Source organism: Hemicordylus capensis, chromosome 11, assembly GCF_027244095.1.
Source record: "Hemicordylus capensis ecotype Gifberg chromosome 11, rHemCap1.1.pri, whole genome shotgun sequence".
Classification (NCBI taxonomy): Eukaryota; Metazoa; Chordata; class Lepidosauria; order Squamata; family Cordylidae; genus Hemicordylus; species Hemicordylus capensis.
Genome location: NC_069667.1, coordinates 15,901,439 through 16,185,840, shown reverse-complemented (window position 1 = coordinate 16,185,840; position 284,402 = coordinate 15,901,439). Strand labels below are relative to the sequence as shown.

The 284,402-nt window shown below is 48.1% G+C and overlaps 8 protein-coding genes across 30 annotated transcripts; 4 read left to right on the top strand and 4 right to left on the bottom strand.

Moving 5' to 3' along the window:
• The first annotated feature begins 36,292 nt into the window (after positions 1-36,292).
• On the top strand, positions 36,293-57,989 carry GDPD2 (glycerophosphodiester phosphodiesterase domain containing 2). Of its 7 annotated transcripts, none has more exons than XM_053273822.1 (16): positions 36,293-36,513; positions 45,304-45,422; positions 47,561-47,664; positions 47,750-47,843; positions 48,558-48,617; positions 50,607-50,705; positions 51,581-51,674; positions 52,113-52,258; positions 52,746-52,828; positions 53,017-53,167; positions 54,341-54,556; positions 55,250-55,401; positions 56,228-56,375; positions 56,515-56,597; positions 57,097-57,125; positions 57,527-57,989. In XM_053273822.1, exons 1-16 carry the CDS (start codon positions 36,456-36,458, stop codon positions 57,577-57,579), a joined length of 1,689 nt encoding a protein of 562 aa, XP_053129797.1. In that variant the 5' UTR covers positions 36,293-36,455; the 3' UTR covers positions 57,580-57,989. The 7 variants fall into 7 exon arrangements, with proteins under 7 accessions (XP_053129797.1, XP_053129798.1, XP_053129802.1 ...); XM_053273823.1 differs by having other exon boundaries at positions 36,293-36,626; XM_053273826.1 differs by lacking the exon at positions 36,293-36,513 and adding an exon at positions 37,953-37,972.
• FOXO4 (forkhead box O4) lies at positions 55,193-85,528 on the bottom strand. 2 transcript variants are annotated; one of them, XM_053273829.1, is made up of 3 exons: positions 84,494-85,528; positions 67,415-68,646; positions 55,193-55,330 (listed from the first exon to the last, which is right to left on the bottom strand). In XM_053273829.1, exons 1-2 carry the CDS (start codon positions 84,938-84,940, stop codon positions 67,432-67,434), a joined length of 1,662 nt encoding a protein of 553 aa, XP_053129804.1. In that variant the 5' UTR covers positions 84,941-85,528; the 3' UTR covers positions 55,193-55,330; positions 67,415-67,431. The 2 variants fall into 2 exon arrangements, with proteins under 2 accessions (XP_053129804.1, XP_053129803.1); XM_053273828.1 differs by lacking the exon at positions 55,193-55,330 and adding an exon at positions 62,547-65,840 and having other exon boundaries at positions 84,494-85,524.
• A 3,640-nt stretch (positions 85,529-89,168) lies between these two features.
• SNX12 (sorting nexin 12) lies at positions 89,169-97,812 on the top strand. The gene is made up of 4 exons (XM_053273351.1): positions 89,169-89,470; positions 93,756-93,851; positions 94,198-94,322; positions 95,200-97,812. The coding sequence occupies exons 1-4, from the start codon at positions 89,306-89,308 to the stop codon at positions 95,300-95,302; spliced, it is 489 nt and encodes a 162-aa protein (XP_053129326.1). The 5' UTR covers positions 89,169-89,305; the 3' UTR covers positions 95,303-97,812.
• Positions 97,813-99,020: 1,208 nt separating this feature from the next.
• LOC128335318 (translation initiation factor IF-2-like) lies at positions 99,021-107,956 on the top strand. 2 transcript variants are annotated; one of them, XM_053273349.1, is made up of 5 exons: positions 99,021-99,932; positions 101,643-101,835; positions 103,184-103,278; positions 106,049-106,153; positions 106,617-107,956. In XM_053273349.1, the coding sequence occupies exons 1-5, from the start codon at positions 99,036-99,038 to the stop codon at positions 106,647-106,649; spliced, it is 1,323 nt and encodes a 440-aa protein (XP_053129324.1). In that variant the 5' UTR covers positions 99,021-99,035; the 3' UTR covers positions 106,650-107,956. The 2 variants fall into 2 exon arrangements, with proteins under 2 accessions (XP_053129324.1, XP_053129325.1); XM_053273350.1 differs by lacking the exons at positions 106,049-106,153; positions 106,617-107,956 and having other exon boundaries at positions 101,690-101,835.
• Positions 107,957-110,685: 2,729 nt separating this feature from the next.
• SLC7A3 (solute carrier family 7 member 3) lies at positions 110,686-145,593 on the bottom strand. Of its 4 annotated transcripts, none has more exons than XM_053273347.1 (14): positions 145,467-145,593; positions 129,523-129,932; positions 127,574-127,732; positions 126,261-126,441; positions 125,765-125,877; positions 124,394-124,616; positions 123,451-123,590; positions 123,257-123,359; positions 122,884-123,098; positions 122,361-122,527; positions 120,756-120,864; positions 120,476-120,582; positions 119,787-119,885; positions 110,686-112,401 (listed from the first exon to the last, which is right to left on the bottom strand). In XM_053273347.1, exons 2-13 carry the CDS (start codon positions 129,899-129,901, stop codon positions 119,859-119,861), a joined length of 1,923 nt encoding a protein of 640 aa, XP_053129322.1. In that variant the 5' UTR covers positions 129,902-129,932; positions 145,467-145,593; the 3' UTR covers positions 110,686-112,401; positions 119,787-119,858. The 4 variants fall into 4 exon arrangements, with proteins under 4 accessions (XP_053129322.1, XP_053129319.1, XP_053129320.1 ...); XM_053273344.1 differs by lacking the exon at positions 145,467-145,593 and adding an exon at positions 144,905-145,350; XM_053273345.1 differs by lacking the exon at positions 145,467-145,593 and adding an exon at positions 144,607-144,737.
• Positions 145,594-154,868: 9,275 nt separating this feature from the next.
• Positions 154,869-158,006, bottom strand: NCBP2 (nuclear cap binding protein subunit 2). Its single transcript, XM_053274292.1, has 4 exons — positions 157,836-158,006; positions 157,083-157,264; positions 156,276-156,414; positions 154,869-155,431 (listed from the first exon to the last, which is right to left on the bottom strand). Exons 1-4 carry the CDS (start codon positions 157,920-157,922, stop codon positions 155,333-155,335), a joined length of 507 nt encoding a protein of 168 aa, XP_053130267.1. The 5' UTR covers positions 157,923-158,006; the 3' UTR covers positions 154,869-155,332.
• Positions 158,007-158,453: 447 nt separating this feature from the next.
• On the top strand, positions 158,454-194,793 carry TEX11 (testis expressed 11). 4 transcript variants are annotated; one of them, XM_053274288.1, is made up of 30 exons: positions 158,454-158,659; positions 160,225-160,280; positions 161,702-161,823; positions 162,960-163,044; positions 163,463-163,542; positions 163,659-163,739; positions 163,827-163,946; positions 164,202-164,282; positions 164,459-164,544; positions 165,382-165,439; positions 165,551-165,646; positions 167,860-167,941; positions 169,833-169,911; positions 170,555-170,706; positions 171,529-171,614; positions 174,603-174,740; positions 176,630-176,732; positions 181,725-181,849; positions 182,962-183,047; positions 183,538-183,591; positions 185,535-185,575; positions 185,775-185,861; positions 187,331-187,401; positions 189,401-189,517; positions 189,903-189,975; positions 191,271-191,420; positions 191,931-192,039; positions 192,214-192,334; positions 192,783-192,956; positions 194,484-194,793. In XM_053274288.1, the coding sequence occupies exons 2-30, from the start codon at positions 160,268-160,270 to the stop codon at positions 194,553-194,555; spliced, it is 2,742 nt and encodes a 913-aa protein (XP_053130263.1). In that variant the 5' UTR covers positions 158,454-158,659; positions 160,225-160,267; the 3' UTR covers positions 194,556-194,793. The 4 variants fall into 4 exon arrangements, with proteins under 4 accessions (XP_053130263.1, XP_053130262.1, XP_053130264.1 ...); XM_053274287.1 differs by having other exon boundaries at positions 189,900-189,975; XM_053274289.1 differs by lacking the exon at positions 163,659-163,739 and having other exon boundaries at positions 189,900-189,975.
• A 1,389-nt stretch (positions 194,794-196,182) lies between these two features.
• DLG3 (discs large MAGUK scaffold protein 3) lies at positions 196,183-280,707 on the bottom strand. 9 transcript variants are annotated; one of them, XM_053273724.1, is made up of 24 exons: positions 280,611-280,707; positions 275,766-275,897; positions 270,099-270,247; positions 265,537-265,674; positions 236,789-236,842; positions 234,985-235,035; positions 234,244-234,368; positions 232,862-233,031; positions 231,665-231,801; positions 231,293-231,437; positions 228,845-229,004; positions 225,858-226,014; positions 224,554-224,656; positions 208,482-208,596; positions 206,114-206,290; positions 205,714-205,789; positions 204,934-205,033; positions 202,323-202,364; positions 201,516-201,566; positions 201,232-201,333; positions 200,682-200,854; positions 200,048-200,157; positions 199,595-199,686; positions 196,183-198,731 (listed from the first exon to the last, which is right to left on the bottom strand). In XM_053273724.1, exons 1-24 carry the CDS (start codon positions 280,624-280,626, stop codon positions 198,625-198,627), a joined length of 2,682 nt encoding a protein of 893 aa, XP_053129699.1. In that variant the 5' UTR covers positions 280,627-280,707; the 3' UTR covers positions 196,183-198,624. The 9 variants fall into 9 exon arrangements, with proteins under 9 accessions (XP_053129699.1, XP_053129702.1, XP_053129700.1 ...); XM_053273727.1 differs by lacking the exon at positions 204,934-205,033 and adding an exon at positions 203,295-203,340; XM_053273725.1 differs by lacking the exons at positions 265,537-265,674; positions 270,099-270,247; positions 275,766-275,897; positions 280,611-280,707 and adding an exon at positions 249,140-250,058.
• Positions 280,708-284,402: the final 3,695 nt, after the last annotated feature.

The window sequence follows — 284,402 nt, the reverse complement described above, 5'->3', positions numbered from 1 at the left end:
AACTTGAAGAACTCATTGCCACTGGCTTGGATGGCTTAAAAAGGGGATTGGACTTTATCTTCCAGGAATTTGTTTCATGACTCTGGATCAAGGATGTCCCCACAATTGGGGGACAAGGCAGGCAATGTGGGGGATTAGACAGGGTGGGAAGACCTTATGATCCAGACCCTGGGCAACCCTGCATCACCAAGACACCCATCCAACTCTGCATAGCAGGAGAACCAGGAGAATCAGAGCCAACATCCCCACCTTAACCCAAGGACACAGTTCTGCTTTCATCCTCAGAGGAGTTCCTTGAGGACCTGCTAGCCCCCATCCCAGCACCACCAGAGCCAGCACTTAGAAAATTTGCAAGGGCTCTTTAAACCCCAGAGCCTTCCCCAAGGAAGGGGCAGAACCAATGCAGTAGGTGCAGCTTTAAAAAAAAACAGCAGTAAGGTTCAAGCATCTGCTGGAGCAACAACCATTTCGTGCTTGCTTGGAGGTGTCTGTGGTCCAGGCTCCTTTTTGCTTGGAGTGGTCCAGTGCCATGACCTGCCTGCTTGGCAGCCCTGCACCTTACTGCCCCTTGTGGTGGCCTGCTTTACTGCAATGAGACTTCTAGGCTTCTGAAGTCCTGAGCAAGCCCCACCCTAGGGAATCACTCATTGGTCTCAGGAAGGGGGGCTACCGGTGTTCACCTGCATTCTGCAAATATGGACCATAGAGGGTCTACCAAGAGCCCCCCAGGAGTCACTCACTGCTTCCCCTTCCTCCCCCACCCTTTGACTGCTGACTTGGCTTAACCTTTGGTTTCTCTGTGATTTCTGGCTCCTGTTCCTCTGTGATCCTCTGGCTTTTTGAATGATACATGACTTGACCTCCAGTGTGTTCCTGGCTCTGAGCTCCTGACTGACCACCCAGCCCTGGCTCCCAGCCCTGGCTTTTCCCTGGTGACTGCTGCTCAGCTGCCTAACATCTAGGGTCTATGTCCCCCCAATCCCCGCTTTAGCGTCGATTCTGGCTTGGCCTGGAACAAGATAGTTTGTCCATCAATGGCCGTTAGCTATGGTAGCTGAATGGAGCTGCCATGTTCAGAGGCAGTATACTTCTGAATACTATAAGTTGAGGAGAAACAATGCGGGGAGGGCTTTGCCTTCGTGACCTGTGGCCTTCCCAGAGGATATGTCTGTCTACTGTTGGAATCAAGAAACTTAGCTAAGTGGATGTTTGGTATGATCTGGCAGGGCTCTTATGTGCTCTGCTTATACTAGGGATCCACATAGGAACATAGGGAGCTGCCATATAACGAGTCAGACCATTAGTCTATATAGCTCATTATTGTCTTCACAGACTGGCAGCGGCTTCTCCAAGGCTGCAGGCAGGAATCTCTCTCAGCCCTATCTTGGAGATGCTGCCAGGGAGGGAACTTGGAACCTAGATGCTCTTCCCAGAGTGGCTCCATCCCCTGAGGGGAATATCTTACAGTGCTCACACTTCTAGTCTCCCATTCATATGCAACCAGGGCAGGCCTTGCTTAGCTAAGAGGACAAGTCATGCTGGCTACCACAAGACCTAACTCTCCTCTCCATCAAAGAATGTGGTGCATTAATGCTTTGCCTTTGTGTTCATAATTGGCAAAAGATTTCCACTCTTTCTACACAGTGAGGTGATTACTGGTGACAGCTATCCAGTGAGTTGATGCAGAAGCTTCAAGGACTGGAACAAACCACATAGCCCTCTCCTGATATGTGCTTCAAACCATCCTTGTGTATCTTCCAGGCTAAATTCCTAGCAAGCAGATGCATCCGTAAGTACATCGCAAATCATTCTTGGGTTTGACTCCAGGTTAATCTTTGCTTTGCCTTGGCCTGTTAAGATATTGTTTGGAAACACATTCCGCTCGAGAAGTCCAGTGCTGAGTAACAACATCTGATTGCTTTTGACTTTTGCTTTCCAAAAGAGGAAAAAAACAGAGGAATATTGGTAAACAAATAAGAGCCTCTTTTCTCCCAGGCTAGAGTATATTGTCACAGCTGACATCTCTGGCTGCTATAACAGCAAGCCGTTTCAGGAGCCTATTTGTACATTTCAATAGGGCTCAACCTTAAGCAGTCAAAGAGGGAAGGCATTCTCTTTTCCACTGTAAATCTAAAGAGACTCCACAAAACACTGCAATGTTGCAAATTGTGCTGTGGAACCAGCAAGGGTCATATCTAAAGCTGGCCTTAAAATTCCTGGCTCCTCGTGACAACAGAGGCTACAGAAGAACCACACATAGTTTTACATCAGTTAAAAAAAGCAAAATGTGCAAAACGCAGCAGGTAGGATTTTATCTGGAGCTGCCTGCTGGGACCACATCACACCCATTTTGAAAGAGCTGCACTGGTTGCCAATTTGTTTCTGGGTCCAATTCAAGGTGATGGTTTTGACCTTTAAAGCCCTTAACAGTTTGGGCCCTGGATACCTGAGGGACCACCTGCTTCCAAAGGTTGCTGTCCCCTTGATGAGGTCATCTGTGGGGGCTCTATTCCGGATGCCAACAATGAGGGAGGCTCGGTTGTTGACCACGCGGGACAGGGCCTCCTCAGTTGTTGCCCCCATACTCTGGAATGCTCTCCTGGTGGCCATCCGTTTCTCAGTCTCCATCACCATTTTAAGAAAGTGTGTGAAATCTTGGCTTTTTACCCAGGCATTTATATGATTGTTTCTTTTGCTGCTGCTTTGCATCTTTTATGATTATATAAGTCAAGGAGCACAGTGAAAAAAATTGGAATACAACTAAATGTCAAGAAGACTAAACTAATGATAACAGGTACAGCAACCAGTCTCAGAACTGACAATGAAGACATTGAAGTGGTGGAAAGCTTCTGCCTTTTAGGATTGACTGTCAACAGTCAAGGATCCAGCAGTCAAGAAATACACCTCAGAACAGCACTTGGTAGGACTGCAATGAAGGCTTGGGAAGGATATTTAGATGCCGTGACGTGTCTACACCTACAAAGATTAGAATCATTCAGACAATTGGTTTTCCCCATGACACTCTATGGATGCAAAAACTGGACTTTGAAGAAGCAAGATAGAAAAAGCATTGATGTTTTTGAACTTTGGTGCTGGAGAAGACTTTTGAGGATACCATGGACAGCCAGGAAAACAAACAAATGGATCATGGAACAAATCAATCCAGAATTTTATTCATTCATTCATTCATTCATTCATTCATTCAATTTTTATACCGCCCTTCCAAAAAGGCTCAGTTTCATTTTCAGTTTCAAATGCTCATTCGAGGCACAAATGACCATTCTCAAACTCTCATACTTCGGACACATTATGCGAACATCCAGCTCCCTTGAGCAGTCCATAATGCTGGGGAAAGTGGAAGGAAAGAGAAGAAGAGGACAACCAGCAGCAAAGTGGATGGACTCGATGACGACAGCAATGAATGCACCACCGAGAGACCTGAAAGGCCAAGTGGAAGACAGATCATCCTGGAAAGAATCTATCTATGTGGTTGCTAAGAGTCGACACCAACTTGACAGCACTTAATCAATCAACCAATTTTTATATTCTAGTTAATATTTTAATTGTGTAAAATATTAAATTAAACTTTAATCATGTGATTTTTGTAGTGTTGTTTTAACTTTTGTGTGAACCGCCTTGAGATTGTTTTAATGATAGGCAATATAGAAACTTAACAATAAAATAAATAAAAGAAATTAATTCACAAAGAATGGGAAATTATTGTCTCCTGCAAAAAGGAATGCACCATCTCAGGGAGTGGAATTAAGATTCATTTCTAGTCCGGCACTAGAGACAATGCCTCTCAGAGCAGCTTATGACGGTGGAGATCAGAGGCATTCAGACAATCAAAGCCTCCCTCTTTGCAGAAAGGACCTCTACACAAATCTTGTTTGGTGTTCATCAAGTCAGACAAGTTCCCAAACGCTGCGGCAACTGGGGGGAGGGAATAAAATAATCTATCAAGGCCCTTCCCTGTTGCCCTCAAAGGGATTGTGTGCCATTTTTGGTTTTGGTTTTGGTTTTCTTTGCTCTTGGCTTTCACTGCCATAGTGCTGGTCCCTCAGGACCTGACTGACAGAGAAACAAAGAGCAGGAGAAGGTTACTGAAGAAGTTGCACACGATCCATGTTCTTTACATGTCATCAGCACTTCAGAAATCCCAGATGAGCTTCAGAAAGGAGTGGAGGTCTCAGCTTACACTGTCCGGTACCCCAAGGGGAAAGAACATGCCCAGGTATTAAAGATGCTGAAAAAAGTGCTCCTCCATGTTCCACCAGCTTTTGTTACATTTGAATGTAGGAGAAGACATGGGAGGACAGCTGGTCTTGTGGCAGCAAGCATGAATTATCCCCTTTGCTAAGCAGGGTCCACCGTGGTTTGCATTTGGATGGGGGACTACATGTGAGCACTGTAAGATGTTCCCCTTAGGGGATGGGGCATAACCCAGTGGAAGAGTCCCAGGTTCAATCCTTGGCAGCATCTCCAGGTACGGCTGGGAGAGACTCCTGCCTGAATTGGAGAGCCACAGCCAGTCAATGCAAATAGTACCTAAGCTAGATGGACCAAAGGTCTGACTCAGTACGAGGCAGCTTCCTATGTTCCTAGAAGACCGTCAGGCAAGGTGAAGCAAGAGGAGACCCAGCTGAGACTCAGTGCAGCCGAGGTTGTACCCTTACAGTGCAGTTCTTTCTCAGCCAGGTTAACCGGGAAAGAAAAGTCCCAGCAATACAGGAGACTGGAGATGGATAAGAGAGTTTTTTCCCCTCCCTCAGGTGGGATGGGATTGGTACAAGAAAGGCACTGTCACCATTGGTGGTGTATTCTTGGTCGGTCATCACCTTTCTTTCAAACACCTGCAAAATCTGTATGATTCTGTATGACAAATGTACACCAAGGACAGCAATGTCTATGCTATGTCTATTACCACTCTGGAAACTATTGTCTGTCTCCAGACATTTTTCTATCTAAATTGATGTAAGGTAAAGCTGTGCCATCGAGTCAGTGTCAACTCCTGGTGCCCACAGAGCCCTGTGATTGTCTTTAGTAGAATACAGGAGGGGTTTACCATTGCCTCCTCCCACGCAGTATGAGATGATGCCTTTCAGCATCTTCCTGTATCACTGCTGCCCAATATAGGGGTTTCCCATGGTCTGGGAAACCTACAGCGGGGATACGAACCGGCAAACTCTGGCTTGCTAGTCAAGTCATTTCCCCACTGCACCATTAGGTGGCTTACACCTCTTGAAATCAACAAGTTTGCAAACAGGACCAAGCACAGCAGTTTTTATTGTTTAATGGATGTAAGAAAGTAGCCTTGCTGGGACAGACCAAAGTGGGTCCATCTAGTACAACAGCCTGCTTCCCACAGAGGTCAACCAGATGCCACAGCCAGGACTGCCTGACACAACACAAAATTAATCTATGGAACTCCCTGCCATGGGAGATGGCGATGGCCACTAGTTTAGATGGTTTTAAAGGGGGGATTAGACATATTTGTGGAGACACATTAGACTCTCAAGTTCTAGTGGCATGGGGATGGGGAGGAACAATCTCCTATTCCAGTGGTTCCCAACCTGGGGGTCTCCAGATGTGGTTGAACCACAACTCCCATCATCCCCAGCTACAATAACTTGTATCTGGGGGTGATGGGAGTTGTAGTTCATCAACATCCAGAGGCCTCCAGGCTGGGAAGGGAACCACTGCCCTATTCCATGTTCAGGAAGCTGCATTAGTAGTGGACTTAGCCACTACTGGAAAGGGTGTCTGGAAGTTGCTTGGCCCGAGCCTCACAGGCGTAGTTGCCACCACTTGCCTCCCAGATGCAGCCTGCTGGGATCAAGGAAGCCCTCCGATCCTCACACGTGGGGTTCCTCTCCAGGCACCATCCGAAGCTTAGAAGCATTTAGTCAAACAAGATAAGCAGCAGCAGCAACATTGAAGCCTCTCTGATGACTCAGACCTGTTGCTTCCTACATCAATTTTCTTCACACCATGGGACCAAAAAGTCCCTCCTCAATAATAAAAACAAGGGAGGGGGGAGAACAGATCCTTGCTTCTCTTTGTTCTGCAAGCCAGAGAAAATATTCCTGTCCCCCCACCACCACCACCACCACCACCTCCACACCCATCCTGAAAGTTTAGTTTATTTGTCAAAGGCATAGAAACGACTCTAAACAAACCTCTTGTTGATAAGACTTGTAAAAAGAAAACCGTACAAATGGAGCAAAAGTCTGCAAACATTACTATCACAAAGCACAGATTTCTGAGCAAAAATCTGCAAACATTGTTCAGATGTTTCAGAGCCAAAATCTGCAGACATTACTATCACAAAGCACAGATTTCAAGGCAGAGTTCTTGAGCACCTTCAAGACTTTCATGGGCAGCCCCCAAGTTTGTTGCTTCCCTTCAGCTTATTATTCATTCATTCATTCATTCATTCATTCATTCATTCAATTTCTATGCCGTACCGCCCTATCCATCCAAAGGTTCTGGGCGGTGTCCAAAAACCAAAAACAAACAAACCACCATTTAAAACCATCAGCTTAAAACAATATACAAACAAATGTCAAAACAGTTTAAAACCAGTTTAAAAACATATAAGAACAATTCAACAAACTTGAAAAGCCAGGCCAAACAAATAAGTCTTCAGGGCTCTCTTGAAGGCCTGCAGTGAGCTCAAATGACCAGTTGCTGCCTGGAGTGCATTCCACAGCCCAGGAGCAGCTGCAGAGAAGGCCCAGTTCCGAGTCACCACCAGACGTACCGGTGGTACCGCGTAGGCACAGAAGATACTGCCACATCCCCTTGTGGTCCTCTTTCCTCCCTCCCTCTCCCCCGCCCCCCGTCTGCAGCTACTGCTCTCAATTGCAACTCCTGCTTTAGTTTGTAACACACACTTGAAACCAAGGGAACATTCCTTGAAAGGGACAGGTGCTGTTTCTCCTCTGATATCCTCACCTAGCACAGTAATCCTTGCCAGAGGGGTCTTTCAGTGTGCATGTATTTTTTTCTTGTTGTTATTAAGTATGTTTTTACAGCTAAAGATCATTCTCACAACCGATTCCGCCGGGGCTGGGAGGAAGGTAGGAGCCTGCCTACCTACCTTCCCCTATACCAGTGGTTCCCAACCAGTGTTCCTCCAGACGTTGCTGAACCACAACTCCCAGCATTCCCACCCAGCTACAGTTTATTACACTCAATGGCTCCCCCGAGCTCTGCCGCCCACACACCCAGACGAGCGGCATGGCAGCGGGTGGCGACCCGAACAGGAGGAGGAAGAAATGAGACCCAGCCACCAAGAATCCCACAATGCACCGTGCAAGCAGTGAAGGGTTGCAGTGCCAGTGCCAAGACTGGGCAGTGAGGTACCATGCACACATCCTACCATACTCCCCCCCCCTTCCCGCTGGTTTCAAACCCAGACTACCCAGTGGAGGAGTTCTAGGACTAGGAGCAATCCCTGCGCTTCTCATGACCAGCCCTACTTGGGCTAGCACTGCCCTACCCAGGTAGGGCTGGTCACAAGAATGGCCTCTTAGTGTCACTTTCGTTTCACTTGGCCTCCTCCATCCCCCAGAGCAGAGGCTCTCAGCCTTGGGTCCCAGATGTTGCTGGACACCCGGGGCCAAGGGACATGGTGGCTGGGGATCATGGGAGTTGTGGTCCAACCACATCTGGGGACCTGAGGCTGGGTCCCCGAGGCTGGGAACCCATTTAACTACTTCGATGAGGAGCCCTTGGGGGCAGAACACAGGTTTTGGGGTGGTATATAAATAAGTTAAATAAATAAATAGAACTGTAAGTATTTAGGAAAACCGCTGCAAGCCACTCTGAGCCCACAGGATACAGAAGGGCATACATCTAATAAACAAACAAACAAACAAACAAACAAACAAATGTGCGAGCAAGCCTCATCTGGAGCACAGAGAGTCTCCACCTCCCCTCCCACACAAAAAAGTATAGACTGGAAGTTTCAGATGCAATTATACACTCTAAGGGCACACGCAGCCTCAGAAACTAAGCATGAGTGTGCCCTCATTCACACGCCTACGCATATTCTCGTGGCTGATGGCTTCTTATCTGATACTATCGGATTACTGCTTAAAGCCCGTAAATGCCGCGGCTGTATTTAACGAACATCCTTACAAGAGCCTGTAAGCTGCACAACAGTGGGGAGATGGACACAGAAGAGCACTTCAGAGCTTACTAGACACACTCCTACGGACGCGCACCCACTTTGATGATTAGCATTTCCGCTCAAGCTGACTGAGCAAAGTGCTCCTTCACCACTCATGGACAGTCGCCTTCCTTCTCCATGCATGTCAAACTCCGACAAGTCTTTGCCACTCGAGGCTGCTTTGATCATAATTCACCACTGCCCCACTCCAGAGGCCATGGCTGAGGGCAATTGTGGGCTGCTCTAATGGAAAGGCTTACAAATGCTCTTTCAGGCTGTCCAGCCATCCAGTCCAGACTCCTGGGGTGCTTTGGCATGACAGATGTTTCCTGCTGATCCACAGAGCTGGGAGAAAGTGGGGTGGGGAGGCTGCAAGAGGTGGCATAATGCTGAGGTGATAGATAGACTTCATCTCTGCACTCAGCAAGTGGGGGATGCACATTTTTTAATGTGTTCCTCCATTACGCACCCCCTGCACATGGAACCTGATCTTCACTGCAAATCCCAGAAGCCAGTGGCCAAAGTGTGGCTCCCTAATTACCTTTTAGGCCTGTGCAAAGCCTCTTTTGGGCCTGTACTGCGTACAGCTTTGGTCACCGTATCTTAAGAAGGATATTGTAGAACTGGAAAAGGTGCAGAAGAGGGCAACCAAAACGATCAGGGGCCTGGAGCACCTTCCTTATGAGGCAAGGCTACAGCATCAGGGGCTTTTTAGTCTGGGAAAGAGGCAACTACAGGGAGACATAATTGAAGTGTATACAATTATGCATGGAGTGGAGAGGGTAGACAGAGAGAGATTTTCCTCCCTCTCTCACAACACTAGAACCAGGGGTCACCCCATGAAACTGAAGGCTGGGAAATTTAGGACCAACAAGCGGAACTATTTTTTCACACAGCGTAATTAATCTATGGAATTCCTTGCCATGGGATGTGGTGATGGCTACCAGTTTGGATGGCTTTAAAAAGGGCTTAGACAGATTCATGGAGGACAGGTCTATCAACACCTAGCCTGACGGCTGTGGGCCATCTCCAGCCTCAGAGGCATGATGCCTCTCAATACCAGCTGCAGGGGAGCAACAGCAGGAGAAAGGGCATGCACATATCTCCCAGAGGCATCTGGTGGGCCACTATGTGAAACAGGATGCTGGACTAGATGGGCCTTGTGCCTGATCCAGCAGGGCTGTTCTTATGTTCTTATGTTCTCTTGAGTCCCAGCACCACTTTGAAAGATATTCCTGAAGCATCCGGAAGTGCCATTCCCAGGGCTTTTCCCATAGAGCTCTATGGGGAAAAACCCTGGGAAGGACTACACTTCCCAGCCCAGAGAAGGACTACACTTCCCAGCCATCCGTATGCACCTTCTAAGATGGCAGCACTCTCAGAGAAGGGGCAGGACGCAGTACTCACCGAAGTTAGCAGAGTGGAAAATGGTTCTTGCACTGAACATTTTTGCCACAATGCCAAAATAGATTGAAAAGTAGTGAAGCTCACTGCCATGGATAGTTGATCCAGGAGGCTTTAGTCTTTCGATTCAGTGCCATGATTCTTCACTTATAGGCTAGCAGGACACCCTAAGCCCCATTGCTCTATTTCTGTCCCACAAAAGAGCTCCAATGGTGACACGGGCTAGGTCTCCCTGCCACCCAGAGAGGCAACCCAGTCTATAAAGTTGCTCATTCCTCCCTGATTACTGCTATCTACTTAGCTATTAATTAAACACACCAGCTATCCACTGTACCTGGAATGGGTTCAGAGGACTCTCATTACACATTTACTCTTCATACACAATCATAATAACTCTGCATTATGTGACTGGAGTGAGATATTTGCAGAGCAATTAAAGCCGATTCCTCCCTGAGCAATTCAATGGAAGTTTAGATTTTTATTTTCGGCATAACTCAGGCTTTTAAGACACCTAATAGACAACACTTATCTCTGTAGGCATTTGCTCTTGAAAGAAAAGTAATTGAGGAGTTTTCTAGAGGTTGATGCAAAGCAAAGTCCATTTATTCTCCCAGGGCAAGTGTATGTTTCAGCTTTCCGGAGAACCCCACACCCAGTCTGACTGCTTCACAGAGAAACAAAAAGACATCTGGCATAATTACTTCTGCAGAGTGAGGGCCGGTCCATGTAGCAGTTTAATTTGTTTATACTGGGTTTGCCACATTTCATCAATGAATCAGATTAATAGATTTTTTTAAAAATCAATGAAAAAGGTGCCCACAATGCATCAGTCAGCAGTTCTCAGCTGCGCCCACTTCCTCTCCTTTCCATTGTCATGATTTATATACATTGCTCTGACATGCAAAGCTGCACTCTGCCAGCCCATGAAATGCCTCAAGTGGCTGCAACAGGTTTCTTGGGAAGTGAGTGACGGAAGCAATTGTTTCCCCAAATACTCTGGTTTGGAGCAGAAGGTGCAGAGAAGGCATAAATAACGGCAAGGCTGCCTTCCTTTGTTTTATTTTATTTCCAACCTGAAGCTTTTAAAAAAAAATCCCACCTGCTGCATAAGAGGAAAGGTGAGTCATCCTTTAAACTCGCCTATTCCTTATTTAGCTCCCTGTTGTTTAGTTGGGGGGGGGGAGGCGTTGAGCAGAAGCATTGATTGTTTAAAATTCCCCAGTGCATCTTTCTGAGCATTAATTCCCCTCAACTTTCAAACAGGCCTTCCATTTATTCTTTATGCTTCTCTCCGTGACATAAATAGATGTACATTAAATGCTGCCACAGCACTCTCCCAAATTGCCTGGCTGTCTCGGCAGACACGTCGTCGTTGAAGTTTATAGCATTCGTTCCAATGCGTCTTAAGCATCTCACTGCTCAAAGAAGGGGGGGGGTTAGGGCTGTGGGGTCCGTGTGGAGGAGGAGGCGATAATAGGTTTTGTCATCGGAACTGAAGACAAACGCGGAGGAGGGCATTTGATGGACCAGGGCTGGGCAGCCGAAGTGGTATGCGTGCAGGAGAAGGGCCATAACTTAGTGGTGGGTGGATACACTTAAACCCAATTCAGACACCATGCTGTATGAGTAGACAGATGTCTGTACACTCGTGCATTTGTTTGTGTGAATGACGGTACCTGTGTTCACTTTAAAAGTGAACCTGGATACAGGCCCTTTAAATGCATGGCACAGATAGGAAGTATGTGGCTGTACCTGCAATCAACACAACATGCCAGTGACTGTGCTTGTATACAGATCTCTACCTGTGTACACTGTACAAGTGCTGAACCTAATGTGTGAACGGGCCTTTAGTGTTGGCTGGATATAGAACATCCCAGGTTCAGTCTCCAAGTGAAGGTGGGAAAAACCTCTTTTGGTCTGAAATTCTGGTGATCCAGTCTATGTAAAGAGAGCCAGCGTAGCGTAGTGGTTAGAGTGTTGGACTAGGACCAGGAAGTCCCAAGTTCGAATCTGCATTCAAACATGAAACTCACTGGGTGACTCTGGGCCAGTCATGTATCTCTCAGCCTAACCTACCTCACAGGGTTGTTGTGAGGATAAAAATAAGCATGTACACTGCTCTGAGCTCCTTGGAGGAAGAGCAGGATATAAATGAATGAAAGAAAGTAGGCGGAGGCCTCCGAAACGTTTCGGCTCCGGGGGCCGTTTCGGTGCTTCAGCGCCGGCGGGAGTAGTCCTTTAAGGATGGGGGAGGGTGCACTTACCCCTCCCGCCGCATATCCCCCGCGCTCCGTCACTGTTAAGCCCCTCGGGGCGGCAGCGTTCCTCCCTGCCGCCCCGTTTCTGTCATTGGCCGGAAGAAGCAAGCGCGCGTGCGCCCATCGTCATGCTTGCTACCACAAAACCAGCTCTCCTCCCATGTTACGCTCAACATGTGTTGAACATAACATGTGAAGACAGTCATTTGCTTTCAGGAGAGCTGCACAACCAAGCCAGCACAGCCGAAGAGCCAGGAGATGACAAAGGTTTATAAAATGGGAGGGAGGGAGCTCTCCAGCAGTGCAGCTGCTGCTTCTCTTTCTGTAAACAGTATCTGAAGAGGAGCAACAGAACTCCTCTTTTCCTCCCTCAGTGCCTCATCATTCTGGGACATCATATAGGAACCTAGGAAGCTGCCATATACTGAGTCAGACCCTTGGTCCATCTAGCTCAGTATTGTCTACCCAGACTGGCAGCGGCTTCTCCAAGGTTGCAGGCAGGAATCTCTCTCAACCCCATCTTGGAGATGCTGCCAGGGAGGGAACTTGGAACTTTCTGCTCTTCCCAGAGTGGCTCCATCGCCTGAGGGGAATCTCTTCCAGTGCTCACACTTCTAGTCTCCCATTCATATGCCACCAGGGCAAACCCTGCTTAGCTAAGGAGACAAGTCATGCTTGCTACCACAAGACCAGCTCTCCTCTCCTCTCTTTCTTTCATTGAAGAGAAAGAACGGGGGGGGGGGCGCTACAAATATCGGCAGTGACCATTTTCCTCTCCACAATACCCCGAAACTGGTTTGGATTATCTGTTGGGCACAATAGGCACAGTGCTTAGAGCCAACGAAGCTCCCAAGGGCCAATGAAAAGGTTTTAGGCCAAAAAAATACAACTTCTGGTGAGGAAATAATGGATAATCCAGCCCTGCAGATGCCCATTCCGACACATGAGGCATATTATGGGACATAACAAGGGACTTGTACATTGTACACAGTGCAAATACTAATCGATCGATCTGTCTTGGGGGCCTACGATTATGAGAGTGCCTAAGGCCTACAAAGACAGCCCTGTCCTGAAAAGACAGGAGAGCGATTCATGCAGAGCAGAGCTGGTCTTGTGGTAGCGAGCATGACTGCTCCCTTTAGCTAAGCAGGGTCCACCCTGGTTGCATATGAAAGGGAAACTAGAAGTTTGAGCACTGTCAGATATCCCCCTCAGGGGCTGCGGCTGCTCTGGGACGAGCACCTGCCTGCTTGCATGCAGGAGGTTCCAATTTCCATCCCTGTCATCTGCAAGATATTGCTGGGAGAGACTGCCGGCGACCTTCAGGAAGCCGCTGCCAGTCTGTGTTGACAGTACTGAGCTAGATGGACCAATGGTCTGACTCAGTATATGGCAGCTTCCTATGACCATAAACTGGGGAGGAGTCAGAGAAGAGTCCTGCCCAGTTTTGGAACTCCTGTTTTGCAATCGTGTGTGTGTCCAATAAAAACAAAGTAGGAAGTCACCTAATGGCACAGTGGGGAAGTAACTTGCCCAGGGAACAAGAGGTTGCCGGTTCGAATCCCCACTGGTATGTTTCCCAGACTATGGGAAACACCTCTATCGGGCAGCAGCGATATAGGAAGATGCTGAAATGCATCATCTCCTACTGCGCGAGAGATGGCAATGGTAAACCCCTCCTGTATTCTACCAAAGACAACCACAGGGCTCTGTGGGTGCCAGGAGTTGACACTGACTCGATGACACAACTTTACTTTAGGAGGCTGGGAGTTTGTCAAGCCCCAGGTGAGTAGGATGGTTTTCCTGCCTACCTCGTTCAGAAGCGGCAGGTAGAATCTGGGTAGGGCACACACATCCCACCCAGCAGGAGCTTGACTGACAATCCACTCTGCCCTTGCTTCTCTCTAACATACAGTCACAAAATGAGAGTCTGCCCAGGCCTTGAAACCAGGTAGGACTCATCTCTTACTCCATTCATGGTGGCATGAACTGCCCTACTGTGTCCAGGGCATCATGGGAGAAACAATGGAAGGCTCTCTGAGGCTCTGCCTCAACGTTGAACATTATGGACACCTCAACAACGAAAACCCACGGGAAAAGTTTTGCTATTCCTGCCGTGCTTCAGTTTCCAAGTCAAGGGTGGGCACACATATCCCTCTAGCTCTTGTTGAACTACAACTCCCATCATCTCCAGCCACAATTTATGGGAGTTGCAGTTCAACAACAGCTGGAGGACCAAGTTTGCCCACCCCTGTTCTAAATGAATGGAATCGTGGGTACCACGTGGTTCATTCAGCAACTTTTTTCATTCATGCCATAATGAAAAGGGACCCAAGCAGGCCTCGCTGGGGAGTGTATCCCGTTGGCGGGACCCAAGAAAGTCACTTTAACCCCTCTCTCTCTCTCTCTCAATCTCTCTCAGTCTCTCTCTCTCTCTATTCTGGTTTGGAATCTGTGATGCAGCATCTCTGCCCCATGGATTGCGAAGGGTTGGGCTGAAAAAGACATCCCGGAAAAGGTGTCTCTGTGAGCTGCCTGTCACTGACGTTCGAGAGCCACCTGCCTCCGTATGCAGATGAGCTGCTTGATTTTTCCTTCTAAATGCAGAAAAGCGGCGTATTGTTACACACAAAGCGGAACTTAATGTCGGAGCATATGGACCACGCCGTGTGCCTGTTTACTTCATTTGGAAGGCTTTAATTTGCCTTGGCAGCAGCTTATGTTTGGGATAAGAAAGAGATGTATGGACACAGTGTAGGCTATGATGGAACATAATTAGGCAGTGCACGCTCTGAACAGCAAAACCTCTTTTCATCTACTACAGTGCATACATTATAGTGCACTGCAACCTGTAACAATACACTCTCCCCTGCAGCTTAGCTCTCGCACAGCTCCGGAACACAGGGCTGTGGGCCTTCCTGTTTTTCCACAAAAACCCAAGGCATGGAAAACAGAACCCTGGTGGCTCCAAAGGGAAGAGGTTCTGCAAATCCGAAAGTGCCTGGAGTGGATGAGATTGAGACGCCTTTCTGGATCAGGCCCAGGGTCCTTGCTTTGCAATGGTGCAAAAATAAATAAAAATTTAAAAAATGGTGTGTCTCACCCAATCCCTCTCACTGAGCCCTCCACGGAGAGGTAAACCAGGCCTTTTGCAACTCAAGGTGAATTAAAATGTAGCTCACACCCACACCCACAAGCCGTATCTTAAGATATGCCAAGCAGCATGGCATTAGCGCACTAAACAAGCGAGAGTTGGCTGGGAGACCATTTGCATTTTTTTAAAATAAATAAATAAATCCACATCTGTCACTCTTTCCCTGCCTTCCCTTTACAACTGTGTTTTGTGGCGTGGACATCCAGCCCAGGCAAAAGCGACTCTGAGTGATGATTCTTGGAATGCAGGGCCCCGAAGGCAGCAGACTCCTTTTGCTACTTCTGTGCACGCCCCCCAAGAGGGTGAGCATCAGCTTTCTCTGCAGAGCTGAGACAGATACCCCTGGAACTCTGGTGCCTTAGGCAGTTGCTTCCTTTGCCAAACCTGGGGCAAAGTTTCAGCTCACTGACTGGATCAGGCCAGAGGCAGAATCCCCAAGGGAAAGCCGATCTCAGCTGTAGAGAGGCGTCAGTCGAAGAGACAGGAGGAGAAAAGGAGACGCATGCACAGAATGGCTCAACTAACAAGGAGAGCTGCTGAGTCAGGGACCCATGATTGAGAGCACATGGCTTCATCCTATTTAAGATGGCTTCGCCTCAGCTACATCGCTAGTAGCAACGTTGTGCTTTGGTGAGCTAGCCAGTTGTGTTCCTGCTTGTCTTGACTGTGCTTTGACTCCAGACCATTTGGACTCTGTTTGTGGAATTTGACTTGGACTTGGTTTGACCAACTGGATATTGTAACGACTCAGATTGGCTGTGGTTTGGACATTGCCTACTGTTTGGCTCTGACATTCTCCTTTTGACCCTTTGCCTGCTTCACGCTCCATCTGCTGATATATAGCTCTTGCTTCACCTGACAAGTGACACCATGGAAGCGGCACCCAACACATCTGCGGAGCAAATGTGCTGCTGGATTCCCCATGCCTTTTTAGGCTGACTCAACAGATGGCACCCTTCTCACTTGTGCACCCTCTCCTTGTGAAGGGCTAGCACTCTCCTCACAACCAGCCTCGTGCAGCTAATATCTGCAGCTCCCTGTGCAATGATAAGTTGTCCAAAAGGATCCGCTGGATCTTGGGGGAGGGGGAGGGGTACGGGCTGGAGCGGCACAGCTCCTCTTTCCATCAAAGCAAAGCAACTGGCTGCAAGTCAACAATGAAGAGGTGTAATTATTGTGACACTAAGTAATAGCTGCAATGACTGTAGGAGCCTTGCTTTAAGGAAGACAGACTCATCTGGGCTCAGAAATGATATCACCTCCACCGTCAGCACCCAGCTTTGTGAATACTAAATAGGAAGCTTGAACTGCCTGCAGAAACGTCAGCCTGGTAGGAACATCTTCATGGGGTTCTGGCAACTGAGGGAGCTGGCGGTCCAGATGAATGGGCCAGAAGCTTGTGTGTGGCCTGAAATGAGCAGGGTGCCACGGAGGCTGAGTCATGGGCAGTGGCACCCGAGAGCTTGGTGCTGGGAGCGCCAACAACGGAGTGTTGGTGAGGCCTGCATGCCAACACTGATGAGGCAAGACAGTAACCCGCCAGCAATGGAGATGTGCGAGAAGGTCAAGCCAGGCCATCCTGGCAGTTGTTACCTATAAAGCCATTAATGGCTTGGGTCCAGGGTATTTAAGAGAGTGCCTCCTTTGTCATGAACCCTCCCACCAATTAAAGATAACCTGGGGAAGTCCGGTTACAGTTACCAGCAGCTCGTTCGTTGGCTACTCGGGGCCAGGCCTTCTCTGTGACTGCCCCAGGGCTCCGGAATGCACTCCCCGTCAAGGTCAGAGCTTCTCCATCTCTGGCTGTTTTTAAGGGGACCCTGAAGACACACCGGTTTTCTCAGGCTTTTAGTTAATTAAGTTTAGATGGTTTGTTTTAGATCATAACTTTGTTTTTATTCGTTTTATCCTGTTCTATGTGTGTTATATTTTAACTTAGGTACACTAGCTAGGGATGCACATGTCAGTCAGTACATATATATATATGGTATATAAATAAAATCCATCTGATGGGCAACATCGGGGGCTGAGTCGAGAACCAGGGCCCAGGAACAGGTGGGAGAGTGAAAGCCAAAGTAGCAGTCCCATTGGAGGGTTGAGGCCAGAGTCAGAGCCACGCCAAGAGTCAGGAACCAGATCAGGCACCAAAGGATTCAGACACGAAGCGAGAGCCATAGCAGGCCAAGGGTCACACCAGGTACTCAGGAGACACACATCAAACCAGGTAAACCTTGATACTGAGGCAAGACTGCCCCCGCCAGGAAGCCCCTTTGTACTTCTGTGCCAGAGAGTGGGCCAATGAGTGAAAAGCTGGAGGTGGGGCTTGCTCCAAGCTGTAAACCCCAGAATCTGTTCACAATGAGGCTGGCTGCCACAGCAGGACAGTAGTGTGCAGAGCTGCAAGGCAGGTACAGCATGACGCAGGGCAGGGTTAGAGCAGTTGTGGTGTTTTTGGTTAACCATTCTTTGATCCAGGCCAGCTTTTGAATAGGGCTTTAGTTACTTGTGTTCCAGTCCAGGAGTAGAGGCGGGGCTAACAAACAGCCAGCAGCAAGAACACTGAAAAGCAGTCTGCACTTGCTTCTCTGCACATAATACCTGTTTCATTAAACTTTTAATGAACTTAAACTTTTAATGAAATAGAAGTGCTCTTTCAATAAATCAATTCCAGTGCACTTTCAAAAAATCTTTTCATGAAAGAGCACTGAAAACAGCCAGCAGAAGGAACACTGGAAAGCAGTCTGCACTTGCCTCTCTTTACAGAATCTCTATTTCATTAAACTACTGATTTTCCCGATTACACTCCACTGTCTTGTCCTTGCATACCACAACTCTTTCCCTTGGATTCGACACATGGATCCAAGGTGCTGTGTGGCCAGGAGTAGATCCAAGGCATCAGTCAGGAAAGGGAGCACGTGCTGAGACAAGTCTCCTCACACCAGAGATTAGCTGCTTGGATCATCAGCAAGCTCTGAGAGTAGTGCTCTGAGAGTAGTGCTGAGAGTAGGTGAGCTGGGATTGGCTCTTAGAAGTCAGCTGACTTGAGGCCCAGGCAGGCTGGTACTGCTGCCTATAGGGTGCCCTTGAGGCACAGAGCCCGGTCTGTCAGGCTTGCAATAGAAACAGTGCTGGTGGATGTAGTAAATGTGGTTCCAATCGGTTACACTGTCCACAAGTGAGTGCACTTTTGCCTCAAAAGTTTATGCATCTGCCATCTTGGATCGGGGTGGATGACATCATCACAAACTACACCACTGGGGCATCCCTATGTGTCCATTCAGTTGTAGGAAATTTGGTTCAAATTGTTAAGCAGTTCACAAGTTAGCCCACTTGCGCCTCAAAAGTTTATGTGCCCACCATCTTGAATTGGGGTGGATGACATTGTCACAATCTTTGCTGTAGAGGTGTCCCTATGTGTCCCTACAGCTGCAGTGAATTTGGTTCAACTTGGTTAAGCAGTTCACAAGTTAGCCCACTTGCTCCTCAAACATTTACATGTCTGCCATCTTGAATCGGTGTGGATGACATCATAACAAACTATGCCGTTTAGGTGTCCCTATGTGTCACTCACTGCAACTGTACCTAATTTGGTTTAAATTGGTTAGACAATCTACAAATTAGCCCACTTGTACTTCAAAAGTTTACATGTCCACCATCTTGGATTGGGGTGGATGACATCATCACAAACAACATCGTTGAGGTGTCACTCACTGCAACTGTATTTAATTTGGTTTAAATTGATTAGAAAGTCCACAAATTAGCTTGCTTGTGCCTCAGATGTTCACATGACCGCCATCTTGAATTGGAGTGGATGACATCTTCACACACCATGCCATTTGGGCGTCCCTATGTGTCTACAGCTGTAGCAAATTTGGTTCATATCAGTTACACAGTTCACAAGTTAGCCCACATGACTGCCGTCTTGGATCGGAGTGGATGACATCATCAAAAACTATGCTGTTGAGATGTCTCTGTGTGACCCTACAACTGTACCTGATTTGGTTCATATTGGTGCAGACGTTGCGAAATTGATTGCAGGCGGGGTGGGGGGACACACGGACACACACACACACACAGAGAATGCCGGGTGATCTCATAAGCCTACTGGAAAGTAGGCTAAAAAAGGGGATGTTCTGGGGAAAATTTCAAGTAATTAATTTAAAACAAACTAGCAGTTGTGTACCTGGTGACTTGCATTTGTACCTGGAGGCCTGCAGCAGCTCCCCGGATAGAAACAGCCCTTCCTCTTGGTAACAGCAGCCAAAGAAAAAAAGTGTAAAATGTGGACAGGGGCCCAGAATTCCAACAAAGCTCCCAAATGCCTCTGTCTAGCCGCAAGCAGCTGCTAACGCTACAGGAATGACATGAGACAGAACTGCCATCTGCAAAACTGTATACATCATGCTTGTCCACACCACACACCGATTGCCACAACTCCTAATTATTTCTGCCGAGCCATTCTTAATTGAAAGCCTTATCATCCCCTTCGGAAGCGCACCCTGTCAAGATTAGCAAGCAAAAACAGAAGTCACCAGAAGCGGCCATGTGTAGGAGGCAGATAGTAAATCTGGAATCAAGCTTGCTTTTGAGGCAGTGCATCGCTTTGGCTTCACACAGGCTGCGGGAGAACCACAAAACAATTAAAAAATCCTCCGCTCCACTGGAGTCTGATTTCTGATCCAAGGAAGATTCCCCAGAACAAGCTAGAAAGTTCATAGTAGCTCCTATGCCACTGAGGTGTCTCTATGTGTCCCTACAACAGCACCCAATTTGGTTCATATTGGTCAGGGCATTGCTAAGTTGATAAGGGAACCAACACACAGACACACAGGCATTGCTGGGTGATCTCATAAGCTTACTTTCCTTAAGGAAAGGAGAGTTTTAAAAGGCAGATAAGTGAGAGGAATATGATCTAGGTTTATAAAATTATGCATGGCATGGGAGAAATGGGCAGAAAGAAGCTATTGTCTCTCTCAGCTCTCTCTCTCAATATTGCCTCTCAGGCTTGCAATATTACAACAAATTTAACAACTAAACATTAAAAATAATAAGACACAGAGAAGCAGATTGAAATTCCAGCATATGTAAAATAAAACCATTCTAAAACTCCTGGGCAAATTAAAATATGTTCAGTTGCCAGCAAGAAGAATCTAAAGATTATAAAGAATATAAGATGAGGCAGACCCCCTTAGAGAGGGAGTTCCACAGATAGGGGCCAAAACAGAAAATAGCCCACTTTCAGACATCACAGCAGGGTCCCCCTGTGAGATTGCCCCTTCTCATTACTCTCTGGATTGAGGCCTATGGAATAAATCTCAGAACAGACCAATACATCAAAATATTTCAAATCAGAAACTTCTGAATTACCTCTCCCTCCCTGCATTCCCCACCCCCAAAATCTAACCTACAGAAGAATTCTGTGTAGCTTGAAAGTTCGCATACTCCATCTTGAGAAACACTGAGACAAATTCAAAAAGCTCAATCCAAGGCCACTTGCTATTTAAGGAAAGGAGAGTTCCTGTTTTTTTCCCCCACCAAGTGTCCCTCTAGCAAACACCATACCAGGTGGAGCAGACATGCCCATTGGAAAACCCACATGCCTGGGAACTGGGGCCTCTTTGCAACAGAGAATTGCAAAGTGACAACTGAAAGCAACATTTCAAACTGCACCTAAATTGCTCTATAAACCATTAAACCGGACAGTACTGCTTTCTCCCTAGCATTCTTAGATTGACTGATTGCTGCCCCCTCGTGGCAATTCCTAGTAAGAGCTGCCCATGCAGTGCACTCGCTGGGAACACAATCATTCACCTGATGGCATCGATTTAATTGCGTTTGGGGTTGTTGTTGTTTTTTAATGGGAAGCTGGCTGGGGGTGTGGGGAACAAACTCCCGTTTCACAGAAGTGGAGAGCCGGGTCCTGAAAGGTATGCTGTAGCACTTTTGAAAAGCAATACATGTGGGAGCCTAATGCTGAGAAGTCTGGTGCTCTGGAAAGGATGTTGGATTTGGACTTGGAAGCAGAGCTGAGTCCATTACTCATGGGTCACAGGGTTTGGAGAGAGGCCGTGGCTCAATTGTACATGCAGAAGATCCCAGGTGCAATCCCTGCCACCTCCTATTAAAAGGATTTTGGGTAGAAGAGCTGAAAAGAGCATCTCTGTCTGTCTGAGACCCTGGAACATAGGAACCTAGGAAGCTGCCATATACTGAGTCAGACCATTGGTCCATCTAGCTCAGTATTGTCTTCACAGACTGGCAGTGGCTTCTCCAAGGTTGCAGGCAGGAGTCTCTCTCAGCCCTATATTGGAGAAACCAGGAAGGGAATCAGGGACCTAGATGCTCTTCCCAGAGCGGCTCCATCCCCTGAGGGGAAGATCTTACAGTGCTCACACTTCCAGTCTCCCATTCATATGCAACCAGGGTGGACCCTGCTTAGCTAAGGGGACAAGTCATGCTTGCTACCACAAGACCAGCTCTTCTCTCCTGGAAAGCTGCTGCCAATCAGAGTAGGCAATACTGGCCTAGATGGACCAAGGGTCTGACTCTGTTCAAGGCAGCTGTTTTCCTGCCAGAACCTACATGCACCACCGTGGTTACTGGCCCCCAAACTGGGCCCAAAGAGCCTCGGAGCATCTGATGCCACAGCTGACCCTGTCAAGCTGCCAGTAGGACAGGTTCTGAGCAGCTCTGTTGCATTTAGACAAATGGCCATGAAGCAGAGAGCCTCTCCATTTCTGCCTCCCAGGGGGAGGCAAAGCTGCATGGTTGTCCTTCCCAGTGCTTTGATGGATCAGCATCTATTCCAGGCTTGGGGCCCTTCAGCACAACAGCTGGAAAATTAAAAGATTAAGCTCCTGCTGCTGATTAGTAATTATTTCTTTCTATTCTCAATGACAAGGCAGAGGGCTGTCAGGGATAGAAATGATCTGTGCTGCTCACACAGTTGATTGCCTCTGTTCAAGCTCCAAATGAGAGTGCTTCTATCAGGAGAACGCATAGACTACACATTTTCCAAGCAGAAAAATTAACGCACTTTCGTCCTTGTGCTGCTTGCAATTTGTTTCAAGGCTTCTGGGTATGTGTTTCTAGGAACACAAACAGTGTCTGGGGCAGTATGGTCTGGGGCAGCCACTTTCGGGAACACTCTCTTTGGTGTGTGGGTGTGCAACAATTCCAGGTATAAAGACTTCCCTGGGAAAGGGCTGAGAGAAAAGATACCCGGCTGTACCAACATTCTTCTCACCACACCGGGAGCATTTTCAGATGGGGCTTTTAGCTTGCTTCTTCTCTGGAATGGAGGGTGTGGTGCTGCATTGTGTTGCTAATAGAACCATGGCTTGGTTGGATTTTCCAAAACTCAGTAAGGCCACTCACATGATTATAATTTTGTGATCGTGTGCAAGGCAAAAAGCAAAGTTGAAGTGGGAGGGAAAGAGGAGCTGGGGTGGAGGGCGTTTCCTCCTACCTCGGTAAAGTGATAAGTATGAGAGCTGGATAGGACAATGCCATCCGACCTCGCTCCTCTCTAGGACGATCACTTCCTCCCCCTCTGACCTTGCTTTTCTATCACAAAATGGGATCACACACAGCTCCCAAACTAGGATAGGAACTTGTTCTACAAAAGCCCCTGTGGGCCTTATGTTGAGCAGGCCCATTCTACAGTCATTATAATCGTGTGAACTGCCTTAATAAATGGTAGTTTGCATTCAGAATTCCTTTGCTGTCTGTACTTGCACAAAGCTGGTTGACAAGACTGAAAATTGCCCCTTGTGCAAAGGAAAGGCCACACCTTGACTTTAAAAGAATGCCAGTGTAGAAAGTAACTTCGACTGCTCCGTGGGCATATTTCATGCATATTTATTACAAAAGATATTTTCAATTAGTACTGAAGTGCTTCTAATAACACAGGCTGATATGTAAGAAATTGCTTTTCGAGGCACCAAATAGGTTCTAATTGTCTGAAACATGCACAAGGGAGCTGGAAGAGCTCCAATACGCAGCAAATAATTGATTCTCACCTCTGAGTGCCCCTGGATTTTTAAAAAGAAACACTCAGCCTACTCGGGGCTCAGAAGCAAAGCTTGCCTGCCACCACTGACAGATGCTTTTCTGACCAAGCACTTGTTGTCCTTAAGTCCCCTTCCGTGGTTGCTTTTGAGGGAGAGATCAGCTTGAGCATCCTCTTAAACGAGCAAGGTTGCCTCTGCTAACTCAGCAACAAAGAGACACCTTTTAAGCAACAACAATATTTATATACCACTTTTCAACAAATGTTTCCAAAGTGGTTTACATAGAGAAATAACAAATAAATAAATAAGATGGGTCCCTGCCCCAAAGGGCTCACAATCTAATGTGGAGTGTGGCAGGAGAAACAGGTGCAATTGGATTGCTGGGAACCATACCTGCCTATTCCCCTACACACACACACACACACACACACCTCCCCTGCAAATGGACACCTGGAAAAGCCAACAGGCCCAAGAGAAAAATATTCAGAAGAGCCTGGCTCTGGGACTTTTCCAGAAAGGCAGCTGAGAGCAGATGCCTGCGAATTGGCTGCTCTCCAGCGGCAAGATAAATACGGTAATCAGGACGGAGGTGATGGCCTCCCTCCTGCAGCAGGAGGAACCTAATTACCAGCAGGCCCTGCTGGTCTGTTTACAAGGCAGGCAGCAGGTGTCTGATGGCCCCATTCAACAGAGTGGCTCACAGGTTAACTGGACTCATTGCAGCAGCAGTGTGTGGAAGGCTGCTTGGGAAGCAGGTCAGTTGCACTGCTCTGTCTGCAGGTAAGGAGAACTCCTCACTCGCCAAAGCACAAGAAAGAATCCTGCCGGGTCAGACCCATCCAGGGCCATCTAGTTCCTGATGTTGCAGGCTAATTACTTATCCTCTAACTGAACAAGAAGCCAACTGGAACTGAGAAACAAGAGTTTGATATTTTTTACTCACTCAACATAAGAACACAATAAACAGATGTCCAGTCTCTTATGCAGAGAGAGGGAGAACCTCTCAGTTTGAATTCAAGGCAACAAGTGAGGAGCAGACAAACCAACTGGGACTCCACTCGCCAAGCCACTACACAGAGGCATTCAAAGAAGCATGCCCTGTAGAAAGAACTGAGACGATGGGGCTATGCACACATGCAGGCAAAACCGGGCTAAGGAAGCCCAGCTTGGTTTTTCCAGCACATGTGAACCACCGGAAGACACGCAGCTGCCAGCAGCAGTGTGGCGGCAAACCACGCTTAGGGAGCCCGCCTTCAAGATGAGGTTAAGGGAGCAAACGCTTTAAAAAAATTTAATCGTCTGCAAGCACCAGGGAAACCCCCATAATGCACCACACACTTGTGCGGCTCTTTATTTATTTATTTATTTATTTATTTATTTATTTATTTATTTATCACATTTTTATACTGCCCAAAACGCAAGTTCTGTGAGCGGTTTACAAGACAAAGCAAAACAACCAATAAAAAGACTAACACATTTCAACAATTAAAACTTGAAACATTAAGACTATTAAAACACAATTAAAACACAATTAAAACAATGTCTAATTAATTCCGAAAGCCTCCCAGCCCCCCAAACCTCCCTGCTACCAGCTGCAGAGGAGGAGCATCTGCGTGCACGATCCGCGCACCCAGCAAAAAGGAACGGATTGTCTGTGGAGGAGGTATAGCTTTTAAAGGCTTCCTCCCCTCACCCGTTCGAGACCTTTCTCGTGATCGTGAGAAAGGGCTCAATGGCTGTAGCCAATCCCAATAAGCCAGGTGCTGCTTTGTTTATCAGCTGTTGTTAGAAAATAAGATTCCATGAGAATTTATGTGTCACAAGAAGGCAGTTCACACGACCATCCTCGGGATAGGAAAACCCTCCTACCCTGATCGAGGAGCTCTGCTCCCTCCCAGTTTTCGATTGTGTGTCAGTTAAAAAACAAGGCTGGAAGTGGAGCGCTTGATCGTGAGCTCAGCCCCAGCTGAGTAGGACATTTTTCTGTCCTACCTCATTCCAAAGCTGGGTAGGGCATGTTCATCCAACCCCGCTGGGGCTGAGCTCACGATCAAGCACCCCACTTTCAGCCTTGCTTTTAACTGGCACACGATCGAAAACCAGGAGTGCACAGTGCTCCTGAATTAGGGGACTTCTCCTACTCTAATGTCATAGGAACATAGGAAGCTGCTGAATACCGAGTCAGACCCTTGATCCCTCTAGCTCAGTATTGTCTACATAGACTGGCAGCGGCTTCTCCAAGGTTGCAGGCAAGAGTCTCTCCCAGCCCTATCTTGGAGATGCTGCCAGGGAGGGAACTTGGAACCTTCTGCATGTAGGTGCTCTTCCCAGAGCAGCCCAATCCCCGAAGGGGAATATCTTACAGTGCTCACATGTAGTAACACCCCAGTTTAAACCCTTGGGAACAGAGGCTCTTCTGCAGCTGATTCTTAGCACACTCTGCCTCCCAACCACCACCCTTAAATAACTGCCTTTGTTATAAATGGTTCAGGTATTTGAAGCAGCACAGAAAACTCTGTGAATGTTCAACTTTTTTTAATTTCCTGAGGAGTGCAATCAAGTGATAATGTTAAGTGGCATCTTAAAAGCACCGAAATCTCCGTCTAAGAAATTCTCACTTCATCATTAAGAGCAAATGTTTTCTTAAATTTTTCTTTTTTTCAGGAGGAAAAAATCAATATAATCCGCCATTCGATGCCTGCGCTGGTGTTGGGAGAAGTGGCTCATCATCACACAGCTTCAGTTCTTTAATCTCTGTAATTTAAGGCGCTGGCAATGTGCCAGAGTGATTTACATTCCTTGGTGGTGTCTGCAGTCTCTCTGGGAATGGTTTGTTTTGGGGCTTCCGATCCGAGAGACAAACAGAAGCCCTGGTCCTTCTGAAGAGGTGCTTGAAGAGGGCTTGAATTATTAGCATTATGTAATGATGAATCGAAAAGCCAAACACTCCAAGATAGGGGTTCTATCAAACTGTGAGATCTTTATCTCCTTCCTGAGCAGATGATAGATTAACCTGGGATTTAGAATCACCCTGAAGACTTGTTATTGCTTTATGAATATTTCTCCTTTTTGTTGACTCTCCTTACTAAGTGTCATGTTATTTCCCCCCTGCTTCTGTTTATATGAGCTTATCAAGCACTGGCTGGTAATCTTCCTCATATACCTTGAAAATCAGAGGAAGCTGCCATATCCCGAGCCAGACCCTTGTTCCATCAAGTCCAGTATCACCCACCCTGGCTGGTCGTAGCTCTCCAGGGTTTCAGGCAGGGGTCTTTCCCAGCCCTACCTGGAGACAATCTCGGGCTTTGTAGAAGTAGTCATTGCAAGTTTATTACAACCATAGGCCAGCACAGGTGCAGAAGGAGGCTAGCAGTGGCCCAGGTTCTGCTGCTGCCACCGGCCCCCTAGCCCCGCCCCCTGCATCTGACCAGTAAAACCATGGGAACATCCCTATTGGTAACTGGCTGAAGAATAGGAAACAGAGGGGAGGAATAAATGGACAGTTTTCACAATGGAGGGAAGTAACAGGTGTGGTCCCCCAGGGATCTGTACAGGGACCAGGGCTCTTTAACTTATTCATAAATGAATGATCTAGGAGTTGGGGTTAAGTGGCTAAGTGGCCCAATTTGCTGATGAAACTAAACTATTTAGGGAAGTGAAATCCAAAACAGATTGTGAGGAGCTCCAAACAGATCACTCCAAACTGGGTGAGTCGGTGACAAAATGGCAAATGCAGTTCACTGTAAGCAAGTGTAGAGTGATGCATATTGGGGCAAAAAACCCAACTTCACATATACGCTGATGGGGTCTGAGCTGTCAGTGACTGACCAGGAGAGAGATCTTGGGGTCATGGTAGACAGTTTGTTGAAAGTGTCAACTCAGTGCATGGCTAGTGTGAAAAAGACAAATTCCATGCTAGGGATAATTAGGAAGGAGACTAAAAATAAAAATATTATTATAATACGCTTATACAAATCTATGGTACTGCCACATTTGGAGTACTTTGTTTTGTTCACCATATCTTAAGGAGGACGTTGGAGAACTGAGGCCAGGCTACAGCATCTGGGGCTTTTAGTTTGGAAAAAGAGGAGACTATGCGAAGACATGATAGAGGTGTACAAAATTATGCATAGAGTAGGGCAAGTGGACAGAAAGAAAAATTTCTCCCTCTCTTACAGCACTAGAACCAGGGGTCATCCAATGAAACAGAAGACCAGGAAATTCAGGACCAACAAAAGTATATGTAATAATATTGTGCTCACAAAGGAGCTAAAATCCTCTTAGCATCTTGTCAATTCAGTGCTGTGTTGCCAAGTAAACTGAAGTCTTCTTAAAGTCTTGTCAAGTAAGTCATATGCTTTTTGACTTTTGTTTCACAGAGCAGCGTTTCGAAGCTGATCTATGTAGAACTTTAAATTTGTATTATTAATATACCCATTCATATCCATATTCAGCGTTTGTAGAGAGAAATATTACAACCTAGGATTACATTAGTCTCTTTTATCTTTTGGATCAGGGATACACCCTGTTTTGTGTTGTGATTACATTAGTTCCTCTGTGATTCCTGTCAACAGTGATGCCTGGAGCTGCTGCCGAGGGGTTAGAAGCAAGGAAAGGGCCTGGCCTTCTGCTGCCCTCACTTGCCTTGTGGCAGCTGCTACTGCACCACTATCAGCAGGGACCCAGCAAGAGGAGGAGGCACAGCAGTGATGTATTGCCTCTACTGTTCCTTGGTCACTGTGTCTGAGGTGGTTATGGGAGGAGAGAGAGCTGGTCTTGTGGAAGCAAGCAGGAATTGTCTCCTTTGCTAAGCAAAAGGAAGGACTTTTTCACACAGAAGATACGAATATTTATATACTGGTTTTCAAACAGAAGAACACACACACACACACACACAAACACACACACACACTCCCAGTCCCCAAAGGGCTCACAGGGGGCTGCTGATTATGCAAAGCGCATCATTAATCTATGGAATTCTCTGCTGCAGGATGTGGTGATGGCCACCAACTTGGATGGCTTTAAAAGGGGCTTGGACCAGTTCATGGAGGACAGGTCTATCAATGGCTACAAGTCTGGTGGCTATTGGCCACCTCCAGCCTCAGAGACAAGATGCCTCAAAATACCAGTTGCAGGAGAGCAGCAGCAGGAGAGAGGGCATGCCTTCATTTTTTGCCTGTGGGCTTCTCAGAGGCATCTGGTGGGCCACTGTGTGAAACAGGATGCCTGGGGCCTGATCCAGCAGGGCTGTTCTTATGCTGATGTCTAGCACTTCGGCAGACACTCCATAAGCCCTTAGCACACAGATCCCAGGCTTATCAGGGAGTCCTCAGATCCCTAAGAAATCCCTTGCCCCCCTTCACTACTCATCTTCTCCTCTGATGTGTGGCCACAAGGCCATGTTTGGTGTGTTTAAGAACAAAAATGAGCTCAAAAGGCCCATGTGGACTGACTGTGCCCCCAAATCATGCTCCCAGAATCCCCTGTGACACATGGGACTCCTTGGTAGACAAGTCACCCTGGAGCTGGATTTCCTATTTCACAGCCCACATCCAAAAGCATTTCAGAAACGTTCCCTAATCTCTCACTACAACTGCAGGCCAGCAAGCTGTTCAGTCTTGACAACACATTACAAACTGCCATGGATTTGGGCGCTAATGCTAATTAATCTGTGCCATTATCGCAGAAGAAGGGGAGGTAATTACATTCCTCAAATGGAGAATTACAGGTAATACAATACAATGGATGCATTTGGAATGTGCTGAGGCAGCCTCCAGTCAGGAGAAATGAAAATAACTAAACAAAACCAGGAAGCTTCTGTATGAATATTAAGCATCCAGAACAGCCTTGAGCCCCAGACACAATGGCCAAGATTGCTGGGCCTGTCTTATCTACCTTCCTTCCATCCTTCCCATCCAACTTTGCAAACAAACATGTAGTTAGGTAAACAAAGACTACCTCCCTTACCCTGCACAACTCCTCCCCTATAAGAAATATATATTTTATATATATTTGCAAGCTGAGTGTTCATTTCTCTGCTATGAATCAGATCAAACATGGCTGAGGGTGGGGCTGTCTTCCACTATGACCACATTATAGCATCCCACTGAGTGTGCAAGGCTGATCAGGCTGGAAGCTTCAAAGACATACAAGAGAAGCAGAGCAAGAGTCTAGGCTAGATTACAGGTGTTCAGGACCATGGATAGCTCATTGTGTGACTGGATGCAAAGCAAGCCAGGAGCTTGAGATGTTGCTCCAGCAACCGTCTGGAGCCAACTTCCTCCTCTTCCTTTCCTCTTAGAGAGTAGATGGAGGAATCATCTCTCTCTCCCTCCACCTATCCATGATGTAGCTTTTAGACTAGGGCTAGATCTTGTACAACAGCCTTGGGTTCCCAGATGCTGTTGGACTACCAACTCCCTTCATTCCTGCCACAATGGCCTTTGGGAAACCCTGGCTTAGCGTCATGGCAAACATCTTACAAAACATGACCCAACTTGTCAAACTCTATGCTGTAGGACTGTCTCTCCCTTAGGCTGAACCCGAACAAGCAGCGAGGGATTGCACTGCATTGCAAATAAAATGGTGATCCTGGAATAACAGAGATTCAGCCAGTCTTCATTTACTGATATTCATCTTCTCAAATCCACAGCGGGTTGGGCATTTTATTCTCCAGGGGGGAATGCTATTGCAACATAGCAAATTGCACCGCAGCCAGTGTGGTGTAGTGGTTAGAGTGCTGGACTAGGACCGGCGAGACCCGAGTTCAAATCCCCATTCAGCCATGATACTTGCTGGGCGACTCTGGGCCAGTCACTTCTCTCTTAGCCTAACCTACTTCACAGGGTTGTTGTGAGGAGAAACTTAATTATGTACACTTCTCTGGGCTCCTTGGAGGAAGAGTGGGATATTATTATTATTATTTTAAAAAATGAAGGTACAACTACCATGGAAATATACATGTTTGCCTTCTGGAATCCAACGATCAGCTATTATAAGAGAGAGAGAGAGAGAATCGAGTCTCCATTTCAGCCTCCTAATATGATATATGCAGGCAAAACACGCAGTGCATAAAATCTACTGCAATAAGTAACACATTCATAACACAAGACAGCCCAGTGCCACAGATCTGCTTTTTCTGGGCATGCAGGCCAGCTTGATAGATGGGTATGCACAGCTGGATACATTTCTTAAAGCATTTTGTTTGTTATCAGAATTTGTATGCCACTCTTTAGCCAAAAGGCTCCCAAAGAGGCAAACAACGCAATAAAATGTGGTATTAAAACTAAATATAAAACAAACAATCAGACATGAAACAGTTGCATCACGGAAACCATAAAAGCTTGATAAAAAGCAGCAGAAGGGTCATTAAAACCCGCTAAAACAAAGTGAAGGTAGAGTCTGATTGGAGCAAAAAGGACGTCTTTTGCATAACAATGCCCATCTGCTGCCTGGACACCTACATGGAGCACTTCTGGCTTTAAAACCTTCCTCAAAATCAGAATTTGCCTCTGCAACAAAGCTGGAGTACTTCTTATCACAGTCATCCCTCTTCTCCCACCACCCCACTTCCTCCCTCTCTCTGTGGACTGATGTTTCTGAAACTCCCTTCTCCTCCTGACTGACTCCTCCACAATCACCATTTTGATTCACGATCTCAGAACTGTGGTGCACTCTCTGGTCTAGTAACCTCTAGGCTTGACTACTGTAATGTATTCTACGTGGGGCTGCCTTGTGTGTAGTTCAGAAACTTCAGTGGGCTAGATGCAGCAGCTAGATTGGTCTCTGGGGTATTTCTTATGCCTGTTTTAAAACAATTGCATCAGCTGCCAATAGGTTACCGGACGAAATACAAAGTCCTGATAATTACCTTTAAAGCCCTAAACAGCTTAGGACCGAGTTACCAGGGAGAGCGCCTTCTTCTGTATGATCCACACCGCACATTAAGATCTTCGAGAGGGGTCGGTCTCCAGATGCCTCCAGCTCATCTGGCAGTGACTCCGGAGCATTACCTCTCTGTAGTCGCTCCTGGGCGGTGGAATGTGTTCCCTATCAATATTTATTCATTTTTATACATTTATATCCTGCTTTTCCTCCAAGGAGCCCAGAGTGTTGTACATGGTTATGTTTATCCCCACAACAACCCTGTGAGGTAGGTTAGGCTGAGAGAGAAGTGACTGGCGCAGAGTCACCCAGCGAGCTTCATGGCTGAATGGGGATTTGAACCCGGGTCTCCCTGGTCCTAGTTCCAATGATCCGTGTTATAACTGGATAATCCCCACCACCACAAAGATCATTGCCAAGTTCTGTGCGGCTGCAATTGGCATCCGGTGTGATTGGCTCCCCTAATCTTATCCTTGATAACACTCGCCTCCTTATTCTATGTATTATACTAATTGTACTGCGGCAGTGCATAATATTTTATTAGATTAATGTAGGGTAACTTTACCATTCTTAGTAATACTCCAATTTATGGTAACCATTTTAGTTTTAACTATTCTTAATTTTAATTCTAGTTTTTTTACCAATTATCTAATCATCTTCAGCTATATTACTATTTTAAATTCCCTTTTTATCTTTTCTGTGCATTTTATTATGGAAATAGTATTCTCAGCAGTTTTAGTTTCTTAGTATTGCAGCTTGTTTCTTTTTATTCTTAATTCTAGCCTTTTCACAATATCTGTCATCGTATTTGCAATCACCTCTATCAACATGTAACTTTTCTCTAGTATTATCTTCATTTAATGTGTAATTTTATGCTGGTCTCTGACCATAATAAAGGTTACTTACTTACTTACTAACTGGATAAATTATCCAGTTAGCCATGGCATAACGTCTTTGTCAGCCTTTAAAAGAGCCTTTGAGACACATTTTCTTAGCCTGGCTTTTAGTAATTCTTGAATGTTTAAAATTGTTTTACTTATGGTTGTTTTCATAGTTTGTTTTAGTATGTTTTATTGTATTTATGGTTTGTGAACCACCTAGAGCCTTCGGAGTCAGGCGGCAAACAAAAATAAATGAATGAATGAATGATGTCCAGGACTTGACTTTTTTTTCTGACATTACCCTCTAAACTGCCAAGAATATTGATGGTGATTGCATAAATAATAATTAATAAAAATGTTTTTATAGCTGCTTCCCTCATACACACAAGGAAGTCTTATGTGGACTTAACTAAGGTTGATTCAGCAACAACTCCATGTTCTCCTTCTCCTTCCTCTCCCTTTTCCTTTCTGACTCCTCCCCCACACTCTCTACAGGATCGCCCTTGGAACAAATGTCCAAACCAAGAAACTGCAAAACATAACTGGGTAGGATACCACTCATCCCTCCCCTTTATAACAACCAAAAATGGAACTGATTTAAAACCAAGTGGCAAAGTCTTGGAGTCTTTTAGGTGGTCTCCTGTCACGCACACTTCTCCAAAGTCTTTGGTTCTCTGGCACCGGAGCGGTTTGTTCTTCTGCTCCTCTCATACTGTGAAGCCCTAAGCTGTAGCTTCCTTTAAGGTACAGCGTGCTGTCAAGTTGACTCCTGATGACCACAGAGCCCTGTGGTTGTCTTTGGTAGAACACAGGAGGGGTTTACCATTGCCTCCACCAGCACAGTACGAGATGATGCCTTTCAGCATCTTCCTATATCGCTGCTGCCTGATACAGGTGTTTCCCATAGTCTGGGAAACATACCAGCAGGGATTCAAACCGGCAACCTCTGTTTGCTAATCAAGTCATTTCCCCGTTCCACTATTAGGTGGCTGCTTCCTTAGCTTATGCCTAAATCCTTCATGGGGTGGCCCCTTCCCCTGCTTAGTAGCCAGTGAGCTTAAGTGTAATTTTTTCCTCCTACAAGACAATCTGCAAAACCAAAACTGCAGAATAATCCTAACAGCAGGAGGCTGTGCAGAAAGACAGCTTTTACCCGAATCAACTGCAGCAGCAAACGCTTTGTTTGAAATGTAAACACAGAGTTTGCTTGAAATGTAAAGCAGCAGTGGAAGCAGCTCTTAGGCAAGACCAGATTCCAGGAATTTTAGCATGTCCACAGATTCCAGGAAACTGTGTCCATGCCAGCTCTACCAGTAACCAAGTCCAAAGGGCCCACATTCAGGCAAGAAAGATACAAGACGACATCTGGAGAGCAGCCATCATTCACACAGGTAAGATGCAATGTTTACAGCCCCTGCTCTGTCAGTTTGGGGAGTTTAAAAAAAAGTGTTTAGGTGTTTCCTGCTGTGATGCATTTTCACGCATTTTGCTTTTTGAAGTTTGCGAGCTAGAGCAACAAGGACCCCCTGCTGACTGAGCAAAGAGGCACCTTTTAAAGTGGCGGGTTCTCTTCTGTTTAGCAGGGATGGAGCAACTGGCCCTGTCCAAACCCAGCACACTCTCTGTCCAGTGGCCATTGGAGCCTACTACCTTCATTTATTTATTGTTCAGTTTAACCGCCTTTCATGAAACTCACCCCATGGTGGTTTGCAAAAGTTAAAATACAATAAAATTACATTAAAAATGCATTAGAATATTAAAATCGGAAAAAGACAAAAACGATTTTAAAAAACCACCACGAAGCAGCAGCAGCCATAAAAAGATAAAGAGCAGAAGGAAAGCAGAGAGATGATAAGGTCATTCCTGTGACCGCTGGAGCTGGGGCTGAAGAGGACTGAGGGGAAGGCAGGATCATACCTACCTTCCCGCACATGATCCTTGCCACTCCCGGGCTCTGGGGCTCCATGCGCAAGTATTTATTTATTTATTTATTTAACGTTTCTTATATACCACCACTTCCAAAGACTCTAGGCAGTGAACAACAACAATACCAATAACAGATTTTTTAAAAATTAAAGATCAAACGCCTGGCAAAACAGGTAGGTCTTAAGAAGAGCTTTAAAAGCAACTAAGGAGAGGGCTGAATGAATGGTGGGGAGGGTTTCCCAAAGAAGAGGGGCGGCCACAAAGAAGGCCCTCCTACGAGACTATAAATATTTGTCAAAGTTGTTGTATAAGGATGCTGCTGCTTCTGAAGAAGTAGCTTCACCTTAGGAGAGCCTCTAGGATTCTTTGCCCGACTCTCTCTGTTTTCCTAATTTGACATAAGGAGGAATGGTGTGTTCTCCAACACCATCTACTGGTTTTAGCTGAATAGCCCAGTCAGCAAAGTGGCCTTCCAAAAAAAAAAGTGGGGGGGGAAGCAATTATGAACCCATGAATTATGCTTCTTAAACACACTGTGCAAGCAAGCCTTTCTAAAGCTCCTTCTGATTTTAAAAAATCAAACAAATCTCACCGAAGACACTTGATAGCCTTGCTGGAGTCCTGGAGGGAAAGCTGCAGAGATGAAATAAAATGCTACATAAAAAAATAAAACAAAAACCTCAATGGAAAGGAAATATCAGCGTATTTATGGTGAGGGCAACCAAATGTGAAATGAAACCAAATGTGGATGATGAGCACGCAGTTCTTCTAGGGGCCTACAAAGACCTGCTAACAGCTCCACCCTACAACTTGTGAGCAGCTGTTCAGTGGAATCACTCAGTCGCTGTGGCTAGAGGTTCCAGGACTTGGTCATTCATGCCAAACTGGCACCCAACAGCTGCTGAAAGCAGTTTCTCCATCCAGGCTCCACCACGCGTAGGAAGATCTTCCTCATTCTCGTGGCAGCAGTCAGCATTTAGAGGAGGGACTCCCAGCCCTTGGTTTCCGAGTGCTGTTGAACTACAACTTCCATAGTGCTTGGTCATGGTTTCGTAGAGCATGGGAATTGTAGTCCAAACGCATCTGGAGACCCAAGGCTGGGAAGCAACCCCTACTACAGAGGCACTGTGGACATACAAATACAACGGATATTTATAGACCACTTTTCGACAGAAGTTCCCAAAGCGGCTTGCACAGATATAACAAACAAATAAATAAAATGGCGCCCTGTCCCCAAAGGGCTCACAATCTTGAAAAGGAACATAAGATAGACACCAACAAGAGCCACTGGATGCAGGGGCGGAGCCACCATTGAGCAAACGGGTTCAAAGAACCCGGGCTGCCGCCAATCAGGGGCCATGCCTGGCACCCCAGCCACACCTCTTGCACCTGACGTTAGACACAGGGGACACGGCTTCATTTACAAATAGGGCCTTTAAAGGCAGGAAGAGCAGCTCCCGGCCACGCTGCAAACGCAGCGCCGCTAGCCAGTATTTGCTCTCAAATGGGGAACGCGGCCCTATTTGTAAGCGAAGCCATGTCGCCTGCATCTGATGTCAGGTGTGGCAGGGGGGAGCCACAATGGTGGGAGGAACACAAGTCGCCAGCTGGCTTCCTCTGCCACTGACTAGAGGGATGCTGTGCTGGGGATGAGAGGGCCAGTTGCTCTCCGCCTGCTCAGTAAAAAGAATTGCCACTTTAAAAAGGTGCCTCTATGCTCAGTTCGCAGGGGAACATATGAAGCTGTTTTCTGCTGCTCGGTCAGGCCACTCACTGGCCCATCTAGCTCACTTTTGTCTGCTCTGACTGGTGGCAGCAGCTCTCTGACTCTCACTGAGTCGGTCAGCCAAGCTACTACTGCTGCTGCTACTACAAATATTCATATACCAGCACTTTTCAACAAAAGGTCCCAAAGCGGTTTACATGAATACATGAATGAATGAAGATGGCTCCCTGACTCCAAAGGGTTTGCAATCTAAAAAAGAAATATAAGGTAGACACCAGCAACAGCCCCTGGAGGGATACTGTGCTGGGGATGGAGAGGGCCAGTTTGCTCTCCCCCTGCTCAGTAAAGAGAATCACCACTTTTAAAAGGTGCCTCTTTGCTCAGTTAGCAGGGAAAGCAAGCTATGACATTTCACTACATAGAAACACATCTCTGGGGGTGGTGAGTTAGGCTGCCCCACAATTGCTTTCCTTGGAGACCAATACTACACTCCTCAAGGACGGCGAGACCCTTCTCAACGGGGTTGATGGTGTTCAGGGTGGCAATATCCTCCCTGCACCTTTTCCATAGGTGTGGCAGCTTATTCTGCAGCTGGATGGAGCCTGTCTCAGCATGGAGATGCAGTGATGAGGCAGGGTAAGCTTCACCTGTCTTCTCTCTGCCTGCCAGGCCATTGTTAAAGCCACAGGAACCCTGCCAGGAAGCTTTAAAAAAAAATACAGCTATTCTAACTGCATTTGGTGGTGGGCTAATTCTGTTGGTGGCTGAACTTTAAAACATGCTGTTTATTGACTGCAGCTGGAGTGCTATATATCATTTTTAAAGATATTCCTCTTGGAATTTAAAAATCTACACAGGTGGCAATTTAGGCACACACATTGCAGGTTTCCCACTCTCCAGCACTTCTGATACCCTGGAGAAAGTCTTGTGCACAGATAGCCAAAGCCCTCCTTCTAGTTTTGTTATTTGAACTGCCTCCCATCAGGCCTTGGGGAAGAGAGGGCTGACCTTTCCAATCATTCAAAAAGGAGGCTATGTATAAAGGTTTTGCCAGTTGCTGCAGCTGTTGTAACTGGTCTTCTCCAGTAGTGTGTGAGTATTTGTCTGATTCAGCTTGCTTGCTCTGCTTGTTACTGAGGAATCAAGGCCCTTGATGATTTGCCTTCCTTGGCAGTGTGGAGAAGACTTTGGTTTGGACCAGAGGGGTAAGTTGTTGAAGGGCTGAAAGCTGTGATGGGAGCTTTGTTGCAGATCTGTGGGACCATAAAAGCTAGGGAGTTTGTGGGTGGAAACTAGCCTCCACTGTTTATTTAGCCTGTGAGTCCTCCTGTAGCTACATGTTGTTGCCCTGAGACATGTCCTTATGTAGTTGCTATATGAGAGCTTGGAGGTTCAGGGTGGAATAAACAAGAGAGACTGAGCCTTCCCCTGATGTGGTGGAGAGGGTCACTGCTGAGAGACATGTGCATGGAATTGACCTGTGTAGTGGTGGGAAAATTCCCCTTTTAGCGGAAGGATTACTAGACACTGCAGTGTCCTTCTAAATCTATCTTTACTGGCCTAAGCAGCAAGGATATTTTGTGTGACTACTTCTTCTTTTTACTGAAATCAACATTGAGTTTTTCAGCATTGCAAAATTCTCCACCCAAATAATACCTGTGCTGCACTTCTAGGACACACTCATGCCTGGGAGTGCTTAGGAACATAGGAAGCTGCCATATACGGAGTCAGACCATAGGTCCATCTAGCTCAGTATTGTTTGCACAGACTAGCAGTGGCTTCTCCAAGGTTACTGGCAAGTGTCTCAGCCCTATCTTGGAGATGCCAGGGAGAGAAGTTGGAACCTTCTGCATGCAGGTGCTCTTCCCAGAGTGGCCCCATCCCCTAAGGGGAATATCTTACAATGCTCACACGTGTAGACTCCCATTCAAATGTAAGCAGAGTGGACCCTGCTTAGCAAAGGGGACAATTCATGCCTGCTACCACAAGACCACATAGTCACCAGCACAGCAGGGAAATGCTTGACTAACAAGCAGAAGGTTGCCTATTCGAATCCCCGCTGGTACTATATCGGGCAGCAGCGATATAGAAAGATGCTGAAAGGCATCATCTTATACTGTCATCATCTTATACAGGAGGCAATAGTAAACCCCTCCTGTATTCTACCAAAGAAAACCACAGGGTGCCAAGAGTCAAAATCGACTTGACAGCACACTTACCACAAGACCAGCTCTCCTCACTTGTGGTTCTGTTTGTTGCCCAAGTCATCTAGAATAATATGGTCTGTGGATTTGCACGTGTACAGAGTGCCCCTGAGAAGCCATTCCCAGTCCATGTGCATCTAGGGTGAGGGAGAATGCCTTCCACATCGGTCTTGGCTCTCCAGCTGTTGCTGAACCAACACTCCCATGATCCTCCTCTGCAGTTGTGGCTGGGAATGATGGGAGTTGTAGTTCAGCAATAACTGGAGAGTCAAGGTTGCCTACCCCTCCTATACAGAATATAGTAGTCATCCTAACTCTCTGATGAAAGGAAGACAGGAACCTGGGAAGTATGAACTTTTGTTTTTTCAAGTGGTTGGCTGGAACAATAGCAATTAAGCTTGTATACCTGGATGCATGTGTGTGAATGGCAACGTTTTCAAAGAAAAATGCAACTTGCCACTCTAATCAACTCTCATTGCTAGGCTAGTACTCATGCATTTCTCTCTCTCTCTTTTTATGAAGAAATTCTCTCTTTCAATGAGAAATGGCTATTAGCATATGAATGTGTCTAATTGTCCCCTCTCCTCACTCTGGGAAGCAATTGGCACTGTTTGAGAGGTAGGGAGGTGAAGGAAGGTGCCCCATCTGCATTGATGATGGGGAATTGTTCATCTTCTCAGCTGCTGCTACCTCCGCATTGTCTTCTCTGAGTACAAGAGAAACTGTCTTTCCACTGGTAACAATAAAAGCTGCTCTTAAAAAGAATGCCGCTCCAGGTCTGATGATACACGCTACAATTAACATAACTGTAGCTGGGGAACTTAATTGAATTGGTCTGAGAGTGTGTCCCCACAGACAATGTCTCTGAAGGCTGTGTAAATTTCCTGGGTAAATTTCTTGCTTCCTATCTAAGAAGGCAGAAAGGGGCTTCAAAAGATTCGCCTGTAGTGTGGCCAACTAATGGTGATCTCAATGAAAGAGCGACTGTTTTGAGTTTGTCCTTGAGGTTCTTCTTAATGGCAGGGTGCCACCTAGAGGCCACATCTGAGATGTTTTTACAGTTTTATCATAATTCATAGCTTGTCTCGTAAAGGTTATGCATGAGTCAGTTTCCCAGCAAAGATGTGTGTTCATTCTGGCATTGTGTGTGGAATTAGTCACTGAAATCTCAATTGACTTAGGTCCTTCTAGCCTAGTATTGTCAACAGCTCTCCAGGGTCTTTCCTAGCCTTTATCTGGAGATGTTGCCAGGGACTGACCCTGGGACCTTAGGAAGCTGCCTTCTACTGAGTCGGATTACTGGTCCCTCTAAGGTTACAGGCAGTAGTCTGTCTCAGCCCTGTCTGGAGATGCCAGGGAGGGAACTTGAAACCTTCTGCACACAAGCATGAAGATGCTCTTCCCAGAGCGGCCCAGTGCTCACACATGTAGTCTCCCTTCCAAATGCAAACCAGGGCAGACCCTGCTTAGCCAAGGGGACAATTCATGCTTGCTACCACAAGGCCAGCTCTCCTCTCACCTTCTGCATGCAGAGCAGATGCTCTACCACTGAACAATGGGCTAGAAGGGAAAGAGCTTTGTTGTAGATCGCCAAGAAATTTAGGACCAACAAAAGGAAGTACTTTTTCACACAACATATAATCAGCCTATGGAATTCTCTGCCACAAGTTGTGGTGACGGCTAACATCCTGGATGGCTTTAAGAAGGGTTTAAATAAATTCATGGAGGACAGGTCTAAGAAGGGCTACGAGCAGCAGCGTAGGGAGGCTGGTGACGGCCCATGTGTGGCCACTGCTGCCACAGCCCCCTGGCCCCACTCCCCACGTCTGGCATCAGACGCAGGGGCCCAGCTAGCCCTATCCACCCCCAGCACAGTACCTCCAGTGACTGTTGCTGGTGTCTGTCTTATGTCTTTTTTTTTTCTTTTTTTTTTAGATTGTGAGCCATTTGGGGACAGGGATCCATCTTATTTATTTGTTGTTTCTCTGTGTAAACTGCCCTGAGCCATTTTTTGAAGGGCGGTATAGAAATCTAATAATAATAATAATAATAGCCATGCCTCCGCATCTGATGTCAGACGTGGGGGATGTGGTCTCCCTCTCAAATGGGGCCGTGTGGCCCCGTTTGGAAGGGAGATTGGCCCGTGCTACATTGGGCAGCGTGGACCAGAGCGACTCTCCCTGTTCCAGCCACGCTGCCAATGCAATGTGGGCTGATCTCTCTCCTAAACAGGCCTCCTAAATGGGGCCATGGGGCCCCGTTTGAGAGGGAGATTGATCAGCCCCACTGCGTTGGCAGTGAGACCAGGAGCAGCTCTCCCTTGCCTATAAGGCAGGGAGAGTCACTATAGCAACACTGCCAGTGCAGTGCAGGCCTATTTCGGCTCCAGCGTGGCCCCGTTTAGGACTGAAATAGTGCCCTCCCACATCTGATGTCAGACGTGGGGGCATGTCTGGGGCTACACTTGCGGCCCCAATTGGTGGCGGCCCGGGTTCTTTGAACCCGTTCGCCCAATGGTAGCTCCGCCCTTGGCTACTAGTCTGAAGGCTATAGGCCACCTCCAACCTCAGAGGCAATACCGGTTGCAGGGAGTAGGAGAGAGGGCATGTCCTCAGCTCTTGCCTGTGGGCTTCCCAGAGGCATCTGGTGGACCACTGTGGGAAACAGGATGCTGGACTAAATAGGCCTTAGATCTGATCCAGCAGAGCTGTTCTGATGCTCTAGACGTTTGCCTGTGAACATATGAGACTGTCCTATACAGAGCCCAAGATTGTAGTGGCTGTCCAGGGGCAGACAGGAATCTCTCTCAGCCCTGCTGTCTGTTAACAAGAGATGCCAGGGATTGATGTTGCCTTGGGGTGGGTAACACACTTGCACAAAAACATGTTGTGCAAATTATACCATATAAAAATGCCGGTGTTTTTAAAATCCTACTTATCCCTTGCCACTGAATGATTGTCCCAAAAGACAAACGTCTCGCATTGCTTCCAGAAGATGGCAAAGCTCAGGAGCGAGATGGTGCAAAAGCTAGACCACGTTTTCCAAGCAAATTGCCCTCTGTCGTGCATATGAGGTTATTGAGAGCATCCCCTCCATTGTCTTAAGAGAAGGCCGTCTCTGTGGTGTGTAAAGCCAGAGGTACTGTATTATCTTTGCTAACAGAGCAAAGGGGTACCTTCTTAAAAAGTGGTGATTCTCTTTATTTTGCAGGGGGAGAGTAACTGGCTCTATCCACCCCCAGCACAGCATCCTTCCAGTGGTTTTTGCTGGTGTCTATCTTATATTTCTTTTTTAGATTGTGAACCCTTTTAGGACAGGGAGACCTTTTATTTATTTATTTATATCTATGTAAACCGCTTTGGGAACTTTCATTGAAAAGCAGAATATAAATACTGGTCGTATTCGTAATCCAAGACTAGGTTTTTTCCAAGTTCTTCAGTGTTAGAAATCAGGGGGCCATCTAAATTCGGAGTCCTCTTCCTTTCAGATACATACAGTATAGCGTGTATTTAATGTGTTTTTTAAGGGGGTTGTCTTAAATTCAGAGTAAACTCCTGTTCAGGTAAATATGGTATGTCATGAGGGTTAGGGGAGAAGCAAGAGTTCCGAGGAAGAGTAGGGAGCTCTTTTAACTGAAGATTCCAGGATATCTGTTCTGGGAAAGACCCTTGCCTGAGAACTTGTGAACTGCTGCCAGTCTAGATCAGATGACAGGATAAAGCAGCTTCATATGCTCATGTGTCTGACTCATACTTAGTCTAGTCTGACTAAGCTGGACCAGGCCTTGTCTTGCTCCAACAGCAACGCATTGCTAAACCACTGGGAAGAACAGATGCAAAGGAGCGCCACCTCGAATCGGTGTATGGAGTGGTCACTACCTCACTCTGCTGAAATGCAGAAGTCTAAAGCAGGCTCTCCCCAGTTACAGAATGACGATGACATACTGGGAACTGATGGGCACAGCTGGACCAATACACTGACTGGCATGTGAACAATCCTGTTGGGAGATTGTGATCGTATACCTCTTCAAAGCTGCTGGGCAGAAACTGCTGGAGGAATGTGATGGAGGCAGTCCTGCTGTGCTATGTGGCAGCCTACTGCAGGGAGAGAGGAGAGAGAGAGGGTTGCATTTCAAGATTATACTGGCACCATCCTGGGGTGTGTGTGTGTCTGTGGTGTCCCCACCCTAGCAGAAACCCATGAGGTCCTGCCTGTTCTTGTGCAGAACTCTTGGATTATGTTGCTAAACACTGAAGTTGGCAGGCTACCTCAAGATCTGCTAGGGCAAGGACAGGCAACTTTGTTAGTCCAGTAGTCCAGCTGTTCTTGGACTACTTCATAGGAAGCTGCCTTACCGAGTCAGACCATTGGTCCATCTAGCTCAGTATTGCCAACACAGTATTGCCTGCAATGCGGCTTCTCCAAGGTTGCAGGCAGGAGCCTCTCTTAGCCCTATCTGGAGATGCCAGGGAGGGAACTTGGAACCTTCTGCATGCAAGCAGGCAGGTGCTCTTCCCAGAGCAGCCCCCTCCCCTAAGGGGAATCTCTTCTCACACATGTAGTCTCCCATCCAAATGCAACCAGGGCAGACCCTGGCAAAGGGGACAATTCATGCTTGCTGCCACAAGACCAGCTCTCCTCCCGGCAGGGGCTGATAGGCATTGCAGTCCAGCTGGAAGGCCAAGGTTGCCTACCCCGTTCTAGGGTCTCCATCCCCGGAGGCAGAACTCCTGCCACTTTCCCCTACAGAATTCCTATAATTAGATCGGGGCAGGTTTTGGAGTACCAGTAAAGGGCCTGCAGATGGCCAATTGTCAGGTGTGTCACTATATTTTCACCACCCCGGAGAAGGCTGTTTGGCTCTTCTGTCTCGGGGCCATCTCTGAGTACACAACAGAGAATAGAATGGGGGGGCGGGGGGCAGGTCTTGGATGAGCTGCGACCACCTGAATGTCAGGAGAGAGGAGACTTGGGGGAGAGGCGGCCCTCCCCTTTGCCCGGCTCATTCCTCCGCCTAATCCCGTTGGCGCGTGGCCTGCCTGCAAAGTCCTGGTCTGGGCTCTGCACGAACGACTCCCCACCCCCAGCCCCAACCCGGGGCCTCTTGTCTAGTCCGTGAGCAGCCGCCACAGGACCAGCTTCTCTCTGGCCGGAGGAGGAGGAGAGCGAGCAGCACAGAGGCAGCTCCTTCGCTGGCTGCAGTCCCACAACTGCTTGCTCTCGCCTTCCCCCCCATGCAAGCACCTGGGCCTGCCCAGCCCTGCCCGTAGGTGGCACACACTGGGTGTTGTGCCAGGAGCTGTGCAGGTGAGAGGAGAGAGCCGGAGACTGCCAAAAGCGGCGCAGCAGCAAGGTGAAGGTCAAGCTGTCGGCAAAGGTCCCCAGGAGCGAGCCTGTCTGCCTGGCCTGCCTTCTTCCTGCCTGGCCTCTCAGGTGCCGGGGGGGGGGGGCAAGGTGAGTGCCTTGAGGGGAGCAGCGGGAGATGGCAGCAAACCTGGCAGTCAGTGGGGTGACGGTGCATAAAAGGCTCTCTGACGCTGTGCAGGCAGAAGGGAGGGAACCTTCGGCTGGGGTTTCCCCCGGTCAGCAGATACACAGACCCACTTATGGAGAGTGTGCACTAGAACTATGCTAGGTTTTTTGGTGTGGGGATCGGGGAGGGGGGTCCACCGTAGCCACACAAATGGCAGCTCTTTCCAAACAAAGAAAATAGTTCTCTTCAAAGCTCTGGGAACATGAGGCAGCTTTGTGGGAAATTCCTCTCCGAACTAGAAAACTGCTTTTAATTTTGGTTTCTGAAAGTCCTGCAGCTCCATTCGTCCAGATTTCTCCCCCCCCCCTCTCTCTCTCTCTCTCTCTCTCTCTGAACTAAACTTTCCTTTTTCAAATGGAAAGGAGTGGGGGCTGGGCGGTCTGCTTTCCCTCGCCCTTCTGGCTTCTCAAAAACACATTGCCCAGTTCCCTGTGGGAACTGAGTTAAGCAAGAACGGGGAGAGGCAGAAGCTTCGCAGATTCATGATGACGCTTCTCCCCCAAAAACGTCCCTTGGGAATGTTTTTTGGGGTTACGCTAATTCTTGTGCATCCCTCAAAGAGCTAGAGGAAAGGAGAGGCTGGGCCTTCCCACCCAGCAAAACCATTAAGATTTCACAATGCCTTATTTGCAGGAAATGGCCTGGGCTGGTGCCAACCGAGTTTTTAGCAAGACTGCAGAGGCATCCCTTGCCAGTTCCTCCTGCCTTGGTGCCGAGCAGCACCCACCCAGCATGGTGTTGCTCTCCTGCTGCTTAAGAAGACTGGCACTTTTTGAGCCAAATCGTGGTGGTCCCCTTCCCCTCCCCACCAAAGCCTGAAGCCTCTCTGGTAACCATGGCAACCCCTTCCCCACAACTGAGAGGCCTCTGCAAGGTTTTAGCCGTTTTGCTTCTGGAACCCACTTCATAGATGACCTACTGTCCTAAGCAGAGATTATCTCTGCGTAGGAAAAGACCTCTGCACCATCCCGTGTGACAAACACCTCGAGGTCTCCTTTCCTTCTGCCGGGGTTATAGATGTGTGTGAAGAAGATTGGCTTCTTAGAATATCCTACTGTGGCAAACACACATGTGTGTTCGTCACGCAAGGTGGCATGTGTGTCTTTTCTAATGCAACGATCTTGGAATTAATCCAAGATTAATTCCTCCTCTTGGGGTGGAATTAATACCCTGCAGAATCTCTCCACCCTCCAATCCTGGGTCTTCATATTGCCTACAAAAGGAGTGCTCAGAGATGCACGGAAGACAGACGGCTATCTTCAGAGCTCAGAGGGTGCATGTGCCGCCTTCCCTGCATTATGAGTCTGAATGACTCCTACTCTAGCTAGCATATGCAGGAATCCAGCTCTTCGACAGAGGGTGGTACAGGAAGTGGCTTTTTTCCAGCTTCACGTCCCCCTTCATGCACTGCTTTATGCCCTCTGTGAACAGGCAAATCCCATCTCCCTCTAGCACATTGTTATGCTAGCCAGCCACTGTTGTTGTTCCCACTGCCTTATAATACAAAGACATGCTCCAAGGCTGGCAGACGCTTTCACTTATGTGCGGCAGACATGTGAATGGGCTCATTGATTGGGGCAGAGCTGCACAGGAAATGGGCCGTCCTTGCCAAGGTGTGACAGGAGCAAAACCCTCTTGTCGGCAGCAGGCATAGAAAGGTTGAATGTGTGGGTTTTTCCCATGTCTCTCTTCACACGCTGCTGTTTTCTTTCAGACTTGTTTGCCTCTCTGGAAGAGAAAAAGCTCAGGACCAGCCTGGGCTGTGTGCACCATGGGCTTGCCCCAGCCTGCACATTTAGGGTAGGGAGGCCAGGGTGTGGCTCGTCGGGCCGGTTCAGCTCCCCTTGTACATGTTTCCATTGGCCTGGTGCCTGATTTGGATTAGCCTCTCACGGGAAGCCTCCCCTGGACTTGTAGCTGATGACACTGAGGAGCTTCCCCTTCTGAAGCTGCATCTTTCCGCAGCTGCTGAGCTGGCTGGAAAAGGTGTGGGGGCAGGCAGGGGCAGAGACTGGAGAGCCGTTCCAGCCTGAGCAGTTTCTCTCCGCCCTTGCCACTCCCAGCCCTGCACTGCTCTCCCCAGGAAACTCCACCCCATATGCCATGCAGTGCCAACCGAGTCTCTCTGCATGCTTTCCCCTGTAGGGCCTGCCCCACACACCATGGCGAAGGATGAGGGCTGCTGCAACTCCTGTGCCACTTGCCTCCTGTGCCTTTACAGTTGCCGCTGGACTCGCAGCAAGAAGGGTCTGGCAACCAGCAAGGTGAGTGGGGCGGAAGGTTGGGAGACTTCTGGGGAAGGGGGGCAGGAGCAGGGCTGGCCTGACTGCCTGCTAGCAAAGTGTGCTTAGGGCCATGGGAAGCCCTGAAGGAGGGGCAGTGAGTGCCAGGAATGGCCCTCTTTTTCCTGCCCAGAAATATCTCCTATCCTCCACCTGCTGCTGGCATGTTTGTGGGCCTGGCCCCCTTTGCCTCCTTGGACATGTTGACATCGCCCCACTGCAAAACGAAAGCAGTGGGCCAGATCGCCATGCTAAGGCATCTTGGAAGGGCCTGGAGAGCTGGTCTTGTGGTAGCAAGCATGACCTGTCCCCTTAGCTAAGCAGGGTCTGCTCTGGTTGCATATGAATGGGAGACTTGATGTGTGAGCACTGGAAGATATTCTCCTCAAGGGATGAAGCCGCTCTGGGAAGAGCATCTAAGTTCCACGTTCCCTCCCTGGCAGCATCTCCCAGATAGGGCTGAGAGAGATTCCTGTCTGCAACCTTGGAGGAGCTGCCGCTGCCAATCTATGTAGACAATACTGATGTTACTAGTGGTGGTGTATGACTTGGGGTGATCCAGGGCTGGGGTTTCTTAGCTCAGAGGGTTGGCCTGCAGGCATTGCATGTTAAGAGACATTGCGCAAAAATACTGCCAACTGGAGACATCTTGAAAGGGGCAGGCCCCCAGTCTGGGGTGTGTCTCCAAAGCTTATATTGGGGTGCAGAGGTGTGTAAGCTTCTGTTTCTTATCTGGGCTGTTCTTGCAGTTCTGTTTTTGAGCAAGGAACCGAGGCCTAGAAACTAACCACCTGCTTCATCTCTGCTTCTTTCCTCCCACCGGACCGGCTAGAATGCTGTACCCTCTCAGCAGCAGGAGCTTGGCACGGGAGTAGATGAATCTTCCTGGAAGTTGCAGGAAAGGGCTTAACTGGCTGGGCATTCGTGACTTGTATTAACTTGCTGGGCATTCCCCCAGCTTAGTGCCTGTTGCCCCTTTTGTGCCATGGGGACAAAAGCAAGCCTGTTTCCCAGCACAATAAGAGATGCAGCCAGACCAGGCGCATCCATATTCCCATTTCCTGATTGTGGCAGCACTGCTGGGGCTTGAGTTTGGATTTCCCCCGCCCAGCTGCTCTTCTAGTGGGCCGATCTACTGTAGTCTAGCCTCCTGCTTCTTCCCACAGCGGCTAGCCAGATGCCTTTGAAAACCCCACGAGCATTGAGGCAACAGCCCTCACTCGCTGTTGCTCCCCCAGCAACTGGTATCACCAGGTTCACTGCCTCTGTATATGGAGGTTCTATATAGCCACTGATGCACCTAAACTCCATGAATTGGTCAAATCCACCACTACCCCCTTCTCCCCCCTCAGAGAACTGAAAGCCATTTGAAAGAGGGAACATCACGCATGGTGCAGATGCTTGTCCCAATTCTGTCTCAGTTAAATAGGTCTGCAGCAGGCATGTAACTATAATAGGGCAAGGGGAGACGGTTGTCTGGGGGCCCACTGCCTTAGGGGGGCCCCCAGAGGCAAGTCACATGACTGACTCCCCCGGCTGCACACCTGCCCGGGCTTCCTTCAGTTGTATTCATCCTCTGAAATTGATGTGAGTGTTAAGTCCTGGAGCTACCATGTCTTTTTGTTACCACTGTTCAGCCTCTTTTAAGATTTCTTTACTTCATGAGCTGATCTTCAGTGAGGGGGGGGCATTTTAAAATCTGGGTCCCCTCCAACCTTGCTACGCCCCTGGTCTGCAGGCTCTTAATTTGCAAAACTTGGAGAGGACCGGTGGGCAAATCGATTCCCATAGCGCACACATCTGCTTGAAGTCTCTCTCTCCCCCCACCCCACTACTTTCGACTCTCTTGAAAAACAATTGCCTTTCTCCAGCCTGAGCTGCCCTCAAGGTCAAGTATGGAGCATAATTTGAGGCAGCGGTCCAGTCTGACCCAGTCTTCAAGCCCACGGTTCTGCCTTGGAACATGCAAGATGAGAGTTCTTTGAAGCATGTGTCGTGTGTATGTCTTTCACCTCTGAATAACCATAGCCAAGTGGGAGAGGGGGGTACTTTTGCAGGGCTTTGAGGTGTGTTGAGTGATCATGTCCCTTTCCAACCCTGTTCTTCCCTCCATCTCGCAGTGTGACTGTGCCTGGTTCTTCTTCCTCTTCTGCGTGAGCCTTTTCACCCTGGCCTGGCTTTACCTTGCCCTCATCACCCTCAACGATTTTCATAACCTCAATGAGTGAGTAGAATACACCCACTCCCTACCAGCTCTCCCCAGGCTAGACTTGCCATGACCCTTACTGACTCTTCCTTCTGCCCAGCAGGTTCATTTTCCGCCAGACAGAATGGTGGCTGGACTGGTCGGTGGTGATGCTGTCTGGAACAGCGGCACTGGTTACCTACTCCTCTCTGCTCCTGGTACGGTCTGTTCCCCCGGGACGCCCCCGTCCGGAATCCCCTAGCCCTCCTTTAAGCAGTCCAACTCTCAGAACCTACTTGACCTTTGGAAGCCTGCTCTTTCCACCATTCACCTGGCCCCTTGATAAGGGGACAATCCTGAAGTTGTATGGATACTGCATGCTTAAAGTGGCTTAAATACAGCCACTGCCTGACCCAGGAATCATGGTAACTGTAGTTCTATGTGGGGACTGGCTGTATCTAACATGGACATCTCAATAGCTTCACAACACTACAGCTCCCAGAGTTCCTTGGGAGAAACCAAAGAAACCAGCATAGTGCAAATAGCAACTCGCTTTCTAAAGCAAGGTTCTAGTCCTTAAGGGTGCCATGATAGGTTTGAAAGCATGTGGGCAAGGCAGTGAAATCTCAGAAGCCAGAAGGGGATGCTGAGGAGGAGTTCTCATGCCTGGGGTGGGATGCTGGGCATAGCCTTCCCCAGGACTAGCAGCAGAATGAATTCTGTAAGTAAGCAGAAATGCCTCGTTTTCATAATTCACACAGCTCTTGGCTTTTTTCTGTGCAGAATCTGGGTTACCTCACTCCCAGATTCTATGCATGGAAGAGTCAGTGCCATGCTTCTCCGTCTCCCTTCTCCTGCAGCCCTTGACCCAGACCGGAAGTGATCCAAACATTGGCCCTTCTCTCCTAACCTCTCTCGTATCTTTGTTGCAGCTTCTGGCTCTCTGCTTATACCTCTGCCACCAGCCCCTGAAGCTCCACTGGCTGCACAAGGTAACCCAGCTGAGAGCACAACTCCTGATAATACCCTGCACTTCTCAAGGCAGTTTCCTGTTACAGATTTCCTATATAAGGCGGCACAATCCTACACGCATATTTCCTGCTGCTTGACTTAATTGCAGCTGGCAGTGGTGCTGTTCTGCAGTGCCTCTAAAAATCGGGGTGTGTGTGTGTGCACCCAGTAAGAAACATGTGTGCGTAATCACTCTTTAACCAAAACACTTGGGCAGCTAATGAAACAAAAGATCAAATATGCACAGAATCCAACAATAAAAGCAGTATTGGTGAAACTGCTAAAGCAGCAGCCAGATTTTAATATATAACCAGCAAGGAAGCAAAAACAGATCACCCCACCAGCATTTTTCTGGCATTTAAAAAGTCACAAGTCACTAGAAGGAAAGAAGCTGGGAGGCAAATGGGCATCTTGGGAAGGATGTTCTAGAGCAGGCCTACTCAATTTAGGGCCCCCAGCTGTTCTCGGACTACAGCTCTCATAATGCCCAGCCACAGTGGCCAATAGCCAGGAATTATGGGAGTTGTAGGCCAACATCTGCAGGAGGGCCAGAGTCGAGCAGGCCTTTTCTAGAGCAAGCCTGCACAACATAAAACCTGGGGGGCCAATCCAGCCTGCCAGGACTTATTTGCTGGCCCCAGGGGTGTTCCAAGGTATTCTGATGCTGAAGCAAGATGCAAAATGCTGCCTTGCCCATGGACCTGGTGGGCGTCAGCTGGAAAACAGCATCAATTTAGGGAGAAGAGAGGACTTGGCATTTGTTTGGGGCTGGCATGAACTCTGGGTGCCTCCCTGACTGAGTAGGGAGAGGGCCTATTTTTTCTGGCCACTATGGTTGGTTAAAATTGTGGGTCTTTTGACATGGGAGGTGGGGGAAAGCTCCACGAATAACTAGATTGCTTTCATTCATTTTAATGTAGTAGTTAATGCACTGGAAATTTACCTTGGTCCCTGCATACCAAGGCATGGTTGGTCCTGGCCCTCCAGAACCCGAGCATTTGAGTTGTGCACCCCTGTTCTAGAGTCTGGATGCTGCAAGGGCCAGAAATGCCCAGTGTGTTCATTAACCTGCCTCATCTCTGTTGCAGAATGCACAGCAGACCTACTATACAGTATACTGCTTTTCAACAAAAGTTCTCAAAGTGGTTTACATAGAAAAATAATAAATAAGATGATCTCCCTCTCCTAAAAGGGCTTATAATCTAAAAAGAAACATAAAGGTAGACACCAGCAACAGCCATTGATGTGCTGGGGTTGGATAGGGCCAGTTGCGCTCCCCCGCCCACGCTACTTAATAGAAGAGATGCACCACTTTAAAAGGTGCCTCTGCTCCCTGCCCTCCTCCTGCTCTGCTCCTAACTCATCTGTTGCCAGATGTGGCAGAGAATGCTCTTCAGGAGCAGCTGATTCTGTGAGCTGCCTGATGCAACAGGCCCAGGTGGTTCTAGGGTTCTAGGGTGCTCTAATGGAAACCAATGAGTTGATGCTATTGTTGTTAGTTGACTGACTATGGCTATTCTATACATCTTATTTATGTCTTTTCCAGCATAAACTACTCTGAGAACTTTGGTTGAAGAGCGGCATATAAATATTTGTAGTCGTAGCAGTAGTATTATGCTATTGAAATATTATTATTATTATTCTATTTATAAAACAAATGCCTGTTGACATGCTTGTAATAGGAACCTGACATATTAGAGATACTTTTTGCTCCTGTTTTGATAGGGTGTTAGTTGATTGCTGCTTTGGGTTTTCCACCACAGAGAAATGTGGGGTATAAATGTTGTATTGAAATATTAGTATTTAGTGCTAATAATAATAGTGTTTAGTAATATTAGTGGACGAGGCACTGTATGGAAAAGGGTGCAGCCCTCACTGAGTGGGCTGACAATCTGTGAGTGCTCCCAAGTCAACCTGAATGTCCCTGTCCTTCCCAGGTGCTAGATCTTGTCTTCCTCCTTTTGTTCCAGGCCCTCCTGGTCCTGACAGCATTTTTAGTGGTGGCTGCTTTTGTGGGACTGGAAATGGAGTGGGCAGAGCAGTGGGAAAGTGCTCGCATCTCCCTACAGGTGAGGGTCCACAGCTGGCACTTGTCCTTGGAGAACAAGGGCCACATTCTCATATGTCACAACTGCCTCGGGGATGCTGCTTCAAATTGCACTACGTGGGATATTATTTGTATGCAGGGGGCTCATGCTGCATGATTTGGGCCCTTTGCTCCTTCTTGCCTCCAGCAGTGTGTTGCGGAGCTGCATGTGTGGTCATGGCTAGAACATAATTTGCGGCAGCCTCCTAGCAGCAATTAACATCAGCCAGGTGTGTGCTGTGGCAGTTGCTTGCGCCTCCTATTGGTCATTGTGCCACACAACCTGGAGCATTGGAAACCTCCCAGGAAGTATCGGGTACCTACCACTACCACCCCATGAGACATTCCCAGTGCAAATGCTGAGAAGTCCTATGTCCCTAAGTGAAGTCGGCAGGCTACAGATGATGGGTTAGTCCCCATCCACCCTAAGAACTAGTAGCAAACTGGAGCCAGCTGAAGCACCCTGCAGGTGGGTAGACCAGGGGGCAGATGTGTTTGAAAAGTGCACCTGATCCCAACAGTCAGCAGCACTGAAAAGCCAGCATGGTGCAGTAGCTGGAGTGAAGGCTTAGAACCATGAAGACCCAGTTCAGATCCCCACTGAGCTCACTAGGAGACCTTGGACCAGCCACCATCTCTGGAGAACCATTGGTGGGGAAAGGAGGATAAAAATGTTTAATAACCAAATGTAAAGATGGCCACCGCATCCAGATAGGTGGGTGGGGCTCCAGGCCTGTTGCTCTGGTCCCTGGCACTGATCTCCATTTGCACGGCCTCTTCTTGATCCACATTGCTGCCTGGAACGCATGCCATGCCTTGCAAAATAATCCTGCCTCTCTCTTCTTCCACCCTCACCAGGCAACGGGCCCCTTCCTTCATATTGGAGCTGTAGTGGGCATGACGCTGCTTGCCTGGCCGGTAGCCAACTGCTTCTACCGTACATCCCATTCAGGTATTGGAGGCCAAGCTTTGAGCTCTGCTTAGGAGGAAGTTACTCTAGCCCCTCATTGTCTCTCAAGGCAGTAGTTATTACAGCCCCTTCAGCAGACACTTATATTGTAAAATTGTACTTTGTGGAGTTCATTCAAAAGCCAGAAGAACTTACCGAGCTACAGTACAGTGAACAGAAGTGTGTGGTGTGGCTGTTTTTCTTGAGTGCTATGCAGGTGGTGCTATGTGTCTATTCTTTTCTGCTCTGAATGTTTGAATGGCCCAAGAAATGTGACTGTGGCAGGGGTCCAGATGTGTGCAGTAGACTTGTCCTCCTTCCCCCAAAGATCTTTGCAAGGACCCTTGGGATGGGAGATTCACCCTCCATCATCTTCAGGGCTGTGGGCAGAACACCTGCCAGGACGTCTCACTTGCCTCTTCCATCCATGTCTCTCTGCAGTCCTCAAGGTCCTGCTCCTGCTCCTGTATCTGGGTGCAATGGTTGCTCTGTACCTGGCCCCACTGGGCATTGACTCCCCCTGTCTTCTGGAGTACAGCCAGCTTCCCCCTAAGCCAACTCTGGCTGGGCATCGTGGGGCTCCCATGGTGAGTAGCCTGCACTTCTGTTTCAAGAGTCCTATCTAGGTAGATGCCCTGTGCCAATTTCTCCTGGGAGTCTGGCTGCCTACTGAGAGATGGGCATGGCCATCAGAGCCTACAGGCATGCCTGGCTCCAGACCTTTGGCCTGGGTGTCCTTCAACCTGCCCCCAACCAAAGCAGAGTTGTGCCACTCTAGACAGCAGCTGAACTGGTGACTCGGGAAGCATGCAGTGCAGACTGCAGCCTGGAGACTAGAAGGCACCAAGATCAGCAGCCCTACTGGACTGGACCGTCTTCTCCAGCATCCAGTTTACCACAGTGGCCAAGCAGATGCTTCTGGGAAGTCCCCAAGCAGGGCACGAAGGCGGCAGCAGCCTTCCCCTACTTGTCCCCAGTGTCTGGTATCCAGAAGTAGATTGCCTCTGGACATGCCAGATGCATGTAGGCATTGTGCCCTCCAGTATACACCTGTCGCTCTTGATCTCTGTCCAGCTTGCACCTGAGAACACACTGATGTCCTTCCAGAAGGCAGTCAACTGTGGTGTGCACGTCTTGGAGACGGATGTGCTAGTGAGGTAAGGAGCAGAACGGACAAGGGAGCTGCTGTGTTCAGGGAGTTCTCCTGGCCTCAAATCTCTCAGCCCTCCCTCAGGCAGTAGAAATCGATCCAGTCTTGACCAGGGTGGTTTTTATTGAGCGTGTGTGTGTGTGTGTGTATATGTGTGTGTGAGTGAGTGTTCCCTCCTCTGCTTCTCCTTCCCAGTGCGGATGGAGTCCCTTTCCTCATGCACGACGAGAAGCTCATTCGGACCACCAATGTCCAAGAAGTCTTTCCCACTCGGGCCCACGCCAATGCTAGCACCTTCAATTGGACAGAGCTGCAGCAACTGGATGCTGGCAGCTGGTTCCTGCAGGTGAGTGTGGGAGGCTGAATCCTGCACAAGCTGGGATGGGCAGCATGTGTGGCTTGACTTTGTGAGTTGTCTGGAGTTGGCCACTCAGCGTGCCTCTGCTTTTCTGCAAGTGGCATGCTAATTTGAATTGTGCAGCATGATCGGGGCGGTGGGGGGGGGTGGAACTGGAGGGTGGACCCTGAACAAGAGCCAGGGGCATAGCTAGGGGAGAGGAGACTTGTGTTCGCCCCTCTCCACAGCAACCCCTTGGAGTGAGGAAGATAATGAAGAAAATAGGGAGAGGTGGAGCTGGCGGACCTGGGTTCTTTGAACCCATCAGCTCAATTATAGCTACACCCCTGACAAGAACAACACACATGAGCCTGACGGGTAGGTGGGATCAGTCCAATTGACTGCACAGGTAGCCTGCCTTGAATGGCAACTTCCACAGGCTACCTGGGAAAGTCCGGAAAAGCAGGGGTAGACAATCTTGGCTCTCCAGCTGTTGAACTGCAACTCATCATCCTGGAACACAATAAACTATGGCTGGGAATGATGGGAGTTGTAGCTCAGCAGCTGGAGAGCCTAGGTTGCCTACCCCTGTTCTAAGTTAGGGCTTTAGGCACAGCAGGAAAATGACTTGACTAGCAAGCCAGAGGTTGCCGGTTCGAATCCCTGCTGGTATGTTTCCCAGACTATGGGACTATGGGAAACACCTATATTGGGCAGCAGTGATATAGGAAGATGCGGAAAGGCATCATCTCATCCTGCGTGGGAGATGGCAATGGTAACCCCCTCCTGTATTATACCAAAGACAACCACAGGGCTCTGTGGTCACCAGGAGTCGACACTGACTCGACGGCACACTTTACCTTTTACCCAGATGGACTACAACTTTCCCCAACCACAATGGGAGGCATAATTGTCATCACCCCCACCCAATCAACCCCTGGGACAACCTGGTCTGAGGAGTGGGGGCAGTTGCTCTCCTCCCATTTCATCACAAACACCACTTGCTTGTTCCTCGCCATGCACAGGCAGGAAGAGGCAGAGGAGAGCATAGCAACACGAAATCAGCTAGGGGCAGCAAATAGGACGGGCTGGATAGGCAGGGCCTATTGCATCTGGGTTGGGCAAGTCTGGTGCAGGGAGGCTCTTTTGTTGTATTCTCATGGTCTCCCTCCACCCTACCAGAAGCGCCCCTTCCTCACAGCCCGAAGCGTTTCTGGAGAAGACCGGGCCCTGGCCTGTGGACAGCAGATTCTGTCCCTGAAGCAGCTGCTGGGTGAGGCCATGAGGCACAATGTGTCCATCATGTTTGACCTACGGCCCGAGGAAGATCCCCAGTACGAACAGCTTGTCAATGTCACTGTGGAGACCATCCTACAGTCAGGCATTTCCCCCGAGCTGGTGAGCAATCCACTTGCTTTAGCATGGCGGGCGGGCGGGCGGAGGAGGATGGAAGCAGGCGGATCTGTCTAGAAGAATTCAATCCCAGCCAATACCTTTTAGTGGGGTCAGCCAAACCATCCAAGTGGTGAGCAAGCTTTTGAGTCAGAACTCTTCAGACTGGTATTTAAAAAAACAAACCAACCAACCATGGAGGGAGAGCAATTCAGACGTCATGGAAGTGCCCCAAGGACTATGGTTTGCACCACTCTCGAGTGCAGGAGGCTTGAGGCAGACTTAATTAGATTAACTAGGTGTGAGTGAGACTTCCGTTTACACCTACTGGGTCAAAGAAGCAAAAATGGCAGCACCTCCTCCCTCTCTTTGAAGATAGAGTAGCTACTCAAGCCTTCCTTCAAAACTAATTGGACTTGCAAGTCCCTTGCAAGAAAGAGAGCAGAAGTAAAGAGAAGCATGGTCTTTATACTAGCAAAGTGGGAGACGAATTGGAGATGGTACACTAGATAGGGCCAAATTAGATAGCATTTACCTACTGGTGGGAGTAGCAAGGCTCACTCCTCTTCCAGCCTCTCCCATCCCAGAATATACCTTCAAACCTTGACACATGTCTTGCACCTCCCAATTTCAGCATCCATCAGATATGTTAAAGGTTGATGATAGGAACAAGTGGGACACCATTTCTCTTCTCCCCAGATTCTGTGGCTGCCAGACGGGTTCCGAGAGCAGGTGAAGAACAGGGTGCCGAGGTTCCAACAGGTCTATGGGCGGAAGAGGCTGCAAAATGAGACAGAAGAGCGGCTGCATGTCAACCTGCCCTACCAAAACCTGAGCACCACCGAAATCCAGTTAGAATCAGGGGTGGGACACTGCTGTTGGGTGGAGGGACAAATCTGTGCTGTCAGCATGAACAGACAATTAGATATCCCAGGGCCAAATTGCAGCATCCTTAGAATTGCGATGGGGGTGTGATTTGAAATGTGCATTCCAATTTTGGAACAAATGGAACTAGGCATGAGTGGGTCCCATTTATATCTTATTTCTTTCGTTCCAAAACAAATAGGCTGTGAAATGAAGTGGGGGTTCATTTCCCAAACCCGTTTTGGTTTGTGTTTCATATATTTTTAGAGAAATCAATTCAAATTGAACAAGTAGAAAATGAAGCTAAACAGAAAAAACAACAACTTGCAAGTCCTAGTTTATAGCTGTAAAGATTAGCTTGAAAATGTGTAGTAGTGGTGATGATGACGACATCAGAAAGGACCAAGCACAGGCAGGATTTTCGGGGCTGAAGGAATAGGACACACTGGAGAGTTCTTTCTCTCCTTTCTAGTAAAACCTGAACAAATAGGTAAATCTATGAAAACTTTGCATAATTTATGCAGGCCACAGAATATATGGACGGTTTGCTTAGTAAAGTATAAAGCCAATAGGTGCAGAGTATGGAACAGCTGTGGCATATGGCCGCAAGCTTGCTGGATGGGTGCACTGGGATCCATTGCCCAAAAATTCTCCCCCTTTTTGCTCTGGGAGCACATGTTCTCACATCTCTTCAGGGACATGCATTTTGAATACTGGGCCTGTCCTGTGTGGGGGTGGGGAGGAGAACAACCATACCATCTCCTGCTTCCCCCGGCATTTGATGCTAATGCTGACCCCAGTTGTCTGTCCTAGGGAATACCGCCGTGACAACATCTCGGTCAACCTGTATGTGGTGAATACCCCATGGCTCTTCTCACTCCTGTGGTGTGCAGGGACCAGTTCCGTCACCACCAATGCCTGCCAGGTGCTGCAGGGGATGAAGCGCCCCCTCTGGCTGCTGGTGAGCAAGAGCACTTGGGCAGGGTTGCCTCAGAGGCCCTTCCAGTGGGGGTGGCTGTCCTGAGAGACCAATAGCTGCCAGCTTGTCCCTTCTGTTCCCACCAAATCTCTGCTGACCTCCATTTCCCTGTACCCACCAGCCTCGTGCCACGTACCAAATGATCTGGATTGTGACAGACTGTGTCTCTCTGCTGCTGATTGGCTGGGCTTTTCTGTTGCTGAAGTAAGTACAGTGTGTATAGGAGTCCCTGGCTCTGTCCTCCTGTGCAGCAGGCCACATTCCCAGCTGGCCATCCACATACAGCTGTGTCTTCCCAGCACAGGATGGGGGCCTTCTCCTGCGGGGCCACCATCTGTCCTAGGCACCACATGGTGCTTAGGAAAGCTTCTGGTAGCTGAACTGCAGCCACCATTTGTGCTTCTGTTACTGCACCTGTGCTGTAAACACGACCAGGACAGCCACCTCTTAGGCCATTAGCAGAAAAGGGGATGTATGGGCCAGCCACCTCCTTGAGGAATACGACCCTATAGTAAATCTTGGTTCCACTTGAAGTATGCTAGCAAAACATTCCTGAGGTCTGTGTCTGGATCTTCTCCTCCCCAGCTGCCTTTCAAAGGCTTTAAGATTTGGGTTACCTTTTTGGCATCTGATCCTTGGGTGAGAGAGTGGTAGCAGAGCCAATTGTCTCTCTTCTAATTGTCTCCTCCTTACTCCCTTATAGAAAATGGTCCCGGAGAAAAGAATCGGCAGGTAAATGGCAAGTTGAGCCTTCTGAATGTCTGCTCTGTTCTCTGGTGCTTGGATATTTGCAGAAACATTTTGTTTGTACATCACTCTTGCCACTTGCAAAACTAGAATGGGAAAACTCTGCCTAGGGTGCCCTGCAATCCTATTGGGTGGGGGATGTGGCCTACCCACTTCCTCAAAAGGCCCATCTTAGCTGCTTTGGTCTAGGAGTGCTGCTACTTCAGGGCATGATCTTAATTCTAAACACATACAGCTGCACAGTAAGCGCTTGGGTGGAATGTTGTTGTTTAAAAAATAAAATAAAAACTCAACACATAATCCAGGTCCAGAGCTGGCTGATATGAGAGTAGTAAACCACATCCTGAGGGGCCCCTGTGCTGAGTCTTGTCTCCTTGTGCTTCCAGGTTCTGATTCAGATGTGCTACTGACGAAGATCCACACCTTGTTGTTAGAGTGAGTGGAACAAGGAGAGGGAGTAGGACCTGGCCTTCCTGCTGTTGCCTTTGGGGCCCTGCTCTCCTTCAGAAATGCTTCTCTGGGTATCGCTGGGCCCTGGTGGCTGCTACTGGGTACTGTTGCTGATTGTAGTGGCCTCTGCTCTCCAAAGCCAAGAGAAACCTGGATCAATGTGGCTTCTGAGCAGGACAGAATGGACTCCAGCACTTCAACAGGTGGGTCCCTAACCCAGGGCTGCATCTGCTGCAAAAGCACAGGAGCAAATTTGTATCGGCTCGGACAGAGACCTGGATCCTACTCTGCAAGGGCTAATGTGTTCTCTGTAGTGTGGGAGGTGAAAGGAGGTGTTGTTGTTTTTAAGTGTGTCTAAAGCTTTTGTCAATAAAGCACCAGATGTGGGCTGGGAACAAAGGAGTTGGAACAGTCCTTCTGCCAGTGGGGAAACCCTGGAGTGTCCATTATCTCCCTCTACAGCTGCCTATCAATGTCCATGATCTTTGCTCTACCCATCTCTGGGATTTGCCCCTCAAAAGCAGCTGTTGTTCCAAGCCATAGTATAGAAAGCAAAGCTGCAGTCCATTTGCTAAAGATACAATCCGCTCCTGCCGCCTTGTGATTAAACCCAACACCTGCATCCAAACATTTTCCTCCTATAGACCAGGGAGTCTCAATGTTGGGTCCCCAGATGTTATTGGACTTCAAATCCCATAATCCCCAGCCCGTGTCCTTTGATTGGGGATTATGGGAGTTGAAGTCCAATAACATCTGGGGACCCAACACTGAGAATCCCTGGTATAGACTAATCTGAGCCACTACTCAGCTTCCTCTACAATGCCACAACTTGATCTCATATGTACAGGACAGAGGAGTACAAGCGTTTCCAGAATGAGGGGGTTGCAGGAAAAGAACTTGGCTGACATTTTATCAGGGTACCTGAAGGGAGCTACTAGTAGTTAACACACTCTGAATTTGTGGAATAAGGAGGCTTCAGGGAAGAGAGGTGCACACCTTAGAGGAAAATCCTGACCTGTTCAACAGGAAAGGCCTGGAGCAAGGTGGTTAGACTACTCACATCCCCCACAGCTAGATGATGATTGGAGTTGTAGTTCAACAGCTGAAGAGCCTCAGGTTGGCCACTCCTGGTCTAGTGTTTCTAGAAGGGTATTAGATGAAGGGAATTCTAGATGAAAGGGGAAATGATGGTGAACAGCCACTGAAGACACCATTGTGCCCTTTCCATATCTGAAAATCCTATACTGCTGTCATAGTCAAGATGACCTATATGTTGGCCTCCACAGAAATGCTAGAACAAAGCAGAAAAGGCAAGTTGGGCTTGAAAGTAATGCCATGGAAAGGGCATGAAACACAATAGAGCACTTACCACTGGAGGTGCCAGAGCTCTGCCACACTACCTACAAGTGAGCACTAAAGGGAGCAGGTGAGCTGAGAGCATGCTTTGGTATCCACACTATAGAAAGAAGCCCTCTTGTGGCTGCTGCAGTATAGAGATGTGCACAAAACCAGTTTGCCCTGTTCAGTTTTGGGGCACCCTGAACTAGAACCCCTGTTTGGCTTGAGCTTGAGCCGGTTTGGGGTTCTAATTGTGGGAGAAAAAATTAAATAACTCACTGGGTCTGGGCCATAATGCTGGCTTCCAGGGGGTGCTGCCATGAGTCCCCACCCCCAGTCCTTTTTGGGCCAGTTCAGCCCATTTATGGGCCTTCAGTGGCCATTTTGAAGGCTACCACAACCAGGCAGAGGACCAGGAAGGCCCGTAAGTGGGCTGAACTAGCCCAAAAAGGACAGGGGAGGGGAGACTTTCTGAGAGAGACTGAGACTAAGACACACACACACCCCACATGGCAGCACATGCACCCTTCACCCCCAGAGGCCAGCATTACAACCCAGACCCAGCGGTGAGTTGATTTAAAAAAAAAATTAGAACCTGCAAGCCGGCCTGGTGTATTCGGCTCAACTTTGAGCCGAACTGAATCGGGGCTGGAAGGCCAGTTTGAAATCAAACTGGCTCACACCCCGCTACTGCAGTGGAGCTTTAAGGTTGAAATTTTTGCACTATTGCTGTTAGCCAGTAGGTGGTACTGGTCTATTGCTTTTGGCAAAAAGATGTTACATAAATCCATTGTTCCTGGAAGCTTTGAAGGCATCAAAATCCCCATTCCTTTTGAAGACTGACCCACTCCCTTTCTATTACTGGAGCCAAGTGCAGTTAAGTCTGCAGTCTTATGCACACTTTCCCAGGAGTAGCTGCTTGAAGTCAGTACTAAGTCATTTCATACTGACTTGGTATGAACTAAGTCATATGAACCTACTGCACAAATATATCCTCCCCATTACCTAAGGTGTGAACCATAAGTAAAGCTGAAACTTATTAGGACCATCTTGGCCTCTAAAGAAAACTTGAGGCAGTCATTTTGCATTTGTCAACTAGAGGTAAGTGGTTTTGAAGCAAAAGGCAGGGTTAGAGGACACCCAGAGGTATGTCATCATCATGAAAGAAGTATTCTCTCTAGTGGGAGGGCATGTCTCTTAGAGAGTGTTTACCATGTACCATTTTTACAACTATTTGTGGATTAAAGAAAACCAACTTGCTCTCTGATTAAGGGTATCCTTTTAGTCTATTAAAGATATAGCTTAATCTAGCCACCTAAACATCACAGCCCTCAAGTGTGTTCTAATCATTGCTGCCTCCAAGTGGTATGGTAGGTTTCAGGGTTTGATGCTGCTTTTTCCACCTCTGGATAAAATTATGCAAAATTGAGTAGGCTTGCATGTTTGCCTCACTTACAGGCCACGTGACTTTTCCTTGACGTGGAATTCTGATTTTTCTACAAGCACCAGACCCAATAATTACCTTCAGTAGCTGGGGAAGCCACAGCTGAGGCAGTCATTTGCTCACAGCTAACCACATAGGATTTGAAGCAACATCAGATGTCCAGTGTTCAAAAAAGGCCCAAGCTGGCTCTGTTCAGGGTGCACCTAATCCTTCACCTCCCTGCTATTTATGACACGGCAGCAGACACTAGGTCACAGCTGGGCAAGGGAGGCAAGAACCACTTCCTGAAGCTGGAGGGGGTGGGACAGCAGCCACCTACCTTGGCTGTTGTTAAGGAGCAGGCAGCTGTCCCAGCAGAGGCAGCCAAGGGCTGCTCCCAAGCCTGCTGGTGGGAGGAAAGGAATGGAATGTGCTGGCCTACAAAGAGCAACTCTCTGTGCTGGAATGCAGCCTGCCCAAGGAGTCATACCCCACAGGCTAGGCCCTGGCTCCCGCTCCACAGAGCAGAATACAGAAGCAGGACACAAAAGCAGGCCCAGAGTGGAGCGCCTCCTTGCAGTTTCTGCTCCAACTTTATTGGCAAATAAAAACAAGGCAATAGCTCAGGGGCAAAGCACAGGCTTTACATACCAGGAGCTGAAGCTGGGAATGACCTCTGATTACACTTTGGAAAGCTGCTGCCAGTGAGTGTATAGTGGGCCGGGTAGAAGGTAGCTTCATACAGAGAGCCTGGGACCTGCTGTGCAAATGCTGCCATTGAGTTTGAACGCTTCCCTTGTACATAAAGTACCCAAAAGGGCAGGCTTAATTTCCCATTTAAAATCAGCTAACAGGGCTCTGCCCAAGTTCTTGAGAGACTCAGTGCCAATCAGAGAAGACAATGCTGAACATACAGCCTGGCTCACTAAAAGGTGGTTTCATCTGTCCATAAGCAGTGTGCTTTACTTGGCAATGGTCACCCCATTCAGTCCTACAGGTAGCCAGATCCTTTTCTATCCAATTTGCTGCCAGAGGGAGCCAATACTAGGTTAGATGACCAATGGTCTGACTCTCTATAAGGCAGCCTTGTATGCTTAACCTCTTCTGTTCCAATACCATGACTCACAACCAATAGAGACGGAACATTTCTTTCTTGCAAAGAAATTAGAGATGTGTTGCTGTGCTCGTCATTTTGCTTAGTATGTATGTATTTTAAGCATGATGACAAAGAGCACAGCAATCTGCTTCATTACCAGAGAATTATAGGAGCACACACAATCCAGCAATGTTCTACTTTTTCTCATTTGTGTGCAGAATGAGTATTGTTCTGGGCAGCAGTATCAAGGCAGAGAGGAGAGCCTGTCTTGTGGTAACAAGCATGACTTGCCCCCTTAGCTAAGCAGGGTCCACCCTGGTTGCATATGAATGGGAGACTTGATGCATGAGCACTGTAAGAGATTCCCCTTACGGGATGGAGCTGCTCTGGAAAGAGCATCTAGGTTCCAAGTTCCCTCCCTGGCATCTTCAAGACAGGGCTGAGCAAGATTCCTGCCTGCAACCTTGAAGAAGCTGCAGCTGCCGCTGCCAGTCTGTGTAGACAATACTGAGTTAGATGGACCTATGGTGTGACGCAGTATAGGGCAACTTCCTATGTTCCTAAGTCAGTGTGTGCACATATGCATTTGGAGTAGGGCTTTCCTGACTCAGCCTGAGCTGGATCTAGTTAACTGAGTGGTCATCAAAAAACTTGTGAGTGTGCACACATGCACATGCCTTAGAGCAGGGATTCTCAACGTTGGGTCGCCAGATGTTTTTGGACTTCAACTCCCATAATCCCCAGCCCCAGTGGACTTTGGTTGGGGATTATGGGAGTTGAAGTCCAGTAACATCTGGGGACTCAGTGCTGAGAATCCCTGCCTTAGAGCAGTGCTGCTCAACTTTGGCCCTCCTGTAGATGTTTGCCTTCAACTCCCATCAACCCTGGCTATTGGCCACTGTGGCAGGAGATTATGGTAATTGTAGTCCAAAAACAGCTGGGGGGGCTAAGTTGAGCAGGCCTGCCTTAGAGGGAAGACTGCACTCCAGTGCAAGAATGCCTCCCTCACAAGCAGACACACCCAATCCCCAGCAGCCCAAAGCTTTGGAGGTGGGCTGTCAACTGGTAGCAGACAGCAGAAGCAAGAACCACACAAGCAGAGGATTACAAAGATTTATTTCTCACAGTTTGCCCTCTAGCATATTCCACACAGCCTCTCTAGCAGAGGGAGACACTGGAAAGCCCTGGAATGGGGGAGAGAGTCTATTGTTACAAGGGGCAAAACTTAAATACAGCAGAGGCAAAAAAAAAAAAATTCTTCAGGCGAAACAAGGCAGGACCTGTTCCAACTGGCTGCCCCTCCTATCCACAGTCTGGAAGGGCCAGGCCCAATCCTGGAAGCATACACACACTGCATGAACTTTACTCCACTGCCGCCCCCCCCACAACACAGCCCTAAGAGGGTCACCTGCTGTGTCAAAGAAGTCCACATCTCACCCTGAAGCACATGCAGACCTAGCAGGTAACCAAGTCCCCAGCTGCTCCTGAATGCCAAACTGCTGAGAAGCCCTAGCAAAAGCCCGATAACGAAACGCAGTCCGTTGCCAGAACCCAATCTTGCCCCCAGCCTGCTGCCTTCATCTTTGATGAACCAAAGGCAGAAATGCCACCATGTGGCAAGAGCAGCCCTTGCATTCAAGTGGGGGAAGGAAAGGGGGAGGGGAACCAGCAAGCGGTTCTGGGTGCCTATTTAAGATCACTTAATGCAGATCAGTTAATCCTTCATACACTTAAATAGTCCTTTGAATCAGAGCAGCTGAATGGAGCGACATTGTTCGCTCTTTCAATGCACCTTTGTGTGTGGAATGCAGATTTCAAGTCCGTGTTTGCTTTAGCTGCAAGTATGAAACCAGAGGGAACAGTCTTACTGCTTCAGATGCCCACACTGCTGTCTTCACAACACAGCCCATCAGGACACCCAAGTGCCAGGCATATGCCCACAGCCTAGCGACTCTCACCTCTCCCTTGACCTGGCCCAAGGCCTCCACATTTAGCCCTTCACTCCAGCATGCTAAGTAAGACTACTTTGAGCAACCTGATTCACAATTAATGCCGTTAACTTGCTGGGGGTGGGGGTTATTACATTCAGAGCCATCTCTCTACCGAGGGTAGATCACAGGAAAATGCAACTCCCCTCCCCCAGACTGCCACACTCGCCATGCAGCCGTCTGGGTGCTTGCCTTGAGAAAAATCTCACGTCCGGAGCTTTGTGCACTGCAGGGCCACAGCGCCTACTTGTGGAGCTGACTCAGCAGAGGGCTGGCAGAGACTAGTGGCCAGGGACAACCCCGTGGGGAACACCTCCGGCAGGTGGAGTGTGCAAGCGCTGTTCCAAGGCAAGGCCACTAGAGTCCCCCAGAGCGGCACGAGAGGGTTAGGGCCACAAACTCTGTGTGTGAGTGTGCTTGAAGGCCATGCCAGGCTACAGCAAAAGCTTGGTCCTGTGAACCGGGGCAACCACTGCAAGCAGGTGAAGCCTGGGCAGTCTCTCCCTCCCTGCGAGCTATGCTTCCACGGGCAACACTGTCAGGTGTCTTACACATCCCCACCAACCTTCCCCAGAAGCAACAAGGAACGGATAGCTGCAAGGCGGCTGTAGAATCCCCTAAAGGAAAAGTGCTAGTCACCAGCTGGAGAAGCAACTTGTGCTACTTGCCCCTTTGGACAGCAAATGGCCTTGCCTTCTCCTTGTCTCTAGGAGCGAGAGTGAAACTCCAAGCATGCCTCAGGCAGAAAGGATAGCCTACAACTGCCAATACTGCTGGAGAATACCCCCTTCCCTACCCCTTGATGTCTATTACTGCCACACTAAATAATCCAATCCCCAGGGAGCTGACAGATCTTTTCGGCAATTTCCCCCTGCAGATGAAGCACTCTTTGACCCCAAGTCACGGTTCTGCCCAAACGCAGCAAAAGCCAACTCCAGGCAGACCAAGCAACCCCCAGGCTGTCAGCTGCTGAGCAAAAGCGGGCTGTTCAGTGAAGGGGCATGTCTGCATCCTTTGGGCAATTCATGATTAATTGCTGAGAGCACAAGGTTGGTGGGGGGAGGGAGCTTCTGGGCTTTGCCCATGCACCTCCCCCCACACCCTGCCCCTCTGGCTTTCCCCTAATCCCATCTTCAGACCTGTCCGCAGTCTCATGTGCTTTAGTGTTGTGTCTGGTATCAAAGGTATAAAGCTGCAAGAAAAGGGTCTGCAGTTTTAGCCAATAGGGCTCTCTGATAAAATATATAGTCTCCCCCCCACACATCCCCCACCAAGGTTTACAAAAGCTTCTAGTTAATCTGCAGCTAGTTTTACAGGTAATTATCTATAATATACAACTCCCTCAACCTGCCTCAGTTCCAAAGAACAAGGCTGGCTTGGTGCCCTTCCTTCCCGCAGCAATGCACCCCAAAAGATGCCACACTGCTCTCAAGGAAGCTTGGGGAAAGCACAGCCTGCCATAGTGTTGTCTAAGGGAGGGAAAGGCACCCAATATGGAGACACTTATAATAGTTTGAAGGCTACCATAGAAAGCCCTGTCCCACACCCAGATTATTTAAAAAAAATAAAAGCCTCCAAAATAGTTTATCTGTAGAAAATGCCCTTCTGGATTAAAAAACAAAAGAAGAAAAAATACCGAACACCAATTGGGGCTCTGGTTAAGGCCAGATGGGGGTTTTCTATTTCTCTGCTGTGGCAGAACAGCTCAGAAACAAACCCACAGAAGAAGTCATTTTGGTTTCTTAGCAACAACTTTTAGCACCTGCTTGTCTGCTTTGGGGCAGTCACAGTTTCAGGTAAGTGCCACCCACTGACTGGCACAGGCGGGGCCTTCACAAGACCAGGGCAAGCCAGGCATCAGCTTCCAGAAGGGACCTGGTAGATCACTTTTTCCTCCCCTGTGCCCTGCTTGCTCCCACCAGAAAAGGAACAAGAAAAGTGCACAAGGAGAGGACTTCTCAACTCAGGATGCCATGTAACTTGCAGACTGTTTTCCCATCCATTCTTTCATCAAGGCTTAGGGTGCCAAGTCAAAGGATAGTTGAGGCAGACATCAGGTGGAGGGATGATGCTGGTACGAAGCAGCTTGTCAGCCTGACCCATCGCAGTTGGGTCCAAATCCCATCAATTCAGAGGATGCTTCTGCAAGGCAGGAACAGTCTTTGGCCATGTGTAGAGCACTTCCTGGGACTCTTCTTTAGGATCCTGCACGGAGAGCCTGGGTGGGGCTCACAGGGGTTATGGTAGATTCAGGAAGATATGTGGCACTTAACAGGATCTCCCTCTTTCCCATCGCAGTTTGCCCCTTCCTCCCAGCTGGCCTGGAGAGCAGTAAGACAGACGCCAGGTGCACCTTATGTTCTAGACACTTCTGCCGGTACAAAAGCTCCAAAACCAGAAGGGCACTGGGGGATGGGGGGAGAGAGAGAGAGAGAAAGCAGGTGCTTAGTTGTCTGAATTGCATGGACAGCAACAGACAGACACAAGACACATCAAACCTTGAGGGAAACTCCAAGTTTCTAGATATTAAACATCTTCCTTCGGGGGGGGGGGGGGGACGATTTCTGAAGGTAGGATTTCCAGATTATGTTACAGCAAGGATCCCCAGAATCTAGCAGTCTGTGCTCACACTGTGAGAAACACAAGACTCACACACCAGGCAAATGTAGGTTAATCTGCCCCCAACAAAAGCTCCATCTTAATCCAATTGTCAGATTGCTTCCAATCCAAAGTCCAAGAGTCTGTGTATTACTACAACGCTTGGGATCCTAGACTTCCTTCACCTCTTGATTTCTGGCCTCAAGCACCACTCTGCATAGAGGATCTGCCCTTAGGCCATCATCTTACTGTGGTTCTTGCTTACTAAGTTCATTCTAATCCCTCTCTTCTAAATGCACCCTGCTCTTTAGCAATTTCCAGTCATTTCATTCTAACTGCAAATGTTTCTAGAAAATTAGAATTCAACTGAACTAAGAAAAGGAGTAGGTTTCCCAGAGCCACTACTAAAAGTCAACTGCCAGGTTACATACACTACTGCTTGCTTGCTCCCTCGCTAAAAGTTCTGGGGTATAGGGAGGGAGGGGTTCATTAGTCTACCCTGTATTTTGTTATTTAGATACGGCTTTTCAACAGAAAGCTTTCAAAAACTAGGGGAAAGGCTTAGACCTGCTGTGCACAACAGAGCAGGGAAGAAGATTGAGGCATGTTGCTGGCCTCTAAAGAAAGAAGCCTGACTTCTTATCACATCTATCATGGGATAAGAAACACCACTCTGAAGAAGAGGATTAAGAGAAGCCTGCTGGAATTAGGAACACTTCATTAGGGTGGAGATAGCAAAGGCATGCAAGTCATCCATCGTACAACCATCTGGGTGTCTCTAGCTGCTGCATTAGTTGTTACCCTGGTGACATTAAAGAAGATTTAGAACCAGGCAAGTTAAGCTACCTTCTAGCAAGACAACTCTGTCTATGGATATTTGCATGAGAAGATGCTCTTGGAAAATTTACAAACGGCTGCCATGAAATTGGACAAACTTTCACTGGAAGGATTTAAGAACAAATATTTAGGCTGTTTGTTATTATGCCTGTTCTAACTCTGTCCCCAGAGATTCCAGCAATGGAATGCAGAGCTGTTCTATTCCATCCTTTCCATTCACATCACTATCCTAAGAAAAATAGCAACAGGTCCCCAACATAGCAATGCTTTAGGCTAGAACAGCAGGCTGGATTAAAATCAAGGTTGGAGAATTCAAGCCACTCAGCATTTTTAAATTTTTCAGCTCTATGTATATAACATACAATGCTGGCTCCTAGAAATGTAAAATATTTCCCCAAACCATGGATTGAGACACCCAACTCTTGACTCTTCTCCAAACCCATTACTCTCCAAAACTGGAAGAAATAAAGCTCTATTCCTTAATTATAAGACTGGGAGGACCAGTATGCTGAGAGAATATCTGCTCTGTTGCATGTTTACCTACCTTTGTCAATCCTGAAGTTAACTGGGTACCCAAGTGTGGTTGGAGGCCTGTGAGGTGCTGGGATAGCTCGGAGCAGACTGAATGGGTTCAAAATTAAAATCCAGTCCTTCTCCATCCATGAGGTCGGTGTTGATTATGTAATCCACATCACATTCAAGGTTCTCCATGTACATATCAACGTCCAAATCATTTGGCAACCTGTCCTGATTCCCTCCAAAGGGGGCAAAAGTGGCAGCAGTCATAGGTGGCTGGGTACCCAGTTGGGCCACCTGGGCGGACTGTGCTGGACCCGATGCCTTCAAAGTGGACAGGCCAGCTGTATTCTGAGGAGATGCCACCAGGGAAAGTGCAGAGGGCAAAGCACTGGTAGCAACCGACTCCAGCTGTGACTCGGAAGGTTTTCTGAGCGGATTAACTGGGCTGATCTTGGTTTTGGAGGACTGCTCCCCGAGGAGCAGAAAAGTCTGACTGTTCAACCTGCCTCCACTCTGGGGCAGGATTGGATCCACCTGTGTCATCAACACATCACTGGGTGGTGGTGAGTTGGAGGTCAGGAGGGCTTCCAGTGTCTGTGGCCCAGAAAAGTGGCCAGCAGAGCTATGCAGCGAGATATCAACAGGGTTGAAGAGGGAGCTACTGAATGACTGTGCCTGAGCAGCTGAGCTCTGGGCCCGCAAGGGGAAGCTGGGATTTCTCTGGGCCAGGCCACTCGAAGCTGGCTGAGGGGCAGGCAGCAGGGAGCTGGGCGACATCAGGTTCAGGCCATCAATGAGTTCCAGCTCCTCTGTCACAGTGGGTGGGACATTGCTAGAAGCACTGGAGTAGACAAGGGAGGGGAGGAGGTCCTCATCCGCAAGGTCATCCTGCTCAATCGGAGAAAGCCTCACGCTGATGGTGCTGGCATTGGAACTGGTCCGAGGCCGAATACTGGTCCATACATCAGAGTCCTCATTGCTTCTTGAGGAGGGGCTGCCAGGCCACTTTGGATACTGAGAGCCTGGACTGTCTGCGGTAGGCTCTGAAGTCACCTGCATTGCTGCCTTCTTCCTGGAGACCTTCCCTCTGGCTTTTGCCAGCTTGCTGCTGTTGTCCATGGAAGCTGCTCTCCTCCTTGGAGCTTTACCACTTTTGCCACCTTCTGGATTGAGCATCCACCAAGAGCTTTTTCCAGTTGCTTCATTATGCACTTTAATGAATTTGCTATGAAGAGAAAGGTTGTGTCGGATGGAGTTCTGGGGGGAAAAATGGAAAGGGCAGCATGTTAGCATTCTATTACAAAGCCCATCCTTCTCTTCAGAGGTTACCATGAAGAAAGGGAAAAGAATGAGTTAGCACAAAAGCCTACAAAGGTACCAGCAAGCTTTTGGGCAAGGCCAGCCTAGAAAAGGGGAAAATGGGGCAGACATTTTTTGCACTGGCATCATGGCTATCAATATAAAAGAAATGCAATTTAGTCTCTCAGTAAAGCACCTGAAACTCAGGAGAGTCAAACATCATTCATTGACTTCCACTTAAGCAACCCAAGGAGCTTGGACTACTCCTGACCTGGGGATACATTCAAGCCAAAAGGGATGGGGAAGAGATACCCAATGAAAAGCGGGGAGCAGGCCTCAATGAGCCCATGATCAACCCAGTAAGTTGCCTCCTACCCCCACTTTTGCCATGAAACACTGCATCAGTCACCCTTTTCCCTTTCTAAGTGTCCTTTTGGAACTTCCTCTCCCTTTCTTGTGCATTCAAAGTTTGTTTGTTGGGTTTTGTTTTGCTTTTTAGCAGAGGAGCCAGAAACCTTTCTATTCATGGCTCACTTGCACTGGCATGTAGTCACTTAGGGACTCCAAAACCAAATTCAGCACCACTTCCATCCAGTCCCTGCTGGACGTCTAGTACAATCATCCCTTGCCATCCACGGGTTTCCCCAATCACGGTTTTAAGTATCCGAGACTGGAAATTATGGCAGGTCCCCCCAACTGCAACCCAAGTATCTGCGGTTTGGTGAGATTTTTTGGCAATTGGGGTGGGTTGCAATTTGGGGGGCTCAGGGGGTAATTTTCAGGGTTCCCCTTCACTCCTCCTACTGACTCGTGGCAATTTTTCCTCTATTTTTAACTGTATTTTGTGGTCTTTTCGCAACCACGATTCCCCTAACCCTGATTGCCACTGATTTAAATGGCTTGCCAACCGTGAGGTTTTCCTGGAACTGAACCCTCGCAGTTGGCACAAAAGGACTGTATTTCTCTTGGGGGGGTGTTGGCATTCATCTCTTTTTAGGGTGGCAACTCAGCCTGACTTGGTCACAAAGGACATTTCCTTCACAAGCTTAATAATGGGAGTTACAGGGATGCTGCTACCAACTCAAGCTGCATGGAATATTCACAGGTGTCTAACCCCACAGCTTTCTCCATTCGTCTAACCAAAGTGAAACAGGCGAGTGCCAGAGACACTAGTACACTTCAGGCTTGGCCTTCATTTTGTCAGAGCATAAGCCCCCTTTGAAGTATGAACCACCTTGCCTCAGAGAACTGTCAGCTCTGAGACCAAACTGCATTTAAGTACATGCAGTTATATCAAATGGCCGCTAACTATGACTGCACAATCAGAAGTTAAAGAATCCCAACCCATAATGCTGTTTTCAGAACTGTTCTAATAAGCTAGAATCCTTTTGCCTCCAGAGATTTGCTCTGTGGTGTTTGCAAGGAGGGAAAAACCCAGCAGACCATAGTCACCCATGGCTACTTTTTATTTAGAATGGAAGACTAATTTCCCTTCCTAGTGGCTTGCACGCTGTAAGCTGCCGTGCAGTCTCACCCCACAGGGAGCAAGCCAACCAGCTGGAGAACAAGAGCCACCCCCTCCCCAAGAGGGACGGCTGCTGTCTAATTGCATAACCAGAAGACTTTGGCTCTGCTTACTTCAGTGTGACTTGAAACGAAGAGGTTTAGAACAGCATGTAACTTCCTAGGAATAGTAGCAAGGTTTTGTTTCTGGGTAACAGGCCTGCTCAGCCAGAACCACAATGTGCTGAGCCTTGCGTCAAGAGATGACCTTGGCCCAGCAGCAGAACCATTCTGGCATATTGGAGCTACAGAACAAAACCCTCAGTCTTGGCTTCTCTGGTGAAAACTTTAGAGCATTTTCCAAGCCTTTGGGGTGAAAGAATACAAATACTAAGGCATCGTAGCACAGAGAACTAAAGCATGGTAGCAGAGAGGGTTGATGGTTGATGGGAGAATACCACAGTAACCCATCTTGGGAATATGCAAGATGGTAGCTTAGGCAATTCAGAGACTGAGCCACAGCCATACTAGCTAGATCACCCAGGAGTCATGTCAAGGTAGAACCCAACAGGTTTGTTTGTTTTTTTAAAGCAGGGTTCAAGGATTGCCCAGCCTCAAACCACTGATGCTGTCACCAGAGACAAGGCAAAGCATTATTACAGAGCAAGCAATCCCAGGAAAACCCAGTGCAAGCTTGGCAAAAAGATGAACTAGCAGAAAAGCTCAGAGCCACACAGCCCAAACCAACCCTGTTTTTACCTAAATGATATTTAACGTAAATTGAGTGTTTACAGGCTTATAGTTATTGAGCATGTTATCCTACACCCCCTCTCCCCAATGTCTGTGTGTCAAAGTGATTTCAACAGCATTTTCAGCTACACACACACCCCAGGGAGTTATTAAGTAGGCCTCCTTTTGTGTGTTTTGCTGAGAATGCTACTGAGAAGCACCACTAAGACTAATCACCCCAATCCCTCGGCCAGACCCCAAAGGCTCAGAATGGGTAAGCTGTTCAGATTGTCTACTTGTTTTTTAAAAAGACAGTACAACATTACAAGTTAAAATATCTTCCTACTGGTTTAATTCCTAGCTACACAAGCCAGCCCACACCCCATCTCCAGAAAATACAGAAGCTGATGTTTCAATGGACCCTCTGGGGAAGATGGCCGTTTAATCACCGAGACAACCATCATGAATGCTTTTCACAACCCCTTTCCATTTGAACATGGCACACAATGTATTAAGATGCTAAAGGGACAGTCAACCATTCAAATTATTGGCCGTCATGAGGCATAGGGAAGACCACAGTCTAAGTGTAGAGCAGCCGGTCAGGATTTTACAGATTAAAAGAGAACACAGCTTTAAAAATAACCCTCTGGTTAATGTACTTCCCTCCTTTGTTAAATCCATATTCAGGTGTCCTCAGTGCAGTTTTATTGGGGGAGGGGCTTGAACAGGCTTTCCTTAAGGTCCTTCAGTATCAAAAGAATCATGTCATGTAAGCTCATGTCAAGAAGTTGCCTGTCTATTAAGACCTTCCTTGAAGGCCCTACTTTGGGTCCCCCTGCCCTCAGAGATTAAGTTGGCAGGCAAGAACCCATCAGAGTATCTCTTAAACTGTGATGCCTCAATGTGGAAGTCTCACCCCAGAGAAGCTTCCATGGCGTTAGAGACTTTTTCTTTGACCAGGCTTTTCTGAGTGTTCTTAGTCTGGATTTCACCATCTTGCTGCTTTTGTTTTTATGCCAATTTATCTATAATTATCAGGCTTTACATTATGTTAGAGCAGGATGGAGGATTTTTGTTTTTAAGCAACACAGCATCACTTGAACATACACTCACTCTCCTCCCCCCTCCAACCCATTTTCCAACTTCACACTTCCGTTCTATCCTACAGATTTCTTTAATATACACCATCCTGGAAAGAAACATTGGTAGACTTACCATGAAAGGTTCTTTTTCTGGGTATGGGGAGGGCATCCTAACATGACGGGTTATCAAGCTCTGCATGCTCCGAGACAGGACCAATCAAAATTCAGGTCAATCATATGAAATCAAAATTCAGGTCGATCATATGAAATCGAATGAATGAATGAATCCAGACAACTGTCACTCATCCCCAGTTCCAGTCCTGTCTCGCTCCGCAGACAGAGCTTGAGTATCACTGTCAGGAAAAATTTCACAGCCTTTCTCCTTTTTTATTTTAATACTTTTTAATTTGGGATTTCCTCTGTTGAGGTCTCTCTTATTCACACTATGGAGCCTGCTTATATGGGGGATATGTTGAAGGGTTCCCTTTCGGAGGGCCCCTTCACAGAAGCCGTGATTGTTCCCCCGGTGGCAGGGACAGCGAGCTTGGGCCTAACAGCCATTGATAAAGGAGAGGAGACTACTATGAGCCAGGAGGCTTCTATTCTGCCCGCCCCGCCGCCCAAGAAATCGAAAAAGAAAACTAAACCTAAAGGAAAAGGGCATTGTCAGAAAGAAAAAGCATATATGATCCCCTGGCAGCACGCCATTGAGCAACAGACTGCAGTTGAAGGCAGTTCGGGCGCAGCAACCTTCTGCTTTCCCACCCAATTTAACTGCCGAAGGCGCGGCGGTCATTTTAGCTCTCCTCTCCAAGTCTAGCCCTGCCGTTCTTTTTAAGAGCAATGGGGAACCTGGGCGCATGACACCGAACTCCGAACCCTTCCAGGGTTCTGTGTCTATTAATGACCCCCCCGTGGGGTCTGATTAGCGCGCCAGCGGCGGCCTCCGTTCTCAACCCTCCTCAGGGTCCTAGTAGCGTGACAACTTCATGTACCGCCCTTGACCCTCCTCAGGTTCTGTTTAGCGCACCGACGCCACTTACGGTCCTCGACCCTCCTCGGGGTCTTTCTTCTTCTGCTTCTTCTTCTGCTTCTATGTCTACCACTGCAGGTGTCGGTTTGTCTAATATGCCTCCACTCCCTGGCGGCAAACAGCCGTCCCCGGGTGAGTTAATTTGGTTGGGGGAGTTCGTTAAGAGGCATTGTCTGGCATGGGTATCTCCTCTGTTAAGTCAGTCGGGTCAGTCAGGCTTGGCTGGACTCGCAGATCTTGCCGTTCAAAGAAGTAATAGTATGGTCTCGGGGTCCACAGAACCTCCCTTGCTACTCTCCAGTACTCAGGTGCAGGTTAGGCTAGACACTCCCTCTCACAGGTCGAGGCAACCTTCCTATTCCTATTCGCCAGACTCAAGCCTGAAATCTGCAGCATTTCAGGACAGCCAGGTTCAGTGGTCAAGAGGGAATCGACAGATGCAGTTTTTAAAACTCATGGAGCCAGCATGGTGGAGTGGTTAGAGTGCTGGACTAGGACCAAGGAGACCCGAGTTCAAATCCCCATTCAGCCATGATATTAGCTGGGTGACTCTGGGCCAGTCACTTCTCTCTCAGCCTAACCTACTTCACAAGGTTGTTGTGAGGAGAAACTCAAGTATGTAGTACACCGCTCTGGGCTCCTTGGAGGAAGAGCGGGATATAAGATGTATAAATAATAATAATAATAATAATAATGGTTCTCCAGGTCCTCCGGGCTACATCACTATCTGTGGCAAGTAGAGGCTGTTTTGACAACACAAAGCGGCTGGTTTTTACATCTCATCTGGAGTGATTCTGAAAGTGCCAGGGTGGTCATAGTACCCTCCCAGAGTTCTTTAAACACTCCAAGGATTTTGGCAGCAAGCTGGAGGCAAGTTGTCCTCACCAGGACAGACAGGAAATGACGGTTTTCAATACAGTTTGACGAGCCAAATGCTCAGACTTTCCTGAGAGGAATGCAAGGCACCACCCCTATCAAATTTCAAACTCCTGCTGTACGGCCAAGGAAGAAGCTTGCACTCTCCAACGCAGCTGGAAGAATTTCAAAGCTAGAAAGCCTCCGCTCCCTCATGACTACCAACTTATTTATACAGCTGCCAATGTACATGGTACTCCACAAAAGAAGTCAAGAGGTCCCTGCCCCAAAGACCATAAAATCTAAGGTGCAACTAGAATGGAATGGGGAGAAAAGAGGGAAGGGGAACAAGAAGGAACTGGGAGCCAGTGAAGTTAATGCACCTGGACTTTGTGTTTAGAAATGAAGATGGGAAAGTTAAGCAAGAGCTTTACGGAAAAGTGAAGTTTGGAAGATTCGAAGAGAAAGGCTGTACCGCAGAGGTCTTCTAAGGAAGAGCTATGGAGGTATTCTGAAGAGAGAAGTAAAATAATGACTATTTCCCTGCAAGCATGGTGTGCTGTACAGCAATCCTGCAACTTGCATGTCTCCAGCCCATGAAGTGCTCCTCAAGGCACGCCAGCCTTCCTCACACACATTCTGCCTTGTAGTGGAATTCTGATCTCCACAAGATCACAGCCTGCAAGGAAGAATGTCCACTATGAAACTGCCCAAGTTCCAAGCAGCCCAGTTACCTAACCTTGCGACCTGACCTTCCAAGCATCTCATGAGCAGAACAGCCCAGCACACAAAGATAATGTAACATAGGTTTCGATTCTCCAAAAATCAGTTTCGCTTGCCCTTAGAATTAAAATTCCAAATGACAGGAAGGAAAGAGAGGTAGTACATACAAGCAGCATGCTCTGTGGAGTCTTACTCTAATCCAAGCCATATGGACAACATTCACAAGAGGGAGAGCTGTACTAACATCCTGGGCCTGAGCTGCAGGGCAAGCCTCTGCACATGCTCCTTGGGGGCAACAGCTACTTTCAAAAACTGGCAGGCACAGCAGCAAGGTCTTCCAAGATAATTCAACTTGGGTTACAAAGAGCAGTCAGTGCGCTGTATGAGGAGGGAGTGGGAAAGTGGCCTCTGGGACTCTGAACCCAAATGGCTCTGGGGTGGGGCATGTTTGTCCTGTTCTGTTCTTGTTCAGTTAAGCACACCCTGTTTTTAATCTGCAGCATTCACGCAGGAACAGACAAGGTTGACAACACCGCAGAGAAGGTACTCTGTGGTTCTCCAGAAGAGATGCCCAGATATTTGTGGGATAGGCTTGTGCAATTGAGCTCATTCATTTCTCTTTCTACCCCTTACACCACATTTTCTTCCCATTCCTCTCCATTACATCCTGCCACATTGTCACCTGAGAAGCACTTCTTGGCTTCCATTTGCATTTCCCTATTACCTAAACACTTCCAAGAAGCACAAGCACTTGTACAAGCTACGTGCGACATACACTCCCAGTTTTCTATATTGCATCCCTCCATGCCTTCCTATCCTGCCAGTTTCCTTCTCTTGCCTTGCTTTACTTTCATTCATTCATTCAGCTGGCACCATGGGTGAGACTCTGGTAGGTTGGGTATACCAAGAACCCTGAAAAACAACAACAGAACTCCTGCAATTCCATAAAAGAGCTCTTAGGGTTGTTGTTTTTTTAAAGGCCTACTGCTGCCAGCATGCCTTTTCTAGAGCACCACATCTCCCCTCAGCCCGACTTCTGAGTTTAATATGAAGTGACACTCAATGGCAGTGTTCATTGCTTACCACACTGCGTCCAACCCAAGACAAGCAAGTCCAAATCTTCTCTCTGCACCACCTTCTTTTGGGGATAACAGTCAAATGACCCCACACACAGAAGAACTGTATAAGCATATTTTCAACTCTAGCCTGAGCAGCACAGAGACAGCCTCTGGGCAAACCTCAACAGAAAAGTGGAAGCATCTTTTTTTTTTGGCATCCCCAGGGTATGGCCAGCAAAGAAAGAGGCATCCTAAGTTTAAGAGGAGGATGTCAGACAAAACCCTCTAGCCTACTGGAGAAAATAAACTTTGTTACTGTCATCATGCACCAGTCCCTAAATGAATTTCAGAGTACCAGCCACAGCAGTCATTTTTCATTCTGAAAGGAAACCAGATTTCCCCTTTGAACTTTACAGATTCTTACTATTATGGAGGCAAGAGAACCAACAAAACTGCAAATAACCAAAGCAACTGAAACTGACCAATATATAATGGAGACAGACTTGGGCATACCACTCCCTTATTCTCTCGGGATCTACATTAACTTGGATTCATTAACTTAACATAGATGCAAGCAATTCAACCCCCCATGAGCTTTGCCAACCAAGCATGGGGATTCTAAGGGGCATGAGTACAGTGCAGCTCAAGATGGTTTCCTGCAAAAGATAGCTGCAGCATCAGAAATAAGTGTGGTTGTATCTATTTTGCAGGTCCCTGTAAGAGTTCGTATTTGTAGTAGAATTTAACATCCTGAGTGTCAATGCTCTATTGATTGCCAAATTCATGGCTGAAACAGTCTCTGCTTCTTTCCCCATTTTCTTTGTAGCTAATTCTCAACTTCTACAAGAGCAGTGTTCCCTCTTACAGGGATTCCCAGATGTTGTTGACTACAACTCCCAGAATCCTCAAGCAAAAGCCATTGCAGCTAGGGATTCTGGGAGTTGCAGTCCACAACATTTGGGAATCCCTGTTAGAGGGAACACTACTGAAGAAATGAGACATCATAAGGCCAGCATCTAGCAACTTCCAAGCACTTGGACTCACTGGTGCTTTACAGAATGTTTATCTGAAGAGACTCCAAAAAATTGGGAATAAGACACAATTTGGTTCTTAATCATAGCAGATGACATCCTAATGCTTCCTGCACTAGAAGGTCACAGCACAAGTACTAAGAAAAAGCATTTTAACTGCACCCATGAAATCTGTATAGAGGAAGTCTGCAGCTGGATCAGGCACCACTAGCTCTAGATCAAAGCAGTCACCACTGCCAGAAAATGTATTTCAGTTGCATCTCTGGCAAGAAGTCTCTTAATTGCCTCACAATACAAAGACACATTGCCCTTATTCCACTGTGAAAAGTAGTTCAAAGGACATAAAATACACACAAGTGCCTGGATCAGTTAAAACCACAGGCATGTGCATCTCCATTCAAGCATGCAAAGTATGAGCAAAATAGGCTAAAGAAGAGTCTGGGCTAATATGGTTAGTCTGCACATAGGAACCCAGGTTCAATTTTCTGCTCAGCACTAAAGCCTCTGAGGCACCCGCAGTAAGGATAAATGAATGATAATCCGTGTAAGAATGAACCACATTCTCCAGAACCACAGACTCCACTTTGGGTCCACAATATTTGAAGGACCATCCCTCTTCACACAAATCCCCTAATGAACGCAGTGTGTAGGCACTGAATTCACTGGGGAAGTCCTGCTTCAGGCCTCATTGTCTTAGAAGATGAGGTTGGTGGGTACATGGACAGGACTTCTCAGTAGTCACACAGAGATGTTGGAACTCCCCAGCCGGAGGAGTCTGGCTGCACTCCTTTCTGTCTTCAGGAGACTGGTTAAGACCACTCTCTTGCCAAGCATCACAACAGGGTATAAACAGCCTTACAGGCTCCAGGGTATTACTTTTTGCACCGCTTTGTTTGCTGCTTCAGATTGCTGGTGTCTCTGTTTGGAGCACTGTTATTGTTTTTCCTTCCTAATGAGCCAACTTGGATACCCCTTCTGGCAAAATGGGCAATATTTTAAAAAAAATCTAAAAACAAACAAGTTCATAAAAATAAATAAAAGACATCTTCTCTACACACTTGAGATGGAGCCAGTAGCCATGGAGGGCTGAGAGGCAGTCCATTCTGATCACAGCAACCTTTGCAGAAGATGGCAATGGTAACGCCACAAAGCAGTCCCAGCTGCAGCAAAAGCAAAACACTTTTTACCACTTGAAATGTAAGCCTGCAGAGGGTGGATCATTCATGCAGGTGGTGCTATTCTGGGATTCAAAACAGCCACAGGTGGGAGGGTCAACTACCTCATCTCAAGCCACTAAGGAAGCCAACTCCCTTTGACTGGCATTTCCCATTTTTAGAACAAATACGGTTCATAGTCAAAAAGAGAGTCTTCTTTCTAAACACCTTTCAGCCTTAGCGTGATTCCTTGGAGCAGGGCAGACATGTGCTCTGCCCAGAGTTCCCTTTCTGAAAGATGGGCTGCGTAAGCCAAGAATGCACGCTATGAAGGAGTTATTTATACTGAGCATCAACACAGCTGGGTGACAAAGAACTGAAGCCCAATACTGAAAATCATTCGAGTGACATTTGGTCTTACAGAACAAGCCTGGCTTCGAGTCCCTGAGCAGCCTTGCGCCTTTCCAAGAAATCTTCAAGAACATTTACAAAGGGGGCAGGAAGTGGCCTTTCTTGGAAGTGCTGAAACAAAGTGGACTGGAGGGTTAAGCACAAGGGGAGGGAAAGCAGTCATGGGGTCGAGGAGAACACAACTGCACTACTCCCCTCCCCCCAAAAGTTTATTTGGGATCAATCATTAGGGACTATCAGAGAAACTGCAGAAACAGCCAGAGAAGTCTTCAAACTGACCCAAGTGAGTCCTGCTCAGTGTGCCTAGACCAGTCCAGTCTGCTAGATAACATTCCCAGAAAAGAGCGCTGTACAAAAAACACAGGGCAAGAAAAGAAGACTGAAGTAACTGCAGACCAGTCCATCTGATTTTTATAATAGGGAAGATACAAGAACAGATTATAAAGCATCTTTAGGTACTCTGGAACTGGAGGGCAACAAGTGTTAAAACCAGCTCCCCCACCCCACTCCCGGCCACCCCCGCATTGAGGAAAGTTTGAAGGAACTGGGTATGTTTCACCTGGTGAAGAGAGAACCGAGGAGGGGACATGATGGTGCTCTTCAAACATCTGAAAGCCTGTCACACAAATGAAGGCAAAGACTTGATCTCTGCTGCCCCAGAGGGCAGAACTAGATCTAATGGCTTAAGTTAATGGAGGATAGATTTTGACTGAAGATTAGGAGAAACCCAACAGCAAACAGATACTTCTAATAGTGGAAGTATCCTGGAGAGGTGGGGCCTTCCCATGCTGGAGGTCATCAATCAGAGGCTGGACAGCCATCCACTGGGGATGCTCTAGATTTCCTGAAATCAAGCACAGAGTTGGACTAGATGGCTGAAAAGCCCCCACTCCTGAACCTAGTGTTGGGGAAAATATTTTCCCCAATCCCTAGTGCTAAAAGTTAAATGTTCAGGAACTACAACTTTTCAAGGCATCAATAATGTACAAGTAAGTTTATGTGTGTGGTGGGGGTGGGGGGGGGAGACTGAAAACTGAAAATATATAGATGTCATAATCACACATGTAGATACTGGATGTTTTTCAAGCCCTGGGGAAAATGAGGACTAGTAATTTCTTGCTGATTTCCGGCAACAGGAGCAGAAGTAGTACTCCCTAAACCAGCTGCTGATACAGTGATCCTCTGCAATCTGTCTCACCCTTGGAATGATGTACTATGCATTATCTGGGACATCACAGATTCACCAGGGCACTGAGGTGACACCCAGGGAACAGGAATAGGTGGAACCAATCCCAGCCTTCAGTACAGACAACCTGCAGAAGTCAACATTACTGGCATGCGCAAAGAAAAGGACAGAAAAGTTTGTGCTGTCGAGTTGGTGTCGACTCTAGGCAGGTTGCTTCCTCGCTGCACCACTAGGTGGCTCATGTGCAAAGAACAACCTGTCAAATCCACATGGTGGCACAAAGACCCATACAAGGGTGAAGATCCACGAACAGCAGCATTCCTCCCATACACCGGCTCAAGGCCAAGCAGCCTCCTCAGTGTCCAGCAACTCAAAGACCGCCAGGAGGGTACTCTGGGCAGTGTGTCTAGCACCACTCTCTCTAAGACTCACCTTCTTTGCAGCAGCAGCTCAAAGCTTCTCTCTCTAGTCACTCTCTCACTGAACATCACCCCTCACAGATAAATTGTGAAATCTAATCCAAGACTTTGACAAAAAGAAATCCTTCCTCCAGGGTGGACTGATTTAAATCACCAAGATAAAACCTCAATTTAAATCACAGTTTTAAATCAAGTTCTCCACTATATTTCCTCACATATCTCTTAAAGAATGTTGCAAATCTGATGACTAAAACATGTTAATCTACAATATCTAGGAGGGTACATTGGATGCCTTTTAAAAAAAGATAACTTGATTTTTACTAATTTTGGAAATAGTATGAAATACTGGGGGTGGGGAGCTAGCATATGTCAAGCTGCCTTGCATCTGTATTGCACCGCTCACACTTGGTAAGTTTTCCTCTCTCTTTTTTTTTGGTCTAGAGAAGGAATTTATTCAAAATATTGCCAGATGGGGTCTCTCTTACACCCAGTCACGAAAGCTTCTCTGTAGCAAAGTTTGGGGCAATATAGGAAGCTGTGTACTGAATAGTGACTTCTCTTTTAATCCCCCTGTTTCTTTCTACTACTCCACTTCTTTTCCTATATGGTTTCTCTTAACTAATTCTTCTGCCTGCTCTTAGCCCAGCCCCAATACCAAATAAGCACTACGCAACATCCTATCCAGTCTGTGTCTTTGCACATGTGACTTAGTTTGCTTAGAAACAGAGGCTGACATCCTGAACAATGACAGACCAATGCAATGGGAGAAGCACCAGTGCTTCTGAAAAATTCCACTGGGGACTCAGTGGTGGTGGGCAAATTTTGCTTACCTCCACTTTTCCAGGAAGCACTCTTGCCACCAAAAAATCTGACCGGGAGGCAGGGGCGTAGCAGGTTGGAGTGGGCCCAGACACAAGATTTTAAAATGGGCCCCCTCACTGAAGTAAAATTTATACCCTATGTGCCACAATAGAACATTACCCTAAATTATTTTTTTAAAAGTTTTGTAAATTGTGCATGATGCAAGTCATTTAATGGTACTAGAGAAAGACATGCTGTTCTGGTAGCTCCAGGTCTTAACACTCACCTCCGTTTCGGAGGATGAATACAACTGAAGGAAGCCCGGGCAGGTGCGCGGCTGGGGGAGTCAGTCATGTGACTTGCCTCTGTGGGGGCCCCCTAAGGCAGTGGGCCCCCAGACAACTGTCTCCCCTTGCCCTATTATAGTTACGTCCCTGCCAGGAGGGTGTCATAGCCTTCAGGGACAGGTATTTGGGGTGACACAAAGGGCTTCTAGGGTAAGGGTAGGGTGCTGAAATCACACACATGTATGTGTGTTGATCTGACACACTGGTGCTATGTGACACACTCTAGCCAAGTTAGCCTGGAACTGTTCAGAAGCACCAGTGTTTTGTCAGGATGTCAGAGACCAAAAGCCCAGAGTTTTCTAAAAGCAAGAGCTGGTAGTTACTGGGCAGACTAGAGCTATTTTCATGAGATGAAACTGACATGTATGCCCATGTTTGATCGGTAGGTAACTCAACTGTGTGTAAGGGCCATTAATTCATTTTTAGGAGACTGTGTGTTGGCATAGTGTGTCTGATGAGATTCTCTTTTAATTATGTTTTTTTTAATGAAATCTTAAAGTAAGGTATTTACAGTTTTTAAAAGTCTGAATTAAATTAAAAATCAGATTTCAAGAATGTTGTTTTTTTATCCACCCTGCCTTCCTCTCAGTCACAAGTTAGTGCCAACTGGCTATAAGTACTTAGTGGTCTGAAGAAGATATCCTGTACATGCTCAGAGATGCTCTTTATATTTTTCAGAACAGTTCATTAACCTTCAAAACATTTCTAGGCCTGAGCCCTAATTCAAAGCAAGTCCATGCCCAGTCAGATAGTTGGATCAACTACAGCAGTCAATTTTAGAGCTGAAGACTAAGTCACACCCCATGACCCAGAAGCCCAGCAGCGTGGTTCCAGATGTACGAAGGTGGTCTGTGGTTACTCAGTGCTGAATATGCACATACACAGCCTCTCTGTGCTCAAACATACTGTTTCCCTTCCTACACGTTCCAGGACAGTGACTTGGCACTGAAAGTATTTCTGGGGAGGAAGGGGGGGAGGGGAATGACGCAACACCAAAAAGCCAAAAAGAGGGGGAAATCCCAAAGATATATAACTAATCAGTTATTTATTCATTCAATTATAAAACCACTCGCCCAATAAATTTTCAAGCTTAAGAGAGCTTCTCTTCAGAAGCAGTTGTATAGTACAATATCTCTCTTTAGGGATGGTAGCTCACACAAGTCCCTGTACCTTTAACAGGTGAACTTCATTTAAGAAGAACTTTCTTCTTAAAGGAAGAAAGACAGTAACATAATATTCTAGGACCCAATAAAATTGGCTCTACTCTAGGACCTAACAGAATTCCAAAAAAGCAAGTAATCAGGATGGTACAGAAAACCTGCGAGGAAAGGAGAAGGGGGTGGGGAATAAATCCTACACCAGGGTTTTAGCCCTCCCGCCAGCAGTTTTTAGACTGCAGCTCCCAGTCACAGTGGTCAATAGTCAGGAATGACGAAGTTACAGGCCAAAATCAGCGTTCCCTCTAAAGCGTGTGCACGCTCGCATGTTTTTTAATGTCCTCTCATAAATTTTAGATCCCGCTCAGGTTGAATCAGGAAGGCCCTACTCTGGATGCATGTGCACACACACACTGCCTTGATACAGCCACCCAGAACAAAACTTATTCCACAAACAGATGAAAAAAATTAGAGAGAACACTGGCCAACATCTGCAGGAGGGACAAAGGTGAATAGCCCTGTCCTATACTATGGTGTAGCATAACAACCAAGGTTGCAATCATATACCATACTTGAGGTTAAGACCCAGTAAACTCAGGAAGCCTTACTTCTGAGGAGGAATACAATAGGCTAACACTGTTAAGATTGGGAAGTGCCCAGTTTTAATATCACCCCTGCCGTGAATTCACTAGGATGGCAACCCACACTAGAGATTCTCAAACTTGGGTACCCAGATGTTGTTGGACTTCAGTGTCCATCATCCCCAGCCACAACAGCCTTCAGCCATCTGGGAACCCAAGTTTGAGATATAAGAAAAGTTTGATCTCGTGGGCCACTGTGTGTGCTTAACAGGATGCTGGACGAGATTGGCCTTAGGCCTGATCCAGCAGGGCTGTTCTTATGAGAACCCCTGGTATACACTCTTGAAAGTAAGCCTCAATGAACTTCTAAACAGGTGGGCTCAGGACTGTGCTACAGGTGGCTTTACTCAGGTCCTCACACTTCCTGCAATAGAAGGGATAATCAAGGTTGACATTTTATTTTTAAGACTGTTCAAGGCAGAATCCTAAACACATTTTCCTGGAATATAACAGCAACCCTGCTGGATCAGGCCCAAGCCTATCTAGACCAGCATTCTGTTTCGCACAGTGGCCCACTAGATGCCTCCAAGCAGCCTACAGACAAGAAGTGAGGGCATGCCCTCTCTCTTGCTGTTGCTCTCCTGCAACTGGTATTTAGAGGCATCTTGCCTCCGAGGCTGGAGATGGCCTACAGTCATCAAGACTAGTAGCCACTGATAAACCTGTCCTCCATGAATTTGTCTAAGCCTCTTTTAAAGCCATCCAAGTGTGGCCATCACTACATCCCATGGCAGGGAATTACACGGATTAATGATGCACAGTGTGAAAAGGTACTCCCTTTTTTGGTCCAAAATTTCCTGCCCTTCAATTTCATGGGATGACTAGTGTTGAAAGAGTGGACAGAGAAATTTTTCTCCCTCTCTCAACACCATGCATAATTTTATAAACCTCTACCATGTCTCCCCGTAGTCGCCTCTTTTCCAGACAAAAAAGCCCCAGATACTGTTCCCTTGCCTCATAAGGAAGTAAACCCCATTGGACAAAGTTGAACTTGTTTCTGAGCAAACATGCATAAAATTGCACTGTAATTTAACTGTAGTTTTATGTCCTGTATTTGAAAGCTAGGGTATAAGTGTGTTAAACAAAACATATTGGACTGCCTTTTAAAAAGCTCTATTATATACATTTTTGGTTAATTTTTTAACTAAACAGTATCTCTTCTAGGGAATGCAACATAGAATAGAGCATATAGATCAATAGATAAAGATCACAGAAAGAAATTGGAATAGTGGCATTAAAATCACACTTTTTAAGTTGCAAAAAAGGGTTTCTTTGATTAATGATTATGCAGCTCTATGGCTGGGCTGTGGGTGCGCCTAATTTGCTGAATGTTTTGACTGGCAATTGGTTTTGATTTTTGTCGTTCTATATGGAACGACAGGATTAAAATGACAACACTGTTCAAAAAAGCATATGCGAGTTACTGTGATTAATAACATCGTTGCGAGTGGCTCTTGCTCCTCACAGCCTGCTTTTTTTTGACAGTGTGCTTCCCTCTCCGTTATTTAAGCTCATGCTTAAGCGCGGTGTATGAACACGGTTTTCGGTTTGGACGCTTCCGTGGATGCCGCCTTGGGAGGCACGGCGCACGGAAGGCGGAGCAGGGAAGGGAACTGATTAGATGCGCTCCTCCACCACCACCACCCCCCGCGGCCCCCGATCTGCTCCGGCTCACCTTCCAGCCGGCCGAGCTGTTGCTGTCCCCCTTGTCGCGGAAGTAAGGCACGGAGCGGACCATCCACTCGTAGATCTGCGCCAGCGTCAGCCGCTTCTCCGGGGCGCTCTCGATGGCCTGGCTGATCAGGTCGGCGTAGGACTGGCTGCCCCAGGCGTTGCGCCGAGCCCCGCCAGAGCCCGAGCCGGAGCCGCTGCTCTTCCGCTGGCCCGCCCCGCCGCCGGAGCCCGCTGCCGCCGCGGGCTCCTCTGGGCTGCCCAGGCCGCCGCTGCCGCCGCCGCCTCCGGGCCCCGCCGCCGCCTCGGCCTCCCCAGCCGACGCCTCGGGCCTGGGCAGCGGCCAAGTGCAGGAGCGCGGGCGGCTCTGCGGGGGGAACTCGGGGTCCAAGGCCAGCGACGAGGAAGACGTCTCCGCCGCCCCGGCAGGGCTCCCCGCCGGCTCGGCCATGGCGCTCCCCTCCCTTGGCGCGCGCTCGCTCGCGGCCTCCCTCAGCAGCCGCAGCGCCACCGCCGCCGCCTCACCCGCCACATCACCGCCGCTGCCGCCGCCGCCGCTTCTCCTCACGGCGCTCTCCACCCCGCTCAGGAATGGTATGCCCCAAAGTGCCCCTCACGACGCAACGCCGTCCCCCGCCTCTTCGCCCAGTGGTACCGCCCACCTCCTGCTTGCCTGGCTGTAGCTCGCCTCCGCAGGAGGGAGGCCGCCAAGAGCAGGAGCTAGCCTAGTCCGGCTGCGGGCCTAGCCACCGAGGCGTCCTGCCTGTGCCTGCTGCCGGCCCAGCCGCCCTGCTCGCTCCTCAGAGGGAGCTTCCCGCGCGGGAACAACCAGTCAGTCAACCTGCTTCGGCGGCGGCACTCTGTTTATCACGGGCTTGGAAGCAAGCATCTACGCCTGCGCGTCTGAAGCATCCCGGGAAGCGTAGTCCGGGCAAGGGCGAGGCGCGCCTAAGGACTCGGTTTCCCGTCAGGCAGGCCCCACAAGAAAACACATGGGAGACAGGGGAACTACAACTCCCAGGGAGCATCGCAACAGTTCTCCCCAACACACGCTCCAAACCTAAATCTCCGTCTGCTGCTTCATAGGCCCTGCGTTACATAAGCCACCAACCAATCAAGTTGCTCGCAAAACAAAACAGCGTTGTGCTAGGGGGCGCTGCTCCCCCTTGCGTCGGCTGTTCCAGGCACCAGCCGCAACGCGTGCCCTTGCAACTTTGCTCGGTTCTTCCATTCGAATTCCGCACACCCCCGTATTATGTATTGGTTTGTTTATTCAAATGTAATCCCGCTTTTCTATAACTCTCAGACTCCCTCAGAGTATAAGCCTCAATTACAGAAGAGATCCAGGGGACAGATCTGGACTAGGGCTAACTCGGAAGCTGTTCCTGGAGAGTTTTTTCTTCAATATTTTTTCATGGTTATCAAGCCATTAAAAATCATGGTAAAGATGTGACTCCAGAAAGAGCATGTGACTGGCCTGGGAGGTGTTTAAGGGATTATAGCACCCAATTGTCTCATTTGCTAAGCAGGGTCAGCCCTGGTTTGCATTTGAATGGGAAACAACACTGTAAGATATAGGGCAGCTCTTCCCTCCCTGGCAGCATCTCCAGGAATCTGTGAGATTCCTGCCTGCAACCTTGGAGAAGTTACTGCCAGCCTGTGTAAACAATACTGAGCTTGATGGACCAATGGTCTGATTCAGTATATGGCAGCTTCCTATGTTCCTTTGTTATATCTGTCTCAACTCCTTGGGGCAAGAGCCTGTCCTTTCATACTCTGTAAAGGACCATGTACATAGATGCCACTATATAACTAAATTATCATAGATGTTCACACACATCTATGCAAACTCACACACAAATGTAATAAACCTAGAAAATCCAAGGTTTCAATAAAGCTTTTAAATTGTGAGACATGTCAGTGCATTGTGAAAGTAAATTAGCAACACTGGATGACAGCAGGGAATAAAATGTTTTGCCTGTCTTTTCCAACATATGCTAGTATTAAGGCTGCTTTGGTTTTCAGTTATGATGGGTCACTTGTGACTGTTATAGCAGCACGGAAAGCTGAAAAGATGTAGGTTTTTCATTCTAATTGCAAATGAAGGAAATACAAACATCACTTATGATATTATGAAAACAACTTAAGCTGTTGCTTTGAGACCTCTATTCAAAGTCTCTTAATTTTTGTAGTTTCCGTGTGTGCTGCCCTCTTCCGAGATGATGCCAAAACTGCATCTTCTTGCCAAGAAGTTCTTGGCCAGCTCTTTAAATTCTCTTCTGTGAAGCTGCACACACAGGAAGCAAGAATTCTTTGCTATTTGAATACCAGTCTCCTCTAACTGTAGCTGTTTATTATGTACCCTCAGATGTTCTTCCCTGAAGGGAATATCTTTCAGTGCTCATACATGTTGTCTCCCATTCAAATGCAAACCAGGGTGGACCTTTGCTAAGCAGCAAAGGGGACAATTGGTCACGTCTGTCATTCTCCAAACTAAAAAACTGATAAATCTCAGAATTCAGTTTATACATTGTATGATCAGGTTTCCACACTAATTTTTCCAGCTTTACAGATATACCCCTGCTAAGTGATTATTCTCTTTATAATAGTCAGGGGGGAAGTAACTGGCCCTATCCAGCATCCCTCCAGTGGATCCCTCTTGTTACATCATGTTTCTCTGTAAACTGTGAGCCCTTTGGGGACAGGGATTTATTATTTATTCAATTCTAAATAGGAACAGAATAAATTCATATAATAAATAATATTCATATAAATTCATATAATTTATTCATATAATAAATAATACTTTATTATTTCTTGTTTACACAGTCAGACAGGTGTTATTAATTTATTATTATTATTATTATTATTATTATTATACCTCAGCCACCTAATGGCCCAGCGAGGAAGCAATTTGCCTAGGGAGCAAGTGGTTGCCTGTTTGAATCCCTGCTGGTATGTTTCCCAGACTATGCCTAGGGAGCAAGTGGTTGCCTGTTTGAATCCCTGCTGGTATGTTTCCCAGACTATGGGAAGCAGTTGCTTCCCCACTGTGCCATTAGGTGGCTGAAGTATAATAATAATATTATGACTATGGGAAACACCTATATCGGATAGCAGCGAAATAGGAAGATGCTGAAAGGCATAATCTCATACTGTGTAGGAGGAGGCAATGGCAAACCCCTCCTGCATTCTACCAAAGACAACCACAGGGCTCTGTGGGCGCCAGGAGTCAACACCAGCTCGACAGCACAACTCTAGTATACTTTACCATTAGTATAATTAGATTATAACTTCAGTATCCAGTGCACATTAGTACACAGCTGATATACATATTAAACAACTACAACCATGAATATTAGAGGATGTTCAGATGGCAAGGAATCAGTGTCCCATGTGTTCAAAATCAATTTCTGGAAGGGAACAAAACATGGAATCCCACAGGAGGCAGGCCAAAGGTATGCCAAAAGAGGGGTGGGGGAGTCTGCCAAGGGCAGTAGAACATCCTGGGAGCTGCAGACAAGATGGTCTTTTCCCTTGACCCCCCAATTGGGACACATGGAACAGCCTAGGAGGACTTGCCTGAAAAGATATGGTATGAATATTTTAAGCAAAGAAATACATGACTAAAAATCTACTATTGATTGTCTGAACAACCTTTCGCCCAAATGGCACCCCAGGCAAGGATTGTCTTCAAGGTGTGCAAGCACACACACCCTTTTAGTTTTTCAATTTTTTAATATTGTATCACATTTGTTACCCCTTTCATTGTTGTCATGAGGCACGACTGGCAGGCATGATTTATCTCTGCCACAGAAGATGAAAAAATTACATGAATTGATCTATGCAAATAAAAGTACATATGTTTCTTCCAGTCTTATATAAGCTTTTTAATTTTAAGAATAACTGAAATACCAGGGACTCACAAGTTGCCTGCCCCTAAATCTGTTCCTGCTGACTGTAGTAAAATACCAGGTTCATAGTGCTCATTGAATTTTTAAAAAACCCAGAGTGTGTCTCCATAGATCCATCCAGATTAAAATTTTAAAAGCCATTTTATTTACCTCGCCTTTGCAGAAGTTAGAACTGACTATAGAAACCACTGAAGAAATCCAGGATTTGCAAGAGCAAAAGGTGTCCTGTTGTGCCCTCATTCTAGCTTTTCAATGTCTTGTGAAAAATGTGATTTTAATGAAGATACTGGCGGCCACGGAGGATAAGTGGCCGGTAGCGGCGGCGGCTGTGTTTACTGGGGCCGTTTGGCTAGTCTACATATCTCACTCAAGACTTTTGCTATCTCTATAGCTCTGTTGGGCGCAGCGCTTCAAAGCCAGGCTCCAATGCCACACTGTGCGCATGTGCACAAGACGCGCAGTACCCCGCAACCTGCATATTTCTTCTATTATGCAAGACACCTAAGGCAGAGCCCTTACAGTACAGCGTTCCAGAGGAAGACGAGCTGCCCAAGACCATGGATATCGGCCCTTATTTATGCTATCTATGGACAACAGGATTGTTATACAGGTTCCCAGTCATAGAGTCCCGCACCCCACACCATGGATAGCGCACCAATTATGCTGGACAGCGAGGACGGCGCTTCTTCTTATGCGCGTTACGCGGTGACGCCTTCGGCAGCCCCGGACCATGAATTTTCCCAGGCGTTATGCAGGGCGGAAGCGGCGCAGCGCCTTTCTACGCACGGCGCGGGGCGGCCCCATGTATTGCGGCGCCGCGGCGCTGAAGAGAAGGTGGCGGCAGCGGTGGTTGTTCCGCTGAGGCGGCTCTGACCGAGAGTCCTCCTTCCTCACCGAGCATCATGTCTGAGGCAGCGGTAGCCGACACGCGGCGCCTCAACTCGAAGCCGCAGGACCTGACGGACGCCTACGGGCCGCCCAGCAACTTCCTAGAGATCGACATCTTCAACCCGCAGACCATGGGCGTCGGTCGGGCCCGCTTCACCAGCTACGAGCTCCGCATGCGGGTGGGTCGCGGAAGAGAGGCCGAGAGGGGCCAGGGTGGGCGGGGCCTTGGTGCAGGAGCGGGGGGGGGCTACGGAGTGGGCGGGGCTTGGGCGTGGGCTAGGTACAGGGCTGAGGCGGGGAGTGGGCGGGGCTCTTCTCTACGCCACGCCCAGTAGCCCCCCCCCCGGGTGAGGAGACTCCTCGCCTTATTGGAGAGGCGTTTTAGGGAGACTGGCAGGCTGCAGTCAGAAATGTTATTGGGAGCAGTGTTCCTTCTAAGAGGGATTTCCAGATGTTGTTGACTACAACTCCCATAGTCCCCAGCCATTGCAGCTAAGAGTGCTGGGAGTTGTAGTGAACATCTGGAAATCCCTGTTAGAGGAAATGGTGATTGGGGGGCGCTTGAGGTGAGACATCTGTTGTAGCTTGGTGTGAAATGAGGACATCTCCTGCAGGGTCTGGTGTGTGTCTCATGGGCAGTGTTCTCTCTAACAGGGTTTTCCAGATGTTGACTACAACTCCCATAAACCCCAAGCAAACGTTATTGCAGCAGGGGAGTCTGGGAGTTGTAGTCAGCAACATCTGGAAATCCCTCTTGGAGAGAGACACTACTCATGGGGCTGTCTTCTCCCCCGCCCCCCACGTGTGCACCAACACCACCGGTGCCTTCTTTGAAAAAGATAAAAGTTGAGCAAGAGTGGTGGGGGAGTCTTAAACTTTCCCCCCGCCTTGTCTCTTTCTTTGTTCTGTTGGTTTTATTATTAATGTAGTGCTATCAGTTACTTGGTTCTCCAGGAAAAGTGCAGCATGGAGCCCTGTCCTGAGAAAAGTATCTAAATTTAGGCAGTGGGCAATACTGATGGGATAGGGAGGAACAAGCAAGGGTCAATGAGGCATGCATGCAGTTAGGCACAATTGTATCACTTTTGTTAACTGGGCAAAGAGGCACCTTTTTAACCTGATGATTCTCTTTATTTAGCAAGGGGAGAATAACTGGCCCTATCCATCCCCCGCACAGCACCCCTCCACAGAGGTGCACCTAGGTAATTTTGGAACCTGGACCTAAAGGCCTTTGGAGGCCCCCTGCTGCAAGTTAAGCATCATTTTTTAACACGTAGGTTCTTGACAGCACATGCTACACCAACCAGGACAGACTAAAGAGGATTTGGTGGGCCCCCAGGGGGTGTAAAGGCCCTGGACTTTGGCCCCAAAGTCCAAGAGTAAGAGTGCCTCTGACTGTTGCTGGTGTCTGTCTTATGTTTCTTCTTAGATTGTGAGCCCTTTGGGGACAGGGATCCATCTTATTGTATTTATTTATTCTTTCTCTATGTAAACTGCTTTGGAAACTTTTGTTGGAAAGCAGTATATAAATGTTCTGTGCAGTCTGCTTACTCTGAGTTAAAAGCTCAAAGGATAAGCCAAAGACACAGTATTAGTTTAAGAGACCTGCCCTTGAAATTCTGGATTGGTAGGCCTAAGTATTGCATAGATGCAGGGTTGCTCAGTGATTGAGATCTCCCTTGAGCATGGGCTGAGCAGCCCATTCTCAAGTTCCTTCTATGTGAAGAGGGAAAATGGTGTCCATCATAAACAAGATGACTCAGGTGATGAGTGTAAAATAAGAGTACTATTCCATTCAATTGATGGCATAGTAAATACCTACCTATCTATATATGGAGACCTAACCTACTTCACAGGGTTGTTGTGAGGAGAAACTCAAGTATGTAGTACACCGCTCTGGGCTTCTTGGAGGAAGAGTGAGATATATCATCATCATCATCATCATAATCTCCCTCCTTTCATTTTATAAGAACATAATAAAAACTCTGCTGGATCAAGCCCAAGGCCTATCTAGTCCAGCATCCTGCTTCACAGGGCCCATCAGATGCCTCTGGGAAGCCCACAGGCAAGAACTGAGGGCATGCCCTCTCTCCTACTGTTACTCTCCTGCAACTAGTATTTAGAGGCATCTTGTCTCTGAGGCTGGAGGTGGCCAATAGCCCTCAGACTAGTAGCCATTGATAGACTTGTCCTCCATGAATTTGTCTAAGCCTCTCAAAGCCATGTAGGCTGGTGGCGATCACCACATCCTGTGGCAAAGAATTCAATCAGTTAATTATGTGTTGTGTGAAAAAGTGCTTCATTTTGTCAGTCCTAAATTTATTGGCAATCAGTTTCATGGGATGACCCCTGGTTCTGGTGCTTTGAGAGAGGGAGAAAAATTTCTCTCTCTCAATTTTCTCCACATCATGCATGATTTTATAGACCTCTATCATGTCTCCCTGCAGTCATCTTTTTTCTAAACTAAATAGCCCCAGGTGTTGTAGCCTTGCCTCATAAAAAAGGTGCTCTAAGCCCCTGATCATCTTGGTTGCCCTCATCTGCACCTTTTCCAGTCCAGTTCTACAATGTCCTTCTTAATATATGGTGACCAGAACTGCACACAGTACTCCAAATGTAGCCACACCATAGTTTTGTATAAGGGCATTATAATACTAGCAGTTTTATTTTCAATTCCCTTCCTAATGATTCCAAGCATGGAATTGGCCTTTTTCACAGCTTCCATACATTGAGTCAACACTTTCAATGAGCTGCCCATCATGATCGCAAGATCCCTCTCCTCATCAGTCACTGACTGCTCAGATTCCATTAGCAAAAATGTGAAGTTGAGGGTTTTTGCACCAATATGCATCACTTTACACATGTTAACATTGAACTGATTTGCCATCTTGTTGCCCACTCCCCCCGTTTGGAGAGATCCTTTTGGAGTTCCTCCCAATCTCTTTTGGATTTCACTACCCTAAATAGTTTGGTGTCATCTGCAAATTTGGCCACCTCACTTCTTACCCCAACTTGTAGATTATTTATGAACAAGTTAAAGAGCACTGATCCCTGGGGGATCAGCAGATGGCCCCATGTTCTAATTTGTGAGAGAGGGAGAAAAACTTCTCTATCCACTTGATCTACACTGTGTCTCTGTCGAGCCCCCTGATCACTTTGGTTGCCCTGTGCACCTTAGTATTGCAAGTTTAGTGTTATGCTAACTTGTAATTAGTAGCATAATAATTGTATGAAATGATGTGTGTATAGATACAGGAAGCCTACCATTGGGAAATGGTTCTGAACATTTTTCACCCCCCACATCACTTTTGGAAGGGTAGGATGCAGGGTACTCTAACTTTTTTACATCTGTGTGCAGAATGAGTTTTGTTCTGGGTGACAGTATCAAGGCAGTGTGTGCACACATGTATTCAGAGTGCGGCCTTCCTGATTCCACCTGCGCGGGATCAAAAATTAACTGAGTGGACATCAAAAATGTGTTTGAGCTCATAAACACATGCATGCCTTTGAGGGAACAGTGTTGGGATGGCGTTTTGTGAGTGTTCTCCCTGAGGTGAGAAAGTTATGACCTAGATTGGTTTTGTCAAACATGTTGCACACATAGGGACATAGAAAGCTGCCATATACTGAGTCAGATCATAGTTCCAGCTAGCTCAGTATTGTATACACAGACTGGCAGCAGCTTCTCCAAGGTTGCAGGCAGGAATCTCTCTCAGCCCTGTCTTGGAGGTGCTGCCGGGGAGGGAACTTGAAACCTAGATGCTCTTGCCAGAGTGGCTCCATCCCTTAAGGGGAATATCTTGCAGTGCTCACACATGTTGTCTCCCATTCATATGCAACCAGAGCGGGCCCTGCTTAGCTAAGGGGACAAGTCATGCTTGCTACTACAAGACCAGCTCTTCTTTCTTAATTGTGTGTATTGGACACAAGGGAGAACTGAGGCCCTGCTGACACATAACATGGGCCAGAATTCATCCCTCGAGAAGAAGTTGCAGTTGGTCTGTGGTGGGAAAGATCCCCTTTTCCAGTGCTGGGCCTCTGAAGCTGCTAGTATGCTTGTGTGCCTTCTTCCCTACCCTCCCTGCCAAACCTTATCTACTGTGTTGTGGAGCACAAAGTAAGAGGTTATGCTCCAGATCTTTCATACTAGCAAGATGCTTGATCAGCACTCTCTTAATTAGTGGAAAGGATTGTTCTTCTGAACAGAGGTATCTGCTGCTCACAAACCTGTGGAGAGACACACATTGCTTTGTAGAATGGCTTAGAGTAACATGGGAGCGAGGCTTCTAGATGTCTCCTGAGTTGTGCCTAATCACAGAAGTCCCACTAGAGCTAAGAGTCCTTGGTGCAGAGGAGGGCAGCATGCACCCCTGAACCGTAGTATTGCAAGTGTCCTATTACTGAAGGGGTAGCTCCTAAAGTCGCTGCCAAGTAATCTCTCTCTTCCCCCTGCCCCCCTTGCAGACAAATCTGCCCATCTTCAAGCTGAAAGAGTCTTGTGTAAGGCGACGATACAGTGACTTTGAGTGGCTGAAGAATGAGCTGGAGCGCGACAGTAAGGTGAGTGCAGGGGAAGGAGCACCCACTCTGTGCTGCTTCTGGTCTTCTAAGTACTGGATATCTGCCTGTGGGTGTCCTGCAGTGTTCCCTGTAACAGGGAATCCCAGATGTTGTTGACTACTACTCCCAGCATCCCCAGCCAAAGGCCCTCTGAAGCTGTGGATGCCATTGTAGTCAACAGCATCTGGGATTCCCTATTACAGGGAACACTGGTCTCCTGTGTTTGTGGCAGAGGGGAGCAGTACAGAGATATACTCCTTTCTATTGGGCTAGCACAGTCCTGAGGAGTCATGCAGGAGGAGGCTGTGGACTCTGCACCCCCTTAGATGATGCTCTCTGCTCCTAGATTGTAGTGCCTCCACTACCTGGCAAAGCCTTGAAACGCCAGCTTCCTTTCCGAGGAGACGAGGGCATTTTCGAGGAGTCCTTCATAGAAGAAAGAAGACAAGGCTTAGAACAGTTCATAAACAAGTAAGATTGAAACTGGTATTTGCTGTCTAGGGCGAGTGGAAGATCCGAAGAAAGAGGATATGCCATGACAATGGAGTTGCCAAATTGTGTAGAGCAGTCAGTGGGCAGATTGGCATCACTCTTCTAGCTTGAGAGGGCACCACTGGTGTCCCTGTACATGTGTTTCTTGGAACCAGATGGTGGGTGTATGTGTAATGAGTTGAGATTCTGTGTGACATAGATTTGTAGGTGCCAGCCACTTTTCACTGGTAATGGGCTTATCTTAACCAGACTGAAAGCTGGTTTACTATTCATTCCCTCTCTCCACCATATTCCTCAGGGGAGGTGGTTTGGGGCAGAATTCTCGGCACCTTCTGTCCCTAATAAACGGTTGTTCAGGGATGCAGGCAGCTATGACAGCTGTACAGATGTATAACTGATATGTCTGCACTACAGACATATCAGTCCACAATTTCACTTGCAGAGGAAGTAGCACTTTGTGTTAACGCACACACCCTAGCAAGTGCCCCTTATCTTTGACTACACACTGTGCTCTGGAAGCACTTGGAACTTGCAATAAATCCCTTTCCTTTCTTGAGCCTGGGACATGAGAGAGATGGCTTCGTTCCAAAGATAAGTTTCTGCCCAGGAGGTAGATCTTCTCTCTCAGCTCCTGCAGTGCTGGTCCAGCAGCAGTAGGTGCAACTGCCAAGGGCAACAGTTGGTTGACTACCAAGGCCAGCTAAAATCTGTGGACCCGGATGCTTCCTCTTGTCACAAATGGGAATAAGTTCATTGGGTGCAGACAAACCTGCCATTGTGATCTTCCTCCCTTTGTCCAGTACTGGCCAGCGAGTGGTTGTCTTACTAAGCTAACTCCCCTCTTTGTTCCTGGCAGAATCGCTGGACACCCACTGGCACAGAATGAGCGCTGCTTACACATGTTCCTGCAAGAGGAGACCATTGATAGGAATTACATCCCAGGAAAAGTCCGCCAGTAGGGGAGTCTGACATTGTCCATTCTCTCTCCCCCTGCAAAAATGACATTTATTTTTACACTGTCTCTTCTGAACCAGCTCTTTTTCTCTCTGAACCTCCCCACTTGCCCAGTGTTGCCTGCCACGCTGTCGTGTCCCGTCCCATCCCCAATCAGGCAGCAGTGTTGAGACCTGATGGTCTCTGGCCTCTGCATCAAAAGTGATGACCCGTGATGACCTGCACCTGTTGGTGGATAGGCAGAGCTTGCTGAAGATGATCTAGGGGCTAGCATAAGGTATTGCAGCATGCATCAGAGCTGTCTCTCTCTCTTTCCTTCTCCGTTGTTGTGCAAGGGGGTGGGGAATTCTCCCTAAGTACACCTGTGACAGGAAGAGATGTATAGGCTTGAGAACTTGGTGTCTAGTGTGGAGTAACTCGGTCATCTGTTGAGAGATTGGTCCTGCTGCTGTTGCAGAGATTGCTATCTGGCTGTGCCTGTTCTCCTCTAAAGGTTATTAAACTTGAGACTGGAAAGCAACAAGTGTCTCCCCTGCCTGCTAGGAGGATTCTGTAGACCAGAAGCACCTTTGAAATTCCCTGTACTGAGCAGTTAAGGCCTTCTTGAGAGAGGTCAGAACTGGCTGCTGTGCAGGTACCCCGAACTTCTTTCTCCCACCAGTATGTTTTGAGTGCTTAGCTGCTCATTCTACTCCTGAGAACCCTCTTGGGTCTCCGGTGATTCAAAGGCAGCAGATGGGTCGCTTTACCCTAGGCATGAGGCACCTTCTGAAAGCTGCTGCGTCTTGTAGCAGGGAAACTTTCCCCAAAGGAGTTAGCAAAGCAATGGCGGTTTCTTGGAAGGGGATAAGATTAGAGTTGATAGTAGAATCCTGGTCAAATCAAGCCTGTCCTGATTTCTTGGCTGACTTATTGATGTTAAAGCCTGCAAAGCAGTGTTTCTTTAAGGCTTACAGCTTGCAAAGTAAGCTGCTGTAAATAGCCAAAGCTAAGGGGTGTTCAATGTACAGCTTCTGTGACTAATGGATGCCCTCGTCTGGGCTTGTGTCTGCATCCAGCTGAGATTACCATGCAAACTTCACTATGAATAAATATTAATATGTTGGGCTGACACTTTATATTTACCAGTCAAAAATTACAAGAAAGTCAAAACAGTCTCCAGTAAAGTGGGATAATCAGAGAGAGAGAGAGAAACACACAAGAAACAGAATGCTGGTTGGTTGCTCCTGTGTTATGAAGGCTGTCCCCATTTTCAAGAAACTTAACTGGGCACTTCTGGTATTAAAGACCCATGCACATGCGTGCACACACCAGGCACAAACAGTGGAATGTTATGGCTTTCTCCAGTGTCTTATCTTCCATTGGACAAGCAGATTTAAGCCCTGACTGGGAAACGGATTGCTAAGAGTAGGTAGAGGAATTGCTCCCAACCAAAACAGCCAAAGCCTGGACATCTAGGGAAATTCATAGACCAGCCAGACATAACAGTGGAGGCCTAGGTGCGGGTCATTTCATTTTCATTTGGTTTTGTCAGACCCCAGTCCTTCTTGGCTGGGGCTCCTTGCCCCCTAGGCAGCAGTGGCTCTTGCATTTGCAACACCTACTTCTGCTGTGGCAACATTGGCTCAGCAGCAGTAAGGGTAGCTTCAGTGACTGCCATCTGAAGTTTCCTGCAGCTCATTGGGCCGTATGTGATCTTCAGCAGTTGTGGTTCCCACAGTGGGTGTGGTAATCTCCAGGCCCTTCCCCTTGCTCTGGCTCTTGCTCTGCAAGACAGTGTCTCTCAAGATAGCAAGCCGTTTCATTCATTGCAGCTTCTCGGCCCATGCCAACAGAAGGGGGGGAATAATTGTTTTTGGATTATTTTCTCTCTCTTTCCCTCCTCACCTTCTTTCCATCCAGCTTGGAGGAATACTCGACAAATATTCATATGCTGGATTGACACTTTGCACTGTCGGTCCACATTGCAGGACACAACTACTTTAATTGATTTGAACAGAGGGGATACCTGATGGCATAAACAGCACCCTGGCCTCCTCCCAATGTACTGATATTTAAATAGTAGTGAAATCTGCAAGTAATAAAGTGACTGCAGTTAAAATTGTCTCTTACTACTTGGTGCGGGTAAACAGGTATATTATGGAGGAGAGAGAAAACATGTATATAAGAAGTGGGGAGCAGACAGATGCTACCCAGCCGTGTTGGCAGAAGCCCCTCTCCTCTGGGCTGCCAAAGCAACTACTAGGAAGATGCTGCCTGTATACAGGCCCCTCTCTGCTGCTGCTGCTGGAGAGGTGAAGGTTTCTGTCCAAAGCAGCCTGCTGCCACCTCCTGGATCTGCATTAGCTGTGGGTTTTTAAAACTCCTTCATCTTGGTGCGCAAGTCTGAGGATCAAAGGCTCTTGCTGCTGTACATATATTCTGATGTGGGGCTTATAATTCAGCAAACTATGTTTTCAGTTTACTGTCTAATGTAATGTCCAAATTTGTTCATATTAAACCACTGTGAAGCCAACATGGCTCTGTCTTATCAATAAGAAACAGTTCTAAATAGTGTTGGATGGCGGGGGGAGGAAGATGCTATGGCAGTGTATGTCAAAGATGTCATTTGGATGTCACCCCCACCCGTTCCTTCTAGTAAAGTGCTCATTGAATACTGGGTGCAGCTGAATTGTATCCAAGACTACAATGCTGTGTGTTAAGGTGTTCTGAAAACAGCAGAGCTTATTTCTTGAAGGAAAAGATAGGCCTGGGGTGGATGACACTGCTTAAGAGTATTTTATTATTATTTTTACATTTTATATCCCACTCTTCCTCCAAGGAGTCCAGAGCAGTGTACTACATACATAGGTTTCTCCTCTCAACAACCCTGTGAAGTAGGTTTGGCTGAGAGAGAAGTGACTGGCCCAGAGCTAGTTTTGTGGTAGCAAGCATGACTTGTCCCCTTTGCTAAGCAAGGCCCACCCTGGTTTGCATTTGAATGGGAGACTACATGTGAACACTGTAAGATATTCCCCTTGGAGGATGGAGTAGCTGCTCTGGGAAGAAGGTTCCAAGTTTCCTCCCTGGAATCTCCAAGATAGGGCTGAGAGAGACTCCTGCCTGCTTGCAACCTTAGAGAAACCACTGCTAATCTGTGTATACAATGCCAAGCTAGATGGACCAATGGTCTGACTCAGTATATGGCAATTTCCTTTCTCCCCCATGATTGCTATTGTTTCATCATCCATTCTTGTTTATTGATTTTATATGCTTTGTAAGTTTCAGTGTGACAGAAAAGCAGGTTATAAATATGTAAAATCAATCAACCGAGGAGGGCAACAGCACAGCCGCCTTTCCATGTCGCCCACTGCAGGACAGAGACATCCTGCAGGTTCCTCCATTCTTTCCTTCCTTCCTTCCAGGCACCGGAGCCTGGCCCTTCTCTGCTGATTCAGCACATTCTGCCCCTCGATTCTCTGGCAACTGGTCTCACCCCTTGTTTTCATTCACATGAACCGCCTAAACCTCTGGGTTAGGCGGTATAGAGATTTAATTAATAAACAGATAAATCCGTCTGAGAGCTCCCATAGAAATCCCCGGAAGGTCCGTGACGTGTCCTGACAAGGAAAGAGCCTGTTCTCTGGCTATTTCCTTGTCTCTATGAGGAGGAGGGGCGGGGAGAGGCGAAAGGATGTCACGTGCGAGCGAGCGCTCCCCTGATAGGCGGAGAGCGGGCCAGTGAGAGAGCGGCGCGCGATGCGAAATGAAAGCGACGCTGAGGCCGGCCAGAGGATGCTGCTGAGGCGCCCGGCTGGGATGGAGCGCCAGCCGGCGCCCGAGTGGGACCTCAGCCCCGTGCGCGAAGACCGAGACCCGGCCCCGCCACCGCCACCCCCGTCGGCCACCCCCAGCGCCCTCTACCGCACCGCTTTCGCCCAAGAGTGCGAGGCCATCGTGCTCCGGCTGGGCACGGCCGCCCAGGACCTCGAGGCCGAGAGGCTGTCGCCGCTGGAGTCCGCCTGCGCCTTCCCGGGCGTCTCCTTCACGCCCGCGCCGCCCCCGCCGCAACCAGCCCGCTCGCGGGGAGCCGAAGGAGCCGCGCCGCCGCGGCTCTCCAGCGCCTGCGTCAACCTGACCTACGAAGCTGACGACGACGACCCCACCACCAGTCCGCTCCGCGATGAGGCGCGGCCGCCGCTCTCGCCTTCCTCTGAGGCCGCTGTCGCTGCTTCTTCTGCCGCCGCCCACAGGACCTACGAGCGGGAGCTGCCTGGCGAGGCCTCGGCGCTCTTGGTCGTCACTTCCACGCCGCTGGCGGTGGGGCCCGGGCCACCCGGGGAGGAGCCGCAGGACGCGGCGGCCAGGGGTCCCGCAGGCCCCGAGTCGGGCAGTGTGGGCCGGCCCAAGCTCAGCTGCAGCTTCAAGGCCCGCCTCGGAGCCCCTCTGCAGAGGGGCCCCCGCGCGACCCCCAAGAGCCACGGACTGGGCGGCCCCGCTCGAGGGGCGGCAGGAGCCCTTCGCGGAGGGAAAGGCGCCCCAGGGAAGGCCCCGCAGAGGTTCGCCAAGGGGGGGACCTTGGCCTGCCCGAGACCCAGCTTGGGGGCAACAGCAGGAGGAGGAGGAAGTGCCGCGCAAGGCCAGCCTCCCGCCCAGGTAAAGTCGGCCGAGAGGCGCAGGGTAGCCTGTTCCGCAGGAGCACCTCTCCTAGTGGGTTGGTTGGACTTGGCCCGCTGCTCCAGGAAGCCCAACAGACTCTCATCGGCTTTGGCATGCTAAGCCATTAGTTGCCAAACACTTAAACAGTGGAATTTGTCTCCTTTATCAAACAAACCATATAATAATACCACCTAGTTTTGAGTAGTGAGCTTGAATTATCTCAGTGGCTGACATCCTGAATAACTGTGGTGATACTCGGGAGCCTTCATGCAATTCCCCCAGTCCTGTTGCACAAGAGGGCTAATACTGAGTGCTGCTTATGCTCTGGAAATGCTCTGTAAGAGCAGAGACATGTCATAGATCCTCCTGTCATCCTGATCTTCAGTCAGGATCTTGGCCACTGAGAGTATTTACTCTTCTCGGGTTTTGACAATACTGGATGGGAGATGAAGAATTCTAACTTATATTGCTGTGGGGAAGGGAAAAGGAGATATTCCTCATGTTTGAATGTCTAGCAAAACCTCTTCCACTTTTAAGGAATATATATATATGTTTTAATACAAGTGATTATAAGCTGCAGTGCTTTTCTTGTGTGAGGAAAGTGGGGCACCTTTGTTAAAGCATGGATGCTGTGATATATGTATGTCTTGTCTAGAATGGCGCAGTGGGGAAGCAACCTCCCTAAAGAGCAGGAGGCTGTTGGTTCAAATCCCTGCTGGTGTGTTTCCCAGAATATGGGAAACTCCTATATTGGTCAGCAGCAGTATAGCTAACTGGGCAAAGAGGCACCTTTTACCATGGTGATTCTCTTTATTGAGCAGGGGGAGAGTAACTGGCCCTATCCACCCCCAGCACAATACCTCCAGTGACTGTTGCTGGTGTCTATCTTGTGTTTCATTTTAGAATGTGAGCCCTTTGGGGACAGGGAGCCATCTTATTTATTTATTATTTCTCTGTGTAAACCGCCCTGAGCCTTTTTTGGAAGGGCAGTATCGAAATCAAATTATTATTATTATTATTATTATTATTATTATTACTACAGCAAAACCACTCCCACATTCTACCAAGAAAACCATGTGGCTCTGTGCTCGCTAGGAGTCGACACTGACTTGACAGCACAATCTAACCTCACCATCTAGAAAGCTGGTTTTTTCATATATAGTTAATAAACTAAGATTGCTTTGACTGACAGCCCTAACTCTCTTGTTATGGCCTTTGGTCAAACAGCATTATTTAGAACCAGACAGCTACTCACTGTGCTGTTATCTTTCCTGACTGGGGCAAAGCACTTAAGCATTAGGTGCTCCTCTGGGAAGAGACTTTACACAAAGAAGTAGAAGTAACTTTATTACCATAGTAGATAAGCCACTGTTTGCAGGGAGAGTGGTGTCAAAGTGTGGGTGCAGAGCCTGCAGCAAGAATGGTTGTGGAATGCCTTGACAACAGCAGGAAGGGTTGTGGATAGTGAAGCCTGTGTTCCCACTGCCTGCTTCTGCTCCCATTACTAGAGGGGAAACCATATTATGGCTTGTGTGTGTATCCAAATGTTCTGTAGTGTGGACTAGAATGGTTCTGTCTCAGTCTTTAGATTTGTGGCAGACTTGCAGAAAAGCTGACCATTACATTCTTAAGGTATCTGGAGGTGGAGGGAATGCACTTGGTTGCATCTGAGTTGCTCGTCTAATATTTAGATTATGTTTCTCATAGAAACAGCTTCCTGGTGGAATGAAGAGTCTTTCAAAATTACCTTACAGCAAGAGTACCCCTGTGTCCACCCGATCCCCTTCCAGACTCACCAGCAGACCTGGGATTGTGGGATCCCTGAGTTATCTGGGTCTGGAGCGACGTGGTGTCTGTAGAGGGAATAAGGCTGCAGGGACAAGACTCCCGGTTCGTGGAGGTGAGCTGGCATGGCTTCTAGATAAGTGTGTGCTGCAGGGGGACAGTCTGTCTGTGATAATACTGAATTGGTGCATGTGTGTCTTCTTGACTACAGCATGTCTGGATACTTCTCTGGTGTGTTTCCTCCAAATGCCACAGTTGGGCAAGATCCTGCAGCTCACCACCCTAACATGCGTCTCCACTGGAGCTCCAAAACCCTAATCTTAGCCAGTTGACAAATCCTATTTATAGCTGAGGTCCATATATGGATGAGAGAGAGAGAGAAAGCTATGGTCAGAGATCAAGATGGTGAAGTTTTGGATGGGCACCTATAAATGCCTGGTGAAGCATTCTCTGGCTCCATCAAGAGACACTGTAGCCCTTAGCTTTCTCTAACTCGGTGGTCATGCTGGTACTAAAGTAGAAATCAACATGTACTGTACTCTTTACACCTAAGGTTCATGCTTTGGTCAAGTCAGTATCTGTACAAAGATCAAATGTAACGCAAAGCTGCCACATATCTGCCCAGAAACAATCATTTTCTCAGAAGATCCTCTCCAGGTGCAAGTTGGGAAGGATACTTTCCTCTACCATGACAATGAGTCCTTACTCTCTCTCTCGCTCTCTTTTTCTTCCTCAGTGGCAGTGGGAAGAAAGGCACTAAAAGCCAGGCTGGGGCCATAGATGCAGATTGATTTGAGGAGGGAGAGAGATGTATTTACCAGCATAATGAGACTATGAATGTCTGATGAAACAGTTCTCTGGCCCCAGTGAGTTGTATGGGGCTGTTCCCTGGGTCGAGTAACATCTCCCCAAGCTGAATGCAGGGCCACAGCAGGGAAGTCTTATTCTTTTCATGGAGTTGGATTCTTTCAATGGCTTCTGATAAGGAGTGGAATATGTGCCTGCCTAGAACTTGCAGTAGCCACTTCAACCATCCACCAGGCTGGCTTATGCAGATGTGGCCTTTTGCCAGCAGAGAGCAGCAGCAGCCCGAAGAAGCTTCCGCTAAGGCAAAAATGACTTCAAGTAGGAGGATAATCTGAGCAAGATGGGGGAGGGGGCGGGGGGGGAGTGTGGAAATGGTGCAGCCTTTCCTGAAAAGAGTAGATATCTTTAGCACAGTATTTTTCCAGTGCCTGTTGCTCGTGTCTATTTTGTTTAGTTTTTAAGACTGTGGGGCCTTTTGGGGACATCTTATTTCTTTTTCTATGTAAACTGTTTTGTGAGCATCTTTGTTGAAAAGAGGCATATACATATTCATAATAGTAATGTTCAATGTATCCTAGTTGAGGTTCGGTGGAGGGCAAGCTCTGGGGTTGTTTATATGGGAACAGAGCCTGAAAACTACTTGTCTTTTTATCCAGGTCCAGTTGCAAAGCCCCCATATGGTGTTCTGCTAGATGCTGGACAAGCCCTCCGTAGTTCTCTGCAGAGAGAGCCCACTGCACGTTGCTCACAGGTAAGACCAGTAGGATAAATTGACTTGAATCACCCCAAAATCAGTTTGCTTCAATCAATGTGGTCCCTCCTATCTCTTGGGAATTCTCTCTGGTAAGAGATACCCTTCTATTACAGCAGAGTGCACTAAGGCACCACTCAGTGGAGTCTGCCCAGGCATGCGTGTCTGCTGAGAGTAAAATAACTTGGAGCCAGTTCATAGTTTCCAATCAATATAAGGAGTCTTTATTAGTGAACTCCATTCTAGATAGTAAAGTGGAGAGATAGGATCTCTAATCTGCCTAGCTAGCTGGATGCAGAGGGATGGCTTCTGTATCTCTGCACACATGGTGCAAGGAGAGAGGAGCGTGTGTGTTGCAAGGGAGAAGAAAGGGAAAGAGGAAGTGGAAGGAAGTAAGTCCCTAAGAGTAGCAATCTACATATCAAAGGGTAAGAGCAGTAGAGAAGGGATGACCAATGTCCTGACCCCTCTAGCCCTCTGACTCACTAATCTGTCCCCCTCTGTCATTGAGACATGAGACAGTGCAAAGTCCTTTACTTCCAACACTATCTACCCAGCTGTTGGGTAGGAGCAGGACCCCATCTCCTGTAGCCTGTTAAGCATTCTAGAAGTTTTCAGCACAGTACCCATGTGTGGCTGAACAGAGGACACAAAGCACAGTTTATGTTTGCAACTAAATAGAACCTTTATGCTACTCCAGGGCATATTCTAAAATGTATGATCATGTGGCCCACATGCCTTTTGCACTACAGAATCTATATCTGCTTAAAGAAGCAATTGTGAACTTGAAAGGTTTTCAATCCAGTATGTTTTGTACACGTGATCCTAAGCATGTTGACTTAGAAGGCAAAGTGTCTAGAACTTGACCAATAGTTACTGGGCAAAATAGTGCTCCTCCATGATAGAAGTAAATGTACATCTTGTTGTGGTTGGCAGTCTGACTTATTCTGCCATATGGATGCTTTTCCTCCAAAGACAACAAGTTCCTTGATATGTTTTTAAAGAAGGTGTTAATAATGTGTCAACAGAGGGTCATGCATTGTTGAAAAAGTTCAGTGTGGACACATGTTGGCATTCCGATACCTTTTTAAACCATGCTGTTTTAAAGGGACAGTTACTATAACAGACATTAAAATAAAATAAACTTATTGAAGTAAAATCCAGTGTCTTGAATAATAAAACTGGAATCTAGTGTTGGGCACTACTGAGTAAAAGAGGGAAGGAAGTGGAATAGAGAGGGCGCTTCCTTTTCCAACCGGGACCTGTGGGACTTCGTGTTTCAACTGACAAGTATGCATGACCTCACCAGCCCTGTTGCAGGGGCAGGCAGGCACAACCTACCCATTCCCTTGTTGAACCCAAGATATTACCAGTTAGACTGAGTTGCACACCTTTAGACTCTTATCCTTGCACCTGACTAGATCCTGCTATAGTAGGTTACCTGATTATTCTGTGAAAAAACCAACTTCTTTCCAAGAATGTCCCAGCCCTGTATGAGTGAATGCCCCATTTTCCAGAGCATCTTCGTTCTATGACTCTCTAAGGACTTGGCACTACCAATCTCATATTCTCAAAATATTCCAGCAAATCTAGGTTGTATACAAAAGGGAAATGTGCCAATCCTGCTCTGTAGAGTATCTGGTAAGAAAGTTCTCAGATGTGTTGGATATTCTCCAGGGTTGTGTTAATGCTCCTATACCTCAGTATGAGGTTTAGCTGGAAATGTAAATCTTGTGAATGAGAGATAACTGGAACCCATCGTTCCCAGAATGGCTAGTCTGAGTGTATTTGTCATGACTACAGCATGAAGCCTCTCGCTAGCTTCCTCATGTAGTATAGATTTGAACCCATCTTTGTTAGGAATGTAGCTAAGAACATAAGAACAACTCTGCTGGATCACACCCAAGGCCCATGTCTCTGGGAAGCCCACAAACAAGAGGTGAGGGCATGCCCTCTCTCCTGCTGTTGCTCCCCTGCAACTGGTATTTAGAGGTATCTTGCCTCTGAGGCTGGAGGTGGCCAGTAACCACCAGACTAGTAGCCATTGATAGACTTGTCCTCCATGAATTTGACTTAGACCACCATGAATTTGTCTAAGCACCTTCTAAAGCCATCCAAGCTGGTGGCCATCACTACAGCCCATGGCAAAGAATTCCGTAGATTAATTATGCGCTGTGTAAAAAACTATTTCCTTTTGTTGATCCTAAATTTCCTGACCTTCAGTTTCATGGGATGACCCCTGGTTCTAGTGTTGTCAGAGAGGGAGAAAAATTTATCTCTGTCCATTCTCTCTACCCCATGCATAATTTTATACACTTATATCATGTCTCCTTGTAGTGGCCTCTTTTTCAAACTAAAGAGCCCCAGATGCTGTAGCCTTGCCTCATAAGGAAGGTGCTCCAGGCCCCTGATCATCTTGGTTGCCCTCTTCTCTACCTTTTCCAGTTCTACAATATCCTTCTTAAGATCATTGACTAGAACTGTACACAGTACTCCAAATGTGGCTGCACCATAGATTTGTATGAGGGTATTATAATGCGAGCATTCTTGTTTTCAACCCCCTTCCTAATGATCCCTATCATGGATTGGCCTTTTTCACAGCTGTCGACACTTTCAGTGAGCTGTCCACCACGGCCCCAAGATCTCTCTTCTGGCTGGTCACCTACAGCTCAGACCCCATTGGCGTATATTTGTGTAGTTGAGGTTTTTGTTCTGTTCAATAATTAAGTTCATGCTCTTTGGTTAACAGCCTTTTCCTTTCTATCCTCAGTGTCAGCAGCTGACTAAAGAAAATGAGCAGCTGACTAAAGAGAATGAAAGGCTGAAGTGTGTGTTGGAGAACTATCAAAGAATTATCACCACACTGAAAGGAAAGGTAACCCCCTTGGGAATCCTGCAGTTACAATTCCAGGAGCTTTTGCCATTCCAAAGGGTATAATGTACTGCACAATTGTCGGTAAATGCTAGTCCCAGCAGGGTTGCCTTCACTGAAGGTAGTGCTGGCAAGAGTGCCAGCACTCCACAGTACAGGAAGCCAAAGGACTGTGTTAGTCCCTAACAGTGACCTCTGCCTCAGAAGGCCGTTGTGTGGGGGTGGGGGAGTCTTGCAGTCATGACCAGCCCAAAACTTTTGACTGTGTGGCTGGTAGCCAATGGCAGAGGGTGCAAGGCATTCGGGCTTTCTGATCACCACCCCCATAGCAGGAGAGTGGGTAGGGGGCCCTATTCCCCATCTTGGTCATACACCAGCTTTTTAACTGAAAAAATACTGCATGACTGAAATGCACATACCTCAGTTTTAATCAAAGGTTCTTTGGCTTTCCCCCTCCTAACCCTAGACAGATGAAGATGATTTGGAGAGTTCTGTGTGAATGAAGACTACCCCGAGCCCTCCTTTATATATTTGTCAACTATTGCTGCATCCACTTTCTCTGAAAAGCACTTTAGGTTTGCAGATGTTGTCGAGGCAAGGTAGAACTTGGCTTTAGCCTGTTTCTTACAAGTTGCTGCTTAGGTTTGCCTGCGTGCACCTCATCTAGTTATTGCAAACTTTGGCATACCTGGCCAGAGCAGTGTGCTTCCTTGCAGCTTATTAAAGCACCTTCTCTTCCTCTCCTCCCTCCACCACCGCCTCTACTCTTACTGGTTTTCTGTGGAAGTGCTAAGACAGTGGCTGCTGCTTGTTCATCTGCCTGTCTGCTTCCTGCTGTCTGTCATAGGCTGGGCTCTGGAAAATAGCCAGCTTGTGGAGCCTAAATCGAGTTAAAACCATGCCAGAGCTGTTTCTCAGAAACTGGCAGCATTATGTAAGCATCTCCTTCTGGGGCACACTGCTGTACCCAGGCCCCAAAGCTGGTTTTCCAGGCAAGGCTTGTCAAGACGGCTGCTTGGCTGTTATGTTGATCTCTGCTTCTTCCATTCATGCAGCAGTGCAAGGGTCACTGTTGGCACATTCTTGTAAGCTGTTGAGCATCCTGGTGTGGAGTAGGTTGTTGGGACTGGCACTACATTCCACCCTGTTAATGTTGTATTTAGGCTTTTCTCTCTGCTGTGCAACAGTGGTACTTGTGTGGTATATACCAATGAACAAAGGATCAGCCCCTTTTGTGGCAACATCCCATCCTCTGCTCAAAATGCATGTTTCTGTTATGTTTCTGGCACACACCTCATTTCCAGAGTCTTTCCTATTGTATGCACTAAAACTGTCTGACGAAAACATTCTGGCTGTCCTAATCTGCAGAAAGGCTAGCCTTGCTTGTTGATCCTAACCAGCTCTCCAGTTTCCAGTGGAGTCATTGATTGTCCTCTTCTGGCTAGCCAGCGCCTTCTCTTCCTGTCAGACTGCCCTACCACTTACCCTCTCCATGTTTGGTGGAGGCTTTTTAATGTAGGCTGCTGCTGCTAACCCTGAACTTGGTTAAGAGAGCAAAATAACTGGTCATGCAAGCCAAAACATAGGAAAGTGCTGCAGTTCTAACTTTGGTCTAACTTAACGTGCTAAAAATGTTTGCATGTTCAGTGTTCTGTGTGGCTAGAACACCTCCAAATGTGAAGAAAAGCATGAACTGTTCTGTTTGAAGAAATTGCAAACCTCCAGCTAAAACCATCTATTTGTTCTCTATAGATTGCCTAGCTGCTGTATACTGTTAATAAATCAATGTGTTTATTATTTATTTGATATACTGCCCTTCTTAAAGTGGCTCAGGGCAGTTTACATTAAAACACATAAGACAAGTTTAATTAAAGCATTTAAACCAGATTAAAATTAAAACTAGTTATTAAAAGCTAGGCTGAAAAGATGAGTCATTAAAGCTCCCTTGAAGGCCTCCAAGGAAGATAATCTCATGTCCACAGTAGTGGTGTGCTTGGTTTTGGTCCGGCCCCATTGGAAAGACCGCCGGACCGGACCGGCGGTCCGGCAGGGGGGGACACTGACTTTAAGCGGGGGGGGGGTGGTAGTGCTTAACACACACACACCCCGCCGCTCTTCCCCCTCCGGCGCTCGTCCGTTGAAAAATCGTGACATATGCGGCGCGCACGCGGCAGCGTCAGAGATGCGCGCCGCGAGCGCTCGTCTCTTTTCAGCCTAATACAAACGACGACGGGGGCAGGGGTGACTTGATGGGTGACTCTGCCACCCCAAGAAGATTTTTCAACGGACGAGCACCGGAGGGGGAAGAGCGGGGGGGGGTAAGTACTACCACCCCCCTGCCTAAAGTCACAGCCCCCCCCCCCGCCGGACCGGGGGGGGGGACTCCGGAACATGCACACCCCTAGTCCACAGGGGCCACATTCCACAACCTAGGGGTGACAACTGAGAGGGTCTGATTTTTCAGGTTGTCACCATCCCATCTCCAGGATACCCCAGAGACTAATCTGGCTGCTGCATTTTGGATTATCTGATGTTTCCAAACTGTGTACAAAGGCTACATATCTACATAGAGCACATTGCACTAATTGAACCTAGAGGTTACCAGCTGGTGTACCATGGTTTTCAGGTAATTCTCCTCAAGGAACGGGCAGAGTTAATCGCAGCTGTTAAAAAGCACTCCTGGCCACAGCCTCAACCTAAGGCACCAGGGTGAGACCCAGGTCCAAGAGCACTCCCAAGCTGTGAACCTGTTCTTTCTTGGGGAGTGTAACCTCATCCAGAACAGGAAGTTCTATCCCATCTTGCAGATTATGTCTCTAAACCCATTTATATTCCGCTCTTCCTCCAAGGAGCCAATCATCATATTGATCACCCAATCCCTTGATGACATCACTCAGCAATTTCATGTAGATGTTAAAAAGCCCTGGTGACAGAATGGAGTCCTGTTTAGAAGAGCAACAGTCCCCAGGTGCCACCATCTGAAATCTATCAGAGATATAGGAGTGGAGCCACTGTAAAACAGTGCCTCCTATCAGGAAATCCTTCAGGTGATGCAGAAGGATACCATGGTCAATAGTATCGAAAGCTGTTGAGAGATCCAAAAGAACCAGCAGAGTCACACTCCCTCTGTCAATTCCCTGGCGAAGGTCATCTATCAGGCTGACCAAGGCTGTCTCAACCCCATAGCCTGCCCTAAAGCCAGTCTGAAATGGGTCTAGATCAGGGCTGCTCAACTTTGGCCCTCATGCAGATGTTGGCCTACAGTTCCCATAATCCCTGACTATTGACTGCGGTGGCTGGGGATTATGGTAATTGTAGTCCAAAAACAGCTGGAGGGCCAAAGTTGAGCAGGCCTGGCTAGATAATCAGTTTCCTCCAAGCCTGCTTGGAGCTGGTCAGCCACCACCTTCTCAGTTATCTTACCCAGCCATGGGAGACTGGCGACTAGCCATTATTACCAGGAGATCCATAGTGGGCTTCTTCAGAAGGGGTCTACCACCACCTCCTTCAAACAAGCTGGCATCCTGCCCTCCTTCACTGAGGTATTAACTGAGATATCACCTTAACTGAGGCTAGCTCCAAAAATCTCCCTGCAAGATGAAATCAGCCATGTTGGACAAGGTTCCAAAGAACAGGTGGTAGGCTTTTCCACTCCAAGTAGCTTGTCCACATCCTCAGGAGTCAAACTGAAACTGATCCAACCTAATCTCACAAGAGGGATTGCTGGACACACCACTAACTGACTCTACAGAAATATTGGAGTCCAGATCAGCCTGAATGTGAGATTTTATCTGCGAAAAACTCACTAAATGCATCACAGGGAAACAGAAGGGGCTTGAGTTAAACCCCTAACAATCTGGAACAGGGCTGCTGGATGAAAACTTGTAGATGCAATACGTGCAGAATGAAATTGCTTCTTGCTACACATATTGCCACAGCATAGGCCTTCAAATAGGCTCTATACTGTGTCTTATTAAATTCAATATGAGTCCTCCTCCATTTGTGCTCCAGTCATCTACCTTGTTGCTTCAACTCCTGTAGCTCTTCTGTATACTAGGGGGCTAATTTTGAAGTGGGTCGGAGAGGGTGTCTGCTGCCCTGCTGAGTTCCCTGTTCCAGTTATCCACCAGGGCATTGACAGAATCACTGGCAGAACCAATTCCAAAACCCTCCAATGGCCCTTTGGAATCCAACTGGATCAAACAGCCTTCTTGGGTGGATCATTCTACAACTACAACAAAAAATACTTATATACTGCTTTTCAACAAAAGTTCCCAAAGCAGTTTACATAGAGAAATCATAAATAAATAAGATGGCTCCCTGTCCCCAAAGGGCTCACAATCTAAAAGAAACACAGACAACAGTAAATGGAAGTACTGTGCTGGGGGTGAATAGGGCCGGTTATTCTCCCCATGCTAAATAAAGAGAATCACCACGTTAAAAGGTGCTTCTTTGCCAAGTTAGCAGGGGATAACAGGTCCACCACTCCTGCAGGGATCAGACATGACTGTGATATCAAGAGACCAGTGCATTGGAAAGACCAGGAAGTGGTCTTTCCAATGCACTGGGGTAAGTACAGGAGATGCGACCCACAGAACACACACCCCTGATCTGAGCAAAATCCAGCGTGTGACCAGCAACGTGTGTAGGTCCTAGGACTAATTGGGATAGGCCCATAGTTGTCATGGCCACTATGAACTGCTGAGCAGCACCAGACAAGCCAGTCCCAAAGTAGATGTTGAAATCACTCAGCACCAAAAGTCTGGGCAACTCCACCACCACTCAGCGACCAGCTCAGCTAGGGAGTTTGTTAGACACTGCACCAACAGAATCCAAAATCTATCCCAAGTCCCCAACCTAAGGTATACACATACCTCAATAGAAGTCAATTCTTTCACAGAGATCGTGGTAAGGAAGATTTTTTTTTATGGGCCACAGCCATTCCCCCTAACCTGCTTGGCAACAGAGTACCCTGGGGGAAGAAGTTGGGCCCATGCAGGGCCACTAGCCTCCCTATATCAGGTCTTTATTATACAAGCCAAATTGGATTGCCATTTCAGACAGCTGTGAACTGGGTTGAGATTGTGTAAATTCCATGACACTGTCCTTAGTGTTTCCTCTCCAACATGTCTATAGCTATGGAGCTACATCCAGATCCCCTTCTGTTTCTCAGCTCATCATGTCACCTGTCTGCCTGAAGCATTTGCTAAGGCATGTGACAAGTCTGGTTTGGGACGTGCTCAGCTGAGTTCAGCAGAAGCCCTGTCGCCTGGGCTGCAACTCCTTTAGCAGGATTTAAACAGTTTCTCCGTTGTAGAATTTGGCACTGGTGCAAGCTCCCCAAAGCCCTGATGCATGGTTGTATATGAGTGTGTACACTCGAACAACGGAAAGTTGTCGAGTTTCCTTTTCAGGCATTGCCAGGATGACACTTGCGGCCCAAACACAAGTGACCTGCTTCAGGAAAGCTGCTGGCCTGAGCCTTTAGGCCACACTGGTGGTTAAAGAAGACAGTGGTATAATTCCAGTGCAGGGTTTGCTTCCTGCTTTCTCCATATTCAGATACTGTATACCTAAACCTTACTTTCAGAATAAAGTATGCAAATTGCCCACCTCTGCCTACATTTGCACATTTTTTGGTCTTCACAGAATATCGAGTGCAGGGCAAAGGACAGAGTGTGGCCCTGTTAAAAGCACAGAGCTTAGGCCCTGAAGTAAAGGCTGAGCTAACTGTGCTTTAAAAACACCGCCTCCAGACTGGAGCCACTGGCTCTTTATTAGTTTATTTTACAATCTGTTCTGTCAAAACTGATTTACAACAGATAGGGATCTGGCAGGCATCTCATCATTCCCTGGCCATTGGCCAACAGTTCGCATGAGCCTCTGCTTGTCCACTGGCTCCAAATACAAGTGACCAGATAGCAAGGGATGCTTCCTTAAGGTTACCAATTTGTGTTAATCTAGATTTCTCTGCTTTTCAAACTTGAGGGCTTCCTCTGGGAAAAGCAGTGGGAGCCACTTAGTTATCAGCTGTCACTAGCGGAGGCTTATTGGTCAACTCCATGCTCATCTGCCCAAGTCCTGCTGCTTCCTGGAATCCCCATATGTCCAAGTTGTTGCCTTGAAATTTGAGCCGACTCAGGTGCTGGTAACAGGGACGGGTCTCCTGCATTCTTGCTCCTCTTTCTTGCTGAGGTGTGATGGCTAAGATCTCCCTGACTTGACATTTTGACTTTGATCTTAAAAGGCCCCTGTGAAGGAATGAGGGCAAAGAGGACATCATCACTGATGTGCTCTCAAGACAGAGTGCTGGAATCTAAGACTAAAACTAGAATCTGGACATTGCATACTTATCCTTTGTGAGGATAAGGGTTCAATTTAAGAAAAAGTGTGGGGTTATGTGAAGGAATGAAGCCTGAACCTTCTGTTTTTGTGTTACGGATTTCTGTATTGAATATTTGCTTACTCTCTCTATGTTCTGTGTTTAAAAAGCTTTGCGGGGGGCGCGTCAAAGGTTCACAGCTCCAGTTCTACAGTTTGGTTTGGGAGGGAGAAGTGTTGTACTGGTTACATTTTGAAGGGAAGAGAGGGTTTGATTTGACCCATCAGAACTGGATAGGAAGAGCAAGTCCTGAGACTGAGAAAGCCAGGCTCACTGCAGAAGCTGACTAGAGGTGATGTGTTTTTCTCCTATTTTATTTGTTCCTTATGTGGTTGCTGTTTGTTTGTAGTAAAGTTTCCAAAAGAACTAATATTTTGAACTATTGTAAAGCTAAGTTTTCTTGTTTTGAATTTCAAGATGTGTAACTTCAGTCTGTTCCCCCAGCCCACTTTTAGAAGCCTTTCCACCCTACCTAACTTTGAGAGAGAAAGGTTTGGAAGGCTGTTTCCGTAGAAACACAGCCAGAAAAAAATACAAAAGTCTACTTGGTGGCGACGGTGAAGCTTACGTTCACAGGGCTGGCTGAGACAGGGCTGTGAGAGCCCCAAAACCTAACTTGAAGAGTCACAGCTAGGGATGTGCACGGAACAGCGGCTGGGCGGTTCGAAGGTGGCAGGAGGTGCTGCTTTAAGGGTGGGGGAGGGCGCACTTACCCTTCCCGCCGCTCCCCCCCCCCGCTGGCGCTCGTTGCTGTTAAAAGCCTTCAGAGCGGCAGTGTACCTCCCTGCCGCCCCTTCCCCCTCCGTGGCTGGAAGTACCAGGTAGCCATTGTGTGCGCATGCGTGCATGTCAGGCCGGCGCATGCGCACCTGGTACTTCTGGCCAAGGAGAGGGGGAAGGGGCAGCGGAGAGTTATGCTGCTGCCCCGAAGGCTTTTAACAGCAACAAGCACCGACTAAGTGCACCCTCCCCTGCCCTTAAAGTGGCGCGTGCGCGCACACACACACACCCCGTCGAACTTCGAACCAGCACCATGTTCGAACCTGTTCGGAGGCCCATAAAAGGGCCTCCAAACAGGTTCATGCACATCCCTAGTCACAGCTAGTTTGTCCCATGGTTATTCTGTGTGGGACAGACACAGCAATAGGCCTGCAATGTTTTCTCCTGAACTGGTCACTCTAGCAAATGTTTCTGGATTATTTGCTTGCCCTCACATCTTCTTTGTGCAGATGATAATATATTTGTTACTAGGCACAAACTAGTTAAGCAGTTCAGCATGAGGAATCAAACTCAGCCTAAGATCCCTGGCTGGCTTTTCTCATGACCTGTTACTTGTCCAATATTGACTGGTCCACATCATCAGGAATACATTTACCCTGTGCCACTCCCAAAGCATTTAAGCTTACAAAGAGAGACTCAAGTGTCTCATGTGATCCAGCAGTGTCTCTCTTTCATCCCCTTGCTGTGGGGCGCCCAATTTCCCTTCCACAGCTAATTATAGTAGTGGCAAACACCTATGCACTGCAGCACAGGTTCACTCCAAACCCCCTACTGCTTTCGGAAAAGAAAAAAACATTGAAAATCCAAGTTATGGAACTTGCATCACATCCAGTACAGCCCTTGGAAACAGGCAATTGTCTTGAGCTATGAACTCTCTCCTCACACAGCTGCCAGGATTAATTGGGGGTGGGGGAGAGGACACTCGTTCTCCATGTTCTAGTAGCAGATAAAACATAACCCTTCCAGAGAGAACGGCTCTCTGCTTGACCAAACACTAGCTCTCCTCTGGCTCTGCAATCTCACCCTCCGCCCCCCTTTCAGTCAGACAAAGAAAACAGTGTCAGGAGGGGCAGCTGCTGTGAGGTGATAATAGAAGGTTGAAAAAACAGGCCTGCCTTTGGACTCTGCTTCAGATTAACAAGATCACAGAAGCCTGTTTGCTCAGCCTGTTAGGATGTTCCAGATAGTTTGGTCACTTTGGGAACTCAGCACTGCAGCTACGTAGGAATGAAGGCAGGGGATGCTTTCCTAGGAACATTGCTTTGCCTGTGTCAAGGCTGCAGGCCGTCTTCCTGTAACAGAATACACCTGCCTAAAAAAAGCACCACCTGGCTCAGTTCGCAGATGGTGGGGTGTCCCCGGGCATGCCTCCAGCTGCCCCACCACAGATCTAAGGCACACAGCTGCCTTCTCGGAATGGTGTCATTCTGGAATCACACCAGGTGCTGTGGGCATGATCCAGCATCCTGCAAATCACCACTTTAAGTGTGTGTTTAAAAGCAAACAGGTCTTAGTTTAAGACTGAAAATAGAGCTTGGAGACATATGGGAATGCATGGGGTGAAGCTGAGAGAAGAGGAATCCGGCTGTGAGAGTTTTCAAAGCTCTCTTCTCATCCCTTTAACAAGTTTCTACATACTGGAAAGCACTTGGAAATTGACTACTCAGCTGGTAGAGCAGCAGGCCACTGAATACTAGATTGGAACATAAGAAGCTGCCTTCTACAGAGTCAGACCCTTGGTCCATCTAGCTCAGTGTTGTTTACACAGACTGGCAGCGGCTTCTCTAAGGCTGCAGGCAGGAGACTCTCAGCCCTATCTTGGAGATGCTGCCAGGCAAGGAACCTGGAACCTTCTGTATGCAAGCAGGCAGGTGTTCTCCCCAGAGTGTCCCCATCCCCTAAGAGGAATACCTTACAGTCTCCCACAAAGGGGAGATTGCATTCTCTGCCCTTGTTTGTAAGCATCATCTCTTCATTTCTGTAGCAGCCCTTCTAGACCAAGAGACACAGTAAATTGTGGCTGGGGGTGTTGGGAGTTGCAGCTGGAGAGCCAAGGTGGCTTACCCCTGTTCTAGAGCAGGGGCCTATATTTTGCATGATGGTTGATTACTGCCAGGAGGGTGGAGGAGAAAGTTTACTTCTACATGCACCAACACCAGTTGGCTACCCTGGATCCTAGCCAAGAAGAGAACCTGGCTAAGGGCGTTTGGCTCAGCATATCCTTTGTGGGACTCTAGAGGTTGCCTCACGGGTATCGATCGTTCCATGATGGATTGAACTGTCAAAGGAGAGTTCTCTAGCAGCCCAGATATGATTTCAGAGATTTACAGAGACAGATATTAAGCTGGGGCCATCTCAGCTCATGACTAGTAGCTGTGACTGCAGAAGCACTACAAAGTACACAGCAGCTAAGCTTAATGATGGTTTGTTTTTTATTCTGTGAGTGTGTTTTGATTATTTTATTTTTATTTGTAATTTGGATTAGGTACACCACCTAGATATCTATACTGGCAGAGAATCAGATATAAGAAAAGCCCTGCTGGATTAGGCCAACCCATCCAGTCCATCATCCTGCCTTGCACAACAGCTTATCAAGTGTATTCAGGAAGCCTGCAAGTGGGGGGGGAGGCAACTGCCCCCTCCCTTGGTGCTCCCTAGCACCTGCTGTTCAGGGGCATGGAAGTATAGAGCTACTAAGGCTGCAGATAGCTCTATTCTCCATGAATTTGTCTAACCCCCTTTTAAACCTGTCTGGATTGGTAGCCATAACCACATCCAGCAGCAGCCCATTCGTTAGTTTAATTACATGTTGTGTGAAGTACTTTCTTTTGTCTGCCTTCTAGCATTTACATAAGAATAGCCCTGCTGGATCAGGCCCAAGGCCCATCTAGTCCAGCATCCTGTTTCACAGTGGCCCACCAGATGCCTCTGAGAAGCCCACAGGGAGGAGTTGAGGTCATGCCTTCTCTGTTGCTCCCCTGCAGCTGGTACTCAGAGCAATCCTGCCTTTGAGGCTGATTGTGGCTTATAGTCCTCCGACTAGTAGCCATTGATAGACCTCTCATCCACGGAGTTATCCAAACCCCTCTTAAAGTCTTCCAGGTCTTTGGCTGTCACCACATCTTGTGGCAGAGAATTCTACAAGTTGATTATGTGTTGTGTGAAAAAATACTTCCGTTTGCTGGTCGTAAATTTGCTGGCAATCAATTTCATGGGATGACCCCTGGTTCTAGTGTTATGTGAGAGGGAGAAGAATTTCTCTCTATCCACTTTCTCCACACCATGCATGATTTTATAGACCTCTATCATGTCTCCCCGCAGTCAACTTTTTTCTAAACAAAGTAGCTCCAGGTGTTGTAGCCTTGCCTCATAAGAAAGGTGCTCTAGACCCCTGGTCATCTTGGTTCCACTCCTCCAGTACAGAGCCCGATTGCAGAGATAAGTTATATATTTTAGCAAAGAGGTCAGTAATTTCACATTTGAGTTCTTTGAGGACACTTGGATGGATGCCATTCAGCCCTGGTGATTTGCTAGTTTTCAGTTTTTCCAGGCAGTTTAGAACATCATATCTTGTTACTTCTATCTGACTTAGTTCTTTAGCCTCCATCCTGAAAAAGCCTGGTTCAGGAACAGGTATATGCTCAGTGTCCTCTGCTGTGAAGACGGATGCAAAGAACTAATTTAGCTTCTCTGCAACCTCCATACCTTCTTTAATAATGCCTTTCACTCCCTCATTGTCTAATGGTCCAACCGCCTCCCTGGCAGGTTTCTGCTTCTGATGTATTTAAAGAAGTTTTTGTTATTCTCCTTGATACTTTTGGCTAAATGTTCCTCAAACTCTCTTTTTGCCTCCCTTATTGTCACCTTGCATTTCTTTTGCCAGAGTTTGTGTTCCTTTCTGTTCTCTTCATTTGGACAGGCCTTCCAATTTCGGAAGAAAGTCTTCTTCCTTTTTATGGCTTCCTTGACGCTACCCATTAGCCATGTAGGCATCCTCCTGGCCTTAGTAGTACCTTTCCTCCTTTTGGGTATACAATCTAACTGGGCTTCTAGTATTGTGGTTTTGGGTAAACTCCATGTACTCTGGAGCGAAGTGACTCCCCTGATTTTCCCTTTCAGCTTTCTTTTCACCATACTCCTCATTTTGGAGAAGTTTCCTCTTCTGAAATTCAAAATGTCTGTGTTAGACTTCCTTGGTGATTCTCTCCCACATGTATGCTGAATTTGATGGCACTATGGTCACTGTTCCCTAAAGGGTTGATGACACTGACACCACGCACCAGGTCCTGGGTGCCACTCAGAATTAAGTCCAAGATTGCCTTCTCTCTGGTTGGTTCCAAGACCAACTGTTCTAGGGCACAGTCATTTAGCGTACCTAGAAATATGACCTCTTTGTCATGACCTGACTGTGAATTTACCCAGTCTATGTGTGGGTAATTGAAGTCCTCCATTATTACAGCCCTGCCTCTCCTTGACGCCTCCCTGATTTCCTGCTGCAACTCCCAGTCACTGTCAGCATTTTGATCCAAAGGGTGATAGCACTTCCCCAGTAGCACGTTCCCTTTCAGGCCTTGTATTGTCACCCACAGGGTTTCTGTGGAGGACTCCAGCCCACCTAGATTTTATGTTTTGTTAGATTCTATCCCTTCTTTAACATACAGTGCTACTCCACCTCCAAGGTGCCCCTCCCTGTCCTTTCTATTTATTCTATTTATTTAGTTTATATCCAGGGATAACAGTGTCCCACTGGTTCTCAGTGTCCCACCATGTTTCTGTTATGCCAACTATATCTATTTCTGTGTGAGTAACCAAGCATTCCAGCTCACCCATCTTGGCTCAGAGGCTTCTGGCATTGGCATATCAACACTTATATGCTGAATCTCTTCCCTGGTGTCTGCTATCTTTCTTTTGACTCTTTGACCAGCGGGCACAGCCGTCTGTCTGCTCTTTATGTGGTTCTGCTCTGTCCCCTTCTGTTTTATCTGAATCCTATGCACCCTCACACTTTAAAGGATGGCATTTGCCGAACCGTATACTACCCAGCTCATGTCGGCTATTCCCCAGGCATCATTTTAAAAGCTGCTCTGCAACCTTTTTGATTTTAAGTGCCAGCAGTCTGGTTCCATCTTGGTTCAAGTGCAGCCTGTCCCTTTTATACAGGCCTTGCTTGCCCCAAAATGTATTCCAGTGCCTAACAAATCTAAACCCCCTCTTCCTGGCACCAACATCTCATCCACACACTGAAACCCCTCAGCTCTGCCTGTCTCACTGTACCTGTGCGTGGAACAGGTAGCATTTCTGAGAATGCTACCTTGGGGGTCCTGAACTTCAATACGCTACCCATCAGCCTAAATTGGGCTTCCAGGACCTCCTAACTACATTTTTTTACATCATTGGTGCCAATGTGCACCACAACAGCTGTCTCCTCCCTAGCACTGCCTAACAGCCTATCTAGACACTGTGTGATATCCACAACCTTCGCACCAGGCAGGCAAGTCACCGTGTGGTCAACATGCGGGTCACAAACCCATCTCTCTATACCTCTAATGATCAAATCACCCAATACAAGGAGGCCCCCACCCCCTGGAGGAGTATCACCTGTGCAGGAGGATATGGGCTCATCATCCACAGAAGGGGTCCCTTCTAAAGGAGCATTTCCCTCTTCCTCAGACCGATGTCCTCCTTCCCTGAGAGCAGCGGAGCTATCAGCCCTGGAGTGGGATGCCTCTACCACGTCCCTGAAGGTCTCGCCCACATGCCTCTCTGAGCTTCTCCCGCCTTGACCTCGAGGGAACGAACTTGTTCCCTGAGAGCCAGGAGTTCCTTGCACCGAGCACACACCCATGACTTCTGCCCATGGAGCAAACAGTCATGCGATACTCTGTGCAATACACTGGGAAGTGTCCCCTCTCCTGCTGGCTTTCTAACTTCAAACTGGTTTTGTTAGCTGTTTACAGTATTTAGAGATACGATAAGGATAGGTCTCTGTTGTAATGGTCAGCTATTTAACTGTCCAAACAGCCTTTCTCAAGGATATGAGGGAGGGATTTGTACTTACCTTCTCTTCTCCACCGGGCTCCTTGTTATCAATGGGGCTTGTTGATAAACCAGCCCCTCAAAATCTCCCCTCCTCCTGTTAGTTAGTTTAACGGGAGGAAAGGCTAGATGTTGATTAGAAAAAGCTTGCTCACCTCCTGAAGCTGCTCCTGCTCTTCCCAGAGCAGGCTTCAAACTGAGACACAGCATGTGTCTCAAAGGAATGTGGGGCCTCCTCCACCCTTAGCTGACTCCACCCCCTCCAGGCAGGGACAGACTAAAACACAGGAGTTTGCTAGCCCTGGCAAATAACACACACACACACACAGACTAGGACTTATCCCTTAAAGAGAAATCAGCCCCTCAAAATCTCCTCTCCTCCTGTTAGTTAGTTTAAAGGTGAGAAAGGCTAGATATTGATTAGAAAAGCTTGCTCACCTCCTGAAGCTGCTCCTGCTCTTCCCAGAGTAGGCTTCAAACTGGGAAGAGCTTTAGCCTCATCTGTTGGATTTAGCTTCCAACAGATGACCCCAGCTTCTGAGAGAGAGAGAGAAAGAGAGAAATTTATCTCTGTCCACGCTGCTCATAAAATTTTATACACCTAAAAAACTTGCCAAATTTGCTTTTCTTAAAAAGTAGACCTTTGGAGTTTTAATCATACAAAACACCAAAATTTCTGGCAAAGTTCTACAAATAATAGTTAAAAAGGAACAAAACTTACAGCCACAGGTCCCCAAGACCCCATTTTTAACTTGAGACACACACTCACACACATGTAGACGCACAAGCAAGGCAGCCTGTAGCCAGTATGGCCAGACAGAATAAATACAGACATCAGAGGGGTGTGGCAGCTTCCCTGCCCATCAGCTTGGCCAAAGAGCAGGAAGGAGGCAGTGGAGTTTGCAGCACCTTAGGTCTGCCCCACCTCCTGCCTAGGGTGCGCTTTTGCCGTCTCCCTACAGGCTAGAGAGACTAGATGCCCGGGAGCCTGTCATCTCCTGCTCGTCATGTGGAGGGGCAGGAGACAGGTCAAGGGCAACAGTGGTGTGTGGAAGGTGGGCCAGTGGGAGAATCTCCTCCTCCTCTTCCTCCTCCTCCTCCTCTCAGATAGTTGTATCTGGGCTCACGTCAGAGCTCGGAGAATGCAAAGGTTTGCTCGCTGCTGATGGAGGCTGCCGAGTGGGCTGTCCTTCCACACTGTGCCGGATGCCGTAGCCAAAGTAGATGGCAAAGCCTAGAAGGGAAAATGAAGCCTCTAGGTTCACAAAAGCAGCCATTAGCCCTCCAGGGCAAGCAAGCAACGTCTGTCCCGCCCCGTGCACAATTCCCAACAGGGGATGCCATGCCCTGCACAGGATTAGCTCCTGGGTGGTAGCACTCCATGGGTGTGGGTTGCATGCATCTTACCGACAACCATCCAGCCAGCAAAGCGGGCCCAAGTGCCCGCATCCAGTTGCATCATGAGATAGATGTTTACAAAGATACTGAAGAGGGGGAGCAGCGGCAGACCAGGCACCTGGTGGTGGGACATAATAAGCTTACTCCAAGGCAAGAGTGTATAAAGCTTCTCAAGAAACCCTAGACTCACAAAGTTTGCATTAGGATGTGGAACTAGACTGGTGAATATATGGATCTGCCTTAAACCAAGTTGGACCACTGGTCCGATAAGCTCAGTAATTGTCCACACAGGCAGGAAACAGCTCTCCAGGGTTTCAGGCAGAGATGCATCTTCCCCAGCCCTGCCTGGACTCAACCTGGGACTTCTGCATGCAAAATGTGTGGTCTGCCACTAAATTACAGCCCCTCCCTAGTCTCCAATGAGAAAACAGAGGTTGATATTATTCGAAGTATAATGTTTGCACTAGTTCCATAAACTGCCTGTAGCACAATATCCAGTCCCTGAATAATAGTGTTTTGGTTTTTTTTAATTAGAAGGGAAATAGCCTTTACAAGTGTATCATATATGCAGGACCTTCTGAAAAGATCCTTCCCTTTTTAACAATTCCACTGGTTTCCTGAAACATTCAGGCTACACGGGGGAAAGTGTTGGTATTTTACCAGAGTTTCACTGCAGCAGGGGTGTAAGTGTGTGTTTAAAATTAACATTTGAGCACTCCATTGGAGTGCACATCCAAGGACATTAAGTGGGGACAAAAAATGGCCGGAAGAGAACTAGTTACTTACAGCACAACCCTTTGAATGTTTACTCTGAAGCAAGTCCTACTCTGTTCAGTGAACCTTTCTTTCAAGAAAGCGCTCATTGGGTTGCCTTAATACATTGCAACATTTTATATGCATGGGCTGAGGCAGGATCTGAAGCCGAGAGCCATGGATTCTTGCCACAGATGCCCTTGACACTAGCACAACTGCTGTTTCAACATAGCATTCTCACTTAGGATGGCTGCACTTGCAGGACTGGGTGCAGAAATGACATTTTCCAGCCATTTGAACTGAAGAGTTGGAAATATGTGGCTCCTCCTCATCATGGCTGCACTAGCAGGGCAAAAGGGGAAAGAAAGAAAGATATGCCAAGCACTACCCTTCACTCGCCATTGGTCTGGCAGGGAAACAGCATCACCTACAAACTCACAGACATGAGTATCAAATCTCCTGCCATTTAGCTGCACAGGTGAAGATGACAGACAGGGACTCCCTTCTCTGCCAGCTCCTCTCTCTCAACTGGGCACCAGGGCTGACTAAGAGAGCTTGTAAGGCAGGGCTGAACTTAAGTTTAAATGCAGTGTGGAAGGCATGTTGCTCATTAACCTCTATGGAGAGGCAGAAAGGGACTACCCATCTATAATGGTGTTACAGGAGTGGGAGATGGGGAGGCAGACATATAATGTCTGAAGGAAAGAAGAGGGCTTCACTGCATGGGAAGAACCAAGCACTGGAAAGCAAAAAGGTGGAAACAGCATGATCCCCTTGGCAAAGGCTGAACTCAACAGGCCACACAGTTCTGCCATACACAAAGCCCTCTAGGGATGCACAGCCAACAGCCACGGTGCTTACCTTGAAAGCGAGACTCGTCTTGCTCTGTGCCTGCCTCCAGATGATGACAGTGGCAACAAGTGAGATGCCTAGGAGGAGCACACAGGCCACGATCCAACCAATGCTGCCATTCACAAGGGCTTCCCCCTCCTGTGCCAGAATCCCACAGAGGACCGTGATAAAGATAGCTGCCAAGAAGGAAGACCGAAACAACTTTATACTGAGCCAAGCCAATGATCTCAAGTAACAGCGGCTCTCCAAGGTATTTCGCAGCCATTCTAACTGGAGAGGTCAGAGAACAAGGCATGCAAAACATGTGGTATGCTCCACCTCCCCTCCCGGATTTTGGAAAGGCCATCTGGGTCCTCCCAAGAGAGTCGAGTAACGCAGTGTCCTCAGCTGACAAAATGCTGCAAACTCCCCAGCCATGCTGGAACTCTGCCTGGAACCATTCAAAGCACTTTTGAGCTTTGTGGTACCCTCTCTGCTCAAGCACCCGAGTTAGCTAGAACACTCAATTCTTGCCCCACCTCTCAACACTTACAGAGGACCGCAGTGCTGACATAGACAATACGTCCTGAGATACGTGTTGGGGTGTCCCCAGAAGGGTAGACAAGGCTGCCCCAGGTAAACTTCTCTTTTATTACAGTCGCCTCGTTATCGCTGATGGACGCACTCATGATCACCTTCTCTTCTTCACTTCTATTCACCTCCAGCATCTCCAAGTCCTTTGGGGAGCTGGGTGGTTCAGGTTGGTACCTATCAGCAAAGCCAGAGGGGTTAAGGCAGGAAATGGTGGCCTACTGTTGGTGCTTCTTCAAAGGAGCATCTGCTGGCTCTTACAAAAGCCAAGGTGTGCTCAGTACTTCCGAGAGCCTTGCATTGAGTTGCTCACTCCAAACAGTGCAGGCACCCACCTGAGGATGAGCACGCAAACAGCTACCAGGGAGTATGCCAAGAGAGTGCCAATTGACATAAGGTTAACCAGGTCCTTCAGCTCGAAAATAAAGGCCATCAGGGCTGCAAGAGAACAGAGCCCACATCAGCGCTGCTTTAGCTCACTGGTGGGGAGCAGGGGGAAAAGGAAAGCTGTCTTCTAAGGCATCTTTACCAGAAATGATGCCAGACACAACAGTGGCCACCAGAGGAGTCTTGGTCCGGCTGTGAATCCGGGACAAGAACCGGAAGAGCAGCCCATCTTCAGCCATAGAGTAGATCACGCGTGGCATTGGGAACATGGAGCCAAGCAAGCTGCATTGGGCAGAAGGAGATGTGGAATCAACACCTGGGCACACCTGGACATGTCTGCAGGCTCACGCTCTGTAGGGTTGCCATATTCAAGCGTCCCAAATCTGGGTGGCCTAATTTGCATATTTATTTATTTGTTTGAAAGATCTATATACTTTCCCCTCCTCCTCTGACCTCCCATGTGATCAGATCCAGAGTAAAATCCAGGCAAGCACATTTGAAATCCGTGTAAATCAGGGTGGAATTTAGCAGCCAAAATCCAGGGGCTACCCTAAATTCTAGGGGACATTGCAACCCTAATGCTCTGACACACAAGCTGCAGCAGACTTAGGAAGCTGCCTTATACAGAGTCAGACCCTTGGGCCCATCTAGCTCACTCTTCTCTACACTGACTGGCAGTGGCTCTCTAAGGTTTCAGACAGGAGTCTCTCCCAGCCCTACCTGGAGCCATTGCCAGGGACTAAATCTAGGGCCTTCTGTGTGCAAGCATGTAGAAGCTCTTCCACTGGGCTTTGTCCCCGTCCCCTAAGTTTTACAGTACTCACAGGTAGTTTCTTTCCTCCCTCCCTTTAAAAAAAATATTTATATACTGCTTTTCAACAAAAGTCACCAAAGCAGTTTTATACTATACTATGCTCCCTGTCCCGAAAGGGCTCACAATTTTTAGAAGATACAGACACCACCACCAGCAGCCACTGGAGGGATGCTGTGCTGGGCATGGATAGGGCTAATTGCTTTCCCCCTACTCAGTAAAGAGAATCACCACTTGGCTCAGTTAGCAGGGGTTTCTCACGTCACCCTCTTACCTCGTGGAGAGGGCACAGAGTGAGCCAATGGCCACGACGTAGCGGGCAGGCTCCCACCCCACACTTTTGAAGGCCTCCGGTAGGGGGCTCTCCTTGTCCACCAGGCAGTAGGGCACCATCAGAGTCAAGGCGGCAGAAACCCCAAAGTAGGCCACAAAACAGATGAGGAGAGAGACAATGATGCCGATGGGGATGGAGCGCCGAGGGTTCTGTGCTTCTTCACCTGCGGGGGGTGGATGGGTGGGGGGTGTAGATGGAGAAAGGCCTAAATGAGATTTCTGTTCAATCCTCTTTTCCCCTACTTTGCCCACAACAGGCAGGGAAGCAGGGCCCAATTCAAACCAGCTGATCTGGAAGCAAGTAGGCGTCTTGTTGCACCGCAGGTGTGCCTCTCACGCAAAGCCTCTCCCCCATGTTATGCGAACTCTGCCATGTGAAGCAGCGCTCAGAGCTTCCAGACAAGGCAGCCAACCATGGCCCTGAGCTGCATTGCTAATGACTCATCTTATTTCCCAGGCCACAGGGAAGAACTTTCTGCTAGGAACACAATCAGAAGTGAACAGCAGCCCAACCTACCCAGGGCTGAAGAGGGACTCTGTAGAAATGCATTTTAGGGATGTGCACGAACCGGTTCAGGGGTCCTTTTATGGACTGCCAAACTGGTGTGGAAGGTCTGGCATTCGGCCGAACCGGCGGCAGGGATGGTTGCCTTTAAGCAGGAGGGAGGGTGCTCTTACCCATCCACCCCCGCTGTGTTTCCCCAAAATCGCTGGTGTGGGGCAGCTCTGTACCTCCTTGCCACCCCCAGTCAGCATCCTAACAGAAGTGGCCGGTGCACGTGTAGCAAGGAGGTACACAGCGGCCCCGCACCCGCGATTTTGGGGAAACACAGTGGGGGCGGGGGGGGTACGAGCAACCTCCCTCCTGCTTAAAGGTAAACACCCCGCCACTACCGCCGAACTGGTGTTTGGTCGGACCATGCACATCCCTAATGCATTTATGAGCCCCTGGTGAGCCCCTGGTGGCGCAGTGGTAAAACTGCCACCCTGTAACCAGAAGGTTACAAGTTTGATCCTGACCAGGGGCTCAAGGTTGACTCAGCCTTCCATCCTTCCGAGGTCGGTAAAATGAGTACCCAGAATGTTGGGGGCAATATGCTAAATCATTGTAAACCGCTTAGAGAGCTCTGGCTATAGAGCGGTATATAAATGTAAGTGCTATTGCTATTGCTATTGCTATTTATGCCTGCAGCCCACACTGCTCGGCCACTGACTGTGGAATTCCCCAGAAGTGGATCCCTCCCTCTTCACCCCACCTGCTCTCCCCGCCCACCCCCACACACTTCCCTGCCCCTCAAAGTTGCTGCTGCACCTGTTGTTGCAATGCAGTCAAATCCAACAAAGGCATAGAAGCAGGTGGCAGCCCCAGAAAGGACTCCTCCAAAACCAAAGGGGAAGAAGCCACCACTTCCAAAGGGCTCCGGTCTGAAAGAGAGAGAGTGAGTGAATGAGAATGTATTGCAGCCATGTGCAGGGAAGTCAAACACGCTTCAATAGGACCTCTGGAGGGCAATATGCATGCTTGGTGAAAAAACTGGTGGCCAGGATTTCCCTCCAGCTAGCACACAGAACACAACAGGCCTTCAGAAGCTCTCCTGCTGGCTCCCCAGGGCTGCTCCCCCTCCCTCTACCCATCACTACTGCCCCACGCCTCTTTCTGCAGCAAAGACTGGATTGCCAGCAGCACTTGGAGCAGCCAGCTGTTCACCCCCAGGCAGGCAGGGGGGTGCTGGCCCCAATCCACAACTAAACAGAGCCTAAGTGGCAGTGGCCAGACAGACATTGCGCTCAGAGAGGAAGGCCCTTACTCGGTTCCGGGCTTCGTGTGTTCTTGGGTGAGGTTCTGAACATCCTCCTTGGACAAGCTCCAGTTTTTTATGTCTCCCTTCACAAAGCCGGAGATGATGACAAAGCTAAGAACTAGCAGGTTGATGGCCGTGAAGATCTTGTTCACCAGGGCAGATTCGCTCACGCCAAATGCCAGCAGGCCTAAAGGGGAGGAAATGAGGACATAGGGGACCATGACAGCTCTCCTAATGCAAGGGGCGCCGGTTGCCTAACCCTAACCCTAAATAAATAAATAAATAAATAAAGGAACCCCCAACCCCCGTGTTAAACTGCCAAACCGCCCCATGTCCAGAGGCCTTTGGAATGGCCTCTGGTCCAGTCCGTGCACATCACTAGGGGAGTCTTCTAGTCCCACCTCAGATGCCAGAGGCTGGTTGGCTTTTTATTAGATTCACACATTCTTGGGCTGGGCCTATTTAAAGGGTTTGCTTTAACCCAGAAAGCCAATAGGCTAGTTCACACAATCAAGAATGGAGTAGGACCAGCGTCCTACCCAAGTTCAGGAGCTGGGTGCACACCCGTTTTGTGAGCAAGATAGAAGCAAGATAGAAGGTGGAGGAAGTGATTGCATGTGAGGCTCCTGCTGGCCAGGAGGGCTCTGTCCTACCCAGCAGCTGTACTCAGCTGTTGAATGAAGAACAGCCCTTCTACCCAGGAGCCCTGCAGATTATCACTCCCCGACCTCCTACCTTGCTTTTACGAGCACATGCTCACAAAATGGGAGTGCACACAGCTCCTGAACTTAGGTAGGATGCTGGTCCTACCCCATTCCTGATCGTGTGAACTAACCCCTTAAATGGCCTCAGATCAGGGTGTCTCAAAGACCATCTGCTGAGATTATCTTTAGGCAAGTCCCTCCTTTGGTTCTCCACACCATCACAGGCAACCAGCAAGGAGGCCTTTTCTGAAGCGGTCCCCTGGCCATGGAGTTCCCTCGCCAGATACAGTCACCCAGCCACCTTCATTACTGTTTTTAGACACCAAGCTATGGGCCCCATTGGCTCCAGCTGCTCCTACTGTTATTTTTCTTGCTTTTGATGGTCGTCTGTCAACGGTTATTAAGAGGTTTTGATGTCGTTCTAGTCTAAGCCATCGCAAGGGCTTTAGAAGCAGGAAGGTGGAGCGCAGGTTTCTTGCGAAAGCACGATAGTGCAGGAGCATATGTTCCACAGGGGAGAGCTGGATGAAATCAAAGGGTTCCACCCAGCCCTGTAGCTCATAGGGCAGGTACGTGCAAAGGGAAGGAAGCTTCGCCACTATAGCATCATCTCACCTGTCAGCAGCAGCACCAGGAAAAGGGCAAAGAAGTCAGGATATTCAGCCAGCACGTTTTCCAGGTACATGGAAGTGTGATTCTTGAAGAAAGTGGAGATGTGGCCGCCAATTATGTTGTCAAAGGTGGAGCTCCAAGCACGAGAAACACTTGCAGCCCCTGCAGACACCAGAAGGATTTTGTTAGCTCAAGGAAATGCCACACCCACCCAGGTGCCCTGGCAGCTCTGGAAGAGAGCTTCCTCCCTCCTCCGAGCAGCAGAGGAGCCTCGGAGTTCTGGAGCTGCAAGGCATCAAAGAGACCCCTATGGCAAAATGGGATCATCCCAACCCTTCAGGCATATGCATGGCACTTTCCCAGTCGCCAATGCAATCCGTGCCTCAGGGCATTCCAGAAAGGTGAATGCTGAGGGAAAGATCAGGATAAAGGAAAGAGGGAGACCAAACCTACTTTTCTGTCTTGATAGAGATTGCCTGTCCCTTGCTATCCAACAGGCTATGTTTTAAGATGGCTTGGAAACGTCATTCAGTTGAGAACGTAACTGCTACTCTGTTGAACAGAACCAGTGGAAAATCTCACCAGTTCCTATAGTTTACTGGCTACCAGGCCAATTCCAAGCACCATTCAAAATGCTGGTCTTAACCTTTCAAGCCCTACATAGTTTGGGACCAGGGACTCCCAGATGTTGCTGACTACAACACCCATCATGCCCACCCATACCACTGCAGCTGGGGATGATGAGTGTTGTAGTCAACATCTGGGAGTCCCTGTTACAAGGAACACTGCTTGGGACCAGGATGTACTTAAGGAACCACCCTCCGGCCATACAAACCTGCCTGGCATCCAAGATCCATCTCTGGGTACTCATGCTGGGTGGGGTACAGCAAGGGGGATGGGGAGAGGGATGATTTTCAGTGATGATGGAGCCCACTTGTAAAATTCCCTCCCCTGACAGATACAAAGAGGCAGCAATACTTTTTATTTAGAAGACAAATCAAGACCTTTTGTGCTCATTTAATGATTTCTCATACCTTTATTTATTCTTTCAAACTCAGCTTGCTACCTTTCCTCTGATGACCCCAACATGGTTTACAAACGTTGTGAGAGCAATAAGCCAGCATTAAAATCACAGTGTTGGCGGGTGGGGTGGGGTGGGGGATCCAAAATACCTAAATTGTTTATCCTTTCCCCTTTCTGAAATTTCAGACCTTTTATTTAGTTGTGTCGATTTGTTTTTATTGCTGTTCATCAGTGTTTTAATTTCTATAAGTCTTTTTCCGTGCTATTCAGTGGAAAACACAACCGAAGAATTGTGCAAATAAAGAGTGTTATTTACTTAGAGCAAATAAGAAAGCCTTCACTTGGTGCCAAAATGATGTCAGGTTTGCCACTCGGTGAGCAGGGGCGTAGCATGGCTGGAAGCAGCCCTGGGACAAGATTTAAGGATCCCCACCCCACCCCACCCACACACTGCCTTCTTTGTCACCGCTGGCACCCACTCGCCTGCCTGCCGCCTTCCTTGTTACTGCCAGCTGGCAGACCAGCAGCCTTTGCTACAGCCGCATCTGTGCACCAGTGTGGCCTGGATCATGGCCGGTGGAGTGCTCAGTGTAGGGGAGATGGCTGGTGAGCCTTGAGCAGTGGCAGGGCAGCCACGGACTGTCGAAATTGACCCTACACCCCTGTAGGCAAGCTTCTGTGGAGGCACCTTATGCCACAGTGATGCGACTGTATTTATAACTTTTGTTAGAATATACAAGTGAAAAAATCCAGTCTGGGTGCCCCGACTTAAGAGGGTATGGCCAACTGAGAAGACCCAACAGTGAAGCTTCTTTAGTATGGTGAGCAAGCTCTGGTTTTCTGGCCCCCAGCTGCAGATCCTTCGCTCCTCACCATCTGGAAACACACAGAATTTCCTCCTCCAATGCACCGCGTTGAATGGCACATACCTATCATATAAGAAAGGATGAGGTTCCATCCTGTGGTGAAGGCCCAGATCTCACCAACGGTCACATAGCTGTAGAGATAGGCAGAGCCAGCCTTGGGGACTCTGGCTCCAAACTCGGCATAGCATAACCCAGCCAGCACTGACGAGACTGCCGCAATGAAGAAGCAGATCACAATGGAAGGGCCAGCTTGTTCCCTGGCCACCTCCCCAGATAAGACGTAGACACCAGCCCCAAGGGTGCTGCCCACCCCAAGGGCTATCAGGTCCAGGCTGGTGAGGCAGCGGGCAAACTGGGTCTTCTCCAAATCAGCATCCAGCACACGCTGACGGATCAGCTTCTTCCCAAAGCTTGTGATGGTTTTCTTCAGCATCTTGGTCATCGGTATGCAACGCTCAACGTCTCCAAAAGATCTAGAAAAGAGAACAGTCTGGTTTTACAGCTGGCAGTGTGGATCGGCAAAAAAGGACTTGCAAGGCTTTAGGTATCTGGCAGAATCGAGCAAACACAGCCCAGCAAGCTGAAGCCTCACACTGCTTGGAATCGGGATAGATCCTGGGCCTCAGCAGAGAACCTCATGGTGACACATTGCCACCCCACTTCCCCAGCGGTGGTGTTCTTCCTTTGCAGAAAAGAGTGCCAGAGACTGTAAATAGTCTGCTTATCTGCAGTTGTTATTGCATTTTTATCCCACTTTTCTACAAACACTGCACTCCAATCTATAAGTGAAGCAGGTAGTTACAGACTGTAGAAACAAGTGGACCGGTAGTAAGCATTCCCAAGAACCACGTCAGTCCAGGTTCCCAAAAATCCAAGGAACCTCTAAGCCCTGGAAAAAAGAGAGCTGTTTTGTTTTTGTTTATTTAAAATATTTATATCCTGACACCCCTCCAGTACACTACTGCTTTTATTGATGCAATGCTTGTAAGCCACTCTGGAAAGCTTTACTCCGAAGGGTGAAAAGGTATAAAGTTACCCCCAAAATACTGAAGTTAAAATTTACTTTTAGAATAGCAGAGGCCAGCTTATGATCGAACTGGCTGTGGTTGTACATTACACGCATGCATGCTGCAAATGCCCAAGAAGGCAGGCAAAAAGCAAATCTCAGGTCACAACGAGGATTAATAGTGTTTACACAAGTCATTCATTGGCTAAAAAGGCAGGAAGGCATCTTCAGCTATTAAACAATTTATGCCAATTTTGGTTAACTGACAACAGAGCAAACTTTCTTCTAGAAAGCCACACTTTGGGCCCGGCTGGAATGGGGCCTCAGGTCAACATTAAACAGAGCATGTGATATACTTACCACAAGCACACACATTTCAGTGACTGATGACACAAAAACATCTGGGGAGAACCTACGGTCCAGTTACCTGATCATCAGAGAGCAATCCTTTGTGGATGAGTGATTATTTATAAAGCAGGGGTAATTATTATTATTGTTATTTTACATTTTATATCCCACTCTTCCTCCAAGGAGCCCAGAGTGGTGTACTACATACTTAAGTTTCTCCTCACAACAACCCTGTGAAGTAGGCTAGGCTGAGAGGGAAGTGACTGGCCCAGAGTCACCCAGCAAGTCTCATGGCTGAATGGGGATTTGAACTCGGGTCTCCCCGGTCCTAGTCCAGCACTCTAACCACTACACCATGCTAGCTAATGGTAATGACACACACACAGAGCACCGTCTCAGTGCTGGCAGGATTTGTGCAAGTGAATCTTGTTGCTCCAGATGCCCACGACTAATTCCCACAAGTATTTCTATTCCAGTATCAAAAGGGAATCAATAAAGGTTCCTGTCCGTCCAGACTGCCCATCACCATCACGGTGATGGATGGCATTGTCAGGAGACGGAGCAAAACAAAGGCCTGCTCATTTCCTTTTTCTGCAGTACTGATCGATGGCCATCTCCTCCGTCAGCTCCCAGCTGCCTTTGCAAGCAAGGAAAGAGATGATTGTGGGTATCCTGGAGGAACCCCCAAATATAAGGACAGGACAAACAGGACTTGCCAACGTACAACCAAAAGGCAACCCTGTGCCTTCAATAACAGTGCAATCAGCAGACAGGATTGGAGAAGCAACACCTTTCAAAAAGCAACAACTAAAGTCTAGAAATATACTGCAAACCCTGATGCTGTCAATCTCGAGAGAAGATTTGACTGAGTCTTTGTTGACTTCTTCCCCGAATGACAGAGGCAGAAGAGGAGAGGAGGGAAAAAGCAGTCCCCTCAGGGCTGAAGATTTTGTGTTGATGGAAGGATACTAGCATACAGAAGATGCAACAAGTTACCGCAGCAAACCTTAGAAGAGCAGCACTGCAGGAACCAGAGTCAAGGTCCATCTAGCCCAGTGCCCTGCTGCCTCCCAGCATGGCCAGCAGATCCCACAAGCAGAGTCTGGAGGCAAGATTCCTCCTCCATGGTTGCTCCTCAGCAGCATATGCTGCCTCTCCACACGGAGACTCCAAATACCCATTGTGACCAATAGCCATCTAACCCCACTTTCAAAGCCTTCTAAGCCAGTGGGCATTACATCTTGCTGCAGCAGTTCATTAAGCATCGCATGGGGTACTTTGTCTGGAATCTCCTTCCAATCCATTTCACTAGAGGACTCCAAAATCCCAAACTACCAAAAAAAATGCAATCCATTTTGGCCATACCGGGTATCATTTTTATAAGCGCACCAATAATAATAAATAATAATATTCTACTCTCAACTAAAGAGGAAAGTGCTTCAACTGCCTGATCCTGGGCCACCCTCTCCACACCTTTTCAGTTCTACAATATCCCAGGTTCCTGAACAGCAGGGGAAATGCCACCTCGACAGATGAGCACCATCCTTCAAAGAAGAGCAAGCCTCTTGTTTCTAGCAGAGCAGAAGGGAATTGGATAACCTCTCCTGGGAAGCACACCCCCCCATGCCGGAGCCTAGAACAAACTGTTGTGAGAAGAGCATTCAGAAACCGTCTGTGCAAGCAGAAGCATGACACTTTTGCCCCAGGCTACTGGAGGCTGCGGCTTCTCTCCACAAACTACAGTACCTCTATAATGCCAGCAATGACCTAGTTGGGGAGCAGAGAACACCAAGACAAAGATGCACCAGGGCAGTTATTCCCACACCCTGCCCTGCCCTCCCATTGAGCCTAGCATGAATCTCCAGAATCACACACTCCAGCACAACAGGAGAAAGTCACCTTCTCCCACTTACAAAAGCTAGCAGCATTGGTTCGTTTTTCCCCTTATATAACCCTCCAGACTTCTCTCTCTCTCTCTCTCTCTCTCTCTCTCTCACACACACACACACACACACCGACTCAGCAGTGACAGGCTGCTGTGGACACTGTGCTGTTTCCAGAGAGATGAAAAGCAAACCTACTCTGCTCCCGCCTTGGAAGCCTTACGGCCCTAGGAACAGCCCAGTCAAACAGAGGCCCCCGCATGTGGCGACAGGAAAACCTGCAGGGCCAGGAGGGGCTGGCACAAGAAGATTCAAATAGGATGCAACCCGGAAGGGAGGGCTGCGCCTGGCAAGGGCTGGCCAACAGGGAAGTGCATTGGGCAGTCAGAGACGTTGCAGCAGCATGGCTAAGCTGCTTAAGAGGCCTTTTAGCCAGGGAGAACAAGCAGCTTGATAAAGGAAACCAGTGCAAAATGCACAGGCCAGACATAGGGCCTCGTGCACTTGGAGGGAGGGTGGAGAACAGCCAAGCAACAGCCGACAAGGAATTGTGCATAGTGCGGTGACTGCACCTTGTGGAAGTTGGGCAAGGGGGGCGGGGAATGTTTGAGCTCCTGCTAAATCGGTGCTGCACAACCTCAGCCCTCCAGCTGCTTTGGGACCACAACTCCCATCATCCCCAGTCATTGTGGCCAATAGTCAGGAATGATGGGAGTTGTATTCTAATGAAGTTCTGCAACCCTGTGCTAAAAACATGAGGCTGGACGTGACTGCTTGCCATCATGGCTAATCGAGGAGCCTTTGTACCCAGGGCCAAGGGTGCCAATAATCGGCAGGACACAACAACAGCCCACTTGCTGTCAACCAAAGAGGCAAATTCAGAGATGCATGGCAGGCTGCCGAGAGTCTCCTCCCTCATCCCCTGTCCTGCCCCACTTCAACTACTACCAATGCCAGCACACAGTAGAGGGCCTGGAAAGAACTCCTGGTGGAACTTCTCAAAGGGCAGGCTCTCCAGATGCAATCCCTTAGGAACACAGGAAGCTGCCTTATACAGAGTCAGACCACTGGACCATCTAGCTCAGCATTCTCTACACAGACTGGCAGCGGCTTCTCCAAGGTTGCAGGCAGGAATCTCTCTCAGCCCTGTCTTGGAGGTGCCAGGGAGGGAACTTGGAACCTTTTGCAAGCAAGCAGGCAGGTGCTCTTCCCAGAGCTCACATGTGTAGTCCTCCATTCAAATGCAAACCAGGGTGGACCCTGCTTAGCAAAGAGGACAATTCATGCTTGCTAGCACAAGCATGACTTGCCCCCTTAGCTAAGCAGGGTCTGCCCTGGTTTGCATTTGAATGAGGGACTACACATGTGAGCACTGTAAGATAGACCCCTCGGGATTGAGGGAATCCATCCATCTGAAAAGAGCAGGAGGTTTCAAGTTCCCTCCCTGGCCTCTCCAAAATAGGGCTGAAAGAGATTCCCACCTGCAACCTTGGAGAAGCCACTGCCAGTCTGTGAGGACAATACTGAGCTAGATAGACCAATGGTCTGACTCAATATATGACAGCTTCCTATGTTCCTAAGACCAGCTTCTTCTAAGTGCTAAGAACTCAGGGCCAAGTCACCCTCCAGAGAGCAAGATGAACAGGAAAAGAAAGAAAAAAATTATGCAGGCATGTCAGAAAAAGGAAAGCAGGAGAAACCAGCCTCTTGAGAAAAGTGCCACTCATGAGAAGCAACCAGAGAGCATTCAGTACACAAGGAACGCCACCTGCTTCACTCTTTGTGCCCAATCTTCAACGGCCTGGAGTGGTTTGAACCAAGGAAGCTAGCAAGAAAAATATTTATTCAAAATGGATATTTTGCATCCATATTTCAGCACTACCTTAATTTCACTTGCAACTGTGGGTTCTTAGAGCATAACTAGAGCATTGTTATTTTCATTATCTGCTACATTTTCTAGGCACTCACTGCAGTGGACAAAAGTTCTTTGCCCCCCATTTTATTATGACAGCAAACCCATGAAGTAGGTTAGGCTGCAAGATAAGGACTGGACACAAGTCACCCCGTGATCTTCATGGCTTAATGGGAATTTGGACCTGGGTCTCCCTGCTCCTTACCCAGCACCAACCACTATACCACACTGGTTCTCCTGATATGCAGGTATTAGCTCTGGTCAAGTTCATGTGCATGGAAGAAAACTAGACAATGCATTGTGGGTAATAAGAAACAAGTGCTGGAAGAAACAATTCTACATGAAGAGTACTCCTTAAGGGCTTAAAGATGAGCAATCCAGAACAGATGGGGTGGGCTCCCTCATGCCCTACATGCCATCAAATCTGCACCACACCTGGGAATTCTTGGGAAAGTTCCCATGGAAATGTAATATGAAGTGATCTGGGATTGATGAAGGCCTTAGATCTACAGTTTGGCCCCAGTCAGCCCAGTTCAAGAGCCAGTGCTCCTGAACAAAGTGTTCTGAACGGGACAAAGATAAATCGGCAGAATCCTAGCAAAGAGGCCCTGGAGCATGGCCACAATGTACATGTTGAGGAGTTTGGGTACTACTCGCTGGATCCACGAACACAGCATGAGAAGCCTTTCAATGAGCACTAGAAGCAAGTACACTCCCTTTGCCACCCGTGCATCATCCACTATGACGTAGTGGGCAAGTATGAGACGTTGACGGAGGATGCCGACTACATCCTGCAGCTGGTTGGGGCCAATGCAGGTGTCGAGTTCCCATCCTCCTCCAAGACCACCAATGACATGACAGCCAAGTTCTTCCAGAACAGCCCCTTCTACCAAAGAAGACTATTTAATTCAGTTACTCCATCTCTTCTTATTTACACATCCGATGAGGCTGTTGTGACCCTGTTCCTCCTACACCATGTGTGACTTTTGCTGCCAGCCAAGGAACAGACAAGAGCAGTGGTCCCTCTAATTGTTTTCATCTCTGTGTAGAATGAGTTTTGTTCTGGGCAGCAGTATCAAGGCAATGTACATGCACCTGCATTCAGAATGGGGCCTTCCTGATTCAACCTGAGCGGGATCTAAAATGAACTGAGCGGACATCCAAAAACTTGTCAGCGCACATACGTGAGCACGCCTTAGAGGGAACAGTGGACAAGAGTTATGTCCCCTTCCCCACTTACTGCCCTTGCTGTGATGGACAATATTGTACGATTCCAGTGAAAAGCGGTATATAAATGTTTGTCGTAGTAGTAATGCAGGAGTGGCAAGACAAGGGAACTTTTGCAGAAATGGAACCACTTAGTGAGCCAGGCATTCAGGGCTGAACCAGTCACAGTTAGTGGGCAAAGTATAGCGAGATGCACACAAGGCAAAGCAGGAAACTCTGCCCAAAACTGCCTCACTGAGAGAGAGAGGCCATTTCCTCTGACTTGTTATGTGATCTTCATGAGGACCTTTTGCCAAGCATAACCAGAGACCTTCTATGCCCAAAAGACTAAACCTCTGGGGTGAATTTTTTAGTTTTAAGACTAAACTTTGGTAATTTGGTTTCATTAATGGGAAACTGAGCACAGTGGCTTGAAGGCTACAGGAAGCAGTAACTGCTTTGCAAATGTATAAATAGCTCACCATGAATCACCTGGTCTGGTTTTTTTGTTATTAACCCACCCACTTCTCTTATTTTCCTGGAAGGGTGCAAGTATTATGAAGGGCCTGACTTGGGGGACCAGACCATCCCCCCCAAACACACACACAAGTGGTGGCTTTAGCTCTACCCCTGCCTCTCTCTCTCTCTCTCTGTACGTGTACATACATACGTACGCACCTACCTGCAATTTGCCCAAGAGAAAAAAGATCTCATTGATGCAGACGGGAGAGTTTTTCCCCACTGGCAAATAGCAGCTGGAGCAATTGTGACCACAGCAAGGGGGAGCATAAAAACTTCTCTCTCCTCACCATGATCCTGATCCAGCTGCAAATTAACATTTTTTTAAATGTGTTTTAAAAAGAGTGACTCAGGAAATGCAATGTGGAAGCCTCTCCCGAGCTGGCTGGCATTCCTGACACTGCTGCTGCCCTTCGGGACCTGTGGTGAAGGGACCTTCCCTCCAGGAAGTCTTTTTAAAGCCTTTTACACACTCTGCATACATATTTGTGAATAAAGCAAATATTATAAAGACCTCCCCCACACACACCGTCTCCAGAGCTCTCACACCCAAAGGAAACCATACCCAACAGCACTGTCTCTGTAACTTCTCACTGCCTGGAGAAATCACGAGTGTGTAGAATACGCACTATTCTCCTGCAGCCTGCTACCAGGAGGGACCTTCACAGGGGAGCAACAGTTGGGCTCATCCCCCCCACACTCTGGCCAAAAGAGACAGGATTGACAGAGCAAAGAGTGGGAGGCGATGCCAGCATCAGCGCACTGCCCTCTGTAATCAATGTTCAGCTGGAGGATGGCCACTAAGTTGACAGAGCCTGTAATTAAATGCTTCCTCCTTGGGAAAGCAATTGAATTTGGGTTTTAGCGTTTCAGCATGGAGGCTAATTGCGCCTTCAAATCCTTGTCTGATCCTATTAATAGATAATAATTTCACTTTAGCAGGAGAGAGAGAGCCAAAGGAGGTCAAGTTGGTCAGGTCTCAGCCCTGATTGAAAATTAGCTTCACAGGCGCCTACGCAGCGTAGCCTAGGGGACTGAGAGAAGGGAGCCTGGGGCAGGCCAGCTTGAGCCAGAAGTCATTCCTCTCCATCGCTATCAGCTTTCCGTTCTCCTGATAATCTCAGTGTGTCCTGCTTGTTTCTAGGAAGGCCTAGTTTACATCCAGAGCAGATAAGGCAGTAAATTTGTTTCTGAACTGCTATCAGTTTAGACTGCAGGTGGAAGAAAACTGCATGGCTGCTTCCTGCCACAGTAACAAAAAAGAAAGAAATCTCTGACACGATAGTTTTCTATGTGGAGGAATTTTGGTTTTGAAGGGGGTGGTACAGAAAAAGCATCCCATCACGTAAGCCCTCACCTACAGTCTGAAACGGCAGAGTCTTAGCAGCAGCTTGCATTTCTGGGAGAACTAGATCTAAAACTCTGCTTTAACCTGGAACTTAGAAAGCTAGGAGTCATTCAGTCACAGTGCTATAAGTGCAAATTTATACACCAGAACAAACTTAGATCTGTTTGGTGGCTTGAAAGTCACAGTCAAAAACAGCATCTTCTTTCAAGATCTGGGTCCCTAGCAAAGTTAAGAAAACCCACCCAGTGTTCTCTCTAAAGCATGCACATGTGCGTGCACTCACACATTTTTTGATGTCTGCTCAGTTAATTTTAGATGCCGCTCAGGATTAATCAGGAAGGCCCCACTCTGAATGCACATGCGTGCACACTGCCTTGATACTGCCACACAGAACAAAACTCATTCCGCATACAGATGGAAAAAATTAGAGAGAACACTGGACCCACCCTTTATGCACAGCCTTAAGAACTGATAACAGGGCTGTTTTCACAATCTTCAGTAGGGTAAGAGACACGTCCTACCCAAGTTCAAGAGCTGTGTGTGCTCTCGTTTTTACGTAAGAAGCAAGGTAGGAGGGGAGAAGAAGTGATTGTGTAGGAGGCTTCCACAGGATAGGAGGCCTTTCCCTCTTACCTCGTTAAACAGCTGGGTAGGATGGAGCCCTCCTACCCAGAGCAAGACTCCCACACCATCACTTCCTCCCACTCCTACTTTGCTTTTTAAGCACAGACGACAACAGGAGTGCATACAGTTCCCGAACTTGTGTAGCAAGCATCACCTACCCTACTGAGGTTCGTGAGAACAACGCTAAATTAAGAGCAGCTGACCATCCTCAACCAATGGCATTGGGTTAGTGTGGGTGAAGTCCAGCTTAATTAGCTGTGGGGATTAAAACAGGCTAGGCTATGGAAAAGAAGCATTGCACATTGCTCTCTTAAGAGGTGCCTTCTGGGCACCAGGAATGAATGGCTCATTTTCATCAGGGAGAACACTTTTAGGAAAGATTTTGGTGACCTCTAGAGAGCCATTGAAGTCAGGGTGGACTAAGGGTACAAGCCTGACACAGAAAAGGTGGAGTGATAGTATCAGCACTTGAGCAGAGGCATTTTGCTTGTGAGAAACAAGGCAGGAAAACAAAGAGAGGAGGCCAGAAAGTGGTTTTGCTTTGGTTCAGAGAAATGCCTAGATCAGAAATAGAGATGGTGATAAGTGCCTCGGCAACAGGCACTTACTGAATCACAAACGTGGGAGAAAGGTTTTTTTGTTCAGTGCTTGGGGGGCGGCAGGGAGACACATCTCTTTCCATTAAGTTGTTGAAGCAAGACGGAAAGGAAGGAAGAAGCTCCAGCAAGAGCCCAAGACATGCCAGGCCTCCTGCAGGGCTCTCTGGCCATCTCTGCCCATTATGTGTCCCAGAAGGGAGATGCAGACACGGAGAGGTGGTCTCATAACTGTGACTACTCATGCAGCCGAACTCATTAGAAAATGATGCTCACCTTCGAGGGAACAGAGACAGTGGAAAAGCACCAAGAGAAATGGCTGCTTTGAGCAGAACCCATGCCTCAAGAATGCCATCTGTTTTCCAATCACTCATCCCAGAGCCTATTCCACCCCTCCCAGTTCCTCTGTTGATCAGGGGGTGGGCGGGACATAGGCTGTCAAGCCCACCCGACCCTCTGCTCGGTGCAGGAAACCCAAAACTCTAGCACCCCCCAACAGATGGCTGTCCAGCCTCTGCTTGAAGATCTCCAGTGAGGCACAGCGCACCACCCCTGTAGGGAACTGGTCCCATTGTCAAACTGCTTTTACTATTAAGGAGTTTGGTGCCTTATGCTTGCAAAGACTCTGTGGCACAGTGGGGTTGTCCTGCCTTCTTAGTGAAGGCAGGACCCCTCCAGACAAGAAGGGGTCCCTAATGGGCAAGAAACGGCCCCCACCCAAACTCTTCCTCCCACTCGGATCTGCCCAAAGGTCAGAAAAACAACGCAAGAAGAACTGGCAGGGAAAGTCATGCTGCCTCGCCTAAGCTTCCCTCCCCGCCCCCATGACAGACTGGAGCATCACCCTGTCAATAGACATTTCCCAAGTCAGGCAGAAATGAATGGTTACACTTTAATACAGCCTCTGCTGAGAGACAGATAAGGAGCAAGAGTCATTATGCACGAATGGATGGGGGCAGAAGTCCTGGACAGTTACAAGGAACAAAAGCAGGGAAGAGCCAAGTGCATCAGCCAGTCTCTGAAGAGGAAAAGGCACCACCCTTTCCTCCACCTGTTGCAGCTCCCCTGTGTGCAAGCTGCCCGGGCCCCCACTTCCTCCGCCTCGGCCAGTGGGTGAAGGGTTTCCAAAACAGAAGAAACCCAGCATAGCTCCTGGGCGCAGTGATCCTCAAATGACAGCCTGCGGGACTCATCAGGGGGATGCAAAAGTCCTTTGGATGATTCACCAGGTTAGAGGCTCCCTGGGATTTGCGTCAACACAGGCAACAAATGAAGTGCAACGCTGGTGGGAGCAGCTGGGTCGGGTCTAGACTAATGCAATCCTGTTGGCTGATCCCATCTGGAGTAATGTTGGGAGCTGCCAGTTTAGCACAGAGCGGGGCAGCCCAGCTTCGGCCCTCTGGCTCTTTTGGGACTACAACTCTCACAGTCCCCAGCCACAATGGCCAGTAGTCTGGGATGTTGCCATACAATATCTGCAGGAGCCAGGAGGGCTGCAGTTGTGCAGCCCTGGCTTAGAGGGTGCCTATACCGCCTCCTTTCCTTTTCCATTCCTGGCACTTTGGTTTAGCCATCCAAGGAAGCAGTTCCTCTTTAGTGCTGCTTTAATTTGCTATGCATAACCTTGTTCTTTATAGAGTTTGTCTTTATTGCTGTATGCTGCCTCATGTGTTTGTTTTAAACAGAAAAGCAGCCTAGAAATATCTTAAATAAATGAAATTCTTCAACTCAGCAAGGGAAGGATTTAAGCCAGACATTTTATGGCCCCTGCAAAAATCCCTATTCAGCCTGATACCAATCTGAAACCAAGGTTAATTATGTGTAACTATTTGCACTTATCCATCCTCTGTTACCTGTGGCTGTTGTCCTCCCCAATTAATTAAAGAAATTTAGATGGTATGCTTTTTGAGCAGAACCTGCTTCTCATGCATTGATGATACTATAGACATGAATATAAAAAATCTGGAAGAAATATTCTATTCCCCCCAATCAAAACATTCCCAGAAGCAATGGGGGGGGGCTCTATTTACTCCAGCTTTGAAAATCTTCAGAGCAATCTACCCAACTCCTTGAAACCTGCAGGAGTTCATCAATAATGAGGTGCTAATGAGGTCTGCTTCTAAGCAAAAGCTGTGCCACAAGGAACATCTGAAGCCAAGCACTCCAGAAAAGATCTGAACACTCCTTGTCCCCTCAACAGGGAAGAAGGTGCAAATCGCCTATCATAGGAGTTTGCTTCCACCATAGGCATTATAAAAACCTGACAGAAACACTCAACACTCCAAGCACACACCTGGCCCCATCCAGACAGACAGGGCACAGAATCTCCAAACTCTTCTCACTGCAGCATCCCAAGGGTTGCGTTCAACTCAAGCAGGTGTTTGTGTGAAGACGGTCTCAGACTCTCCTCCTGCCACTGGGCAAGTAACCAAGCCATGTCGGCAAAACGTAGCAGGAGTGAACACGTATCAGCAGGTAAAAATCCCTAGCCTCGAGCTAAAAAGAGCCAGATGGGAAGGGAAGGGAAAGGAGACCCTGGCTTTTTTCCAGAGCTGCTGCCTAATTAATGTCCGGTGCTTAACTGCAGAGTTATTCTAGGGAGAGCAGAAACCGAGAGACGAGCCATAAAGCACCAGGAAGCAGCTCCACTGAACTCCAGTTCTCCCTCTCAGTCTATTTGTGCCCACGGAATGCTGCCAGCTGCTTCTCCTTACCTCCGGCGCTCCCCACCACAACCCTACTTCTGCAAGCAAGGCACAACACACACACACACACACACGGAAGCAACCCCTGACTGTAAACCCAAGCTGAGGATCCGATCCGTGGGCTGGGGTTGTGATTCTTCCCCTTCTCTAATCTCAAAGACCCAGGAGCCGGAGGTGCTGCTATAGGTAACAATAGCAGGCAAGCGGGCGGGATGGGATGCTGAAACTTGCACTGCAGGCTCCCTTTCAAGCTGCTGCAGCTCCCCCACTGCGCCACTCCCTGCGCTGGAGACTCCCGTTGGTACATCCTGTTCCTAGTTTAGATAGACTTGGAAAGTCACAACCGTGGAGGCACTTTTTTCACCATGACCAAGGGTGACCAAGCGGCACTGCCATGGACCAGGGGCAAGTCGTGTCTGCGAATGGATTTGGGGAGCCAGAAACCTTGCACGCAAAGGCCTTGCTGTTGGTCCGGGATCTTGACCAGGGCAGCCCTGCTCAATCAGGCCAAAACGGTCCACATTTAAGCCAGGGTCCTCTTCCCGATGTGGCTCACTAGATGCTTCTGGAAAAGCGTGAGCTGGGCTTAAAGGCAAAAGCCCTCTCCTCAAATAAGAGGAAGAGGTCGGAGCCTCTTACCTTCCTACCCGCCAACATAACATCTCGCCTGCTCTGCAAGTCAGTGTCTCTGAAAAGCAATTTCTGAACTAGAAGTACTTGAATTTTGAAGAGCAAAGCTCTGAAGAGGCCAGAGTAGATTCCTCTGCTGGGACACTGAAGCATTTCTGGCCAGACTGGCTGATCAACTGATGTGGTCAGAATTGCCAAGCAGTGCCAAGGGCTGCTCTGGGCACTGCTCATTTTTGTTCTCTCTGTTGTTTAGAAACTGCACATGAGCATTGTATAATATTCCCCCCTTAGGGGATGGGGCCACTCTGGGAAGGGCACCTGCATGTTTGTGTGCAGAGGGGTCCAATGGGTCCTGGCTTCTCCATGCCTGCAACCCTGGAGAAGCCGCTGCTGCCAGTCTGTATAGACAATACTGAGCTAGATGGACCTATGTTCTGACTCAATATATGGCCGCTTCCTATGTTCCTAAGAGAAGCTAGACAAAGAAAAACAGAGAATAGGACACAAAAGCCCTATTCACACATTATGTCTATGCACAATCTGCACAAAGTGTACACACATGCAAGTTATTAATTGTTAATTGGTTTTAATGGTGTTTTAATGTAAACCGCCCTGAGCCTTTTGGAAGGGCAGTATAAAAATTTTAATAATAATAAAATAAATTCACACATTATGTTCAGCTCATGCACCGTAGTGCACTTTATACCTGCACCCTGCATCTGAAAGTCCTCTACGTAGGTTCGGTTTTTAAATTAACACATGTACAATTTTCAGGCTAAATCTTTGGCTCAGCTGCTTCTTGGAGCTCAATTGGACCTTATTCAAATCGTGCCCCCTTAGAAGTTATTCAAACTAAATTTCTAAGTGTGGTCTTCCAAGTATCCAAAGGTAAGTATCTAATTCTGCCCTTAGGCTGGAGGCGGGGGCAAACAAGGCCCCCGCACTCTAGAGTCCAGAGTGTGGAGGGCAATATTTAAATACTGGTTAAGACACAATTTTCATCCAAGTGGGTTGCTTGTCCAGCTTTGGAGGACCAGTCCCACTTAAAGTGGTTGTTAAAGCTGAAGGGAAAACTTATGATGCTTGGCACCCCCCTCTGATCTCTTAATTGCTAAGCGACACGAACAAGCTATTAGAATATTAGAGCAGTGTATTTTAGACATCAAAATGCAGAAAGAGAAAAGTAAACTCCCCACTTGCATTAAGAATTGGTGAGTAACCCCTTCTCTATCCCCAGCAAGTTATCTTTCCAACTTGACATGCCAACACATCGGCATGTGTTTTTACCCTGAGAGAGCTTTTACCTGGCCTATCTCAATGTTTTTCCATCATTCGGCATGGCTGGAGGACAGATATAAAAAGATCCCTCATCATCTGTGCAGGTGCCCCTGGCCCTGAGATTCAGGAGATGCAGCACATATTTTATTTCACTGTGTTTTCTATAGCAACCCCCACAGTAAATTGATTTTACCCGCCCCTTTTATCAGGTTTACCGGGAAGATCCTTAGAATTTTATGGACAGATCTTTTTGCTGATAAGAGTGCTTCTGTTACTTTCTGCGTTGCTAAATTCTGCATTATTGCGTATAAAATCCGTCAAGGCGCCCTCAATTGTTTAGGCAAAGATGTTTACATTATTACGTAAACTGTTTATCTAAATGTGATTAGTTTGATAGATCGACTGTACTGACTGTATGCTCGCTATGAACTGTAATGGTTATGAACCATTTCTGGTCAAGCACCATAATGAAAATCTGTCTAACACATGTGCAAATCACTCATACAAACATGTGCACGTGTACAGGACATATATGTATGCACATATAAAGCAACATCTGGACAGGGTTAGAAAAGGAGACGTTTCAGTGGTTTACAGTCTCAGGATTTACAGCTGGTTATTATTGACATGATAATGAAAGATGATTAGCTAGCAAGAGGATGTCTGCTAACATTCAGTTCTTGCGTCATTCTCGAAACCTTCACAAGTCTTGTGGCACCTTTAAAGACTATGAGTCCTTTTGACAACTGCCACAAGTACAAAGGTCTACTTCAGGACTGCACAACTCCAGCCCTCCAACAACTGCTGGACTACTCCCCCCCCCCATAGTCCCAGGCTACTGGCCACTGTGGCTAGGGAGGACAGGAGTCGTAGTCCATAAGACACAGGTTGTAGCTGTGCCACCCTGATTTGTGTGAACCGACCTCTTATGAGGCAGGGGTCCTCGATTTTGGGTCCCCAGATGTGGTTGGGCGACAACCCCCATCATCGCTAGCCACAATGACGGAAGGTGATGGGAGTTGTAGTCCAAAGGAGACTTAAGGTTAGGAGCCCCCATCCTGGGGCAACAGGCACACAGCTGGCGGTGCTTACCTGCTCCCCTTCCACGTGCCTATGGCGAGGAAGAGAGGTGCACAGCAGCAAGGACGTTATTCAGAAGCAGAGGCATACCTGAGGAGAGGGGGCCCACTCGCCCCTCTCCCTGGTGGCCCCCGGAGGGAAATAATGAAGAAAATAAGGGAGGATGGAGCTGGGGTGGGGGCGCTGGTTCTTTGAACTCATCCGTCCAATTCTAGCTACACCCCCGCACAGAAGCCACAGCAGGAGCGCAACGGCCGCCCAGCCGGAACGAGGTTTCCAACCGGAGGCGGCTCTCGCCAGACTCCCCTACCTGGGCGGGCAGGTCTCGCTTTCCGCGCTGGGAACCTGCAGCGTGGAGCTCCCGCCGGAGAACTACTTCTTCGTCTTGTGGTTGAAAAGCGGCACGTTTGTTAAAATATTACTAGAAGTTGGCGGCGGCAGAATCGGGCCACAAGCGTGCCCCTGAGCCTAGAGAGCGCGCGCTTCTCTAGCCTCCCAAGTCTCAGCCGCCCGCACCCGTGCGGCGAAGGGTGAAAGAGGATGAAGCCCCCGGGAGTTACGGGGCAGATCACCCACCAGCCTCCCTCCACGGCAGGGGAAGCGCCACCTGTGGAGTCTGCCCGGAGGCACGCAGCAGCCGCTGAAAGCGCTGCGAGCGGCGGGGAAAGGGAAGGGGGAAAGCAGCGCCTCCGCCGGGGCTGACGCAACGGAGAGCTCCGCTTGCGGGAGGGGGAAACCCGTTGGGCAGCGCGGGCGGGCATGCGGCCCCCGGCCCCCGCGACCAACCGGCGGCCCCCGCCCCGCTCCCCTCCGTGGCCACCGATGCCCAGCCCGCCCCCGAGGGCTCCGTCCGGGTCCCGCACAAATCTCACCCCCAGCCAGAGCAGACTCGCCGCTGCCTGCAGTTCGCCAGCAGCAAAAGCCGAAAAGGAGCTGGGAGCCCGGCGGGGAGGGGCTGGAGGAGAGGGAGGGGCGGGGGCGGGGCGCAGGCTGCTCGGCCCGAGGGAGGGGGAGGGGGCTCCTCCTCCTCCCGCTGTGCGCTGCGTGGGTGTCGGGGGGAATTCCCGCAGATGCAACTTTTCCTTCCCCATGTGCAGAACAAGTTGCCCCCACCCGCCCGAAGGTCTCCCTTCTGTGAATGGCATAAGAGCCCTAGCTGGCCGCTTTCCTTTCCACCCGGCCACCCTAAGGCCTGCTGGTAGCGCAGACCAAAGCAGGCCCACCCCCCTGCTTCTGACAGTGGCCGACCAAAGAACAGACCCAGGTCTTTGGGAAGACCTGCAAGCAGGACTCGAAAAGGCAGCCGTTATCCGCTATTTGTCTCCGGCAGCCGCACCCGGTATTCAGAGGTAGGCTGTCTCTGAACAGGGAGGCTCTAGCGAGTCTTCCCCCTATTAGACCGCTGCGAACTGGACAAGGAGACACCTTTGGTGGTCCCCTTACATTTAACTGGGGGAGAGCAAATGGCCCAATAATTCACCCCCAGCACAGCATCCCTCCAGCATCTGTTGCAGGCGCCTGCCTCTGTGTTTCCTTTTTAGACTATGAGCCCTTTGAGAACAAAGAACTAAGCTCTCTCCCTATTGTTATTTATTTTTAACCCACTTTGAGAACCTTTCTGTTGGAAAGTGATATATCCTAAACTATTATTATTAGGAGGTGCACCTAGGTAATTTTGGAGCCTGGACCTAAAGGCCTTTGGAGGCTGCCTCCTCCCCTGCAAATTAAGCATCATCATTCTCGGCCAGGCAATCACACCACCCAGGACAGATTAAAGAGGATTTGGGGACTCCCCCTGCTCCCACCAGGGGCTGTGGAGGCCCTGGACTTTGGCCCAGAAGTCCAGAGGTAAGAGTGTCTCTGATTATTATTACCCACACCCCTGCCTGATATTCAGCCATAGTGAATTAACTGCCCCTTCCACTTTTGAGGGTGGGGGGACATGGAGCCCTCTTCCTAAGATGTCCCCCTGGATGCTGGGTTACAGGTGACCACGGGAGAGCTATTGTGCCCAGTGCTAGTGCCTAAAAGCCATCCACCAGCCCATTATCAGGAGACTCGTACAGGGAGCTGCCTAGGCCAGGGGTTCCCAACATGTGGTATTCCAGATGTTGATGAACTACAACTCCCATAATCCTCAGCAACAATAAGTTGTAGCAGGGGGGGTGGGAGTTGTTCATCTGGAGTAACATACATTGAGAACCCCTGGCCTAGACAAAGGGTCTTTAAACTTGGGTTCCCCAGATATTGTTGGACACAACATCTGGGGACTCAACCCCCGTTTTACTGGCTGTCCATGGTATCTTCAAAAGTCTTCTTCAGCACCAAAGTTCAAAAGCATCAATACTTTTTCTGTCTTGCTTCTTCAAAGTCCAGCTTTCGCATTACAACCCTACCAATATAAGAACAGCCCTGCTGCATCAGGCCCAAGGCCCATCTAGTCCAGCATCCTGTTTCACGCAGTGGCCCACCAGATGCTGCTGGAAGCCTACAGAGAGGAGCTGAGGGCATGCCCTTTCTCCTGCTGTTAGTCCACTGCAACGGTCAGAGGCATCCTTTAGCCAAGTGCTTTTTGCCAAGTGCTAGTCTGCGACATATTTATTGACTACTGGATCCTTTACTGTTGATGATAGATCCTAAAAGGCAGAAGCTATCCACCACATCAATGTCTTCATTCTGAGGCTGGTTGCTGTACCCGTTGTCATTAGTTTAGTCTTCTTAACATTTAGTCGTAGTCCCACTTTTTCACTGTGCTCTTTGACTTTCATTACTAGAGCTTGCAGATCATCTGCATTCTCAGCTATCAGAGTGGTGTCATCAGCGTAACACAGGTTATTGATGTTTCATCCTCCAACTTTAAAACCACGCTCATTTTCCAATGCAGCTTCTCTCAGTATATGTTCAGCATATAAATTGAATAAAGAAGGAGAAAGTATACAGCCTTGTCTTACTCCTTTGCTGATCTGGAACCAGTCTGTTTCACCATGTTCCGTCTGGACTGTGGCTTCTTAAAGCACATATTGACTACTTTTTGGTATTCTTTGGCTTTCTCAATTATCCAGCGTGCATCAGCAATGATGTCTCTTGTTCCTCGGCCTTTTCTGAAACCAGCTTGAACATCCAGCATTTCCCTTTCCACGTAGGGCTCTAATCTGTGTTGGATTATCTTCTTGAGCATTATTTTGCTAGCATGTGAAATTAAGGATATTGTATGATGGCTTGCGCAATCTGTTCAGTCTCCTTTCTTTAGTATGGGTATGTAGACTGACCTCTTCCAATCTGTTGGCCACTGTGTCGTTCTTCAACTTTGCTGGCATAGTTTGGTTAGAGCCTTGACTGATTCTTCTTCTGTTGCCTGCCATATTTCTGTAGCTATTCCATCAGTTCCTGTAGCCTTCCGACTTGGTAATGACTAGAGTGCTGATCCAACTTCATCTTCCCGTACTAGAGGTTCTTGCAAGTAGGGAATATCTTCTAGGGTATCGGATGTTGACATCTCTGCTGTACAGATTTTTAGTATACTCCTTCCATCTCTGATTTTTTCAGAATCAGTTACTATCTGTCCTTTGGCATCCCTTAACATAAAAATTCGAGGTTGGAACCTCCCTCTGAGTTCAAAGATCTTTGGGAAAACTTCCCTTGTTTTTCCATGTCTATTTCCATCCTCAAGGTCTTTACAGATGTCACTGTAGTACTGCTCCATATCTCTTCTAACAGCCTTCTGAAATTCCCTATTAAGTTCCTTCCTGAGGTCTTTATCTTTCTTGACTTTGGCTTCTCTCCTCCTCTTCGCAATTTCCACGTCTGTTCTGACATCCATTTTGCTTTCTTCTGTTCCTTGGTCTTTGGCAGTCTCTTTTCACATTCCTCCTTAACAACTTCTTTGATTTCTTTCCACAGTTCCTCTGGTTCCCTATCAATGAGGTTTGGAATAGTTCCTGATGTTCTCCTTTCCAGCTTGCCCCACCACATGAAGCATTATACAGGCGTCCAGTTGTCTGGGGTGGGCTTGCCCAGGTATCTCCTCCCCTAAACTGCTGCCCTACAGGTTGGAATCTAAAAGGGACTTCAGGGAACATCTTTTCTTTATTAGTGGGTGCATCGATCCTCATTCAACTTTCCCTAGTGCCATCCATTATACATGTTCTGGCAAATGCTGAGTAATTCAGATATGCTACCGAAGCAACCCAGGAGAGAGGATTCAGAGCATAGTGCTGCCAAATATTTTTGATGCTTCTGCTTCCTTAATAGCAATTCATTTCTAATTAACTTTCCTACTTTTAAAAATCAAAATATTATTGAAACAACTATTCATTTATTTTGACTGGGTATCACTGGTAATTGACATTATAGTCAGTTAAAAGCATGTGTTATGTTAGAGGACAAGTGAGCTTTGCCTTCCCAATACATGTAAACCAGTTTTGAATAAAATCACTAAATTTGTTTTCCTTCTTGTAATTATATATAGTTTGTTAAACTAGACATTGTGTGTATTTGCATATCTTATTTCCTCATTCGGAAACTGTTCTCACCTTCTGATATTGAACACATCAAATTATCACAGTTACAGTCATCTATGATACTCTCCCCATAAGAGATCAGTGTGTTCTTTGTGTAGGAGAGTCTAGGGTTCTCAAACTTGGGTTCCCAAATGTGGCTGAATTACAACTCCCATCATCCCCTGTCACAGTGACCTTGCCAATGTGGCTGGAGATGATGGGAGTTGTAGCCTAAAAACATCTGAGGACTCAAGTGAGAACCCCTAGTGAAAGTCAACAACAAAAAGTTTAATCATGTTTAAAGTGACTAAAGAGTCACTTTAGTGATTTTCTCCATATTCGCTACAATATTTTTTTAGCGATATCGCTATTAATTTCCCATATCATTTAATCTCCATTCAAGGAAAAACTTTGCCGAGTGATTTCTGCATTTCTGCTGCAGCTATCCCAGGCCTGCTCAACTTAGGCCCCCCCCCAGCTGTTTTTTGGACCACAACTCCCATAATCCCCAGCCACAGTGGCCAATAGCCAGGGATTATGGGAGTTGCAGGCCAACATCTGCAGGAGGACTGAAGAGATGAGCTTGTGCGTTTGGAGCACCTTCTGTAGAACAGAGGAAACTGCCTTATTCGGAATCAAACCATTGGTCCATCTAGTTCTTTGGTCCATGATCGACACTGACTGGCAGCAGTGATGTTTCAGGCAGGGGCTTTCCCTGCCCTACCTGGAGATGCTGCAGGGGACTGAATCTGGGAGTTGTTGTGCATGCAAAACGGATGCTCTGTCAAAGCCCCCGTGTCTGCATCTAGTTCAAAGAAATCCCCATGGAGGCAGCAGCACTTCCTCTTTCCCAGCCAGCAACTGCTGGCTCACAGCTCCTTATGTGCTTCGCCAAAGCTCACTTCTCGGCAAACGCACGCACGAAGGAAAGCCCTGTGTGTGCCAGACTCTGCTGCCAGTCGCAAACCACATTACCCAGCATGCTCTGCTCTACCCGAGGCAAGCCCCCACCTGCTGTCATCAGCTGCTTTCTTCAGCTCTGCCGTCAAGCTCCTGTCGCTACCTGCATCATGTTTTTATTTCAGAAGCAAATGAGATGCTCAAAGCAGGATGGTCTTGGGTGGGGTTCTTGGGATGCTGGAGAGATCACAAGACTGTAAAGAAGACAGCCACCCTCAAGACTGTCTGGGAAAGCACCGGAGTGGAGACAAGAGCAGGTCAAGGCTAGCTACATTCTTGTCCCAGGGCAGGCCTGAGACATTTTGCCACTCGCAGCCAAAAGATAACGAAACATTTGCTACCTTCCAGTGGCAGCCAAAGTCTGATGCCCTCAGACTGGTCTTATCTGCCTTCTCGGGGCCAGAGCCCTTGCACTAGGTGCAGCTCACAGCACACAAGAAGCATGAATGTGAGATCTGGACTACCATACAAGGCAGGCCAAGGAGAAGCCTCTTACTTAAGGGCATGTTTTAAAGCAAATATTTGAGTGTCTGAAGAGCTTGGGCCTTAGCAAGGAAAAAGGATAGGGACATATGCCCACCAGCTTATCCCTGGGTTGGCCCATCCAGCCCTCGACTGTCTACCTTGCACGGCAGCCACTCCTCAAGTTCTCAGGAGGCCAGGAAGGGCCATTCTCATCAACAACGGCCTGCAAGAATGCAACCGCCTTGAGCCATTTTTGGAAGGGCGGTATAGAAGTCAAATAAATAAATAATAAATAAATAAATATTTATATGCCGCTTTTCAACAAGAAAAAGGAAGTTTACTTAGATAAAAATAAATAAATGGCTCCCTGTCCCCAAAGGGCTCACGGGCTAAAAGGAAACATAAGAGAGACACCTTCAACAGCCACTGGAGGGATGCTGTGCTGGGGATGGATAGAGCCAGTTGCTCTCCCCTTGCTCAATAAGGAGAATCACTACATTAAAAAGGTGCCCTTTGGCTCAGTTAGCCTGCTGCCTGGCCCTCTTAACTGGAGATCCCAACCTGGGACCCCCTGCATGTTCTGTGACACTCAAGGCACCCCTTTACTTTGAGGGTTGCTCATTTCCCATGCCACGGACAAGCCCTGCAAGAATGCAGAATAAAAGCATACTATGGTCCTGCAGACACTTAAAACCAGAGTGTGGTTTCCTCGCCACAGTGTAACTACACAGTCTGCTCCACACAACTGAGGATCAGAAGGCAGATCTAGGTCAGGGCCGATGTGCTTCTTAGCAACCATGAGCCTCAGTGCTCAGCTTTTTAGTTGTTCACTATTTATTTATTTCAAGAAAACGTTAACCACCCATAATGATAAATTGGCTGCCTGGCAAGTGTGTAGCTATTTAACTCTTATCCACACTTGCAAAAAAAGAACTCCCATCCTCAGATCATCTGTCACCAGCCTCCGTTTGGTGGTGTGCATTGTCCTCGGTAGGCTGAATGCATAGGGCAGGAATAGGCTTAAATATTTGGTGCTCTTTGCCTTTCCAAGAGGCAGTCTACGACACCAGGAAAGATCCCACCCTTCTGGGAAGCAGAAGTGCTGGCCCCGAGTACCGTAGGAGCTGAACCTGTGAGACGGAATTTGGCTTGGAGCCTTTGGGGCCTTGCCAAAACTCACCTGCCTGGGGTAAGGGGGTGAATTCTTCCCTAAGTGAAGGCAGGGAATGCGGGTTGAGATTAGCGTGGCTGGGAGACCATGGAGAAGATACATTGGGTTGATATTTGAGGGGCAGGGCATTGCTGGGAGGAACCAGAGAACAGTGGCCTCTGGGGTAAGAATTGATTTGGCTCTGGCTTTCATGTCATCAATATTGCTTACTTTTTAAAAAAAATTGCAACAGGAACCAACTTCAGGGAAAGGTGAGACACAATACAAGAGCTCATAGCAATTTTACAAAGTGGAAATTAATAGCCTCTCTCATCTCCTCCTGCCCTCAGATCTCTGTGCGAAGAGGAGTTCCCTTCTTAGGAGTTTAGGTTTTCAAATTGCCAAGGGAAGCACCCGGAGTGCTTTGTCTTGATTTTAAATTCCTATCAGGAAAAAGCTGTTGCAAGACCTTGGAAAGGTCAAATCAGGATTCAAAGTATAGCCTTTTAGTGCCTCCTGCTGGCAACGTCTGATTCTGTCTCACTTCTATCAGTTGCTAGCTCTGCATTTCTTTGGCAAAAGAGCTCATTCAAAAATAAAAGCTGTATTTTTCTGAGCCATAAAATAAAAAATAAAATCACAGGGAACATAGGAAGGTGTCATATACTGAGTCAGACCATTGGTACATCTAGCTCAGTATTATCTACACGGACTGGCAGCGGCTTCTCCAAGGTTGCAGGCAAGAATCTCTCTCAGCCAAAGAGTGTGTGGTAGCCAAAAGAGTCTGGCAGGGAGTAAGCAAGCTGTTAGAGTGGCCTGATTTGGAAAAACAGACTTGGGAAGAACTAACCTCGGGTTTGAGCGATAGAACCTCCTTTCGAGGTCCCAGAAAGAAACCTTCAAGGAAACGGGACGGAACAGGTGCCCTCATACTAGGGAATTGGAACGTTCCCCTTCTCGTAATCAGGTTAGTAAACCTGCATGTCATTTATGCAATGCTCCTGCATAGGAATAGGGAGGGAAGACGCGACCAAGAGGTTCACGCAGATGAGACAGTAAATCGCTTCTGGAAAAGTTTGTATGGTTATGTGCAAAAAGACAAGAGTATCTCTTCTAAACAGCAATGGGACAAATTGTGGAAATGGACATTGGACGTAAACCCCCCCCCCCCCCGATTACCTGATGTGCCTTGAAATCCCCCACCCCCGAGTTACAGTACTACCTGCATATACTTCATAACCTTGTGAGTTTCCAAATCCTTGTGTGTAAATCTTTGTAGATATATCATGTACAAACAACCACTTTGTATATAATTGTGCTTTGGCAACGTATTGTATGCTTTGGTAGTTTGTTGGTTCAATAAAAAAATCTTGTCCTATAAAAAAAAATCTTGTCCTATAAAAAAAAATCTTGTCCTATCTTGGAGATGCTGCCAGGGAGGGAACTTGGAACCTTCTGCTCTTCCCAGAGTGGCTCCATCCCTAAGGGGAATATCTTCAATATTTCTAAGGTAATATCTACCCAAGGGGAAATCACAATAACCTGCAGCAGTTAACCAAGAAACATACTGAGATGCTCGTCATCACTGGGGCTGCCCTGCAGACTAGGAAAGAAACAAGATGGGCGGCTCAAACTCTGGAATTCCCTGCTAGTGGCCAGCTCTGCTTTTAAACCCAGGGAGATAACTTGGCTTCAACATCCTCGTAAGAATGTAAGTCTTGTGGCAGTTTCACTCACACCTTGCAGCGTGGCTGCTGTCTCACGTTGGGATTCCAAGAAGCTAGTCCTGGGCTTCTAGGGTACCCCTCATTTCTCCTCTCTTGCCCACAGTTCTGCACTAGGGCTGGCTTTCAGAACATCCTTAACCTGCCCACGCTGGCTTCCCAAAACTAGACTGTAGGATGTCAGTCCCTCCTCTCAATCGCTCAGACCTTATGGTGATTAACCAAGTTATGGTTCACAGGATATAAATATATGTGAACCTTTGACTTTCCTGCCAACTGAAGATAAAGCACTTCACATGACAAAGTGGACTCTGGTCCATGGGCACTCTTGCTGCAATCAATCTGTTAGCTTTAAGGTGCCACAAGACTCTTAGTTGCATTTGCTGGAAGACTAGCATATCCCTCTGGAATGTGGCTTTAGGAGAGCTGCTTTTGTTTGCTGGGAATGGGCTTCCTAATCTTTTCCTCTGCCATTAAACTCTGTATGGTAGGGAGGGCCAGGGTGGCTGAGCCAGGACTTGGGATTTCCCCTCAGGCCAACAGGGCCACATTTGCAGCCAGTGGGTGCTGGAGCTGAGCTGGGGAAATTACTGCATTACCTTTCTAGAACCTGTTCTCGCCCGAGAGAGCACTACAGCATGTTTCACATCGGTCAGTCTACAGTATACCTCCCCCACAATTGCTGCCTTCTCAACTCCACAAAGAATATCACAGTTTGTTGTGCTTAAGTTTATTGTGAGCTACTCAGAACCTCTGGGATTGGGTACCTATAAACCCAGATAAAAATGCAGCTGCCTAGACTGCAAACCCTGTGTGCACAGGGGCATAAGTGTGATGCAGGATAAATAATATAGTCATTCCTAATTGGGACAGGGCCAAGCTTTTGTTGCTTGTTCTAGTCAGAGCCTCCCCACCATCCAGTAAGAAGGAATGATTAAGAGCTTCACTTCTACCAGGCAGGAAATTAATACTGGGTCCCAGACAGTGTTCCCTCTAACAGAAAATCCCAGATATTGATTACAACTCCCAGCATCCTCAGGTAAAGCCCACTGCAGCTAGGGATTCTGGGAGCTGTAGTCAACATCTGGGATTCCCTCTTACCAGGAACACTGGTGCCAGACACACAGCTCTCCCCTAGTGGCAGTACCTGCAACTTCCTTCCATAGACTAGGCTGAAGATTACCAGGACAGTACCTGTCACTGCAGAGATACATCTACCAGGTAACAATTGAGCTCTACAAACAAAAGGCAGGAAACGCAGAATCCTGCCCTTTAGGTGGGAGAGATTCCCAGATATCCAAAACAAAAAGGTCTCATCCCCAGTTTAATAGTTTTTCTCAGTCCAAGGAACACATTCAAATGGGAAGGTGCAGTCCACAGACCAAAGAAGTCACTTTTTGGAGCTCCAAAGTGCAGAGAGCTATTGGTCACCTCCTACCCTCTCTCCTGCCATGTTACTACAGACCACAGCCAATGTTACAGGATTCACAGTTTATTTAGTTCTCTTTTATTTAAAAAAAGAAAGAAAATACCACCAGCAGCCACCAATAAGTCAGGATTCTAGTTATGACTCAGGAAAAGCAAAACAGACCAAATAAGCACCCAGACTTCACAGGCCATGTTCTTCTCTCCCACCCTACCCCAGCTGGAACAAGCAAGCACCTGGGGTCCTTGGATACAGCAGAAGAGGCATGGAAGTCACAGAAGGTCCCACCTGAGTTAGCCAGAATGGAGTGGAGGGCAAGGGGAGAGGGGTCACCATAAGAGAAGGGGCCTAAGGCTGCAGGTTGCCCAGAACTCTGTCACCATGCTCCTGTGCATCCATCCAGGGATGCCTCTGCTCTCTTGGAGGACAAGTACACACAACAGGCCAAAGAGAATCCTGCCCACCTTGTCTCCTCCTTTCCCCAACCCACCCATCCCCTCAATCCAAAAAGCTTTTAATAGATAACAGTCTGTTGATTCGTCTTCTGCATCTGAATAATCTTGCCAAAGCCACCTCTGCCCACATCATAGTCTGTCCGATATTCGTCTCGTACCTAGGGAGGGAAACAGATGGAGATAAATAATTTGCATGACCTTAAAACAGTTGTGCATATGAAGGTAACATTCAGGCTTGTCTACTGCAATGTGCTCTATGATGGGCTGCCTTTGTACATAGTTCAGAGACTGCAAATGGTGCAGAATGCGGCAGCCAGGTTGGTCTCCAGGGCCACCCGTAGAGACCATATTATTGCTATTTTAGAAGAAATACACTGGCTGCCTATTAGTTTCTGAGCAAAACACAAAGTGCTGGTTATTGACTATAAAGCCCTGAGCAGCTTGGGCCCAGGGTATTTAAAAGAGCACCTTCTTCTTCATGAACCCCACCACCTCTTAAGATCATCGGCAGAGGTCTGGTTGCCACCAGCTAGTGTGGTGGTGTCCCAAAACCGGATCTTCTCTAGGGTTGCCCCGAGGCCCTGAAACACACTCCCAAATGAAATCAGAATTTCCCCATCTCTGATTGTTTTAAAACTTTTGAAAACACACCTGTTTTATCAGGTGTTTAGTTTAAAGTTTTATTTGTGGTAATTTTAATCTGTTTATACGATTTTCAGGTTTTGGTTTGATTAGGTTGTAAACCACCCTGAGATTTTATATAGTATATAAAAAGCAACAAACAAACAAACATTTTTGTGGCTTCCACATTAAAAAACAAACAAACACAAATAGCCTTGCAATGCTTCCAGAGAAGTACTACAGTGGCTCTGAACAGTTTCCATATAGATGTGGCAGAGGCAACTTTATGCCTTTGCTATCTACATAGGCCCCAGTTTCTCAATAAATCAAAGGCAAAAGCCTCCACTTCACCCCAGATCTGTACAACCAAGCACTCCCTACCTGGCCACCTGTCCTTCCACGGCCAAACTGGCGCCCTTCCTTGAACCCTGCATCCCAGTCTGTTCGGATGATGCGGTCATCCAGCCGGGTGCCATTGATGAACCGCATAGAATGCTCAGCTTCCGCTCTTGTGTAGTATCTGGAATATCACTTTAAGGAAAAGTCATAGGACTATTTGAGGAGGATAATGCTAACTGGCCAGGGGAAAGGGAACTGCAGAGCCGAATGTCAGATCGCCACACTCGCCTCCAGGAAAATGCAATTAGCAGGTAACATCCTATCCAGAGAACAGGATCACACTATTCTATTAGCTGGTAGGCTAAAGAATCTGTACAGGCTGCAAGCTCTGTTGGGGGGCCCATAGCTTAGCAGCAGAGCACCTGCTTTGAAGGCAGAAGGCCCCAGGTTCAGTCCTGGGCATCTCCAGTTAAAGGGGGCTTCCCCAGCCCTGCTATTCTGGAGACAGGCTATCAGTACCAGCCTAGATGGAGCAGTAATCTGACTCAGTAGAGAAAGCAGCTTCCTATGTTCATATAAGGTATTCAGTTTTCTGAAGAATGACATAAGTGCAATGAACAGATGCAAGCTAAGCTTAAATAAATAAGCACCCCACATCTACCCCACACACATACACAATTAGAGTAGTAACATGGTACAGATTTGCCTTCTTCTCAACCTATTGGTAGCATCCTTGCAGGTAGCTTTTAATATAGATTTTTATACAATCATTCACTCTACTCCCTCCTCACTTGCAATCAGCCCAGTAATGCAGCCACAGCCACAGCCACAACCAGAGGTCAAGGATACTCCACAAAGCAAAAGCCACAGGGGGTTTTCTTCACCTTGTCCAACCCCATGACAATGCGCTTGACATCCCCACACTTGGAGAAAAGCTCATGGATTTGCTCCTCTGTGGTGTAGAAGGACAGGTTGCCCACATAAAGCGTGCAGGAGTTCTTCAGAGCTTTCTCCTGCAGATAGCGGCTCCCCTGGGAAAGAGGCAGAGAAGTGGAGAAAGAAAAGGAATTAGTGCCCCATGCCCATCCAGACATTCTTGTTTACACCAGTTAGCACCAACAGGTGTGAGGCACCAACACCATACAAAAAGTCAGCCATTTTGAGTGTGCTTAAGACTGGAAAAGTAACGTTTACAGAAGTAAAAGTAAGCGGTCTGCACTCAAAAGATTAAAGGCCAAACTAGAAGAGGAGGAAGACGTCTAAGATTGGCAGCTAAGGCCACGAAGCAGGTGCCAGCAGAAGTCTGGACCCTAAAGTTTGTTCCTAGGAAATGGGCATGAAAAGTAGAAGACCTCTGAGCATGCCCAAAGGGTCTCTTCTTCTCCCCCGCTCGCCGATCCCGGGAAAACCTATCTGGCGGGTTTAAAGAGAGAGCAACAAAAGTGCCTCTGAGCACAGGCAGTGCGCCTTTCTTCACACCTAGAAAATGGGCATAAAAGGTCGAGGGTCTCTGAGGACATGCAGAGCGCCTTTCTTTCCCGACTGCAGGGTAAGCAAAATAAAGAGTGGCTCAGAGCATGTGCAAAGCAACCCCGCTCCTACTTTGAAGTGCTGGTCCCGGTAGTGGCTAATCTCGCAGTACGAGTCGCTGCTGAGACCGCTCAACGTCGTGCTCAGAATCCCCGACATCTTGGGCAGTCAGCGATGACGTCTTTCTCCCGGCAAACGTTTTAGAAGCCTCTAACGCAGTCCGGAAGAACAGATTGGTAGTAGCTCCTGCCATTCATACTAAGCCCACCCCAGACGCCCGACGGCTTCAACTAACAGGATTCGTCACGTCCAAAACAGCCAATCAGCGAGCCCACGTTGGGGCAGACTTGTCATGCCGCAGAGGGTGTCGGGGATTGTAGTTTTCCCAACCTGCCTCTCGTGGCTTGAAGAAAACACAGAGATGCGAAATTACCAGAGTAACTACTGGAAGCCATTTCTTTGGTCTCCCTGAGACGGAAATGAGAGCTGCCCGTCGAAATCAAGGGAGGAATCCCGCTCTTTAGAATAGCTGTGAATGAACAGGAGCATGTCCGAACGAAATGCGGCTCTAAGCCGGGAATTATTCGTGCTTCTCCTGTAGAGAATTAGGATAGTCCACCATCCCCGGAAGTGTGTGACACTCTAGTAATTTTTAATCTCGAGCTGAAATGAACGGCTTCCCCGCTTGCCTAGCACGCGACAAGGAAAGTGGGCGGGGCGAGAAGGCAACCTGGTCTCTTTCCTCAGCGTTGCTCAGGCAGCCAGAGAGCTCGAGGGATTTCATTCGAAGCGGATTCTTCACTGGCGGCTGCTGACATTGACTTTATTTTATCTTTCGAAACTTCTACTGTGCCCACCTTCTTAAAAAGAGCAAAAAGGGTGGCTGGGAGCCTAAGGCAGGTTAAATGAAATCCAAAACATGAGGGAAACGTATCTTATTCATTTAAATACTTATTAACACATACACATATCCCAGCTGCTTAGCAGAAACCACATTTTAAAACTTGAAAAACAGTTGGCTCAAACCAAGCAAAAAGAACCCCACAGCAGGTTAAATTGGTGTCTAAAATATGAGCAAAACTAATTACTTCAAATACATAAAATTTCCACCTGGCCACTTCACCATAAAAACGAAAAAAGAACCTGAAGGCAGGTTAAATGGCATTTAAAGCTGAGGAAAGAGCAATTTTATAAAATAATTACTAAAAATCTAATTAACATTAAAAGGAAAAGTCTTAAGCAACAAGATAAAATAATGTAAATCAGCTAACCCTATAGGCCTGGCAATGGGACAGGAACGTCTCTACCAATTTCCTAAAATTTCCAAAAGGACAAGCCTGTCAAGCCTCCCACCACGGCCGTAGCTAGGGGAGATTTTAGGGATGAGGACTCTTCAGGAACATCTGAACTCTGGCAACTCTCATTTTTTACTATATTTATTATTATTTCTTGTTTACACAGTCAGACAGGTGTTATTGACTAGTTTGTTTTATCCAGGACATCGAGTCCTGGCCCAATAAAATTGTTGTTTTTATCAGTGTTGTTGTTTTTATTATAGATATCATCACAAAAATATAGGCTGTTCCCAGTAAAGTTGTTTTTTTGTAGTTGGCTGATGGTGATTTCTGTGGCCCCTATGGTGTTGAGGTGCTCTTCAAGTGGTTTTGGAATTGCACCTAGGGCTCCAATTACTACAGGGATTATTTTGGTCTTCTGCCACAGCCTTTCAATTTCAATTTGTAGATCGCTGGATTATTATTATTTACACAGTCAGAGACAGGGTGTTATTGACTGGTTTGTTTTATTCAGACATCGAGTCCTTCCCAAGGACCTGGGATGGCTGAATTTTATTATCAATGTTGTTGCTGTTATGGTTTTGGAATAGCACCGAGGGTGCCAATTACCACTGGGATTATTTTGGTCTTGAATTATTATTTATTATTATTATTTTATTATTATCCTGCTTTTCAACATAAAAGTGATCAAAGCAATTTACAAATAATAAATTACATATTGTCCTGTTCTTGGTGTGGTCATGGAATACTCACAAACATTCCAGTTAACAAAGCTGTCAGAATGTTTCCAGACCAGCTTCTCTGAGAGAAGAGAAAGTAGCCTCTTTGGTGGGATTAAAACCTCATAAAGGCCCTTAGGAAGTTAGAGGGCTAGGAAGGGGTTCCAGGAAGTAGCGAAGCTAAGAGGCAGGGAGCCCAGATGCAAAGGTTCTGAATGCAGAGTAGGCAATAGACTGAAAAACAAGAACCTATGGGAAAGAAGGCTTGAGGGAAAAGGCAAAGGAGACAGGGAACACAGGCAAATTTCACATATTTCACATCCAGTCATGTTAGGTGATGGGTGTCAATGAAATACAGCAGAGAGAGATAACTGAGAAGTATAAGATGGTTCCACACGTGAAATATGAACATTAAACATTCTCTCTCTCTCTCTCTCTCTCGTAAAGGACATTCTTCAGCATTGCGGAAATTGAGAAAAAAAATCTCATCATGGAAATAAAAGGTACATATAATCCAGGCCTGCAACCCAGGGCAAGATCCGACCCATGGGGCCTTTTTTTTTTTTTTTTTTTTTTTGCTGGCCCCTAGCTAGGAACATCCTGCAGCAACAGCAGGAGCCATGAAGAGCTCTCAGCTTGCCCTGCTGATGAGCAGCAGCGACTCAATGCGATCGTTTGCTTGAGACCAGATGAGATGCATGCGGCCGTGATAGACTGATGAGTGAGTGAGCCAGTTGCTGCTGCTTCAACAGCAGTGATAGATGGAGTGGACTATTTAATGTAATAATTCACTGAAGCTTTACCTCAGCCCCCACACATCAAGTCATGGTTGGTTCCGGCCCTCTGGGGCATATGAGTTGTGCACCCTGATATAATCTATGCATTACCATCAGTATCTTCCGTCCCAGCCAGATTAATACTTAACGTTCTGGGCACCCTCCACTGTATCCCTGTGTTGGTCTTCTTTCCTAACTCCTGCTCATTTCAATAAGGTGTGTCCAGAAGATGTTCTCAATGGATAATGTCCAAGATCTTGCATCTGTAAGGAACATTGCCCTGCATCAGTGCCAGTCTCACTCTTACGTGATTATTCTTTAGTTTAATTACTAAGTTTCACTCAGGGGTGTAGCTATAATTGAGCGAAAGGGTTCAAAGAACCCAGGCCCCCCAGCTCCACCCCTCTCTATTTTCTTCATTATCTCCCTCACTTTGAGGGGCTGCTAGAGAGAGGGGTGAACACGAGCTCCCACTCCCCTAGCTACACCCCCGGTTTCACGGATACTATTTAAAAGCAAATTTGTGCATAAATACACATAGCTACCGTGATCAAATTTATTTCTCCTGTTTACCCCTGTCTCCTCCATTTCCTTCCCCTTCTTCTTTTGTCTCTCTTGTGTTGTTTTCTACATTGTAACCCCTTTGGGGCAGTGACTTGCCCTCTCTTGTAAAGGACCTGGGTGGTATTATAGGTGGTATTATGTTAAACAACAACAATATGGTACTTCTAAGATATTATTCAGCTGATAGAATGACATGGAGAAAATGAGAGTCAGCTGGCATTTTTGAAAATAATGTGCTGCCTTCAGGGTTGCAACTGAAGGCAAGGGCTAGGCTGTAGGAGCTTGCCCCTTCAGGATATTCCAGCCCCCACCCCTGCATTTTCAGTTTTCATTAAAAAATAAATGAGTAAGCTTTTAGCCCTTTTTCTTGTGGATATAAGGGAAAGTGTATAGGCAAGATTCTACCCTTTTGCTCACTCAGAAGTAATATAATGATATAACTAACATATATAACTAACACATCAGGCTACTTGCATTTATGTTCTACAGTGATCTTTTCCCCCTTTAGATTCCCTCCTCACAAATGTGACTGACTGACTTGAACTTTATATTGGTTGGTACTGCTACTCTTGGTTTTGTTTCAGAGCTAATTCAGGAACTGATGAAAAGAGAGACCTTATCCGATGTTTCAGAGATCATTGAGAAACTATTCAGTGAGATAGAAAATATAAATAAAGAAAGTGTGGATGAAAGTCAAAAAGCCCAGGTAGAGATGGAGAACATGTTTCCAATGATAAGTCAGGCTGGGACCAAGAGGTTATTTCTTATCCTCTTATCCAAGAGGTTTGGATAACTTCATGGAGGAGAGGTCTATCATCGGCTACTAATTAGAGGGCTAAAGGCAACCTCCAGCCTCAGAGGCAGGATGCAGGGAAATAACAGCAGGAGATTGGGCATGCCCTCAACTCCTGCCTGTGGCTTCCAGCGGCATCTGGTGGGCCACTGTGCAAAACAGGATGCTAGACTAGATGGGCCTTGGGCCTGATCCAGCAGGGCTGTTCTTATGTTCTTATGACTTCAGGGAAATGACCTGCCCAAACATTGGAATGGAAAACTTGTGTTTGGATATAGGAGTTTGTGCTTTATCTGTTTAAAACATTTAGTACTCTGTCCTTTAGTTTAACACCCAGGGAAGCTTGCAATCTATATTTTAAACAAAATATATTATTAAAATAATCAAGGTAGGTGGGGAAAACCCCATTGTTGGCATTAATACAGATCTAAGATACACCGTTAAAGGCCTGTGTAGATGAAAAGTTCCTTGCCTAGTGCTGGAGGGATGCAAGATTTTACCCATCCTGAGGTCAGCATTCCATAAATGGTGTGCCTTGAGTGACAAGTCATTTTCTCCAGTTGCCACCCCCTGAAACTCAGAAGGTTTGGGACCCTTGTTTATGGAGGTTGAGAGTGGTCTAAATGGTCATTCAAGGTTATTCCATCCTGCCTTATAATCCATATTGTATAAAGTGCTTGAGGGTAGAATGTGTATGATGTTAGTGGCTGATAAACATCCTGACCTGATGCAGTTTCCTATGTTCATGTGACAGTAACAATAATCCACAGTGATAATCCAAAGGAAGACCATATGGTCTGTTTCTTATTCATTCACATCATCGTCCCGAATTCTTGAATAGAGTGGGCTACCGTAATATGTAGGTGTTACATTGCAATATCATAACACCTACAGGCTCCCATTTCTCCTTTTTCCATTTTCCTGGAGGGAAAGGTTTTCTATGATCTTATTAAATCAACATACTGTGCAGTTCCAGTAACTATGTGGTTACCCTAATCAACATTTTAAATGACTTATATGACCTTTTAGGGGCTTTTCTTTTCCGGTAGGTTGAAGAAAGTGCGGTCAGCTTATGGAACTGGACTGTGGCAAGAAAAATAGGCCCTGTTATTAGTGATGTGCAAAGAATTAAATGTAAGTTCTTTTGCATTCTCTGCCATAAACCAGGGTTAGTTTGTTTTGACTGAAAAGGGAAAGATGTTCCCTGTTCTGTTGTTCTGACATTTGCCTAACCTATCATGGATGTGCATACCTCTTGCAAAAAGGATAAAGTTCCTAAACTGGTTGAAGGATTCAGTGCATTTTCACTTAGGAGTGATGCTGGAGAATGGCCTGAATTAAGGTGATCCGTTCTCGTGAGAGGGACATGTGTCAGCTGCAAGTGAATACACTGACCTCCTTCATGCTCAGCACTTACTCAGTGCTGTTGAAATTGATGGACATGTTTGTGTTTACTCTGTTTCATGAATTCTTGTTCTCATAACCTCCAACTTAGGCTGGGAACTAGAGATAAACAGTTGATGCTGAGGGTGTGCACATTGTCTTCTTACAGTGCGCCATGTTTCCTGCAGACTGATGATGATTTGTGAAGTCAGTGATCCACCTGAGGAGATAGTGCGGAGGCAAATTCTGGTAATTGCAACTAAAATGTGTGCAAGTGTACAAGATTTAGACTAGCTGTTATGAATGTACTTTGAATCTGTTATCCTTGGAAGGATTTCATCTCAGCTGATGTTTTCATGCTTCAGATGGCCATGAAGACTGGAAAAGGGTGGGTAGATGTTGGAAAATTCACCTTTGCTGATGAACTACTTGCAATAGCCATGAATGTAAGTTTGTGAGGTCTTCTGCAAGTATCTTGTAAGTATGAGAGGTGGTAAGTAATTTTTTAGAATATTATATGCTTCGTTTTGCAGAATCTGGAGAAGCTGTATGCCCAGTTAACCAAGAGGAGCATCAGTGAGGCTGATCTTCATTTACACAAAGCCGATGTAGAGAAGGAGGTGTTCAAAGTCCTCTCTTATCAGGCTGAAACTGTATGTTGATTCAAAATAAATGACAGTAATAATGTTATAACAATCTATTGAGCGTTGCTCATATTCCTGTTATTAAAAAGATGTTATTCCTACAGCTCACTGTCTCTCAAATGTTTCACATATAAAACCTGACATTATAATTTTGCGAGCATGCTTTTCATACATATCTAGTTTGCTAGAATTTTAAAATGTTAATTTAAAATTGCCCTGTGTGACAACCAAGCAGTTTATCAGCACATTCTGTTGCTTTCTCAGGCAGTTGCTCAAGGGGATTTTCAGAAAGCAATCACATGTGTGCAGCGCTGCAAAGACATCCTGATGAGACTGCCAAAGGAGGTTAGCATCCATGCAGTTGACTTAATAATAGTTTCAAATGCATCTTTACTCTGCTCCATTGCTGGGGTACATCACTGAATAGTATTAAACATGCTGTCTTTCTGCATCCATTCCTAATTTTTGTTTTACAGGGTAGTACAATACCATATCATTTAATTACTCGTATTTAATTGCAGGCTTGTTATCTGTCCCTCCTATGCTATAACTTTGGTGTGGAAATGTATAAACTGAAGATATATGAGCAGAGCTCCTTCTGGCTCAGGTAATGTCATGAAGGAAACAACACGATTAATAGACATTTTATTTTGTTCTTGGTTGGTTTCAGATAGCAACCCCAGTCATCTCAGATATGCAAGAGCCTATAGTTCAGAACAAGCATTGGTCTGAAGTACATAATTTGGCACCATCTAGTGGCTTAAAATTCCTTCTAATTCAAGGAGGACTAGTCCAGTTTTAGTTTTTTCACAGGTGACATTAAAATGGATTTGGAACAGGGGATAGGGAGCGGGAAACCGCTGTGTGAATGATTTGGTGCAGGGAACCAATAGGCATAAGTAGGGCTTTTCTCCTTGGTATTTCTTCACTCAAAATGTCCCCGCCCAAAACTCCTTTTGTCTTTTAAAAAAAGCCACCACTGGGATTTAGTTGCGTACATCCATGTGTACTATTTAATCATGCCAAGGGGTCCCTTAAACTGAGAGCTCAAGAGCTCCATCACACATTTCTTTCTGGGACAGAGAGGGGCAAACCATCCCATCCTGTCCAAAAATGTTCTTGCATTACACATTTGATTTTAAACAGCCACCAGATGCTGGCCTGCAATTCCCATAATCCCTGGCTATTGGCCACTGTGGCTGGAGATTATGGGAGTTGTAGTTCAAAAACAGCTGGGGGGCATCTAAGTTGAGCAGGCCTAATGTATACAGTAAACATAGCAAAACTGGGACTGTGGAGGAACATTTAGTGTGTTTATTCTTATACAGAACAATGGCCTTTTAAAACAAAGCCTTAGAAGAGCAGGGACTTTACTTGCTCAGCTGGATCTTCTCCATCCCATGAATGGTCAGCTAGTTTTCTGATGAGTTTCCTTCCTCAACAGCCTGAGCTTTGAAATTGGGAAGATGGACAAGAAATATTCACCTGGACAAGAAATGCAGGTGAGAAAGCTTTGCAGTTGATTATAGCCCCACTTTCCTCCAGAGCTAGAACTGGCTCATTTACATCAGCCTTTTGAGTGTTATTAAATATTAGTATCTTTTCATTTGTAGGCAAAAATACTGCGGCTATTAGCTACTGTCTATTTGAAGTGGGACTACAAGCAGTATCAAGACAAAGCTCTCAGTGCTGTCACCAGGGCTAATGCGGTAATGCAGCTTATATGGTTTGCAAGCCATGGACTAATGGGAGCTGCTTTTGCTCTTATCACATGGGCTTGGTTAACACATGTTAAATGTGTTGCCCCCCTCCCCAAGTCCACCAATAGCCATAATCCCTTAGATCAATCACAGGGTCTGGCAGCTGTAGGCGGAGATAATCTTTGTTGCCTCCCCACTGCCACGCTGCCCATTGTTCTTGGATCTACTAGAACTTTCCACTGAAGCCTCACTGGATCTAGGGTCAGATCCTCGCCTAGTCCATCAGAGTATGGTGTTCCACCTAGATCCAGATGGATTAATCTATTCACCTGATGGTTGAGTGGAACTTTTTAAGGGTTTGTGGTTATTCCCAGGGAGTTGTGACCACTATTTTGGCTTCCCACAGGGCGTAGACCTCCCAAGCCACTTGGAAGGGTGTTTTGGTCTGGTGCAATGCCCAAGGGGTACATCTTGGGCACCCCTTGCATCTCTTTCTCATCTGTTAAGTTTCCTTCAAACGGGTCTAGATAGAGGTTTGAGACCCAATACCCTCAGGAGGCAAGTAGCTGCTGTAGCCTCTGTCCTGGATCCAGATGGCAATATGGGTCTCTCCACATACCCTCATGTGAAAAGGTTCCTCAGGAGTGTCTCCTTGCTCAAGCCGTCCACTGTTCACACGTTCCCCGCATGGGACTTAAACATTGTCCTCTCAGCCTTCACCAAAGCTCCCCTTGAACTGCTTCAGTCAGTTTCCTTGAGACTCTTTACCTTCAAGGTTCTGTTTTTAGTGGCCATTACCTCAGTGCGCAGAGTGTCAGAACTGGGGGCCCTTTCCGTACGAAAGGAACTTCTGTTTAGTTTATCCAGACTATGTTCTCCTAAGAACCAATCCTACATTCATGCCTAAGGTAAATACCTTGTTTCACAGAGCCCGGGAGTTCATTCTACCCTCGTTTTTCTCCCACCCCAAGGAGAAGGAGTGGCACAAGTTGGATGTGCATAGAGCCGTCACAATCTATATAAAGCGCACCAAAAACTTCAAGGTCTCAGAGTCCTTCTTCGTTTCCTTTTGGGAGTATTCCCTTGGTCACAAGGTGTCCAATGATCCCTCTATTCCAGATGGATATGTTCATGTATTGATCTTGCATAAGCTAGCAAGGGGTTAGTTTCATCCAGAGGGGTTACAGCTCATTCCACTAGAAGCATAGTCACTTTGGCTGCACTTTCTACCATCGCACCACTGGCAGATATATGTAGGGCTGCTACTTGGACTTCCTTGTCTACCTTTGTTAGGCATTATAAGATTCAGCGTCTGGCCTCTGCAGATGCTTCATTTGGGAGATGTGTTTTGCAGCAGGTGGTTCCGCAAGGAAGACCAGCCTGTCTTCCCACCCAGTAAACTCTCAGGGGCTTTGGTAGGTCCCAGCCTTGGATACACTTCCCCAGTGAAGGAGAATGAATTGTTGCCACTTACCTGAATGGTCATTTTCCTCAGTAGTAGGAAGTGTATCCACCCCACCAAGGATTCATCCGACCCTGCCTGATTTCTCTCCTGCTCTGTTGGGCAGTTTCCTTTCTGGGGTGATCTGTCTCCCTAGGTTATTGCATTAGTGATAAGATATATTCTGTGGGGGTCTTCTTCCATTCAGATGCAAACCAAGACATACTTTGCTTAGCAAAGGCAACAATTAATGCTTGCTATCGCAAGATCAGCTCTCCTCCCTGATATACTGTGCACAGTTACATCAGCCTAGTAACATTGCATTTGTGCAATTTGTGTAAGTTGCATGGACACAAAATTTGCACAAATTGTGTTAGGCAAGAATAAACAATATTTCTGATTGGCTTACTCTTGTGTAACAACTTGTGCAAATTTTGTGTTTGCACACTTTACACAATTTGCACAGATGCAACATCACTAGGCTGTCATACTTTGCACAGTTTGTCAGCCAGTCTCTCTCTTCCCTCGCCCTCCACAGGAGGTTTCTTGCTAATCTGGCAACACTGAATGCATGTCTCCTCTAGGTCTTGTTGCTAAGGATATTTAAAATTATATTAGAAGATTTGGGATATAGATTTATAGGGAGTACTGATGAGAGGTTCTTGACATTCCTTCAGAGTTATGAATAGGCTGAGCTCTGACAGCAGCCAGTTAAAAATACCCTGAACTCGTAAAAAATAGTTTGTCTGTCAAAATAATATCTTGGTTTTTTGATTTATAGGAGCATTTGCATCCAGCTGGTTTTTTACTGAAAATTAAAATTCTCCTGAAAGGTGGTGCAGCAGATGAAGATGTTGGCACAGGTAGCATACTTGGTTTGGCATAAAGACACAACATCATGTCCATAAAGCAAAGATGAGTTGCGTGGAAGATGGAAAGGAGTGCCTCTCATCTGTGGCAACAGAGGCAGCATAATTATACTGGCACAGTAGTGCCAGAATTAAGATGAGTTGTTTCAGGGTTCTACCATTATAAGCCCTGAACATTCTATTGGTCATAAAATCAAACCTGTCTGTCAAATTTGCCTGAGCTTATGCAGACATCAATTAGGTCCTTCTAAATTTGATGCAGATCTGTTAAAAAATGGCTGAGCTACAGCAGTTTAAATATAACCTCCTAAAAAGAGTATGTTTTCCCCTCCCCCATAAGCTAATACATCTTTTTTTTTTAAAAAATGCACCTTTGATTATTATTTTTTAACTCAGGTATATGCTGAAGCATAATCCTTTGTTGTTTTGGAAAAGAAATCAATCCAGTATTTCCTAATTGTTAGCCTCCGAACTCTCCATAAAAACAGGGTAAAATCAACAAAGGGTGCTTATTGTCAATTTGGCCCAGTGAGGATTTTGAAGCCAGAGTTAGGACTGCCAAATCCTGGCAAGTTCTGGAGAGTGACTTTCTGGTTCTGAGCATAGCTGTTTGATAAGGAGTTTATGAGCAGTCTGGCACTTCTCATAAACAGTTAAACATCCCTTTCCGTTCCCTTCTCTTTTATGGGCTTTTCTTTTCTCCCACCACTGAGGTGGCAAGGGGCCTTGCGTGGGTCTGCAAGGTGGGGTGAGGTGACGAATGGACTTAGGAGGGAATGTAAGATGGTGATGAGATGGCAGGGGGTCTTGCAAGAGCACACAAGGCAGTGGCAAACTGCCTTTGAACATGAATTTTCTACATCAGAGATATATTGCCTATGAATATGGAGGATCCACTTAGCCAGCATTGGTAAGAACCACTGTTAAACTTCCCTAACCCTTTCCCACAGTGTCCAATCAGATTTTCCTTCACAAAATGCCTGCAAATTCATTCATCCAAAAACCTTTGGTTTAAGATGAGAGTTAAAATGCTTTTGGTTTTCACTCGTGCTCTAAAAAGCAGGGGAAATAGCAAGTTAAGGTCCCCATTTTAACTTCTGTGCCATGTAAGTGGTAAAGACTTTGTACAATCTCATATATTATGCTGCTTTAGAGATGAGACTGCATGCACCCACACTTTGCCTCAGTCTCTCAAATCAAAATTGAGCTAGGGAGAGATGCATCCAGGCATCAGTTCTCAGAGGCACTCTTACCCCTGGACTTTGGGGCTGAAGTCCAGGGCCTCCACAGCCCCTGGGGGCCCCCAAATCCTCTTTAGTCTGTCCTGGGTGATGTGGTCACCCGGTAGAGCATGATGATGCTTAATTTGCAGGGGAGGGGAGGGCCTCCAAATGCTTTTAGGTCCAGACTCCAAAATTACCTAGGTGCACCTCTGGGTGCAGTTTCCCCAATGACTTGCTTGAGATGCCCCTGGTGAACCTCTGCCTGATGCATCTCCAAAACTCACGGTGCTTCCCCCAAAATGCCACCTGTATAGTAAATGTCCTGCCAGAAATTCAAGAGGTTCTCAGTCCAGCCACAATAATTTCTTACAGATACACCTGATGGTTTTCTGTTTAATACATCTCTAGAAAGCACATTTCTTTTCCCAACTGCTATATACTACCTTTACATATATGTGTAGATCTTGTGACTAGACTCCAAGTCCTAATCATTAGAACCTTGCATCCTTTCCTGTGAGTAGACCGAAGTGTGTGTGAGTGAGTGAGAGAGAGAGAGAGAGAGAGAGAGAGAGAGAGAGAGAGAGAGAGAGAGAGAATATTCTTGGATTTTATCTCCCCCTACCCAGTGACTAGCTAACCTTCCTGCTTCTTCTTATCTCTAGCTGTTGCTGAACTCCTGCACCAGGAGTTTTCTCTGGATATTTGCCTAGACACAGCAAAGTTGCTTATAGAGCATGACAGGTACAGAACTGAGAGTCCCTGTTTGGGCCAGTGGTAGATTCTTGCAGCTAATAAGGACAACAAGAGTCCACTCCAGTGGGGCTTCTTGTGTCCTCCAGTGAACCCCACTTTTCTGGCCCCTGTTTCTGTAACTGTGGTTGCAATCATCTTGATGGAATGTCAGCCTAGAAGGCACCAGCTAGAGAATATGATGGATGTGTCCACAGAGGTGGTATGCTAGGGGACCAATACAACTATGAGAACAGGTACAGACATGTTGGCTAGGTTGGGTCATAAGAAACAAGGGACAATGGTTATTTGAACCTTGACAACTTAGATGCTCAGACCATTTTGGAGAGATATATTTGGGCAAACAGACCAGCCAGAGGTCTACAATTAGTGTGGTTGCAGAAGTAAAGATATAAGCTATAGTTGGTTCAAAAGGGTCTGCTATGAGGTTTCCACTGGCAATGTTCCATGAAGCTTTGACATGAGGTCAGCAAAGACTAAGATTCTCTCTCAAAACCTGGCCTAGAGAACAATGTGATTGCAGGGGAATCTAGGTTATTTTGTTCTTTAAATGTATGAAGATTATGTTTTCTTAGTGTTAGTGATTAACAGCTCATATGCCCAGCCTGTGTTCATCTGCTCATTGTCTATACAGGGAAGCCATTGGCTTTGACTTTCTTAAGTCAGTCGCTCAGCTCTTTGAAGGGTCCTCAGATGTTGGCAAAGTTATTCTCCTTCACATTGAACTCCTCTTAAAGAGAATGAGGGAACCCATTGCCAAGAAAATGATTGAAGACATCATTGAAGGTCTATATCCAGCTTCTCTTGATGTTGCGTGGCAGTCACTTGGGGGATATTTACAAGATGAGGGGAAAACCACTAAGAGAGGTTTATGACCTGGCTGTTAAAACCTGTCTGCTTCTGTGTCCTTGTCCTGTCCCATGGACAACAACCCACACAGTCTGGAAGGGGGCATGGCATGCCATAGTTATGATCTGGAGGTGATCCGTTGTCAGTCATGAGACCCGCCTGTACCTCCCCGCTGCAGCATTTTCAACACAAGACTGACTTGCCTACTCAATCAATGAATCCCACTCTGTGTGGGTCCTCTATCATCAGACGGGTCTCCAAGAAACTGAGAAAAAATGGCACCCGGATGCCGGGAAAAGAAAGGCACAGAGCACGTGCACGGAAGGGAGGGGCACCCTTGAGAAGCTAGTTAATCCATCTGTGAGGTCCCTGTGCAGGCACAGTAACCCATTTCTCATGACTGATAATGGATCACCTCCAGATCATAAGTTACAGGTAAGCAACCTGTCTATTCAAACCTCTTCATAAATTCTAAGAACACTTCATGCATGATGGAATGGACTGTAGCTCAAGAAAGCTTATGCTACAAATTTGTTCATTGTTAAGGTGCCGCAAGACTCTTTGTTGGTTTTGTTGCCACAGACTAACGTGGCTACTCCTCTGGTTCTCATTGGGGAGGGGACTCTTGTGGACTTGTCTGATTCTGCTCATGGGCTTGTTCCTTGCTAATAGTGTGTGTGTGTGTGTGTGTGTGTGTGTGTATTCAGACCTGTAGTTTTATGATTACGAACTGGTAAAATGCTGAACTTTTTTTTTAAGGCCACAGCACAGGAAAACATCTGCCTCCTGAAATGCTGAACCACTTGCACCTTATTCTGTGGGACAGAGCTACCCAAAACTATGAGGTTTGGAACCCAGAAGAGTTTTCATGTTGTTTAAATTACCTACATCAAGTACCTTTGCAGTAAATACAGAGGCTAATGTGTTACCTAGGCTTACACCATCATTTCTGATTGGACTGCACTGCTGCAGCATCCAAGGAAATAGTCATGCCCAGTGATGGACTGGAGAGGTTTAGGTATGTTTCCTGGGATCTACCCTCAGTAGAGAGATTGCTCTGACCCATTTTAGGAGCACACTGCTCCTTCAAGGTAGGCTGTCACCAGTTGAAGACTGATCTAGAGTCACTGACCAGGCTCAGACACAGCTTCAACACACTCTAGAACTGTCTGGCTTGGAACAGTCTGGTACCATACATCCAGAGTCCATGGAACCCAGCTCTAGACAAAAAGTATTATTTTTGAACCAGACTGAAGCCACTTCCAATTATATGAAATGTATTAAGAAAAATAAGAGTTGTACACAGAATAAGGAACTGGGGTAACAGGGAAAAATTGATGTACACAAACATAGGAGTTCAGAAAGAAATACCAAACAGTAACTAATTAGCGAATACTAAGCTTTACCTTAAGTTAGCAGTTAGGCATGTCCTTGACTGAGAGAGTATTAATCTCTACAATATCTCTCTTGGGACACCAGTTAGTCAATGGGAAATGGTGAACACTGGCTGGGTTCTTGCCTCCCATATTTATAGGAGCTAAAGTCGGGGAAGGTACCTCTACTCTTCCAGGGACTGACAGCTCTTAGATCCAATGAGAAGAGCTGGCGTATCTCTGATGTAACACTGGTCTTGAGCATATCTATATTTAAGGTTTTCCCTCCAAACTTAATGGCCCTCCTCTTTTAATGAGTCTGGACTTACATAACTAAAGATGGATCTGGTTTGAGCTGGTTATTAGGGATATGCACGAAATGTGATTTGAGTAGCGAATTGCAGCACATCCCCCGCACCTTTAACAGGGAGGAGAGCCAGTCCATACCTTCTCCTTCACCGTTTGCCACCACAGAAAGTTCAGCAGCACTCCCCCACCAACTATCGTGCACTGGCGGGGCATCTCCCAGCTGCCCTCGCGCAATGCTGGCATTCATATGGCTGTGATTCGCTACTTGCATCGCATTTTGTGCACATCCCTACTGGTTACCTATTGTGAAAAAGGAATTAAGACTATACCTTTGTGGCAGAGTCCCTTCCATAACAAGAGGCAAGAATTGCCCTCATTCTGTGACAAAAATGAGGGAAGTCCTAATTCAGAGCACTCAGATGTTCTTGGGCTAAGATGAGGTCTGGTTCTCTCTCTCTCTCTCTCTCTCTCTCTCTCTCTCTCTCTCTCTCTCTCTCTCTCTCTCTCTCTCTCTTCAGGAGGACAGCTTACTGTAAGCTGTGTTCCTGAAGTGTAATCACATTTAGTACAGTGAAGCATGGGCATTTGAGCATTGCCTGAGTTGGGCTCTGAGTGTGTGTAAACCAGGTCAGCACTGTTGCTAAACGGCTGTTGCACTGCAATGTAAACTACTACTACTATGGATATTTATATACCACTTTTCAACAAAAGTTCCCAAAGTGGTTTACAAATAGAAATCAAAATAAGTATATAAAATGGCTCCCTATCCCCAAAGGGCTCACAATCTAACAAAGAAACATAAGATAGACACCAGCAACAGCCACTGGAGGGATGCTGTGCTGGGGATGGATAGGGCCAGTTACTCTCCCCCTGCTAAATAAAAGAGAATCACCACTTTAAAAAGGTGCCTCTTTTCTCAGTTAGCAGGGGAACAAAGTTGCACATGCACAGTTTTGGACTGTGCAACATCCATTGGAAAGAGTGGTCTGTCCATGTTTCACTCCACTGAATGTGGTTGATTATTTCCAATGTAATTTACACTCCTGAAATGTGTGTGCGCTGGTTGAAGTATTTGTACAAGTGCAATCTTGCACAAGACTGATATTTCCTTAGATACCCACAACAGCACGGGCTGATCAGAAATGCTGGCATAAGCAAGTTATGCTTTGTACGAAGTCTTTGGGACACTTTTATGAATCTCCTGCACTCTTGCCACCATCTGGGAATCCCACCTTTCTTTTTAAAAAAATAGTTCCTAGCCTTTGAAGATACAGAGATAGTTTAAACTATCTACCTTATTCCATAGCCCCCGTCCCTCCAACTCTCATGATTTCTAAATCTGTAAATCAAATAAATATTGTTCAAGGACCATCAATTGTTTTTCACCCATACATTTCAGGAAAGATTACCATGTTATAACTCAGATGTAGCATATACCTTTCAAAGAGCTGAGGAAGCATCTCTTGAACTGCCACATGGTGACCCTAGTTTCAGAATAATATTTGAGTTCAAAATCTCCATCAGTTATAGTTTGGTATTTTATATTTAAGAAGATCTAATTTATATATTAAGATCTGCAAGCAGATAATATTTGCAAATCAATTTCAATTGCTCTAGCTCATGACAATTCTAGAGTACCTGTCAGTTCCAAAGATTTAGCCTACTTGTTGTAAACATAAACAACAATGACCTGCATTCTTATATACACACGGACAATTTAAAACCATTAATGAATATAGCTGAGAATCTGTGGAATCCCTCTTCTGGGCCAGGAAAGGGACTTGCCACTTTCCCTTTTTAGTAGCTGCCTGTTTGTTCACAAGACATGGAGAATTTGAGTTATCAAAAACATGGAATACAATTGGGTTAATTTAGACCGGGGCGTTTTTCACACAGCAGTTTTTAACTATGAGTTTGCTGTGAGGCTTTACTACGAGCTCAAAGTTGCCCCCCAAAACCAACAAAAAAGTGGATTTTTTTACCCTGGATATAATTCTGGCTACACTAGCCCAATGAAAAACCCGAATCATGTGTGAAGTGCTCCCTGATAGCTTGCAGGGACATTGGGGTAAATCTGACTGATTTGTGAATGCACAGCCTCTATTCTGGAGGAGATGCAAGCTAAAAGCCCTGTTGGTGATTATTTTCTAGGCAAAAAGTTACTCTGAAGCCCTTCAATGGTACAACTACTCCCTCAGCTTCTACTCATCTGGACAGATAGACCAGAACCTGGCAAAACTGCAAAGAAATATGGCTGCTTGCCATCTTCACCTAAAACAACCAAAAAGGGTATTTCTTTTGAGCTAATTTCTCCAGCCATAGATACTTCTGTTATTTCCTTTTTACCTTCTTCATAAGCTTATGATAAGTCTTCTGGAACTTGCTTCTCTCTAAAAATAATCTGAGCTGATTTGTGGAGAAGCTTCATTTTGAAGGGGAATTTTCTCTTTGCTATTCTGATGCTGAATATGTGTTAATTATTAGAGTTGTTTCCCTTCCCTTAGGTACAAGAGCTCCAATCAGCTGTTGCCTACCTTGTCTTTGTCACCACTAGCGATGAAAGACTGCTTGTGTGATCCTTATTATTGTGTTTTGTGGGGCTGGGCAGTGTCGGTCTCACAGCAAGGGCTCACTGGGGAAGCTAGGCATAAATCAAAGTCACAACCAAGATCAGAAGCTAGATTTACAAGGGAACTAGCATAGGTCAGGTCAAGTTACAAACTGAAGTCAAAAGCTACAGTAGGAAGTCAGGGATATACAGGGGACTTTCAAAATGGCACCTTGAAATTGCTTCACTACGTATAGGCTTGCTGTCTGTTCGTATGATCTGACTTTTGACACTGTCTTGCATATGGGAACAGCAGGGTGCTGTTCACATAGCCACAGCTTGTTTCAGATCTTATCTTGACGTTTCAGGCTTAACACGTTGTGCTGGTTTTCTCTGAGTTTTGAGAACAGTTTGCAGGCTTGCTGGGATTACTCAGAAGTAAATGATTTAGTTCAATGGGCCTGCTCCTAGGTAAGAGTGCATAGGATTGCAGCTGTAGAAATGTGGCTTGCTTTTAGAGGGGTATGTGTGTGTGTGTATCGCCAGTTATTATTTTTTGCACGAGTCTGCTGCCCTTGCACAAATTCAGGAGTAAGCGAAGTCAGGTCTAGTCACAAGCCGAGGTCAGATATATACAGGAACAAGGTAAAGGCCAGTAGCTTTTACAAGCCAATGTTACTTCTGCAAAGTCCTGCAGCAGATTGAGACCTTTTGAAGGGGAAGTGGAACCTGGCCACACACCCTGGCCTGGAATACAGGAAGGGTTAATGGGCCCATGCCTTTTTACATGGTTGTGGGCTGTGGCATAGCTGAAGAACCAGCAATGTAGCTGATGTGATTTTGGCTTCATCTTCTGACCTGGCAGAGTAAGAAGAGGGCAAGGGGTCATCCTCAAGTTGAAGTTTGGGTTCAGGAGATACAGAGCCCTTGAATGGGAAAACCTTGCATCCCGTTTCTTCCTCAAAATCCTTGCAATCTTTCTCGGATGAGGAGAGGTCAGGCTCGGGGATCATGACACCAATGATGTTATATTAAGACAGCAGATTCTTGTCTTGATCCTTGCTGTATTCACACCACTGGGTTGGAAAGAAACTGGTAGTGTGCATACATGAGGATCATTCAAGGATCATTACTTACAAGTAAGGAATCGGTTTTCCCAGCCTTTGGTCCCCAAATGTTGTTGAATTACACTCCCATCATTCCCAGTCACACTGTGGTTGTTGTAGCTGGGGACAATGGTAGCTGGAGTCAAACAACTTCTGGGGACTCAAGATTGGGTACCCCTGTATTAAAGGACTGTGCCTCCCTTTCCATCTCATCTTTTCTCCTGAAGTCCTTTACATGAAGTTCCTGCACCATATAGGTTATTTTCCCCAGCACTGTCACAACAGTGGAGGCAACACCCTTGTGTTGGGATTTCTGGTGCTGTACAGATCCACCAGATCCTGCCGTTATGCTATAGAACCTAAAATCTGGTGCTGTGACTGTGAGATCATTTTTCTCTTTGGTTTTTGAAACTAAAGTTCATCATGGAGTGATTCAAATAATAACAGAGTGTTCTATCTTCTGTTACTGGATGCTCTTACTTTAATAGCTGATCACCAGTACTGCTAAATTTATCATTCTACAGGCTAATGAGGCAGTGAAGGAGGCCGAAAGGTGTGACCCAAACAGCATCTTCACTCAGTTCTATGTGTATAAAATAGCAATCTTAGAGGAAAATTCCCAAAAAGGTAAATGCAGTCTGTGAAGGATCAAGGCCTAAACCTCTCTTTTTTTTTTTTGTAAAAGAGATTTTATGTTGTAAATTGCCTTACTATTCACTGTATTAAGAAAGTTGTGCAGGCGTCAACAGTTTGTGGCTCCTGCTCTATAGTTTCATTTTTGAGGGAGATGAAATGCACTGGTTTGATTTCGGAGGGAAGTGGAGGTTTGATTTTATTGGTTATATTTTGAAAAATGGAGGAAACTTTAAGTTATATTGATTGGATGGTTTGGAAAAAATTGAGGGAAGTTTAAGTATATAAGGAGGCTGCTTTCAGAAGAGTAGTAGTACAAGTTTGGAAAAAAGTCCATGTGTAGTACAAGGTAGAGTGTTGGGAAAAGAGTACAAGAGAGTACAGTTCCAGTTGGAAGAAGAAGTTCAGAACTGAACAATCCAAGTGAAGGAAGTGCTGGCACAGTCTGAGAGAGGATCAGAGCTGGGGCTGGAAAGAGCTGAGAAATCACTGGCAGAGAATAGAAACTTTCTGGAGAGCTAAATCACTCACCAGCAAAAAGAATCAGTCTGAGGCTGAAACTCCAGAACTGTGAAGGAGAGCAGGACCTGAGGCTGAACCATGGACAAGCTGGATTTGCTGGAAAAGCTGAGGTGACTGTAGAAGATTCTGAGTTAGGGCTCAGTGTTAGACAGGTCAATTTGGATGTGTTTTGGTCACATTTTATTTCTTCCTCATGCTCATTTGGTTGCTGTTTTGGTACTAAACTTTTCAAAGAAACTGTTGGTTTAAACAGAGCTATTTTCAGAGTAACATTTATTGTTTGTATCTGTAGCTTCTGTCTGTTTTCTGCACCCTACGCATAAAGCCTTTACCACTCTAGCAATAGCAATAGCAATAGCACTTACATTTATATACCGCTCTATAGCCGGAGCTCTCTCAGCGGTTTACAATGATTCAGCATATTGCCTCCAACATTCTGGGTACTCATTTTACCGACCTCGGAAGGATGGAAGGCTGAGTCAACCTTGAGCCCCTGGTCAGGATTGAACTTGTAACCTTCTGGTTACAGGGCGGCAGTTTTTACCACTGCGCCACCAGGGGCTCTAAAGGTTTTTTTAAAAAATACAACAGAGGTTTGGAAGGCTATTGTAGTAGACTCAGCCAGAGAAAGCCCAAACGTCTACTTGGTGTCAGTGGTTAAACTTAAAAATCACAGGGCTGGTTGAGACCAGGCTGTGTCGTGGTAGCAGCACGGAGCAATCCGTGACACAGTCTGCTGCTAAATGTGTTGTCATTTTTCTTGCTTGGATGTCTTCTGACTGCTTGTTCCAGGATTCAGAGAAAAGAGCAGCAGCACACACCAGGAGTCTCTAGCTTTTTATCCTTAAACTTAGCCTGTGTCTCATCCTTTTCCATGGCTATTAAAAAAAAAACACACACACACAAGATGTTAGGGATGTGCACGAACCAAGGTTCATCATGCATAGGTTTGGCACTGAACCAGTTTGGATGAGGTCTAAACCGTTTCGGGACCGCAAGGAGGGGAGCAGCAAGCGGGATCTTTTTTTAAAAGGAGAGCAGTTCCTTACCTGCTCTCTGCTGCTGCATGCAGCTTCCTGGTGCAGTAGCACCTGTTTCTTTAAAAACCAACAGGACCTGCTCTCTTTAAAAAAAAAAATCCTGCTTGCTGCTCCCCTCCCTGCAGCGCCAAACCTGTGCACGAACCTCAGTTTGTGCACATCCCTACAAGATGTTACCTTTTACAGGACTGTTTTCTATTGTTGGAAGGTGGTGGACATTTTTAGGTTGCACAGAATGCTTCATCAGATAATAATGAAAAATGACTACAGATGCTTCCAGATAATGGAGGGGATTTTTAGCATCAAGGCCGTTGGCACACATCTGGGAATGCAGGGAACTTCCCTCTCTGCCCTTGGTTAGAGCAGAGATGCATATCCATGATCAAACAAGAGTTTGCTGTATTGATGGCACTCTTTCCACATTGTCCATCTGTCTTGCCTGATTCTAATTATTACCACTAATCTCCAGCAGAGGATAAAGAGTGCATCCGACAGCAGGTTGCTCCTCATCACTCGCTGCTAGACAGGGTTAAATTAAAACAAGGGCCCCGAGCAGCCTCCTCCCTTGCGAGTGGGAGAGGTTTTTCTTGAAAGCCCCAGTTCCACCCTGTCATGCTCTGAGTAGGCAAGGTAGCCTCAGTGGTCTTCACTTTTCTTCTGTTTCTGGCCTTTGGGTCAACTAATTCAACAAAGAGAACAACCAAGTACTGCTCTGGGAAAGTTTCCTTGGATCCCTACTCCAGCTGAGCGATCGGCTATCTTAAAAAAAAGAAAAAAGCCAAAAGGAGCATGTTGACCAGGGAGTCCTGCCCTGAAGCAGACAGCTCCGAAGAGGCGACAACCCACTCAGGACCCATTTGTGAGCTTTGCAATGTGGGCTCCGGGGCCGAGCCACCTCAAAAGCGAAAGAGGACAGTGGAGATGTTGGGCGCATCATGCGCGCACTCCGCATCAGCCACTAAGAGCTGCTTGCCGGCGCCACCAGCCGAGGGCAGCTCACTCAGTGCCAATTCGGCATCGACTCCCCTGTTGCCTACCACAGCTTGGAGGAACTCCGGAGAGGTAGGAGATAACCCTCTTGTTCCATTCCTCCCTGAGTGGGACGAGGAGGAGGCTTGCGAGGAGCCCTTTGTGGGAAATCAGACACTCCCTAATAACGTGCGGCAATGGCTGCATACTATGGTCTTGAGGGAGGTGAAGAATCAGTTTCCTGCCACAATAGGGGGCGCAGCACACGACGGAATGCTGGCACCAGATCAACCTCACTGGCTGCAGCCCAAGCTGCCCATTCATGGTCCCGATCCTCTGAGGGGTCCAACAGGGGCTCTCCTGACTCAAGGGTGTTAGGCAGCAGAGATCCAGGGAAAGAGAGGGGGGGGTATTTTGCCAGTGCTGCCTGACTCTCCACCAAGGGAGCCCATTCCAAGTCAGTCCAACTCTCCCTTACCACCTGACTTGGGTAGCCCAGTCAGACCAGGCGGGGATAATTCCTCTGCTTCGGAGGATCCTATTTTGGATGGGGAATAGCAGGATTTATTTGAAGAGGAGACAGATGGTAGTGTTACGCCATCCAGTAGACTTTTTAAACAAGAGGATCTTAGCATCCGTTTATGCAAGATGCATAGAGTGCTGAAGCTGGGACCCACTGATAGTGGTGAAGGACAAGGAGACGCCTTTGGGGAAGGGGAGTCTCAAGTATTAACAGACTCAGCGGGAACCGATCTCCTTATGCCCTGCCCAAAATTTTTCAAGAAAGCTTTTCAGGAGGAGTGGAAGGCCCCAGGGGCTAGTAAAAATCCTCCCGCCTGTGCAAAGCGCTTTTATGCTTTTGACCAGGATTTTATGGATCTCTTGAAAGTTGCTCATTATTGATGGTCCAGTGGCAGCACTGGTAAGTGGGGCAGTGTTGGCAAAAGATGGGGCCGACTTCTTCAAGGACTTTGAGGATAAGCGTTGCAATCTCTGTTATGTATCTCTCACGAAGCCTCGGCTCTGTCCATGTGGGCAGTGATGGCTACTTCCCTGTTTGCAAGGGCCTCTATTATGTGGTCTAAGGAGCTAGTTGAATTGGTTCCTCATGGTAATCTGCGTTTGAAACAGGGGATTAATAAAATGCATAAGGCTGGATCATATGTGACAGATACCAGTCTGGACTCTTTGCAGATCATTGCACGTGCTTTGACAGCAGATGTGTCAGTTAGACGGCACCTCTGGTTAAAAAATTGGAAGGTGGATCACAAGTGCAGGTCTAACTTGGCATCCTTTCCTTTCACAGGGGAAAAATTATTTGGGAAAGCATTGGATCCTGTTCTAATTGAAACGAAAGATAAAAAGAAGGCTATGCCCTCTTCGTCTCTCAAAGATGAACCCTTTTGCCGGTCAAACAATTCCTTTGGAAATTCCTGTCCCTTTCATGCTAGGGGGCAACCTAGACAAGATTGTTTCCACTGGGGCGGGGGTAGGGGCCTGTCCAGGGATAATTTCCAATACAAGGGTCAGCAGGCCGCCAACGGCTTTAAGTGCCCTCAGCAGTCCCAATGACTTGATTCCTCCTCCAGTCAGAGGCTGTCTGCAGGAGTTTGCCAGTGTATGGGCGCAGATGACATCAGATCGATGGGTTCTGGAGTCCATCAGGGAGGGTTACCGCCTGGAGCTAACCTTTCTACCCTTCAGCAAGTTCATTCCCTCACTAAGGTCTCGGAAAGCGTTAAAACACAGTCTAGTTATGGAGGCCATTCAACATCTGCTTGACATCCAGGCCATAGAGGAGGTCCCTTTGATGCAGAGATGTTTAGGCATCTATTCAATTTTCTTTCTGGTGCTCCAAAAGAATGGCAGCTGGAGGGCTATTTTGGACCTGAAACATCTGAACCACTTCATACGGAAGCACAAATTCCGCATGGAGACTCTGCGGTCTATCCTAGAGGCTCTTCAGAAGGGGGACCAGTTGACATCAGTGGACTTAACAGAGGTGTTTCTCCATGTGCCTATCCATCTCAATTCCAGAAAATTTCTGAGATTCTGTTATGGTGGCTGCCATTTGCAGTACAGGGCTCTGCCCTTTGATCTGTCATCCACACCATGGGTGTTTACCAAAATAATGGTGGCATTGGTGGTGCATTTGAGGACCAAGGGCATCCATGTGTACCTGTATTCCACAAGTTGATTATGCATTGTGTTAAAAAGTATTTGCATTTGTTAGTCCTAAATTTCCTGGCAATCAATTTCATGGGATGGCCCCTGGTTCTAGTGTTATGTGAGAGGGAGAAGAATTTCTCTCTATCCACTTTCTCCACACCATGCATGATTTTATAGACCTCTATCATCTCCTTGATCTACAAGAGTAAACTCTTTTTCAGGAACCATATCCATTCTTATATAACTGGCAATGAATTGTATTGAAATTGTTTCTTCTGTCTTTTAGCTTTGGATGCAGTTGTTGCAATGGAGAAATCAGCAGCACAACCAGGTCATCAAAAAGATAAGCTGTTAACAGATGGAACTATGGTTACCAACCTACTGAGTTTAGCAGCCCAATTTGCTCTGGAGGTAAAAGCAAGAGTGTCCTGCATAGCTTTTTTGCAGATAAGTGGGTCTTTCCTTTTGAAACTTCCTTTGGTCTGCCTCATCTCAACATCAAGATACCTCAGCCCATTTTACTCCAGAGTACCAGGCTCAGGCTCTTTTAAGTCTGGTATGCAACTGTGCATGTAGTTTATCACAGGTAGTTTTGCTGTCAAGTAATTCTTTAAACAAAGGCCTTTACCATCTAGACCAGGGATTCTCAACGTTGGGTCCTCAGATGTTATTGGACTTCAACTCCCATAATTCCCAACCAAAGGCCACTGGGGCAGGGGATTATGGGAGTTGAAATCCAATAATATCTGGAGACCCAACGTTGAGAACCCCTGATCTAGACCATTGACGTCCATAGATTGAGAGGAGGCATACTTGCACATGCCAATACACCCCAGCATTCAGCACCTGCTATGCTTCAAGTACTACAGGGTACACTATCAGTACAGAGCTCATCCTTTCAGGCTCTCCTCAGCCCCAAGGGTATTTACAAAGGTACTGGTGCCAGTGATCATACACCTGAGATTACAGGGCGTCCGTATTTTTGCCTATTTAGACTACCTCCTCTCGAAATCTCCATCAATTCTAGCAGCCTCAAGGGACCTACAGCTGACCCTATAGACCCTGGATCGACACAGTTTTCTCATAAACAGAGAAAAAAGCTACTTGGATCTGTCTTGTCAAATACCACACCTTGGTGTACAAATAGATATCCAGGAAGACAATCTCTTCTTACTAGAGGAACACCTACAAACCTGAATGGAGCGCAAACCTGAACATATTCATCTGAATGTAGCAAACCATGGTTTGGGATCCTGACTTAAGGGCAGACTTTGTGCATGCCATAGATTGCCTCTTTCAAATGCAACAGCAAACTAAGATTTTCTGCAAGTTAGAAATGGGAACTTGTGTTCCAAACCATTGCTTGGAGGATCATCTGAAAATGGGCAGTGTATATCATAGAATAGTTTGATTTTGCATTGCTGCTAATAAGTTGACATGTTGGACATTCTTGCTGTTCATAATATCATATAGAGGCTTTAGGTCCTTTATATCACTAAAAATGTTCTTTGTTCCCCCCACAGAATGATCAAGAGTCTGTGGCTATTAAAGCTTTGGAGTATTTATCTAAGCACTTCCAAAGTTACCAGCAATCATTTACAACTTTAAAGTGAGTAACAAAGACAGAGTTATGTTAACTTTCTTTGTTAATTGTTTAATAGAATTAATGTTTTCTTAGTGATAAATGGGAGGTTTATAGTGTTACCTAAATGTGAGAACCTTCATCCTGATTTATAGCTCCTAATCTTAACCTACAGAACCTATAAAACCTTTCAGCTGTTCCAGATGCAAATCTAATGTTTTATTTATTTATTGTTAAATTTCTATACCACCTTTCATTAAAACAATCTCAGGGTTAGGTTAGGTTTTAATGTATTTCTCATACCTTTGAGTCTTGCTACTGATGTTCACCACTAGATGATCATTTCTGTGATGGAATGAAGGAGTGCTCAACCTCTGAAGTTGTGAAAAACTATATTAAAGATTAAAAGAGAGGGCATAGCGAGAGGCTTGAAATAAAGACTGACATTTCCAGTAATGTCATTTCTAGTAATGTCTAGGGTTGCTAAAGATAATTTTCTAATTTATTTCACCTTCAGATGTTTGATTCGACTTGTATTGTCCAAAATCACAGTGAAACCCGAAGAGGAAATGTGAGTTGCCTTTCTTATAACTGTTGATAGCTACTTTGTAAAAGACCTGGGTGAGAAAGAATAGGTGCCACCTTGAACTGATTTTAAAAAGGTAATGAAAGCAAGCTTACCTTAAGCTGCTATTAAATTGTATTGTCTGTTAGACAAAAGTTAGAATCTCCCTTCAAACATGGACTCACTGGAAGGGTGGCCCTGCAGGAGGGCAACCCACGATCAGCCCCTTCTCCCTATAGTGAAAAGATAGCTACCTTCCCCACAGGGTCCTTGTGAAGATATCATAATTGCAAAGCACTTTGTATTTGGAGTTTCCTAATTGCCCTTTTAACACTAAGAAGAAAAAATGTTTACAAAGAAGTCCAGTTTCCCTTGTTTATGTCATTTCATACCATTTAGGGCTGTTCAATGATTTCCTTTTCTCTGCTAGTGTAGGACATCAGCCATTGTGGGCTATCCCCACCCACTTGCTCCAGAAGGCAGGAACATGTAAATGAAGATATCTTTAAGAGGCCCTTTGTGGGTGGATCTCTTCCATTCTTGTTCTCCCTTCGTTCCAGATGGCTACTTCTTGCCTTATCTTTCATTGCCATTTGTGCCCCTGTTGTTGTCAGTTCTTTATCTAACTCCTGCACATTACCTTTTCTTCATATTCTTGTTCTCCTATTTTAAAACAGATTAATTCTTGTTATTCCACCTTGTTCTTTACCACTCTTTTCATGGCATCTGGTCAGAGGAAGGTTAAATGAGCTGGTCTTAGATGAGTATCCTGCCCAAAAGCAAGCAGAGGTCTGAAAAGATCTTGCAGGCCTCTTCCTCAGCAGCTGTCATCAACAGGAGCAAGGATGACTCCACTCATCCCGAATGGGCTTTCTTTAAGCTTCTGACCTGGGAGAGGGTCCTAGCCCCAGCTCTGGTCACTCTAAGAGCCACCATAGTCCACCAGCACACAGCAAGGAATGGGTCACCCCATCGCACTCCTTGGCTCAGTCAGAGTGCTCAGCTGTTTCTAAACATGCACCATGCCTGTTAGTGGTGGAGCGCGCTCAGGGTGCCCAGCAAGGGCACCATTACAGGAGCCAGAATGCCCTATCCAGCCTGTGCTGCAGTCTCCATTACAGGTGCTGCATCAATCGGGCTCGTCACCAGTGCCTCTCTCTCCCAGCAGCTTGTGCCAGTAGTCCTCAGAGAAGGAGACACACAATTGCCACCAACTCATGTCACTGCCCATTCTACCAGGTCAGCTGCAACATCTGCGGCCCATTCCACCAATTCTAGAGGAAATCTTCAGAGAAGCTACATGGAAGTCTCGCTCAATGTTTTCCAAACACTACAAGTTGGAAATTTTCCAACTTGCTTCGGCTAGGGCCTCCTTTGGTTGAAGAGTACTCCAGCAAGTTCTCCCACCGCAATAGATCCCCTACATTTCCTACCTGGGGTTGTGAGCTGTGGTATTTCCCATACTGGATAACCTCCTACACCAGCAGAGGATGAAACATTGGTACTCACCATGAAGATTTATTCTTTCTAGTGTAACGGAGGTCACCCATGCCCACCCATGAGTCATAGGGAGTGTTTTTTTCCATTTGTTGTTCGCCAAGTTATTAAACAAGTTTTTCCCAGCAGTGATCTGACCTTTGGCTTGTGACCTATGTTTCCTCTATCTTTCTCAACATCAGTTCTATTTTCAAGTTACTATCTTTGCTCAAGCTGTTCAATTGAATTAAAGAGATCTGCCCACAAGGGGCCTCTTAAAGATCTCTTCGTTTACATTGTCTAGAGCAAGTGGGTGGAGATAACCCACAATGGGTGACCTCCATTACACCAGCAAGAAGAAATATTCATGGTGAGTACCAATGTTCCAAACCACCCCCACCACCCCCGCCTTCATTTTTAGAAATACCATTTAGGGCTGTTTAGTGACTTCCTTCCCCTGCTTTCATTTTTAGAAATAAAGATATGGAGACCCTTCTCACGTACTTGACTGCAGGTATATAGCTATATTTATATTGTACCTCTTGTTCACCTAGAGAATGCTGAATAATTGGGCCAGTTGGAAAGGGCCACAAAGTCCAGTTCAGTTTCTGTTACAGAAGCTTTCTGGCTTCCTCTTAAAAGTCCCAATGAGAAAAACTCCAGAATTTCTCATTGGATTGCTGTTTATCTAATGGTGTGTGTTCCTGCTCCAGCTCACCATAAACTTGATGGACTGTTCAGAGAAGAGAGTGAGACACTGGAAATGACAATCAGCGAAGCTCATTGGTTCAGGAAGATAGGTAGGTGGGAGTGTAGGAGTCAAAGGAAACCATTTCCATTTAGAGAAGAGACAGAAAAAACCCTACACTGAAAACCCCAGGCTGAGGTGACAAAGTGACACATTGAAATGGTAGGATTGAAGGCTTCACTGTTGTAAACTTTATTCATGAGTGTGTGCAGGCTTCCCCCCACTCCCCATGCACTGACTGAATATCTTTCAGACAAACAGATATTTTCTTCCATCAACCAAAGGCCATCTCAGTTCCTTCTTGGCAATGGAAAGAGGGCAGATATTTACCGATGGAAGTAAAATGCATATAAATACCAAAACAAGGAACAGTGGTTTGCCCACCATCACCGACTGAAATACACAGAAATAAAGTCTTCACCACAGACTGAATGCAGTGAATCTGTTGCTGAATCTTGTATACAAAAGTGGATTTTCTTGCATGCTTCAGGTGTGCAAGCTAGGGACTTTCCAGATGGCACCTTGAAATTGCTTCACTACTATAGGCTTGCTGTCCATTCTTATGATCTGGGTTTTGACACCATCTTGCATACGGGAACAGCAGGGTGACATTTGCATAGACACAGCCTGTTTCAGATCTGATCTTGACATTTCAGGCTTAACACTTATGTGCATCGTGAAATAGTAACTGGTTTTCTTAGTTTTGAGAACGGTTTGCAGGCTTGCTGGGATTACTCAGAAGTAAGTGATTTAGTTCAGTGGGCTTCCTCCTAGGTGAGAGTGCATAGGATTGCATCTGTAGAAGTGTGGCTTGCTTTTAGAAGTAGGTGTGTGTGTGTGAATCGCCAATTCCCCCCCCCCCTTTTGCATGAGTCTGCTGCCCTTGGACGAATTTGCTGAGGGGTGAAAGGAGGTAATGGTGGAAAGCCGTCAGTCACCCACCCACCCCCTCTGCCTCTTCTCCCTCAGGGAAGTGCCCTGTGTGCAGATCCAGGTGTGGGGTTGCTCGCTCTCTCCCCTCAAAGCCTCAGTGAGGGAGGAAGCGGTGTAAAATCCGAAGCAGCTTACTCTAACAGACTTCAAACATTAGGGCTAGCTGTCGGATTTTACACCACTTCTCCCCACGCACTCTGGAAAGCACCCAGTGATTTTGCTCATCTGTTGTACATGGCAACTGATTCCTATGACCACAAGAACCTACATGGAGGAGGGGAGAAATCCCAGTTGTGCAGATTGAAAGAGGAGTGCTCAAACTGTCATGCACAATTGTGCAATGTTATTGAAGGGACTCCTCTAGAGTCTCTGCTTGTGTTCAGAATGTCAGTGTTGTGTAGTGTGAATATCTTCATTGATAAAACATGAAACAACATACTGATTCTTCACTGCTAGCTGTTTCCTATTGATCCTGAATGTATGTTGTAGCATGCTTGAAGCTAATAATGAACTTGCCTGTCAGAAGATACAAGGCAAATAATTTTAATTTTTTCCCCCTAATGTTGCTCTTCTTTTTTGCATTATGAGCTTGGAATTTGGCTGTGCAGTGTGAGAGCTGCCCAAGAATGATGAGAGATTTCTTTGTACTGTCATTCAAGGTATGTGCTTTTGCCAACTTCCTTTCTGTGTTCTGTGATGGATGGCATTATTATGAACTTGGCTAAAGCTCCCAAGAAGTCCTCTTGAGAGAGTGTAACTTGGCAACTTGAGGGGTTTATGTATATCACTCTGTCACTTTTGTATGATGTTACAGAATTGGGTCAAAGAAAATTAACAGGGTTTGTAATTATAGGAAAGACAACTAACAGCAGTTAGTGACTAAGGGCTGCAAGTTTGCCATTGATGCAAATCTGTTACTGGTTTTACAGAAACAAATATGCACTGTATGCCATAGATTTGTATCCAGCAGGAGGACATTCCACCAGCTTGGGATGTCTTTAATTAGTGGGTTGCTTTAATTAATATACACTCTCCTATATATTATAATGTTTCAATATTACAGTGGCTGACATTCTGACGAAGTGCATGCATAAGAGGAACTACAGGAACACAAGCAGCTGGGACCCAGATGCCACTTCCCCAGTCCCTCTACATGTCATCTTTTGCATAAGTGAGTGAAATGTGTCTGCTCTGCCTGAGCTCCCAGAAGCACTCTGGTAGAGAGGAAACATGTCACTGGAGGTCATTGATGTGTTTCTTCCAGAATGCAGGCAGAGTGGGGACATTGAGCCCAATTGCACAACAGCCAACATGTAGAGGGTTTGGAGGAGCTGTGTGTGGGCCCCAGTTGCATCCCCACAGCCCTCCTTTACACGTGCACAGTATCCAGTATGCCACCCTGGAATTGTTACCAAGAAAATTACAAATATAACTATAACTAAATATAACTAAGCGCCTATTTGGCTCAGGAAAGCTTTTGCTACGTTGGATAGAAAGTCAGGTTACTGGGCTTGGCCTGGCAGTGTTGAATTGTAAAGGAGCATTGCGCTCTGCCATGGAATTTGGGTAGCAGACGGTCCTTGTTGGTGTAGCTCAACATGCTGGAAGTTCAAATGCTGTTTTGAACAGTGGCATGTATTGTTCTCTAGGCTAAGTATGGTTTCTTTTCACAGCTTCCGGAAAAGAGGCATTCTGTTTTTCAGTAAGGTGTCTTCTAGCACTTGGTTTTCACTGCACCATCCAAAGCCTTTCTTTTTCAGGCTGTAGTTGAGATGATAGCCTGGGCTAAACAGTTCAGGGGACTGTCAGAGTCCCTTCCTGCTTCCACTGTGGCAACTCTCTTGAGACTAGTGGCATCATGCTGGAGCTTCAGCTGTGAAAAAAAGAACATGACCCCAGAGACCCAGCTTTGATACTGAACCCAGAAAAAGAGTTTTCCATGGAACAAGTGGCTTTTTTGGGCTTAACCATTAATATGTTGTTCCAGGATAGCTCTGCCACTTTCCCAGAAGTCACTCATTGCCAAGGTGATGTGACTGAGGAGTCTTCCCTAGGACTGTGGGGAATGCGGGGCTGTCACCAACTTCTCTCCTACAAGTGTCTTGGTAGGACTCTGCCTATGTGTGCTGTAACAGGACTGTGCTTACAGCAGCATATGGCTAAGAGGTGAAGGCTTTTCTCATGTTAGGATGTGCTTAAAAGTAAAGGATACAATTTGTGTGCTTACTTTTAAGACTATGTAAACAAGGACTGGCTGCACTAATTTCGGTTTCTACCAGAATAATGAAATCGGTTGCCCAGTGATTGCAAGCTTTCAAAGGGATGAATATTGCGCACACACAAAAGACCTGAATGGGCACAGGTGTGCCCCTTTCACACTTTGCTCCACAGAGGTCCTAGTGCTTCCATCCAGATCAGGGTTTTTACAGGAGCCTAAGAGGGTCAGTTACAGTGGGAGTGTAGAGGAGGTAGAACAAGGGCTCTGCAGATGTGGAAGGAGGTGAAGCAGAAGAACTGGATTTGCTGAGTGGAAAAACCCAGACCTTTGATGAAAAGGGAAAATAAAAGCATGTCACTGTAACAAGTGACTTAGTCTGTCCTGCTGATGGTTAACAAAGATCAGGCTGAATTCCCATGAATTCATGTTTCTGGTTGCAGTTCTCCCAGTTTTGTCCCCGTGATCAAGCTGTCTTACTTGCCCAGAGGACCTGCCTACTTATGGCTGCTGCTGTTGATCTGGACATGGGCCGAACCAGTGCATTGTCTGCAGACCAGGTAGAATTTGGATAAAGTGAGACTCTTGTGCTGTTCCCTGAGAAAACACTTCATGCCGCTTCATAGCAGCTCTGCATCTGATCCCATGCTAGTTGCCCATTTCCTGTTTAGAATTACAATCATTTGGACCATAATCCATGGGAATGCAAGTCCATCTTCATGGTCCTTCTTACCCTTCTTTGCAAATCTGTATTAGTATTTGGAGAGTTCTGTGGTTGCATTTGAACAAATCACTAATAATAATTCTTTAAAATCCAAACATTTGAGTATGCAAAGATGGGGTTGACTATGTACATGAATCAGGAAGATGCCCCCACCTTGACCAGCAAATATTTGTGACAATGTTGAAATCAATTTTAACATGGTGTGTGTGTTTGCAAAGCAGACTGAATTACTGACTGAGGCCCTCGGACACATCCAGTCCTGTAGGGAGATCTGGAAGGTTCTGAAGGAAACAGGTGAGCTGGAGATTCTGCTGCCAAAGGTGACACTGATTTATACCATACACCTGCTGCCATAATGGGTAATAATGAGAGCCCTCTTGCCTTGCTAGCATTGGGGTAGTATCTTCTGTGAAGCCTGAGAGAAGAAAGGATGGAAGCACAAAGATGGGTTTGGATGAAAGTGTGTAGAATGATCCTGGCATAGAATATTTTGACTGACTGCCAATTATATTTGGCTGTCATATTATACATATTTATTTGTGACTCCTCCCAACGCCCAACGCATCCAATCAGCCCCAAATCAGTGTACACAGGACTGCAGGCATAGACACACTGTGTCTGTGTAATCAGGCACAGCTCATAAGAAGCTGTGCTGCTTACAACTGTTAGCTATACAAGGTAGGGGGGCAGTGGTAGAAAAGACTATAAAAAGCCTGACCCTGAAACATATGGTGAGAGGGCGCCAGCAAAGGATCTGGAGAGAGCAAGCCTCTGCTCTGAAATGAGTCACTTCAGAATTGCCCCTGCAGCTGAGGCACTCTCAGGGATACCAGGCTGTGTCAGAGAGGAGTCACTTGCTATGCCGGCTGCCTTTTCAGCAGAGCCTTTGGGACTCCCAGTGCCCTCGAACTTTGATGCAAATGGGCAAGAAAGGGCTGGAGGCTGCAGCCTCCTTTGGACTAAGGAGAATGCAGTGTAACTGAGGAGGATGCCAGTACATTTCACAGGAAAGGGAGATCAGATTAGGACTGGTGTTTTTTTTAAATGACTATATACTGATGCCTTTATGGTGGCTGTTAACTTTCATTGTAACTCCTGAGGCAGCAGAAGCAGGACTGCATATGAAGTGCTCCCATGATGGAGTCATTGGAAAAACAGGGCCTTGAACCTTCAGTTTAGAGCTGAATTAATGAACTCCTGGTCTTTGGATTTACTACTATGCAGCCCTTGAAGGAAGATGTGTCTGCACTGTCAGATGTGTCAGCTGTCTTTCCATGTGTAGTCTTGGCTTCCAGACTTGGAGTACATGCTTGATCAACCACCCTGTCTATTTTTCCCCTCTAATGGCAAACCAAATTCTGCTGCCAGAGCCAGTATCTTCCCTCTGGCACACAGTAGGACAAGCCCTATTGATGCTAGAACTCTGTAACACTCTATGGCTTGAGTCATCTGACCAACAATGACAATCCCATCATCTATATTTCCATTTTTCTGCTGCATTTACAGTATAATGTCCAGATCTGGAAATTTTTCTGGGTATTCTGATCTAGGGAACTAGCTTAACCAGTGACTCCCTTTCTCCACAACAGGTGATTTCCCCAAAGATCCAACCAACACACTACTGCTGCTTTATGAATTTGAAGCCAGAGCCAAGCTGCATGATCCATCAGTGGGTAGCCTGCTAGACCAGGTGTGGTCGCTGCCAGAAATGGAGGTCAAGACTCTGGAAACCATTGCAGGTAAATGCCAAAGAGTGCTCTTGAGCTGCTCTCTCTGGGTGGGGTCCATGCTCCTCATAGCCCAAGTCAACTACTATTGCATCAAGCCTGCTATCTTTTGGTATCTTCTTTGGGGAAAATACAATCCTGATCACATCTCTTTACCGCTATCTGTTATTCAGCTGCAGCTTGCCTTAAAAGGAGACCTGAAGAGACAAAGGATTCCTCTGTGGGGAGGCGAGTGCAATATAAACTTTTACTCACATAGGCAGCCAGTTTGCTACTTTGCTGCCAGGGTATCCTTTCCTCAGGTTTGCAGTATCTTCCAGTAGGTTCCATGATCAAAACAGGCAATGGCAAGCAAGACACACTTTTTTGTGGTCTGCAAATAGCATTTAACATGTGAGGCTGGCATTGCACTCAACCCTTTGCTGTGCCCTCCCTGGGCAACCTTATGTGGCACTGCCTAGCATATTAAGAAATCTTTGCACTTTAGAATTGACTCTTCTCTCTGTGCCTTCCTTTCTGAAGCATTAGCCATGGAGCCACCTGCTCACTATCCCTCAGTGTGTAAGAGGGCCCTCAAGATGGTTCTGACTCTTCTTCAGAAACATGAGGCCCTTGATACAGTCACATACAGGTATGTTGCTTGCATTGGAAAGGAGCGAAGTTGGCTATGGAGTGCACATCCCACCAGCTTTGCAGTATACATGCTGGCTGTGTGTGCCTGGCTGCTTTGCAGATATGTTAGGAAGGCATTACGTATGTGCTTGCCCAATGTAATTCTCTTTCTTTGCCTTCGGTTGGTATTCAGCAAATGCCTGCACAGTTTGGTCCACTTGGCTCTGCCATCAGGCATGATTGAGGTAGATGTGCGTGTGCTGGATGAGGCACTGGAGTACTTTGAAGATGCTCTGAGCATTTTGGGCAACACAGTAAGTTGGAGACAAGGAGGAAGTATCCCATGAAACTCTACTCCTCCAGGAGAGCAATCTGCAGAAAACACACAGCTCTTCCAGCAGCACCACAGTCCTGCTGCAGGCCAAGCAACTGGCCTGATAATGTGTCTGTCTAGCAGGGTTTCCCCCCCCCCTCTGGGATGGAGTCTATGCAAGAGTGGCTTACTTCTCTCTGAGACAGGCACTGCTCACTTTGGGCAAGGTCCCTCTAACTCTGCCTTGGTCTATAACAATGACCAGCACAAGAAGCTGTGCCTGAATTTCCTAAAAACTCTCATGTAGCTGATTCTATATTGTCCGTTGCTAAGGTTAAATAGCACACAACCACACCATGAACTTTAAAAGTTCCAACAGCAATTGAACAATCTCTGCCAGGCTGAACAGGAAACCCTGACCCCTCTTGTGTTGTCCTGATTGTTGACAGGTTCTGCAGCCCAGCTACCCAGAAGTGGAGATCCTTTGGCTCATGACTAGAGCTTGGAACACAGGAATACGCCAGTACTGTGCTGGTAGATACAAGGAAGCAGAGCAGTGGTGTGGTCTAGGAATGCGCTTCCTGGCACACCTGGGAACCCTGAAGAGCAGCTATGAGAGCCAGGTGCAGCAGGGTGGATGCTAGAGGGCTTAAGGGCCTTTGTTTGAGGGGATGCAATCTATCTGGTAGCCATGTCATGCACAGTCAGCATTGGTACCAGTAAGTTTCTACGTCACAGCAAATAGGCTTCCACAGGATGGGGACTGGCTTCTCCCTTTGTTAAACACCCCTTTCAGTCAGCAGGGTACAGCAAGGAAGGGGGTTGCCGTCATCAACAAATCAGACAAGATCCTAGTGAATGTACTAGCAGGAGGGCAGTTGTGCAGAAGACACAAAGTATTCTGGGCTACAAATTCACAGCCTAAGATTAGCCAGGGTCATCCTAGCAGCCACTTCTAGGATGTGAATAGGGTTATAGCTATTTATTTCTTTGTCAAATCTGCACACCACTCCAAACGTTCATCTCTGGGCCATTAACAGTAACATAAAACAAGTTAAAACATACACAAAAATCTTAAAACAATTTAGACAATCTAAAAGTCAAACAGATTAAAATTTAAAAAGCTGAACAAGCTTGGGTGAAGAGGTGGGATTTCAAGCGCTTTTTAAAAATGGTCAGAGATAGGGAGGATCATATTTCAGTAGGAAGCGCATTCCAGAGTCTCAGGGCAGCAACTGAGAAGGCCCACCCCTGTGTGTCCACCAGCCGAGCTGGCAGCAACTGGAGATGGGCCTCTCCAGACAACCTCAGTGGATGGTGGGGCTCATAATGAAGATGATGTTCTCTTAAATACCCAGGCCCTAAGCCATTTAGGGCTTTATAGGTTATAACCAGCACTTCGTATTTTGCCCGGAAACCTATTGGCAGCCAGTGTAGTTCTATCAGCAGTGGTCTCTCCGAGATGATCCAGAGACCAATCTGACTGCTGCATTCTGTACAAACTGGAGTTTCTGGACTACGTACAAAGGCAGCCCCACATAGAGCACATTGCAGAATTCTGGAAGTTACCAGCATATGTACCACTGTCTGTGAGACTCCAATGCAAGTTCCGCAACCAAGTCTGTGAGCTCAGTAAGGGATTCTGTTGGGCAACGGGGGCGATTGGTGCACCAACAGAAATCCCAAACTATCCCTGTTCGCCAAAACCCAAGTACACACATTCAATGTGGTCAGATATCCCAACAGGGACCTTGGTAAGGGAGATGTTATAGGCTACAGCCACTCCACTTCCCCACCCACATCTCCTCCCCTGATCCTCTACAGAATACCCTGGCAGGAGAAGCTGGGACAAGACTGGGCCACTAGCCTCCTCCAACCAATTGGCATCCAACTCTGAGGATAGGGACAGCAGGGAATAGGATGTCTTGATTTGCCCACTTGCTAGAGATACTTTTCTTCTTTTCTGGGAGTTAGCAGCAGTCAGAGATATACTGGGTTTAATTTTCCCATTCTTCCCAGAGTTATGTGAGAAATCTTACTAGAGCTAAATAGGAGATTGCCAAGATCCTCTTCCAGATGCATGTCAGCCCCCACAATCCCCAGTGCAGAATGCTGATTTATCAGATAAAGCTTATCGATTCTGCCCACAGATGATTGGCCTTTACAGTGAGATTCTGGACAAGCTGGACCGAGCAAAGGGATTCCTTCCAACGCAGGAGTGACAGCAGCCAAGGCCACAACAAAGCCAGCTATTGCTATGCTTTAATGGTTCAGCAACCATTAGCACTGCAGTGGGAGAACAGAGGATGCATACAAGAGCCCACAGCTGGTGGTCATTGCCAAGTTGTAGGCAGCATTTAGTGGAGGAAAATAATATTGCCTCTTGGACCAAAAGGAAGCTTGTTTCAGAGTGAGGTTTTAGAAAAGTTGTACTGTGAATAAAATAGTTCAAACCTTTAATACAGCCTTCAGGTACCATATTTGACTCCTCATGTAAATACTTATTGGACCGGGTCTCACAATCAGTGAGACCCAGTTTTTCCTGGTGAGCAGGAAGAGCGGGCTAAGGGCATACTGAGGAGACCCCCTGAGCTGGGAGGTTGCTTTTAAGCCTCCTGGCCATGGGGGTCTACTCATGAGTAGCCACACCGCGGCTACTCACGAGCAGATAGCCCGGTTTGCGGAGCACTCGCTCTGCAAACCCGGGCTAAGGAGCGGGCTGCAGGAGCGGGTTAGCTGCTCCAGAACCACCGGGCTCGGCTGCGAACCAGGTGGTTCTTACCTCTCACCTGTCTGTTCTAACTTACTATGATTTACTCCATGTAGCTTAATCTGTGGTTGGAAATATAGGTCAGTCTTTATTTGCTAACTTGGCCTGTAAGAACTAGGCGGGGTCATCCCCCTCAGGCTCTAGAGACTTCTATCTTTCAGCTAATTCGCATAGTCCTGCCTTGGAGCACGGGAGGGGGATAACCCATCGAGATGGCCTTGATTGCAGCAACCGAGAATGGCTCTTCTCCATGCACTGGCACCAGCCCACACACCCTTTCCTCCCTTTCAACGGGGTAGGAAAGCTTTTGCCTAACCACAGGGTGAGGCAGTTTGTCTCAATCACCCCTTTACACTCTCTGTAAGTACTAGTTAGTATTTCTAGTGCGTGCAGAGCGGAGCTGTAGTTTCAGCCCTCAGCTGCTGTTGGACCAAAATTGTGCAGCCCAGGTGTAGAGGCACTACCACCTCCGATTAAAGAAAGGCACCCTGGTATGCTTGCAGCAGGGAGGAATACTAACCATGCACATTGTTAGTGTTCACTCTAGGGCTGCTAGACAAAGTATCATCTGAACAGGCCCATAGCTTCTCCTGTGTGCCTTGTCACAATTCCTTCCAACTACTGCATAGAGTTGGCAGCCACTCTAGGCTTTCATTCCAGTAAAGAGAATTAGCCGGGCTTAAGGAACCAAGATGATCATTTATCACTGTATGGATGTAACCATTTAGCAAGCCAGTTCCCAGCAACATTCTGCTAAGTGGTGAACACACCACCACTGTTGCTTACCCCAGACTTCTAACTGGGTGCAGATGGGTGGTAAAATTCTCAGTGTGACTTGCCAGAGCATGAAGATAATTTGCCTACCAAATGGTTCAATGCACACCAAGGTAAATTGCCACTTAGTAAGTAGCTGGATTCACTTCTCCGCCCACTTCATATTCCAAGGAGCAGCACATTCAAGCCTAGGAGTATCTTCGGGGCTCAGAAGCCAGGGCTGCATGAGAGGCCTCACACCACCCATGGCTGCTTACCTGGAACCTGTGTGAGCAGGCAGACAAGAAACCCTCAGCAGACAAGAGTTCATTGCAACGTTCTGTTTATTAAAAATATATGTCTCCTTGGAAGAAACACTGGTAAACCAACTAGTGCCATGATTGATACTTTCAGCTATGCCATGGAGTACATAGGCCTTTCCTCCATGGGCCTAGAAGACAAGGTGACAGGCTTCTTAGAAAAGGAAAGGAATTGGAACCTGGAGACTAGCCGCCTCAGAAGCCGCTTCAATGGTGCACAGGCCAGCCTTCAAGAGCGTGCCTTGCAGCACCAACCGAGCAGCTGGCAGCCTATCCACGTTCCCTCCACTGAGCGGGGAGCCATGAAAAGCAGCTCCCTCATTTTTACTCCTTACAATCCTGCCAGCAAGCAGCAGCTCCAGTCCTAGCCATGTTCCACTTGGTTTCTTGCAACACCAACTGACATGGAAACAGCTTCTTGCTTACCAGATCGAGTTCTGCACGATGACAGTTTTCACCCATATTGAACAATGAGGCTTGTGCACAAATCACACTGAATGAATGACAAAGCTACCTACCAGCTATGGAGTGGGCAGCAGCATCCTGCTACAATTGGAGGCTCAGTCCTACTCCCTGGACTGCGAACCAGGCACACTCGAGTCTCCTCCTATAGCAGCCATTGCTCTCACTCCATGGAAACCCGATTTGTACAATCACCTGCTTCAAGCTTGGGGATGAGGGCGAGACTAGGAAAGCGAGCAAACCTCCCCCCACCCCCTTCGGACTAACAGGCAAGGACTCGTACCAAACGAGGAATGCTTGAAACTCCTCCCAAAACTCCCTCTGGTCAAACTTATGTTCGTGGTCAGTGATCAAGCAAGCAACTCTTGCAACCACCTTTTACACACCGTTAGACATTGCTTTGATGAGCACATACCAAGGCTTCCCAGAAGCAGCTGCCTCAGTCCACAGAAGACTAACAGTCCATGCCTCACAGCTGAGTGCATTCTGAATTCCACTTGCCCCTTTTCCTGTCCAGAAGACCTGCAAGCAGAGGTTGGCAGCAAAGGGTACGGGCAGCCCATCTCTGCAATGGGAATTACACAAACACAAAAGGGACGTCGCTCTTCTTTGCTGAGCCCCTGATTATGTGCTCATCGGGAAGGGCTTCGAGTGCTGCAAACCAGAATTTGACACATGATTCTGTTACAGAGAATTCCCAGAAAAGTCCATCCTAAATCCCATCATGTGGTTGGCATAGTGTGTCTCTCCAAGACACGACTTCTCTTCCCATTGTCTGCCGCTTCTTCCAGCTTCTAACAGCATGGAACTCCAAGTTCTTCCATCAGACAGAACAAGTCAGTGGGGTGGAGTCTGAGTCTCTCTACATGAAAGTGACCCCATCGCAACACAAAACTGGTGTGCTCATTCCACATGGTCTGTAGGTTGGGTTTGAAGTCTATTTACAATGGAACAATCTTAAAAAATAAGTTAAAAAACTGGATTGTATACCCGTTCAGTTCATTAATAAAATCAAAAGCTTGGAGTAATGAAAAGCCAACACACCAACACAAACATGATTTTGGTTTAACACCAGCTTAAAAAAAAAAAAAAACAGAACAAAAAAGAAACCTCTCATGCAAACACATCAGGTGACATAAAACAATGTGCAATTAATACGTAGCATTATCCATTTGCTTTCTCGTGCTCCAGTCAACTGCTCTAACTTCACGCATGATTCTGGGCCCTCTGCCTGCTCCACAGTCACAGCACCAGCTTCTGTGTTATTTCCAAATGTGGCTTTCTCCACAGCATTGGCTTTGGAAAGCCACTGAGCAGCAGCCAAGAAACACTCTGTACCATTCAATTCACTCTCAGCCACGACAGGTTTCCATGCCCGATGGCCAGGATATGGCAAGCATACAATTCCTGCGCGCACACAGTACCACTTAAGCAGCCTCCCATGTTTTCTAGTCCAGATATATATATATAATATATATAGTATATTATATATATTATATAAATTACATATACAGATAAATAAATGCATCCTGTTGCCTTTCCTTCAGTCACAGTGCTGGGTGATGACTGCACTCTTGGAAAACCTGCCCCCCGTTGCCACAGTCCTTCCTCTACACATCTGTCAGGGCAGTCATGGTCCAAGTCCCTTGCTTCGGCGGCTCTTTAGGCTAGTCCTCAACTGCCACCTTCCATCTTGCTTCTCAGTTTTAATTTTTTTCTTTTAAAAAAAACCACACAAAACTCTCAAATGGGGTTTGTCTCCATTTCTAAGGGAGCAGCAGGAAGGTCCATGCAGGAATGGTGGGAACAGTCACTTGATGAAGGAGATTGGTCCATCCCAAGAAAAAGAAAACAGGACTAGAAAACTCAATTGTCAACCATCTAAAAAAGGGGTAGGGATGTCTTCACACTCCCCCTCTTGGGGCAGAGGACTGGGGGGAGGGGTCTCTGATCTTCTCACAAGAAGTTGACTGGGGAATAAGGACTTCACAGTTTCTCAGGGGATGGGACCCAGATATAATGCCCAGATTGGTCCTCTATGATCTGTTTGATTTTGCTGTAAATCTCTTCCAGAGAGTCTCCTTGTACAATGGCTGGAAGGGGAAGAAAAAAAAAGATTTACTAAGCTGGAAGAGACCAGTGTTCCCGCAACTGTTGTTCATCTGTGTGCGGAATGAGTTTTGTTCTGGGTGGCGGTATCAAGGCAGTGTGTGCGCACACATGCATTCAACCTGAGCAGGATCTAAAACTGAGCGGACATCAAAAAACTTGTGAGCGTGCACACACACACCCCTCCCTTAGAGGGAACACTACAAGAGACCAACCTCCCGTGGAGCTCCCCCCTGCACGTGCTCTGGCCCCTCAATGAAGAATACTCCCCTCACTTAACTGGGACTCCAAGCAACACACTGCTTCTAAGAAAGGAAGTTTTCATGCCTGTGTCTCTGCACCAATTCAAGAGTAAGCAATTTCAGATGCGACACAAACTGTAGCACAGCCAGCTTGCTCTCAGGCACTCAGTGCCTCTCCCCTCCTGGAATGTAGCCTATCCCCATTCACAGGTCCTGTTAGCCACCACTAAGGACACATTCTTCCTAAGCGAGAGAGAGTCAGCCTTTGACCGAGGCCTTCAGTGCTTGCTCGGGGACTCCTAAAATGCATGGAAAGTAACAATGTGACTCTCATTCTTTCCACTACCCAGTAATCCAAATGCAGGTAATAGCATAACCTGTGGAACAAGCCTTTCCCTCTTTCAAGATATTCTTGAAGCCTCAGCATCTTAACATCCTTGTGGGTCACTGCAATACTACTTTTCTTCAGCTGCGCCCTTGTTCAGGGAGTGCAGCAACTTATCCCACGTCTCTTACTCATTAGGTCCTTCCAGGCCTCCCCAAATAATGTGCTTGCACATGCGGTCATTCACTGCAATCAGTTTAGAAATGGTCCAGATTCTTACCTGTAAAATACTCTCCAAACTCCTGCTCCAATTTCATGGCTTTGTCAAAGACTTTGTTGGCTTGCTCGTATGTCTGCCTCCGGTTCATCTCCCTGCCAGCCCAGATAAGAGAAGCTTCAGCACAAATATGCCCGACATGGCATGGGCCCAAGCCACATTTCCGGTCACAACCTAATCATGTGAAGCACAACTCATCTGTCACTCCACTGGCAATGCCCACACAGGCAAGCTCCTTGTTGCCAGCGAGCGCAGTGCCCCCACCGTGCTCGTTCTCTCTCTCCGAAGGATGCAGGCTGCTCTGCCCCAGTCACACTCACAAAACTGTCCTACAGCAGACCATTACTGCTACACCTCCAAGGCTTTTTTTCGCCTTCAAGAAGGTGCCTCCTCTCTCCCCCTCCCCACCATATAGCAGTCCAGCGTAACCAGATATTCTACCTCCATGCTACTCACATGAGCGCTTCAATGGATTTTGGCTTGATGAAAACGGCGACTGGGTACAGTTGTGCTTGCTGCAGCCTCTTGATAGCATTTCCCGACACATCAAGGATGCAGTGCTTGCCCTGGAGAAGGGCAGGGCACTGGTTAGTGCTGAAGCTTTGCACCTGCTTCCTACTCAAGGAACACATGGCAAGCTTTAGAGTTTCTTTCCACAACAATCCCATGAGGAAGACCATGACTATTGGTTTTGCAAAAGGGAGCAGCAGCTAAGATGGCTCTTGCACTTCTGTCAGAGTAGAGGTTTAACGCAAGCCTTTTAGATCAAAATCCCAGACATGCCTGCCCTGCCCAGATGGAAGCGGTGTGTGCCAGGCCTGTGCAAGGAGAAAGCTGGAGCTGCTGGTCCTTTTGTATGCCACGAGGGGAGCAGCAGTAGCTGTGAAACTTGTGACATTCTCCAGGTGGCCTCAGTCTTTGACCTCTTTAAGAGCAACACTTTCTGGTGCCCCAAGCCCACAAGAACCTGGCGAGGGCACACTCCCTCTGATGTGGCTCATGACGCAAGCACTGGGGGGGCCGGGTAGTGGGCTCTGACAGACATCCAAAGCATGTCGAACACACAACCCAAGACACCAGATAGACTCACCCTCTCTGCTACTGCCCGCACGGATTGAATACTGGTCCCATAGAGATTGTCATTGAACTGCCCAGCCTCAATGAACTTGCCATCTTGAATGTCCTTCTCCATCTGCTCCCGGGACACCACAAAGTGGTAGTCCTGCCCGTCCACTTCGTTCTCACGTCGGGGCCTGGTAGTGTCTAGAAGAAAACTGATCAGCTCAGGAACAGAGTCACCTTTTCTGTAGGTTCACAGAGAGCACTGTCCTCTCCTTATAGGCCACGAGACCACACACACACACACGGCTAATCCTGCCAGGAAAAAAGGAATCTTGCCTACTACACAGTGAATTCTTGCTCCTTTTTCATACTATCTCTAGCCACTTTTTACAACATCCAAAGGGCACGGGACTTATAGTCACTGTTAAGCTACAAGAGCCTCCATGCACCCTAATCAATTAATCCATTCTAGGCTCACTAGGAACATCTTGCATACACTGGGCCTCTGGGGCAGGCCAGCTAACACGTCCCTCCCCTGCTGCAAAGGATCTGGGTCATCAAGGGGTCTAAGCACTTACGTGGTACACAGGAGCCAAACTTGTGTGGAAACTCGGAGATGAGGTCATCGTTGACTCGGTCCTTCATGGGTCCCAGAACAATCACAGGCCGTGCATAGTGAACTGCAAAGAGAGCCACAATGCTGAGAGGGAGCCTTACGGTGCAGCCTTGGCTCAACTCTGCAGGCCAGAACCACCCAGTGAGACATGCAAAGGGAGGAGACAGCAGTTCCTCAGGCCAGAGCTGAAATGGAGAACTGCTGCTGCCCACTGCAGTGCAGAAAGCACTTCTTCCGGCAACTTACTTTCTTGCCGTGTCACAGGTTCATAGGAGAGAATCGTGTCCTCTTGTCCTTCTGAAAGATTTGGAGAACAGAGTCAGCCTGTACAGCAGCTGCCCCTTGCACTTGTCACTTCAAAGCCACTCTGCTCTCATGTCAACCAGCACACATTTGTCAGGCTCCAAGCTGCCCTCTTTCTATGGTAGTCAGTGGGAGGCGCTCTCTCTCACACCATGATTTTCACCCAGACCAATACAGAGCAGGAAGGACCTCTGCAAGAAGCCACCTTGCAGGTGTTGTCCCCAGCACCAGACAACAAGGACAAGCTACCACTACACATTCAAACCAGCAGAATGGGGCAGGCAGAAGTAATCTCTGTATCAAGGGGAGCAGGGCATCCCTTCCACTCCCAGTCCAGGTTTTGTGTGTTACCAGGCTGGAGTTTCAGCAACACTGGGCTCCTCTAGTATTTGTGAGATGGCAGCGTGTCATGAACATTGCACAGCTCCAGATGGTATCCAAATGGGACCTGCTTAGCTTTCTGGCCCTAGCCCTACTAGAGAGCGTACCGTGTGTCAAAAAATGATGCATTTTAAGCACCCCACCCGCAACACACATCTGGCCAAGGACTTAAGTGGTGATTTGCTCCAACCTGCAGCTGAGAGCAGCTTTCAGCCCCACAGCACTTGACTGGAGGGACATGGCACAGCACCTAAAGACATGGCTAAAGCAAGTCCTGACTCCAACCAGGCAACACTGGGAATGGGGCAAGCAGAAGATCTCAGGGGATTTTGAACACAGAAGACGAGGACAAGGAGGAGGAACACTTACTGGAACTGCTCTCGCTGTCACTGGTGTTTGACGTCACACCCTCTGCAATGAAGAAAGATACCCCGATTCAGTACAGGCAGATGAAACTGAAGAGGACAGTCACCAAGTGCTGATGACCACAGGAATTGGAGAAGGGAGAAAGAAGAGTAGTGCAAGGGCAAGCTGGACAGACAGCTGGTACATGCTCTGAGTCCCTACTGCACAACCGCTTGGTGCATTCTTTGCAGAAACTCCGGCTTCCCCACCCTCCGCTCTAGGGGCAAAGGAACAGGTTTGTTTCCCAGATCTCATGCTGGGCAAGGCATACACTCTGCCTCTCACAATAGCAAAGTACTCCAGCAGATGTACACAGAAGAGGCCTAGGCGGAAGCAGGGTTGAAGCACAGACATACAGCCCTATTCCTAGTCTGCTTCCCTTTACAAGTCCCTAAAGTACCTTCTTGCCACTGAGAACAACAGAGGAGGGGAAGGGAACAAAGAGGAAGGGGAGGGACTGGCAGAGCATGCAGATGAAGTCAAGACAGAGACAACAGGGCTACCCAAAGGCACTGTCACTCGGGGCATTCCCATCTCTACAGTGTGGGAGAAAGGGCTTCCAGACCACGCCAACAGGACAGCGTTCAGGGCCTTGGCCAGTTAAGAGGAACACTACAATGACCTTCCCTGCCCAGCTTCCTTTTCCACCACTTGCCTCTAATAGGACCCCGAATTACAGCAAGAGGCCCTGGTCATTCTACTACAGGCCTCACTGCACCCATGTTGAGCTGTTTAGAGGGGTCAGGTTCACCAAAGTCTGTTGGCAACATACTGGTAGAAGGCTGGGCTCCCTCACCCTGGCCCTGCTAAGGTCGAAAGGAACGACGATACTGCTGGGGTTGAGGGATAAGTGGCTCCTCCAAGTGCACCACTAGCCTTCCAGTCACACACATGCTAGCAATGGAAAGTGATCATGTGCAGTGAAATTCCACTTACTCAGGTTCTTTGCGCCATAATAATCGTCACTTAACCCAGGGAAGTCCTGATTCACAGCCAGCCAGAAGGGGGAGAGGGAGAGGAGAGAGAGAAAGAGAGAAGAGGAAAGGGGGACGGGGCGGGGAGAGACAGAGCCAGGAGAGCATTAGTGACAGGAGTGCAGAATGGCTGAGAGCTGCAACAGCAAGTGAAGTTAAAGCTCCTGACCAACACTTTCTAAAGTCCTCTCTGTCCCAAACCTTCAGGGAATCTACTCTGTCCTGCTCAGAGCTGCAGTTCACCCGTCTCCCAAAGTACAAGAGCCCAATACATTCTAGCACCCACAGATGCCCTGATATATTTCTGGTATTTTTCTTCACATTGTTCAGATGATCTAATGTTTTAGCACCTGATTCAGACAAACCTCTGTTCTAACAGAAGAGTCACAGATTCAGACAAGGAAAGCAAGAGTCTCCCAGCTGTCTGTCGAAGATGCAAAGGATAAGACCCTGAGCCTTTCTATTACCAGGCTGGCTAGATCAGGTGTCACCTAACAGAGTCCTCTGTTCTGCTAAACAATTGCCCTGAGCTGTCAAGAGGTACTGAGAGGCACAGACGGCAGGAAAAAGCAAAGCCCAAGGAAGACCCTTACAAGAGAGAACCTTGCCTACTCCATGCCTCCCTCCCAGTCTACTCCTGCTGGTTCCTGATCCACTGCCGACTGCAGCTACCACTAGGAGACCACCATTACTGGATGCACAAGACCAGAGAAGGATCCACTTCTAGAGATCAGCCCTGCTCCCCAGAGCTCAAGCTGGGAAGTCCTAAACTGTTATTTAGCTTAGGTAGCAACAGATACTGATAGCTTTAGGTGTCTGCTGAGAGGCTCCTTTCAGACTCCTCACCTCTGGCTCCGGTAGGTTTAGTGTTTGTACCCATATCCTTGGCTGTTTCTACTGCACAGTGTCCAATAGAAGCATTTAAGAGCACTAAAACCACTGAACTCTATATACTCTGCAGAATTCTGTTGTTGCTTTTAGATACGATAGCCCAAATGCCACAATCTGTAGGAATTATACGAGTGTACCCACATATACTATGCATCATGAGGTGAGGTGAGGTGAGGTGAGGAGCACCCCTTGGCACTGAAGCTTTGCATGTTGGTCACCGACTGTGGTGACTGCCACTGGATTGGGCTCTCCAAAAGGGTCATGGGCCAAACTGGGTTAGGCCATACTTTACTCAAGCTTTGTCCCACAGTGGCATAGCAGAGGGAGTTGGGCAGATCCAGGAAGATAGAACAAGGTTGAGTATTCCAGAGCCTAGCAGGTTCCCACACCACAAGGCAGGAGTTACACGTAACACGGGTGGTCTGGAGGCATAGCTAATGCAGCGCAAGTTCTGCTGAGCCAGGGATGCCAGAGGCTTTGCATGTTCAACACAGCCGAGGAAAAGGCAACACGCACTCCAAGGTGTGCAGGTGCAAGGGCCAGAGCCTCTTCTGGGCAGCACAGGCCTCAATGCAGGCCTGTGAATCTGGCAAGGCCTCCTAGCCAAGCATGCTGGAATAGCCATCCTCAGAGGCAGCACACCACTGCTTGCCTACAGCAGCTGCAGCAGCCTCCCACGTCGGAATCTGAGCAGGGCAGCTGCTACTTACGTTCCTGTCCGCTGCTCTCCTGGGCCATGTTCTCTTTGCTCTTGTAAAATGGAAATTTTCGAGAGAGGCGGAAACTCTTTTTACGTTTCGTTTTGATCGACTGTGAAGAAGATGAAGATGGAAGGAGGGGCAGAAAGAAACAAAAAAACAAAAACAAGAACAAAACAATGGAGTTTAAAAGCATGCAAGACAAATTAAAATGAAAAGACAATGGTGATCAGTGTCAGGGAAGCTACCCCTCAAATGAAATCATGGAAATCACATGTAAACGGGAATGTAAGAGGAAAATTAAGTTCAGAGAAAAATGGGTTTTAGGGTTGGTGGAAGATGACTAGCCAATCAGAATTCCCACAGCAACCAAGATGCACCCTTATGGCCACCCCCATACCACTGTGTCACAGGCACTCTCCCCGTTGGGCTTCCCTGCCATCCAACTCTATTATTCACAGCTCCTGCATTCCAAGAACATCTTTAAGTCTTCTCTAATGAATGTAGGGTCAGCCACACAGTAATGGGTTCTGTGCTATCTGGACAGAGATGCTGAAAGGCAGTGGAGCGAGACTGTAGGCGTTCCAGCCTTTCAAGGGCAAACCAAGCCTGAAGAGATTGCATCTGGAAGGTTTTCTAGGCAAGCTCTTCTGACAAAACCTAGGCCCAAATCATTTTCACTCTCATCTGAGCTGGAGTAACATTCCATCCTGCAGAGAACATGCTTAGCTTTCTGGATGTAATCTCATGACTCGCTTACCAATTACTTCCCTCCCTTTTACAAGCACTTACCCGGTTGGACTCTATCATCCCGGTCCGGGCATGGAACTTCACAGTTTTCAATCTTGCCCTTTCCTTCTTTTCAACTCTGATTACGAGAAATAAAGTGAGAATGAATCTAATGTCCAAGTATGGCTTCCATTCTTCACTGATCCTTGCCCCCTCTCCTCATTTACCCTGACACCATTCCCATCCCAGCCATTTCTGAACAAAACCCACAGAAACTGCTGGCACAGCAGGGGTATTTAGCTTATGCTTCCTCCCTTCTTGTTAGGGGGGCATGGCTCACAGCAATAGATATCTGTGGTGGGCAGCACTTCTCCTGCCCACAGGAAAGTGCACAACCTGGTCAAATGTAGGTACTACCAGCTGGAACAGCTGCAAGCATTTTCACTGCAGGACAAGCACTCACCTCTTCTTGCTGGGGATGACTCCAATCTGTTCACTCTCTCCATGAGGTGTCACTAGCCTTGCCTGCCACCACTCATCATCTGAGGCATTGATAACATGCAAGATATCCCCATAAGAAAAACTGAGTCCCTGACTGGGCAAGCAACTGTCTCTGGTTCGGTCATAGTCAAAGAGGGCCCTGCACAGAAGTAAAAAATATATATTAGAGAAGCCCTCCATTGACCTCGGGTCTTTGTGTCTGATAATTTTCCATTCCTACAAGATTCCTGCAATTGGATGACTGGAGACATATCTGCATGAATGTAGAGAACAATTAATACCCTTGCACTATTCAAGTTTTCTTGTTTAGTAGGATAGCGGTCAGTGAACTCCTCCAATTCAGAAGGCAGGTACAGCTGATTGGACTCCCTTTCCGAAATGGAATCGCAGCCCATTTTCTGTCCATTGGGCACAATTCCATTCTGGCTCAATAGTAAAGTTACAACTTTACTTTAATAGCCCTGGAAAGCCAAAGTATCCAGCAGCCAAAGGACAAGAATGCCTCTTGGAAGAAGGAAGCATTGTGTCACAGCAGCTGCTCACAAGTGCCTCTTCCAGCTGGTTCAGCAGTGACCCATCAAGCCAGTGGCCACCAACATTTGAGTTAAGTTTGCCAACTCTGCCAAGCACAAGATAACAAGATGTGGAAAGCAGATTGCTGTCCTGAAACATTGAATTTTTCTCTAAACAGAAGTTTGTGGATTTTGGGAAAGGTTGTGGAGCTGTGGATCTTAAAATGTGTCATCTATATTTGTGTTCTGTGAAACAATAGCTGCATATATAACCAAGACATACAATATCTGGTTTAAACCAATAAGTGGTTTAACTGGCTCTGCACCCTGCCAAATTCTCCTTTTCTACAGCTGGATGCTCTGGAGATTGTTGTCAATCTGCCTTAGGCTCCAATTCCTATATGGCATCTTTGGTTGTTCTATCCTGCCTGACTGTTTATTAATTTTGGGGATGCTGCCATTTCAGGAATTCAATTTTACACCACAAGAGGGGGTATCAGCTACATTCCTTGAAGCCTGACAGCACGTGCAAAAAGGTCTTGGACAGTTGCCTGAAAGGCGTGCCTGTGTCAGAATTGGGGATTCACTTCTCAGCCCAGCCAAGACTTCTAAGCCAGTACTTCAGTCAGGGCCAGAATATGCACTCCTGGACTGTCATGCAACAATGCAATTCTGCCCTAAGCCTTGTAATTACTACTACCTGTAGCATGACAGGGCATTCTATAAGTTTCACTTAAATTGTGCTCGAAACTACCCCACCCAGAAGGGCTGGGCCTTCAATCCCAAGTGCAAAAGGGCTTGCAGAGTGCCATCTCAGCCACAAGAGCAATCAAGTGCATGTTACACAAGATGGGGTGACACTTAACAAGGAGAAGCACAGGCAATTTGTTTCTAAGCAGCAAACTGGCAAAGGGTGCCTACGGAGGTGAGGGGGCTCCAGAAGACACCCACCAACAGTAACTAACAAAACCAAAAAATCAGGTGCATGTACATTATGCAATGGGATTAGAATGCTTAAGTCTGAACTTTCTCAGAAAGGATGAGAAAGATACCATGACTGAAAACCTCTTGCCTTTGTTAGCTGCCTAGATATAAAGAGGTCTTTCCCAGGGCACTGGATTTTCTGGCTCCTAGGCACACACCTCCCCTCTTGCAGCAGTCACACCAGCCAGCTGATCTGAATGTGGTAGAGGCAGAGAGCGAAGGGCTAAAGGAGCAGCACTGCTGTTCAAGTCACTCGGCTCTGCCCAATTAGCAAGCTCAAGGGAGTAATCCTACTAAGAGCTCATCCTTCTTTGAGTCAGAGGAAAGGCAGCACACACTTCACAGGGGACTTCCTGTGTACAGTAGAACTCCTAGTAAATCCAGCACCCTGAGCATCTCTTTCAACCACAAGTGCCCCCCATTCAAAACATGAGGGCAATATCTACGCATCTGGCACGCCTGCACGGGCACAGCAGGGGTGCATGCACAGTGGTGTGACATGTGCGCACCAGATACTTCCGCTTAGTTCCGGACAAAGGAGGCAAACATGGCGGCAGGGAGGTACGCTGCCGCCCCATGGACTTTGGAAAACTGGAGCGCAGGCGAGGTAAGAGCTGCAGGAGGGGTAAGTGCACGCTCCCCTGCCCTTAAAGTGGCCCCCCCACCCTGCCTCCGAACCAGCGGAAACACCCGCCATTCGAGGTCCTCCGAACCAGTTCCGTGTACATCCCTATTTCTGACAGCTCAACAACCAATGGTGAAACATTGAAACCGGGTAAGTTTCAAGAAAACACTGTACATCTGCCTGCAGGAAAGGGTGGCAGTTTTCCTTACCGGACATAGAGAGACCGCTTTTCACTAGTCCGGAGTGAGCCAGATCCTGAACTCATGCTGCTGTTCATCATCTGTTCTCTCAGGTCGTGGATCTTGGATTCAAAGCGGCTGTATTCTGTAAGCAACAAGGTGGAGGTCAGTTCAGGGAGGAAGCTGACATGTAACATTGCTCTCTACCCAGTTCCCCCTCTCAGCTAAGCACCATGGGTTATTCGTGTCATATGCAAGGGGCAAAGAATTAGCCTATTCCTGACCCCTCCACAAACATGCCTGGTGGAGACAACTCACCTCTTATTAGCCATCAAGACTTAATGTTCAGCACACCATTTAAACTGGGCTACAGCATCTTTGCTCAAAAAGTGTACAATATACACAGTTGCAGTGAACAGGAAGCTGAGAGGCCATATTCAAGAAGAACAGTGAGTGATTTGAGTAACCAATGTATACAGTTCTATGGTATGATGATACTTGGAATATTGTGCACAGTTCTGACTGCCTCATCCCCCATTGTAGAGCTGGAATACATGCAGAAAAGGAAAGCCCAAAAAGAATAAACCCTCTTCTTCAGCACACCACAGCAGAGGCAGTTGTACAACTACAAACACCTTTTTCCTTCTGGGAACTTCAAGAAGTGGATGTCCCAGGCACACCGAGGTCAGTCTGCTTTATCAGCATGGCCTATTTCCCTCCCCATTAAGTTCTGGACTCTGCCTGCCTTGCTCACCAGCACTCTCCTTTTTGATGGATCACTCTATCACTACATTCCTTATTTCACTGCTCTTGCTTCTTCATCCATGGATTTTTCATCCAGACACAAAGTTGCTGCCACAGAGAGTGCAGCTAACTCCTACTGTTTTACTCCAATCCCTGCCATATTTAGTATTTACTTAAAAGCTCATTTCTGGAAGTGTTTGATGCCAGGGTTTATTGGTTAATAAATGCTTCTGACCTTCACAGATACAGAGCAGTTTAAACAAACATTAACCCAAAGACTGACAAACTAGAAATACAGGTGAAACTCTTTCCCATAGTTTTTGTATTTCCTTTACCAGTTTATTGGTAAATAGAAACACCATGGGGGCAGGGGGGGGGATCAGAAGTCCTGTCCATGAAGAGAAAAGAACACAGAACCTTAAATTAGTCTTTTCGCTGAACAAGGAAGAAGCTGCTAAAAAGCCATTTCATCTGAGATCTCCCCCTCTGCCATGCACACATACAAGAGCACATTATAAGCCTGGCTGCCTCACATACATAATGCAATAAGCCAGGTGGAAAATAGCTCATGCTCATCTGTATGGAGTCACCTTCAATGTCTGACCCAATGGACAAGAAAGCAGGAGAGGACAAAGGGCAAGCAAGTTCAGACCATATGTGGCAACCACAGTGGACGGGGCCACTGAAATTTCTACCCAACACCACCACTTTTAACCATGCTAAGATCTAGTAGCTATTTCCTCAGAGTTGTAACTTTTTGTTTCACCCAAAGTGAAACAACTTCCAGTGGTACATACACAGATTGCACTAAAATTATTTAGCAAGCATTCCAACCAACTCAGTACTAAATGTGTCAGTAAACTTGTGGTGCAGACCTTGTTTGATAATGCTTTCATTAAAAAAATATTTCTAAGCCTCATGATTATGAAGGAAAGCTGGAAAACCATAATAAGTATTGGCTAAACACTTAAGAAATATAGAATGTGTCTGGATGAGTAGTCCCTCCCAAACTGATTGCCCTCTGAACTCAGTTACAAAAGCAATGGAGCAAAAAAAGTTAAGAAATATTTTATCACACATACAGCATGCAAAGCCAAGTACTTATGCTAGTTACTTCTAATGCAGAATTTGCAGTATTTTACTACAATCTTTAGATTCCCTGAACCTAGATAAAGTTTCACTGCATTGTGAATTTTTTTTTATAATTTCTTGGATTCTTTATCTACAAGCTTCAGGCTAATATTTCCTGACAGTTTAAGATAAATTTACAAATATGACAAAGTGTATTACCATCGGGAAATAAGACTCTTTGACTAAGCATCTGGTTTACATTATATCAATGTAAATATAGCGATACAATTAAGCCAAAACAAAAACTAGAAAGAAAGAAGCAATTGCCCAACACTACAGAGCATTCCTTGAGAAGGAATGGATCAACACTTATGTTTAACCTTGTTAGTTTCCTGCTGATCATGAAAGTTTCTAAAGCTCTATCACAACATCCAAGAGAAAAATAGCTCATTGCTGGATTCTTCAATCACTGAACATGAGCATTAATGGCTGTTTGCTAAACAAGTGGCATAGGCTTCATCCCAACTTGACTATCCACAACAGGCCCATGTTACACCATCCAGACACCACCACAGCTGGTGGATACAGCTGGGTCTGAAGAATGAATAGTAGTAAGATGAAAACTGCAGCAATTCCTTTAAACTAGACTGTCATGGGACAGGACTCCCACTTAGGGGAGTCTTAGGGTTTGGAGAAGTGTTTCCTCTAATGGGGATTCCCGGATGTTGTGGACTACAGCTCCCATGGCCCCCAAGCACAAGCCACGGCAGTGGCTTGTGCTTGGGGTTGTGGGAGTTGTGGTCCACAGCATCTGGGGATCCCTGTTAGAGGGAACACAGGTTTGGAGCAAAGGTTTGTGCAATAAATTGTTGTTTTTCACCTAATTCCCGTGTGGCAAGTATGCTTCTGAGATTGCCTTGCTCTCTGTGTGTGTGTGTGTGTGTGTGTGTCCCCCTAAAAGCTTGACAATGCCTGCACCAAATTTGGTACAGATGAGATGGAGCAGATCTGGTCTTATGGTGGCAAGCATGACTTGTCCCCTTAGCTAAGCAGGGTCTGCACTGGTTGCATATGAATGGGAGACTTGATGTGTGAGCACTGTAAGATATTCCCCTCAGGGGGTACAGCCGCTCTGGGAAGAGCATCTAGGTTCCACGTTCCCTCCCTGGCTTGTGGCTTCTCCAAGACAGGGCTGAGAGAGACTCCTGCCTGTAACTTTGGAGAAGCCGCTGCCAGTCTGTGAAGACAATACCGAGCTAGATGGACCAATGGTCTGACTCAGTATATGGCAGCTTCCTAGGCACTCTGTAACATCCCAATCCCTAGGAGGAGCCCGTGTTTACATCTTCAGAAGAGGTTCAACTGAAGCCCTGAAGCAAAGAGTCTATTCCTTGGCAAGGAATGCAACATGCCTCCTTGTTCAAGTTCGGAGAACACATTCCCCAAAAGGAACCCACTGTTGTCTAGTTTTCACATTCACCATCTCAAGAAAAGTGTGCCTTACTGCCACGTGCATAATTCTAGACATTAAAAATCTCATCTTTATTCAGCAGATATAAAATATCCAAGAAAAAGGTGGGGATTAATATTAACTACAGGCAAGTTTACCATAAATATCTCACTGGTAATACAGCAGTTCCCAGTGATTCCCTTTACAACAAAGGTGGTCATTGGTAGATCTAGCTCAGGCATCAAGCACCATCTTTGCAAATACCATGCAAAGTGGGACAGGCTTCTGTATGTCAGCCTTCAAGAACAGCATCAAAAGTGTGCAAGCAAACAAACTCTTGGGCTCGATAATATATGCTAGCTGCTCTAAACTAGTCCTGTCAAAGCCCTTGCGCCTTAAAATTAGCCCCTGTGACAATCACTATTCCCTCTAAGGCATGTGCATGCTCACAAGTTTTTGGCACTCAGTTCATTTTAGATCCCACTCAGGTTGAATCAGGAAGGCCCCATTCTGAATGCAGGTGTGCACACACTGCCTTGATACTGCTGCCCAGAACAAAACTCATTTCTCACGGAGATGAAAAAAATTCAGAAGGACCACTGGCGACAATACGACCTCAACATCCTGAGAGAAAGAATTAGAGAACACTAGCTGAACCTGCACAGAGCATCTGTGCGACAATACACTCCCCCCACCTTCAGGCCCAGTCTCTCCTGCCCTTCCCCGACCTTCTGCCCTAGTTTCCAGAAGGCGGCAGGGCTTCGCCCGCCTGTTCCCCTCCCGCCCCCCTTCTGCCCCAGTCTCCAATGGGCAGTGGGGCTTGGCCCACCGAACGTTCCCCTCCACCCCCATCTCTCCTGCCCTCCGCACACCTTCTTGCCCACGTCTTTCCTGCTCCATGTCATCCTCCGTCCTGGGCCTCCAAAGGGTGGTGGGGCTTTGCCCGCCGCCCATCCTACTCCATCCCTCCTCCTCGGCTCCCTCCCTGCCATTTTCAGGAGCCCCATCCTCCTCTTCAGTCGTCGCCCTCATTCCGAACATTACCGGGCAGCGTGGTGGAACCCATCCCCACACATTCGCTAAGCCTTTTGGCTTAGAGAATTAATTATACAGAAGATGGTAACATGCTTGACACAGGATAAGGAAGCCAAATTAGTCCCAAAAGTCAAGAGAAACCTCTCAACTATATAGACAAGCAGCAAAAGCTTTTTCTCTGGGGTGGTGGCAAAGAGGTATGACATGGCCAGAAAGAGCAGCTTGCATTTAGCTGCGTCTATGGCTATAGTATACCGGTTAAACACACCCAATCAAAAATCATTTTGGTCTAGTAACTGCCCTCTGTTACCCCTGACAGCCAGTATTGGTGAGAACAAAGTCACTGGAACAGCTGCAAAATCCAATTCCCATTCCAAGCTGCTACACACTCACAAAGGGAACTGAATGCAGGTGCTGGAGCCCCTGTAACTTTTTGCTTTTGCATTTACTTTTACAACATTCATAATCGTTAAACCCTGGTGGAAAGAAGAGGGTAGAGAAGAGACACCACACTAAGAGGCAAACCTAAATGAAGAAGTGATTCAGTGACACTGGGCTAGGTTCTCTGTCCAATTCCCTCTGCCTATGGTCCAAAACATGCAGCATGCTTCGAAGAGTTCAAAATGAGTTCAAGAACTGGGGTGTTATTAGTGCTCCTTTCCTAGCCAGAAGGAAACTGCTTTTTCCAAGTCCTTCCGAGATCTTCAAAGGCCTTCCAACTCAGAATGCTGTAGGACTTGAAATCCACACAACTATTATCTATAGTTCTACCCCCCCCACTCGACAATGAGCCTGATGCTAATGGCCTTCTATGAAATCCAACATGGTTTTGTGTATGCTGCAAGCCTAGCCCCCTTCCTTCTACAGGATTTGTTTCTATGGTAAATCCAGCTAGTCAGGGAAGCAGTTGCCATATTAACCTCCAATTGGCTGCAAAGCTCCAGCATTAGGCTGAAAACCAAGCTGTATGTGTCACTAGCACATGAATGTTTCCTGACAGGCAGGAATCCAGCATCCCACACTAGCCACAGCGGTTCACTCAGTCAGCTCAACTTGATGGTGAGGTACATTTTGACTAGGAGGGTTAATCCCTTTCTGCAGCTGCCAGCATTTCAGCAGCAGGTTGCACGCAGAAGCAAGATCATAAATACAGGTCTAAGGAAGTGAGCAGCGCGAGCACCTCCTGCCTCTGGTACATCATTTAAGTGACAATACATTAAATAGATTGCCTGCTGCCGTGGGCCTATACATTGACTACTTTCTCCCTAGACATAACTGTTAGTCAATCTGCTTCACACTGTGTTCTATGACAGCAAAGAAAAAAATGAAGCTTCTTTCTGAAATAACAGCAAATTTCAGTCAGATTACAGGATCAAGTGCTGAATGTATTGTTCAGCCATGGCTATTCCTAACTGACCAGTAGAACTTTTCCCTTTCCCCACATTTAGAACCATCAGTTACTACACACTGAACAATTGTGCTTTGTACAATTTCAACTGAGCTATAAGAGAAGCTTTACGTGGATGGAGGCTACAGAACTGAGTCAGATAGAAGTGACAAGAGATGATATTCTAAAATGTCTGGGAAAAACTGAAAACTAGCAAATCGCCAGGGCCGGATGGCATCCATCCAAGAGTCCTCAAAGAACTCAAATGTGAAATTGCAGACCTCCTTGCTAAAATATATAACTTATCCCTGCAATCAGGCTCTGGACTGGAAAGTAGCAAATGTAACACCAGCTTTCAAAAAGGGACCCAGGAGCAATCTGGGAAATTACAGGCCAGTAAGCTTAATGTCCGTTCCAGGCAAACTGATGGGAAGTATCCTCAAGGGTAAGATTGTAAAGCACACAGAGCAACAGGTCCTGCTGGGAGAGAACCAGCATGGCTTCTGCAAAGGTAAATCTTGCCTCACAAACCTTTTGGAGTTCTTTGAGAGTGTGAACAACTGTGTGGATCAAGGTGATCCAGTTGACATCGTATACCTGGACTTCCAAATAGATTTCGACAAAGTTCCTCATCAAAGACTCCTGAGAAAACTTAGCAGTCATGGGATAAGAGGACAAGTACATGTGCGGATTGCTAACTGGTTGAAGGATAGGAAACAGAGGGTAGGTATAAATGGAGAGTTTTCACAATGGAGGGAAGTAAGAAGTGGGGCCCCCCAGGGATCTGTACAAGGACCGGTGCTTTTTAATTTATTCATATATGACCTAAAAGTAGGGGTAAGCAGTGATGTGGCCAAATTTGCAGATGATTCCAAACTCTTTCGGGTAATGAAATCCAAAAAGGACTGTGAGGAGCTCCAAAAGGATCTCTCCAAACTGGGTGAGTGAGAGACAAAATGGCAAATGTGGTTCAATGTTCGCAAGCTTAAAGTGATACACATTGGGATGAAAAACTCCAGCTTCAAGTATACATTGATGGGATCTGAGCTGTCGGTGACTAACCAGGAGAGGGATCTTGGGGTCTCGTGGTGGACAGCTCATTGAAAGTGTCGACTCAATGTGCCGCAGATGTGAAAAAGGGCAATTCCATGCTAGGGATCATTAGGAAGGGCATCGAAAATAAAACTGCTAATATTATAATGCCCTTATACAAAACTATGGTGTGGCCACACCTGGAGCACTGCGTACAATTCTGGTCACCACATCTAAAAAAGGACATTGTAGAACTGGAAAAGGTGCAGACGAGGTCAACCCATACGATCAGGGGCCTAAAGCACCTTTCTTATGAGGCAAGGCTACAACACCTGGGGCTATTTTGTTTAGAAAAAAGATGACTGTGGGGAGACATGAAAGAAGTCTATAAAATCATGCATGGTGTGGAGAAAGTGGACAGAGAGAAATTCTTCTCCCACTCACATAACACTAGAACCAGGGGTCATCCTATGAAATTGATTGCCAGCAAATTTAGGACCAGCAAACGGAGGTACTTTTTCACTACTTTTGCACAATCAGCTTGTGAAATTCTCTGTCACAAGATGTGGTAGCAGCCAACAACTTGGATGGCTTTAAGAGGGGTTTGTATAACTTCATGGAGGAGAGGTCTAACAACGGCTACTAGTCGGAGGACTATAGGCCACCTCCAGCCTCAAAGGCAGGATGCCTCTGAGTACCAGTTGCAGGGGAGTAACAGCAGCAGAGAGGGCATACCCTCAACTCCTGCCTGTAGGCTTCCAGTGGCATCTGGTGGGCCACTGTGTCAAACAGGATGCTGGATTAGATGGGCCTTGGGCCTGATCCAGCAGGGCTGTTCTTATGAGGTCTTAGCCTTAACACAGTCCTTGTCAAACCAGCATTTTGATTTGTACTCCCAAAGAGGCTGAGACATTAGGTCTGGAGTCCTAAGACAGAAATTCTTGTAGATCTGAAATCAACTTCTGAAACAATTCAAAGGCTCACTCAGATGTTTCCACTGCCATGTCGTCAGAGCGTGTTCTCTGTAACAGTTTCTCCACCTTTTCTGACCATCTTACTCTCTGGTGGCTCAAGACCACTGAAGTATCAGCCGCAAATTTTTACTTAATGTGCACCTCTTGTATGTTTAACATCAATGACAGGACCATTGGTAGGTGATCACTGTCCACACGAGGCTCCAGTGTTCTCTCTAACAGGGATTCCCAAATGTTGTGGACTACAACTCCCAGAATCCCCAGCTGCAATAGCTTCTGCTTAGGGATTATGGGAGTTGTAGTACACAACATCTGGGAATCCATGTTAGAGGGAACACTGTGAGACTCTACCGATAACTGAACCACCACAATCACAAAATCACAGGAGACCATTACAATATAAGTAGTACTTGATCCCAACACAAATCAATATGCGCGTTCTCCTGGGTAGTACCATTAACTGCCCCATTTAAAACAGAGAAATCTAGTCTACTTGCACAACGGACCAGGCAGAAGCCAGCAAAATTGGATCTTGAATCTTTAGATTGGCGGGTCAATATGAGGTTCTCACCCTCCAATTCTGATCTAAAATGTGAATATAAAACCTCATCACACAGGCCCAACCTTGCATTAAAATCTCCAGGTATTACAACCCTGGTGGCAACTGGGTATATTTTACTAAAAATTGGAAATGTATACTTCAGGAATCTTGAAATCGGGCCCACTTTCTTTGTGGAGCCAAAACATTTACACTCAGAATCCAGTGTTGCCCAAACTTAACTATGCCAGCCATAGCTCACCACAACCATCCAGTTTGCTGAAAACTGCTCACAACTTTGTAGAAACAAAAATTGCCCCCACCCCATTACTCCCTTTTCATTCAGGGAGGCTGGGAGCATCCAAGATCATCGCCAGTTTACAGGCCCAAGTTTCTTGGGCCAAAATGATGGCAAAAGATGTTAGGTAATGAATGAATGAACGAACGAACAAAACCATTGAAGGAGGCATCCAGTCTCTTGGATGCCCAGCCAGCTATGTTCCTTGAAAGGAACCTAATATTGCTCTGAGTCACAGATTGTCAATCAGCTCATACTTTGCCAGGCCCCGCAGAGGCTGGGACCTCCAGGGCCTCTACTGCCATATCGGATGGTGAAATTGTAACATCTGAAACAGGGCACTCTATCTGAAATCCTAGAACAAGGCAGGTGGATATCACAGCAGGGTGAGATCACTGTGTCTTGAGGGCTACTATAGGCCTGCAGAGACAGAAGCTGCTCTTCGGTTTGATTGAGATAGGAAAGATTCAAATTCTGTCTATTCTCTTTGATGTACAGACCAGACATTAACTACCACCCACTTATTTTCACTTGAAATTTGAGAATATATCTAATAATATCTAGCAGGGCAGGCAGCCGTACAGAGACATGAGAATGAGCCTACTACACCAAAGCACTCACAATTTACTGAATATGTTCATGATATTGAGAAACAAATACAGGGCAACTCTTAAAAGCTCTGCTTCCTCCATGAATCTGCTTTTCATTTCACAGTAATTATGTGAAACTGCCAGAAGCAGGTCACACTTTACCGTTTTCTTGAAACTGAAAGGAATCGCTAAACCCCATCTTGCACCAAGAGAAAGAAAGTGGTGCAAGATAATCTACAAAAGGTGGTCTCCAAAGTCACACTCTCAAAAAAGCAAGCAAATCTTGGCAAGGATATTTTTAAACAGTTTAACAATTTATGGACCAGTCCATGTCTCCATTCAGTCACTCTTTGCTAGACTGGACTCTGATTCTTCCACAGGACAGCCTTTATGCTCAGCCAGTACACACAAATCTACACTGTGCTCACAAGGATACGCTCAGCAATCCCATTATTTTTTGCTTTGCCATCACTATGATGCTGGCCCCTGTTTGAGGGCTCATCTTGTTAATACAATTACAGTTGTTCCTGCAAAATGAAAATTATACAAAACATTAAATATTGTTTTGTATAATCTTTGTAATTTTCATTTTATGGGGACAATGTATCTAAGTTCATACAGCCAGCCAAAATAAGGGAAGGAACAAACATAGCAGAACAGAAAGAAAGTACCACCACAATAATGTATTTTTGCCTTGACCAGAAAAGAGGTCTTAGAAATATTTCTGATTCAAATGCCTACAGAAGTATTAGCACTAAGAACTGCTCTGAAATCATATAACTACAAGAAAGAGACATGTAGATTTATGCTAAAATTACCTTTGGAAGTTTCCAGTTCTTAGAACTCTTAACTTAACCACCCTGTTAACCTTGAGCCAAAGAACCTGTCTACCCTAAAGTAACCAAATTCCACAAGCGGAAGTCTTCCTCATACATTCATTGCCACTACAGAAACCTTTTAGTTAGGTTACCACTAGCCCAGGAACTCCATTTGGCAGCAGCATAGCTTGAGGAGGCCCTGAATAGGTTTGCATACCTTGAAGCTGTTCAAATGTTGCTGGCTTCTCTCAGAGGTCTCTGCTGCTGTTCTCTTCCTATGACATTAAAAATAACAAAGGTCCTTTCTGCAGTGAGCCAAGGCATTAACGGAGCTGTCATTTATAAATATTATACAGTTCAGCAAGGCCAAGCACTGAAAAGCCCAGCGGCATTTCAAATATTTTGCCAGCAGCTGCTGTTACATCTCCAGCTCCACTTTTCCTCAATGCAAGCACCCAACCCACACTGTGGGTTACTTTGCTAAATCTCACTTTGCAAACGGAACCTGAAATACAAGAGTACAACCTTCTTTTTCTGCTCTGACAGGCAGTGAACACCAAGCACTGCACAGAACTGAATTCTGTGATTGGAGGCTCCTCCCTGCTTGGCCTCTGTACCTCTCTTTCTAGGTGTGTCTGCAACTCTTGCAGAGTTTCTTACACACACACTCTCAGGCAAAGTGTGGCAGAATAGAAGAGACTTGGAGAACAGCTGAGACCAAATAGCAGTGCACAGAAAACCTTAAAACTGTACGGAGGGCAAGCATTAACTGACCTTTCACCTGTGACAAAACAAGGTGTCCCCATCTGGCAATGCCTCTTGCTGTGCGTTATTTAAGCCTCTGAATTATTTAGTACGTAATAAAGTGCAGTCATAGGCCAACAACAAAGCTCAAAGGCTGCAAAACCCCAGATGTTCAGTCAGATTTTTCCTCTAGGGACTCTTTGGATTAGTCACCTTGGCAGCTACCAATCAGCCTGGTACAGACAGCTCTTATTGCACTCCACCAATACCTTGTGAGGGGATTCGATACCAAAAAAATTCTACTTTTAAAAATGCCATCAAATTTTCAATGTAAAATGAGGTTCCTCCCCATCAAAACATTTAAGCACAAGTTCACTTTCTGTACTTTATACTGTATACATTATCCTGAGTAATCAGCAAGCTCCTCCTCCACAAAAACTCACTCAGACCTTGGCAATAATTGGTTTCTATCCATGAAGCTACACAGCATCCTCCTTTGCAACTGTGAAAAGCATGGTGCCATCAGCAAAGCCCTGATTAAGCCTAGGTAGCCTGCAACTTGTATCTGGCTACTATATTCCATACAAGTCCCAGTCTCCAAGCAATTCCAAAGAGTCTGCAACTAGATATCAAACATCTATCAAAGGCACAGAATATCCAACAAAAGCCACAAGTTCAGAAGACTCCAAACTGCATTAAACAGTCCCCTTGGGAATGACATAGCCATTCAAAAGCTGTGCAAAGTCCTGAAACTCATCCATAAAGCAGCAGCTCTAAGGAATGCACGGTTCAACAAATTGTGTCCCAACACTATCCTCTCTTCCTCAGATAAATCACTTACTGCACTAATCCCAGATACAAAGCCTCTTACTGCATCCTAAATAAAGAGTTCCCTATGGAAAATAGTGATGTGTCCGGACCAGTCCAGAGGCCATTCTATAGGCCTCCGGACCGGTCCGGACATGGGCGGTTCGGATTCCGGTGGTTCGGGGTGGGGGGGTCCCCTTAAGGGTGGGGAGATATCCGGCCGCTCCGTTTACTCAAGGAAATACGTGCGCACAAAAGGCTTCTTAAAGCCTTTTGCACAGTACTGCACACCAAGCAGGGGAAGGGGCAGCAGGGAGGTATCCTGCCGCCCCAATTACTCAAAGAAATACGGACGCCGGAGGGGGGAAAGCGGCGGGAGGGGTAAGTAAACCCTCCCCACCCTTAAGGGGACCCCCCACCCCAGTGCCAGACCGCAGCTCCGTGCACACCCCTAATGGGAAAGACACCTGTTGGCCTTGCAAAGATGTGCACCATACAACTTTAGCATGATGCAAGACCAAGGAGGAATAGCAAAGGGCCCTCAGCAAGGACTTATATTATACAGCCATCCCCAAGGGATTCCTTTAATACCTACCACTCACTGGGGCTTTGGATGCTGCTTCCAAACACTGGAAAGTTAGCTCCAGCCTGGCAGAATCTGTGCCAAGAGCAGCCATTTCCTTCTGGTAGTTACTGGGATTTCTTACTGCGCAGCTCTTTCAGCCCCTGGACCTCCAGCTGGCCACCTGGATACTCCCAACCACACCTTGTATATAACCTCTCTTAGGATGTGCCCCAAACAAAGATGCAGGTGCTTGAAGAGATGCGGCTTGCAGAGTGAACTGCACCATGGAAACCCAAGCAGGAGAGCCAAGTTGCTCGCTTCAAGGGCGCCCCCTTCAAACCTTCCTAGAAGTCCAAGCACCTTGGGATGTTTTACGCAAGGCAGTATAGAAATTGAATAATAAGGGGGAAATCAGCCAGCACAGATTTTGTTATGTTGATAACAGCTGGTGATGCAGCACTTAAGTGTCAGACTAGGACTGAGGAGAGCCAGGTTCACTTCAATCATGAGGCTCACAGGGTGATCTTCAGCCCACTGCCATGGCTCAGGCTAATCTACCTCACAAGACTGTTGTGGGATAACACAAAGAGTGAGAAGAACCACTTATGCCGCCCTAGACTTCTTGAGAGGAATATGCATTATTATTATTTATATTTTTACACCTTATCACTATTTGGGTGACAGATGGGGCTGGGGGTGGAGAGAGAGCAGGGCGGATAGTTTTCTATGCAAATGAGTCCATCTCTAATTGGTCACAATAGATCATAGGAACATATGAAGCTGCCATATACCGAGTCAGACCACAGGTCCATCTAGCTCTGTATTGTCTACATAAACTGCCAGTGGCTTCTCCAAGGTAGCAGGCAGGAGTCTCTCTCAGCCCTACCTTGGAGATGCTGCCAGGGATATTCTTACAGTGGAGGGAATATCTTACAGTGCTCACACTTGTACTCTTCCATTCATATGCAACCAGGGTAGCCCCTGTTTAGCTAAGGGGACAAGTCATGCTTGCTATTAACTCCTGGCGCCTACAGAGCCATGTGGTTGTCTTTGGTAGAATATAGGAGGGCCTTATCATTGCCATCTCCTGCACAGTGTGAGATGATGCCTTTCAGCATCTTCCTATATCTCTGCTGCCCGATATAGGCATTTCCCATAGTCTGGGAAACATCAGCAGGTATTCAAACCAGCAACCTCTTGCTCTCTAGGCAAGTAGCTGGTCTTCTGGCAGCGAACATGACTTGTCCCCTTAGCTAAGTAGGGTCCACCCTGGCTGCATATGAATGGGAGACTTGATGTGTGAGCACTGTAAGATATTCCCCTCAGGGGATGAAGCCGCCCAAAAGGATCCAAGTTCCCTCCCTGGCTTCTCCAAGATAGGGCTGAGAGAGATTGCTGCCTGCACCCTTGGAGAAGCCACTGCCAGTCTATGTAGACAATACTGAGCGAGATGGACCAAGGGTCTTCCTAGGTTCCTATGGCTTACTACTGCAAGACCAGAAATCGTATCATTTGCATACAAAGCCATATCCCCTGCTTCTCCCCCCCCCCCAGAATACTGTATAGAACTAGCCTTGTCAACAACAATGCAGAAACACCTTTTACAGTTATCCACATTCCACCTCCCTCCCAAGGAGTTTAAAAGCAGCCCACCCTGCTCTCCAGTCCTCCACAGTGCATCCCAACAACCCAGCCAAGTATGACCATTGCTCACCACAGTATAAGCAGCAACCACCACCACCACCACCACCACAATACCACCATATGGCACGGCACAACAGCCTACCTCACAGGGTTGTTATGAGGGTAAGACGGGAAGAGAACCGCGGAGGTCGCCCTGAGTTGCGGGGGAAGGAGGCCGGGCTATCCATGCAATGGCTTGCCTAGATTAAGGGGCGGCTTAGTCGTCAGAATCCCTTCTGCCTTCAATGAGGCACCTGCGGCAGCATCGCATCCAGGCTGCCAGCGCCTGAGACCCGCCCGGAGGCTTTTTCCTTTTAGGAGCCCCGCCCCCTGGCTCTCCCTCCCCACACGGCGCCGCCGGAGGCACGCGGGGAGGGGCGGCTCTCCTTCCCCGCCCGGGCAGCGGCGTAGCGACCACTAAGGGGTCGGCCTCGCAGCAGCCACGAAGGGAGAGGGCCCCTCAGCCTTATCCGCTTTGCCCCCGCAGGCCCCGCCGGAGAACTGCTGCTGCTGCCCTCCCCTTACCTGGCGCGGCGGCGGCGGCGGCCCCTCCTCCCCAGCCGGCCTCTCGCCACACAAAGCAAAGCCGCCTGCCCGGGCGGGAACGCCGAGGCCCCGCCCCCGCGGACGGTTCCGTCCAATCGCCGCCGGCGCTTCCTCAGCCCCGGGTCTCAGCTCCCGCCTCTGCCCAATCGCTGATCGCTGCACGCGCTCCACCCCCACCCACCTCCGGCGAGCGCCCGCCCTCTTGGAGTCGGCTCCGTCCAACCGCTCCCTCAGAAACGGCACCGCCGTCGCCCAATCACCGCCTTCGCTTCCCCCCCCCCCCCAGCGAACACCCGCCTCATGGACTCGCCGCCATCCAATCGCGCCGACCATGATACCTCGACACAGTCACCGCCCCCCCGCTCATACCTTCAGTCAATCGCCGAGCTCGCTCTCTCGTAACAGCGCTCCCCGCCCCGTGCCTGGCTTCGTCCAATCGTTGTCCGTGCTATCCCAATGGTACCGCCTCCATCCTTCGGAAAGCATTCCCGGCACTATTGCCTCGCCTCTACCTCCATCCACAAACACCCCTTCGTTTTTGCCCCGCCCCTGCCGAGAGCTTCAATCAATCAATCTTCCTCCTCCAATCACCGCCCGCGTTTCCATAGCAGCTTTGCGCCACTCAGCCAGTAATGCTGCAGCATGTATAAGGCCCGCAACACAAAGCCCCGCCCCAGCTCCCTCAGTAATACCTTCTGAACTGAAGCGAAGCTAATGAGCAACAAGTGTTAATACATGCAAATGAGTTGACGTAAGAGTTGTTTTCCAGCAGGGGCTCCCGAGTCTCTAATAGCCACACGGCAGGCAAAAATGCAATAGGTGCAGCTTTCCCTCAGCATCAAGATGCCGCCATGTAGCAAGCTTGTCCTGTTGAATTCCTGCCTGTCACACAGCTGCTGAAAGCACAATAGGCTCGCCAGAGCAAACACACAAAAATTAAGATCGCAATTCTCTCTGCCTAAGCAAAGCCATTCTGAAGACCCTGGGCCCTGCTGAAGCAAGCCCAATGGGCTAAGCACTCCCATCAATGACAGAGGCACCCATAACGCAAGCAGGTTCAGAGGCAAACTCCCTCCGTCCCAACCCTGGCCTGAAACAAGCAAGTGGGTTTAGGGCCATCGATATAAAAAGGATCTACGCACATTTAATGCAGAGTTGCTGCACGGCCCAGCAAGCCGGCTGTGTGCCCCTGCCCGTATTTGGCAGAGAAGCGACACCAAGAATGCTCTCCAGGCAGATGCCACAGGGCCAGGAATGTACCCAGCCTCCACCTCCCTCTTGCAGGGCCGGATCCCCGCCTGTCTCTTGCAGCGAGATTTTGCACACACCGTTTGTGCAGCCAGCAAAAGTCAGGAATGTGCTCTGTGCAGCTCCCGGTTCTCTGACAGGGTAGCAGAACTATGCCTGGAGGAAGCCTCACAGTTCCTGACCAGAATGAGGCAGCAAGAGATGATAAGGGGCTCAGCAGCACCAATCTTGCCACACAGCTGCATCTGCAAATGCTTTGTTGGGCTGAGGAACAATACAGCAAACATGCTGGGCTAAGCACCAAGTCCCTGCTGAGATCCATTCTGCCAGCTCCTATTTCAGACAAGCCCTTGACATCAAGACGGCTCCAGGAAGGAACCTGTTTTCGCCTTAAAGTGTTCAAGCCATGCGTCGTCCCTTTAGCCGCTGCCCTCCTCGCCCGCCACCTGCTAAAACACTGGCCGTCTCCTCAGCGCTCCAGCTGAACTCACCCTGCCACCAACACAGGAGAGATCCCAGTTCACAATGCCATGGGGGGAAGCGCAAGGGAGCCCCTCTCAGGGGTTTCATACCTTCAGGCCTGTACTGGGCCACAATGGTGACAGTCTGACCAGCCCTCTTCAGCGCTGCTGCCGCTTGTTCGTGCGTCGCGTTCCGGAGATTGACGCCATTCACCTGCGCAAACAAACCCCGCCCGTCAGTCGGCTGGAAAGGGGAAGACGATGCTGTCCGCCTCCCCGGTATCAGCACTGCACCCTTATGTCCTGGCATGGAATGTCCTCCCCTCTCTAGCCACACCAACTCTCTCCCAGCCCCACAGCTTCAAGACCTAGCCCCTGCCAACTGGAAAAATGTTGGAAGAGGTTCTGTCCAGTGCCAAGGCATCAGACAGAACGTCAGAGCCGGACCTGATTGAACACAGCCGCTTTTTCCTGGAGGTGGGGAGCCCAGCCTGCTTGCGCCATCGGTGCATTGAAGGGGCAAGCGTTGTGCTTCAGGGACCCACACGCTGGTTCCATTTATGCTCAGCAGAGAGTTCCAGGTTTATGTTTTCCTTGGGCTGGCAAAGAGGAAGCAGCTTCCACCACCCTGGGCTGGGCGAACCCAGACCGGTCTGGTGAGCTGCTGTGTGTGGGCAAAGCGGGTTAACACCTTAGTGCCTGGGGCAGAATTTCTCCAGCCCTGAAGAAGGGTTGGGGGTTGGGTGGGACAAGGGGAGGGAGAGCTCCCACCTGCGATCTGAAAAGCTTGGCTGCAAAAGCCCCGCCTGGGGCTCAGAGCTGTCTCCAAACCTCAGGGAATATGGCCAGTGCTGGATTTAGGCACAAGCTAATTAAGCTACAGCTTAGGGCCTCACATCAGGAGGGGCCTCTGAATAATAAGACTGAATTTCAAGTTTTACATTCTAGGTGGAAAAATAAAAGGAGAAAGGAAATGTTTTAAATTTTATGTGATATGCAGACAGACATCGTGCAGGTTGTACTGCTGCGTCAATTTCATAATGCTGAACTCTGGTGCTTCTGTACATTTAAAAGCTGTCATCAATGCTAAGTAAGAAATCATAATGTATTTCCACTTAAAGATAAATCTCGTGCAAATAGGCGTATTACAAGATAACGGCTTTTGTGAGATTATTCGTTTTTCATTGCACCTTTGCCAAGTATCTATGTAAAAATAAGGCTTTATTATTATTGCTATTTTCATGGACCTTTCTGTTAGAATAATCATTTTTTTGTGTAATGCTATGGGGCTTTTGAAGCTTGACAAAGCTTAGGGCCTCAGCATGTCAGGCCCTGAATACAGAAGAAGTCTCAAGCCAAGCCCACCTATGCAAAGGAAGCTTCCGCGTGCAAAGCCAGGCTTGCCCCACACTCACCGAGAGGATGCGGTCTCCACGCCGCAGCTCCCCACTCAGGTCAGCAGGACCGCCCGCCAGGATGAAGGAGACAAAAATGCCTTCACCATCTTCGCCGCCTACAATGTTGAAGCCCAAGCCCGTGGAGCCTTTGTGCAAGGTGATCTTCCGGGGCTCTCTGGCAAGAAAGATGACAGACATGAAGAAAGCAGCCCTGGGCCCCAGTGGGGCAGAGTCCCGTTCTGTTTGGCTCACAGCTGTGGCTGGAGACAACTTGGAACTTCTTCCCCCGCTTGGAAAGAAAGTGGACCTTGATCTTCCCTAGGCTGCCCTCTTACAAGCAGCGGCACAGCTTCAACCATGACTTAAATTCCAGAACAGAAACGGGTTTTAAGAGACCCAAATCCCCAGATTTAGAAAATGAATTGAGGTCATAAGCTCAGAAGTTGCTGCCAAAATGAGTGAGGTTGCATTGAAAAGGAGCTAATTCATCTCTTTGCCTTCACTGGAGGGGATTCATGCATGCTCAGGCTGGACTCAAGATATGGGTCTTCCTTTTTTTCTTATGGGCGACAGCTGCACAGTTCTCTATTTGGGGCAGCTGTACTTTTTGCCGCCCAGAGATTTCTGACAAGATAACCTCAGTTGTGTGCCACAAAAAGGTGAATTCTGCAATGTGGGCGAAGGACAGAAATTTCTGTTTTGCAGAACATCTGCTGCTGCTGGTGGTCACAGGGAGAAGCAAAGAGACTAGGGATGTGCACAAACCGGTTTGGCGCTCCTTTTATGGAGTGCCAAACCTGTTCAAAAGTCCGGCGTTCAAGCCGATTCCGAGGTGGGGGGTTCCTTTAAGGGGCAGGGAGGATGCCCTTACCTGCCCCGCCGCTTTCCCCTTGCTGGTGCTCTCCCCAAAAGCGCTAGCACAGGGCTGCAGCGTACCTCCATGCAGCCCCAGTCAGTGTCGTACCAGAAATGACCGGCGTGTGTGCATGCCATTGGCCATTTCCAGTACGACGCTGACCAAGGTTGCAAGGAGGCACGCTGCAGCCGCTTTTGGGGAGAGCACCAGCGGGGGGGGGGGCAGGTAGGGCTACCCTCCATGCCCCTTAAAGGGAGAACCGCCCAGAGATGCAAGTTTTGAGCAGTATAAAAATATGTTAAATAAAATAAAGGAACACTGCCCCCCACCTCCCAGGAGTGCATGAACCAGTTTGTGCATATCCCTAAAAGATACCCACACCGGGCAGAGAAGATGCGACCTCTCCAAGTGGATGTTTGGGAGGGAGGTAAAGTGAGGGGAGTGCTGGCAAATGGCTTAAAAGTGGAATCCCATCTGTTCAGAGAGGAAAGGCTACAGCTCCTCAGGTCTGAGAGCATCCGCCAGGGACAGCCTGTGTGAGAGAGTTTGTTTTTTAAAGACATCTCCCCCAAGACCCCCACCTTAGCCTTCCCAATCCCTTTGAATGGAAACTGAAGGAAATGAGCACACAAGGGACAGGTTGGGGGTGACCTGCCCCTCCTGATCTTTTACACGACAAATATCGATCCTATCGTACCCTCTAGGAAGCACATGGTTCATGTCTTCCTTCCCACCCCTCATCGAAGCACCCACAAAGCTCACAAGCCTCTTTCCCTATCTGTCCTGCTGAGGGTGCAGTCAGGATGCAGCCTCCGCAAGAGCTTGCATTTTTGGACCTCTGGCCACCCCAATTCTCATGGCAGGTGCCCAGCCCTATGCTGAAAGGGGCAGGTACTCCTCAGAGGACCTGGGGAGATGGGGCCGTATTCCAGGAGCACCCAGCCCACATGGATCTGCAGCCGAGCCTCATATCAGACCCTGCTCACCAGCCCAGAAAGGGGTGCTGCAGGCCCCCATAAAGGGAAGTGCCAGTGGTCAAAGTACCTGGGGTCTTTTTTATGCCTGGAAGCGAGCTGCTGTCGGGCAGGGTGCCTCCCATATGAAAGGGAAGACGAGACGTTGACCGTGATCATGGTGGCCGCTTCTCTGTGCCCAGCAAGGAGGGAAGGGGCGGTGCAGCTTCTGTTTTATCTGAGCCTCCTTTGGCCCTCCCCGTGGGCCTGCAGGGGCCGTCATGGAAATGTTGAGATGAACCAGACTCACCCAAACAGTGTTAAGAGAAGCCTGCCAGGCAGCCTTAACCCCTCGCTCCCCAGCATCTCCTGTGCCACAGAGAGGAAGGAGCAAGTGGAGAACGAAGCTCCGGATAGCTCTGCTCTGCAAGCCGTCCGTCCTATGCCCACCTGCACAGCACGCCCACGGCACTCCTGCCACTGTGACTGGGAATGCCAGTTTCATTCATCCACACGCTACATAGTCATTCTATTTCAGCTCCAGCACCTTTTGCACCCAGAGCACCCTCTGCTTGCCATACAGGAAGCTTGGCCCCAGCCTGCCTTGCAAGGTGCTTGGAAAGACTGCTGCAGTCATTGATACTGAACTGCTCCAAGCACTAAGAATGAAGCATCTTCTTATGCCCATATTACAAATAAAGAGGAAGAGCCACATAGTATTTCCAGTGGCCAGAGGGTGGGCTTCAGTGCCTTGCCCCTGCCCATGATTAGCAGAAAATTATGCAAACTTGCTTGATTTGCATACGCTGCTACAGAATCCAAGTGCAGAATTTTCATGGCGCAGAATTTAGGTTGCACAGAATGTTGATTTTTTTTTTTTTTTGGATTGCAGAAACATTGAGCCCTGCTGGGACTCTGGAATTCAAAGTCGCATGACAGCTGACTGCAGCCAAGAATTGCCCAGAGTACTTACCTAACAGAAGCACAAGAGCACAAAACTCTGGGTCAGAGTGCCAGCCTCTGGCAGAGGCAGTGTAATAAAGGGTGACCAACACACGTGGAAAGGCTGCTGGCAGAAGTGGCACCTGTGCCTAGGCAGGCAGGCAGGCAACTGGTCCAGCTCCTCCAGAGATGAACCCTCAGCAACTCTGTGGAGAGGTGCTGATAGAGAGATGGCTCTTCCCAGTGTTGCTCACCTGGTGAAATCCTCATCGCCGATCATATGGCGTGGCACAGGTGAATAGCGGGCAGGTGTGACCTGAGGTGGGGCAGGGTAGGCTGGCTTGTTCTCCATACCTCCCAGGTAGCCCAGGCCAGGGTTATGGCTTATGTGGTTATCGGCCAAGGCAGAGAAAGCTACAGAGAAAAAGAGAAGGGACAGCAAAGGCCAAACTTAGAGGCTGAGGAATAAGTCCTGGTATTTCCCAGAGCCTCCTACCCTTCGTTCTCATCCTTGCTCTGGCACTTTCTCCAATGCACATGCAGTGATGTTAAGGCCTAGGGACAAAGTGTGCCCCCCGCCCGCCAGTTTCTGTTTTCTTAGGAACATAGGAAGCTGCCATATACTGAGTCAGACCCTTGGTCCATCTAGCTCAGTCTTGCCTACAGAGACCAGCAGAGGCTTCTCCAAGGTTGCAGGCAGGAGTCTCTCTCAGTCCTACCTGGAGATGCCAGGAAAGGAACTTGGAGCCTTCTGCATGCAAGCAGGCAGGTGCTCCTCCCAGAGCAGCTTCCCCGACCCCTAAGGGGAATATCTTACGGTGCTCACACATGTAGTCTCCCATTCAAATGCAAACGTAGGGTGGACCCTACTTAGCAACCGGGACAATTCGTGCTTGCTCCCACAAGACCAGCTCACACACACCCCTTCTTTGCATTCTCCAACACAGATACAGAAAAGTGAGCTGTGGTAGCCAGAAGGCCCAGAAAAGGGATGGGAGCACCTAAACTGGCAGAAGGCATCTGAGGGCTCATCAGGCCTACAAGTTCTGGATGCTAAAGCTGAACTCTGGAGCATTCCCACTGAATACTAAGAGTGCTTATGAGCATTTGTGGTCCACTTTCGCATCACCACTGAATAGCCACCGAGAGCCCCCGGGCATCTAGGATCAGGGCAGGGGAGTAGCCATGGTGTCCAGCCTTGAAGCCTCTCCTTTCAGAAATTAACTGAGATGGGGGATGGGAAGAGGAGAAGAAAATGGCATTAGTACCTGAGCCAAATGGGGTGGTTGGTACCATCGGGCGGGGGGCGGGAGAATACTGACCGTGATTTTTGACAAGGTCTACATCTAATAGCGCAGCAGGACACGGCTTGCCTAGCAAGCAAGAGGTTGCCGGTTCGAATCCCCGCTGGTATGTTTCCCAGACTATGGGAAACACCTATATCAGGCAGCAGTGATATCGGAAGATGCTGAAAGGCATCATCTCATACTGCGCAGGAGGATGGAAATGGGAAACCCCTCCTGTATTCTACCAAAGACAATCGCAGGGCTCTGTGGGTGTCAGGAGTTGAAACTGATTCGACGGCACCTTTACACCCCTAGAGATAGAAAATAAGTGAGAGCACTGCAGTACTTTCAACTTTCAATATGCTCTCATGCTTTCATTGTCCTGACCAAGCCTGCTCAGCTTAGGCCCCCCAGCTGTTCTCGGACTACAACTCCCATAATCCCCAGCCACAGTGGCCAATAGCCAGGGATTATGGGAGTTGTAGGCCAACATCTGCAGGAGGGCCGAAGCTGAGCAGCCCTGGTCCTGACCATCGGGTCTGCAGTGGCCACATTTGCAATGGAAAAGCTCAGAACAGATTTTAACACACAAAAATGACCACAGAATTTATCCATGTTGTCAGAGGAATGGAAATGAAAATTGGAAGGAATGTCCTCCACAGATTACCCCCTGGAGACAGTACAACAATTTGTTTATGGTTACCCTAGACCTGACCTGCCCCCTTCCTCTGTGTAGAAATGACTGTTTTACCGTAACTGTTTGGAGACAGTGTTCCCTCTAAGGCATGCGCACATGCACAGACACGCTCACACATTTTTTAATGTCCGCTCAGTTAATTTTAGATCCCACTCAGGTTGAATCAGGAAGGTCCCACTCTGAATGCATGTGCGCACCCACTGCCTTGATACTGCTGCCCAGAACAAAACTCATTCCATACAGAGATGAAAAAAATTAGGTAGGGATAAAAAAAAATCAGTAAGTGCCACAATGCTATCACCTGTTTCCCATCTCTTGGGGGTAGTAGCCGTTGCCAGAAACTGCTATGCGCATTGGTCCCCTGAGACGTTACCGATGGCCAAAATTTGTGGGCCTGGCTCATGGGCTATGTGATTCAAGAGGATCAGCCTCCACTATGACCAAGCTTATGCACTCCCCAGGAAATACCAAAATTGTTGGGCAGGCAGCATTAAATGGATAGTGGTGGATGGAAAGAGCGGTTCAGTCAGGGGTCACTCAGAGCCAAGCAGGCAGATCCGGGGGTGGGGGGGGACCTTCAAGTCCGAGGGTGGGGTGGGGGCCTTCAAGGCACTGCCAGGTGAGCTGCTGGGACCAAGGGGCAGAGTTTGCCGGAGGTGCCATGGAGGCACGAGTCAGCACCAGCTGGGCAAAAGGGCGTGTGAAAGGCAGATACATACTGCTGGCGTAGTCAGGCGGTGCGTACATGTCGTTGAGGTGAGGGCTGCCCGGCTTGGCCACCTTCAAGTACACCATGTCCGAGGTGTTCTTCAGGGCGGCCACGGCCTCTTCGTGCCGCACATCCTGCAGGTTGGTGTTGTTGACCTGGAAAGAAGAGGGCACGGTGAAGGAGGGAGAGACAGCCAGGCCTTGTTCAGTTGGGCTGCACCACCATGCACCCAAGCAGAGTGAGATGGGGCCCCCAGGGCTTTGGGGGCAATTACAAGGGTCTCCAAACTGAGAATGTGCCCGGCTCTCTGGTGCCAACAGGCAGCGACGTCCACAGCACTGGCCCATCCTAATGGCCAGAGCAAAAGGAGTCAGGGGCTCACCGCAAGCAGCCGGTCTCCAATCTGCAGCCGCCCATCTTTCTGGGCCGCCCCGCCTTCTATGATTTTGGTGATGTAAATGCTGTTGTCCCCTGGGATGTGTTGGTTCCCAATGCCACCGGCAATGCTGAAGCCCAGGCCTGCGGAGAAGGAGAGACCGGGTTAGAGGACTCCACCATAGCAGTGCTGGGTAAACCACCACCTGTTTAAGAGTCAGTGCCATTTCTGACCCCCTGCAATTCCTGCTGCTGCTGCTCCCTCCCCAGGTCTGCAGATGTCTATCCTCTTAACAAAAACAAAATAACAAATTTTGTACACCACCTAGAGAGATACATATCAGGCGGTATAACAATGTGACAAACAAACAAACAAACAAACAAACAAAGGTGAAAAGCTTTAAATAGTGTGTGTAAACCTCCGATAACATCTTTAAATAAGTATTCTTCTTGTTTTGCTTTAAAGTACATCTGACTGACTGGTTTCTGTAACAAATCCTCCTCCTCCGGTCTACAAAGCCATGTTATCAGGGTAAAGAAACCAAGAGAGTTACAGAGGCTTCATCATGTAATAGGTGGCCGTGGAAAGAGAAGTACACTTATATAAGCCAAAGTCACATCTAAGGTGAAAAACAACTGAAAATAAACTTTACACTGACTCAGACCAAACGCCACAGAGGTTTATAAAATTATACATGGACTAGAGAGAGCGGACAGAGGGAAATTTTCCTCCCTCTCCCACAACACGAGAACCAGGCAGGGGTCACACCATGAAACTGAAGGTCGGGGAATTTCGGACTGACAAAAGGAAGTACTTTTTCACACAGCACAATTCTCTGCCATGGGAATTGGTGATGGCCATTAGCTTGGATGGCTTTAAAGGGGGCTTAGGCACATTTAGGGAGGACAGATGGCTACTAGTCTTGATGCCTCCAACCTCGGAGGCAAGATGGCGCTAAATACCAGTTGCAGGGGAGCAACAGCAGGAGAGCGGGCATGCCTTCAACTCTTGCCTGTGGGCTTCTGAGAGTCACCTGGTGGGCCACTGTGTGAAACAGGATGCTGGACTAGATAGGCCTTGGGCCTGATCCAGCAGGGCTGTTCTTATGACCGCCAAGCTCACCCACCCCTGCCAGGCACAAAGCAAGGGCCCTGGAGAATGCCAGCAATGGACAGCCCACAAGGCTCAAGTCGAGGGTATCACCTTTGGGTCCTTTCATCAGGTTGACCTCCATGATGGTCTCTGGAGGGGGCTGCCTTCGCCGCACCAGAAGTCTCACCACGGGACCCGCCTCCTTCAGGGCCTCCACGGCCTTGCTGTGCACCACCTCGGAGACGTCGACTTCGTTCACCCGCAGGACGCAGTCGTTCACCCTGTGACGGACGCAGAACCATCAAGGAGGAGAGAGCAAGGAAGGCTGAGCCCCAAGTGGCCAGAAGAACTTCATTGGCCCCACACAGACTGCTCCAAGATGAGTGCACACAGACCACCGTGCCAATTTGGGTGTACACTCCATCACCTCCTCTTCCTTTTCCTACCATTTCCCCAAGTTTTAGAGAGGGAAGCTGGTCTGGTGGTAGCGAGCATGACTTGCCCCCTTTGCTAAGCAGAGCCTGCCCTGGTTTGCATTTGGATGGGTGACTACATGTGAGCACTGTCTGCAGTGAGCTATTCCCCTTAATGGGTGGAAGAGCATCTGCAAGCTTGTGTGCAGAAGGTCCCAGGTTCAGTCCTTGGCAGCATCTCCAGGTAGGGCAGGGAGAGACTCCTGTATGAAACTTTGGACAGCCACTGTCAGTTGGTGTAGACCAGGGGCGGGCAAATGTGGCCTTCCAGCTGGGTTTTTTTGGACTACAACTCCCAGAATCCCCAGTCACAACTGGGAGTTGTAGTCCAAAAACAGCTGGAGGGCCAGGTTTGCCCACCCCTGGTGTAGCAGTATTGAGCTAGAGGGACTAATGGCCGGACTTGATATAAGGCAGCTTCCTATGTTCCTTGAGGTGAACTTTCAGGGATGGGGACATAGCTCAGTGGTAGAGCATCTGCTTTGCATGCAGAAGGTCTCAGGTTCATAGGAACATAGGAATATAGGAAGCTGCCATCTACTGAGTCAGACCATTGGTCTATCTAGCCCAGTATTGTCTTCACAGACTGGCAGCGGCTTCTCCAAGGTTGCAGGCAGGAATCTCTCTCAGCCCTGTCTTGGAGATGCTGCCAGGGAGGGAACTTGGAACCTTCTGCTCTTCCCAGAGCGGCTCCATCCCCTAAGGGAAATATCTTACAGTGCTCACACTTCTAGTCTCCCTTTCATATGCAACCAGGGCAGACCCTGCTTAGCTAAGGGGACATGTCATGCTTGCTACCACAAGACCAGCTCTCCTCTCCAGGTTCAATCCAGGGCAGCATCTCCAGGTAGACTCCGGGAAAGACTCCTGCCTGCAACTTTGGAGAGCTGCTGCCGGTCAGTGTAGGCAATACTGAGCTAGATGGACCAAGGGCCTGACTCAGTAGAAAGCAGCTTCCTATGTTTCTAGATGGTGCCTCACTGCCTGTGTCTAGGGTTCACGCTGCACCCAGGCACTCACCCCAGCCGCCCATCCATGGCTGCTGCTCCACCCGGAATGATCTTGGTGATGAAAATACCGGGGTCATCGGGGATGTGGGGGTTATCAATGCCCCCGGCAATGCTAAATCCAAGGCCAGAGTTACCCTGGAAAGAGAGAGAGAGAGAGACACCCACAGTGCTTAAGCAGGCCAGACAGTCCTGGCTTCATGAGAACCACACAACAATTCAAGAGGGTCGAAAGTTTGCTAATCCAAAAGGATCTCTCTGTGTGAAGTCTGACTCCAGTTGCAACAGCGGTCCTGGCAGAAAAGGCCACCTCTTCCAGCCTGCCCTGTATAATGTCAGCCTGGCCCCTGGGAGGCCAAAAATTCTATATGGATGCCTAGATTTAGATTCTGCGTGGCTAGTTAATTACATATATTTTACTCCTTACAATATCACTATCTTTGTATCTTTCTTATGATTGGGTTTTTTTTTCCTTGGATGGATAAGATCTTGTTTGTAAACTATTTTTGTCGAAATCTCAGAGATATAACATTTTATTATTACTAATAAAAGCATTTTAAAAATCATATATCTATATATAATGTGAGCCTGGAAAGCACAGGCTCACATTTTACAGCTGGAGCAACGCTCAGGACCGCAGGCTGCAGAGCCCAAGATCACTGCAGTGGAAACAAGAGAGAAGGAGGGGGGTGCCTCTGAGAGACGGTGCTCTCCTTGACTGCCATCCCAGGCGCACCCATGGCTTCTCACTCACCCTTTCCAGGACAATTTCCTCGTATTTGAACATCCCGTCGCTGCCATTCACCTGGGGAAGCAGACAGAAATGTTACACAGAGCCACAGGCACAGTCCTCGTTTTTCTCCTGGAATTAGAGACATTAGGATTGTGTCCAAGCGGTCACAGTCCACAGTTTGTGATGCCATCTGAGCCATGAACTCCACAATCCCTGGGCCACAGATCTTGTCAATTAAACTCCCCTACCCCACCTGGTGTAGAGGTTAGAGTGCTGGACTAGGACCTGGGAGACCCAAGTTCAAATTCCCATTCAGCCATGAAACTCGCTGGGTGACTCTGGGCCAATCACTTACCTCTCAGTCTAACCTACCTCACAAGGTTGTTGCGAGGATAGACTTTTTTAAAATGTACACTGCTCTGGGTTCCTTGGAGGCAGAGCAGGATGGAATTTTTTTAAAAAGAAGTCCTTAATTTAGTGCATCCAGGTACAAAGTGTGCCATGCCTGATAGGCTACAGTGGGGGTTCCTGGAAAACTGCCCACCAGTCTCTACAAATAAGTACATGGTTCTCATTGAAAAGGATGTGATGACTAGATGGCAGCTAAACCCAGGGTGGTGGGCGTTTTATTAACCCTTCCTGCAAATTCCGCATCATCAAAGAAACTGAAATCACACATTAATTTTGCTTCTTGCACAAACACAGTTTCATGTGTCCATGGTCGGACAGTGAAGACCCGGCCTCGTCATGTGCGCTTCAAAAAATACTAGATAGATAGACATTTTTATTTACGACCCGTGGTCAGCTTAGAAAACAATTAAAAAATGGTAGAATAAAGAAATCCTACAAAAGGTTAACAGTTGCTGGAAAATACTAGGAATTTGCCTATCTGTGCTTCCTAGGTGGCAGAAATGACCCCCAAGGTCATTTCTGACCGCCCTTTTGCTGAAAGGAGTCTTTTTGTAGCTCCCCTTAGCTAAGCAGGGTCTGCCCTGGTTTCATATGAATGGGAGACTTGATGTTTGAGCACTGGAAGATATTCCACCTCAGGGGATGGAGCCACTGTGGGAAGAGCATCCAGGTTCCAAGTTCCCTCCCTGGCAGCATCTCCAAGAGAGGGCTGAGAGATACTCCTGCCTGCAACCTTGGAGAAGCCGCTGCCAGTCTGTGTAGACCAGGCATGCACAACTCAAATGACCTGGTGGGCCGAAACTGACCATGACATGGCTCATGGGGGCCGAGGTCAATTTTTAGGGTGCTGATTATTAAAGTAACACTTAATATCAATCAATTAATTAAATCAAATCAAAGTGAAAATAATTAAAATGAATGTAATCAAAATTTAACTTTTGAAGTTCTGGCAGGCCAAGATTAATTTAAATTAAAATAAAATGAATTGAATTGAATTAAAAATTCTAATAAAATAAATACAATACAATCTGTACAAAATACATAACAATAAAATGCATTGTTCTTCCTTTCCACCTCTGCCAGAATGGGGCAGTCTTGGCCCCCGTGGGCCAAGAAAAAAGGCCCTGTGGCCTCATGCTGTCTAGGCCTGGTGTAGACAATACTGTGCTAGATGGACCTATGGTCTGACTCAGTATATGGTAGCTTCCTATGTTCCTACCTGTATACAGGTGGCCCTCGTTATCGGCCCTGACATAATACAAGAAGGGCTTTGTATTCCCAGGGCTTTGTAAAGGCAAGTGAGACACAGAGGATACAGCAGGGGGGACCCCAACACAGGCGCTCCCAGCCTTGGGTCGCCAGATGTTGCTGGATTGCACCTCCCACCACCCTCAGCCACCATGGTCCAACTTACAGAGAGGCTTGGCTCCAGAGCATCCGTATTCACAATAATGGGTGAGGGGCTAGCCTGCAAGAGAGGGGGAAACCACAAGGTCATTCACAAAAACCACAAGGTCACACCCCTGCTAACTTGGCAAAGAGCCACCTTTTAATGGGGTGATTCTCTTTATTTAGCAGGGGGAGAGTAACTGGCCCTCTCCACCCCCAGCACAGTACCTCCGGTGACTGTTGCTGGTGTCTGTCTTATATTTCTTTTTAGATTGTGAGCCCTTTGGGGACAGGGAGCTATCTTATTTATTTATTATTTCTCTGTGTAAACCGCCCTGAGCCATTTTGGGAAGAGCGGTATAGAGACTGAATTAATTAATTGATTGATTGATTAATAATTCATTTATCCATCCATCCAGGCCCTGTGCCCTTACCAGTGAGGTCTGGCATGGTTTCTCCTTAGAAAAGCTACATTTCCTGCCTAGGACACAGATCACTGGGAAGGGGTTGGACAGCCCCAGCTGCCCGTTGGTGCAATGAGCGAGAAAAGCAGGGGCCAGATATGCTTTTCTGTATTCAGTGCCCCCCCAATCACTATTACAGTCATGGCTATAAGGACCACTTTCTAGTGAAAGACATCACAGTCCGTTTTGTCCAGTGCACTCTTCCCTACTAAGTACACCTTCCTGGACCTGTTGCTCAAGATGGTTTTTGAATTGTTGATGTCAAGGGCTGCATCTGAGACCATTCACCTGTAAAGCATGAGCTCTACCATCGACCCATGGCCCTTTCCTCCAGAAGACAAGAGACAGGATGTCTCCTGGGGAATCGTCATATATTTACTTCTGTAGAAGGGCAATACTTTTGAAATATGAACAAGAATGATTGGAATTGGTGTTTACTTCTGCATTTCTGTCTCATGTTTCAACAATTGTGCCATCAAGCTGGTGTCGACTCCTGGCGACCACAGAGCCCTGTGGTGTCTTTGGTAGAATTCAGGAGGGGCTTACCATTGCCATCTCCTGCATAGTGTGAGATGATGCCTTTCAGCATCTTCCTATATCACTGCTGCCCGATAGAGGTGCATCCCAGAGTCTGGGAAACATACCAGCGGGGATTCGAACCAGCAACCTCTTGCTCCCCAGGCAAATTACTTTCCCGCTGTGCCATTAGGTGGCTCATTTCAACAATCCCCCCCACCAAAAAAAAAACACCCCACATTTGCAAGAGAAATTACAGACAGCAATTCAAACAGCACAATTTAAAAACGCAAGGTTAAAACCTCAAGAGAGACAGAAAAATCAGAAGGAAGTCTCTACAGCAACTCTAATCAAAATCAGTCTGCTCTCAACAGCTCTAACATCAAACAGGTTGAATAAAAGCATTTCTGCTGCTCTCCTAGAACCACAGCAATTGCTGCCCGTAGCCCTGAAGCTGCAGGAGTAGCCCACACAGCTTGAGCGGGGTCTTTCTCGATCACCAGTGGCCTCGTGACCTCAAGGAGGGGAGTCCAAGGCAGCAAGCAGTACACAGCACCGTTAAGCAACACAATTCCAGAAGCGCTGAGACTTTTGAGGGGGTGGAAAGGGGAGGGGGTGTGGCTTCCTCCTGGCCCAGAGAAGAGACGCAGAAACCACAGCCTGTGTGGGTGCAGACGGAGAGAGGCTCACATCTCGCATTCTGCAAACCTTCACAAGACAGCTCGCACACCTCACCGCGGGGCAAAGCTGCCCCTCCTAGCTTGGATCCTCGGAGCTGTCCAGCCCTGTAACCTGCTGAAGGCTGGCAAAACAGAAAGCACACACACACAGACACGGCCCAGGGGAGCAAATGCCATGCTCTCTGCCAGCATCCCCACAGCCAGGGTAAAGGGGTTTCTCATGAGTAACCGTCGCAGGAGGGCGTGGGGGGCCGAGGCCAAAAGGCACAGCCAGAGAAAACAGCGAAGGAGGGGGAGGGAAGAAAGTAGCACCGCCATTAATCTGAGGCTGGCTGCTTAATGCTGCCCTGGATTTTGCTAGCAGTTGGGAGATATTTCTCCAGCCCCGGGGGAACAGGTTGGTCCCAGAAGAACGAACCGCCATGTGCTCCTGAATGCCTTGTCAGATCCCTTCCATCCGGGCTGCTGACTCCCATTCTTGTTGCTTATCCAGTCGCTGAAAGATGCTTGGGGCTGCACTCAGGACCCCGCGAAGCTCACCCATTTCAGCCTGGTTTCCGGGCGAGTGGGCCAATTGTCCCCAGTGCAGCCACAAAGAAGGCAGGGCCCAGAGGAAGCTTCTAAGGGGCTTGTGCTGAAAAAGGCTCAGTGGGGCACCCTGCCATGGAGCTGGGGAGGCACAGGGGCTAGGAAACAGCACATGACCATACGAAGCTGCCGAAGGCCCTTGGCCTATCTAGCCTAGGACTGTCTGCTCGGGTTGACAGCAGTTCTCATAGGAGCACAGGAAGCGGCCGTATGTCAGACCACGGGTCCATCTAGTTCCGTACTGTCTACACTGACTGGCAGCGGCTTCTCCAAGGTTTCGGGCAGGAGTCTTTCCCAGCCCTTCCCAGAGATGCTGCCAAGGACTGAACCTGGGACCTTCTGCAAGCATAGCAGATGCTCCACCACTGAACGACGGCCCCATCTCTTCAGGGGAATATCTTACAGCAGACAGCGCTCGCAGGTAGTCCCCCATCCAAATGCAAACCAAGGTGAACCCTGCTTAGCAATGGGGACAATGAAGGCTTGCTCCCAAGGTCTCAGGCAAAGATGTTTCCCATCACCTGCTACTCGATCCCTTTAACTCTGGGCTGAACCTGCTCAGGATCCTCTAGACTGAAACTGGGATCACTAAGGTTCACTTTATCACTTTATCGCTCCTTCCTGGGGTGAGAGAGACCCGCGCAGATATTAGGAGGGGAATGCCACAGCAACAGGAGCAACCCACTGATCTCCTGGATCCCTGAAACGCATATTTCCAGGCCTGGGTTGGGCTTCTGCCTCAGAATTTGCTGCTGTCAGGAGGCTTAAGGCCAAAATCAGGCTGAAGCTCAGTAGCCCAGAGAAAGAAATCTGGTGGTTTTCCTCAGCAACAAGCTAATTTAGCACACTCCGCACCCTGTCCTTCAGATACGAAGCATCTGGAACCATAAGCTAACTTACAGTAAATTTAAAAAACAAGAAAAAAATAAAAACAGCAAGTGTCCAGCATTAAAACAAGGGCCAAAGAAGAAGAAGAAGAAGAAGAAGTTAAAAAGTATAAAGTTGTCGGTGTCGACTCCTGGTGACCACAGAGCCCTGTGTTTGTCTTTGGTAGAATACAGGAGGGGTTGACCATTGCCTCTTCCTGCACAGTAGGAGATGATGCCTTTCAGCATCTTCCTATATTGCTGCTGCCCAATACAGGTGTTTCTCATAGTCTGGGAAGCCTACCAGCGGGGATTCGAACCAGCAACCTCTTCCTCCTTGGGCAAGTTACATAAAGTCTTCTATACTGGGCACCAAAAAGACATGAGATCATGTGAATATCCCTGAAGAGAATGTGGCACGTTCCAGATGCCACAACTGAAAAGACCCTTATAACAGGGGTACTGAACGCTGAGTCTCTAGATCAGGGATTCTCAACGTTGGGTCCCCAGATGTTATTGGACTTCAACTCCCCTAATCCCCAAAAAAGGCCACTGGGGCTGGGGATTATGGGAGTTGAAGTCCAATAACATCTGGGGACCCAACACTGAGAATCCCTGATCTAGATGATGTCAGACCAACTCTCATCATTCCGTTTGACCATTGCAGCTGGGGCTGATGAGAGGCCCTGCCTTTGAAAGCAAACGCACCCAGAGACGATCTATGGAAGAGCGTTACCATCCCTAGTGGCCTTCCGAGGAGTTCTTAAAGACACATTTGTTTAGCCAAGCCTTCAGTTAGCTCTAAGCTGGCTTTACTGTTCTTATTGCTATTTTAACTGCTTTAATCATTTATGATTTTAACGTGATTTTATTGTTTTGATAGTTGCATAAACTACCACCAGACACAAGTTTTTGGAGATATAGAAATATGAAGATTATATAAATATGCCGAATAAATCAATAATCAAGTGGGAAGACAGCAAATGGGTTGAGATGTTTTTCTCCTTCTCATAGAATACTAGACTTCAGGAGCCATCCAGTGAAACTGATGAGCAGTAGATTCAGGACAGACAAAAGGAAGGACTTCTTCACCCACTGATTTATGGGACCTCATGCCAGAAGATATGGTGGTCACCAGAATAAAGGCCTTTAAAAGTGAATCAGATTCATGGGGGATTACAGGTCTATCATTAGCTTTTAGCCATGCTAGCTAAGCAGAACCTCCATGCCCAGAGGCAGTCTACCGCTGAATACCAGTTGCTGAAGGAGCAAAAACAGGAGATGGCTCTTGCCTTCAGCCTTTCCAGAAGCATCTGGTTGGCTGGTTTGGGATGCTGGACTAGATGGGCCTTTCGTCTGATCCAGCAGGACTCTTCTTATGAGTTAGGCTCTCCACTGGCACCTAACTTCCAAGGCCAGGAGGCTGAAGGGCTGGGGTGGGAATTGCCCCATCTGGAGCTGTCAGTCATTCCCTCTACTGATCGGCAGTCCCAGTGGCACTAGCAGCCAGCATCTTAACTGCCGGGCTCCTGGTTCAAGTCAGGAGGCATCTGGTAGAAAAAGAAACACCCTTCCAAGCTGAGCTGGGAACTGAAAAATGGTGGCAGAGGGTGGCCCATAAGCAGAGGGGAAGGAGGGAGGGAAATCATGAGGAAGACTCTGACAAAGCGGCAGCAGACAGCAGAAGCTTTCAGAGAAATATACCCTCTCATCTGCAGTCCCAGTAGTTAGGGACACAAGAATCTGTACTGTGCTGACCCTTGGTCCATCTGACCCTTGGTCCATTTAGCTCAGTACTGTTGCTGCCAGTCAGTTCTGTGCACTGACTGGCAGAGACTCTCCAAGGTTTCAGGAAGAACACCTTCCCAGGCCTACCTGGAAATGCTGCCAAGGATTGAACCTGGGACCTTCTGCACACAAAGCAGATGCTCTACCACTGAGCTAGGGACCCATACCCTCAGAGGAATATCTTACAGCAGATATTGCTCATGTGTGGCCTCTCATCCAAATGCAAACCAAGGTGAACCCTGCTTAGCACAGGGAACAATTCACGCCCCCTACCACAAGATCAGCTCCTTTCCCCTAAACAGGCTGCAGCTTCATGCTCCAATATCCAAATACTGGGGGCAAAGGAGGAGGGGAGGCCACCACCTGCTAACCCCACTGGTGAGTTTCCGGCAACATCTGCCTGCCCTTTCCTGGCCATAGGCTTCCTAACAGATGGATTTCCATCAGATCTAGCAAGGCCCTTAAGTTCCCGGCACAGTTTTACGTGGTTTTCTGGTGGCTCCAAAAAGCAAACAACCCTTGATCTGCCAGCTTAAACACACTTATTCAGAAGTATATTTTGTTGTGTTTTAAATTCTGTACAGTATCTAGAGATCTACATTTCGGGTGGTATAAAATATGGTAAATAAAGTATATCTCATTGAGATCCATGGGATTTACTCTCGAGTAAATATGGATAGGGTCAGGTTGCGGGCTGGAAAGCAGCAATTAAAATATCCTTGACAAAACAGGAACAGATAACCAGGTCAGTATCAAGGCCAGGGTTCAGTGCTCTATCAATAAGGGGAACGAAGGAGTCAACCATGTATAGAATGGAGAGAGAGAGACCTTCAAATTCTATGAGGCAATGTAGATGGAGAGGAGAGCTGGCCTTATGGTAGCAAGCATGGCTTGTCCCCTTAGCTAAGCAGGGTCCACCCTGGTTGCATATGAAAGGGAGACAAGAAGTGTGAGCACGGTAAGATATTCCCATCAGGGGATGGAGCCGCTCTGGGAAGAGCATCTAGGTTCCAAGTTCTCTCTCTGGCAGCATCTCCAAGAGACAACTGAGAGAGACTCCTGCCTGCAACCTTGGAGACGCCGCTGCCAGTCTGTGAAGACAATACTGAGCTAGATGGATCCATGGTCTGACTCAGAATAGGGCAGCTTCCTCGGTTCCTATGGAGATCTGGACTTGAGCCCCAAGTCTTGGATTCAAAACCTGCCTCTATCCTGAGGACTTACCTTGGGCTACTTATTTAAATCCCAGCTTCAGCTCCCCTTTATGGACAACTTCTCCTATATCTTAAGGAATATTGTGAGGATTCACTCTGTCACAGAAACCCTTTGGAAACAGCCCACTGAAGGTCTAATATCAACTATTAATTTTAAAAGGCCCCGTTCTTCCCACAGACATTTGGAATTCTTGATCCTGTAGATTTGGGGCAACACTCTCCAAAGACCGGGCAGTCTGGCTCCTCAGCTCACAGAAAAACAGAGTACCCACCACAAAGCATTTGAGAGTGACATTTCCCGGCACAGACCTCTGATGGAGTTCCGAAGGGCATTTCTCCATGACATGAACCAACGTCCAAGCCATCTGAAAGCAGACCCCACAGCTACCATCAAACAGGTCTTACAAAGAGGGGGCTGCCTGTGTAAGACTCCACACAAATTCATACAAACATATGAGCTGCTTACTACTGAGTCAGACCACTGGTCCCTTTAGGCCAGTAATGTCCGCTCTGACTGGCAGCAGCTCTCCAAGGGATTGAACTAGGGGCCTTCTGCCTACAAGGCATGTACTCTTACCATGAACATGGCCCCAAAGGTTTGCTCGACAAGGTGACGCAGAGAGACTGAGCCACAGAGTGACAGGGTGGAGTTTCAGCTCCCCCCTGATGCCTGCACTCCAAACCTTTTGCTCAGCGATTGCAGCTCTGGGGAGAGTCTAACAACACTTGAGGTGGGAGGGTGCAGACACAGCCGTGCCAGGTTTGGTTTTTGGGGGGAGCGGTGGGGGGGGGAGGAGAATGCTGAACAAAGCCTGTATCGTGTGCTGAGAAGTGGTGGGTGTTGGGAACCCCCTTGGAGAATGAGCAGGTCTTCGTGAGAGGGCAGAAAAATGATGGCAGGCAGGAGGAGGAAGCCGTGGAGAATGCAAGAAGTCCTCCAGCCAAACAAATCCTCAGTCCAGATCCAGGCTTGAGTTAAACTCAGGAGCATCCTGTCTGGGCCCAGGAGAAGGGGTGGGGCCCAGGAGTCTGGAAGGGCCCCTGTGAACTGGCCAGACACCCCCACCCCACAAAAAGGGGGTCTCTGTCCGAGCAAGCAGAAGCGGAGGACCTGGGGCAAGGAGCAGCAGGTGTGTGGAGGGGGGGGGGTTGCCCAGGAGTCCCAAGATCATGGCAGGCCACCCCCACCCCTTCTGTGCCGCCAGCAAAGGGGATGGCCCAAGGGCTGGAGGTCCTTTGTCACTGCTCCACTGAAGCGGCTAAAAATAGCTGGCTGGAAGCTGTGTGTGGGGGGGGTGGTGGTTTCCATGCTCTCTGCGTCCCTGCCAGGCCGGGAAACCCCAAAGAGAAAGATGGCAGGGTCCACCACAAAGCCTCCCTCCTGCCAGCCCAGCGGCCAGGGGGCAGCGGGGCTTTGGCACGTGCTAGCAAGGCAACACAGCAACACAGCCTCCCCCCACATACACACACACACACACACACACACACACACACACACACTCCTCCCTGCCTCCAGCCTCGGCTGCTTTCTCTGCTCAGCCACCCCCTCCTCCCCCCCCCACTCCACCCTATGCCAAGCACTTCCTCCTCCTCCTCCTCCTCCTCCGCAGCCTCCACCTCCCAGTGGCAGGATGTAACTCGATTCCTCTACTGAATAGAAGGCAAGTAGCCATAGCAACCCCACCCTGTCAACCTCCCCACCTCCAGCTTCTATCCCCCCCCCATCCTCTCGCCGCTCTCCCTCCCGTCCCCACGGACAACCCCTTCCACCGGCAAGGAACTCACTACTGACCAGTGTAGTGATCGGTGTACACACACACACGGCTTCATCCCAGAAGCCTCCCCCCCCCACTCCATTCTCTGTCTTCACACACACACACACCCCCGCCCCAGTTTCTGATGTCACATATTCCTTCTCAGGCATCTCCCACTCCTTTCACCGCAAGCAACCTCGCCGGCCAGGCGCTGTCAGAAGCCCCAAGACACCCCCCACCCCGGCTCTCTTCCTGCCCAGATGCCAGGCTTTTCGCTTGCTCTCTGCCATGGAAGGATTCCGCCGCTGGCGCACCACCTAAGACAGCGGTCGACATCCACCCCACCCACCCCAGCACAGACCACCCAGGCCCACACCACTGGCTCAGTGTGGCTCAGCAGACGGCTCCTTCCGCCCTCCCACACATGGGGACGAAGCAACCTAGACCAGAGCATCCCCCTCCACCACCACATTTTCCCACTCCAGGATGACAAGATGCTCCATCACACTGTGCGCAGCCTACAGATCCAGGTCCGCGGTCCAGGCCTGCCACCAGGCTGGGCTGGATTTTATACCAGCTCGGCTGGGATTTTGAAAGCCTTCCCACTACAGCTCCCAGCTGGCTGGTTTCCATTTTAGAAACTCTGGTGCTGCTGGAAAACCACAGGGCTCTGTGGGCGGCAGGAGACGGAATCGACTCGACGGCACACTTTACCTTACCTTTACCCAGTTTTGGTGCCAGGCAGTGGGGCAATAAATAAGACGCATGCATTTACTGCATTTACCTGAATCCGAGACTAGTTTTCCCCCCCAGGTCCTTTGATTTTAGGAATTGGGGGGTCATCTTAAATTCAAAGCCCTCCTCCTTCTGGGTAAATCCGGGTATAACTTGGATTTAATCTGTATTTTTGAAGGAGGGTCATCTTAAATTCAGAGTCATCTTCTATGCGGGTGAATTATTATTATTTTTTAAATTTATTTATTTATTTATTTATTTATTTATTTATTTATTTATTTATTCGATTTCTATACCGCCCTTCCAAAAATGGCTCAGAGAGGTTTACACAGAGAAATAATAAATAAATAAGATGGAACCCTGTCCCCCAAAGGGCTCACAATCTAAAAAGAAACACAAGATAGACACCAGCAACAGCCACAGGAGGGATGCTGTGCTGGGGGTGGATAGGGCCAGTTACTCTCCCCCTGCTCAATAAAGAGAATCACCACGGTAAAAGGTGCCTCTTTGCCAAGTTAGCAGGGGTATTTATTTCTGCAAGAATCTCCATGTGTCTTCTGTATTTTTGAAGGAGGGTCATCTTAAATTCAGAGTCATCTTCTATGCAGGTGAATGCAGTAAATAAAACGTCCCCAGCCCCATCATCACACCCTTGCTGAATTTAAGCCAGCATCCTGCTTCCCACAGTGGCCAACCAAAGGCTTCTGGAAGCCCACAGACCAGGTCATGAAGGCAACAGGCCTCTCCTGTTGTTCGACCCTAGCAGCTGGTACTCAGAGGTAGACTGCCCACAATCATGGAGGCTCCAGTTAGCTAACAGATTAGAAGTCCTGCTGCTGAATCAAACCAAGGGTTCATCCAGTCCAGCTTCCTGGTCCCCACTGCAGCTAGCGGGATGCTCCCAGGAAACTTCCAAGCAGGACATGAAGGCAAGAGTGTCTCCCCAGCAACTGGTTTGCAGAACAATCCTGCCTCTCAGCATGAGGCTCCATGCAGCCATCTCCAAAGAGATCCAAGCCACCTTGAAACGGGTCCCTATCCACACAGGGACCAGTTTCAAAGCTTCTAAACCTGACTTCGTGGCCTAAAGTAGCATTTTAAGAGAGGCTCCAGATGCATTCGGGAAGGGGAGAGACGCAGACACAAATTCCCACTTTCACCTGCTGCTCTGACCTGCTCTGCTGCTCCACAAGCAGACACCTGCAGCGTCTGCCCCCAAAAGCCTTATGGATTGGAAGGACTGGTTGCCATTTTGAATTGAATTAATTAATAAATAATAATAATAATAATAATAATAATAATAATAACAATTTGTTGCTAGCCACAGGAAGTCCGAATCAAGGGTCTCTTGATTCAGCCCCCTCCCCACATAAGTGGATCGAGATTGGTGCATCTGAGGCACCACTGCCTGCCCAGAATGCACCATAACATGTGGGGCAATGTCTCTTAGTAAAGGTAAAGGTGTACCATCAAGTCAGTGTTGACTCCTGGTGACCACAGAGCCCTGTGGTTGTCTTTGGTAGAATACAGGAGGGGTTGACCGTTGCCTCCTTTCAGATGATGCCTTTCAGCATCTTCCTATATCGCTGCTGCCCAATATAGGTGTTTCCCATAGCCTGGGAAACACGCCAACGGGGATTCGAACCGGCAACCTCTGGCTTGCTAGTCAAGTCATTTCCCCGCTGCGCCATTAGGTGGCTCCAGCTCTTGGTACCTTCCCTTAAAATCTGCCAACTCCGCCACCCTGTCTGCATTCCCTGCCCACCCCACAGGTTGGCCTGCAGATAGTAGGGGGATGGTACCATGGGCATTCACTCCCTAGCAAGAGAAACCCAGGCCCCTCTTTCCCCAGACGTGGCAAAGGGTTGAAGCTGTGGCAAGGGCTGCTCCATGGAGGGCTAGAGCCTGGGATCAGGTCATCCTGGATTCTGCCTGCGAAACCTCAATGTACCTGGTGTGGCAGAATTTACGGGGCAAAAGCAGGCTCCTGCCTCTGGAGGAGGCGCTGTAAGGCTGGATGTGGAAGCAGCCTTGTTCAGATCAACTGCTAGGGTGGGGATCTGGGCACAGGGCAGCTCAAACTGCCCTTCAGAGCAGGCCTCCTCCTGCCTCCCCTCGGGCAGCTGCCCAAGTGCTCATGTCTGGGGCCCCGCAGAACATTGCAGGCCAAAGGAGAGCAAGGCCAAAGGGCCCCGAGGGGGGAAGACGAGAGAACGAGAAGCTGAGCACAGCTGAGAACTTGACAGAGCAGGAGTGGAGGCCAAGCCCAGAACTGCCCCCTTCTCCGTTCAGCAGGAGCGCAGCGGGGGAGCTCTGCGCCATGTGCGGGGTGGGCCGGGAGAAGCGGGGATCTCCAGCTCCGTGTCGGGGCTGCGCTCACAGCAGGCAGGGGCAAGCAGATCACAGCCTGGCAACAACCCTCCGCCGCGCGCCGCGCGCACACTCCTGCGCACGTGCGGCGAGCAAGCGGCACAGCTCCACCGACCCCTTTGCCTAGGAGCGATCAACCTACCCGCCCACCCCGCTTCGGATGGAAGCCATCGCAGGTGCTGCCAGCCTGCCCCGGGCGCCGCTCCCCACCGGCTGGCAGCCTGGCACTCGGGCAGGGAGGCGAGGGAGGAGCGCGCTTCCTTGGCCCAGGCGCCCGCTCTTGCTTGCTTGCTTGCTCGCTCGCCTGCCTTCCCTCCCTCCCTCTCCGGCTGCCAAGCCGCCTCTCGCCCTCCCGTGCGCGCGCGCGGCCGCCGCCGCTGCCTACACCCCCAACCCCCCAGTGAGCAATCCTGCCTTCCTCCACCACCCAGCACATGCTCACGCGCGCACGGGCTCACATGTCGGCTTCTGCCTGCCGAGCCTGCTGCGGGCTCCGCCAATTCCCTGGAAGAACGACGGCACGCTCCGGCTCTCCCCCCACCCCCACCCCACCCCCGCTCCAGCCCCACTGCGCCCCGCCGAAGAGGCCACGGAGGAGGCTCTCCCCGCCACGCCAGCCCTGCCTCTGCCCCGCTCGCCGGGCTCGCCCAGCACCGCTCGGCTGGACAGCAGCACGGCCGAGAGAGCAGCTCTTCTGCCTTCCCCTCCCCAGCCCCCCCACCCCCCATCTTGGGCACCCGGGCATCCCGCTGACCGCGGGGCAGGCAAGCCGGCGCCCCCCTCCCGCAGCGTGGCACCGGGGAGGCCTCCGCCGGGCTGGAGGGTGCCCGAACCCCGCCTGCCACGGCTGGGCTGCCTCGGCCAGAACTGCTCGGAGGCTGGGGAGTGGGAGGCGGCGGCGGCAGCCGGGAACGTGGCACGCTCAGGCAAGGTGGACGGACCCAGCCTCCATTTTCTTGCCTCCTCCAACGCAGGCAGCAGCTCCATCCATTTTCCGAGACCGGCGGGGGAGGGGGGGCGGCCTGGCTCCCCTGGCAGAGGGGCGAGCGACGGAGGGAGGGAGGGAGGACAGCTGCCAGGGACCCCCGCCCGTCCCACCCGGGGCCAGAAGAAGGGAGGCGGCAACCGGGAGCGAGGCGGAAAGGGGGGCAGGGAGCCCGGCAGGGTTATATAATGACAAGCCAAGAAACGGGCAGGAAGGAGAGGGAGGCGGGCAGGGGATCCGGGCCAAACGACGCCCCCCCCTCAACAGCCGCCCCGCTTGGCACCGCTGGCAACATCTGGCCCCTGGGGGCATCCCCGACGGAAGAGGAGCTCAGCGCCCCAGCCCGGCCTCGCGCGCACCTTGCGCGGGGCGCCCATCCTGCCCTGCCTGCCCGGCCGCGCAGCAGCGTCACCCACCTGTTCATACCAGTCGCGGTTCGAGCAGGTGCACTCGGGCCACCAGCCGGGGCTGCTGCCGTTCATCTTGGGGGTACCTCCACCTCCTCCTCCTCCGCCGCCCCCTCCTCCACCGCCGCCCCCGCAGCTCTTGCCCGGGCCCTGCTTGGGGGGCGCGGCGGGGGGGACGTTGTCCCGGGAGGTGGGGATGAGCTTGCCCTTGGTCCTGGCAGTGGGGGTGGCGCCCCCCTGGGAGGGCAGCGTCTGCGAGCCGTAGCCCCCGTAGCCGAACTGCTGCTCGTGGTGCTGCCACTCGCCGTAGCTGGGGGGCTCCATGCGCCGCAGGGCCGCCAGGCGCGTCACCTCGTAGCACTCCGGGCAGCGGCAGCAGTGGTGGTGCTTGTGCATCGCGGCGGCGGCTGGAACAATGGCGGGGGGGGGCTGCGGGGCGAGCCCCCTCCTCGGCGGCGGGCCAGGCGGCAGCCCGATTATCTCCGCAGGCAGCAACACCCGGGCGTGCGGCCGCTGCTGCTGCTGCTGCTGCTGCTGCTGGGGGGGCTACTCACCGCCGCATCGCAGCCCCGCATCGCCCTGCCCCTCGGTCCCTGCCAAGCTGGAGCCTCCACAGCGCTGGAGCGAGGCGGCAGCGGCGGGTGGGGGGGAGAGCCGAGGAAAGAGGGGGTTCACCGGGGGAGGAGAAGCAGCAGCAGCCTCCCCCCTCGCGCCGGCTGCGGCTCCTGCATGGAATGGCCGGGGAGGCAAATCCTGTCCCCCGGTGATGGTGGCGGCGGCGGCGGCGTGTGCGGGGGCGGCGGAGGTGGATTCGCTCATCCACTCCAGGGCCGGAGGATGAGGATGAGGATGCTGCTGCTGCCGCCGCCGCTGGTCCCTGAACGCGAAAGGGAAGGGAGGCAGGCGAAGAGCATCTCTGCCTGGCTCTCCAGCCTCCCCTGTCTCCGCGCCCCAGCCAATCAGGGCACGCAGCAGCGGAGGAGGCAGCGGCGGCGGCGGGGAGAATGGAAGGCAGAGGACCCTTAAAGGAACAGGAGCAGCCTGGGACCTCCCCCCAGCACACACTCACGCAGAAGCCACCCGCCACCCACCCCTCCACACACACACACAGACGAGAGAGATTTACCAGCGCCGAGGCACCCCAAGAGTGCTTCCCGGTGTTCAAAACGCTTGGGACATATTGCTTGGCATCCTTACAAACAGCCCTGCAAGGTAGGTCAACAGGGAGCCCTAGGTCGATGGCAGAGCACCGGCTTTGCACACAAAAGGTCCCAGGTTCAATCGGTGGCAGCCAGGTAAGGCTGGGAAAGACTGCTGAAACCCTAGGAGACACTGCCAGCCCAAGTAGGCAATTCTGAGCTGGATGGGCCAAGGACCAAGAGGAGAGCTGGTCTTGTGGTCTCAAGCATGACTTGTCCCCTTAGCTAAGCAGGGTCCACCCTGGTTGCATATGAATGGGAGACTTGATGTGTGAGCACTAGAAGAGATTCCCCTCAGAGGATGGAGCCGCTCTGGGAAGAGCAGAAGGTTTGAAGTTCCCTCCCTGGCAGCATCTCCAAGATAGGACAAGATTTATTTTTTTTAAAATAGGACAAGATTTTTTTTGGTTATGGTATGGTTATGTGCAAAAAGACAAGTGTATCTCTTCTAAACAGCAATGGGACAAATTGTGGAAATGGACATTGGACGTAACCCCCCTGATTACCTGATGTGCCTTGAAATCCCCCACCCCCGAGTTACAGTACTACCTGCATATACCTCATAACCTTGTGGGTTTCCAAATCCTTGTGTGTAAATCTTTGTAGATATATCATGTACAAACCACCACTTTGTATATAATTGTGCTTTGGCAACGTACTGTATGCTTTGGTAGTTTGTTGGTTCAATAAAAAAATCTTGTCCCATTAAAAAACAAAATCTTGTCCTATCTTGGAGATGCTGCCAGGGAGGGGACTTGGAACCTTTTGCTCTTTTGGCTACCACACACTCTTTTAAGAAATGTGAGTGGGTTTCCCTGAATGTTTTGCCTAGCTCACTAGCTTTCTGTTTGCAGGTGATTTTAGGGCACTCTTGCTGGAACTCTGGGAGCCATGGCTTGGTGGTATAAACGCCACCTCGTTCCCCATAAATGGAAAGGGACCTTTTTCTCCTTAAAAAGAGCGACAGTGTGATCGGGTTGCAACAAGTACTGTGTAGTGCAGTGTCTGTAGCGTTTACATTCTAATTCAGGTTTTAAAAACCCCACTTCTAGGATCTCTCCATAAATTGTTTTCCTTAGCTGCTTAACTGAGGAGGATCCTTTGAATAGATCCGGTTCAACCTTCCGTTTTTAAAGTGTGAATAGCAACTCTCTCAAATAGTCCGGGTGTTCTCTTTTTAATACTTGTGTGATATTACCGTTGAAAGGTCCTTCCCCCCACCATGCTATGCCCCATGCTGACTTGCGCCAACGCAGAGCGAAAAGCGAGGCTGAGAGAGATTCCTGACTGCAACCTTGGAGAAGCCGCTGCCAGTCTGTGAAGACAATACTGAGCTAGATAGACCAATGGTCTGACTCAGTATATGGCAGCTTCCTATGTTCCAGTTAGAAATGGAGGATGTCTGGGGCAAGAAACTAGCAGGGCAGACCCTAACCCCCAAGGGAGGAGACCTGCCCCTGAAGCCAAGGCAAGGGGTTTCTCTGCAGATGCTTACAAAAGGCCCAGAAGCACACCAGACTGTATTCTGATTTCTAACCAGACAGCTCCATAGCTTCCAAGTCTCACAAACTAAGCTGAATGCCCTGCCCGCCCCCACCAGCCTCAGAAGTCTATGGACATACATACATACGAGTCAGACCCTTGGTCCCTCTAGCTCAGTATTGTCTACACTGACTGGCAGCAGCTTCTCCAAGGTTTCAGACAGGAGTCTCTCCCAGGCCTACTTGGAGACACTGCCAGAGATTGAACCTGGCACTGTCTGCATGCAAAGCAGATTGAAGGACTGAGCTGCAGTCTTTCCCCATCATAGGAATATAGGAAGCTGCCTTATGCAGAGTCAGATCATTGATCCATCCAGCTCAATCTTGTCTACACTGACTGGCAGTGGCTTCTGCAAGGTTTCAGTCCTGCCTGGAGTTACCAGGGATTTAACCCGAGACCTTTTGCATTCAAAACAGACGCTCCACTACTGAGCTACAGCTGCATGTACATGCTTTTCGTTATTAGAGCTTCACATCCCAGGATGGGGTCTTAACACTGAATGCAGATTTGGGAGCTATACCTGGTATACCAGAACTCAATTAAGCCCTACAAAACTGTCAAGAGTTTACAGAATTAGGCTCTGACAATGCAGAAGCAGGGTGGAATATTAAATCCTACCAGAGGTCCTGTGCTTGGCTAGAGTACTGGACTAGGACCGGGGAGACACGAGTTCAAATCCCCATTGAGCCATGATACTAGCTGGGTGACTCTGGGCCAGTCACTTCTCTCTCAGCCTAACCTACTTCACAGGGTTGTTGTGAGGAGAAACGGAAGTATGTAGTACACTGCTCTGGGCTCCTTGGAGGAAGAGCGGGCTATAAATGCAAAATAATAATAATAAATAATAATAAATCTCCAAGGACTACAGCTCCCATCCTACTGTTTTCAACCACTGTGGCTGGGGATGATTGGAGTTGTAGTCCAATATAATCTGGGGACCGAAGTTTACCAGCCTCCTGAATTAGCAGTTCCAGCTTAGATTATGTTAAAGGAAGATTAGACAAATTGATGAAAAGGAGATGTTTATCAATTGCTATTGGCCAGGAAGTAGCCAAATACAAACATGTACATCCCATGTACAAACCGTAGGAGTTTACCTTGGGAAACAAGGTGCTAGGGACAAACAACAGCAGAAAGACTGTTACTTTCATGTCCTGCTTTTTGCAGGCATTTGGCTGTCCTCTGTTGAAAACAGGATGCTAGGATGAGAGAGACTTCTGCTCTTATCCAGCAGGACTCTTCTTATGCAACCAACTTTTGCACATGCTCAAAAGACACCAAGTGGAGCAACATTTAAAAAGAGAAAAGAACCCGCGCTGGGATCAGGAAAGGGCAACTCGCTCCACCTCCATCACTAGTCCAAAGCTCCCCCATTTGCCACCCTGCCCTACAGCGCTCTGGTCTCCTATGCCAACAGCGTTTTAATGGTGCTCTCCAATTCCGAAGTGCCCATTTGAGTGTGCTGTGCCAACGGGTTTCCTTGGCTGAGCTCTCAGACCTTGTTGAGCCAATTGGTGCTCAGAGAATAAAGCTTCTTGGCTTTGCACAGGTCTTCCTAAATACTCATTTCAACTCCTGCCTGTCTCCACTTGTTCTGACTCCAATCCCTCTTCCTAATTCTCATTCCATGGTGTCTGTCAATATCAATGTATTCAACATGCAACTAAAATGCTAACATATCAAAATAAATGAATCCAGTAAAGAGAAACAAAGCTGGGAAAATATTTCTGGTTTCTAAAAGAAGCATCGCATGCTTAGGGTTTGAATCGTCCCAAGACGTCCTGGCTTTCAGACTGACTTTTCTGAGACAGCTGGGCATGCGTCCCCCCTCCCCAATCCAGAGATATATGCAAATTCTCCCTGTTTATTAATACACAGACATCCACACACCCACTTACCAGCTCGCCAGGAGCAGGTGCCCCCAGCCATCTGGAGAGCAGGACTCCCAGCACTGCACACAACTCCTCCCCAGAAGAAGAATCTTCACTGCCAATTTTGGGGAAGGTAAGAACCAGCAGGAATCCTTTCTGGGCACTAGGAGAGAGCTCCCACTGTTTCGTACCATCTTCATGTTCTAGTGCAAATGACAGGAGATCTGCTCCTCTCCTAAGTCCTCTGCTTGTGAGCCAAAAAAAGATCTGAGGGGAAAGAGGGGATTGGTGGTGACCACAAATAATAGTTGTGGTGCAGCGGGGAAATGGCTTGGCTAGCAAGCCAGAGGTTGCCGGTTCGAATCCCCGCTGGTATGTTTCTCCCAGACTATAGGAAACACCTATATCGGGCAGCAGCAATCTAAGAAGATGCTGAAAAGCATCATCTCATACTGCGCGAGAGATGGCAATGGTAAACCGCTCCTGTATTCTATCAAAGGAAACCACAGGGCTCTGTGGTCGCCGGTGCACACTTTACTTTATTATAGTGAGCTAAGCCTAGATTTATGGATCCCTGCTAATATGCATAAGGCTAGGTTTTCTAATACGAATGATCTGCATTCTTTACTCTGACTGTAAATTTGTAGACTGTAAGCCCCGCAGGGCAGAGACCCGTTCTCTTGTATTTTGTAAAGCACAAAGCATACAGATAATATTTACAAAATGGTGGGTTGCTAGGATAGTTGTTTAGCATGAAGTTCGGAACTCCAAAACCAATTCACACATTACCCCGAAGCCGGGAAATCATCTATTTCCATTTTGCTTCTCCACTTTTGCTTTAATGCCCATAGCAGGGCTGACAAACCACAAAATTCACAAGCTAATCCAGCATCTTATGGACCTCCCTGAGACTGAGATCCCCACGCAACTGCTCTGCATGTTATAGATGAAGCATGATTCACTCAAGCTTCTCTTTCCCCCAATCTGATTCTCTGTAATGTGTGAGTTGCGTTTCACTCCTGATTCAGAGAACATGGCACCCTGCTGGGTTTGACAGTAAAACCTGTTAAGTTCTTGACGGAATAATTTATCCTCTTTATCCTTGAGAGGCAGGATAAAAAACAGAATTAAAAAATGGTGGCGAGCTGAACTGGCTGCAATGTGAGAAGGTGTCTCCATTCTCAGGACTCCGACTAGGACCTCAAGGGCCTGCCTTTCAGTTCCTCTTTTGCCCACATGGTCCCAGGAAGACCCGTATTTAGAAAATGCAATGGTCTACCCAAAGCCTAGGTATATTCAGGGAAGGGGAAGCCACAGCTCTGATCCACAGGTCACAAAAAGCTATCTTCTGCTGAGTCAGAGCCTTGGTTCATCCATCCCCGCATTGCCAACTCTGACTGGCAGCAGCAGTATTAAGGCAGATGGAACAAAGGTCTGACTCAGTAGAAAGCAGCTTCATATGTTTGTAGGCTGGTGCTATGCTTTCTAGGAACCAGACTACCACCCCCAAGAAACTGGATGTTAAACATCGGAAGCCCTTCTAAACTTCAGCCCATGGCCGTCACTGCCATGAAGGACAGAAGACTGGCCCTGTGCCCAAAGGATGCTGGGAAATCTGGAGCCACATGCAACCTGGAAAAGGGGACAGAAAAGAGATGGGTGATCCCACCTCCAAATCTTACCCCCAAACCAGGGGTCTATCACTTTTCCATAACTCTCCACAATATGTGAGGCACAACTGAGAAGCTCTGGATGCCAGCGTGGTGTTGTGGTTAGAGTGCTGGACTAGGACCAGGGAGACCCGAGTTCAAATCCCCATTCAGCCATGCAACTCACTGGGTGACTCTGGGCCAGTCACTTCTCTCTCCGCCTAACCTACTTCGCAGGGTTGTTGTGAGGAGAAACCTAAGTATGTAGTACACCGCTCTGGGCTCCTTGGAGGAAGAGCGGGGATGTTAAATGTAAACAATAATAAATAATAAAATAATAAATAATAAAACCAAGAGATGCATACAAGCACACGTGGACAGACATGCCCTTCCTCCTTTCCAGGACGTTTATGGGTTAAAGGAGTCTCATGGCCCTCCCTCACTAGCTCATGGAAGAGGCAAACGCATCCTTGGGGAAGGGATCTTCCTTCTGGAGCAGAGCACGTGTTCTGCATGCAAACGGCCCCAAGTCCAGTCCCCCAGCATTCCTAGTTAAGGGACCCCAGATAGCAGGTGACAGGAAAGACCCCTGCCCACGCCACTGAAGAGCTGCTGCCAGCCAGAGTAGGCAACACTGAGCTATCTGACTCAGTTAACGGCAGCTTCCTGTATCCACCCTTCTGCTAACCCCGACTGAGACATAGCAAAACTGGCACAAGCTCACAGATCTGGGTATCCAGCAGAAGGTATGAGTCTCTGGGCTGGCATCCCCCCTCCAGCTGTCAGCTAGTCCTGGCTTCTAGCCCTTAGAAATCCCACAGCAAGCTCAGAGATCTTGAGCATTCTGGATTCTGGCAAGATCCAAGGAGGGATGTCGCACAGATCTTGGGGCAGCAGCCAAGCAAACTGGAAGGAGTAGAGAAGAGCATGGGAAAGCAAGGATGTCCCTTCACCCACCCCCTGCTCAGTTCCCCTTTAAGCAAGGGAAGTAATGCAGCAGATTTCTGAATGGCTGCTCCCACATCCTCCTGGCCTACACACTTCCCAGCCAATCAGCTCGTCCGCCGGAATTGCAGCAGCCAATGCTTCTTAAAGGCACCTGGCCCTGGAAACCATTTCAGGTTTTCCCAGTCACTTATCAGAGTAACCGTCTTCCACTATTACCCAGGAAAAGAAGGTTGGTTCTCCTGTGGATCCAAGTGCACAAGGTTTTTCAGATCTCCCATTCATCTTCGCATTGCACAAAGTGTGTGTTCATCACTAGATGCACCCGCAGAGCACTCTAGGTCCCCTTCATAACCCAGAGACCAGCAATGTGCAGTCAAAAGCATGCCATGTGGGTGCACGACTGGAAGACTGCACAAGATGACTGCCACCTTCAGAGACAGCTGAGTGACAGAGCCCCCGCTTTGCAGGAGGAAGGTCGCTGGTTCAATCCCTAGCATCTCCAGGTAGGACTGAGAAAGACCCTTGCTTTAAACCGTGCAGAGCTGCTGCCGACCAACGGCAGCAAATACTAGGCTCGTTCACATGGTTATCATTAGGACAGGCTTGGTTTGGGAGCTGCACATGCTCCCATTTTCTGATCATCTATGAGTTAAACACATGGTTGGAGGCAGGGAGCTTGGTAATAGGCTAAGGCCCAGCTGGGGAGGGCAAGTATGCCTTACCCAGATTTGGTCCCCAGCTTTGGAACAAGGTAGGAAGAAAAACCTTCCTACCCTGCTGAGGCTTAGCATACAATCAAGCTCCTGCCTCTGACCTTAGGAACATAGGGAGCTGCCATATACTGAGTCAGACGATTGGTCTATCTAGCTCAGTATTGTCTTCACAGACTGGCAGCGGCTTCTCCAAAGTTGCAGGCAGGCATCTCTCTCAGCCCTATCTTGGAGATGCTGCCAGGGAGGGAACCTGGAATCTTCTGCTCTTCCCAGAGTGGCTCCATCCCCCGAGGGGAATATCTTACAGTGCTCACACTTCTAGTCTCCCATTCATAGGCAACCAGCGTGGACCCTGCTTAGCTAAGGGGACAAGACATGCTTGCTTCTACATGACCAGCTCTCCTTGTGTTTAACTCACAGGCGATCAGAAAACGAGAGTATGCCCAGCTCCCAAGCTAGAGTAGGATACTTGCCCTCCCCTTATAAATTATATGGATGAGCCTATTGCGTTGGTGGGCCGAGGGTCAGTCTCAGCTGAAGACCCTTTGATATGTTCATATCAGGAACCAGAGTGAGTATGACAATGCCTGGGTGAGGCGACTGACAGGTGTGGATGTGCATGGAAAAAGCCGTGGGAGTGCAACTCTAACTCACAGTTCTGCAGCTTTAAGCAGGGACTAGAAACCTACCCAGGAAGCTCGAGCAATAGGGGTCTGCTTACCCCCCAAAATGCCACCACCTTCCTCCAGCCTCATGCCAGGCAACACACAGATGCACAGTTGAATCTGACTGACAGGTGTGGCCCTGGCACACCCTGGAGAGCAGGGCTGAGTCAGGACCATGGGGCCGAGTGGGACAGCATCCTCTCATTTCCCCTCCTTTAGGAGAACTGGTCTTGCCTGCTTGCCTTCCATTTCCTTGACAGTGGGGATCCACAAAAGGAAATCGCTTTTTAGCCTAGCCTGTGACTTCTCGGGTTTTATTTTAGGAGCCCTTGTTGAGGAATTTTTATCAAAAGCTTGGGGGGGGGAATCTCCCCCTCCCCAGCTGAAGAAGCAAAGACAGTGTGTGGGGTGGGGGATAGGGAAAATGACAGAGAGAGGCACGGGGACTGCTGAGAAAGGGGAAGGCGTTGGGCCAAGGCACTCATCTGCACAAGTTTAATTTTAACTCTGCAGCTGGAAGCGCCATCCTCCTCTTGAAGGACAGGAGGGGATGGAGAAACGTGTGTGTGTGTGTGTGTGTGTGTGCGCGCGCGCGCGCATATATGAGAAAGAGAGAGAGAGACCCCTATATGAAAAATACTCAGGGGGTCCAGTATCCCTGACCCACAAGCCACACATCAGCAGCAGCCAAACAATGCCACAGATAAATGCAGCTCTTTGTACATTCTCTCCTATCCTGGAATTTCATGCCATTCCAAGAGTATTCTGCTCGTCACAATGGCTGGGCAACAGCCTAGAGTCCTTCCTCCGGGTGGCAATGGGGCTGACATCTTGTGACAGCAACTGCGGGTTTGATTGCACAAAGCTGCCTGCCGGAGAGGAAGCAAGATGGGCACAATGAGGAGCTTCCGGTGTAATGCCATAGCATAGTTTCTGAACCTGCACCATCCAACAAAGTTTGGTTTGCAGGCGGATGCCAAACCACGATCTGAAATCACAATTTGAAGTTGCATTTGTAAACCATGGTTTGGGCAAACCAGTCTGGTGTTACAGCCAACTCAGTAAACCATGGTTTGGGAAGTTGTTTCACCTTTGAGGCGACTGTTTGAGATAGTATGCAGGAATCCCTAGGGAAGGCAGAGGAAGAGGGAACACAGAAAAATATATGAACATATGCAGCTGGTTCGTCTAGGTCACTACTGGCAGCACTAACTGGCAACAAATTTCCAGGATTTCAGAGAACTCCACTACGTTTTGCACCTCCAACCTCCATTATAACACGTTTCTGGGGCTATCCCTTTGGATTCCCAGAACAGACTCGGATAACGGCCAAATGATGCAAAGACAAAATGAACCAAATTAATGCACTAGAACAGGGGTGGGGAACCTTGGCCCTCCAGCTGTTGTTGAACTACAACTCCCATCATCCCCAGGTGGGAATTGTAGTTCAAAAACAGCTGGAGGGCCAAGGTTCCCCACCCCTGCACGAAAAGAAAATATGAGGTTGATCGGTCACTTCCTGGAACCATTAAGTTAGCTCACTTCCTGGTTGGTTTTTCTGTGATTATTATGAATGGTAGCAAAGCAGCATGAAATGCTAAACCCATGAAGGTGCCTTATAGTAAGTCAGGCCATTGGTCCATCTAGGTCAGTATTTTCCACACTGACTGGCAGCAGCTCTCTGACAGAGGTCTTCCCCAGCCCTACCTGAAGGTCCCGCCAGAGATTGCACCTAGGACCTTCTGCATGTAAATCAGGGACTCTGACACCGAGATATGGCCACTCACCAAAACTATGAAACCATAGTTTGCCTATACACCTGGAACACAAATTAGGCTTTGAAGTCTAAGCTACTTTCTCAGTGTAAACTATGGGTTGATGTTGCATCTAAACCAGTCCACTTTCTATTCTAAACCAGGAGCTTACCACCAGGAAGGAACAAAATATCCCATACCTGACTATACGCTTCATACCACAGATGGAAAATAAAATGCATATGGAAGTGTGCAAATCACCCAGGAGGCACTAGGGTTGTTCACATGATTGAAAACTGGGTAGGACAAGCATCCTACCCAGCTTCGGGAGCTATGTGCATTAACGATTTTCGATCGAGTGAGAGCAAACAGCTAGGTAGAAGGAGCAGGGAGTGGCTGCCTGTGAGCTGGGAGCTCGGTTGGATGGTGGTATCTACTCTCCAAGGTGGTGTCTACTCACCAAAACCTGGGGTGAAGGCGAGAAATGGTTCTTTCAGACAAGTTTAGCAGATGTCTCCAAATCTAAGCTCTTGGAGACAATCATGAGCACCCTGCCACCTCTGGCCTGAGGCATGAAACTTGCAGGTAAACTGTGGAAGTGGTAAGCCCACGAGAAAGGTGAGGGAGAAGAGACAGTGTAGGGGAAGAGAAACAGAGGACAGGGGAGGCTGTCACTGCCTCAAGGCTGATTTGTTCAACGGCACCAACAGGTCTGGGGATAAGCTATTGCCTCCCATCACTCCCCAGACAGACACCCAGTCTTATACTGATTCAGACTATTGGTCCCTCTAGCTCAGTATTGTCTACACTGACTGGCAGCGGCTCTCCAAGGTTTCAGGCAGGAGTCTCTCCCAGACCTACCTGGAAATGCCAAAGAGTAAACCTGGAAGCAAACGCTCTATCACTGAGCTACGGGCCCCATTTCCTATGGGGAATAGTTGACAGCACTGACACGGACTCACCCGTCCAAATGCAAACCAGGGCAGACCCTGCTTAGCAAAGGGGGCAATTCATGCTCACTCCCGCCAGAAGAGCTCTCGGTCTCTCTAGAGCTACGGAGGTGGCTGCTGTCATGTCCTTCAGAATCTCAAGCCGCTCTCGGCCCGCTTGCCTGTCCCTCCCCCTGACGCCTGGACGCGAGAGGTAACTGCCCCGCCACTAGCCGGGCACGGGGGTTGAAGCCGGGACACGCGCAGGACTCCCCGTCCCCAGATCCCAGCTCGCCCTCCCGCTCCTGCCACTCCAGGTTGGGCTCACAGATTGGGCCCAGCCGTAGTCTGTCTCCTGGCTCCATGCAGACAGCAGCTGGGTTGCTAAGCAGCAGCAGGAACATGTCAGGAGGGGAAACGAGCCCACGAGAATCATCGGCAGGGCTTGGGGGACCCACTCACAGCCTCAGAGCCCGTCTCCCCCGGAGCAAAGCCAGGCAGCTTCATGCAGTCACACGCCTCCCCTCTCCTTACCTGCACCAAAACCAAGCCCAGGTGGGCACTGAGAGGAGAAATGGATCTAGTTGCAACCTGTCAGCAGGTTTCCTGCCTTATGCTCAATTCCAGAACCAGCACCAGGACGCAGGATTTGGAGCAAAGGGCAGAGGTGCAGCGCTTTGGGCTGGCTACTCTCTCGGGGTCCTATGAACCCCGCCGCCTATTCAGATTCTCAAAGGAGGCTCGTCTGAGAGTGAGACTGATTCGTGGAGCGGCAACTCAGAGGCGAACCTTCTCTATAGTTGCCCCAGGGTTGTGGAATGCACTTGCTGTTGAAGTTGGAGCTGCTCCATCCCTGATGGCCTTTAGGAAACGGCTAAAGACACACAGTTTGAGCCAGGCTTTTAGTTGAATTTTATTGATTGTTTTAAATTGAATTTTGTAGAGGCTTTTTAATGTCTGGTTTTAAATTTGTGGTTGTGGTGAATTGTCTTGAGGCTACTGTTATGGGCAGTATATAAACGTACTAAATGAATGAATGAATGAAAATAAATAAGGTCCATCCTGCTCAAGCATCCTAGGCTCACAGCAAACATAGACACAGCACCACTGCTGAGGTTTGGTTCAGTTCTAGAGAAGGAACACAGGAACATAGGAAGCTGCCATATAGCAAGTCAGACCATGGGTCCATCTAGCTCAGTGTTGTCTGCACAGACTGACAGCGGCTTCTCCAAGGTTGCTGACAGGAAACTCTCTAGCCCTATCTCGGAGATGCTGCCAGGGAGGGAACTTGGAACCTTCTGCATGCATATGCTCATCTCAAAGTGGCTCCATCCCCTAAGGCGAGTATCTTACAGTGCTCATACATGTAGAGAGCCAGCGTGGTGTAGTGGTTAGAGTGCTGGACTAGGACTGGGGAGGCCCGAGTTCAAATCCCCATTCAGCCATGATACTTGCTGGGTGACTCTGGGCCAGTCACTCCTCTCTCAGCCTAACCTACTTCACAGGGTTGTTGTGAGAAGAAACTTAAGTATGTAGTACACCACTCTGGGCTGCTTGGAGGAAGAGCGGGATATAAAATGTAAATAGTAATAGTCCCCCATTCATATACAACCAGGGTGAACCCTGCTTAGCAAAGGGGACAAGTCATGCTTGCTACCACAAGACCAGCTCTCCGCCTGAAAAGAAGTATGTTCTTGGACTACAACTCCCATCATCCCCAGCCATAATAGCCAAAGGCCACTAAAACTTAGAGGGCTTTTTAAAAGGATTAGACACATTCACGGAGGGTGGAGAGGTCTATTGATAGCTTTCAGCCATGCCAGGCACATTCACAAATGACCTTTCAACTGTCAGGGTTGGCTAAAGGCTGTGACCACAGTAAATTCCACCTCACTCATGCCTGAAACTCATTGGGACAGTCTAATGCATTGGCACATGGGATGAAGACATTTACACCTTTTGTGGGGGCGCGGGGGTCCCATTATGTCTGAGGGTTTCTGCAAGTTGGTGAAACCCTCTTCCTTCCCTCAAACCTGCCTTGACACCTGATCAACAGTACTTCGGCCAGCTGGGGTGTTCAAGACCATCTGCGGGGAGAAATGCCCTTTGTGATTTTTTTTTTTTTACAAGGTCTACAGCCCTAGAGTTGGAAAAGAGGAGGAGGCATTTCAAGACTTTCAGCTGTCAAGTGTGTTCCAAGGCATTTATTGCCCTGACCATCAGGCCTGTAGCGGCCAAATTTGTAATGACCTTTTAAAAGCTTTAAAAAGTTTTCAAATCACAAAAACTACTACAGAATTTTATCAATGTTGTCAGAGGAAAGGAAATGAAAATTGGCAGGAATGTCCTTCTAAGATTACTCCATGGAGAAAATAAAACAATTGGTTCGTTGTTATCCTGCCGCTAACCCTTTCCTCTGTGCGAAAATGACTGCAATTTTACCATAATTGTTTGGGGGTAGGGATAAAAAGGGGTGATCATACAGAGGAAGCTGTAAGTGAAACAATGCTATCAGCTATTTCCCATCTCTAGGAGGCTAGACTAGCACTTGGTAGGGTTGCAATGAAGGCCTTGGAAAGGATATTTAGATACCACGACGTGTCGACACCTACAAAGATTAGAATCGTCCAGACAATGGTTTTTCCCATGACACTCTGGATGTGAAAGCTGGACTTTGAAGAAGCAAGATAGAAAAAGTATTGACGCTTTTGAACTTTGGTGCTGCAGAGAAGACTTTTGAGGATACCATGGACAGCCAGGAAAACAAACAAATGGATCATAGAACAAATCAATCAGGAATTTTCACTTGAGGCACAAATGACCAGGATCAGACTCTCATAATTCAGACACATTATGTGAAAACCTAGCTCTCTTGAGAAGTCCATCATGCTGGGAAAAGTGGAAGGAAAGAGAAGAAGAGGACGACCAGCAGCAAGGTGGATGGAGTCGATGACGACAGCAATGAACGCACCACTGAGAGACCTTAAAGGCCAAGTTGAAGACAGATCATCCTGGAGAGAATCTATCCATGCGGTGGCTAAGAGTCAACACCGACTTGACAGCACTCACTCACTCACTCACTCACTCACTCACTCAATCAATCAATTTGGCTAGACATTGCCAAAAATCACTGAGTCACCCCCTGAGCAGGAACCAATGGTCAAAATTTGTGGGGCTGCCTCATGGACTACAGTAATATATCCAGAGTTTGGGGGTCGAGCTATGTCCCTGACGCAGTGAATGAGGAACCCGCAGGATCACTTTCCTCCTAAATTAGCTTGCAGATTATTTGCATGTTATGCAAATTATGCAAATTAACAGCTGCACTGTCCAGTTGACTTGTATTTGCTCTGGATATCTACCAGAGCAAAATAATTTTCTAGCAGAAAATACCATGAAAATAAATGAAGAATATACAAAATTTGAGATATTAATAGCAGCAATAGAACCCAAAAAAAATACACTGAGCTTTTCAGTTAGGCTGCAATCTTATACACACTTACTTGGGAGAAAATCTGATTGAAACTAGTGGTACTTCCAAGTAGGCATGCATAGAATAGATTGCACAATAAAGCCAAAAACTTTAAACATTACAATACACAGGTAGGCAGTGATTTATATCAGAATCAAGCTACCCTCTCAACTGCCCAAAAGATATCCCCTACTGACAAAAAACAAAGGCAATATTTATCAGGAGATTACTTATTGTGAACGTCTCCCAGCCAGCCTCCTGTGTTTTACCTGCCTTGCACGTTTTGCTCCATAACTCCACTTCTACAAGAGCTAGAGCTTAGCTTTAAAGAAAAAGAAAAAGAAAGAAAGCTGGGAATCCCCAGGCAAATCTGAGCAGGCTAAGCAATCCGGGTGACTGGCTTAAAATCCAGGCACTACCTGGAAATCCATGGGAAGATGGCAACCCTACAAGAGACTCACTTTAAAATCATTTCGGTGCAAGTGAAAACCTTTCAAAGGCACATCAGAATCCCCGACAGGACTGTTTTTCTATTGCTATTTCAAATGAAATATAAATACAGCAGCCAAAGAAACAAATCATAGCATCCAGCTAGTGGGCATCCTGTGTGTTGCATGTTATGAGACACCACAATATCAGCCTTAGAGTCTCCCACCACACCCCCCCGCAAGGAGAAAAGCCGGAGGTCATGGTCCATATGTCTCCAGGCCCTGGAGTACTGGCGCCTGGGCACAATGGTACTTCTGAAGAAATGAGGATTCTTCAGAATCCAGCAATAGTGCACATCCAGGAAGACTAGAGAAGCCGCAGTCACTGGGCTCTAAAATGCCAGCCGACAGCCTCCAATCATTTCTGTTAAGGTCGCAAGTTAAAGACTCCCTGTGGGCTGGGCAGGTATTACATTTATAGCCTGCCTTTCTTCCAAGATCACCCATCCAGGCTCTGACCAGGCCTAGACCTGCTTAGCTTCAGCAATGTGGCCACATCAGGCATCCTCAGACCATGCCCTGTGGTTGTGTCTCTCTGTGCCTCAAAGCCACTGAATGGCTCACACACCCCCGGCACTGAGCAGACCTATCCTTCTCCAGGACAAAGAGTCCTAGTCCATAGATGGGGCAAATGGGGCAAAAGCCCCAGGATATGGAGCTGCTTTTAGAAGGGTGCACGAGCTGTTCCAGCAGGCATGGGCAAGGCAATGAGCAGTTCCCTGAAGAAGAAGGCAAGCAGGCCCTTACCTGCTCCGCTGCCGATTTTCTGGGCACAGCGCTCGCTCTAGCAAAGGCCGTGCATGGCTTTGGCGCTGTCCCCCGCAGCCTGTGTGCTGGGCATCGGCATGCGCGGCAGCCATGCACATGTCGGCGCCACAGCCACGCATGGCCTTTGCTAGAGTGAGCACTGCGCCCATAAAAACAGCGGGGCAGCAGTGGAACAGGAAAGGATCTGCTTAGCTCCTTCTTAAGGTAAGCAGGTAAGGACCTGCTTAGCTGCTGAACCAATTCAGCTGCGGGAGCCCGAACCGGTTCAGTGGTTCCCAAAGGAGGAGCTGAACCGGCTCATGCACATCCCTAGCTGCTTTGGCGAGTGATTTAGGGAAGGCAGCCTGTGCTGCTGCCTCCTCCTCCGCTGTCCCATCCACCCCAGCTGGGCACTGTCAAGAACCTTACCTTGGGCAGGGTGCTGCGGACGCCGACCACCAGGCTGCAGATTCGGACCGGCAACTCGGTTCTGCTCTCGGCCACTCTCACCAGCTGCGGGGCTTGCCCCGAGTCCTCGCTCCAAGCTGTTCGTCCTTGCAGCTTCCCCTGATTTATGGGGGAGAAGAAGAAAAGCATGGTGAAGGCACAGGAAGCCGCCCAGAAACCATGGCAAGGGAAGCGGCTTCTGTGCAAAACAAAATGTGTACCATGACTAGCCGGCTGCCCGACGTCACACCAGCAGCTGTCATGGACTTGGGGGAAGCAGGGCTCTTCGAGGACACGAACCAGCAGCAAGAATGCTCTCACAGAAGGGGGAGTTGGAAGGGACCTTGGAGGTCTTCCAGTCTACCCCCCTTCTGAGTGCAGGGAACGGCTACAGCACCCCTTACAGATGGCATTCCAGTCTCTGTTGGGAAACCTCCAGTGAAGGAAGAGCCCACCACTGCATGAGGCAGACACTGCCTGGTCAAACAGCTCAGGGAATTCCTCCTCGTGCCTAGCTTAAAGCTGCTTCCTTGGAATTTCAACCCATTGGTTCTAGTCTTGTTCACAGAAGCAACCAAAAATGAATCCGCTCCTCCAGGAGAGGAGAGCTGGTCTTGTGGTTGTAAGCAGGACTTGTCCCCTTAGCTCAGCAGGGTCTGCCCTGGTTGCATATGAATGGGAGACTTGATGTGTGAGCACTGGAAGATATTCCCCTCAGGGGATGGAGCCACTCTGGGAAGAGCAGAAGGTTCCAAGTTCCCTCCCTGGCAGCATCTCCAAGATAGGGCTGAGAGAGATTCCTGCCTGCAACCTTGGAGAAGCTGCTGCCAGTCTGTGTAGACAATACTGAGCTAGATGGAGCAGTGGTCCGACTTGGTATATGGCAGCCTCCTATGTTCCTAAACACACCTTCATCAGCCTCTCTTGCCACTTAATGCCAGCCTGCTCCAATGGTCTGACTCAGTATATGGCAGCTTCCTATGTTCCCATGTTCTATGTTCCTCCTTTGTGGCAGCCCTTCAGACCTTTGAAGATGCTCTCATATCTCCCCTTAGCCTTCACTTCCCAAGCCTAAACATAGCCAGCTACATGACTGAACCGCAGGTTCATCACAGGCAAGAAAGCACACTACTGCTCTGCACTAGGACACAGGAAGAACATAGGAAGCTGCCATATACTGAGTCAAGCCATTGGTCCATCTAGCTCAGTATTATCTACACAGACTGGCAGCAGCTTCTCTCAGGTTTCAGGCAGGAGGCTCTCTGAGCCCTATCTTGGAGATGCTGCCAGGGAGGGAACTTGGAACCAAGGAATCATGCAGGTGCTCTTCCCAGAGCGGCCCCATCCCCTAAGGGGAATATCTGGCAGGGCTCACACATGTAGTCTCCCATTCAAATGCAAACCAGGGCAGAGACTGCTTAGCAAAGGGGACAAGTCATGCTTGCTACCACAAGACCAGCTCTCCTCCCACTAATGAAGCTGGAACATTGCTCCCACTCCTCGTGTCATACACTGAATCCTCCTAGATCAGAAGCTGCTGTTGGATTACAAGCCCCATCATCCCCTGCCACAGTAGCCCGCAGTCAAGGATGATGGGAGTCGTAGTCCAACATCTGCAGGAGGGCCGGAGCTGTGCAGAGTGTCCTGAATGGATGGCAGTGGCAACGGGATGAAATCCCACCTTTTTAATAATAAAAGGCCAGGCTCAAAACAAAGGAGGTGCCAGAACGGGCCAGGAACAGCACAACAGACTAGCCAGCCCTTTCGAACAGCCTTTCTTGTCACTCTGAGGAACAAGCAAGGCACTGTGGCAGCTTCAGCCTACCCTGAACACCCTTGAGAAGGGAGAGTTTCTAAGAGAAGGATGGAGTTGCCTCTGGAGCCCTCCAGTGACCAGTCTCCAAACTGCAAACAGCTTTCTGGGTGGGGAGACAGACAATAGTTTCCCAGCGAGATAACAGAGGCATTGTCCACTTTCTCAGACACGGACTGCCAGCTCTCGTCAAACAGGTTTGGGCAGCATTACACCCTTGTGAACGCAGAGACCCAAATGAGCTGCTATCAGAACCTACCTGTAACTCCCTACGGGGCAAAAATCACCCAACTGTGATCTGTTTCCAGCCTCTTAAGAGCACAAGCTCCTTTGGACCTCAGATTGAAGCAAAGTTTTCCTCAGAGGCATAAGAAGATTAAGGCACCAGGGACAGGTGATGTTCAAGAAAGCCCAGTTATCATAAATGATCTAGAAGGTGGAGTAAGCAGTGACATGGCCAAATTGACAGATGACACTACATTTGCAGATGACACTATTTAGGATAGTGAAATCCAAAACTGATTGTGAGGAGCTCCAAAAAGATCCTTCCAAACTGGGGGAGTGGGCAACAAAATGGCAAATGCGGTTCAATGTAAGCAAGTGTAAAGTGATGCATATTAGGCCGAAAAACCCCAACTTCATACATATACACTGATGGGATCTGAGCAGTGTTCTCTATAATTCTTCTCATCTGTGTGCAGAACGAATTTTGTTCTGGGTGGCAGCATCAAGGCTGTGTGTGTGTGCACATGCATTCAGAATGGGGCATTCCTGATTAAACCTGAGCAGGATCTAAAATTAACTGAGCAGACATCCAAAAACGTGTGAGCGTGGGCACCTGTGTACACCTTAGAGGAAACACTGGATCTGGGCTGTCGGTGACTGACCAGGAGAGGGATCTTGGGTTCGTGGTGGACAGCTCGTTGAAAGTGTCAACTCAGTGCATGACAACTGTGAAAAAAGGCAATTCCATGCTAGGGATCATTAGGAGGGGGGTTGAAAATAAAAATGCTAATATTATAATGCCCTTCTACAAATCTATGGTGCAGCCACATCTGGAATACTGCATACAGTTTTGGTCACCGTATCTTAAAAAGGATATTGTAGGACTGGAAAAGGTGCAGAAGAGGGCAACCAAGATGATCAGGGGCCTGGAGCGCCTTCCTTATGAGGCAAGGCTACAGTATCTGGGGCTCTTTATTTGGAAAAGAGGCAACTGCGGGGAGACATGATCGAGGCGTATAAAATTATGCATGGAGTATAGAGATTGGACAAGAATAAATTTTTCTCCCTCTCTCACAACACTAGAACCAGGGGTTCTCCCATGAAACAAAAGGCTGGGTAATTTAGGACTATGGAATTCCTTGCCGTGGGATGAAGTGATGGCCACTAGCTTGGATGACTTTAAAAGGGGCTTAGACAAATTCATGGAGGAGAGGTCTATCAATGGCTACTAGTCTGTTGTCTATGGGCCACCTCCAGCCTCAGAGGCAAGATGCCTCTCAATACCAGTTGCAGGGGAGCAACAGCAAGAGAGAGGGCATGCCTTCATCCTGTCCTTGCCTGTGGGTTCCCCAGAGGCATCTGGTGGGCCACTGTGTGAAACAGGATGCTGGACTAATAGGCTTTGGGCCTGATCCAGTTCTCATGTTCTTATCAGCCTGGTCTGAGGAAAGAGCAAAGCATAGTGGTTAGAGTGTTGGACTAGGACTGGGAAGACCTGAGTTCGAATCACCATTCAACCATGAAACTCACTGGGTGACTCTGGGCCAGTCATGTATCTCTCAGCCTAACCTACCTCACAGGGTTGTTGTGAGGCAAAAGATAAACATGTACACTGCTCTGGGCTCCTTGGAGGAAGAGAGGGATATACATGTAATACATGCATACATACATACATACATACATACCCAACCAACCAACCAACCAACACAGGCCTACGGTGTCATCAGCCCCCGGCTTACTTGTCACAGTGAGCTACCCAACTCCAGAAAACAAACCTCCAAACTTCATAGGAACTTATGAAGTTGTCTTGTAATGAGTCAGGCAATTGGTCCATCCATCCCAGTGGAAGCAGCTCTCCAGCATTCCAAGCAGGGGTCTTTCCCAGCCCTACCTGGACATGCCGGGGATTGAACCCGGGATCCTCTGCATGCAAAGCAGATGCTCTTCCACCGAGCTACGGCCCCCTCCCCTAAGGGGGATATCTTAGAGCAGACAGTGCTCCTATGTAGCCACCCATCCAAATGCAAACCAGGGCAGGCTCTGCTTAGCCAAGGGGGCGATTCATGCTCGCTCACGCAAGACTGGCTCTCCACCTCTTCCCCAGAGGTAATGCAAATGAGGAGAGGATTCGGCTGGGCTGGCAGTGTTCACTGTTGTTCCCAGCTGAAGAGCAAGCCAAGCCAGCCAAAATCACGGAGGCAGGAGCCAGGCGAGAAGGGATGGCAACCCCAGACTGACCTGCAGCCCTGGGAGGAGGAGAAGCCCTGGGCCTCGAAGAAGAGCGGCTCTGCTAAACACCCTGCTGGTGGCCCACACCCACGTCATGGGGCCAGGCACAACTTGGGTGCCAAACTGGACTATGAAGAGAAGAGGGGGAGGGAGGGGGGATTGGTGCGAGTTCCCTGTTCAGACGGCAAATCCATTTTGACCACCAGTCAAGCGGGGCTTGGCGAGGGTTGGAAGGCGCTTGAGGGCAATCCCACGGGGAGGGGCACCCGCGTCTCACCTGCAGGACCTGCCTGTTGCGGCCCGGATGCTCCGGAGAGCCCTCTGGGCTGGCGCCGGGCCAGCTCTGGGATGTGCCAGGCTCCCGGTCCGCGGTCCCATCCTGCTCGGCGGCGGAGAGCAAACTCAACTCATAGCACTCCTGGATATCTGCAAGGCAGGCCCAGAGACACCCATCAAGAAGGACCCAAGCTGCTCTTCCGGTCCGGGGAGACCCTTCCCTGCCTGCTCCCCTGGACAGAGTAGTCCCCCTGCATACTGCGCAAAGCCGTCACCCCGCAGAACACAGCCTCTCTCTGGGCCTTGTGCCCGCTGCCCTTACAGCAATCAGTGGGGTGGAGGAGGTCCATGGGATTGCCCCAGGCGGCCTTGGAGATCAGCCACGAAACCGCGGAGTCCGTGGCCACGGCCTTCTTTTCCCTCTTCCTCCTCCTCCTCTTCCACATCTGGAAGTTGTGGCCCCTTCCAGCCTCCGAGGAAGGAACCAGCCCCTGCCGCACAGAGTTTGCCATTAAAGCAACGTCTGCCTCCGGCTCTCTCTGGCCCACTCCTCAGTTCTCCATCCACATCAGACTCTGGCCCAGGCCCAGCGGCCAGCTTTCCGCCGACTGGCCCGGCCCTTCCCTCTTCTGCAGCAGGAACCAGCCAGCATCGCTAGGCCTGCCTTGGGGGAGAAAGGAGCTCACCTGGGGGAGGAGGAGAGGCCCAGGATGGTGGAGGGGATCTGTCCCCTCAGCCCTCGGGCTGGGGAAGGGTCTGCGGAGGAGCTGCTGCCGCCGCCGCCGCCGCCATCCCTGTGACTGCAACAGGGCAACGGCCTGGCAGAGCAGCCGGCGCAGCCAGGAAAAGCTGGGGGGGAGGCGGGAGGTAGAGGCCCAGGCATTTCCTCTGTGCGTTAGGCCAGGGTCTCACATTCCTGAGCAGATGTGGCAGCTGCAGGAGCTCTGCTCCAGCCAGACGCATCCTGCCCCCTGGCGCTTGCCTCTCGGTCTGAAGTAGGGTTGTGCGTTTTGGTTTTTTTTCTGTTTTGTTTTTGGCCCGAATCCGAAACAACCCCATTTTGTTCTTTGTTCGAAATCAGCCAATCCGAAACACCCCAATTTTGTTCTTTGTTCGAAATTGCAAAATCCGAATCTGAAACGTTTTGGATTTTTAAAAATGGCCCCAGGGAAAAACGGTGGTAGTGCCTGATGGGTGGAAACTACCACCCAAGTTTCAGAGGAATTGGGCAAAAGGCTGGTTTTTGGTGATTTTTTGAAGTATAGGATTCTTCCCATAGGGAAGAATGGAGGTTTCAGCAAAAGTATAGCTTCATGTTGGGGGGAAAGGTGTGGCCCAGAGCAGAGTAGGGTGGGTGGTAGTGCCCAGTGGTGGCAAGGAAGCTGCCAGAATGATTTCAAAGGAATTGGGCAGAAGGCTGATTTTTAAAGATGTAATGGAGTTTGTGCGTCTGTAAAGTTCTTCCCCATAGAGAATGATGGACCTCCATAATTCCTGCCCCATAACTGCACTTGGGGGGCACCAGGGTGTCCCAGAGTGAGTGGTGGTGTAGAGCACATAGGGTGCCAACCCATGGGGTACTGGGTTCTGTTGTTTCTGAGATGTTTTGAGTGTAGATTCAGATTGTCTGGTAGCATATGAGAGTGGATTAATGGTTTGTCGTTGAAAATCTCATATGCTACCAGAGAATCTACACTCAGAACACCTCAGAAACAACAGAACCCAGCAACCCATGGGGGTGGTTGGCACCCTATGTGCACTACACCACCACTTGCTCCCGGTCACCCCAGTGCCCTCCAGGTGGAGTTATGGGTCTGCTGAAACCTCCATTATTCCCTGGGGGGGGGGGATTTAAAGAAGCATACATTTCAACAATTCCTAAGAAATCAGCCCTTTGCCCTATTCCTTTGGAATCTGGGTTGTGGCAGGCACCCCTTGGGGCACTGCCACCCAACTCACTGTTTTGCCCCTCAGGCCCCCTTTCTGCCCCTTTTTCAAAAATTCTTTAAAAATAAGCCCTTTCCCCCAATTCGTCTGGAATCTGGCTGGCAGCAGGCACCCATTGGGGCACGACCACCTGAACCACTCTTCTGCCCCCAAAGCCCCCTTTCTGCCCCAAATCCACCCCAAATAACATCAACATCACACATCAACAGCAGCAGAGCTTTGGAAGAAAATCAGGCAGATTTCCAAAGGTCATGCACATCCACATCCCCCCCGCCTGAAATGCAATTGATCTACACACAACAGTGCGAAACAGCAACAATGAAATGCACACTGCCCCACTGGGCAATGAGGGTAAAATTTACCCTTAAATGTGCTTAAAGGGAATAAGGAGGCAATTGCAAGCAGATCAGCGCATGCTTTTGCTGGCCAATCTGCGGGCTGGAAGGGCCAGAAATTCAAACAGATGTCAAAACTCAAAATTGAGACCGAAGGAGAAAGGCTTTTCACGATTGCAAAATGTAGTTCCAAAACAGCCGAAACAACAGAACGTTTTGTATCCGAAACACGGACGTTTTGTTTTGGCTACAAAATTTTGTTTTGAGCATTGGGTGTTTTGTTTTGGCTACAAAACATCCGAAATGGCCTGTTTTGTACACAAAACGTTTTGTATCTGCAACGAAACACACACCCCTAGACTCTGAAGGCAGGCAGAGCTGCACTCCTCACACAGCCCACTCAGCTGGCCGGCTCTGAGGCTGGAGCATGCCAGGGCCTAGCAGCGACCCAGATGAGAGGCTGCCCAGGTGGCAATCCCACAGCCGCCACCCCAAAGAGTGCACCCATCTCCAGGGGGTGCTCTCAAGCGGCCAAGGCCTTGGGCTTTGGACAGACCCTCCCGCCAGGCCAAACGCTGCTCCACTGAGCGCTGCAGTGCACACCAGGAAGTACCCTGAGAAATAGCTGGGCCCTTTTTCTCCGGGGAGACTCCTCCAAACCAACCCTTTCAAGGAACAAAGGAAGCTGCCATATACTGGTAATTGAAGCCCCCGTCCTTCCACAGAAGCAGGCTGGCATTAAGTGGCAAGAGAGGCTGATGAAGGTGTGTTTAGGAACACACGAGGCTGCCATATACCGAGTCAGACCACTGGCCCATCTAGCTCAGTACTGTCTACACAGGCTGGCAGCGGCTTCTCCAAGGTTGCCGGCCGGATCTTGGAGATGCCGCCAGGGAGGGGACCTTCGGCAATTCCCAGAGCAGCTCCATCCCCTGAAGGGGATATCTTGCAGTGCTCACACATCTAGCCTCCCATTCAAATGGGAGCTGGTCTTGTGGTAGCAAGCATGACTTGTCCCCTCTGCTAAGCAGGGTCTGCCTTGGTTGCATATGAATGGGAGACTAGAAGTGTGAGCACTGCAAGATCTTCCCCTCAGGGGATGGAGCCGCTCTGGGACGAGCAGAAGGTTCCCAGTTCCCTCCCTGGCAGCATCTCCAGAATAGGGCTGAGAGAGATTCCTGCCTGTAACCTTGGAGAAGCTGCTGCCAGTGTGTGAAAGCAATACTGAGCTAGATAGACCAATGGTCTGACTGTATATGGCAGCTTCCTATGTTCCTATGTTCCAAATCAGGGCAGGCCCTGCGTAGCAAAGGGGACAACTCATGCTTGCTACCACAAGACCAGCTCTTTGCTCAAAGAAGAAAGTCTTTGGTGACATGGAAGCACTGGTTAACATTCACCATTTTGTCTTTCTCATCTCTCCTTCTTCTAGGATAAAAGCCAAGTAGGGTGGGGGAAAGTACTGTGGATATCACATGTGTAGAAAGCTTAGCAAACTAAAGTTACAATAAATGATAATTCAATAACTTCCTGCCTGCATTTATAAATCTAAAAAAAACCCTTATAATTATTCCTTACAGCTCCTTGTAAAATGTTAAATTTGCTTTAAAGTAACAATTTTTTTTGTTATAAGCATAAAGATCAAGCCTGTTGATTGTTACTTAAAGCTTTAAACAAACTTGAATATTATTTAATTGGTCAAATGCCCCCAACTCTATTTTGGTCTGATAATGAGTAAATTTAATAATCATTGCAGGAAGTAGTGTGCAGACTGCAGACCCCTCACAGGCCTTGTCAGCTTGACAGACTGGCCAAGGAAGGGTGTTTGTCAAACAAAATCTGCAATTGTGTATTGTGAAACATAGGTAAGCAGTGAGGTGGTGGCCAAATTTGCAGATAACACAAAATTATTTAGGGTACTGAAATCCAAAAGTGATTGCGAGGAGCTCCAAAAGGATCTCTCCAAACTGGGGGAGTGGGCAACAAAATGGCAAATGTGGTTCAATGTTAGCAAGTGTAAAGTGATGCATATTGGGCCAAAAAACCCCAGCTTCACAGATAGGGTGATAGGGTTTGAGCTGTCGGTGACTGACCAGGAGAGGGAACTTGGGGTCGTGGTGGACAGCTCGTTGAAAGTGTCGACTCAATGCGTGGCAGCTGTGAAAAAGGCCTATTCCATTATTGGAATAATTATGAAGGGGATTGAAAATAAAACTTCTAATATTATAATGTCCTTATACAAAACTATGGTGCGGCCACATTTGGAGTACTGCGTGCAGTTCTGGTCACCATATCTTAAGGAGGACCTTGTAGAACTGAAAAAGGTGCAGAAGAGGGCAACCAAGATGATCAGGGGCCTAGAGCACTTTCCTTACAAGGCACTTTCCTACAACACCTGGGGCTTTTTAGTTTAGAAAAAAGACTGAGGGGAGACATGATAGAGGTCTATAAAATCATGCATGGTGTGGAGAAAGTGGATAGAGAGAAATGTTTCTCCCTCTCGTGAAACACTAGAACCAGGAGTCATTGCATGAAACTGATTGCTAAGAAATTTAGGACCGACAAAAGGAAGTACTTTTTCACACGACACATAACCAACCTATGGAATTCTCTGCCACAAGTGTGGTGACAGTCAACAGCCTGGATGGCTTTAAGAGGGATTTAGATAAATTCATGGAAGACGGGTTCATCAGAGGCTACTAGTCTGAGGGCTGTAGGCCACCTCCAGCCTCAGAGGCACAATGCCTCTGAATCCCAGTTGCAGGGCAGTAATAGTAGGAGAGAGTGCATGCCCTCAACTCTTGCCTGTGGGCTTCCCAGAGGCATCTGGTGCGCCACTGTGTGAAACAGGATGCTGGTTGAGATAGGCCTTGGAGGCCTGCTCCAGCAGGGCTGTTCTTATGTTCTTATACTGAGTCAGTCCATTGGTCCATCTAGCTCAGTATGGTCTACACTGACTGGCAGTGGCTCTCCAAGGTTTCAAGTAGCAGTCTCTCCAAACCCTACCTGGAGATCCTGCCAGGAAATTAACCTGGGACCTTCTGCATGCCAAGCAGATGCTCTTCTATGACCCCATCCCCAAAGGAGAATATCTCACAGTGCTCACATGTAGTCACCCATCCAAATGCAAACCAAGGCAAAGCTTGCTTAGCAAAGGGGACAATTAATGCCCACTACCACAAGACTAGCTCTTCTCCCTTCTGCGGGGATCAGTACTCACTTGAAGTAGCACACCCAGTTGTTCACATAAGACTTCTGGGACAGTCTACCTTCTACAGGCACGGAGGTGTCCCCTTGTCCCCTCTTGCACAGCAACCCCCACCTCCTGCCAATTTTCACAGCATTTTTACTCTTTACAACCAGAGGGGGAAGGAGGCTGCTCTTACCCAGCAGTGCCTGGAAAAGTTCACTTTGGAAAATATGCACCACCTTCTCGATGGACATCTGCAGAGGCTGCTCCTCCGGAGACTGCAAGATTCCCTGGTACCGGGCTAGGATCTGCACAGCCCTCTGGGTGTCTGCCAAGACAAGATCATGGTAAAAATAAAGGTGTGCCGTTGAGTCGGTGTCAACTCCTGGCGACCACAGCACCCTGTGGTTTCCTTTGGTAGAATGCAGGAGGGGTTTACCATTGCCTCCTCCCCTGCAATATGAGACGATGCAGCATCTTCCTGTATCACTGCTGCCCAATATAGGTGTTTCCCATAGTCTGGGAGACATATCAGTGAGGATTTGAACTAGCAACCTCTGGCTTGCTAGTCAAGTCATTTCCCCGCTGCACCATTAGGTGGCTAAGACAAGATCATAGCACAGGACAAAATGCACAATGCACTGAGATGCAACCAACCCTAACCCAACAGGCCCCTTTCCAGTCACTCATCAGCGCACATGTTGGCTACTCCCAGCATCTGGTACTCTGAGGTAGACTGCCCCAGAGCACAGAGGTTCCATTCAGCTATCACGGCTAAGAGCCACTGATTCACTGGCTGACTTCCTCCTTCCCTCCCTCCTCCTCCATGAATTTGTCCAACTCTGTTTAAGGCCATCTTACTTACTTATTTACTGATTGCATTTTTATACCACCTTTCTGCCTTGAGCAAGGCAGCCAAAGCATTTTACAATATTAAAAATATTACAGTCAGATGAAGCCCCCCACAACTGAAAATGAAAGAAAGGAATGGAGGGACTATTTAACAGTTTCCCTCCTGGCTCTTTGCCCTCTCAAGGTCCCCCTGCCAAAAAAAAGAAAAATCTCTGCTTTTCTCCTCTCAGTGGCTAAAGGGACCTGTGTCTGTTCCCATGGGAAGAGTAGCTTGAAGAATGATTTGGAGAAGGACAAAGAAAGTGGCTGACATGAAAAAGGCTAAGCACCATTTCCTTGGATCAGCTGCTTTCCATTTTAAAGAACACAAAACCATGGGAAGCTGGGGAAAGTTACACAAAGCTCCTCATAAGTGGCCCTAAGCTAGTAGCTATCTCCACATCTAGTGGCTTGGAGTTCCGTAAATGAATGACACATGGTATAATGGAGGTTTTTCTCTTGGGTTGTCCTGAATCCAAGTTCTAGTATGATTAGTGTTATTGCACATAGAGGAGTCTGTAGTTTGGGGATGCTCATAGATCTGGCTTTGGCCCTGGAAAGTAGCCCATAGGAACACAGGAAGCTGCCATATACTGAGTCAGACCATAGGTCCATCTAGCTCAGTACTGTCAAGCAGACTGGCAGCAGCTTCTCCAAGGTTGCAGGCAGGAGTCTCTCCCAGCCCGACAAGTGTATCTCTTCACAGCAATGGGACAAATTGTGGAAATGGACGTTGGACGTAACCGCCCCCCCCCCCCGATTACCTGATGTGCCTTGTATCCCCTGCTAACTGGGCAAAGAGGCACTTTTTACTGTGGTGATTTTTATTTAGCAGGGGGAGGGTAACTGGCCCTATCTACCCCCAGCACAGTACTTCCAGTGACTGTTGCTGGTGTCTATCTTGTGTTTTTTTTAGAATGTGAGCCCTTTGGGGACAGGGAGCCATCTTATTTATTTATTATTTCTCTGTGTAAACTGCCCTGAGCCATTTTTGGGTGGTATAGAAATTGAATTAATATTAATAGTAATAATAATAATAATACACCAGATATAACTGTAGTCGAGAAGAAAGAAAAACAAGTCAAAATAATCAACATAGCAATACCAGGGGATAGCAGAATAGAAGAAAAAGAAATAGAAAAAATCACCAAATACAAAGATCTACAAATTGAAATGGAAAGGCTGTGGCAGAAAAAGACCCAAATAATCCCAGTGGTCATTGGCGCCCTGGGTGCAGTTCCAAAAGACCTTGAAGAGCACCTCAACACCATAGGGGCCACAGAAATCACCATCAGCCAATTACAAAAAGCAGCTTTACTGGGAACAGCCTATATTCTGTGACGATATCTATAACAGCAGCAACAACATTGATGATAAAATTCAGCCATCCCAGGTCCTTGGGAAGGACTCGATGTCTGGATAAGACAAACCAGTCAATAACACCTGTCTGACTGTGTAAACAAGAAATAATAACCCCCCCGCCCCGAGTTACAGTACTGCCTGCATATGCTTTATAACCCTGTCGGTTACGAAATCCTTGTTTGTAAATCTTTGTAGATATATGATGTACAAACAACCACTTTGTATATAATTGTGTTTTGGCAACGTACTGTATGCTTTGGTAGTTTGTTGGTTCAATTAAAAAAAATCTTGTCCTATCTTGGAGATGCTGCCAGGGAGGGAACTTGGAACCTAGATGCTTTTCCCAGAGCGGCTCCATCCCCTGAAGGGAATATCTTACAGTGCTCACACTTCTAGTCTCCCATTCATATGCAACCAGGGTGGACCCTGCTTTAGCTAAGGGGACATGTCATGCTTGCTACCATAAGACTAGCTCTCCAAACGGCCTCTGTGGCACAGAGCACATTTCAACATCCTCTCCTGGACAGAGATAGCCTGGCCATTGCTGGCCCTACTCTGGTAACATCCAAGATACAGGAGTTCTCAAACTTGGGTCCCTCGATTTCGAACTACAGCTCCCACCAAACCTTTCACTATTGTGATGGGGTATGAAGGGCATTGTATAGTCCAATATCATCCAGGGACCCAAGAGTGAGAGCCCTTGGATCACTGCAATGTGTTATACACAAATCTGCCTTTAAAGGCTATCCAGAAGCTACAGTGGATAATTACAGTGCAGAGTGCCAGCATGGTGTAGTGGTGAGAGTGTTGGACTAGGTCCAGGGAGACCAGAGTTCAAATCCCCATTCAGCCATGAGACTTGCTGGGTGACTCTGGGCCAGTCACTTCTCTCTCAGCCTAACCTACCTCACATGGTGGTTGTGTGGACAAACACAACCATGGGCTTCATGGAGAAATAGCAGGAAATAAATGTAAAAAAATAAAACAATAAATAACAATAAATAATTCCCTTCCCAAGGAGGTTTGCTTGACACACACACTGCTGTCTTCCGGGTGCCCGATGAAGATGTCTTCATTCTCTCAGGCCTTGTAAGGTTTTACGCAGCGTTTAGCTGCTGCTCCAACAACTCTTCTAATTGTGTTTTATCTATTGTGCAGTTTTATAACCTCTTTGTAAACCATCCTGGAATTGAAGCTGAAGGTGTGGTCTTGAAGTGTATTGAACAGAGAAATACGCAAGAGAGGGAGAAAAACACAGTTCTCTTGGCAAACTTTTATCGCATCTCCCCTTAGCTGGAATGTTTTCCCCTTGCTTAAAAAACTGCCCTGTCAGCCTCCCTTAGCTTTTCCTGTCAGGGAGGAGGAGGACTGAAGGACTGGGACAGACGCCAAGGTTTATGGGGCAGGATTCAGAGGAGCGACCGTCGGCCTAGCTTGGATGCCTCTCCCCCAGAACAACCCACGAGGGCTTCCCTTTGTGAGGGAAGCAGCCCTAAGACAAAGGGGCATCTGTACAGGCCCCAGAGCAGACAAGCAAGAGGGCACGGGGCCCACCCTTGACCCCATTCCACTGCGGCTCCCAGCAGGAGGCCAGACGCCAGAACAAGCACCCCATGTGTCTGCTGCCGACTGGGACCCTCAGCCAATCCGTGCTCACACAGACCCTCCTGGGTAAGGCCTCTCGAGGAGCCGCCCTTCCTTGAAGCGGAGAGGTTGCCAACTTATCCTACCTCGAGGCAACCTGAGCAGACATCCTCTCGGGGGGCGGCCCAAAGCAAGGTGCAAAATGTTGCCTTGACCCACACTACTGGTGGGGCGGCGGGCAGCCCCCTCTCAAAACCAACTCTTGCCATCTTTGAAGGTGAGATGGGGGACCAGGGAGCAAGGAAAGTTGCTAGCAGGATCCTCTTCTCTGACAATGGGGTCCCAAAGAGCTGCTCTGATGGCAACAGTGGGGGGGGGCATCTTGCCACGCTGCTGAGGCCCCAACAAGCTACCTCCTGAGGTGACTGCCTCACCTTGCCTCACCATAGGGCCACTCCTGCACCCACTTGCCTGGAATCCCAATGCCTTGGCAGGGCGTTCTGGGGCTCACACTCCAGTCCTGTTGTCAATCCAGGCAACAGAAGAGGCAGTCAATTAGGGGCAGCTCTTCTACCGTTAACAGCTGTGGGGCAGGTGGCAATCCAACAGATGATGGTTTTCTCCAGCACTTGCACCCCCCATGTCGGAAAAGGCTACCCCTGGAGAATTTCCTCCTTGTGGTTCAGCGGCTAACAGTACAGGAGCCCTGCCCATATGTGTGTGTGCGTGTGTGTTGGTTCGGCTCTCAAAAGTTGCCAGAAGTTGCTCTCCCGGACCGTTCATAGCTGCGTGCCAGCGAGACACCCAGACGGTTCAGCAGCGCTTCTTGCGCGCCAAGAACTGCTGAAGTCCTGCTCGTCGCGCAGCTCTGCCCGGGAGAGGAAAAGTTGGCGACCCGACGAGGGAGGGGGAAGTTACACTCCGCCCGCCTCCCCAAAAGAAAAGCCTGCGTGACTCTGAGGAGGTACAGAGTGTCAGTAAGTCGCGTGGAGCGTCCGAAAAACCCCGGCCCTAGTTTAAGCGGGGGGGGGGGTCGGGGGGGGAGGTTCCTGCGCTCTGGAGAGGCGGAATACGACCAAGGGAGTCCCCTCGGCGCCCCCTCCCAGCCGGCTGTGTCCTCGACCAAGCGACTCGCGCGCCACTCGGCGCCTCCGGCCCGGGCACGATGGATCGGGGCCAGGCAACCCTCCAGCCGCCCGCTTACCTCCCCTGCGGATCATGGCCCCCGCCTCTCCGCGACCACCCGAGACACAGGCGGGGAGGCCAGCGCGCAGCGTCCGCTCGAGGGGCCGTTCTGGCCAGAGGGCGGGGGAAGGGGCCGGACTCCGGGTTTCTGGGCGGGATGGCCGCCTCGCCTGCCCTGCCCTGCCCAGCCGGGGGACGGAAGTGCGAAGCGGCACGCCGCGCTTTCTCTCGCCCATCCCCAGCGGCATCCATCCATGAGGACTAGAAGCGCCGCGCCGTCCAGCCAAGGCAGCGCGCCCTCGTGCCGCCCACACTGGCGACGGGCGCCCACACAGCCCAGCGAAGGGACCGCCCGGCAGGCAGGGGATAAGCGCAGGCAGCCCCAGAACCCAGCAAGTCAGCCACCTGACCCACAGGCAGCGCCTCCGGGGCGAACCCTCGAAGGGGCGGATCGAGGAAGTCCCTTCTGCTCCCTGCCGGCTCCCTTGGCCGGGTTTGCAGAGGAGGCGCTGCCGGGAGTGCTGAGGGAAAGGCTTCGCGGGCCACTGGGCGCGGCGCAGCGGAGCGGCTGCTCGCGGATGTCCTTAGCGCAGCATTGCGAGGGGTGGGGGCCCCCTTGGACCCGGAGAAGGGGCCGGGAAAATGTCTTGGGCGGGCTCCGAAGCTGGAGGAGAGCAAGCCCCTGAATCGGGGTCCCGCGGCGGCTGCGCCCCGGACAGAGCTGCCAGCAAGCCGAAACCAGTGCCGGGTTTAGGCACAAACTAAGTGCCGGTAGCTTCGCGGATCAGATGCTGAGATCCCATGATCTTGAGATCAGTATTGTAAATGTATTTAATCTATTTTATGTATTTATTCTTGCTGTTGCTTTTTTTTAATATGCTGGCCTTGGGCCCAAATAAACAAATAAACAATAAACAGACAATAAAACAGAGATCAGTATTGATCTTTGCCGAGTATATACGTGAAAATAAATCCTTATCCTATTGTCATTGTCCTTTTTATTAGAATTTTTTTTTTAAGCTTGACATAGTTTAGGGCTTCAGCATCATAATCCAGACCTACCTGAAGCTACCCTTGGAGACTTACCAAACCCCACTCCACCCCAATATTTTTTCACCTTCTCAAGCCATCAAGATTTAATTTCCCAGGCTTAATTTCCAGAGTCATCTAAAGACTCCCCCAGGTCAGTTCTGGAAGGTTGGCAGCACTCCCTACCTCGCAGGGTTGTTGTGAGGGTCAAATAAAAGGCAGACGCCATGTATGCTCTCCCCTGAGCTCAGTGAGCCAGTGTGCTGTAGTGGTTAGAGTGCTGGACTAGGACCGGGAGACCCGAGTTCAAATCCCCATTCAGCCATGAGACTAGCCGGGTGACTCTGGGCCAGTCGCTGCTCTCTCAGCCTAGCCTACTTCACAGGGTTGTTGTGAGGAGAAACTCAAGTACGTAGTACACCGCTCTGGGCTCCTTGGAGGAAGAGCGGGATATTAAATAAATAAATAAATAAAGATGATGATGATGATGATGATGGGAGGAGTAACGGCAGGCTTGCCCGCTCTGACCCTTCTTCCCCCTATTTTCCCGTTCTACAACAAGCCATTCCTATCTCCATGCTTGGCGGCCCCAGAGATTGATTTCACAGGGTTGGCCACACCCTATCCAGAGAGATCCGCCCCCCGCCAGGCTTGCAAAGAAAGTTAGGCGGGGCAGCGGGGGGGGGGCGCTGAAAAAGCGTCCTCCCCAGGTGGGCCCCGAGCGGCGGAAACTTTCCCCCCTTTTCGCCATTGGTGAATTCTCAGCGCGTGATGACGACCCCGCCGCCTCCCCCAGTCGGTAGCTGGGCTCTGCCCCGCCTGCACGCAGGAGCCGGATCCGTCCAATGGGAAATAGGTGTGCAAAGTGAAAGTGTCTAACGTGGGGGTGGCAAGGGAGAGAGGTTTGCAGCAGCTTGTTGCCAGAACGGTTTCGGAAACCGGAAGTCTATGGGGAAGCTGCAGGGGGCTTTTCCTTCGCCCCTTGGAGCGCTCTGGCTGCATCATGCATGCACCGAAATGGGCAAAGAAATTTATCAAAGAAGTGTTGCGCCCCAATCACCACCGCCGCCCCGCCGAAGTAATGTGATCGATGGAAGCATAAGAGCGCTGCTGAATTGCAATGACCACCTAACACGCAGCATCCGGTTTCCAGTAGTGGCCAACTAGATGCCCTTATAGGAATCTCCCAAACAGGGAGCGACTCGTGGCATTTCCTTACTGTTGAGATACGCTGGCTGCAGCAAGAATAGCTGGTGTGCAACAAGCGGAGAAGGAGAGCTGGTCCTGTGATAGCAAGCATGCATTGTGCCCTTTGATAAGCGGGGCTCACATCTGTTTGCATTGCGGCTGAGGCCATAGCTCATCGGAAGAGCACCTGCATCCTTGCATGCAGAAGGTCTGAGAGGTAAACTCTCTGGCATCTCCAGGTGTGGGGAATACTCCTACCTGTAACCTTGGAGAGCTGCTGCCAGTCACTGAGCTAGATGTTCCGAAAATAACCAACTGCTTGGAGACTCATTGGGACTCCAGGTATTGTTGAACGACAACTCCCATGACAAAGATCATTGTAGCTAGGGATGAGAGGAATTGTTGTCCAACATCCAGGGCCTAAAGGTTAGGAACCCCTCTTAAAATGAGATGCCCTTTTGGTTTGGCTATAGCCCCTGAAGCCTCGCTGGGTGACTCTGGGCCAGTCACTCCGCTCTCAGCCTAACCTACTTCACAGGGCTGTTGTGAGGAGAAAGGTAAGTATGTAGTACACTGCTCTGGGCTCCTTGGAGGAAAAGCAGGATATAAGAAGTAAAAGATAAAATAAAGATTGAGCTTACATTTAGACAAGGGCTGCTCAACTCCAGCCCTAGAGCTGTTAGCTGGTCTTGTGGTAGCAAGCATGACTTGTCCTCTTTGCTAAACAGGATCTGCCCTGGTTTGCATTTGAATGGGAGACTAGAAGTGTGAGTACTGTTGAGACATTCCCCTTAGGGGATGGGGTTGCTCTAGGAAAAGCAACTGCCCGCTTGCATGCAGAAGGTTCCAAATTCCTTTCCTGGCAGCATCTCCAAGATAGGGCTGTGAATGGTTCTGACTAGGGCATTTGAGTTTGCAGGGGGGGGGGGCAGAATGGGAACCTGTGCTTATTTTGGGGCTCCCAGACATTCTCTGATCAAGGTAGAGTGCAGGCTGGGATCAGCTAAGCTTTAACCATGTAATAGCAGCAGAGACTGTTCTCTACCCCTCTTTTCATGTGAGTTGAAACCTTTAATCCAGGGAAAGGCAACCTTTGGCACTCCAGCTGTGTTTTGACTACAACTCCCAGTCACTTGTGGCTGGAGCATGTTCAAAAACAGCTGGAGTGCCAAAGGATGCCTACCCCTGGATTAACTGGTTAGAATTCGGGAAGCCTTAAAAATTGACTAGAGTGTCATCCCTGTTTTGTCGGGCAACATTTTAAAATACACCACACACATACTCTGCAGGTAGCATGCATTCTAGTAAGAGAAGCAGTCTCTTTTCACCCTGAAGAGAGAATGCCCGTTTCCTCCTGTGATGTGTACATGTGACCCTCTGAAAGCCAAAGCTGTCTTCTTCAAGATCATTGTCTAGGCTAGAAGCAAATGTATGGAGACATAACCAGTTAAGCAACCTTAATCCAGTGATCTTCAGTATCTTTCAAGCAGGGGCCACTCTGGCCAAAACAAAACAACCCTTCGGTGTGACAGTTGTTTCCAGCTGTACTTACCTCTGCACGGTACTGTGCTTTTCTCAGTGTTGGGAGGGCCCT

Coding starts and splice junctions, on each gene's coding strand:
- GDPD2 (XM_053273822.1), top strand. CDS start 36,456: ATGTATAAAGGTTTTGCCAGTTGCTGCAGCTGTTGTAACTGGTCTTCT. Junction 47,844..48,557: donor CCTACTCCTCTCTGCTCCTG/GTACGGTCTGTT, acceptor TCTTTGTTGCAG/CTTCTGGCTCTCTGCTTATA. Junction 48,618..50,606: donor AGCTCCACTGGCTGCACAAG/GTAACCCAGCTG, acceptor CTTTTGTTCCAG/GCCCTCCTGGTCCTGACAGC.
- FOXO4 (XM_053273829.1), bottom strand. CDS start 84,940: ATGGCCGAGCCGGCGGGGAGCCCTGCCGGGGCGGCGGAGACGTCTTCC. Junction 68,647..84,493: donor ACAGCTCGGCCGGCTGGAAG/GTGAGCCGGAGC, acceptor TTTTCCCCCCAG/AACTCCATCCGACACAACCT.
- SNX12 (XM_053273351.1), top strand. CDS start 89,306: ATGTCTGAGGCAGCGGTAGCCGACACGCGGCGCCTCAACTCGAAGCCG. Junction 93,852..94,197: donor AGCTGGAGCGCGACAGTAAG/GTGAGTGCAGGG, acceptor CTCTGCTCCTAG/ATTGTAGTGCCTCCACTACC. Junction 94,323..95,199: donor TTAGAACAGTTCATAAACAA/GTAAGATTGAAA, acceptor TGTTCCTGGCAG/AATCGCTGGACACCCACTGG.
- LOC128335318 (XM_053273349.1), top strand. CDS start 99,036: ATGCGAAATGAAAGCGACGCTGAGGCCGGCCAGAGGATGCTGCTGAGG. Junction 99,933..101,642: donor AAGGCCAGCCTCCCGCCCAG/GTAAAGTCGGCC, acceptor TGTTTCTCATAG/AAACAGCTTCCTGGTGGAAT. Junction 106,154..106,616: donor TCACCACACTGAAAGGAAAG/GTAACCCCCTTG, acceptor TCCTAACCCTAG/ACAGATGAAGATGATTTGGA.
- SLC7A3 (XM_053273347.1), bottom strand. CDS start 129,901: ATGACCAAGATGCTGAAGAAAACCATCACAAGCTTTGGGAAGAAGCTG. Junction 125,878..126,260: donor CACACGAAGCCCGGAACCGA/GTAAGGGCCTTC, acceptor TCTCTCTTTCAG/ACCGGAGCCCTTTGGAAGTG. Junction 124,617..125,764: donor TGACTGCATTGCAACAACAG/GTGCAGCAGCAA, acceptor CACCCCCCGCAG/GTGAAGAAGCACAGAACCCT.
- NCBP2 (XM_053274292.1), bottom strand. CDS start 157,922: ATGTCGGGGATTCTGAGCACGACGTTGAGCGGTCTCAGCAGCGACTCG. Junction 157,265..157,835: donor ACCGGGACCAGCACTTCAAA/GTAGGAGCGGGG, acceptor CCTCTTTCCCAG/GGGAGCCGCTATCTGCAGGA. Junction 156,415..157,082: donor TGTGGCTTTTGCTTTGTGGA/GTATCCTTGACC, acceptor GTGATATTCCAG/ATACTACACAAGAGCGGAAG.
- TEX11 (XM_053274287.1), top strand. Junction 164,283..164,458: donor TGATGAGACTGCCAAAGGAG/GTTAGCATCCAT, acceptor ATTTAATTGCAG/GCTTGTTATCTGTCCCTCCT. Junction 192,957..194,483: donor AGAGCAGCTATGAGAGCCAG/GTGCAGCAGGGT, acceptor TTCTGCCCACAG/ATGATTGGCCTTTACAGTGA.
- DLG3 (XM_053273724.1), bottom strand. Junction 236,843..265,536: donor TCCGCAGCACCCTGCCCAAG/GTAAGGTTCTTG, acceptor CCTCTCTTGCAG/GCTAGCCCCTCACCCATTAT. Junction 205,034..205,713: donor GGATGATAGAGTCCAACCGG/GTAAGTGCTTGT, acceptor TCTTCTTCACAG/TCGATCAAAACGAAACGTAA.